The following is a 223,364-nucleotide window of genomic DNA, read 5'->3' on the forward strand; positions in this document are numbered from 1 at the left end:
TGCTCCATGGAGAGCTTTCGGAGTTTACACCCAGTGACCTTGTGGAGTTTTCTGCTCGGTTCCTGTTTTGCTTCATTTCTGAATGCGTCATGATGTTTTCAATTCATGGTATACCGGAGCATTTTGCACGACAGTTGTCAAGCGCAGATGGGTGGTGTGGAGCACTGCCGGCGCAACAGATAATAATGACTTCTTTTTTTTGGGTCTTTTTTTTTTCGATTGCAATCACGCACATCGAATTCCAATGGAATGGTATTATAAACATGTGCGTAAGACAGACGCCCCCATAGTGGTGAAGTGTGTGTGTGCGTGCATGTGTGTATGTGTGTGTGTGGGGGGGGGGTTATGATGCAATGCTCTGGCAGCAGTGTTATGAAACAGCATGAAGGCAGAGATTACTCAAACTAGGTTAGTAGAGCAGCGGCAGTCATGGCTTCTTTCTCTCTCTCTCTCTCTCTCTCTCTCACACACATACTGACACATGTATGGCAGCAGGCACACACATTCATTCCCCTTTTAGTAATCCTTTTCATCCTTTCACTCCACAGCTAATTTGTCGCACATTTTCATTCTCCAACGTGTGTGCCAGTCACCGCTGCTCAAGCCCGTGCTGCAGTCCCCCCCCCCCCCCCCCGTTTTAAACGTTTGCCGTTTACTCCTTCCTCTCGCCCCGCACTCACAAACGCTCTAAAGCCCCTCTGTTCTATGTCTCCCTTGACAACAGCAGTGACACTTTGACCTTAGTGCTTATGTAACCGCTGTGCAGATTGGTTAGACAGACATAGAGAGAGAGAGCGGATGAGGTGGCTTTTGCAAGGCAGACATTTTGTTGCCCGATGAGAAAGTAAGGTGGAACAAGAGCCAAGAAAGCTTTGGGAGGGTGCCGGCGGGCTGTATTAACAAGAGGCCAGCATGGATGGGGGAGGACGGTGAAAATACAAACATGAATGAGTGTTCAACATCATGTCTTGTCACAACAAACAGATTTGCATTCAAACACATCGCCAATGAAAATCCAATGTGAGAGTTGCAGTACAGGCGCAAATGAGGGTGGGCAGGCTCTGTCGCACCAAGAGGAATGTGTGGGCACCCCCGGTCCGGGGGAGCCTGGCCAGGAGGAAACCACGCAATACCCGCGTGATCCGCCATCCCCACTGAAATGATCCGACTGGCTCCCATTCAGTCCCAGGACGGCAAGAGGTCCCCCCCACCCAACACCTGGGCCCACTGTACGAGCCAGCTACGTTATGCTCATTTGAACACATCAGATCTACCAGTGTGTTGTACATCCTGCAGTTTATTTTTAAAACAAATCATTAGAATATCAGGCCAGCAGTTTAGTTGTCATGCAAACAGTCTGCTTCTTTGTCGTGTAGACGTCTCCTTGAGCCTTGTGACTCTGCGGAATCAAATTTAAAAGCCTTGCTCACATCAAAGTGACTTTGTGGGGATGATGGTTGGATTGTAACTGATTGGCTGCGCATGATTTGAGATGGGGGCCCGGGGATATGGCCCATCTCGTTGCTTATGTCGCATCAACTCCGTACATTCCGGACTCGCTTCTCCCACGCTGCGCCGCAAAGCTTTCACATGCACGAATATGCCGGGTTTATGAAAAGCGCATTTATTTGAATCAACAATATTCACAGCTACATGTTTAGTCCGTTGCTTGTTGTGGACCTCACGTTCACAAAAGCTGACACTGGCATGTAAACAGGGAGCGGACTGTGTCAGATTATGTCAAAAGTCCGCCCTACCCTTTACCATAATCCTCATTTATGTCATTTTCTAAATCTCCTCATCTTCTCCTCTCTGAAGGTGCTGTTAACTTTAAAACATTCCCCTTCCTGCCTACTGCGGTTGTGGTCTTTGCTCTGTCACTAGGTCAGTGTGTCACTCACCGCACCTATGTTTTATTCGGTCCTTCTTTTATAGCTTTTACAAATCATTGTACTGTTTATCTCCACACACTTTTGTCATCTTCTCTTGTCAGACAGTGCACAGCTTCAGCGTGTGATCAAAAGCCTGCACTGTATCAATAAAATTGGAGTTGAGGCGCAGGTCAATAGGTACAGTTTATCTCATTGAGCAAATACACCCCCACTCCGAATAAGATGGATCGCTGGGAGTAGAGCAAACATATAAATTACATTTTTGTATTGTCCTTGACCTGATGTTACGGAGCGCGGTTTACATGTCAAGCCAATATTGCGGATGAGTCTCTCCATTTTCATTCGCCTCTGGTTAACATACTTCCTTCATCACAGTGCTTTTTGTTAAAGTCCCTGTAAAGTAAAAATAAATATCACAAATTTGAGAGAAGTGTTGTCACCAACCCTGCCAAATTTGAACGGTTAAAAAGTCCCCATGTACCAATGTAAGATGAGGCTTTAAAATTTTGAAGATACAAGCCGGTCTCTCTGCTCTCAAACACTGTGCATGAAAAAATGGACGCTACTTTACCTAGCATCTCTCTTGTGTCTACACTTAAATATGCTTGAGCAGCTTTTTCACGCCACAGCAACGAGGCACTCTAAAGCGTTCACACCGGATTAAAACACGGGTCTATATGATGGCTGTCATGCTGGACTTTGTTTTTCTCCCCTTCCTCGTTCTCGGGTTTTTCTCTGTGCGACGCGAGTGTCACGCCATTGGACTGTCCAAAGGGAAAATGCGCTTTTGGTCTGTAAGCACAGTTAGCTAACAGTACGTCACAATCGCGCCGGATAACTGCTGATGGGAACAAAGGCGCTTAAGTTCTTATATAATGGGGTAGCGGTGACATTAACCAGATAGCAAAGTGCGTCACTAGGCTCCACCCCCTGAAAAACTGAAATGGTGAAAAACTGTTTAATGCTTCATGTCCACACTTGAGTACTCAGTCATTGAACGATTTGCCTCCAAACATGTGTAATCTATTTAGAATCAATCTCTGAATTCCCTTTTCAGGGTCTTTCATGAACATTTAGTTCATCGCTTGTGATGACGTACTCCCTTCGAAATCCGTACTCGTGGCCACGGTTCTCTTTCTGTTCCATTCGCGATGCTTCGCGCAGACAGCGTTGCACGCGTTTACATTTCCGCAGTATGCCCAGACATGTCTCGACAACCGCCGTCATCGACATATTTCTACCTTTGTCACTCAATCCATCTCTGGTTTTGTTCTTTTTCCACTCCCACATTCACTTGAATAGCAAGGCCGTGGCTCGTGTTGACACAGCGATTGGTGCCTAAGCCTCGAAATGAGGTAATACATTAACTGAAAATGAAATGTGCTTGAGCGATTGGAGTCCCTACCCGCTCATAATGCACCGATATGAGGTCAAGCTGTTTTTCCTGTGTGTACACAAGCGCAGATGCAAATATATGCCATTCAAATAAGTGCGTATAAGTGGGTTTCCGTGGCAACCGGACTGTTTTCATCCCTGGTGTGTTTCAGTGTGCTTTGCTATGCGAATCTGACCCAGTTACACCCCGTAGTGAGTGTGACCCCCCCCCCCCCCCCTCCTTCCCCGCCCCTTCCGTGCACATCGACGCTGTTGTGATATTTGTTTGTATTTTGTATCCAAGGCCATCGAGTGTAGCGAGGTGGAAACAAGAAGTCCAGTATCTTGCAGATTTCCCCCCCCCCAAGGAAATACTTTCTGCTTCCTTCATGTTTAGCCCAATGACCTACATCCTTCTGGAGCCTTTCTGCACCGTCCATACTGTCTGCTGGCCAATCCAAAACCCCCTTTTTCATATTTCTTTTATCCGCCCTCATGCTCTCTTGACTCCCTACGTCATTTTAATTTCCTTCAGGGCCAGAGTAGTATGTTTGTTTAAGCCTCTGCAGCCCTACATTATCTAATCATGGAAGAGTGGAGCCACTGGATGAGTCTTTTGAAACGATGACACCGTTTTCGTGCATGAATCACCCGTTTTGAACCGCATATATTTCTCCATACATTTGGGGGGGGGGGGTTTCCGTCAAACTTGCGCTTCGTCAGGTTAATCGCATTCGCCGCCCACGGCTTTTGTTCGTCATTGGAGAAATCTTGCACGCAGCACCCTAGATTTGGTGTTAATCCACACAGAAACACTGCATTTGAGAATCAGGCATGGGTGAGATTTGATTAGGTCAGTTCCTGTGCAATCAGCCCAGATGACTCATAGCGGCGCAGGCCTTCGCAGAGACATCTAGTGTCGGCGCTGAGATACCGCAGGGCGGCCTTACGTAATAGTTGGAGTTTGCTCCAGATCGTGCATATTGTATGATTCTCGGCCCTTTTTGATCAGAGGACCGCAGGGACACATGACAAGTCACAAGTCACAAGCTGTTATGCAGTTGAAAAACTGCAGTACACGGTGTCATTATTTCGTTTGTTTTTCTTCTTTTTACTCTCGTTCAAATGAAAAGGTTGTACAGTGGGGTTGCACGCTACAATCTACAACATCATGACACCTTTGGACCTTTTTTGGCCATAAGAAAGATACAAAAGATATGATCCCCGCATGTAAAGCGGCAAGCCATGATACTTTGGTACCAACGTTACTATCCGCACACGTTTCAAGTCCATTTCTCCAACTGGATTTTTCAGATTGACAAATGCAGATTGAAAGCCCCCCCATGGATTGACAAATAATATGCAATCCACCACTGGATTTAAGAATGAAACTATCAAATGAATGTGTTGCTGACTCATCTAACCCGAATACTCAAATAGGCCTTTGTCAAGTGGACGCCTGCTGATGCTAATAAGACAGAAAGAAATGGTCTGCGTGGAAAGGCTGCATTGCGTCACAAGGGGGGGGGGGGGTAGTGAGAGGGTGGTCAGGGGCTCCGGGAGGGGACAGATGGGTGTGTCTTCGCTGACCTAGTTACAGCAATAGAACACCCCCCCCCCCCCCCCCCCGGGCTCCAACTCACCCCTCCTCCAGCCCCCACCATCCACCATCTCTGCCTGACGTGTAAAGGGCACTTTCAAACAGTACAGGCAGCCAGGAATGGAAATCAGGCAGAAGCAGACCGAGGGGGCAAACTGGAGATGAGCGGAAGGATGCAACACAATTAAAGGTCGACCGAGACAAGCAGACAAATATATCCACAATGAAGTACGAGATCTGCGCAGAGATGGGAAATATCTTTACACAAACAGGAAGAGCCTCCAGCGGCTTTCAGCAAATTAATAAAGACGGGCTGCATTTGTAATATTAAACCTCCACACATCCTGTGGAATATTGGATTTTTTTTTTAAATTCTTCATTTGGGGGGGGGGAATTACATCTTCGCAGCGTAAAGCAGCTTTTAATAAAATCAGAAATGCTATAACGGCACAAAATACAGGCTATGATTACTCATAAACATGATCTAATCTCATATTTCCTGTGCTTCTTATATTATAGAGCAATGCTTGAATTTCGTGGCCGTTGCAGCGTAGACGACGTCTACGGGGTTAAGTAGGCAGGATTAACGACAGACTTCAGGGTATATTTTACCTCCCTGGCTCCTCACTGTTTGAACAAATTTTGACCCCTTCAAGTTCAATTACAACAAGTGAACAGAGAAGGACTGAAGGGTCAAGTATCGTAAACGTTCCTGACACACACACACACGCACACACACACACAAACACAAACACAAAAACACATACGCCATATCACTTTACAAATACTTGTAATGAGCTGAAAGTTAAAGGGGCGGGGTGGGGGGGTGCAAAAAAAAATCTCAGTTTTTCTTATTTTTCTTAAAACTCTCAATATAACCTGTCAGTAGTACACGAGTGATATGATTAGTGAGAAAAAACAATGGTGGACATTGGAGTTGAGGGCCCCCCAGGCAGCCACCGGGATTCAGAAGTGACATGGAAACATTTTTCCGTGACAGTTAAATGACCTCTTTTTTGACTTATAAGTGATTGTACATTGACCAAATGATAGAATTTCACACAGCTAACATTCAAGGTCGGATTCACTGAGGTTCTGAGCGGCTTTGGCGTGGCGCTAACCAGTGAAAATGGAGTAAACATGAAACAGAAATGAGTCGTGAACTGAGATGCCAATCAGAAAGTGTCTTGCTGCGCGTATTGAAATGACATAATCTGCATATATTTGGCGGGGAAATTGCCCGCCTCGATGCAAACGAGCCTCATTGCTAAACGTCTAATTGACTAACGCCAGCGCTAATAGCCACACGCAGTTTGAGTGACGCAAATAGCGGCAAGAAAATGATGGGATGAAAATGAGCGCGACCCAGTTGAAAACCTCTCAGCGAGTGGCCGCGTTGCCAAAGCAAATACAGCATACCAAATTACGCTCCCCCACCTCCAACACCAACCGACAATCCCTAACCCTGTTAACCTAATAATTTCGTCCGGAAAGATGGCTGTTCGGCCAGGGCCGTTCAGATGAAAGTCCCGTGCGCACCTCCCGGGTCAAGATCCTGAGCTTGCATTCTGATCATGTAATTTTTCTGTCATTATAATAATTATAACAATAAAAATAATAATATGGGTGGGACGGACACGACTGGTTAGCATGTCCGCCTCACAGTGCAGAGGTGCAGGGTGTCCGGTCGGGGAGGAGGAAAACTGGTGCGAATTCGGCCCTCAGTTTTATAGCAACGGCCCATTTTTAATAAGTCGTGCGACAAACATCACGGCCGTGGCTAACGCTAGCTTGGCTTAGCGTTGCTTGCGCTTCTATTTAATTGCAGCTGGCTGTTGCATTCTCTTTGAATATGAGAGTCGCCTTCATGCACTTTGAGGGTGTGACTTTTGTCAAAGACCTGAGAAGGGGGAGACGAGTGTCATGAAGTGAGCGTACGTTCAACTCTCGCGAGCAGTTTTAACACACCCTTTAAGGGGCAATTCAATTCTGCAAAACCTTCTGCTCCGTCATCTGTTTTCATCTCATGCATTCTTAAACGATTCTCTATTGCCTGCCAAAGACCTTCCCCTGGATTTTTATTTTTTTCTTCGGTCTCCAAATTTCCACCCTCACTATTCTTGTGGGCCTTGCCATTTGGCAAGCAATCTTTTCCCTCCTTTGCTAAACAACAAGCATTTTCATGTGGAAGAAAATCTCTCGTGGCAGGAAGCCATGACCGGCCCGATGCTTCTTTAAAGTATTTACTGCTGTGTCTACAGCAATGTTTCTTACAGATGAGCTCCTGTGCTGCCCCTCAAAAATATTTCTTTCATAGCCATACTTTTCTTCATCCGTGGCTTGAGGCTATATGCAGGTTTACTTTACAGGTAACATCAATCCATCCATTTTATATTCCACTCATCCTCATTGTGGGTCACGCATGAAATGGAGCCTTTTTCCCAGCTGACCTGGCGGCCGTAAACATCCTGGATGCAGTGTCCTGTCTCTTTGCCATACGCGTTGCATATTTTCTCCTATCAACACACGAATACGACAATATTTTGCTTGGCATATAAGAATCATCTTGTCAGTGACTGAACCACACCGAGAGGCGAAAACAGGCTTCAGGGAAAACAAGTTCTTTCGCAATTTGTGTTGATACACTGACATACGATTCCAGAGGGAAATATTCATTTTGAAATCATCAGTTGTGTGATTTTATTTTTTTTCCCTTCCCTGTGAAAAGAACTAATTGCTGACCCAGTCCTCCTCACAATCTTGTTATTCGGAAGGGATGATATGTCGTAAGTGTTTTTTTGGACTTGGTGCTTGCCTTTCTGAGAAGATTTACTTTGTTGCACCCTTTCTTGTAAATGTGACATTGATACACATGCAATAAAAAATAAAATCTATTTATCACCAAACACGCCCAAGGTAAATAACCTGTGATCGCACCTCATTGATTGGAGGTGTCCAAAGTCCATCCCGCTGGCCATTTGCACTCATTGCACATTTATTTTTAGGAGCCTATGGTATGTACTAACCCCCCCCCCCCCCCCCCCCCCCCCATTTCAACCAGTCCTTAACGCTATGACAATTGTTGGCTGTAATATATCTCACTGTGTCATGGTGGGGCTTTTCCAAACCACAGCAATGAGGCGCTCTAAAGTGGCCACGGCAGTGCGAAGTCCCTGTCCACACGCTGGCCTTCGATCTCATGCAAATGCACGATGGGTGTGACAAAAAACAGTTTGAGTTGGAAAATGCGTTGATTGATTGAAAAGATGTGATTGCATCGCAAGTCCAATTGTTTCATTTTACTCACTCTCTCTTGGGTTTGTTGTTATCCAGCGTCTGCTCAGACAGCATTTAGCTCCCTCTTGCGTTGAAGAAAGTAACTGCAGACCCTGAGAAATCAGCTGCCTCTTAACTGATGTTTTAGCCACCGAGATTAAGAGACACTGATTATTAGTCATGACATTATTGTTTAAAAAACGCCAAGATGTACAAATCGAATGCCGGGGTGGCATTTAAAGATAAGACACTTCACATGTAGGTTATGTGTGCATTCGGCACCAACTGCAACACAATAGCAGTACATGATATATTTACATTTAATAGCAGTACTCCAAAGATTGATGGTCATTACCACAGAAGTATTTGAACAGCTGCAAAAACTCGGAAGGCAGGCATATGTTCTCAGTTCTGGCTGAGATCGGGCCTGCATCTCTACTCATAACAACAGGAAAGGGCCGAAGTCAGCGTTCAGCCAAAGTCACAGAGATACTTTACATCCATCTTATTCACAGCGTTGGCGCAGAAGAAGAATTCAAATCAAATCAAATTAAAACCCTCACACTTCAATCACACCTCTCTGTCTTGGGAAAGAACCCTCGACCCCCAAAACCAAACAAGTGTGCCTACCAGGTGATTGTTAACGTTATTTACAATTGTTACAATTTTGGAATTGCAAAAAAACAAACAAACAAACAAACAAAAAAAGTCTTTGTGCTTCTCTGTTACTACACAGCATAATGCCAATAAAAACATTTTCTCTCCCAGCCGGGATGCAAACAAATATCTTTAAAATCCTTCAATCCGGCAGTTGATAGGCAAACAGAGTGACAACCACGAGACCAAAAAAACAAAAACAAAAACAAACCCCTCCCCCCCCAAAAAAACTGATGACAGATATGACACCAAACGTGACATGCCATAGTCCCTCACAGCCTTTCAGTCCATTTACATTTCGCATCCACAGTTTGTGTCATGTTCATCGCACGGGTAATGATAAAGCGCATTGAGAAAGTGTCTGTACACATATTTACAGTTTTCAACGCCGTCGCTCGCATCGCTGCGGATGCGCGTCAACAGCGCAAGCCCACCACGTGGAACAGAAAAACATTCAGCGTGTAAGGTCAAAGGCTTATATCTCACGTAGCATACTGCAATAAGTACGATTTCAGTCAGCGGTCGCTGCGCCGCTGACTAAAATGGTCATCATGGCACTTGAACACAACTTTTTTTTTTTTTTTTTTGCTTTTGTAAACACTGTCAAGGAGATTTTGGCACAGAGATGAACTGAAAGGACACTAGCAAATAGTGTGTGTTGGTGATACCGCATTCCACAGCCAACTTAAAATCCTCCCGTCCTGAGGTTTACGTCACTGCGAATGAAAAAAGTTTCAGAAATAAAGGGAACACTTGAACTGATAGATCCCAGAGCTCACTGAGCGATTACATTGTGTCATTTGTTGAAAACAAAATGACCTAACTAACCCCACAACATCAACCTTCTGAAAAGTGGATTTAGAATCCTGCTCCAAAAGGAAAAATGTGATCACCGTCTCATCCCATTTTAGTAAATTTCCTCCAGACAACTCCAAATGTGGCTGTGTAGTGTTTATGTGTCTGGGAATGTTCCTGATGAGATGACTGATGATTTCCTCCGGGATTTCCCAACCAGGTTCATGGAAGCTCCTGGACACTCTGCGGTGAGACACGAATGTGATACTGGACCTTATGTCCCAAAATGACTGGATTGGAATCGGGCTTAGGGAACGGTCGGTGAGAGGCCAAATTGGCTATTGACACTCGATTAGGTCCTTCCCACTTCTACTGCGGTGCCGGCCTGTCTTCTGATATCTCCTCCATGCTTTTGACGCAGCGCGTTGAGCTGCTCGAGCTTCCTCTGCGGGCTGCTCATGTTCCCACTAGTGATGGAGAAAAAGAACGCAGCACCCGTAAAAAGCATCCCTTGACGTCTCTTCTTCCCAACCCGTTGTCTGTCCCATTTTGCGCCGCAGCAGTTGAGACGATTATGCGTTCCGTTTATTTATTTCAATGCAGTGTTTTGTGTCAACAGCCTCTTGAGTGAAGGTCCGGTAAAAATCAATCAAAACCTAGCGATTTGATCCGAACTGAAAATTGTACGCTGTGGGGTTGGGGAGTGGGGGTGCGGGGTGTATTATGGCTGAATTGCAGCTTTGGTGTACTTGACAAACAGGCAAGTGATTATTTTTCTTATTTTACATTCGTAGTAATGCTGACACGGCTTTTCATTTGTTTGCATTCACGCGCTAACCGAAGCTTACTATGTACACGTACGTATAAAGCATATTATTGAGGTCACCCAAAGTAAATCGGCTTTAACAAGGCATTCTTATTACAACGTTTGCCTTATTTCGTCTTCATCGTTTTTTGTTGTTGTTGTTGTTATTGTTTTGTTTTATTCGAAAGCATCCGTCTCAGTGCTCCGCTGACTCTTTCATGGGACTCGACACTTTGATGGTATAGAATTGATGGCCCCATTTGCCTGCTGGGGGGCATTTCCATTACGTCTTTTGGCATTGGAGTTTCCATCACCGCCTGCCACTTTGTTCTGCATCACGTCTGCGAGACCTTGAAACCTCGGTTGGAGTTGCGGGGAAAAGCTTACCAATTAGAGCCGGGCTGTGTTCGGTCATGTGACTTGAATGACGATGTGATGTGTGCAAGAAGACGAGGATTTCGTCTGGTGTTCTGCTCAGTCCGGTGTTTTGCCGCAAAACCTTTCCAAGACTATCCTTGCGGAATTATCGGTCATTAAGTAGTACATGGAGCGCAAGGGGATGAAAAGAGCAACGGGCGACCGAGAACGCCGACAACATCATTACACGGAGCGTGCGACTGGCAGGAAATAAGTGCTGACATTTCACTTCTGCTCTCCTCTTTCCAAAGAATTATGACCCCGCATGGCGACGCCGCGCTGCCCCGTACACACTAAATAACCACAGTCGGGACTTACATGTAGAAGTGCAGCGAAAGAGGAAGCAGGTGCAGCTTTGGCTTCCTGTTTAGAGTCGGCGACAACTTCAGTTTTTGACTTCTGATGAGTCACGCAAAGCCCAACATGTCCGGGCAAGGTGTGTGCAATGCAAAATGCAGAGTTGGCGGTCAGCGCGGACAGGTGGAGAACACCGAATGCAGTGGAGTGGAGAGTTTGTCCTCTTCGGAATCCATAGTGGTGGCCCCAAATTTGTCCGCATCTTTTTCCGTCTTCTCGTTCGTTGTCTGAGCAAAACTTGTGACAGCCAAGTTCTGCAAACATGAATTCATTTCATGATCGGCACATCTGCTGAGGTCTTTTAGTTGAACGTTGGATGTTTTTGTCATGTGATGAGATAAATATTGATTGTGAACTGCTTTCGATAGCATATGTGTCAGAATTGCGTGCTTTTACATTGTGTCTTCGTCTCATCTCGATCTTTTCTCTCATTTGAGACGTGACAGTGGTGGTATTCAGAGGTGGATGAAGTTCCCCAAGTCCCCCAATGCCCACCACACCCGCTGATTTGTGCACTGCGGCACAGTCAAAGCTGACCCAAACAAAGATGGAAATATAGCCCCAAATGTGTGTGGGTACAAGAAGATTTTTCCACTTAGTCTTGCTGCGAGGCAAATAGCATCCCAGGATTTGTTCGTTTGCTTCCCTTGCGTGCACAGCAGCTTCCAAGTGCCTTCCTTTTTTTTATTTTTTCTTCTTGTGCCCTCTGCCTGCAGACCTGGAGAGTGTTTGGCAGGCGAGGCAGCACTGCAGTGCAAACACAGCAACGACCTACGTCCATATGACCAATTAGTGCGAGCCAGCAAAAGATTGGCAGGCGCACTAGCCAGTGGTAACTAGAGCCTCGCCACTGGGGAGGGGGTCGGGGGGGGGGGGGGGATTTTGCCTGAGACAGAGGGCTTGAATGACGACGAACGAAAAAGATCCAGCGACGAGAACGGTGGCGGGGTATCGGATCAGGCTCAAGACAAGTCAACGGAACGACGCCCGCGTAGGCCCTTTTATTTCCTCGGCAGTCAGTGGCCAGCCTGAGTCCTGTCATTGCAGTTCTTCTTACTCATCAGCTGGCTGAGGTCCATCAGCTCCCCCAGCTCCCCTCGCTCCAAAGCCCCCCTCAAGAGGGCCCTGGTGAGAGCCGGGGTGTGCTGTTGGGACATGTATGTCTGAGCGCTGTGGGCAGGCATCGAGGGAGGGGGCAAGGGGACCACGGGCACCGCGGCGTGGCTGCTGAGGATGTAGCCTTCCGGGGCCGGCCAGCGCAACGGCAGAGGCTCGCCGCACTCCGCCGGCGCGCCGGGCGCCGAGACTACCCTCCGACGCTCGGGCGAGTCCTGGGGCGTCATGGGGTACACGTATTCCCCCGCCGACTTCCTCAAGGGGCCTTTGGGTGTCCCCTTTCCTCCTTTCTCCTGCCTGCTCAAGCAAACGTAATGCTGTCGGGGGGCGTCGCTCCCCCGCCCCTCGCAGCCGTGCCGGCCGCCTCCCCCCTGTTGGAACAGTCTGGTGGTCAGATAAACCGAGGGGGGCATTCGACACGGGGAGCCCAAACCCACGGAGCCTCCCCCCAAGTAGGTCTGGCTGGTGTCCCATCCCCCGGAGTTGGAGTCGGACAGGCGCAGGCCTCTTCGTTTCTGCTGGGGCGTGTGCTCCGGGGTGGGGAGGAAACCGGGGTCCAGCTCCCCGGATTTGACCCACCCGTTGGGCATCACAAAGAGGGTCTCCCCGCCCTGAGTGCAGGTGCGCTCTCCGCCCCCCTGCCGCGTCACGCTGAGCACGGAGCCTCCCATTCCGCCGGCGTTGCTTAAGAGGCCCCTTTCTCGCCGCTGGATGGACGACTGAGTGGTGTTGCCATGGCGACGGTTCCTGGGCTTGCGGGCCATGATCCAGCAGACGGCGAAGCCCGAGAGCGCCGCCCCGATCGTGAACGCCGACACCGCCGAAGCCACCAGCAGATTGAGCGAGACGAGACTCTCGGGTTCAATGAGGAGACTCTGCTGCAGGATGCCTAACGCGGGAGAAATATTTCTTAGGATGACAAATATAAGGCAATGTTTCCCATCGTTTCTCGAGCCAAGGAACAAATGTTACATGGAAAAAAAAACAACAATCATACCGCACACTCGTAAATGAAAATATATCGACTGGGTTTTTGGCGTCGCCAGCTGTCTCTTGGTCATTTTTTGTCTTGTGTTGCAAGCCCAAATTTTGGTCCCGAGTGACCCCCGTGACCCTGAGCAGAATAAGCAATAAGAAAATGGATCATAATGAGAATTCCACGCGACCGGTCTGCAATGCGTACACAGGGAAACATTTTTCTTCTCCTTTTGTAGCCGCTGAGCTTTAATTTACCATAAGAAATCAATAGCCCTACTCCAAACTGCCATTAGGTTTCATTGTCGATCTATTAGGAGCGATGATGTTTAAAAAACAATAATTTTGCTCCAGTGCGGCCTTGGGGCTCTGCGGGCTCAAAAGGTTTCAGCGAAGCCTGCACTTGTCATCAAAGACACAGACCAACGCAGCACACAGACTCCCTATTTTTTTTCTCTCCGCTCCTCATTCTTTCCATTGTGCAGCGATTCTCTCCATACAACATAGCGTGACTTCAGTGTTTCCACCCGCCTCTAATCACTCCCATCTGCGCCGATTGCAGTAAATACTCGTCTCTTGCTCGGGAGTCACCGAGCTATCAGGTGGGGCGGAAAATGCTGCAGCCCACGTGTCAGATTGAAAATGAAGCCAATGCGCTGAAAGCTTGACAAAAGCTTCTTTAAACTTTTAAGTTCTGACCTAATGACACACGGCCCAACAAAAAAAGGGACACGCTTAATCCTCTGTAGAAACGGCTTTCTTCTTTCCACTGAGTGAATTCCAGAGCAGAGCTGCATAAGTCTCTCTCTCTGTCTCACTCTCTGCCCTTGCTGCTGTTACAGTGACATGGGAGTGTCTCAACAGAAGTCAAAACAGTCTCCTGTTTTAAATTCAATCCCCCTTTTCACATTCTGGAAAGAAGGAGTAAAAGTATTTGATGTCGTTCCGCCGTGCGCAGTCTTGTACTGGCAGCTACATCTCTTTCACATCTTCCCTAATTAAACTGTGACACTGGTTCACTTCTGAGCCAAAGCAAGTCAGATTGAACGAAAAACAAAAAAAAAACAAAAAACAAAAACAAGCGGGGTGGCAAAAAAAAAAGAAAGAAAAAAGCAATCCCAGCGGCGCACGCCAATCATCTTTGACAAATTAAGACATCCCAAACATCAACAATTGGTGTCGAGGTTGAATGGATGTTGCTGAGCAGAGAGTGAAGGTGGTAGAATACATGACATTACGTTGCGCACGAAACGTTTGAATTCCAAAAACAAGCCATGAATACTTGCTGCAACAAAACAAATCCCAAAGAAACAAGCAGTGGGAGGATGCAATGAGGGATTGAGCCACTAGGCGGAGATTTCCATTTTCCAGCTCCATACTGCAGTGGACAGTTGATCATGTTATCAGGTTACAGGGTGCATGAAAGGCTTCATTTTAGACACGATGAGCTTTTGGGCGGGGGGGGTTAAATCATTGTTCAGTCTTCATCCCTTAAAATCTGTTTTCGTGCAAAACGGTGGCCACACAAACTCGCACGCGCAAGCGGTCATGTCGCCGCCACCTACCATCACAGTCTCCTAATTGGGAGGTGGTGTTTCCGTATTCCACGTCTTGTTGAAAAGGAAGCCTGCAATCACACATGAATACATATGAGAAGAGTCGTCTGCATTTCACAAGACGGATTAAAAATAAAAAATAAAAATCCTGCACCGTCCTGTACAATAGCTCACTTCATCTTTAGTAAAAGGTTACTAAAAACAAAAACAGGATATGATGTGCTATAATTCTTCGCACATCTGCTCCAAAGTGGACTATTTGGGGAGACTAATCAATGAAACAGTGTTCCCCACATATTGATAGGTCACTCGCGTTAATAGGATCTGCCGCTTATGCTCTCATTGATTTTCTCCTCAGCTCCCTGCCCACAAGGAGGTCAGATGTCACGGTCAGCTAAGCATGTAGTGACAAACGAGTTTTGCAATTCATTTTTCTCGGCTGCGAGTGCTGATAACCTTGCTGAATAATATTTGAATAAACAGGTTTTCCAGCGAGACTAAAAGAAGAAAAGTTTGCATAGAACATCACAAAATCACTCAGGATATTCCAAAACCCGCATGACTTTCAAATAGATGATCACTCAACAATCAGCCCCTTGCAGGTTCTTTATGACGAGGAGCACAATATGTGGTTTCAACACGGGTTCATTTGAATCAAATTCCACGTTATTTGTTCAGCGGTGGGTTGGCGAGCCGGATTTATGCACTAATAAACATTTTCATCAAAATTCATTTTTTTGGCTGTGCTGTGGGATCACTTCGTTAAAGCACTTCGCGAGTAGATACATTTACTCTTCACGTAATTCCTCATTTCTCTCTTGTGTCAACCAATGAGGTCGCTCAAACTTTTGTGTCTTGTCCCCCCTCACCTGGTTCCTGGTCTCAGGAAGGAGCAGGTGCTGCCTCTGGTCCAGCCACAGTACGGGTCCCTGGAGGCGAGGCAACTCCTGTGTGCAAACGCATCATCAAAAATGGAACAAAGGTGATCGCATTCTGCTTACTCGCCGTGGAAAGGCAAGGATAATGGACCAAAACACACGAGGGCTGCAAACATGGCGATAAAGGTAACAATGTAGCCGTTAATCTGCTCGGCTACACAATTCCCAAATGTCAAATATGACCCAACTGATTTAAAGGTCGGACTTGCCACGCATGATTTGCCGTATTTGTTTTGTGAGCAGTTGGGGCACCATGGTTTTCTTATTTTGTCATTATTTATTTCCAGATTGAAATCAAATGCATAGTGTGGGAATTAAGTTCACAGTACGTGAAACGTATCCAATTTTGCTATTGGTTATGAACCTGTCTGGAAATGCAGTGGTGCCTTGACATACTTGCAAGTTTTTCTTTTATTTTTATTTTTTTAATTGGAGATGAGAGCACTGTAGGGCGCATGCAACTCAAGTCGGCTCATGTCACAAGAAGCAGGAGTTTGGCCTCGTGAACAAATCTTCGAAAAAAGACATTTCAAATGATTTAATGCCACACCCCATTTGCTGTCAAACTAAACTTAAAACAAAGAGAATTGGTACATTTAAAATGAACACATAACTTTGCCTTTATGTCCACCAGCGTAATGCTAACGCATGATAAGAAACGCCACAGATAGGCTAATATCAACGATGCAGCACTGTCATATATAATGCTTTCATTAATGGATATTTGAATGCAAACGGTGCAGCAACACATGTAGACACCCAGCATAACGATACTGTTCTGCTTACTTCATGCAACGGGAGTACAGGTGGCAACGGGATGTGGGCACACGGACCAGGCAGGACGGGAAGGCCAGCAGCAGAGTGTGGCTGGTGCGGTCCAACGTCAAAGACAAGAGCTGGCGGGCCTGGGGTGAATCCTCACCGCATCTATGGGGAGACATACGTGAGAGCGAGGAGATGAAAACATCTGCAGGTGGGTCACGTGCTAATTTGGAGACGACAGCAAGTCCTCTGCGTCTACTCGGGATCAAACACTACTTTTTTTTCTTTTTTTCCTAGTTGACTTGACTTGACTTAACGAAACGACTTGTGTTATGACACGATGTTGGAAAGCAACAAGGGTGCCGGCGCATGTCGGCGCCTGTTGTATGAGGCCTCTGAAGCAAACCGTAACTACAGCGTGGCCCAAAACCAAAAATGAACGCGTATCGAAAAGTTGATTTAAGCTTGACGTGGTCAATAATATAATGCTGCAGCAGGGAGTAGCTGATCTCTCTTAGAAGTGTTGAAGCCTCTGTTTCTAAAATAGAAGCGATCCATGAGATGTGATGGAGCACTATGCCAAGAGGCGTCATCGATCGGATATCAAGGACAAAATAAATCTCTTGACTCCAGCTCACCTCTCAGGGTTGAAAGCCTCTACCTCCTCCAAGAACACACTGCTGTGGGACATGGAATCCCCATTGGGAATCATTAGAAACTTGAGAATCGTCCCTCGGGTCGAGCCCAGGAACAAAACCGTGCGGTTCCTGTAGGGTCCGGCGTCGGTGTCCACCACCATTGCTGTCAGCTGGTACCTGCAAAGACATATCGACCGTGAGAGCACATTTACACCGAGCGGCTCGATCAAAAATCTCTTTTCTTCCCCCAGTGCCATTTAAAGCTTAAATTTTTCATGACATCAAACTTCTTTCGCCGGAAAGCATTTTGTCACCGTACCGGCCCATAGTCTTGACCACCCAGGGTCTGTGCCCCAGCAGTGGGACTGTCTCGTCCATCAGAGGGTGGGTTTTGACAAAATTTAACACCTCGTCTGGCAGCGTGGTGGAGGAACTAAATCGGGATCCTTGGACTGCACATCCTCCAGGTCTGGGGGAAAAACAAAGTAAGGCTGCAGGGAAACTATCCATTCCAGTCCCGTCTGCTTGTGTAGTCCAATTGTTGCTGAAGCATACCTGGGTTTCGGAACTGCTTCTTCTGGTACCGGAGTCCAAATGGACTCTGGGGATTTCTGTTCCTTGAAGCGTCCCTCGAAAGCGTGAGCGAGCTGCTGCATGTCAAACACGCACACGGCAGAACCCGGGATGCTGCCGGATGCAGACGAAATCATCCCGTGTGAATTACCACATCAGATTTATTTTTTGCGAGTGCGAGGATAAGAAAGGAGACCTTTTTGCCATCCCCCTCTTTGATATTGTATTATGATTTTGCTGTAAGACAACTAAATCATGCATATATGACCTTGCTGAAGAAAAAAATCGACAGACGCTTCTTAGAGGCATCAGGATGTATTTGAGATCTCTCTTTGCATACAAGTTTTTAAAATTAAATTATATCTCTTATTATTCTCCAAGTGCTTGTCCGGTCTACAAAAACGTTTTCCCTTGACATACAGTACATCATCTGGAGCGGTTCTGAATCAATATACTGTAAATCGGATGACTTGGAATTATTAAATGTATCGATGTGTGCAGATCTCTACAGACATTCGAAGTTTTCTGGAACAAGTTTGTCCTGACCAACCAATTGAGGCGGAAAAATGTATGGTCATATCGAACTCTTTTCAGAGTTTCTGCTTGCCGTAGATTCGATTCTGCTTTTATTTTCGTAGTATTGTTGCCCCCCGATTCCTAACCGCCCACCACTGCATGCGCTTGTCGGTGCCTTATTACCTGTTTGGGGGTGTGGAGAAAAGGCCCAAAATGACGTCACGTCCTTGCATGCGAATGATGCCGCTTGTGGCGTGCAGGAGGTTGAAGTAGAAGTGCGAGTCTCCCGGCACGGAGCAATTGAGCCGAGCCTTCAGGAAGGTGGTCCACTGTTTCTCGAGGACACGCTGAGAGCCGCCGAGGTCGGATTTACACACGCGAGCCACACGGGACACCATGACCTGCAATAACATGGTCCAAATAGGATGTATTATACTAGCTAGAGAGATGCTTTAATAATGCGCCCGGGAAAATCGTGTGCACGAAGAGAGAAACAACCTTTTCTAGATGATGAAACTCCATGGCCATTTCTCTGAAGAAGAAATAAATGTGAGACCCCCATTCCATGGCGCTCACAAAGTAGGGCTCTAGATGGGAATGTTAGCAGAAAAAGGCAACGTGAGGCCATCACAATGTTTCATGACGAATGATCCAATGACAATAACGATATTACGTCTGTTCCATTGATTGCCAACCGCTGTGCGACGAAAGATCATCAGGTGTGCGTGCGGGAAATTTTCCAGTAATACTTAATTAGTCTGAAAATGATCCGCGTAACTTTGCTCATCTATGCCAGCGACGTATATTGACTCTCAGAGCAATTAAATGCTCTTCCGCTGCATGGCAGAAGGCGCAATCACTATAACTTGTGTCATTCCTGAAACAGAACCAAACAAGCCCATATTTGACACTATTTGTCAATGAGATGAGATTATTTCAGTATTCAATGCTCTCCCGTATATTTGTGAATTCACCTAGTCACAGATTTTTGGGGGAACTCATTCACTGCTTTTGTGCTCTGGCCAGAGCATTGTCTAATATAAAAGTACTGCTGTGGTGCCATCTTGATGCCAAGGAACTATGTTGAAGTGAGGGGAGGCGCTTCCTGTTATCAGGCTATAGCTCTCTCTAATAGGAAAGTAATGCTTTGACGCCATCTTGTGCCACCATTAGGAAATTCTAAACCTTTTTCCCCAGAGATTTGCAGTGGAGGTCAGTCCCTGTTCCCTGGGGAATTCTTTTGCGAAGTTTTTGGTTGGTTGTGTGCTGTGAGATTTTCTTTTCCCAATCTATCATATTCTACATGTAAGCAAGGACAACAAAATGAGACATTTGGAAAATATAGTTTATGTGACACGTTGAGGTGACATTTCTTATGTTTCTGTTCCGTGAAGGTACCTCGGAACCATTTGGAATCGTGTTTGACCGTGCGCAGGGCGGGGCTGTCGCTGAGACTGCGATAGATCACCGCATCGATGGCCAGGAAGTCTGTCACGGTACCAGTGAAAAGACTTCCATCTTGGAGCACGAGCGGAGAAAGATTAAGAAGACGAGGAAGGAGGAAGGTGATGGAGAGATAGGACAAGGTCGGTAAGATTAAAACCAAACGAGCAATTCCGCAAGAGGCGGGACCATAAATCATCTGAACAGGCAAACATTGTGTTTGCAGCCGTGGCGCTCGATATTCCAAATCATACCTGCAAATAAAGCCACGTTGGCATGCCGCGGATCATACGGGCAGCGCGCCATTCCGCTCACAGGCTCTCCCACCATTTCTAGAGTATCTCTCTTGAACAAGGGGAGAGAGGGACATGTCTTCAGAACGAGCAGATAAAAATGTGCAAAGCGCAGCTGACAGAGATGAAGGCTACTCACGGTGTAGTTTGCACACAGCGGGTTGAAGGCGTTTGTTCCGCACACAAACAGGCCTCCGTGCTGCCGGAGAAGAACCTTGACGAAATTACGGCATTCTCCCTGCAGAAACATACAATCAACAAAAGAATGGCGTCGTGAGTTTGAAGGGCTGGTTTGCACGTTGAGCTAATCACCAATCGGGGAGTGACCGTATTTTCCGCACTATAAGTGCGCCTTATAATCCGATGCGCCTAATATATGGATCAATGTTCGGATTTCTTGGACGTAGTATTTTAAATGTTCTTTCATGAGCTTTGTTACAGCTGCAGCGGTTGTGAAAGCTCAATATAAATTAATCTGTATTGTATCGTATAGTATTTCCTCTAGCGTAACTCCATCTAGTGGATGCATAATGCAACCACAGCCACTATTGTAGCTTCTATTCTATGCGCCTTATAATGCGGAGCGCCCTATATATGAAAACAGTTTTAAAATAGACCATTCATTGAGGTGCGCCTTATACTCCGAAGCGCCTTATAGTGCAGAAAATACGGTATGTTAGAGAAGGAACTAATTCTTCACTTGGGCTCGGTTAGACGAGGTCAGGATAAACCACTGGCATAGAACTGGTACGAACCGTTTTTTTATCACCTGCCTGAAAGGTGATTGCCGCCTACCTCAAGGGTGATTGCCGCCCTTGCACATGAGATAAAATGTCACCTGTAAAGATATATAAACGCCGTTGATTCCTTACTCCCACAGCTACCGCATCGTGTGTTTATTTCCCCGACACCACATTTGATAACGTTTATCTGGACTTATTCCTCCTTGGTGTATGAAAATAGGCTTCTTATTTTTTTTCCAATGATGACATGATGTTGAGATTTTGATTTATTGAGATCTTGGGGACAGCAGCGTCATGGCGGCTAAGGGAGCATTAAAGGCGAGGACGCGACAGATGCGCAGGAGTGCGATATTCCCCATCATTGGCCCCATTTTGAAGACTAGTTTAGCTGTTAGCTGTCACGTTGGCTACAAGAATGACTTGTCGCGAGTGCGCCGTGTCTTGCGCTAGTCTGAAAATTTGGCTTTCAAATATGCTTTACCTCGTCTGACAAAACACACACAGGCAAGCTATAGTTTTTCAGTTGTCATGTTTGTTTGTCGGTTCAGATTCCGGGGCCTGAGCCGACATTAGTCAGCAATTTTATACTGCGCTTTAAAAACAATCACAGCTGAAGCAAAGTGCTGTACATAAATAAACACCGAACATAAAACATAAGACAATTGAATATCATTTTAAAAAACGGTGACAAAACAAGATACTAGCAGGTGGTCAACAGGTTAAGATCATTTTGAGATTTGAAAACAAACAGCAGAATCCTCAAATAAGCTCAAGTGCACAGGCAACCAGTGGTCAAGTCAACATTGTTATTTTATATTAATAACATTAAAAGTGAGGTTTTCCTTTTCGTTTTTACTCAAGCAAGGGATTCGAATCAGGACTTCTACTTTTTACCTTTACCACCATCTTTTCCTTCTACTTAAGTACACAGTGGGAGTACTTCTGTCACCTCTTGCAGAAACGACGGCGGAGTGTGGGGAACAAATCTTAAAAAGAATCCCGAGAGGTAAAAACACTCTCAGCCACACTCTGTAGCTGTCTTCTTCAAGGTGGAGGGCTGTTGATGGAGCCGAAATTAATGAGACGACTAGGGAAGATGAAACTCGACACGTCTAACCTCTCTGATTTTACAACACTATTAAAAGACTTGAAGGAGCGGTGGAGCAAAATTAAACTTTCAACATGCGTAGCAGAAGACGGCTTGGAAAGCATGTGTACAATGTGGATCAAACCAGCCTTTTAACATGCAGAGACAACTACGCTGCTGCCACCTGTGCCGAGTCATGGAGAAAAAGTAGATGGATTAACGAGGACTCCGTACAAATTTCCCTCCCAGTCTTTGTACCATAAGCTAAACTAACAGACCAGTAGACGTACACACACCGGCGCAACCTAATTAGATCCAATGCAAGGTACCGGTACTTATCAGCCCGAGAGGTGTTTCCAATCATTTCCTTATCTCGCTACACGAGATGGCCAAAATAATAATAAGAATGCTACACAACTGCAACCTGGCTGAAGCGTCTACCTTCTACATTTCCCTTGCTGTAAAATATTTTTCTCATAACTACAACAAACACCATTCCAATAAGGTGCCTCAGGATACGATACTAAATCATCCCGTGCTTCTTTTTTTTACCGCCTGCTTCTGTGAAAAAGCCTCGCAGCTCATCTAATATAAGTCAACACAAACATCCATTCCGAGTTTAATTTTTTTCTTATTTCACCAAATCCCCATTCATAACAACCCTTCCTGAATATTTTTCATAATCAATCGTTATTTTCTTGAACACGACGGCAACAAATGCAATCGCTCAAAAGGAATTCATGCATGACTCGCATGACTAAAGCTGAAAAATATGAGCGCAGTGGCATGTGTTGAGCTGACCTTGAAGCTAGCTCAATGGCCTCAGTCATCTTGTGTGTGCCACTCAAAATCAATGCGGTTACTGAGTCGACACATTCATGCTTGCGATTGTGCTTCTATCTCTGACACCTTCTTTATGTCGGTTTACTTTCCTTCTTTCGATGTAATGTTTGTTCATCCAGGAAAGCATCCTCATCTCTTCCGACAAAGTGGTGAATAGTCAGGCCAGCCTTCTCTGCTAGCCAAAACACTATCAGAAGCTCATAATATAATTTCTAGCTTCTAATATTTGTTTCATGCCGGTGCGCAACATTACTTCCTTGCTCGGGAATTTAAATAACGACACCAATATGTTTTGTAAATTGTGACATCCAGGCAAGCTGCATTGTCGGAGTACAGGTATAGCTAGCTAGCTAACTGTGCAATGTCATGGTAGAAATGAGCCGAGTAATACCAACTCGCAGTTGAGTAACCTCTGTTACGAACGAAGGGACTCAAGTTTTTTTACATAGTGGACGCGACGTGATAGTGGTGGTATTAAGAGGTGGCTCGAGTCAAGCAAGCAGGCCCAGCTACCAGATGCATGACTCGCCACTATCTGCAGTGCTCTGCCTCATCTTATTTCATTTATTGTTACCTCCCCAAAGCAATGTTTCTATTGCGGTTCTATCCTGTAAACAATTTTCTCTTGCTGCTTTTTTAGCAAGACGTCACAACCCGTTCCCACCATCCCACCTAATTTTCTTTTGTATTATTAATGATCTTCCCTCTGTATTTTACACTTTTCCATCCGTCCCAAAGGCTCTGGTAAAAAAAAAAAAAGAAGAGAGCTTTCAAGTCTATTGGGAGGATTTGATTTTAGCTCAGGGTAGCATTTCATTTCATCGATCTTTGTTTGAATGACGTGAGGAGCCGGTTGTTCGTTAACATGAATTTGCGCGCAAAATAAACAAGGTAACAGCTGTGGCGCGTGTCCACGCGGATGGTGTTGATACATGTCTGTGTCTCACCACAATACCTCATGTTTCCCCTTCATTCGGCACACTCGAATGTCGTTTTTGTTGGATTCCCATGTCCGTTTCTGCCGAAAAGAGAATCAGAACGTATTGCAAAATCATGCTCGTGAGTGATCATTCTTTGGTGGGCGTGTAACAAAATGACCATTACCTTGCTGTAGAACATCTCATCACCTGCCATGTTGTCCAGTTCCACCCGGTATAAATCATCTCTACAACCACACAAAAAACAACTGGGTGTAAAAGGCATCGGCACTTTTGTGTGTTTTTATTTATTTTTAAGGTGGCCTAACATGGTTTGTCCTTCACAACGCCGAGTGTTTTTCACGAATCACAGGATGATGCTTCATACTACATTGGATCGTTGCCTTTCACATTTTGTTTTGATGAATGTTAACTAGAGGCCCATGAAGCAGTTGGAAAAAACAAACAACCCCTCCCAAAGCAAACTAGCGCTTCCCATGAACATCTAGGGAAAACAACCCAGATGTACTAATTGCTGAATTTAACAACCTAAGCATGTAAAATGTAGTTGCCCACATTTTTAAGTACCGTACATTTTTTTTTGTCTCAGGATAAAAATAAAAGCCGTATTAAGTTGACTTAGGGGCCTGTTTGCATGACAATGCATAATATTTAAATGTCGTGCAGAACATAACACTGTTAGTATTACTCACTGGACTACCCACCTATATATATATATATACTGTATATATAATTTGTAAAGGCATATTTTTTTAAATCGATTGTGTCATTTTACTACATGTTACTATATGACATGTAAGTCGAATTAAGTGTCCAAATCTCCTTAATCCACTCTAACTAGAGCAAAAAAAAAGAGACAGCAGATGGAAGCATCAAATGAAAAATACAAACGTGAGCGCATCAGTCACACACAGTTGGCGGCGGTTGCCGTTAGTTACCTGGCTCCTATGTAGAGAGTTCGATTGACTTGTAGAACCGTTTGGATGTGCAGCTCCTGTCTCTGTGCTGAACGGTGAGCTCTGCCCAGGAACACCGGATACCTTCTCACCACTGAAACGGGCGACAAATAAAATAACTGCGCCGGAGCTTCAAACAGTCTCTCGAAAGCTCCATTTAATAAAACGCTAATTGATGCCATGCGGCTTTCGTGTTCAAATGCACAGGCTAGTGTATAGTACTGCCCATAAAGACAGTGAAATCCTCTTGGTGTTTATTTAGAGGCGGCTCTAATGAGAGCAAGCTTGCGATCGTTATTGTAGTCAGAAAATATTAGCGCTTATTTTCTCTTAATGAGAGAAAACAGACGAGACGGAGAAAGGAAGTGGCCGAAAGAGAGCGATCCAAAGTTTCAAAGAGGAAGAGAGCCGCCTCCACGGGTAGCGCTCATCACCAGGAGACGGAGTGGGAAAATGTCTCATTGTCCTTGACTACGGGTCAGCGGGAAAGTGATGAAGTGATCCATCTCCTCAGCTCTCCTTCCCATTTTTCGCTCTAACCTGAGCTCTCTCTCGCTCCCCCCCAAAATGTCTCTCACTTCCTCCATCTTTACGTGTCCCTTGAAATCCAAACCGATTCTATTTGCTTTCCCTTCCTCCTCCAATTTTTTGGTGCTTTTGCATCATGAAGGCGAGCTTTATACGTGAAAAGTGCATTTTTAATGCAGCCCCTGTGCTAGACTGGGACTTTTGACCCCCGATTTCCACATTTATCACGGGGCCATACATCAATGCGACGCACACACGTACGCACAAACACCTCGGCACAAGGACACGTACCCTCCAGAGGGACATAGCTGAGTGGACTGGGCTCCTCTGGGAATGAGCCATCAGCCAAATGAAGCAGCAGGAGAAAAAATGTGAGAAGAGGACCCACGGTTGCCATGACAGCAGAATACATGCACTGTTAACAAAGTCAGAGAGAGGAGAACAAAAAACATCATTTTTTTTTGGGCACATTTGCCAACAAATAATACACTTGGACGGGTTTGTAAGTCATAAAGAGGTGGCCGATGCGTGTGTGGACGTTTGTGTGAGCTAGTACACATGTACTGTAGAAAATATTCAGGTATCTCACTGAGCCACGTTTTAGCCATGCCCCAAAAAATTAGGAAAACGCAACAGTTTAACTGATCTTCACAACCGAGTGCTAAATTGTTGTCAGTCTTTAACCAAAATAGCAGCAATCACCTTCAAACACGGACAATACACGCAGCAAATCTCTGAATTCACTCCACGTGATCTTTCAGGACAGGATTTGAATTAGTACGTATAAATGTAAATTTACCAGGCTCCTTTTTTTTTTTTAACACAAGTATTTGTACTTCTACTTGAGAGAGGTTTATCACTCCTAGTGTGTCTTTTGTGCGTGAGTCCACATGTTTGCATGTGTGCTGACTGGGTCTGAAGTGCAGCGGTGTGACTGCTGCCACCAAGCTGCTGGCAGCAGGAAGCTGATGTGTTTCTCTTGTTGCTTTCGAGTATAATAGAGCTCTATTGTCAGAGATGTCACTCCATTGTCAGAGTGCTGAAATGGAAGAGGATTCTCACAGCCATAAAACACACCGCGGGACAAAACCAGTCACAGACTACAAAGGCACTTTGCGCGGTAACGTTCCTATCGCTGATGGTCCTTCTACATGAACATATGGAGGCTTTATTTGGGGTAATCTGCCACCGAAGTGGGCGACTTCCCCTTTCTGAGTAGAAAAGGTGGAAAAAAGGAGATGTGTGTGTGTGTGTGTGTGTGTGTGTGTGTGTGTGTAGGATGGGTTGTTTCTCAGAGCTCCAGGGCAAAAGTGCAGTGTGTGCATACACACTTGGGCAGTTCCCAAACACATCGATTAGAAACATGTGAGAAATAGTCCAGTGGTACCTCTACTTACGAAATTCATTGGTTCTGAAAGAAATTTCTAAACTAGAAAAATTTGTCAGTAGAGACTCGTTTTCCATGTAAATGACCTAATCCGTTCCAAGCACCCCCCCCCCCCCAAATTCAGACATAAATGTTTTCTAAAGCATGAAATTGCATCAACATACTGTATGTAACAAATACAATTAGATTAATGCACAATAAAAAATGTAAAAAAAAAAAAAAGATGCTATTTCTGAAGCATTTATTTCAGTGGAATGCCTGTGAGTAATCGTAACAGCTGGTATGTAAAACTGAATTGGCTTTGACAGTAGAAGCCTCGGAAATGGGCGAGGACAAATGAAGAGGAGCAAAGAAAAGAAAAAAAAAACGAGACCAGCGAGAAGAGCATCAGGAGTAGGATCCTTGAGTTTTTGTCTTTTGTTGCTCCGCAACACCGCTCAAATCGTGGAACGTGTGCCGTTTGATGATCAAAAAGAAACCTCGGGGATTGGAGAAAGAGTGTGACAAATAAAAATGATCCAGGTATATCGAATCTACCCGAAAAGCTACCTTCCGCCACTTATTTCTTTTCAATTCCTCTTACTTCCTAATTCGCCTACCTCTGTTATTGTAACCTTTCGAACTCTCTAAGCGTTTGATGAATAGTAACTTGGGTACGTTTGCTGGAAAAGAAGAGCGGGTGACTGTTGCTACGGTGATAGGAATTATTTTTCAGATGGAAAAAAACAAAAACAAAGGCCCATAAATAGGATGCACGTTCACCTGCAGCGGTTGCAGAAGTGACGAGCTGTTTGAAGACTTCAGGGACGGGATGGCCGCTACACACATAATCACACGCGGACGCGCGTACACACACACACACACACACACACACACACACACACACGCCCACATGCCCCAGGGCCAATTCTAGCCGAGAGAGTGCAGGTTTGACATCTCTAAATCTCCTCCATATCTGATAGAGAAGGTGAAGCCTGAGGGGGAGTCTTTTCATCTCGACTCGCCATCAGGATTCGCCGCTCTGGCACTGTCATTTCATCATGGCCATTTTAATGGGCGGGATCCAAATTTGACGCATCGTAAAAAAAAAAAAAAAATCCGTTGCATTGAATGGATTGAGAGGGCCGGACATGCGAAATTTAAAACTGCATCAAATGAAGCGTGTGTTCCTCTGAGATTAGGCGTCGGATGGTTATGGAGTCGCGCCGTCAGATCACATTTGGGCTTCTCTCCTCTTCTACATACATGAACACTCATACAATAAGGTACTTGTGCAACCCACAAAAAAACAAACAAACAAACAAAAAAAAACCCATTATTGACAAAGCCTCCTCATTAGATGACTGAAGTAATCGAACCATAGGTCTGGGTCAAGGGCAACATTTCAGAGTAGTAAGCTGAAGGATAGCACCAGGATGAAGACTCTTGGTGTTCAAGCACAAGCACCACTTGGGATCAAGGTTGCACATGTAAAAGTCGGCGAATGCGCTAAAACTGCGTGCAATTTAGTGCCCTCTATTTAGGATCGTACTAAAAAAAAAAAAATTGCAATCTCAGTAGATCTTGCCCAACGCCACTATTTAGAATCTTAATAAATCAGGGTTATTGCGAAACGGTGTTTTTATATTTTGAATCAGGGCTGCTCTGTTGAAGAAACCGAAAAGGCACTTAACAAAGCTGCAGTGAGGATCATAAAACCAGTATCATAAAATGAAGCGAAGGCAGCCCGAGCCAGCCGTTAGAAGGAAGAACGTGTCATGCGGTCTGCGTCGGACCGTGTTGGCGTGTGTGATTGAATTTAACGGCGTGACGCTTGACACGCTTATCATGGGATGCACACATCTTGGCGGCGTCATCTCGCCTCATCAAGCAAACTATGAACAAATCACCTGCTAATATTCCGCGTCATTAACCGATCAGCAGCTTGTCAGAAGCGGCGCGGTCACCTGTTTACACCTTCTCCGTTTCTTGTTTCTCAACAGCTGGGACATGAGCACCGTTTCCGGATGTCCGGCGTGCACTTCTTAATACCATAATGGGCCTGGAAAGCTTGAAGCGGCACGCTGAGAATTTTGAAATGTCCATCATGTCAACGAACCTGATAGATATCATATTTACCGTACCGATAATCCCATCAAATAAGTGCTTGTTGAATGTGTGTTTTTGTTTTGTACAAGGCAGCTGAACAAGTTCCATCCTGCAAAGCAAGAGACACAAGTGCTTCGTCGCTTCCTACGGTGGCCACGAATTACCGTCCACGATGATACATAAATCTGGGAAAGCTCAGTAGTTCCTCTTGGAATCCAAACGAACGCAACGCCAAAGGTATGCGCCATTGGCTGCTGTTTTAGATGTGAACGCCATCCTGCAAAATAACCACAATGGTTGTGTCTCTACAGGCGCGCAGGCCCGGGGGGGGGGGGGAATACCACACCTCTCACCCCAATTCAGATGAGATGGACCGCAGCTCACCTGTGACCCTGAACTGGATAAGAAAACGGTTGGATCAATGTTTACCTTTCACTGTTGACACAGCTGACATAAGCATTTATCTTTTCAAAAAGCCATCCATCGGATACGATGTTGCAGGCCAATCGAGGGAAGTTTACATATGCGTGCCAAATGTGTTTTCTTTGTTACGTTCAATCAGAGGTTGTGATTAGCTGCACGGGCAAACGCTCTCTCCCTTTCACTGTCTCTTAGGCGCCAGTGCTGCAGCCACTTCAACTCCTGCCTTTGTTACCGTAGCAACCGATAGCAAAGCTCCGAAGCTCTAGTGCGGGGAGATGTAAAAAGCGAAGATGTTAGGTCCACTCTCGTTACACGTACACATTGCATATCTATGCCTGTGCACACACTCGAATGCCGGCGCACGGCCGTTCGGCATCCAAATGGCTTCATGTGAGTGTTTATGTACAGCGATGGAGACACGAGGTGGTGGTGGGGGGGGCTCCCCACTTTCTCAGCAAGAAGGGGGATGGGCTGAAGGTGTTTTGTCTTCACATTGGCCACACGCTGGCAATCATCACAGACGATTTGACGGCGGTTTATCCGACATACAGGATATGAGAGACAATAGCAAATAGTCTTTTCATTATCGTCACTACTCGCTACGCCAATGAACTAAAGCGGCATCGGATAAACAGACTGGCAAGTACAAGAAAAATAAAAGACCTTTTCTAACATGGAACGTACCCCATCCTTGAGGACAGGAAGCAGGTTAAATCCGTGAATAAAGTAAAATGGCTTGAGGGTAGAAAGACAGACGTGGGCTAAACTGGGAGAAGTGGGTCACCTTCATAGAATGGCATCCCGCCTAGCAAGATAACTTGCAGCAAGTCATTTGCTGAGCATTAATGTACGCTGCAGCCTTCAGGAAAACGTAGCATTTAAGACAATGACTTTCCTAGTGCCTTATTGTCCTGCCACACATGCATCAAATACGGTAGTAACAGTCCAGATGACCGTTGTACTATATAAGAAAAAAAAAACCCTCCTTCTGCCACACGAGCAAAATGCGCATGAGACAGCTCCTCTTAAAGATGACAAGATTCAAGTTTTAAGACCTCAATATTCTAAAAATGTCGACCATGCACCGCAGTGCTTACCATGCAACTAGAGAAGAACACAATCCGACTACAGGCAAGATTCAGTTTAGTGCATATAAACATCAATTGTTGGTCATACAGAAAGTGTGGCGGGGCATTTAAAGACAAAGCTACAACGAGGCGCTCTAAAGCAGCCATGTCGGCAGACGACCTGAATGGAAGATGTATTGAAGGGAGGGGGGAGGGGGGTCTAGGCACCTTACTGCAGTTCACAACTGCGTCAGATAACCACGGATGTGAGCATAGGTGCTCAAGTTCTTATATGGTGGGCAAGGCGAGGCATCACACTGGGCGCCCAATGTGCCACTGGGCTAAATTCACGTGGCAGGGTCTTTAAAAAGAAATAAATCTCCTCCTCGGATGGGTGCTATGGTAGCTAACTGTATGCACAGTACGATACACCGACTGGCCATTTCATTAGGCACATCTGCACGATAGAATGAGATCCCAGACAAGAACTGGAGCAAAATTCTCAATGTAGCATTCCATTTTGACATTGTTTGGATCCCATTAGACTGCGCAAATATACCCGATGAAACAGCCTGAAGGCAGACAAACGACTTTAAATCCTTCATCGCACCGTTGAAGTGAGATTTATTCATCTATTTGGATGAAACGGGATGGTCGGTTGTTACGCGTGTGATTGTATGACTGGGCAGCAGGGCATAATTACGGTTTCAAATATCTCCCCCGGAATGCAACAGAGCCAGCAGCGCCCACATCGTGTTAAACCAGATCGTTTTTAAGACAAGAAAGAGGACACATTGAGATTTACTGTATTTCTGTTCCCAGACCGGATCACATGCGCTCATTTACAAATAGAATAGAAAGCCTGCAACACACACACACACACACACACACACACACACACAGACGGACAATTATGCTCTCTCCGGCAACGGGAACACTGTGTCAAGTCTTTATCTTATCAAGTTGAAGACGATATTGCCTAAAGTGGGTGCCTGTCTCCTCAGAGCAGCTCTAATCACACAGAAGAGAATCTGTCTTTTGCTGTTAAATATCCGAAAATGCTATCCAATCCAAAGGGTCATTTATATGCTAATGCATGGTTAACCCTGCGCGGGCCTTTTGACGCAGCTGCGGGCTCGCCTGTTTTGTGTGTGGGACAGGAGAGCAAATGAGAGATGGTGAGCGAAAGAGGGAAAGACGGAAAGGAAAAGGTGGGAGCCGTAAGACGAGGAGATATTCCCAAGGGTGGATGCCGTAGGTAATTAAAAGAGGATGGACAGAGCTGGAGTCTAGCCAGCGAGAGCTCCGTCTCCCCTCAGACTTCTCCTCCAATCAGGCCCTTCTGCCGAAAGCCAAATTGCTGCTAACAGCAACAGCGCGCTGCAATCGTTGGCTGCAGTGAGTTAGCGGCTTACGCGATAACGGACGGGTCTGATAAATGCACTGCTCACAAAACGGAGGGACGAGACGACAAACAGCTTTCAAAAAAAAAAACAGCACGTGACGACTTCATGTCATGTCATGTCGCATACGCGCACAAACGCCGGCGCGCGTCCACCCGCGCCGCAGCAAGGGCAAAATGTTACTAACTGGAGTTTGACTGCAGTGAGCGCATATACATTCACTGCACAGCCCCGAGCTGGAAGCGAGCACATGAGTATGCGGCGCACACACACCATGAGCACAGAGTCGGGCGGGCGCGTGCACGCTCCAGCCATGTATAACCACAATGAAGATAACAATCACGTCGCTCAATAGGGTTATGATTCCCGTTTGTGCTTGGCATCAAAAAAAAAAAAAAAAAAAGAAGAAAGATTCCTTTATTAGATTGTGATTTTCTATTTCTACTTCGCGGGATGCTTTGCTTAATAAGATGAGTTAACACGGCAGCCATTACCGTCAGGGTGGCTTGTGCATAATGCCGGGCGGTGAGGCTCGCTCATATTCCTGACATCTTGTTCTGTGTGGGCAGGGATCACCAATACGGGTAAATTTAGCTCTTTTGACAGAAGCCCGTTAAGAGGATCAGAGCTCACAATAGGTGGTCTTTGCACAGCAGATATCCAAAACCTTCCCCAAATGCTTGCATTATCGACCGTTCAAAAGCCTCCCCTTCTCGCATGGGGTATGAACTCGTGTTATTAAAGAAGCAACGTTTGTTTGGACGGACCGAACAGGATGACGGCAAGGAGATGGATTGGCCGCAACAAAGCTTTTCAGTCAAGCTATAAATGCATCTCGACTACAGCCGGGAGACAAAGGACTTGGATGTGCCGTTATCTGCCGCTGAAATGTCTTCCAAATGTCTCTCTGGCTAAGCTGCCTGAGCGAAAGCCCGCCTTTGGCTGCGGCTCTCGGTGAATTTGTTCCAAAACAAAAGCGGCAAAATACGTTACGAGTTCCAAGATGAAGACTGAGAAGTAACGGCGTTTATTTGGCGGCACAAAGGTGAAGAAGTCGAGCGCCTCCGCTGTGGCATTTGGTTAACTTTGATTGTTGCTTGTTTTATTCGTCTGCGGCTGTAGATTGAGTTCACGAACAAACAAAAAACAAAACCAAATGAAGCCAAAAGGTGTATTGTCGTGTTCACATTTTGCAAAGTGGGGAAGTTGATGAGATGGCAGAAGGTGACGGATTAGACGAACTTGTTTGTTTTCGCGATCACGCTGAATAAGAATATCGTCCGCATGCAAAGAGGTGACACAAAACAAACTTTGCAGGAGCGTCACACGCACGGACAGAGTCAAGCAATTATTGACGAAACAAATAACAGGGCAGAGCTGTGAATAGTAAAATATTGGAAATACCGAGCGCGGCGGCCATCTTGTTACCCGGCTTGACGTCATGTCACTGTGCGCGATGCAGCGCAACGCAATTCTTTTCAAAATGTACCACCTCTAAAGGACATTTCCCATCGAAATCACTCACGATATATTTCATGTTAATCCGAGATCATTATCATGGCCAGTTAGTGAACCAAAAGAGAAATAGTGTCCGACCGAGACAAAATCCCGTCACGATCCGCATTTGTGGACTTGTTTCATGTTTTGTGATGTTTCCCTACGTCTCATGTTTCACGTCTTGTCAACTTTTCAGATTTTTTATTTATTTTTCTTCCCCCTGTTCTTGCCAGCCCTGTTCTTTGGGTCTACCGATCAGCACCCTCCAGCCACTCGTGTCTTGTTCAGGTGTGCCTCGTGGTCTCGTCAATCTTTTTTGTATTTCATTTCCTGCTTTCTTCAGGTCTTTGTCACATTACTGCTGCTGCAGGTCACGCTTCTACTTACGTCACGTGACCTTCTGTTTCCGCGCTGCTTTGAATTTGGATTTTTTTTTGGGGGGGGGACTTTGTTTAAAAAAAACAACAACAACTCCCTACATGCCATGGTTGTCTTTTTGTGTTTTTAAAAACAAATCCTTGGGGTCCTCCACATTTGCCCTCGTCCCCACATAAGCCATTCAATACATTACAGTATTTTGACCAAAGTCGTCAGTTTGTGTGTATGATTTTAAAGTCATGAGATGGTAGCCATTTTCTGGCCCCCCCCACACCTCACTTTTCAGAAACCGAGTGTCGGTCCTGTTGACTCAAATGAAATATGCCTACCTGCACTTTCTGCGAGCGCTCTCTTTCTCGGGGCTAAGCATAGAATGCGTCTTTTGTTCCTTTTGTGTGGATCCTTGAACAGCATTTGACAAGCCTATTGAAATATTCGAATCCTTTTCAAGTTAACTGAAAAATGGCTGTTCATCTATTGGGCATTATCTCATGTAAGTGTCTGGTTTTCGCACAGGACTAGAAGACTCCTTGCGTTGAGTTGCTTTGTGTTTGAAACGCGTTATATAAATAAAGCTGCCTTTATCCCATTTCGATTCACTAATTCTTGAGTGTTTGTTGTTTCATTGAGGGACTAACACCATGGAATCTGTCACTTTAAAGGGTGGCTAGACTTTCCATTTTACAGCTTTGGCCAAGGGCTCCAGCTCACCCGCAGCCCTAATAGGCATGAGCTGTACACAAAATGGAGGGATGCATGGATGCTAATACAATTAATCGATATAATTTAAATGAATACTAAACAAAAATGTGCGCAAGCGTCCTTTCGTGTGTGTACGTGTGTCTGGGTGTGTGTATGAGAAACGGCATGCATAATGTACAAAGGTAAGCTGAATAATAGGAAGAAAAACAAGCAGTAGTGTTAAGCCGTAATAGCGTGTGCTGAAGCGTGTGTGCAGGAGATGACGAAAAAAAAAAAAAAGGAGGCTGCACCTCCGGGGAAGAATCAATGAGGACAGCGAGTCATAAAAGAAAGGATGCATGGCCGCTGTAAAGTATATGGGAGAGTCCCGCATTGAAAACAACTGCAAGGCATTCTTATTTGGCTAACAATCCGCAAGGGATGTCGGGGCTCAGGTGGTCCAGAGTAGGGAAGAAAAAGGAACGTGTGAACGAGCTGGTTAGTCATCACAATGTTTGCATGTTTGCAAGTGGATGGATAAATGATGCAACAGTTCACAAGTATTCAGCGGCAAAAGGTGCAAGGTGTATAATGTGCATCTCAATGCCAGGTTCCAGCCACCCTGATTTCCTGAACACAGGAAGGAAGTTACGCTCCCGTGGACAACCGAGTCTGCATATAAAACTCCCCAGGCAGCGCGGCCGCCATTATTATTCTCCTTCCCTATTGAAACATCCGCAAGAATTCTGTGAAAGGCCCCAAAAGGCCTAAAGGCATCACGCCTCATCACAGGGTAGGTTTTGCATGGGAGGGTTTATTTTGAATACCCGCCTCGGGACGAGGGCTGAAAGTATGGTTCTCGCGATTCTAAAGAATGAAACCCTTGAGGTCCGCTCTCCGAGGACCGTGTTGGAAGAAGTCATGCAGCACATGCTTGCCCAGCTGTGTGCTTCCGATCTTTGTCCCCAAGAGGTAAAGACCTCAACACCCATTTATGTCTTGAGCTTGTTCCATAGGAGCCCCCCCAACTGGATAAATGCGGCAATCGTGTGAAACTAGACCAGCCAGTGAAACAATATCCAGCAACATAGCAGATTCACCACGGTCACATTAGTTTTGAGGCGACGTGAATACAATCGCAAGCGGATAGTCACGCACTACCTTTACTTCGTTACAATGAAGTCACTTTCTGGATGACTTGAAGACTACTTGTCAGAGCAGGACTGGAGGACTCGAGGCTGTACTCAAACGTTTTGTTGTTGTGGTTGTTGTTGTTGTCTCGGACTTGACTGGGACTCCTTGGCATTTGACTCAGATTCCCCAATCTACACAACAACTCGTTATTTAAATTCCCAAACGAGGTGGTGACATCAAGGATGAGCCCGTTGCTCGTCTGCCGGCCGAGAGGAGCCTGTTCGCTTGCTAGCTAGCTGCTGGCTAACGCCTTGGGTCGTATTGTGAAAAGCCCTGCGGTGACCGAGTGAAATATACTCTGTTCCATCCAGTGAAGGCTTTAAGGGGTTTATTTATTATTCTTAACGGCCGTCTTCTCTGTGGTGTATCACTTTGACAGGAAAGTGGACTTTCCTGTCAAAGAAACTTTTGTGGAGAGTTAACGAGTCAATCCCGCCTGGCGTGCCGCTAGCTCCGGGTTCAACGGCGGATTCATCTCAGCGCAGAGGGTGATTCACCCACTATGAGCGGTGAATTCAGTCACTGTTCCTCTCTGCGTACGAAAGGTAGAGAGAGGCAATTTGTTGGCAATTGCTTGAAGTATCCACTTTACGTCAAGAATGGAGAAACGATCAAATCTCTCCACTCAACATCTCGCCGAAACGTCATCACAGAGGAAATCACAAACCGCGCTCCTTGCTAATCCGCCACTGATTTAGTGTGTTTGTGGACAGCTATATTATGCTGCAATCCAATCTCTTTTTGCGTGCTTGAGATGCCACGTTTGTGGCTTAGCATGTGTGATTGAATAGGGCCCTATGTGATCAATAGAGCTCATTAAGCGTCCCCGTGGACAACCAAAAGGCTCCCTCGGATAGCTTTTACGTGCAGACAGCTACGCTTTCTCGCTTCAAATAGTTCCCACTTTGTCGAAGAGTTGCCTCCACTTAGGGGGCTGTTTGGCTGGCTGTGAGTCTATTTATTCCGATTCGATTAGATATGTTTGTTATTTTGTGTGCAATCTTTGTGTCGAAGCTTTGTTGTATAAAACTGAAAAGGTATCAATTACTCAATAAATACGCAAAATCTCAGACCTACTAATATTGGGCAATACTGATTCAGACTGCTTGTTCGTCAAATTCAATCCAGTAAAAAAAAAAAAATTAATCCATTAAACTTTTTTTTTTTTTAATCATCCTTCCAACCAACCTCACTAAAAGGAACACGGGAAGGTTGTTACCCGGACCCCCATACTGCAGAAGGATGCGCCAAATCACTTGCTTCAATTTCAATTAAGATCCATTTCACATTTTTGTCAAATTTAATCAAATCATTCGATCATCTATTTAGATTATGTGGGATTTGGTCACATGGCCTCCTTGGATGTGGATATCACTTGACCTCATTTTGGTACTGTATGAAGATACAGTTGATTTAACAGTTGTTTGAGCCTTTGCGAGGGTCTTTTTAATGCCAAATATTTAATTACAGCGGGCTGACCTTTGCATGGTTTATTGTACATGCAAATTAACGGTTGCTTGGTGTTCTACAATTATGTGGGCCACGAGTCGGGCCATTGCTGCATTTTTCGGCTGAGTGTCTTGCAACAGGGCCTTCCAAATGGAAGCTGAGGCTGCACCTGTTGTAGCCCGAGCTTGCTGCAGTGTGCCGGGGCTGAGCACCTGCTCACGCGGCCGTTGTATGGCCGTCTGTGTGAGCGTCAGTGCAAACAGGGAGACCATTCACACCCGTACTGACTGCTGTCTGCTTCCCCTTTCCCTCAACGCTTGTTCACCCGCCGCTATCATTTCTCTCTATCGCTCTTGTCCCGTCCCTTGTGACAGATTGCAATCTGACTTAATTACTCTCTCCTACGGCCACTCTGCGGTGCTGCCCATTCGTTTAGCCTTATTAATTTGGTCTCTAACCTTTTGTTTTCACCTTTCAACTCAGAGGAGGAACGTAAACCACAGCGTGGATGAATTCAATTGCTTTTGCTACAAACAATAAATGGTCAAACAGCGATATTAAGTCATTTCAGTAAGAGCTGAAAGGCAACATGTCACTTGCTACGGAGGCGTTGGGTGTCTAATTCACATGGCAAGACGTTGGACAAAGGATCCCCCCCCCCCCCACTTTGACAAAGTATTTTGTTTTCTCGAGATTACCATGGAAGTCTAGTATATTGTTCGATTTGATTTCATATCAAAACTTTTTAATGTACTGTACATTTTGATATTTTCAACGCATAACAGGCTTACCATGACTGGCATTTCTAATCAATTGTCTTCTCGCCTCTATCATCAAATCTGACCTTTACTATTGTTACCAGGGAGCCATCAGCAAACACTAACTCACACACCATGAAAATGGTCTAAGAATCCTTCTAAGAGTAATAGCCTCGATAATCACAACCTGTGCTCTAAAAACGACCAGAATTTCAAGCTTTGTGCTGGAATTCTTTCACTGCAGTGTTTAAATGTAAGGAAATACACGATTACATTTCACACAGAGCTATGCAACACGTTCAAGAATAATGAACGCTGCAGAAGTGCACATCACGCAAATCGAAATAGATAAAAAAAAAGGATCTTGCAGTAGACACAAAGAGCAGTTCAGACGGTGCCAAGTGGATCTCTATGGTAGTGAACCCACAGGGGCATAATGCAGCAGTGATGTCGCACATGAAGAATGTACAGTACCTGCTCATGCCATCCACGCAGCATATTTGTGCATCTCATTCGCTCCACTTGGCACACTCACCGCACCAGATGGGTCAGGTGGAGCAGGTGCCAGTCGCCCACTCGCCCTCTCTCCGTTCGCTTCTCTTGAGTTCTGGGGAGATAAGGTTGGACGGATGGCAAAGCTATCCGGAGTCTCTATTAAAAGGAGAAAAAAGAACGGCAGCTCATCAGCCGCACCTCACCTGTCTCTTCCCTCTTCTGTTGCTGCGCCTCGCCGGAGCATCACCGTGTCCCCAAACTAGCGACTCCAAAACGCCCAGTTTGTGTGCGTGTTTTATTTTTATTTTTATTTTTTATTCTTACCACGGTGAGAATACTCTGCAAACAAATTCGGATGTTTCCTCCTTCCTGCCGTCCGTTTATATTTCTCAAGTCCTGCAGCCTGTGTTGAATGATCTGCAAGGGGACCGAGCTGCCACAGCGGTCTGCACTTGCTTGGTCGTGCAGATGTCACCTAAATGTAATCTTCCTGTTTTAATTTACAGTGGCGAGGTGAAATGTCCATTGCAGAGCAGGCACACTGACAACACGAGCTCATAACTTGCACCCCCGCGAACACACACGATCACACGATCACGCACACGTACACGAACGCAGTCCTGCAGTGGATCAATGATCAATGGACACCTCCCACCCATCTCTCTCTCTCTCTCTCTCTCTCTCTCTCTCTCTCTCTCTCTCTCTCTCTCTCTCTCTCTCTCTCTCTCTCTCGAATCTCTATTTTGCACACGTGATTTTGAATTTGTCTATATATATATATATATATATATATATATATATATATATATATTCAGTATGTATGAACCGAAAGCCCAGATACATATCTTTCAAAGTAAAACAGTTAAAAATGATCAGACCACACAGATCATATATATAAGAATAAATGAAAAAAAACAGTACTGTACAGTATCGCAACGCGTTTGTGTTCAATTGTTTACAGGCGCGTTGAAATAAAGTTATTTTCCAGACGGGTTCGATTGCTGACGTCACTTCCGGATTTAATTGTACACTGCTCGAGAAAAAAAAAATTCTCTAGCCCATAATTTTAATCCTGGTAGGCACCAAAAAAGAAGTCAGTATTTTTGAGTAAAACCATCCATGTCAAGACAAAAAGAGGACAACCGAAGTGTTGTGCTGCTTGTGCGTACAAATCGGACCACAGCAGCCTTTCTGCCAACGTACCGTGAATCTGTAAGTAGCTAGCGCCGATGCTAACGGGCTAACCTTTTAACGCTAGCTGTCTCTGTCTGGCTAGTTTGCTTGCTAATGATAGCTGTCATTCTTATTCAGACAGTATCCCGGTATTAACACGCACAGTGGTATTCCCGTCCAAACGTCATGCGCTTAATCACGCATAGTGCGGCTAGCTATGAAAAGCAAGATCTATGCCAGAGTAGACTAGCGTTAGAGGTGCTCGCATATGATTAACCAGCATATCGGTCCCGGCTGTCTCCTGGAGCTGATGTTCCGTTAGTAGTCACAGACATCAGCAGTGGGAAACACTTCTCGGCCCTCTGATCACGTTTGAAACATTTGATCACGACCTTTAGACCCGATTGAATGTTCTGTGCTGTGTATCGTGTGGTTATCAACGGGTCCCTGATCTGAATTTTGTTTTTGCTGTAATATTTAGAATCTGTGCATTTGCTATCATTTGATTACTCTTTTGTTTAATTTAAAGGTGCATCTGGCTCAGTGACTACAACTTAAGACCTTGGCACCATCGCGTGCCAGTCATTCCAAGACCCAGGACTTAAGAATCCAGGTAAAGTCATGGCGGATCATTATGCAGTGCTTCCGAGTGAATCCGCGCTATAAGGCCCAAGCCAAAACTGTGGGTACCATTAGAGATGTTCACCCTCAAAGAAATGTTTCCAATTGCCTATATATTACTTTTTAAACTTGTAACTATACCATTAGCTGTGATTTCACAACATCCATCCATCCATTTTCCGAACCGCTTGATCCTCACTAGGGTCGCGGGGGGTGCTGGAGCCTATCCCAGCCGTCTCCGGGCAGTAGGCGGGGGACACCCTGAATCAGTTGCCAGCCAATCGCAGGGCACACAGAGGCGAACAACCATCCACGCCCACACTCACACCTAGGGACAATTTAGAGCGTCCAATCAGCCTGCCATGCATGTTTTTTTTTGGAATGTGGGAGGAAACCGGAGCACCCGGAGAAAACCCACGCAGGCCCGGGGAGAACATGCAAACTCCACACAGGGAGGCCGGAGCTGGAATCGAACCCGGTACCTCTGCACTGTGAAGCCGACGTGCTAACCACTGGACTACCGGGCCGCCTTGATTTCACAACAGTTGAATATAATTTTAATAACATGGCATTTAAAGATAAATGGCGTTAAGATTATTTGATTTTTTAAAAAAAAAGCTTTCGAAGAACATGATCCAAAACTCTCCACAACTTCCATGGATAACCCAAGTTTATCTTGACTCCTCCCCTTCCTACCAAAGTCTCAGTTGAGAAAAAAAATGCACATGCAGGGAATTGATAAACAGAGCCAAAATGACGCGGATTCACTGCAGTTGGTACCCATGCAAAGAGAGATTGTCACATCTGCATTCTTAATCGAAATGTAACACGCCTTCTCCTGTTTTGACTCGGTCTAGCAGAAGATGAATGGTCTGTCCATACGAGAGCTATGCTGCCTCTTCTGCTGCCCTCCTTGCCCCAGTCGCATTGCAGCCAAATTGGCTTTCCTCCCGCCAGAGCCCACATACGCCCTCCTCCCTGACCCAGATCCTGCGTCTGGAGCAGGAACTGCATCGGGTTCCACTACTGGGAGCACCCTCCCTTCTCTGGGAGCTCCCGGTCTACGGTCGCGTTTGGGTGCTGGTAGCGGCGGTGACAGAGGAGGCGGTGGCGTCAGCGGCGGTGGAGGAGTTGGTAGTTCTGGGGTTGGGAGTGGATGTGAGAGCAGGTGGAAGCTGCATCTCACAGAGAGAGCGGAGTTTCAGTATTCTCAGAGAGAGCTGGACGTGACCGATGTGTTCCTGACCAGGTCCAGCCGAGGGAACAAGGTTGGATGCATGTACATACGCTGCGCCCCAAATGCCAGGTAAGTAGTTGCCGATAGGATCCTGTGAAGCTACATGTCCGATTATTTTGTGGGCAATTGTTAATTTCTCTCCTTTTGCCCCTCAGGTTCACCGTGTTGTTTTCACACGGCAACGCGGTCGATCTTGGTCAGATGAGCAGCTTCTACATTGGCTTGGGCACGCGCATCAACTGCAATATATTCTCTTACGATTACTCAGGCTACGGCGTTAGCACCGGCAAGCCGTCAGAGAAGAACCTTTATGCTGACATTGATGCCGCCTGGCATGCCTTGCGCTCTCGGTAAGTTTTCCCCCCATCGTAAGAGCTTAACAATTCTTTCCTTATAGCAAAGTTACACTTGAGGTATGCTGACGTCTCACGACATCATTTATGACGGCTGTCCAAACAAACGTTTTTTTTTTTGGGGGGCGCAACATTAGAGCCATATTTGTCTCAATAGTTTTGGTTAAATTCCAAATTGGACAACCTCAAAGTTTTTCGAGTTTCGTATCTCTGCATTAATCAGTCTGGGATGACCGGTTGTTCCTTTGTCACCGCCGAATAAGATGACGAGAGCACTGTTGATCACACACGAGACACGCACGTAAACTCTGCAAATGATTCTAAAATGGCACCCGTTGTCATGAGAAGCTTTCATCAAATTCCGCAACGCATCTCAGGTACGGCATCAGCCCCGAGAACATCATCTTGTACGGACAAAGCATCGGCACGGTGCCAACGGTGGACCTGGCGTCACGCTTTGAGTGCGCCGCTGTCGTGCTTCACTCTCCTCTCACATCCGGCATGAGAGTGGCCTTCCCAGACACCAAGAAAACCTACTGCTTCGACGCCTTCCCCAAGTAAGCCGTCGCCGCTTTATTCTCTGACCGAATCGTTAGCCCCTTGGATGGCGAAATAAAGAAAGTCTGCAATGACGACTCTCCCCCTTCCAGCATAGAAAAGGTGTCAAAGATCCCGTCTCCGGTGCTCATCATCCACGGTACCGAGGACGAGGTCATCGACTTCTCCCACGGCCTGGCCCTGTTCGAGCGCTGCCCAAAGGCGGTGGAGCCCCTCTGGGTGGAGGGCGCCGGTCACAACGACATTGAGCTTTACAGTCAGTACCTCGAGAGGCTACGGCGCTTCATCAACCAGGACCTGGCTGCGCAGCACGCCTGAGAATGCAACCAACGGCCTCTCGTGCAGCTGCGGCGGCGTTGGTGCGTGCGTGTGCGAGTGAGAGAGTGAAAGCGTGAGAAAAGTGTGGCTCGGACAAGAATCATCTGTGTGTCTTTTGAACAAGTTGTTACTTTTTAAAAAGGATTGCATTAAAATAACAGGCGAAGATATCAGCATTTGAAGGTGATTTTGCGTATTTATCTGTGGTGTAGTGTGTTTGTAAAGTGAGGGGAGTTCTACAGAGCTTCGCATTTTAAAATGAATATAAAATGGAAGCTTTCTTCCAACAACAACAAAAAAAAGTAACAATGATGTGTTTTGTTTCAAAAGGCACACAGATGTCATTTAAAAGCGAACGAATGATTGTGCACCAGGATGTCGAATCTTGGGTGAATATTCTTATCATGTACGTTTGTGGTTGTGCGTGTCAGAGAGTTGAAGCAGCTTTCAGGGGGGGGAGTGAAGGACTTCCTTATGACTTGGCTTGTGGTGAGTGACGGAAAACTTTTTAGTGACTTGTCATTATTGATGTTTTTTTTTTTGTGTGTGTGTCTTATTTGGGTGCGTGCGTGTGTATGTATGAAGAATACCTCCACAGTTTGACCAGCTTTTTAGTGGACGACAACACTGGTCGGAATTCCACTCTTGTCTATTTGTCAGCGGGCATACAGAACTGACTGTCAGATCGTAACTCGCTCGCGGCCTGGGGGGGGTGGGTGGGGAAGGTCTCCCTCCCAAACACCACTTCAACCACTGTACACCCCCCCCCCCCCCCCAACAAAAAAGAAAAACAACCCTGGCCGTTTCCTTCCTGTTTCCTGGCAGCGCCGTAAATTTTGCCTTTTTTACTCTTAGCTGCTCCTACGGACGGGGATTGTGATTTGTCCCCCCCGTGTTGCTTTTCTCCCACAAGCAAGATGAGCCGGTCAGGAATGTTTACGAGAAGGAAATCTCCATGTTTGTGGATGTTTTAGCAATCCTCACGTTCATTTCAAAATTGCATCGAAACAGAAGTGGTCACATGTCCTGTCAAAGTGAGCGTGTATAGCAGACAGGAGCCCTGAGAGGTGAAACTTTGGTCATTTAGCGCAGAGCTGAAAAAAGCATCACACCCTCCGTGTGCACGTTCCAACTCAGGACGACAGTGGAACCTCCAAAGTTGAACGTAAACCGCTTCGGTGACTTTGAATTTCCCAAAGCTTCCCCATAGCGAATACCATTTTTCCCCTGCACGTTTATATTCAAGGGCCAAAGCACTGTCTAATATAAAAGTATTGCTTCGGCGCCATCTTGGTGTCAAAAGACTATATTGAAGTGGGTTGGGAAAGTTTCTGAAAACACTTTTAAGTCAATTTAGGTGGGCTTAGCGAGTGTCGATGCAAGATGGCCGCCAGTGGCTTTACATCTCCCGGAGCTGAGGAAGCGTCCTTGCTCGTCCGGTCACTTATACGTCTGAGGAGGGAGCACGCAGCTACCCACATTCAATTTTAAATAAGTAATTAACCCCAAATCGGATCTTGGATGTATTTATTGGTGGTCTTTTATGACTTTTTTTGTTCTTTTTTTTTTTTTTTTTTTTTTGCTTTTGAGCATAAGCCTGATTTATTTATTCATTTTTGACTCATACCTCCTGGTATTTGTAAAACAAAAAATACCCGTAAGCAGAAAAACCGCCCCAAAGCATGCACATAAAGAAGACAGGAGTGTGATAACGTCACCGTTGTTCCATACTTTGTCCACTTGTTGACTGTCTTCATTGTGTTCCATGCAGTGACAGCGCCAGTTTGAAAAAAAACCAACCTTTTTTAATCTCCCTGGGCTAAAAAAGAGCTTGCCCGATACATTGGTTGAGAAAATCACATCAATATATTTTAGGATATCAAATAAGATGCCGGAACGGCTTAATTGGGGCAACTCAGGTTTCTGGTGGTCACAATGTTTGAAAACATTTTGAAATTGTTTCCCATGCATTTTTTTTCTCCATGTTCCAAAATCTGACATTTGAACAGGGGTGTGTAGACTTTTTATATCCACTGTAGTTCTGGGCTCAGACTATCGCCACCATAAACTGTACATTCCTAACAATCTCAAGTTTGAAAAGACGTTAACCACCATAAAATTAAACTATAATAAAGAAACTCCCCCCCCTAACAGACGTGAACACAGAGGGAACAGTTGACAGAATTCTCTTGTCCTTTCCACGTTCGTCATTGTCCATGACGTGCTGTTTTGGGAAAATTAGTTTTGTGCCTGTGGTTGATATTTGTTGCTTCTATTAGACTGAGCAGGCACATGTTTTGTCACTTTTTTTTTTTTTTTTTTTTTGGATTCCGCATTTCTCCCTCTTTGCGCTCTGAGATTTTCATGTGATGTGAATTGGACTTTGGAGGTTCCACTGTGCTGGTATCTGGGTCTCCCAGTGTGATTTTTTTTCCCTGCCCACATTTCCTTTAGCCTGTCAAATCGTGGGGCACACTACTTCCTGTCTGACCCAAGTCATGCGTTACCTTCTCACTTTGTGTGGTGCAGGTTCCACCATACACACACGCACATCGACACTTATGTAGTGTGCGACAGTATATGTACACGTTGGTTCTATGTAATAGATTAAGCATGGGGGGGAAAAAAGCAGGTCTTAAGTTTAGCACTATTGTAACAAGGGTATGAAGATGTAAAGTTTTGTGTGTTATCGTTGTCTCGGGTTGGCCAGGTGACTTGGCTTCCCGTTTGAGAGAACCTGTAGGACCAGTTGGTACACTTGAATGAACTCACCTGAGACGGAGCGCCGTTTTAAAAAATATATAGTTTTTTTTTTTTTTTTAAATTTGTGACCGCGCTCTTCGGATTGGCTCATTCTTTCAAACAGGGAACCTCATCCATCGTCGTCCTAACTCTCTCTCTCACTTTGTATGCTTGCGATTGAAATCAAGGAGATCTGTTACCACCTTAAACCAGGGATCTGCCACATGTGTTCAAAGACCTTTCGTCAACGTTTTTCTCAGCATCAGAAATTAAGAGCCCCCCACCCCTAACCCAACCCCGCCGGACAAATCGTGTCTTCAGGGATCCATCTCGCATGGGTTTTTGGGTGTAAATGTAACAGTTTTTTTTAAAAATGCGCCACTATGGTTGATGTATCTTGTTTCTTGGGCCCTGAACATTTATTGGGGGTGGGCGGAATTGAACGCTAAAAACTGTGTGCATGTCTATTGTGTTTTGCAGAGCAATTGATGGGGTGGGATGTTCTCTCTGCAATGTATTCTGTCGTATATGAGGGCAACGCTAAACCAGTGGCATTGGATCTTGGAAGCGCTTTAAAAGAAAAGAAAACAAAACGACAAAAAACAGGACATTTCTTTGCATTTTTTTAAAAATTGCTGATTCCAAGTCATGTATGCTCAAGTTTTGTCCTGGGGGTCATTTGGTTGGTGGGTGGGTGGGGTAGACTACTTGAACAATACTAGTGGACTGTTTATACTGTAAGGTTACTGTACTTAACCTATTCTATTCTTTGTATTATGATTTGTAATTTTATGTTGCTTTTTGAACTGAGACTCTGATGTAATGGAGTTAATACATGGGACTGAATCTTGACCTTTTTATGGATAACAAAATAAAATATCACTTATGTACAAGAAGGATCAGAGTGGCTTGGATCAGATGGTAGTGTCAGTTGCGCATTGCAAAATGACCTGGCCCACATCGTAAGGCGCATTTGAACCTGAGCAAATGGAATACAACAGGATGATATTGAAACGGGATCGTCCACTCCAAGTTTTACTTGATTCATATGAATGAATGTAGACACTCAAGTAAAATTTTATTTCGAGAATGGCCATTAAATTGAGATATACAAGTAAGTTCATTGCTCGCTGTCACTGTAGGAGGAAAAACACAAAATCAGGGCTTGAAAAGATGTCCTCCTGTCTTATGTGATCTGTTTTGAAATAAGCCAGACACTCCAAATCAGACGGATTGTAACAAAGTTATTTATTTACAAATTTTGGTAACAGACTGGATGACAAAATGTTTGATTTGGAATTGAAAACTGAAGGGAAATTAAGTAGCTTTACCCCGTGATGCTCCTGTTTAGATGAAAACACTGCCCTCTACTGGCTAACATATGTATTGTACAAGTAAAACAAAAAAAACCCTGGTCAATTCCACCATTAAAATCTTACGTGAAATGTACAGAATTTTAACATTCAAATTTTATTTTCGACTGTTTACTTTTGGTTGGTTGAAGTAAACAAGGGCCCGCTAAATGCAGTCTTTGTGTCCCTGATTTCGCACATCCATTTTATGGGCCGACGTCAACCGCCACATGCCTCTTCTCTCATTAAATGTGAATAACTCTGTATTAATTACACAGTGAATCTTGGGAGAATCGCTGATGGTCGTTGCTCCTGGCTATGTTTCTTGTTGGCTAAAAAAAAAATCAAGACAAAGGTCAAGGAGAATTTTTGATGCAGAATGAGGATAATTGAGCAGTATAATCAGTACTGGCTCGCACAATGTAAGTCCAGTAAGGACTTTCGTGCTGGCCCAAACACTCAGAAGCACTGACCTCCATTTACAAATTGAATTCTAATCTTTGTCTCATGCAAACTGTATGAATTTATTTCCAGTCGTCTCTTCTTTTGATTTTCTCTTGCCTGCACCGCTTCCAGAACGTTTATGTGGCTAAGAGTTATTATTCTTTTTTTGTCTCGTCGCATTTCAGCCAACTTCCTGGGCCCACAATGACTTGGCCATTTTTCCATCCTCTGATTGGTTGGTCAGAGCACGCCTTGCTTGACTTGCGGAACCTGTCTTGAGTGACCGCCACACACGAATACATGTAAGTATCAGCATCTCTGTTGAATGATATCGTTTTCAGCTTACTTTTTTTTTTTTTTTGCTGTGGTTTTTATTTTATGAGGTTTATTTTGTCGGCCGCGTCGCGGTTACCCTAACCCCCCCCCCCCCCCTCCCTCCCATGCATCCCCCCCTTATACATGTTATGTCTTGTGACTTGTTGTAACTGTCTAATGCTTATTCATGTGCTAGGGTCTTTTTTATCCTGGACTTAAATTATCCTCGGAAGAGGATAGTTCGAGCGTGTTTTTTTTCCCCCTCTCCCTACCCAGCGTTTTTCCTTTCTGAATTCTGATTGTAATTTTCCCATTGCGGGACAAAAAAAGGATATCTTAATCTTAATCTTATCTTGATTCCGAACTACTCAGAGTCCAGATGATAACATAATACAACTTTCTATTGAACGACCCGTTTCGCGATCGCAGACAGTGAATGTTATTCTATCAATATTTTCAAAGCAGCATATTTGGGCAGTAGCCACTTTGACTTTGCAAACACACCTGGGTGTGACTGTAGCGGAATGTAATCACTTGCCTTTTTTTTCAGCCTTCAGCGGCACACAGGTAGACAAGCAAAAAGCCATGCCCATCGTTCTTGTTTTGTTTGTTTTTCTTGAAATTATTTTTTGAAAAATCTGATCAAGCCAGTAATGGTTTTAAACCGGTTTGAGCCATTACCAGCACAAGCTTGCCCAAATGTGTGTGTGTGTGTGTGTGTGCATGTGTGCGCATGTGTGCACTCACTCTCCGAAGAGCAAAGACAGCTCAGACAAAGAACTTAGCTGCCTCTCCAGTGCAATCATCCTGAGCCCAATGTAGCCGGACACCAACAGGAGCAGCACCAACCTTCACGCATGTCGTATGTACAAACACACACACACACACACACACACACACACACACACACACGCACACACAGCACAACATGCCTTACTATTGTACTGGGTGCATAGAAGCCAAATTCGTGAGCACTGACAAGATAATTACGGCCAACCAACACACTTCACATAAAACACAGCCACGAAGCAGGAAATAGTTACACCAACACAATACAATAAACTGGTTACTGTATTTGGTTTTTTTTTTGTTTGTTAGTTTGTTTTGTGCATCCTGCCAGGGGAAATGTATGCTCTCTCAAAATGTCTGTTAATTTGGCATTCAGTGGTCACTGAGCATTGCAGCAGGGGAACTAGTGGAGTCACTAAAAGGCACAAAATTGGACATCCTCGGATAACGAATCCAGAAATGTGTGTTATGAATGGTACGGCGGTTGTAGGCCCAACATTGGTCAACTTACAACATTAAGTAGGCGTATAAGACCATGCTGAAATTCGCTCTTGGTCGGAGGAAGAAAAACACTGTGACGTTCTCCATGATCTTCCAAAGCCACGACGAAACTGATTGAGACAAATAAATGTGCACTGCATCAATGTTCCCTTCTTGCCGGGTGGCATCATGAACAGAACATAAAAGGCCTTACACGCGCCATTCGCCTCCTCTGTTGTAGACATTCTTTGGGTGGAACCTGCCAAAGTACAAAAAAAAAAAAAAGAATGCTCAGGATAAATGGGAGCGGCGTTATGATTAGAAAACAGGCTTTAAAATAATTTGTTGCCAGCATGTTTCAGGGGGAAAATATGAAAATATTTTCATTCAAATCTGAAAAGCTTTGTTCGTTTCATACAGCATATTAATAAATGTTCAATCCAGGATATACTGCGCCAACAAAAAGAGAGTATATTGGATTGACACTATCAGTCATGGACATAAGGAACATTTCCTGTCTTACGTTTACTGGCCGATTGAGGGATGTTGTCATCCAGATAATTACCATTCTGCCCGCTCATACGGTGATCCACGGTGTCTTCAATGCTGGAATGACTGGAGACCTGCCGTTTGGACATGCGGATAAGCAGTAAGGTAGCGCGTTGATGACAGAAGAGCCACTAAAAAGCCGTACAGTATTATTATGTGAGTCGTTATTTTCATTGGGGAATTGTCTGAACAAATCAGCGCTGCTGAATGGAGTGTGCTTGACATTACGGAAAGTTTCTTCTTCTTATTATTATTATTATTAGCCATCCAGCCATTCATCCATCCATCCATATACTAATCCGCTTTTTCCTCACAAGGGTCACGGGCGTGCTGGAGTCTATCCCAGCTGTACAGTAGGCGGGGGACACCCTGAACTGGTTTCAGGCCTATCGCAGGGCACACATAGACGAACAACCAACCGCGCTCACACCCACACCTGGGGACAATTTAGAATGTTCCATTAACCTGCCACGCATGTTTTTGGAATGTGGGAGGAAACCGAATTACCCGGAGAAAACCCACGCAGCTACGTGGAAAAACATGTCAACTCCACACAGGAAGGCCAGAGCCGAAATCGAACGCTGCACCTCTGCACTGTGAAGTCGAGGTGCTAACCAGTCGAACACGGCGCCACCCAAAAATAATAATAAGTTATTGTTATAATAATTATTTTGTAATTCTTTTTTATTATTCCTTCACCCACCAAATTGGAATCAGCTTCATTCTCAGCAGAGGATCCATGAGGGCTGTGTCCCTGCGTCGTAACCAAAAAGAAAAAAACAAACAAAATAATTAAATAAAATAAATTACACACACACACACACCCACAGTCCCACCCACACCCACAAAAAAAGTCCTTCATTTGCGGTGCGACGCCACGCACGCACAGCCTTTGGCGCTTGGCACGCTCACCTGTGCCTGTGAACAGACACTTTGGAGGAGATTGTAGCACATCTCTCGGTTCCTCAAGGAAACAAAAAAGTACTGCGGGGACAAACAGAAAGCATGAGATGACTGATCAGCAACGAAGAAACCAATTTAACTTCATTCCAGCGGCATCACGGCATCAAGTTCGAGCCCATGTTCCCCACTGAATTGCTTCCTTCACGAAATGACTTCCTTCAAGACGCGTTTGCGTCAAGCGCTTTAAAGTGTGCACTTTTTATGAGGAGACGTTTCAAATTTACGGTGAAGTCGAGAAAATAGGTGCGCCTTTTTTACTGCCACTCAGCTCACCCTTGTCAAATAGAATGAATTGTAATTGCACATCCACTACAGTGGGTGGCAGTGGCGCTCTCAGTGTACGAGTGTGTATAAACGATGTTAATAAAGCTATTCAGCAGATTTATATTTCTCTTTTTTTTCTTTCGTGTCAATAAGGACACTTCCTTATACTAGTTTTCCAGAAAAAATGATATATATTTTTTGGGGGTGGGGGTGCAAAATGCTTTCTTCTTCCTTGGGGAGGGGGCGATGTCTGTCTGATACTATTCCCGGGTGGCCGTTGTGGTGCACATCCCAGAATCAGCAGCATAACGGGCATTGAAGGAGAAAAATATGACATCAGTTCTTTTTCATTCTATTTCATTACATCAGTACCGTATATTTATGGAGAGGAAAAGCATCATCTGACCTTCTCGTCATCGGCAGTTTGTATCGACAGCATGGACAAAGCTGAATTTTGTTTCTTCACCTCCTGGATGTTGGATGTGGGGATCACCACCTGCAACACGGGCGAGCCCTGCTTAGGGGCGGCACTGGATGACCGGGGTCAACGGATTTCCAAAACGCCTTGACGACAGCGCTTACCTTTGTCTCTTTGAGCAGCACGGACGAGAAGAAGCACACGTTATTTTCCGAAATATAAAGTTTTCCATGATAGAGCACTTCCTTTTGCAGAGCGCAAGTGAAAGCTGCGGAAACATACGCACACATACACAGACACACGCTTTGAAATTCTGATTTGTCTTCTTTTTTTTTTTTTTGAGACAGTGTAGCGATAGCCCGTGTAGCACTAGTAGTAAAGATTAATTCCATTTTGAAAATCACTGTAAAAAAACAAAAACAAAACGGTCTACTCACTATGTGTCAGGTTCTCTCCTTCGGAGATTTCCTTAAAGAGTCTGTGGAAATGTCGATTGTGTTTGTGGAAACTCTAAAAATGATACAAAAACAAAAAAAAAAACACATTTGCATTCGTATACACTCGGGGGCCACAAAATTAGGCACCGTTTTATGTTCAGTCATATTGGCGTACATTGTTGCTGATGAGCCCATCTTGCCGCTCAATTATCTCCTCCACGGAAGTCTTCTCCCTGAAGGCGCGAAAGAATTGGTACACGAGCGATGTCCTGCTTCGATGCCAATGCTGGCGGGGGCCTACCTGCCGCTGAAGTTGCCGTTGGAATTTTGATTTAGTTCCGGGATCTCCAGTTCGCTATCCTCCTGGCTCGTTCTGTACTTCTTCAGGAGCCTGTGGGTGGAGCCTCTGCGGTAGCTGATGCCTCCTGTCGCATCCTGTGAGCTGACCACAGAGAAGGAAGGGAATGCTGTTATGTCGTGATCTGTCCAAAAGGGGCAGAAGGTTTGTAGGAAGTCGTAGTTGTGTGTGCTTTATGGCAGCCTGAAGACAAAATGGAGGTTTCGTTAGTAGATGCGTGACAGCTCATGTGCTACCTCAGCCCGGTTCCTACCTTAGATTACATATGTGCTCGCACACGATCGACTAATTGAAATAAAAGAGCATTCAAGCAACATGTTTTTCCTTCGGAGGCCGGAGGCTGAAACTTTACGGAATGGGTGGCAACAATGGGCAAACACGGGTATTTTGAAAAGAATGGCTTGTAATATACTGGAATTTCAAAAAAAAAAAGAGAGAGAAAAACAGATCTCAGAAGTACACAAACAACAGCATTCCTCCACACAAGAAACCATGGACAGTTCGTTTGATATTAAATGAGTTGACCTTTGTGAAAACAGATATAAAATGAGTCCATGCACTGAATGTTGGTTTGCTATTTCATCTTTGAATGGGAAATTTTGAGGCGACATGTTGGGGGGTTGGGGCTCACAGTACTGGTTATTTTTTGTTTGTGTTGCAGTTGAGGAAAGGGAGTATTTTATACTGTATACCAGGGGTGCCCATTACGTCGATCCTGATCTACCGGTAGATCGAAGACAGGTCCCAAGTAAATCCGAGGAGCAACCATTTGTGTGTCTTTGTACATGTTAGTAATATATTTTTGTGTTAATGTACGCTGCACCCTAATCATCCTATCAGTCTCATTTTCACAAAAAAACATATTTAAAAAATAAAATAAAGCAGGTAAATCTTGAATTTACGATGGTGCGTGATTACGTCACCGGAAGTTGTTAGCGCTCAGCAGTCTGCAATTTCAGCTTGTGATCAGAGCTGTTGCGGTCTATCTTTTATCGTCATTATTCTCATTCAGAGCTTGCTTCGTGTACAATTCACCGAGGGCACGGGCAAGGAATAGGAGGGCCCAGGGAAGCAGTTTAAAACGGTACGTGTAAGCTACGATAGTTAACAGGCTGCAAAAGTGCATCGCATGCCTCAGTTTCAGGCTGTTTCTCATCATGACGTGCGTGTGTGTGTGTGTGTGCGCGCGCGTGCTGGTAAGGGTAGATCCCGGGAGGTTAGTTGATCGAAAAGTAGATCTTCGGTCCAAAAAGTTCGTTGAAGTTGCCCTTCCCTGATCTAGAATGTGACAGTCACATTGTGGAATCTGTGTTTCTCCGATATTTCAGTTTCACTTTCGGCAAGACAGCGCCGTGCGCACCTCATGTTCAGCTCGAACAGTCGTCCCCAAACTTTCAAGGCCAAGTACCGCTCCGAAAACTGAAGTAGCTCCATCGTGAAGAAATTTACCATAGCGTAGTAAGGCCCAAGTGTTCATCCACAAAAAAACCAAGAAAGACGAAGTTTTATTCTGAAAGATTCTCGTCAATACCACTGTAACCCACTGCCACATTCTGCATGATTTGAACATACTCCTGCTCTTAAATACAGTATAGGGGGGGGGGGGGGAACTACAAAATCACGATTCACTTAACTTGTATTGCACGCACATTCAACAAACACTGTACCAAAGTACAAGTCGAACATGAAACCTAAACGCAAATGTGTTAAGCTACAAAGTAAAATACAACTGAACTGTACATGTGGCAGTAATTCTTTCCATATCGCACTTGGTGGATCATCGCGCAATGGCACCGCCAAAAAAACATAAGAATATAACTTCCTTGTACTTACACAGAGCTGTCCAGTGAGAACTTCCTGTTCTTCAGACTCATGCTGGGAACATAGCACACACACACACACACACACACACACACACGCTCACACACACACACGCACCAATGCCCTCACACACTCTCACACATTTTCACAAATGAATCCAATCTGCCAAAAGCAACCGGCCGCGGCTTCATTCCCGCAAGTGAATGAGAGGCAGCAAAACTGAGAAAACATCACGGTGAGTGGAGCGCCCACAATAAACCGGATCAGCCAATCAGCTGTGAGGGCTTGCCAGAAGTCAACCAATCGTAGCAAATGTGGGCGTGGCTCACAGCCGTTGCTCTTGGTTACCACACAAGGTGCCGCAGAAAAAGTCACGCGATGGGAACCAGCTGAGCCAGCACCGATAAGACATCAGGCCATTGTCATTTCATATCTCCCTATCACATCTGTCTTGTGCCAACTTCCTGGTTTACGGAGGATATAAAAAATGGTGTTTTGAGCCGAAAAAACGACCATGAACAGTAAGGCGTTTTAACTAAAAAAAAACGACCATGTATAGGAAGGCTTTTTTAGCGGAAAAAAACGACCATGTGTAGAAAGGCGTTTTTAGCCGGAAAAAAAACGACCATGTACAGTATAGTAAGGTGTTTTTAGCCGAAAAAAAAAACGACTATGAATAGTAAGGCGTTTTTAGCTGAAAAAAAAGGACCACGTATAGTCAGGCGTTTTTAGCCGAAAAAAACGACCATGTATAGTAAGGCGTTTTTGGAAGAAATTTTTAGCCGGAAAAAACGACCATGTATTCTAAGGCCTTTTTGGACGAAAAAAACGACCATGTACAGTAAGGTATTTTTGGACAACATTTTTAGCCGAAAAAAACGACCATGTATAGTATGCCATTTTTAGCCGAAAAAAACGACCATGTATCGTAAGGCGTTTTTGACCAAAAAAAAAAACGACCATGTATAGTAAGGCATTTTTGACCGAAGAAAACGACCATGTATAGTAAGGCATTTTTGGACGAAATTTTTAGCCGAAAAAAACGACCATGTATAGTAAGGCGTTTTTAGCCAGAAAAAAACGACCAGGTATAGTAAGGCGTTTTTGGACGAAAAAAACGACCATGTATAGTAAGGCATTTTTGGACGAAATTTTTAGCCGAAAAAAACGACCATGTATAGTTAGGCGTTTTTAGCCGGAAAAAAAGGGCCATGTATAGTAAGCCGTTTTTAGCCGAAAAAAAACGACCATGTATAGTAAGGCGTTTTTGGACGAAAAAAACGACCATGTACAGTAAGGCATTTTTGGACAACATTTTTAGCCGAAAAAAGCGACCATGTATAGTAAGGCGTTTTTAGCCGAAAAAAATGACCATGTATAGTTAGGCGTTTTTAGCCGAAAAAAACGACCATGAATAGTAAGGCGTTTTTAGCCGAAAAAAAATGACCATGTATAGTAAGGCGTTTTTAGATGAAAAAAACGACCACGAATAGTCAGGCGTTTTTAGACGAAAAAAACGACCATGTATAGTAAGGCGTTTTTGGACGAAATTTTTAGCCGGAAAAAACAACCATGTATTCTAAGGCCTTTTTGGACGAAAAAAACGACCATGTATAGTAAGGCACTTTTAGCCAAGAAAAACGACCATGTATTCTAAGGCCTTTTTGGACGAAAAAAACGACCATGTACAGTAAGGTATTTTTGGACATTTTTAGCCGAAAAAAACGACCATGTATAGTAAGCCATTTTTAGCCGAAAAAAAACGACCATGTATCGTAAGGCGTTTTTGACCAAAAAAAAAAACGACCATGTATAGTAAGGCATTTTTGACCGAAGAAAACGACCATGTATAGTAAGGCGTTTTTGGACGAAATTTTTAGCCGGAAAAAACAACCATGTATTCTAAGGCCTTTTTGGACGAAAAAAACGACCATGTACAGTAAGGTATTTTTGGACAACATTTTTAGCCGAAAAAAACGACCATGTATAGTAAGCCATTTTTAGCCGAAAAAAACGACCATGTATCGTAAGGCGTTTTTGACCAAAAAAAAAACGACCATGTATAGTAAGGCATTTTTGACCGAAGAAAACGACCATGTATAGTAAGGCATTTTTGGACGAAATTTTTAGCCGAAAAAAACGACCATGTATAGTAAGGCGTTTTTAGCCGAAAAAAACGACCATGTATCGTAAAGCGTTTTTGACAGAAAAAGACGACCATGTATAGTAAGGCATTTTTGGACGAAATTTTTAGCCGAAAAAAACGACCATGTATAGTAAGGCGTTTTTGGACGAAATCTTTAGCCGAAAAAAACGACCATGTAGTAAGGCGTTTTTAGCTGAAAGAAACGACCATGTATAGTCAGGCCTTTTGGTACGAAAAAAACGACCATGTATAGTAAGGCATTTTTGGATGAAATTTTTAGCCGAAAAAAACGACCATGTATAGTAAGGCGTTTTTAGCCAGAAAAAAACGACCAGGTATAGTAAGGCGTTTTTGGACGAAAAAAACGACCATGTATAGTAAGGCAATTTTGGACGAAATTTTTAGCCGAAAAAAACGACCATGTATAGTTAGGCGTTTTTAGCCGGAAAAAAAGGACCATGTATAGTAAGCCGTTTTTAGCCGAAAAAAACGACCATGTATAGTAAGGCGTTTTTGGACGAAAAAAACGACCATGTATAGTAAGGCAATTTTGGACGAAATTTTTAGCCGAAAAAAACGACCATGTATAGTTAGGCGTTTTTAGCCGGAAAAAAAGGACCATGTATAGTAAGCCGTTTTTAGCCGAAAAAAACGACCATGTATAGTAAGGCGTTTTTAGATGAAAAAAACGACCACGAATAGTCAGGCGTTTTTAGACGAAAAAAACGACCATGTATAGTAAGGCGTTTTTGGACGAAATTTTTAGCCGGAAAAAACAACCATGTATTCTAAGGCCTTTTTGGACGAAAAAAACGACCATGTATAGTAAGGCATTTTTAGCCAAGAAAAACGACCATGTATCGTAAGGCGTTTTTGACCGAAAAAAATGACCATGTATAGTAAGGTGTTTTTAGACGAAAAAAACGACCATGAATAGTAAGGCGTTTTTAGCCGAAAAAAAAGGACCATGTATAGTAAGGCGTTTTTAGCCGAAAAAAACGACCATGTATAGTAAGGCGTTTTTAGATGAAAAAAACGACCACGAATAGTCAGGCGTTTTTAGACGAAAAAAACGACCATGTATAGTAAGGCGTTTTTGGACGAAATTTTTAGCCGGAAAAAACAACCATGTATTCTAAGGCCTTTTTGGACGAAAAAAACGACCATGTATAGTAAGGCATTTTTAGCCAAGAAAAACGACCATGTATCGTAAGGCGTTTTTGACCGAAAAAAACGACCATGTATAGTAAGGTGTTTTTAGACGAAAAAAACGACCATGAATAGTAAGGCGTTTTTAGCCGAAAAAAAAGGACCATGTATAGTAAGGCGTTTTTAGCCGAAAAAAACGACCATGTATAGTAAGGCGTTTTTAGCCGAAAAAAACGACCATGTATCGTAAGGCGTTTTTGACCGAAAAAAACGACCATGTATAGTAAGGCATTTTTGGACAAAATTTTTAGCCGAAAAAAACGACCATGTATAGTAAGGCGTTTTTGGACGAAATTTTTAGCAGAAAAAAACTACCATGTACTAAGGCGTTTTTAGCTGAAAGAAACGACCATGTATAGTCAGGCCTTTTGGGACGAAAAAAACGACCATGTATAGTAAGGTATTTTGGACGAAATTTTTAGCTGAAAAAAACGACCATGTATAGTAAGGCGTTTTTAGCCAGAAAAAAACGACCAGGTATAGTAAGGCGTTTTTGGACGAAAAAAACGACCATGTATATATAGTAAGGCATTTTTGGACGAAATTTTTAGCCGAAAAAAACGACCATGTATAGTAAGGCGTTTTGGTACGAAAAAAACGACCATGTACAGTAAGGCATTTTTGGACAACATTTTTAGCCGAAAAAAGCGACCATGTATAGTAAGGCGTTTTTAGCCGAAAAAAATGACCATGTATAGTTAGGCGTTTTTAGCCGAAAAAAAACGACCATGAATAGTAAGGCAATTTTGGACGAAATTTTTAGCCGAAAAAAACGACCATGTATAGTTAGGCGTTTTTAGCCGGAAAAAAAGGACCATGTATAGTAAGCCGTTTTTAGCCGAAAAAAACGACCATGTATAGTAAGGCGTTTTTGGACGAAAAAAACGACCATGTATAGTAAGGCAATTTTGGACGAAATTTTTAGCCGAAAAAAACGACCATGTATAGTTAGGCGTTTTTAGCCGGAAAAAAAGGACCATGTATAGTAAGCCGTTTTTAGCCGAAAAAAACGACCATGTATAGTAAGGCGTTTTTAGATGAAAAAAACGACCACGAATAGTCAGGCGTTTTTAGACGAAAAAAACGACCATGTATAGTAAGGCGTTTTTGGACGAAATTTTTAGCCGGAAAAAACAACCATGTATTCTAAGGCCTTTTTGGACGAAAAAAACGACCATGTATAGTAAGGCATTTTTAGCCAAGAAAAACGACCATGTATCGTAAGGCGTTTTTGACCGAAAAAAATGACCATGTATAGTAAGGTGTTTTTAGACGAAAAAAACGACCATGAATAGTAAGGCGTTTTTAGCCGAAAAAAAAGGACCATGTATAGTAAGGCGTTTTTAGCCGAAAAAAACGACCATGTATAGTAAGGCGTTTTTAGATGAAAAAAACGACCACGAATAGTCAGGCGTTTTTAGACGAAAAAAACGACCATGTATAGTAAGGCGTTTTTGGACGAAATTTTTAGCCGGAAAAAACAACCATGTATTCTAAGGCCTTTTTGGACGAAAAAAACGACCATGTATAGTAAGGCATTTTTAGCCAAGAAAAACGACCATGTATCGTAAGGCGTTTTTGACCGAAAAAAACGACCATGTATAGTAAGGTGTTTTTAGACGAAAAAAACGACCATGAATAGTAAGGCGTTTTTAGCCGAAAAAAAAGGACCATGTATAGTAAGGCGTTTTTAGCCGAAAAAAACGACCATGTATAGTAAGGCGTTTTTAGCCGAAAAAAACGACCATGTATCGTAAGGCGTTTTTGACCGAAAAAAACGACCATGTATAGTAAGGCATTTTTGGACAAAATTTTTAGCCGAAAAAAACAACCATGTATAGTAAGGCGTTTTTGGACGAAATTTTTAGCAGAAAAAAACTACCATGTACTAAGGCGTTTTTAGCTGAAAGAAACGACCATGTATAGTCAGGCCTTTTGGGACGAAAAAAACGACCATGTATAGTAAGGTATTTTGGACGAAATTTTTAGCTGAAAAAAACGACCATGTATAGTAAGGCGTTTTTAGCCAGAAAAAAACGACCAGGTATAGTAAGGCGTTTTTGGACGAAAAAAACGACCATGTATATATAGTAAGGCATTTTTGGACGAAATTTTTAGCCGAAAAAAACGACCATGTATAGTAAGGCGTTTTGGTACGAAAAAAACGACCATGTACAGTAAGGCATTTTTGGACAACATTTTTAGCCGAAAAAAGCGACCATGTATAGTAAGGCGTTTTTAGCCGAAAAAAATGACCATGTATAGTTAGGCGTTTTTAGCCGAAAAAAAACGACCATGAATAGTAAGGTGTTTTTAGCCGAAAAAAAAGGACCATGTATAGTAAGGCGTTTTTAGATGAAAAAAACGACCACGAATAGTCAGGCGTTTTTAGACGAAAAAAACGACCATGTATAGTAAGGCGTTTTTGGACGAAATTTTTAGCCGGAAAAAACAACCATGTATTCTAAGGCCTTTTTGGACGAAAACAACGACCATGTATAGTAAGGCATTTTTGGACAAAATTTTTAGTCGAAAAAAACGACCATGTGTAGTAAGGCGTTTTTGGCGAAAAAAACGACCATGTATAGTCAGGCCTTTTTACCCGAAAAAAAAAACGACCATGTACAGTAAGGCGTTTTTGGACCAAATTTTTAGCCGAAAAAAACGACCACGTATAGTAAGGCGTTTTTAGCCGGAAAAAAACAACCATGTATAGTAAGGCATTTTTGGACGAAATTTTTAGCCGAAAAACACGACCATGTATAGTAAGGCATATTTATTTGAAAAAAATGACCATGTACAGTATAATAAGGCGTTTTTTTCCGGCTAAAAATGCCTGACATTCTTCTGAGGGTAATACATGACCCGTTGTTATCAAAGAAACCTCATTTGGTGGTTGAGTCATGGTTGTTTTTTTCGGCTAAAAACACCTTACTATACATGGTCATTTTTTTCGGTTAAAAACGCCTAACTATACATGGTCGTTTTTTTTTTCGGCTAAAAACAGCTTACTATACATGGTCGTTTTTTTCGGCTAAAAATTTCGTCCAAAAATGCCTTACTATACATGGTCGTTTTTTTCGGCTAAAAACGCCTTACTATATACATGGTTGTTTTTTTGGGCTAAAAACGCCTTACTACACATGGTCGTTTTTTTCGGCTAAAAACGGCTTACTATACATGGTCGTTTTTTTCGTCCAAAAACGCCTTACTATACATGGTCGTTTTTTTCGGCTAAAAACGCCTTACTATACATGGTCGTTTTTTTCGGCTAAAAATTTCGTCCAAAAATGCCTGACTATACATGGTCGTTTTTTTCGGCCAAAAACGCCTTACTATACATGGTTGTTTTTTTTCGGCTAAAAACGCCTTACTACACATGGTCGTTTTTTTCGGCTAAAAACGGCTTACTATACATGGTCGTTTTTTTGGTCCAAAAACGCCTTACTATACATGGTCGGTTTTTTTGGCTAAAAACGCCTTACTATACATGGTCGTTTTTTTTCGGCTAAATATTTTGTCCAAAAATGCCTTACAAAGTACATGGTCATTTTTTTCGGTTAAAAACGCCTTACTATACATGGTTGTTTTTTTCGGCTAAAAACGCCTTACTATACATTGTCGGTTTTTTCGGCAAAAAATTTCGTCCAAATATGCCTTACTATACATGGTCGTTTTTTTCGTCCAAAAAGGCCTTAGAATACATGGTTGTTTTTTCCGGCTAAAAATTTCGTCCAAAAACGCCTTACTGTACATGGTCTTTTTTTCGGCTAAAACGCCTTACTATAAATGGTGGTTTTTTTCGGCTAAAAACGGCTTACTATATATACATGGTCGTTTTTTTCGGCAAAAAATTTCGTCCAAAAATGCCTTACTATACATGGTCGTTTTTTTTGTCCAAAAAGGCCTTAGAATACATGGTCGTTTTTTCCGGCTAAAAATTTCGTCCAAAAACGCCTTACTGTACATGGTCTTTTTTTCGGCTAAAACGCCTTACTATACATGGTCGTTTTTTTCGGCTAAAAACGGCTTACTATATATACATGGTAGCTTTTTTCGGCTAAAAATTTCGTCCAAAAATGCCTTACTATACATGGTTGTTTTTTTCGTCCAAAAAGGCCTTAGAATACATGGTCGTTTTTTCCGGCTAAAAATTTCGTCCAAAAACGCCTTACTGTACATGGTCGTTTTTTTCGCCAAAAAAGCCTTACTATACATGGCAGTTTTTTCGGCTAAAAATTTCATCCAAAAACGCCTTACTATACATGGTCGTTTTTTTCGGTTAAAAACGCCTTACTATACATGGTCGGTTTTTTCGGCAAAAAATGTCGTCCAAAAACGCCTTACAATATACATGGTCGTTTTTTTCGGTTAAAAACGCCTTACTATGGTCATTTTTTTTCGGCTAAAAACGCCTTACTATACATGGTCATTTTTTTCGGCTAAAAATTTCGTCCAAAAATGCCTGACTATACATGGTCGTTTTTTTCGGCCAAAAACGCCTTACTATACATGGTCGTTTTTTTTCGGGTAAAAAGGCCTTAGAATACATGGTGTTTTTTTTCGGCTAAAAATCTCATCCAAAAACGCCTACTATACATGGTCTTTTTTTTTTCAGCTAAAAACGCCTTTCTATACATGGTCGTTTTTTTCGGCGAAAAATTTCGTCCAAAAATGCCTGACTATACATGGTCGTTTTTTTCGGCCAAAAACGCCTTACTATACATGGTCGTTTTTTTTCGGGTAAAAAGGCCTTAGAATACATGGTTGTTTTTTCCGGCTAAAAATTTCGTCCAAAAATGCCTTACTATATACATGGTCGTTTTTTTCGGCTAAAAACGCCTTACTATACATGGTCGTTTTTTTCGGCTAAAAATTTCGTCCAAAAACGCCTACTATACATGGTCGTTTTTTTCGGCTAAAAACGCCTTTCTACACATGGTCGTTTTTTTCGGTTAAAAACGCCTTACTATACATGGTCGTTTTTTTTCGGCTAAAAACGCCTTACTACACATTGTCGTTTTTTTCGTCCAAAAACGCCTACTATACATGGTCGTTTTTTTCGGCTAAAAACGCCTTTCTACACATGGTCGTTTTTTTCGGTTAAAAACGCCTTACTATACATGGTCGTTTTTTTTCGGCTAAAAACGCCTTTCTATACATGGTCGTTTTTTTTCGGTTAAAAACGCCTTACTATACATGGTCGTTTTTTTTCGGCTAAAAACGCCTTACTACACATTGTCGTTTTTTTCGGCTAAAAACGGCTTACTATACATGGTCATTTTTTTCGTCCAAAAACGCCTTACTATACATGGTCGTTTTTTTGGGCTAAAAACGCCTTACTATACATGGTCGTTTTTTTCGGCTAAAAATTTCGTCCAAAAATGCCTGACTATACATGGTCGTTTTTTTCGGCCAAAAACGCCTTACTATACATGGTCGTTTTTTTTCGGCTAAAAACGCCTTACTACACATGGTCGTTTTTTTCGGCTAAAAACGGCTTACTATACATGGTCGTTTTTTTTGTCCAAAAACGCCTTACTATACATGGTCGTTTTTTTTTTGGCTAAAAATTTCGTCCAAAAATGCCTGACTATACATGGTCGTTTTTTTCGCCAAAAACGCCTTACTATACATGGCATTTTTTTCGGCTAAAAATTTTGTCCAAAAATGCCTTACAAAGTACATGGTCATTTTTTTCGGTTAAAAACGCCTTACTATACATGGTTGTTTTTTTCGGCTAAAAACGGCTTACTATACATTGTCGGTTTTTTCGGCAAAAAATTTCGTCCAAAAATGCCTTACTATACATGGTCGTTTTTTTCGTCCAAAAAGGCCTTAGAATACATGGTCGTTTTTTCCGGCTAAAATTTTCGTCCAAAAACGCCTTACAAAATACATGGTCATTTTTTTCGTCCAAAAACGCCTTACTATACATGGTCGTTTTTTTCGGCTAAAAACGCCTTACGATACAAAAAACAACTTCAATAAGCCTTACTTACCATGTTGGTCAAAGAAAGAAGGTTTATGGTTGCAACCTCTGGGGATTGAACACCCAACCGCTAGTTTGGGACATGGTTTCTCTACCCTTGAGCCACCCCACCCCATAACTTCTTGTTTGTTTTGTGTTGTCTTCAATAAAGCTGCAAATGGTGGTTAAAGACATGACCTTGTTGCAAACACTGGTAATTGAACACCGAACCGCTGGATTTGGGACTTCAGCTTTTTACCACTGAGCTAACCCACCACATCGAACCTTTGGGTTGTTTTGTGTTTATCGTCAAATAAGTTGTATATGGTGTTTAAAGAGCAGACATTGTTGCTACAACAAGGGATCGAACACTAAACCTCTGGTGTGGCACTCCATCACTCTACCACTGAGTCAAAGCACCACATAGAGTAGTGGTGTTGTGTTTTTTTATGAATCATGGTCGTTTCTTTCGGCTAAAACTACATGGTCATTTTTTTCGGCTAAAAACGGCTTACTTTACATGGTCATTTTTTTCGGCTAAAAATTTCGTCCAAAAATGCCTTACTATACATGGTCGTTTTTTTCGGTTAAAAACTCCTTACTATACATGGTCGTTTTTTTCGGTCAAAAACGCCTTACTATCCATGGTCGTTTTTACAAAACAAATGACGACATTCCGCACACAAAAAAAATCCAATTCCATTGTGCTGTATATCCAATCATCTGCTTTTAATACAAAGTCAAGATACTATATCTACATCTATGCTTGGAAACGAAAGAACAGGTACAGAAGTGAAGGAGGATGACCCTCAAACACACAATCTTATCACGACGCTTCGTGTGTGCGTGTGTGTGCATCCTCAACAGTCCTCTTGACAACAATTGGTTAAAAAGCGAAGGAATTACATATTTCCATAAATGTCACGCACTGTCAAGACTTCTAGACCTCACATCGACTTCATATCGGAATAATTTTTAAAAATGAAGGGCGAGTAAAGTGTGCAGCTGAGCCATCTGTCAAAAATACGCCTGCTACCGTGTGCTTTAGCAAACTACTTCTGAACGTTTCCTCTGATGCCCTCTGACCTTGTTGCTATGATTACCCAAGATGTTGCTATCGAGGTCAAAGAGGAGATGGGAGAGGGCGGCGGGGCCATCGAAAGGTCATCGCTGTAAACTTAATTAAACTAGGACTTCCTCTAAAATACATTTCTAGCTAACAGTTGGACATCAGTGATCAGTATCAAAGAGCACCCTGCACAGAGGGCATATTTCATAATAGAGCAAATAAGTTTGAATAAAAAAAATAAAAGCATAAAACACCACCAAAAGAAAAGATAAACAAGAAATAAAAACATATTGGTTATAGTTACTAGCTAGATACACTAAATTGATCAATAAAAACAAAGCGTAACAAAATAGATTCATAAATATCTTCAAAAAAAGAAATCACATGAAATAAACATGACACGATAAGGCTTGTTTTTGCGACATTAAGAACTACATCACATCCAATACCGCCGTGATATCTTGTGCTCGGCCATCTTGTTGGAGCGTATGTACAAAATTGAGCTAAATCTCATTAGTTTGCTGCGCTGACAACGCTGTGCTGTAAGACACCACGCGGGATCAGATCGTCATGATTATCTGCCAAATTAAAACCAATCGCCAAGGAGAAATGTCAGTTGGTTCAGGATGTTCTGTACATGGAATTTTAATGGCTGGAGGGTCAACTCAGCGACGTGGAGAGAATTTTAGTGCAGTGGTGCATTGAGATATGGTTTTAATTTGTTCTGTGACCATGCTTTTAACACAATACTGAAAATATTAATAAAGTACCCCCCCCAAAAGAAACAAACAAAAATAAAAACGGAAACGGAGTCATGAAATGTAAAAATGATTAATTCATTGTGACTCATTTTGGTGTGTGACATGGCCACCAGGGGGCAGTATAATATAGTCATGTAGAGACAAATTCAGAAGACTTTCACAAGTCAGGTTTTTGGCTGAGGATAAAGAAACTGTGCTATCAGTGTTGTGTCTGTCTCCATAATTGCAACAAAGGTGGCAAATCCAGGCCCAGAAAAAAAAAAAACATGCCATAGTTCGGCTTCAGCCACAGGTGCTTCTACAGATAAACAAGCTCATGAGTAGAAGCACTGGTGGCTACATTTGTGTTGACATCAGTTGCTTAAAGGATTACAACACCGTTATTTGTGAGCCGGTGTATGGCTTTTGCCATTGCTTTTTAGCATTAAGCTAGATGGACTTTTCTAAAGTGAAGCTAGTGAAGTTGTTTTGAAATACATGTATAATTTATGTTTACTTTGAGAGTTGTTTTTTTTTTTAAGAAGTGCCCATGATCTGCGAAACTACTGGTTGTTGTGAAATGAGTTTTTGCCGGCACCCCCCTAAATTATCCAAATGAACGCTGGGTTCTCCGGAGACTTGTCAGTCCCATCACTTGTATCTCAAGGCACCACTGTATGTCAACATTTTTCCCCCCTCCTTGTTTACCATCCGGTAAGATTAAATTGCAATGTGGTGCTCTTCAAGTAGGTGTGCTTGAGAGGGACTTTCATTTTCATTTTAAGAACGTGTACGATAATAGTAGTTAAAAGCATGTGAGCAAAGCAGCATGTTAAAAAAAAAACACAAATCAGCATAAGGCAATGATAATGAAAAAAAACCCCAAAATACACACACACATACACACACACACACACACAACATGAGACATAATAAGAAACGTCTTTTAAGAGCATCCCTGTCAACAAGCGCCCATTGGATCTGACAAAACGGGCGTGGCATGAAGAAGAGGAGCAGGAGGATGATGAAGGACCAATACAAGCAAAGAGCAAGCAAGCTTTGTCGAAGGCGACGGACGATGGCGGCCAGCCCGGTCCGGAATATTCTCTTGGAGTCTCTCTTGGCCTGACATCACAATTCCTGTTTGTGGGCCACGGTTGATTGGCTCGTGTTGGCACTGTGCATCGGGTATTCGAAACCTCCGCTCCGTCTCTCTCGCGGGGGCGGTCGAGTCCCAAGTGAGGCAGAAGCGAACCACCTGCTTTCGTAATGATCAGTTAGACGCCTTGGAAAGAGACTCACGTACACATAGAAACGTTGACCTTTTGCACTCTTGTAACCCAGGAGTACACCAAAACCAATAGATACAAAGTTGAGGATAAAAAGCCCATGAAGGGTGCAGCAAATATCCAGGCTCTTTGTGTGTATTTCTTTTAGTACGTATACATCGAGAGAATCATAAATTCCTGTTCTTGTATTTCACTGGTATTGGAGATAGCTGACCACGACACATATGTATTATTATACGTCCTTCACACTTGGAACACTGAGGTAAGTATATGGATTACACATGGAGAGTCCAGCGCAGCTCTTTAGCGGAAAGAGCGTGGCTGTTGTTAGACACAGATCTGTTGAAGGGTTTTTTTCCCATCTTTTTTTGTTGTCGTCCTTGTTAGTGTAGATCTTTCCTCTTTGTCTTTTGCTCCTTCTTTGCCGTCGAGTCGTCGATTATGTTGCATAGTGGTCGAAGCTACCCAAGTACTCCAGAGCGGCCTGGTAGCAGAACTGGTACTCATCCTGCACGAGACAAGACAATCATTTTGAATGATAAAATTAAAATTGTTGTTATTTTTTAGGTTTGGTGAGATAAGTCACTAGATGAGCACACAGAGAGAAAAACCCCTGTCATCTTAGATAATGGTTTTGGCGCAGATACTGTGGGACAGGACTCATACTCGGTACTTGGTGCTCTGATACCAACACACCGATACATATATATATTTTTTCAGGTTTACAAATTTGGAAAATATATAAAATGTACTTGGATTTGTGTAAAATTAACCTGCTTTAATTCCCATTCATACACTAGCAAAGTCAAAAATGGTCAGATGGAATAACATTGCAATCATGCTAGCCACTCAATTTTCCACTTGCCTTTTTTCATATAAATAACCGCAAAGCATAATTTTCCGTCACAACTCGGTCAGAAAAAAATGTACAAATGGAGTTTTAGCGAACGGCAAAAATAAAGTCACTGTTCCAATACTTCTGGATGCAACTGTAGCAAGACAAGAAATATCAAACGTTGTCTACGGAGGGATTTGCTAAGGATGTCCGCCACAGGGCCCCGGCTTATACCCTCACTGTGATTAAAGACCAGCTTGCTTCATTCAAAAGAAAAAAAACAAACCCACGTACTGTCCACACGAAATTGTGAATGCTGCTCTGAGAAAACACGTCAATGTACCTCAGTCTGCACCATGGCTGGTCTCTGTGTCCGCAGCATTTTGACAGTCTGGAAAATGTCCACTGCCCCTTCGTAGCGCATCCTCTCCAGCACGATGCTCAGAGTGATGAAGACCCCCGTGCGACCCACGCCAGCACTGCAGCCAAAATAGTTTAACCGGATGCCCAACGTCTGCAGGAGGGCGGTCGTTCGTGACATCTCACCTGCAATGAACACTGATCGGTCCATCCTGGCCAAATTGCTCCTTCGTTTTGTGCACTTGGCCAATGAAATCGATGAAGCCTTCACCGGATTTGGGCACACCTTGCTCAGGCCAGTCAGTGAACTGGAACTGACGGACTGTTCGCGATTGGCCGTCCTGAGGGTGAGAATTTGATAGCACGACTCACAGAATTTACATCTCAACCTACAACTTAATTTAAACCATACAAATATACAAGCGGCTGTTTCTGTCCGCGTTAACTAAATGTACGGCGAATGATGGTTTATCCTACCCATTCAAACCCATTTGAGCTCTCTTCTCCTCACTGTCAGACAAGGTCATGCGCATTCAAAATGAGCAGGGGAAGACAGCAAACTGTAATGTATGTGCAGAGTCGAAGATAAAGATATTAAGTTGGCAGGACTCAAATTGTTTTTGAGCGGTGAAACAGATGCTAGCGTTGATGATAAATGTGGGCGAATCCACCTGTCGAATAGAATAAAATGATGTAGTTGTATAAATAATCCCCTCTGCCTGGGAAGCCTCCGTGCTGTTTTCCATGCGCAATCAAAGAAGGTTCATTTGAGGCCATTTATTATGACTGAATCTGTTGTAGGTTATTATATTATTAAAAAAAACATACTTATTAGTTTAAAGTGATACTGCTGGGCAATATTTGAATTAGCATATTCCTATTTGATCATTTTGCCTATTTAACATTCATGCATTATTTAAGAAGTCACTCCCCAGTTACTCAGTACTTGAGTATTTTGAGCCCCATTTAATTGATCTCTTACTGAAGTAAATATTTGGTGGACTACTTGAATACCATATTTTCCACACTATAAGGCGCACCGACCGGAAAGCATTCCATTTTCTCAAAAGCCGACAATGAGGCTTATAATCCTTATATATGGATCAATACTTTCTTGGACGTATTATTTTAAATGTGCTGTAAAGTGCTTAGTTAAAGCTGCAGCGGTTTATGAAAGCTCTATATTAACAAAGCTGTATTGTATTGTATTCTCTTTAGCGTAGCTCCATCTAGTGGATGCACAACTCAACCGCAGCCACTATTGTCTAACAGTGGCAAAATAGGCCAGTCATTGAAGGTGCGCCTATAACTGCCTTATAGTACGGGAAATATGGTAATATTTTTGTCCACACACACCTCACTTCTTGCCTTGGCTGGATAATTGTTGAGAAACACTGTGCATGACTAATTTATGAGGGCACATAGCGTTACTGCATGTCACAAGTATTAAAAAAATGGAATTCTCGTTACATTGACTGGCCTGCGAGACACTGGCCGGCCATTTCCTTTTTTGGCTTGGAATGATTACAGTTATCTGACCCTGGATCAGCGGCTTCGGTGAACTTCCCACCGAAACGTCTGCGATTGTCAGGCACTCTAGAGGCAATAACATCTTTTCTCCTCCGGTCAGCCTTTCTGACTCCCCTTTAATGGAGATCAATACAGCATCTGCCCATGTGGCGTCTGGGCAGGGCAGGCTTAGCTGGAGTTATCTATGACTGGCACTTGGACACGCGCGTGGACGTGCAGTCACAAGCGCGGATGAGCTGTCGGCAATTTATTCCGACGGTGCGGCTGAACGAACAATCTCAGGTGGTTTGCTGTCAACCGTCCGCTCACATACAAATGAGGTAACGCGGCTTTGCGGGTCGATAGGACAATCGCTTTGGGCCGCCGACGCTGTACAGCGTTGATAGATTGGGGAACACGGAAGCAATAGTCGAGGTGGTGTTAATGCTGCTGTTTGAAGATGCAGAGGTGAATTGAAACACGCCGAACATAAACTCACCCTGGCATCTGTTACTTTGAACTCCCGCAGGATGTACTGGGGCATGTTGTACTCGGCCATGGGGTCCACCACAAAGTACTGGTACCTGGCGGAGCGTTCAGCCGGCCAGTACTGGTGACACTTCTCCTGAGACAAGACACACACAAAGATTGGATGTTATTCGTGGGCTCTGTAGGACAGGGATATAATCGATTTGGATTTTTAATTTTTTTTTTTTATAGTTTTTCATTTCGTAATGGGTTTTAGTATTCGTTTTAGTTTTTTAAGTGTCTGGAATATTTCTTGAGTGCAAAAAACTCTCAACACTGCGTGATTTTCCGCTCAAAACACACCCCACTCAACTGACAAGTGTCAATCAAATATCGCTACTTACACCTGAAGAAAATTGATGCTACTTGATCTAGTCTCTTTTCTTCCGCCTATACATAACACCGATTTTATTTTATTTCATTATTATTATGATTCTGGTTTTCTTCAGGTAATAATTCTATCTTGCTTGAATGGGGTGTAGTTCCAGTGCTGACCACCGGATGGTGGCACACTTACTTCACACTTTAAACACTATATTAACTCGATTGCGACGTCGATTTCAGTTTAACCATGCTTCCAACAATCCTCAAACATGTTTTGTGTATTTCAAAACAAATACCTAAATTGACTTCACAGAGCCTTTAACTCATTCACTCCCAAAGACGTTTTTATACGTCTTTTCAGACTTGGTCCAGAATTGGCTGGTAGTGAATGAGTTAACCAGAAGTCTTCCCCCAACCTGCGAGTTGCTCATTTATCTCTACATTAAGTACACTGCAGCAATGAGTTTAATTGATTGATAGATGATTAAGCGTAGAAGGGTGATGATGATTTTTGAAAAGGCTCTGATTGAATGTAATGAAAGAAAAGTGCTTGCATCCATAAATAGTACATTATAAAAAATGCTCTAGTGTGCAGGATAAAGATCTTCATTGCGGTTGTCGTTTGCAATCGTGTAGAACTGCACTTAATCCTCATTTGAATGTCGCTCAACACTATTGTTGTTGTGACCCTCTGGCTTATCCCGTCAGGTGTCACCAACAGTGAGTCACTGGCATGATTTGTTTGGCGTCGTTTTATCAGCGAAAGCCCATTTCTTGCTCGGAGTGCAACAATAACCGGATTGTACAATAACAGCTATTTGAAAGAGTCAATCAAAAGAATAAATGCGCGGTCATCGCGTTTTTAGAGGTAGAATTGCTGACAGAGCTTTTGTGGTGGATCCCATTAGATTGCACAGGTGTAGCTAATGTAGGCGTAAACTAATGAGCTCCCATTAGTGCCTGAACTTTTTTGCACTTGGATCCTGGAAACCTTACCTCACTGAGCCAGTCTGAATTGGGGTAGGGGGTGGGGGGGGGGGGGCAACTAGAGCCTGAGCAAGCCACTGGATTTAGTTGTCTGCATCCTTACCCGGCCCATCTCCCTCAGTTTCGTGAGCATGACCACAATAGTTGAGTTGTGCTCCCACAGCATCCTCCAAAAGTCTTCTGTGGTCTCTGCCAGTGGACCCTGGGTGGCGATGTAGCCTTTCTGCTGCCTGCATGCACACAACATTGCAACATTTACCCCAGTAAACAAGTAGTCCAGAACCTTCCCTAAAATGAGACCACAGAGAATACAAACATCGGGTACAACATTAGGTAGCGATCTCCTACACGCTTTACAAAAGCTGATTATTATTTTTTGGGGGAGTCTTTTTGTTCTTGATTAGATTCTGCAGGTGTACCTAATATTATGGCCAGTGAGTGTCCATACAATGCGGTACTTTTTCGAGCGCAACATTTCTTTTCTCAAGAAGTGGAACAGTCAAAGCGTGTGTCTCCAAGCAGTCTGGATGCCTGAATCATTTTTCAGCCTCCATCTTTCGACGCGGACGGTGCCGTGCAGCGGTAACGGTAAGGCTGACGTGATGTGACAGGCGCAAGCACTGTGGTGAAAACCTCTCCAATCCATTCACTCGTCAAGCGATCGGCGGAGGACAAGAGGCCAAGTTGTATTAATGTTTCTCCTCATGTAAACATACCTGTAACCGTCAATGTAGCTGGCGTTTATGTAGTCAGATCCCTCCAAGCCTCTGATTGGCTGGAGACACACACGGGTGGTCTCGTAGGGCATGATGTTGACTAGCCGATTCTTGAATTTGTTGCAGGGGAGGTTGGCTGTGACAAAGCGGGACGTGTGGGCTTTGGTGTTGGCCAGTCGCTGCGTAGAGAAGACGAATATGAGATTAAAAAGTGCGATGGAGCTCAATGCAGACGAAGGTAAACACGAGGTACACTTACTCCGTTCAGTTTGTTTAAAATTTTGGGATAAATTGTACTTGTCAGAAACAATTAGACACCCACATGGCTTAATTCTCAAGGATGTAATATATTCTACAGCTTTCACGGGCCGCATAAAATGATGTGGTGGGCCAGATCTGGCCCCCGGGCCTTGAGTTTGGTGTTATACACAGTACAATTAAATCACAGGAAGAAATTATTTTATTATTAAGATATGTAATTCCACATGGAAATGTTACTTTTTCTCTTTTTTTTTCAACTCATTTACAAATTGGTCCAAGAAAAGGTTCAAACGGTGACCCCGGAGTTCAATAACGAGGCTGAAGGAAGACATTAGTGTGATGTTGGACATTGTACCAAAAGCAAGAGTCATATTGTGAATCTGTTTCTGGGAGCGTACTTTAAATTCCAGCTCCATGCCAGTGACATGCTCGCCGCTCTCCACCTTCGCCAGCTTCTGCATGTACGAGTAGAGACTCCTGGCGGCCACCTCGGTGTTCCCGCAGGCCACGGCCTCCAGCAGCGCCTCGTGGATGAAGCTGTACTGGTCCTCTGTTTGTACCATATAGTTCCTCTGCGAACGCATCAGAGTGACGTGACCGTAGATGTCGGTGGTACGCTCGTGTCGGATGCGCTCCAGCATGGCGTCGATGACGATGAAGCAGCCGGTGCGGCCGACGCCGGCGCTGAAAAGGAAGACGAAGGTCAGGACGCATAGGGGTGGACGACGGCACCTTTCTGTTGGGTTTGCGGCGCTACCTGCAGTGCGCGATAATGGGCCCGGCATCCGGAGGGTTGCAGGCCTTGACCCGTCGCAGGAAGTTGAGGAATGGGGTCGGGTACTCCGGAACGCCGTGATCTGGCCAGGCGGTAAACTGGAACTGACGCACCTCTCGTCGTTCACTGCTGCCACTCTGATGGGAGACGGTGAGAGAAATAATCTTTTGCGGAACGTATATCTGTGCACTAAAGATTATTGATCTTTGGGGTGCAAGTGAAAAACACATGTCACAACTAGATATGAACGCGTAAACGCATTTAACCCTTTCAGGGAAAGCGGTTACTACAGTGGACAGCTTATGTTATCAGGTTACAATGTACATGAAAGGGTTAATGCCAAGGATGTTTTATTTTTCATGATTTTGAAGAATCCAGGGATTCAACAACGAGGTACAACTTTATGTATTTTTTAAATTTCTTCAAGTGGTACAGTAAAAAAAAAAAAAAAGGGTCTGAAAATGGCTTGTACTGAATGAATTGATTTATACGTTTTATAGTGAATAGCAAACAAATAATGGGCGCTTCCAGGACTCAAATTGCAAACTCAAGAAGCTCCAAGAGCCTCTCCTTGAAAAGAAAAAAAATCAAAACAAGCCTCTATAATCAAGACTTGGTCATCTTAATAAAAAGAAAGATCCATTTTGACATGCAAGCTATAAAAGGCACACTGGAGTTCTAAAACATACATCTTTTTTCAAAGAATTCTCAATTTGACACTGCAAATGTCAAAATTGAATATATACTTGACTTAAAATCCACAGTTGGCCTAGTTTCTGTGTTTGCAAGTAGGCCACAGTTACACAGGCTGGTTTGACGTGCCGAGATGCGCTCTTCTTCCACCAGTGGTCAAATCTCATCACCCCAGAGAGGGATGCAGCCCTGCTTTGACTCACCATGAAGGCCAGGCTAATGGCCTCTTTTTTTCCTTTCTTCTTTTTAGCTTAAAGACACACCCAGAAAATAGTTGCAAAACAGCTCATATCCTGGGGTGGATTTGTATTACGTATTTTCATATGTGCAAAACATGCCCATTCCTAACATTCTTGATAATATCAGTAACCGACAGCATTTTATCGCAGCAAAATATCACATGTTCAAGTCCAGCATCTGCTACAAATTTACCATTGTTGAGTGCTTTGCAGTCGAGAGCTTCCATTTCCTTTGTTTTGCATGGTTATGACTGCCTGTTTCAAGAAAGGGAAAAAAAGCTCATTCTCACCTTATAAAGGGAGAAGGTGCGGACGCAGAATGTGGCCAGTTCCATGGTGTCCAGCAGGGTTACCTGGATCGTCCCATATGTGTCTGTGCCCCGACTCGGCCAGTACTGGTCACACTTTATCTAAACACCAAAAAAAAAAAAAAAAAAAAAGGTGCATGACTTGAATTCGCAAAATCATTAAAGTCCCATTCAACAATGGTACAGGTATCCTCCACATATTCACCTTTTGACATTCACTGTGTGTGTGTGTGTGTGTGTGTGTGTGTGTGTGTGTGTATGGGTGGGGCGGGGTGTATGCCCATGTATTTTATTTTATTTTTTTAAATACCATATGCTGCCACAGGAAATTGCCATCATCTCTCTAAAAGGGAAAGTGTTAAGGAAGTACAGCGGTGCCTCGAGATCCGAGCAAGCCGACTTGCAGGTTTTTCCAGATAAATGCTGTCATTCGGCCAATTTTTTTTCAAGGAAGTTACCTCCGTTCTGAGCCCGCATCTCTATGTGTCTTTGTGGATTTTTTTTTTTTCATATCAACTCACCTGTAAGCTACTTCCTTTTCAACGGGAGTATAAGAAAATAAATTAAACTGTTTTCTGCATCAATGACTTGCATTTTTTCTTTCTTTTTTGTGAGCGGGGATTAGTGCACCACATATAAAACGCTATGTTGCTCGTAGCGAAAGTACCCGCGATTTCTCCTCCAAGCGTGTCATCATGACAACAGAGGCCGCCCGCTGCTCCCACACCATTCTCCAGAAGTCACCGAACGTCTCAGCCAGCGGCCCCTGGGTGGCGATGTAGGCATTCTGCTTTCTGTAGCCGTCAATGTAATTGGCGTTGATGTAGTCGCTTCCCAGGACGCCTGCAAACAAGACACATTTGGGGGAGCGTTGGCGTCCGACAGTGCGGCGTCTGATGGGGCGTACGACAAACTTGAAAAATCCGGACCTCTGTCCTGCGAGGCGGATGTGCTAACCTCACACAAATACACCATTAAATCAAATATAATGAGCACTTTTTTAAAATGTACTATAGTACTGCAGTAATAATGGTTTGTTATGATCTTGTCTGTGTCATTTCAAAGGAATTAGTGGGAGGAATGAACAATCATCAAATCCAGAGAAAACTGATCATTTCAAGAGGCAAAAAAGGAATTTGTTGTTTTCGGTTTCATTGGGTCCTCTGAGGGCAGCCGTGATGGAAACGAATTTGACATTTCTGTTGTAAGGGATTGGTGGATGAGAATCAAACAAAAAAACTGTACGCTCATGAATTTTCACATCAAATCTCTCCTGTGGCGGCGTTATTTGAACACGTTTGCGTTGTTTGTTTGGCTCCAGAGCCATGTCTGCAATTCCACGTTTCATCCATCAGCCTGTCTCTTCCTCTTCCCCAATCTCTTTAACATCCTCCGCGTGGCCCCTCCTTCGCCAGCTCGTGCGCTTACCTTCTATGGGTGCCAGGATGACTCTGGTGTGGTCGTACGCTATCACATTAGCATAGCGGTTTTTGGGCTTGTTGACCTCCAAGTTGGAATGCTCCCAAGTGAATTGCTGCCCGGGGTCAACGGACTGGAGAAAAGGAAGCAAATTGGATAAAAAGAGCGCTGGTAGACGTAATCTAACGGTGGATTTGTTGATGTGGGATGATAGTGAGCTTCATAAAGCAGACGTGTTTTGAAATGCACCTCTGAATAAATCATAAGTTTGTCTGGACATCGTGATGATACACATGTTAAATAGCTTTTGCTTTATGAAGAGATGGCTTAAAAGGCTTAACACCTATGGCCCGGAACACTTAGAGAGCACTTGTCTACATTTTACCAAGAGCAATAACTTGTCTACTTTTTATACTATCTATTTGTGTTTTGCTATTAGAATCGTGGGTGGCGGCGTTTTCTTTTAGATGGCGTCCTATTGTCTGTGGTACCGACTTTAAAATAAACACTACAGTGAACGCCGCCTTTTTTTTTTTTCTCTGGGGGACCTCGCCTCAGGTAAACGATACGGTTCAAAGTCAAGTCTTACACGTTTTAGCTAAACGCGTCACGGGCCCAATCGTAGGCCCTTAAAATCGTCATCGCTTATCCACCCCTTGAGGAGCCTCCGGGTCGCGCTAACAACGACGACGCACACCCGTTAATCCCCATCAAACAAAATCGGCGTCTCACCTCGTATTCCTGGGAAAGTCGGAGATTGTCGTTGGCTTTCATCAGCTCGATATGCTCAGCCAGCTCGCTGATGGGAATGGGAGGATGGCTCATCATCCCTGCGTGACAACAAGCGCGCGACGGAGCCAACGGGTCAGAGGTCGGTCGTCTTGGCTTTGTCCGAATCGCCCAAATTACCGCGGGTCACCATCACTCATACCAAGATGTGAGGATAATTGCACAGGCATGGAACATCACATATCATTAAGGAAGACGGCGAGGCAGAAAATCAATGTTGAGCCGTGCGCGTGGACATGGTGAGATGTGTTTGTTTTGAAATGGTTTTACTTTGATAAATGGCTTCATGTGCCATCCGAGAAGCAGCCGAGCCGACAAAACAAACACAGACGCAACGCTAATTAGGAGAGTTTGAACACGCGCACACAAAAGGAAGCAACGTCCCCGAGTCGGGTCCCTCCGCAGCTGGCAAACGCACAGCGCCAACATCAAATTCAGGTCTTCGATTCAGATGCATTCTCATCATTGGGCTCTTACCGCCAAATGCAGCCAGATGCGGATTTTGCACGTCACGCAAAGAAACACCAATTCCAGCAGCCATCGGCTTCTGCGGCACCCACAGGTAATCGCATGCCTTAAATGACCTCAGACATCATCGGCGGGAAACAAATTTTCATCTATCCGGGGCATCTCCGAGGCACAAATCTCAAGGGATGAAAGGAGGGCACTTCAAGGCTGCTGTCAAACGAGAGCAGCAAAATTCTCATGATGGAAGAGAGCAGCTGAGGTGCTTTATTTTATCGTCGTCACTTTGCATAGAAAAAAGCTTAAAACCTTCATCTTCAGATCTTCGCCATGGAAACGCACCGCATTTCCAACAAGGGCATCGTGCGCATCACTGGTTCGTGAAAGGCTTATGCTTATTTTGGATGTCGCATGGAGGAAGCGACCGGGCTGGTGGTGCCATGCGGCACGTCACCGGCAGTGCTGTCCAATGGCACAGCGAGAAGGAGGAAGCGATGTACTTCCTCCACAGCAGGGTCCCGTTTGGCGAGATTAATTGGTCGGATGAGTCAACCTTCACTCGTACCACTTCATATTTGAAGTTACATCAAAAGTTAGTGGTCAAAGACTGACGGGGTGCAATCCTTTAATTTCCGACTGTTCGGGGAAGCTGCGGCTTGCGACGCCAGTGGCTGGACATGCTTCTGTTTTTTTTTTGTTTTTTTTGTGCCCACACTATGCTGACTCAGTCCCGACGCTCGTGGACTGTGGCCAAGCTGACCTCAAGGCGACAGGCTGATTTGCTCGCTTATCAAGGGCGGCTCGTACTGTTGTCCCACAGCAAGAAGGTTCTGTGTTTGAAATACGGATTGCACCTGTGCTTGGTAAGCATTCTACCGTTTAAAAATATGCCCGGTATGTTCATTGGCAGGTTTGCACTTCATAAACAATGGGGCAGCAAGTAAGTTGGCCAGTTGAGGCCCTTCCAAAATTAATGAAAAAAACAAGGAGGAAAACTGGGTAAGGAGGCTGCCTAGAGGCCAACATTGAAGGACTCGGAGGAGGGAATTATGAACCGTTCCATCGAACGACTGTGGGATGCTCGGAAGAGGGTCGTCCACAGGAGATGGCGTCACAAACTGACGGACTGGGAGTAGTCATGACCCCAAAAGCGTGAGCGTAATTATGCAACCTGGTAATTTTTCATTCCCCCCCCCCCCACACTCCCCCCTTTTTGTTTTCTTAAATGAATATGAATATATGCACTGTATGTTACGGCCACTGAAGACTGAATTGGTGGTGATGTGGGTGTGAAGAAAATATATGTTTGGGTCCGTATTCCATACCTGGAGTCTGGAAATTAATTCGTCTCATCTCCACGGGGTCAGTTGGGTGATGGGCCATCATCTCGGCATTATTCAGAAGACTTTTGGTTCCTGGCTCAGACTCCTTGCGCTTGCTGCATTTATGAAGGGAGCATTTAGCACACGCAAAAAAAAAAAAAAAAAAAAATCCAGCCAGGGAAAATTAGACTCAGCACTGACACCCCATTAGCATTAGCACCGGTGAGTTAATGCACATACATGAGCAAATGTGACATTACAATAGCGTGGTGTTGTGTTCCGTAATTGCTTCGGGTACAAGGGTAAAAATAAGAGCTTGACATTGGTGTAATCGTACCTGTCAGGTTTGCTGTTTCCAGTAAAACAAAAGCCAGGGAAGGAATAATTAAGGAAAAGAAAAGGAAGGAAACAGACAGAGGAAAATCAATATGCTGCATTAGTATTCAAAAGCTGGACAGCATGCAGCAGAATGAAGGCTGAGCGCACTTCAAACTGGAACACGTTTCCCGAGCAACCAAAAAGTATGTATTTGTGCTTTAAGCAATGATTTGGCAAAACCTATCAATTGAAGCTAGCTACAAAATGTTTGTTATGTCAGACCCACTAAACCTAGTGGAAGAATTAAATACATTTTGGTGCAAATGAAGTTCCAAGCTGTAGATCCAAAATCTATTTGTATTTAACATAGCTGTTTATTCAACATTCAAATAGATTCATTGTGCAAAATTAAATAAAAACAATCGTTTTTGAAAATAAAATAATCCAGACATAGTAAAAAATTGGATGTTGTGAGCAGGTTACTGTTGCGTTTCATAAAATGTATTCTGCATCTACTAGCCTGTTATTAGTTTCTGTTATCAGGAATTACTTAAATATCTGGAAGACCTGGATAAACGGACGTATAACTCAATATTCCTGTTAAAAGAAACTACAACCACAGGGCAAAAGCAGTGTCAATTTTCTCAAAAGCCGACAGTGCGCCTTATAATCCGACGCGCCTTATGTATGGATCAATATTATGATTTCTTGGACCGAGTATTTGAAATGTTTTGTAAAGCGCTTTGTTACAGCTACAGCGGTTGTGAAAGCACTCTATAAATAAAGCTGTATATATGAAAACAGTTTTAAAATAGGCCATTCATTGAAGGTGTGCCTTATACTCCGAAGTGCCTTATAGTGCGGAAAACACAGATAATTGAAGAATTAAGTCTTTTTTTGAGGTGTTTGAGAAGCAGTGTTCAACACTTTCCCCGTACGCTTATTGTCACGAATATGGTAATTGTAAACAAACAAACAAACAAAAATTCCTTCATCCAAGGGCTCACTTTAACAATATCATTAATGGCTACAATATTTTCACGGTGCTCTTCTGTTCAACTCACTTCTTGTAGAGTAAAATAGCGATGACGATGCAGATGATGAAAACCACTGCGAGTACGGGTCCCACCACCCAGATGAGACCGTCACCCGCGTCCAGAGGTTGGGGGTCTGAATCCGGGGCGATCACCGGATCCGTGTAAGGACTGGCCACGTACATCTTCTGTTGATAGGCAAACAAGTGCAATATGTAAAGTAAAAAAAATAGCCATGAGATAAATATTCTTATGCATCTTGTTGCTGGCCTTGGGCTGAAATGTTTAAGGTCATATTGTGGTCATTTTTTCACAAATCAATATTATTGATCAGTCACCTCTTTATATTGACAAATGATTGTGCTGAAATGGTTTGCTGTCTTTGACGATGCAATGTCAATGAATCAAATTTTTTTTTTTTTTTTTTTTTTGCATATTAATAAAGTTCGAAGAGTTCACTACTCTTTTGTTGAATCCACATTTATACCTCCCAGTACCCTTTGTTCAAGTACGAAAGTAGGATGTCAGTACAGTACCGTATAGGGTGGGAAGATTTACATGACATTATTTTAATGGAGTTTATGATATCATTTTCATTTTAGTTTCAACTTCAACACTCAGCACTACTGTATGCAAGACGGTTTCATGCACTGCACAATAGACACTGGGTGAAGTATAATGAATCATTATATGGTATGACAAACTAATATCTGTCATAGGAAGAGCTAATGATTGATCTATCTATCAATAAAGCTGCAGGTACCTACCTAACTAGTTCAAAAGTTACACGATTGCGTTCGAAAGCAAATTTTAGTAGCTTAATGGAGGATTACGGTAGGTGTGTTAAAATAACATAATCATTAAAAACAAAACAAAACAAATGCAGCCATTTTGGACAATGTATAAGTTGTTTCATTAAAAATGCGTTTCAGTTTAAAGTGCTAGAACACCATCAAGTATTTTTTTTTTTGTAGCCGATGGCCTTTTAGAGAGCAGCCCAAGGCTGAAATCCACCCTACAAAATACACAAGTCAGAATATTTATGTCTTTTCCAGTTCCATTGCTCACATCGAGCAGTGGGCGCACAAAGAGGCACCATCTCTCCCGCCGCCAGTCAATCTGTATTAGTGCTGTTGATGGAAATACATGAAGGTTATTGCCTTTTGCCGGCTACACCTTGACTGACGCAAATGTTATCGTCGCAGATGCGAGGCCATATTGCTCTCGATGCATCGTGACAGCCCGCTGGATGGTGGTGGGAGGGGAGGGCGGGGTCACAAGGAAAGCGAGAAAAAGTGATGTGACATGTCAGCTTTCATACCCCGGTTGTGGAGTTGAGTTCAGCCAGGATGAAGAAGACGTATTCCTGCCCGGGCTCTAATGCGCGGTTCTCGAAGCCTCCGTAGTCCAGCTGGTCCCCCAGGGTAAAGAAGGCTGGTAGGGTGTCAGGTGTGAAGCGGGCTGTGATGTAAGCGCGACGCAGGTCCACCTGCTTCTGCTGACGAGAGTCCCTCTGTTTTTGACTGATGTCTTTTAACAGCTGAGACACGGGGCGGCAGAGAGGAGGAGAGAAATGATGCATCCCAACATGACTAACAATTCATTTATGTAAAGTGCGCTCATTTTTGGCGTGTGGCTGTGGAGAGATGCCTCCTGCCTTCCTCAGACCAATGGACATTTTTTTATTTTTATTTTTGTGGTTCTCACCTCCTCAAGATCCATTTCGTCCGGACTCTTCAGGTGTCTGATGACGCCTCGGGCTCTCCTCAATGGAACCACAACAACATAAACATTCCTGGGGAGGGGAGGGGGGGGGGGAATTAAAAAGTAAAGCATAACCCAAAAGAATAGATGACTAAAACAACTCTTTCTTAGCTTCCTTTACAATTTATGGTATCGACGTCAATTATTGCTCAGTGAGTGTAAACAGGGTAACAAAACTATTGCAAAATCTCATTGTTATTTATTATACATGACAATTTGACATTTCAGTCCAGATTTTAGTAAGTTGACACACATGATTTGCTTTTGCGGGCCACATATCATGACCTGGCGGGCCAGATCTGGCCCCCGGGCCTTGAGTTTGACACCTGTGCTCTTGAATAAATTGCTTCTAAATACATTATACATGTTTGAAGATCACGGCTGAAAACACGTGCAAAGATTGCGAACTTCGTATATGGAACTCAATTGTAGGGATAGAATGTTTATCGCCATTTTCAAACCTCATTTTCAGTACTTGGTGACTTTAATTTGGCACGGCTGTTAACGCAAAACTTTTCCAGTGGTGTGTCAAGTTTGCAAGACATTTATTTTTGCTTTACAGGGTCTATAAAGAGAAGACTGTAGATTTCCTGGTATGGTAGTCAACCTTCATTGATTGATGCCCCATCGATGAATTTGCATTTAAAATCATCAATATCGGAAGAAAATTAATTTCGCATTGACGCAGCGAAGCCTTATAGTCGACGCAGGTGGAACGTGGCTCCGTCTTACTTGACAGGCGTTCGAGACTCCAGGGATGGTAGAATGATCGTGACTGTGGTCTCCGTGTCCCGGGTGTGATCGACCTCTGGGCGGCGGATGGTGATCGGTGGGGATGTCTTGGCGGTGATACGGTGGCGAAGACCACCCATGTTGCCTTCGGGAGCGGTGATCTTGAAGTCGTAGCTGGTGTCGGGCTGAAGGTTTGGGATGACGGCCTTCTTCAGGCGAGCATCCACCTCCATCTTTTGCCGATTGTACTCCACCTTTGGGAGAGTTAGCGAAGTCAGCACGTACAACAAGGATTATGATATGATTATGATATCCATCCATCCATCCATCCATCCATTTTCCGAACCGCTTGATCCTCACTAGGGTCGCGGGGGGTGCTGGAGCCTATCCCAGCCGTCTCCGGGCAGTAGGCGGGGGACACCCTGAATCAGTTGCCAGCCAATCGCAGGGCACACAGAGACAAACAACCATCCACGCCCACACTCACACCTAGGGACAATTTAGAGCATCCAATCAGCCTGCCACGCATGTTTTTGGAATGTGGGAGGAAACCGGAGCACCCGGAGAAAACCCACGCAGGCCCGGGGAGAACATGCAAACTCCACACAGGGAGGCCGGAGCTGGAATCGAACCCGGTACCTCTGCACTGTGAAGCCGACGTGCTAACCACTGGACTACCGGGCCGCCCTGATTATGATATCAAAACTCCTAATTAGTGGAACCCAGAGTTCAAAGCCAACATGGTGCATCAGCATTTAGTTGTTATGTGGCGTTCAAAAGGAATAAGCTGCCTATAAAGTGTATGCAGAAAAGTGGTGAAGATTGCACGACTGTCTGTGTCCTATGTGTTGTGTTGTGTTATTTTTGTTATTTTTACTTCAAAATGGCGCCGCGTGAGTGGCTGCCTTTCCAGCAGCTCCTATATTTTGTTGTTCTACTTCTTCCTTTCACAACTTTGCTGCTGTGAATCGGGAATTTCTCCATTGCGAGACTAATAAAGGTTTTCTTATCTTATCTTATCTTATAGAACTGAAATGTAAATGTTTTGTAACTGCGTGAAGCACATTGATTTACCTTGTGTATGAAATGACCTATTTAAATAAAGTTGCCTGTCCGTGCCTTATTGAGAGACATTCAAAATGAATTTATTTGTCTCTCGCTGACTTTAAATCAAACTGGACTACCTTTTATCCCAAGCGCAGTGGGGGTTTTTTTTTTGGTCCATGTCTGCGTGTGTTGCCGCCTTAGTCACTATCACTGCAGGGGCTTTCTCGTGCCAGATGAGCTCGCATAAATTCAGTCATTGTTGCTGGAGCAAGGTGCTGTATCAACGAAATATAGGTTTAACTTTTGACAATCCCCCACTAAATTATTGAGGGAGCATTTTGCATTTGTCAACAACATTTGAGGATACCAAAGTAAAATGGACGTATTCAAAACCTCAGGATAATTACAGGAATGATTCTTGAAGTTGTACTTGATGAACATTTACTTGGAAATGCAACAATACTCCTGTTGACAGTTTTCAGAGTTCATTACGAGACATTTTTACTTTTTGTGATATGGCTGGGAGAAATTAGATGGGTCTACTGCTCCACGGTGAAGCCCGCCGAGTCTATATAAAGATACTCAATTTGGTGTCTCACCCAAAGGGCTACATTGTAAAAAGTGGTCCCCGTTAGCTGGCTTGTGACTCATTTTGTCATTAAAAATATGTTGGTGCTCAAGATGACGGACATACACTAAAGCGATACGGGTTGCTGCTTTCGGGAAACTCCCACGTCAGAAGAACGCTCGTCCTCGTGGCCAGATTGACTGAAAAGTTCCTTGGCACGTCTGAAAGAGAAGAAAATGGCACTCAGTGGAGGAGTTTGAGTTCAAGTAACAACTCTCTCTCTCTCTCTCCGGTGTGAACCTATGAAGAAAAAAAAAAGTGTCAGTCAGGTGAGACGGAGTCGTTCGGAGGATGGACAGGTGATGAGGAGAGTGGATGGTGGTCGGAAAAGAGAAGACAGCGGTAGCACAAGGAATGTGACATGCCACATTCACCGAGTGTAAAGTTGTGTTTGTTCCACTTCCAAGTCGGCATGTCAGCAAGAGCTTCAGATAAAGTGGCGGCGGAGTTTATCAGATTGAACAAATTGCCAGGCCCCGAGTCTTGCACTCCATTTCAACCGTCTACTTACCTTCTGGATTAGGTACTGTACCACATATTGATGCCCTGTATTGACTTTTACCTGAGGGAATGTGATAAGCGGTGCTCTTGAAGCAAACAGCCATGAACATTCAGCCTTTTTCCATTGGTGAAGGGGAGGTGATGGAGGTAAGTGAGTGAGTGGAAGAGATTGAGGGGTTGCTCGCCCTCCTCCGACTTGTTTTCAGTATCTCTGAAGTACGCGGCGAGGTGGGAGGGGTCGGGAGTGGGTGTGAGAGGGTGGGGTCAATCTATTAGAACCGGCCTTTTTATTTTTATTTTTTTGGCGTGACTTCCACAGAAGGGGGAGATGTGAAGTCGAAGCGGTGCTTGGTTAGAGGGTGTTTCCAGCATCTGAAGGCCAACTCTACCTGTTTCAAAGGCCAGGGTTCGGCACAGCAGAGGGGGGCTGAAGGGGCCGGGCCCTGCCTTGTTGTGGGCTCTGAGTTGCACTTCGTAAGCTGTGCTGTGATTGAGGCCCAGAATTGTGTAGCGAGACTGGCTCGCCGGCAACGTGACCACAAGTGGGGGAGCGCGCAGGGCGGGTAATGAAAAGGGGCCTGGAACGCTCGAGGGTTTGGAGCCTGCAGTCTCTTTGTAAGCTATGTTGTACTCTGTGATGACGCCATGGCTCTCCTCTTGGTCAGGAGGGAGCCAGGAGAACTGGAGGGAGCAGCAAGTGGCGTTAACAAAGTCGGATATTTTGGGGTATCCCGAGGGTGGGATGACGGGTACGCTTATTTCCCTCCGCGCTACATCTCCATAGCCCGCTCGGCTCTTTGCGGAGAGCACAAAGACGTAGGTGGAGCCCGGGGAGAGGTTTATGACGGTGAAGTTTCTCTCGTTTGTGAAATCTATCGTGGTCTCCAGGGAGGCATTCTTCAGGCCAAACTGGAGGCGGTAGCCTTGAATTTCCAAAGGGAGCCGCCGGCCATCAGAGCCTGACGCTGCGCATTCCGGTGGAGGAGCCCATCGAAGCACCGCTGATGGACCTATTCCCAAATGTGCCCACAGACAGGGAGGGGCGGGTACTGCAAATGACAACGCGGGGGAAGGCAGAAAGTTAGTTTTAATCGTCAATGTAACGACCTCAAAAGCATTGAAATTAATTTGGCTGCCGCGGCGGAAGTTGAAATTCCCTGCGGAGTACGTATGCCGCTACGTTCTGAAGCACCTCCTCGGCACGTACTCACCCACCGCTGAGGTCTTCACCAGCTTGGCTTTGCTATGTGCTCCGTCACCTTTGGTGGTGTATGCTGCCACTGAGACGGTATACAAAGACTCTGCTTTTAGGCCTCCCAAGATCATCTCCTATCAAGGGAAACACAAAATCGCATTTAAAAGCCATTCACTACGCTATCGTATTTATCGTTTCCTAAACAGTTGACAAACTATTAATGTTGCGCATTCCTGAAAAGAAGAAATCAAAAGCAAGAAAAATCAGCGTTTCATTGCCATCAACACTGGCTGGATTGTTGGATGAAGGCACGTTTTCCATCGGATCCAGGTGAAAAGGTGCTCACTATTGAAACCTTGACAGGTCTGTGCTATTTCGAGCGCTAGTCTAGTTCTGTATATTGAGTTTATGAAGAAGAAGAAGCGTGCACTCACATACTGAGTGGAATCATCCTCTTCCATCTTCACCGCCAGGCGAGACGCGGCAGAGAGGTAACCCAGAAAGAGGAGATGAGACCGGAAGGATATTCAACCATCACATTTAGATTCTTTCACGATGATGTCACCTGAGACTCATCCAGGAGGATATCTTTTATCCAAGGAAGATTTCGGGATTCGCTGCCGCCAACATGGCTGTAGTGCACCTGGTAACCGCGGATCTGACCTTGACGTAACCTTGGCAACACAGACCGCCAAGTGATCCGAAGTGCGGAGGAATTGATAGGATTGACATCAATGTGACGAGGGGCCGCGCTGGGAACTGCACATGCAAAAAGCCACGGATAATTACCGACTGTAAAGAAGCATCAGTATCAACGGTGGAACTTCTAAAGTGGAATGGGTTGCAGATGCGCCTGACTGACTTTTTAAGCCTTTCCGGGGACGGCGGTTCCTACAGTGGACATTCTTGCGAGCTGCAAATAAAGCCCTCAACGTGTAATGACGAGAACTATGACAATGTCCATGGTAAAGCTGCTTTAAATGCGAATCCTCTCGATTTATACCTTCCTCTGAATGTTCTGCATGTCTTCATTTGTTGTTACAGTCCTTACAAGCGCCTCTGGACCTTTGGGAGTAAGTGGAGCAAAACAGGTAGACCTCTGATGCAGAGGTGAGTGACTCGATTTACATGATTTGCCTCGAGTCAGACTTAAGTTGGTAATTTTCCTTTTTTTTTTTTTTGGTTTTTGAAAGAAAATATGCTTTTTGCGTCGTGCACACAATCCCGGCGATCCACCAGTATGCTACGAAATGGAGTGGAGAGGCCGGTTCATTAAGCAAGTACCCAAAGATTCTTATTTTTGGATTTTAGGATTAGGTTTCTGATCAAATGGTCCAAAAGAGAACAGCAACTCAGTTTTAACCCAGAAACACAACAACTATGATAACTAACTTCATCTGTTATTATAAAACCCCAAAAGACAGGTGCGCTACATTAACTTCACTGTTAGCTAGCTGGCCAAACATGCTTCATGTCCATTCCAAATTGAATTGGGAAGACAATAATGTACTATTGTATTGTAAGTCGTATTGAAGAATGGATTCAGACCATTAAAACTGTGATTTTCAATCTGTGATGACAGCGAACAAGTGCTAGCACAGATACTGAGTGCAAAGTGGCTAATGTGTGACGATATGAGTAAAATTTTGTGAGTTGTGACTTTCTTCCACGAGTAAAGATTTGACTTGATTGAAATTTAGTGGGGACTCGACTTGACCGGCTTGGTTTTTGTGACAGCTACTTGGGACTTGTTTAAACGTTAAGACGCATGTGACTTATCCCCTCTTCTGCGCTGTAGAATCAAGAGCCCTATTTTCCCCCTGAAATTTTGTGGGCAATGTGAATTGTTCAACCTGAGCTAAATTTGACTTTCAAAGTTCCACTGTAACCACGAATGCGTTATCTAGACTTACCATCCTCATCTGTTCTGCAGAGTACAGGCAAGCTGTTGGGTCCAGTTCCCTCAGAAGTGGAGGCTGCCATGGTGATGTTGTACCAGCTCCATTTCTCCAGGCCCTCTACTAGTGTGTCTGCCTGCCGGGCCGGAACAAGGAGCCCGGACACCTCCTGGCCCCGACCTTTGCCTCCTGCCCCAGAAACCTTGCGGTACCTCAGTTCATAACCTGCCAACTCGCCATTCTGGCCCTCCAGTGGGGGCGGCCTCCAACTAACTCTCAGCGAGGTGGAGCTGGCACTCTCGCAGGAGACACCCTCGGGTGCGGCCGAGGGCTCTGATTAGACAAGGGGGAGGGCAGTCGGTAAAGCGTTTGAGAGTAGGGGGTGAAAAGCAAGAGGGGTGTGGGGGTGTGGGGGGGACAATAAAAGTAAAAACACAGGGGACAGGATGAAAAAAAAATGGAAACAATAAGAGCCGACGGTAAACTGAACTGAAAAAGATGACACGGGGATAAGCACGAGAATAAGAGCCAAGCAAGGACTTGACATACAAGCATAACACTTAATGAAATCAACCAGAGACGAGAGCATTGACAGTGAGCAGACAACTTAAAAGCGGAGACGACTGGGCTTGAAGAGTGTACAGCGTGTGCGCGAGTGTGGGAGTCAAAGTCCTAGCTGACAGATTCAAGTATCTGCCCACTCAGCTGTAAAGCCACCGCGCCGTTTGCCTCGGGGGACAATCTCGATGTGCACCAAACCTTGGCGATAACAAAGCACATCCTGGGAAATGCATTGTGCTTCAGGAAATAGTCTGCTTGCTTAGAGTTGTTGGCCTTGATGGCAGCCCTCCTGACACCTACACCGCTTTTCTTTCCTCTTGGTTTTTGGGGGATGAAAGGAAAAGGACACAGGTTAGATGTACCGAGCACATTTTTTGTGCAAGTTTCATGTAAAAATAAATCTCAGTGCTCCCCAAATTGTAATCGCAGGCTGTCAAGTGTGCGCCAAAGCAACGGCTGTGGCTTCAGGGGTCACCAACCTTTTTGAAACAGAGCACTACATCTTGGGTCCTAACTCACGTAAAGGGCTGCTAGTGCGAAGGCCCCGACCACATGCCGGCTGCCAATTTTTTTTTACTTGTTTTTGCCCCTTGCTCTTCTGTCTATTCTCTGTAACAACGGCACACTCACGGCTGACAACGAGGCACTCGAAAGTAACCGCACAAGCCAAAGGAAATCATAACGTCTCATCACTGGTGAACTGCTCTCATAACAAGACGGTGGGGCGACTCATGTGTCCCTTGGCGGCTAGCAGGTACCCCCGGCCACCTTGTTGACGACCTCTGGTCTTGAAATATGAAAGCAACTGGCAGACTAAAGAAAGTCAGTTCAGGGAAAAGGTAATCATAGAGGTAGATTAACAGCGGAGTGGAATTACTCGGGCATGTCACAGCTGGAAAATTAAAAATAGGTTAACACAATAGAACAAACATTTTTCTTTGCAAAACCATTTTCCGCCTTGTCACAATTCAGTGACAGAATAAGATCGGATTGGATACAACTTTGTCAAATGTGCTGTATGTGTAACATAAGATACAAAAATGTGTAGAAATACTTGGTACGGCATATACTTTTTAAAATGAAATAAGACTGTGTGGACATGGCCATATGCATCGCATCACACACAAATCAGGTGCATTTGTTGGGCTATGCTTGCTTATTGAGAAATGCCAAAGAGGGCGAAAATCCAACGAAATGAAAAATCACAACGTCTGGCGCTGACTTATAACGTAGCAGGCCAACCCACAATCTTTTGAAGCTCCTCTCCACTGCCTGCTCGTCTGGCAGACATTTTCACCCTTTTAAAGATATTAGACACTGATAGAGTAGTGGGGCCGGGTGTAGCGGAAGGAGGGTGAAAAAGAGTAAGACACAAACTTTAACCGGCGCTCCGTCTCCATCTGTCACAATATTTTGGCTGTGAAAAAAAAAGGGAGAGGCTAAGCGGAGGAGGAAGAAAGTCGCAGTTAAACGCAGATGGATGGATGGGCGTGGGCTTTGGACACATGACATGATAAAGGAGATCAATGGTCGGATGGTGTCACACGGTTGCCAGCTCGTGCCAGGTCAGCAGACAGCAAGTGAAAATTGTGTCAACGTGGGTTTTCATGACATTTGTGGCCAAGGTGAAAGCGAATACAGTACGGCAGCAACGTGTGTGTGCGTGTGTGTGTGTGTGTGTGACATCAAGGAAAAGGAGACATACTGGCTTGTGATGTCCTCTGCACCAGTTCATTGGTGAAAGCACCGATGCCTTTGTTGGAGATGGCTGCCAGGGAGAAGGAATAGTCTGTGTTGGCTTTCAGACCCTCCACCGTGTAGGAGTTTCGCGGGCCAAAGGTCAGCTTCTCCTACATGAGGAAAATAGAAGAGGAAGGTGTCACCAGCTGAGAAAATGATGCGAGACAGAAGGATCAAGGCTCCTATGCCAGCAACCATAATTTGCAGCCTCCCGAAAAACCCAAAATACGGTTGTAATGTTTAATAAGGAAATTAGCACTACTACTTTATAAAAAGATATATTTCCATTAAATGCACAGAATTGAACATGCGACTTAGCCACCTGGGCGTGGTACACGGCGGTCGCGCGAACGAAGAAGAGTTACACAACAACCGGTACTGCAACACCGTAAGCCGCGGTCAAATTGTTTTTTTTTTTCCACAGGGGATAAAGAATATATGCCAGTCAGTATTGTTAAATTGTCTATCAAAACATGTTGCTCCCTTGTTTGTGTTCAAATATTTGTTGCGTGAAGTATTCTGACACCGCCACATAGCTGCTATTCGTTAGCCTGACTATGGCCTTTCTCATCATATGTTAGCATTAAGTTAGCAGACGCTAAGTGGTTGTTTTAAATACACATGTAATTTTTTTTGGGGGGGGGGGGGGGGAGTTGGTTTTATGTTTATTTTGACCATAAACTTCAACTAGACCGATTAAAAAAAAAAAGTTTTTAAATCTGTTTTCTAGAACCTCAGGTGGTTGTGATATTTTCAGTCGACTATCTTACCAAACTGCCATACTTGACAGGTTTGTAAAGGAGCTCGTAATTGATGATGCCCTCCTTGGTGTACGCCGGCTCCCAGGTCAGCTCAATGCTGGTGTCAGTCACCCTCCCGATTTTAAACTTCCCCGGTTGTCCTGGAACTGAAGAAGGGAACAAGACGGATGTTATTTGTATGTATATTACCTCGGAGAACTATTAACAAAAAGGTGAACATCACTTTTAAATTTTTGTCGGCATTTTTAGGGGCACGAATAGCTTGTAATTGTATTGCCGTTGTGTTCAACCGGTGTCCAATCTTGTCGCTTATTAAGGTCATTTAAGTTATGGCAGTAAAAAAAATCAGCTTTTTAAAAATCAATTCAAAAGACCTTTTTTTTAAAAAAAATGTTGTGCCTCGTTCCATGGGATTTATGTTGCAACCAACAAGCTCTTCTTAGACTTTGACAAATATTTGGACTTAAACCATATGTTTCTCTTCCTGTAGGAGTTGAAAACTGACAAAATGTTCAGGTACACGCGTCCCAAGTCTACACGGGAATTTCAACACGTAATGCCATCACCGATTTGCGAGCACTAATCTCGTCGTGCCCGCCGAGGACGTAAAACCGACAACTTTTGCAACCACCGCCGTCGTGACTTGACTTGCTTGAACATAACACGTTTTTGCTCCTGTTAATCTGTTTCCTTTTCCACAACTCTCCACAAACTTAAGTGTCGGCTTGTGCAAGTTACTCATTTGAAGGATGCGCGTGTTGTGACAGGTCCAGCCCAGTATTACATAGCGGCCGGGTTCCACTTGTCATCTGAATAAGCCGCTTGCTGATTTGCACGACGTGCAGCGATGACGCTGCGGGGCAGTGGGGTAAGCGGTCTGTAATTTATATTGAATTCTAACGGCCATTATGATGATTAGATGCAAAATCAGATGAGTACTAAACAGTCCTCTTGTCTTATCACGCGTTTTACAGAAATTTTATTCAAGCATGTATTATGCATTTAGAAACAAATTAGTGACTATAAACGGAGAGGGACTTTAATAGAGAGACTGGAAGAGTCACAGAAATGCAGAGTGGTGGTGGCCCTCATTATAAATATGCAGAATTGATCAACTGATTGATCAGATGCCAGCTGTCAATTTCGCTCTTTAGCTCTGGTTTTTAGAGAAGGTTAAATAAAGTTCCCTTTGTAAAGTTTATCGTGCAATTTACAGCTTTGTTGTGAAATTTCCCCAAAAATCTTTTTTTATGAACCAATTGAAAGTGGTGAAAATAGCTTGAGAATGAATCCATTAACTGGCTTGAACGCTCCAAATTTCGGAGAAGTCATCCGTCACCCTGGGGGAGCCGTGCGGCATCATGCCGCCTCAAGATTGAATGTCTCCATGTTTTTTTGGATTTTTTTTTAGATAATAATGAGTGAAAAGTGTACATCTGAGTTCGCCCGTTTGGTTGAAAATGGATCGCTGGAACGCTTTGGTGCAAAAGGCAATATAATACCAACTTGACCAGCACAACGACGACAGGCCAAAGCGATATACAGTAGATGAGATGATATTATGTTTGCCTGTCAACAACACCGACCTCCTGGCATGACTTTAACGTGGACCGGGTCAGAGAAGGGCCCGTCCCCGACTGAGGTGAAGGCCAGGACTTGGAGGGTGTATGTCTCGGAGGTCACCAAGCTTTGTATGGTGGTGATCACACTGTCCTGGACATTATGGATCTTCCACTCATTCATCGGCCGCGACGGGTCCATGGTGTAGTACACGCGATAGCCTTTCACCTGCAACACGGCAAGCATGGAGAGAGATTATATTGACGGATGGCGTGTTGAGTTTTTTAAGGTCATCCTCGGCTGAGCTGCGTGATAAATGGTCTCCCACTTAATCTCACTGTCTTGCATGCGGCGTAATCTACAAAGCCTTCATTCAGCATAAAAACAACCGGCGTCGATCACAGCCAAGGTCGTCATCCGTGAATGACGGCGACGTCGGTCCAGATGGCCGCGGTTCGCGCCTCGTAAGAGTCCGCCGACATGAGGTGATGACCTCCCGTGGCTGAAGGTCAGACACAACACCTCTAATACAAACTAAGTGTGCTCTCGCTATATGTCACCATATTCGTTGAGCGTCCTCCTCACCCGTGACCTCCATCAGCAAATCTGTTGTCACTCCTTTAATAACTCTAATCCTCATACGCGCTAAATGCACTTTTGTGAATATCGTCGATGGCTGAGGTCGGCTCGAAAAGGAAATGGGCTTCCAGAGGGAGTGCTCTTAATTTAGAGCAGAAAGCACTTTTTCTTTCTTTAGAGATTGGGGTGGCACTTAGGTGGTAGTGGGGCTAGAAAGGTGGGGCACGATCCCCGTTAAGGACACAAACCCGCACACTCCAATACAGCTCCCCGTGGGGAATTTTATGGAGGCTTTCATGTTTTAATCTCCTTAAAGTCTCGACGAAAAATGTGAAACCTTGTTAGTCTGTCCTCAGTAAAAGGCAAATGTCATTTCAATTGGGGGGGATACTACATGATTTTTTTTTCCCCTATTAGCTGGCACCAGTGCCTCGACTGTTACTGTCACGTGCAAGTAATTACAATTTGAAAGCCATCACTTTATTGCGCACCAGTGAACTGCTGGATGTGCAGAATTGAAACATAATATGGAAAAGAATCAAAAAAATAGATGGAGCCATCATTAAATAGGCGTAAAAAGATCACTTGGCATTCCGGGCACAATATTAAAATAATATACAGTGCTTCCCTTTCACATATTCCTCAGTTGAAATTAATTTGTAAGATTTAGACACATGCAAGTGGACACATTACAGGATTAAAAGAATGTAGTAAGATCCAGCATAAGAGCTAGATCAAAAAAGATGTAAATAACAGGTGCGGGTGACGTGATCTCATGTCATATGAAAAAAATATATATATACGGACTTCTCACCTGCCCATTTGGCTCCTCCGGTTCCTCCCAGCGGACCATCACTGTGTTCTGTGAAATAATGTGGGCTTGGACATTTCGCGGCGGGCTGGCCGGGGCTTGCTCTCCCGTCCGGGCGTCCACTCGCACAGAGGGGGGGCCCTGGCCAATGCTGTTGAAGGCTGACACCCGGATCTCGTACTCGGTGTTGGGGTACAGCCCGCCGATGCTGTAGCGGGTGGTGGTGATGCTGTCTACCGTCTCGTACTTGCTGTCCGGACCTTTGGCGCGGTACTGGATGATGTAGTACGAGACCGGGTCGGGATTACCGGAGTCCCACGTGATGGTCACGCTGGTGGCTGTGGTTTCCGTGACGATGGGAGTGCCCGGAGGCTTCGGCAAAGCTGGGAGCAGATCGAGATCGATGAAGACATTGTGCAACGGTGAACGGGCTTGGATATGGTTGCAAGTTGATGGGAATTTTCAAAAGTTGAAACTTTCCGGTGGAACGAACAAGAATTTATGAGGGTTCGAGAAGCAGGATTTTGACCACATTGGCTCTTTGTAGAGAATTTCGATCTATAATGGGGGACAATCAATTTTTTTGTATAATTCTGATGAGAACAACCAAATTATGAAAGTTATGAGCCAACACGTGATTGGACATTTATCCAAAGTGTTCCGGAAATTTCCCACCCCTTTGCAAGCCTCGGCCTACGGCGGGGGCGTCTCTTACTCTTGACTAAGACCTGAGCCGTGGCCTCGATGATACCCAGGCTACTCATGGCCACGCACGTGTAGTTGGCCGACTCCCGCACGCCGTTGAGCTCCAGCACGTTGCGACCGATGGGCATCTCGTCCTCGGGGGTCAGGTCCTCGCTGGCCACCATCCATTTGACGTAGGGCATCGGGGAGCCCACCGCCACGCAGGTGATGTTGACGCTTCCTCCCGGCATGATTTCGTGGTTGGAGGGGAGAATGGAGAAACGAGGGGGGACGCGGCGCACTGGTAAAGGAGGAGAGTCGGGGGGTAGAGAGGAGAGGGCAGGAGGTTGAGGGAGGGCGGGGGGAGAAAAAAGGCGGAAAGAGAGAGAGAGAGAGGAGGTCGGGTGAGGGGGAGAGAACCAGATCGAGAGGCAAAGAGCGAGATGCAGAGAGAGTGAAGAGAAGAGAGGTAAGAGGAAGGGGAAGAATGAACTTCAGGGTTCTTTTTTTTTTCCTTTTACAGAAATTACAAAGGGATATTTCACGTTCACCCCCAATTAACTTGATGGTTCTGATGAATCCAAACAGAAAGACACACACATCTTGCTCAGCTCACCCAAACACAGCGAGCTGCCTTGACAAACAACAATAACATCACATCGTCTTGAGTTGCGCTTCAATGAGGGCATGACAACGGCTATCAGTTTCTTTTTCCGGAAGTCTTATATTTCTCGATCATGGTGGAAGATTTTAGTTTTTGATTTATTATTATTATTTTTTATGGCGATGTAATATAAACGTATTGTTAGCAGCAATGGCCACACTGAACTTTGGACCCTGCTTATCGTAGTATGTCTTAAATATATGGATTGGCATACCGAGCAATCACACCGACAGGAAGCGACATTAAGAAGCAGCTTCAACAGCATCAATCATTGTGAGCATTTTTCTTTTTTTTTTTGCGCGTGTGTGTGAGAGTGTGTTGTCAAATTACGCATCACAACATTTGAAGCTTTGTTCTAGCTCATCCCAAAGGTGTTTGGGTGGGAGTTTTTTTCACGCCTAACTCATCCACGCATGCCTTTCAAGGCCGTACTTTGTGCATTGGGGTTGCAACACTTTGCCCAACTGCGTCAACAAAGCAAAGTTCGATCCAAAATGTCTGTTGCGGTTGTCGTAGAAGACATTTGAAACTCATCTGAGTAGATCGAATCAGTCTCTGGACCATTGAAAAGCTTTAGCAGGAGTAACCCAAATATGTATCATGTACATTGGAGCTAGACCCCATCGGAGAATGGTTTCACTGTTTTGGGATGCATAAGAGTCGTTAAGATACACCGAAGGCAGCCATTGAATTTGAAAAATGATCGCGGAGGCATATGAAGGTGTCGCATCGAATCGAACTGTGTTTATTTGGTCGAGGCTAATTCGTCAGGGATGAAACGACGTTCTCAGTCAGACGGAGGGATGGTTTCTGAGCCTTGACGTTAGAAGGCCTCCCTCACTCGCATGCCGCCAATATTTCAAGGGAGAACCAGGAATTTCTTAACCGAAGCCTTAATAGATGAATGAATCACCTAACGAAGTGTGCCCCAATTGTTTTGTCCGAACTCATAGGTCGCTTCTCATGCCTCGGCGACTCAAGGAGGAATACAAAAGGTGAACCAACACAAAAACACAGATAATGCGGAAGTGGGAGGAAGGCACAGAGGAAACAGGTAGAAGAAGAGAAGACAGCGATGGAAGTGAGAGAGCGACAGAACAACTCTGCTCCGCTTCCACGCGATGACGTGGCAATGTAGGCAAGGCCACATTGCAACAACCAAATACCGGAACAGTACAAAAAAGTTTCATACAGGTAACAGTGTGCAGTCAAAATGAACTCGGGTATGTGGACAGGAGAGGGTTCGAAATAAGGTGCCGGGGCGGTTACGGAGTGATCATCGGACACGTTAAGTCCAGAACGAGACAGCATGAGAGAGGCAGAACGGAGAGAGAAGAAGAAGAACAAGTGCAAGGGCAAAAAAAGTGAGGTAGTAGGTGCATGTTTATAAGAGGATCAACTTATGTACATGTGCCTGTCGCTCCTGCGCATCGGGGTGCGGACAGAATGCGGAGGGGCGGGAGAAAAAGGAGGGAGGGAGGGAGGGAGGGAGAGGAGAGGAGGGGAAGAGAGATAAAGAGAGGGTTGGGAAGTGGGAGGGGGGGAAAGGGGCAAAGAGAAGAGGAGCGAGGAAGAAGAAAAAACATGAATCTATTTAAAAACACAGCCATACCAAAGTCAGGCCCATTCAGAGAGCAGGTGCTTCGGAAGGACCAAAAAGAAAAAGGACTAAAAAGGAAGAAGAAGCTGGCAACACAGGAAACAGAAAAAAAGACAAAAGAGATTGACAGACAGACGTCTTGGAATGGAGGGAGAATGAAAGGGAAGCGAGAACGAGAGCAGTACAAATCTGATCACTTTGGCAACAGAAAATGGTAAAAATCAAGAAAATTAATCACATCAAAAAAATTTGTTTGTTGAACATAAGAATAAAAAACACAAAGCAACGGTGAATTCACATTTACAACCTCCACTCCTGAATGAGTGACATCGCGACTTGCAATCTTCAAGGGCCGCATCCGCCCTACTCAAACAATCGAGAGACAATCGAATCAAAGTCAACATGTTTTCATTCCGATATGGCAGGCAAGGAAAAAGACGAGATTGCCTCTGTATTAAATGTACTCGTTACAGATAAAGTGGAAAAAAAAACATTTTTGGAATGCTGGAGGAAAATAAAGAAGATGCCCAAAAATTGGATAGACAAGTGAAAGACACGGAAGAGACAGAGACCAAAAAAAAAAAAAAAACTGTTAGAGAGAGACATGATTAGGCAAGCATCTCATCTCACCAGGGCAAGCCGGCCGCACGCACACGCACGCGCACACGCACACAGATCAACATTCAGCATGCACAGTATGCAAACACACACGTGCAATGTAGCTACAGTACATCTTCACCCCATCCAGTTATTATGCGGCGCTAATACTTGCATGAGCAAAGCATAATGGAGTCATTCAAACAGCGCGAATGAAAAGTGAGGAGTCCATCACTTCGAGGTGTGTCCGAAAAAGTTCCAGGGCCAGTGTCGCAAAAGCTATCCTTCAAATCCGAACTGCAAACTACAAGTGAAGAGCGCAAACGCAACACAGACATCTCCATTTTTCAGGCAGGTTGCCAATTTTGCATTTCATTTATGAACGGGTTAAAGCAAATCCTTTTATTTATCGGATTCTACGTGATTAGAAATTAACCCTTTCATGCACCCTGTAACCTGATAAGCTGTCCACTGTAGTAACCGCTGACCCTGAAAGGGTGAAAGAAGTTTGCAATTTTACACATAAAGTGACCATTTGAAAAATCATCTCTCTCAGGCCACCCCCCCCCCATCTTAGAGACACAAGATGCGACCGAAGAGATTGTCAATCATATGTCACGGATGCAGCGGTAGCCTGGATCGCCATTGCACCTTCCCAAAACGGACAACATCAAACTGGTGGCATTTCATGTTTTGCAACACTCCAGAATGAATAAGCCATGCTAGCAATATAGCGGCGGTGGCTAAGATCAGCTTGTTTACATTCACGTTCACGTAAGTGAGGGGCGTGGCTTTGGGCAGACACGTGAGGGGAGCGAGTCGAGTGAGTCTCCGTTCTAATCTTGCAAACTCCCACATTAAGCAATTAAGAGGTCTATTAGAATTTTTTTTTTAAAAGGAAAACTCATTTGGTCCTCTTTGATGTCATTTTATCGGAAAACAAGACATCTCCAGAATCCCCCCCCCCCCCACATTTTTCACTTAACTATAAAATCTCCTTTCATAATATTACCGTTTGTGAATAAAAAAAACAACCCTGCGCCTTAAAACAAATGAAGTCTTATTTTTCATCATAGTTATGGCGCTAGCAACAGAAGGCGAAGGCTTCGTTGTAGAATTTGCACACCTGGTTGAGAACACCGAGCTCAGCGATGAGTTTCGTGACATTGCTTCTCTTGGATTCATTCACGTAAAGGATAATACTTTACGCTTAAGCTACAGGATGGTAGCAGCGGCTTGATGACAAATCATGCACGCTGACATGTTGGAGGATGAGTTACAGGTATGTTGGCGTGAATATGCGTGGGCTCACGAATGGCTTCAATGCAGATGGGGCTAGCATCAGTAAAATGCATAGCGCTTTCTGAAATAATATTTTTGGGGAGTTATTTGGATTTGCAGGGTGAGCTAATGCAACATCAAACGATGCGGTGATTGGCAGTGTGTTCGTATGCACGGCTCTATTCTTGTCCAAATGGCGCTTGTCAGTTTTTGCGCTCGGGCTCGTCAGGTTTTCCCTTTTGAAGTAATCACCCTGGAGACGAATGCAATTTCCCGGCCGTCCGTCTTTGTCATGCCTTCATGTACTCTTGGAAGGATTTTTACGGGATCTGCCATGTGCAGCTTTGTCATCTCGGTCAGCTTTGTCATTCACATCGGGCCTCATTGATTTTCCCCCTTGAACTTGTGAAATTAGGGAAAAAAAATTCCCACAGACCATGGCCCAGTGAGGAAGGACGTTGCACCAGCGTGCTACATTCTTCCCGGCAGGGAAGTGTAGGATGCTCGAGGTCACAGGTGTCAAACTCAAGGCCCGGGGGCCAGATCTGGCCCACCATGCCATTTTATGTGGCCCGCGAAAGTAAATCATGTGTGTCAAACTTCCCTGTGATCTTTGCTCAAATCTGGACCGAAATATCAAATTGTCATGCGACAAAAATGAGTTTGACACCCCTGCTCGAAGTATTGTGAGCAGGTGTGCTGTTGTGGTGAAGCGGCCACTTCTCTGTTAATTGTGACCCGCATTGAAGGGGGGAAGCTCATAGTTTGGATCTGTCACTATTGTGCCATCAGTCCCGCAACTTAACCGACACACCTCATCTAACAGGAGCAGGCGACAAGCAATAATTCCTCATGCGCTCAGAGAGCTGCAATAGAGGCAGCCCTCACGACCCCCCCGTCCATTATACATATTTGAGGGAGGCGTGAGGTTACATCTTCATTCGTCGAGCCAGCCTCAGCGCTGTCCTCTGTGTCGAGACTCTGGAGGCGGTCGGTTAAAGGAGACCTTGGCACAGACACAGGGATTACGGCTCTATCTCTGCCATGTCTAAACTATACGGCACATAGAGAGCTATTGAGGACTATCGGCGGGCTGACATTTAGTCTGCACAATCCCATCTGGCTCAAGGACACAGCTTTCATCAGTCGTGTAATAAGGCGAAACTCATCCCCTCAATACTTGAGAATGCAAAAGAATAGGATTGCTTCCAAATGTCAATAGAAGCGTGTCGGAGTGTTTGGTGGCGATAGCAACAGTGCGGACGAGTGAAGCTCGACAGACCGCATTACACGGATGCTTTTGGAGGACACTTAAAGCAGACCAACATGAGATCATGATGTCGCCTTGAAGTTGCTCGTAAACGATACTGGACCCAAAATCGCCGAGGCCTACTTAAGCCGCTTCCTTTGATGTTTGACATTCATGTTTTATTGCACTGAACCATCTTATGAACTTCAAGTTTTCTTTCATTTTTTTTTTTTTAAATCATGGAATTACATATCTGGAGGAGTTGTTTATGTTTGATGGCTCTACCGTATTTAATGGATACAACCGGGAGACTAAAGCCACAGTAAAACATTCAATTGACTTTCACAATGGACATAATGATGAACATTTCCAGGCTTCAGTTGCGTTGTGTATTTGAATCTATATTTTCTTTTTTGGGGGCTGTTGTTGCTGACTACCTAAATAGCCTCAATTATATTTCTCATTTGTTTTAGACAGCTAAAACGGTCTGGGGTGAAATTGACCAGAAATAACACAGGACAGGGCAGGCGCACAGGACACAACAGACTGAAATCTATCATGATGATACTTAATGGTTGTTTGAGTTTACCTAGCTGTCTCTAGTTAAAGCACACTGAAGATAGAGGGATCCTTGTGGTAATATGGGAATATACAGTATTTTGGGGGTAATATAGAAAATAAGGCTAACAAAATTACAGAGTTGAGCAAAAAAAAAAAAAAAATAGAGGAGGGAAAAAAAGGAGACATCTATTTGGGGAGATGCCCATAGCTAATAGAGGCGCAGCTTGTATCGTAGCGCAGGTTCCTGTTTGAAGATACGCGGTGCGGATACAGATGTTAGCAATGGGTTCCATTCCATTTAGTTTTAAGAGGCGCTCCCCCGTTGTTGCTCAAGTGTAAACGAGGGACACGCTGAATCCCCGCCACTTAAGTCTTGAGAGAAGCTCCGTTTCTATTTTCTGGTTGTGTTATAAGAAAGAGGCAGAGAAAGAATTGGATGTTTGGATCATTATTTCATCGCTTTAACAGAAAATATAATCGTCAATGGCGTTTACATGGTCAATGCATTTTGGGTTCGTCCTGAAATTTCACCTGAAAGCCAAATCATGTTTTCTGAGTAGTGCATGTTTGATTATAAACGGCAAATAAAAACTGCCCGTTGGACATGGAAGTACACAAGTCGAGTTGCATCTTGACATTTATCCGTTTCGACCTTGTTAAATCCTTGTGGACAATTAGCATGTGAACTGATCGACACCGCCGGCGTCTGTGCACGGATGCGCATCGTTCATTATGAATAAGTTGATTAACGTTAATTTGAGCAAATTTGTTATTTCAGAAGTACTGATCAAACTGGCAGCACTTCACATTTATCAGTCCCCCAAGAAGGAGCTCAATGTTATTTACGTTACATTTGCTGGTGATCTTAAAAAAATAATAAATAAAAAAAATCTGTTTCTAGCGGGTTGGGAATTGTTTCAAGTTTGAGCCACCTCAATCTAATTCAAATGTGCCGTGTGTCAAACTCGCCGCCCATTTTATTAAATCTCCTCTCGCTCATTAGTAGTAATAAAGACGTGGACTGAAACGTGAATGTGAGAGTCGAAAATGTCAACATCGAGATGGAAATGGAGATGCCTTCCCGCCGTTTAGTCCAACTTCAAGCCAAGGATCCAACACGGGAGCTGCAGCTTGACCACGAATCAAACAAACCCACGTGCGAGTATGACTGGGAAGTGCAAGCCAGGTTCCCGCTGGATGCAACAAGTGCAGCAGCTGCAATGTCAGGTTGATGCAATGGCACAAAAGAGCAGAGGAGGCAGGGGCGGTTTAATAAAAACACCGATGGGGGGGGGGGCACACTGGGCGTCATGCTCTTGGCGTGCGGGTGGTGTTCCTTTCGCTTTCCTTCTCTTTCTCTTTCTCTCACACTCCTCTCATCATGCAAACACCTCTTTCATGTGATCCAATTCTTGGGTCTGCATGACAACAGGGCCATACCATGCAACAAAAAGAAGAAGAAAAAAAAAAAGAAATCATAGATTGGGGAGAGGGTTCTGCACACAAGGCCTTACAAAGCAGTCAATGCAAATAGCTACGCTACGCTATAGCACGGGGAGCGGATTTGGAGAAATTAAGCGAATCTGGGAGACGGTTTTAACAGTCTAAATGGAGCGCGGTGGTCTTTCAGGATTTTCTGTCTGTCTTGCTTTCTTTGTTGTTTCCCTTCTGTTTCAATAAGAGAAGCTTTCTGAAACAAAGGAGTAACAAAAGAAAAGAGAGAGCACACCAACCTTCTCGAAGCTCTGAGGGATGGAAGGGGGTTGATGCGGAACACAATGACGTGAGGAGAGAGAACGAGGAAACACAGAGAGAATAAAAACGGCCTGCGCAAAGCCACGCACACCCGCGCGCGCACACACACAAAACCACACGTACACACAATTGAGAGGCTACAATCGTTAGAAATGGTTCAACAGAGATCGTGTGGTTGCACAATGGTGCCAGTAATGTCTTCCACATCTTAACGGTAGCGCATTTGAATGGATTGACCTCGTACAGTAATGGTCAAACTCAGAGGCGGGCAAACTTACGCTCAGGGGTCACACTTATGTTCTAAAACGGGTAGCTGGGCCAGGTCATTTGTAGAGATGATTAAAATTTTCACTTCTTCAAATATATTGGTAGACAATGAGGAAAAAGCTTTTGCTAAATAAGATTTATGAAAAAACAAACAATTCAAAAGAAGTTCTTATGAAAAATAATTAATTTGGGGCAAATAGTAGATATCAAGCATGCACAATATTTCTTTTTGATAATACAAAACTTCATTCTCTTCAAATTGCTGAATTCATAATTTGATTGGCGGCCCGGTAGTCCTGTGGTTAGCACGTCGGCTTCACAGTGCAGAGGTACCGGGTTCGATTCCAGCTCCGGCCTCCCTGTGTGGAGTTTGCATGTTCTCCCCGGGCCTGCGTGGGTTTTCTCCGGGTGCTCCGGTTTCCTCCCACATTCCAAAAACATGCATGGCAGGCTGATTGGACGCTCTAAATTGTCCCTAGGTGTGAGCGTGGGCGTGGATGGTTGTTCGTCTCTGTGTGCCCTGCGATTGGCTGGCAACTGATTCAGGGTGTCCCCCGCCTACTGCCCGAAGACGGCTGGGATAGGCTCCAGCACCCCCCGCGACCCTCGTGAGGATCAAGCGGTTCGGAAAATGGATGGATGGATAATTTGATTGTAAATATTTTCACAGTGATTTAAAAAAATGAATAAAATGTTAAATGCACAGTTGACTGTATGTAAAATTGATTGTATTATTTAAAATAGATCAATTAACCATTGAAAAGAAAAATTTAATGGATAGCCAAGTCAAAAATCTTTCCAAAAATATGTTTTATGCGTCGTCCCACTCATCTAAATACGGCATTCTGATTAATATTGTGTTTGTGGATTAGGAATTAAGCAGCAAAATCCACACGCTTTTTTCACCATTTTATTGGGCGGCCATTTTGCCACTGTCGCCTGATAGTGACACCACAAGCGCTTCATAGTTTAGGTCTTGACCAATGACAGCTTAAACCCCCAAAACCCGAGCCGTGATTGGTGCACTTCATCTCGTAAATTAACCCATCTGCATTTGAAATTTAAAAGCTGCTTGTTTTTAGACGGCTGCATATTTAGATATAATTTGCGTTAATTTTTATATTTGATCAACATGTGGGCTTCCTGCACGACGGTATTTTTGTGCCGGTCATGATGTTGGCATTGAGAGAGCTAATTTATTTTTGGGACGGTGGTATTTGCTGTTTCGAAAAAAATTGAGCAACCACTGATGTTAAGGCTTGGGTGGGCCGGATTAAAGAAAGGAGTGCGCCTCAGGCTATAGTTTGCCCACCGCTGGCCTAACTCCTCAGGTCAGACAGCCTCTGGTACAAAATCGATTTGAGTAGACAGTGACGTCTCCATGCAGTTAAACCGCGGTGTGTTGGCCCAACCAACCACGGTTTAAGGTGGACTTGTTAAGGTGAAAAATACCAAATAAGACCAAAAACGTACTGCAGACAATGGATTGATTAGTAGTACTTGTTGAAAGAGCACAGCGAATGGAAATGATGTGTTTGGTTAGAACACGACAGCGCCCCAGCAGCGGTGATTTTCATGGTGATGCTAACGCGTGTGTTTTTGTCGCATGTTGCGTCTTCAGGCCCTACCTCGCACGTAGAGGTTGGCTGGCGAGGAGTAGCGCACACCTTGAGAATTTGTGGCCACGCACTCGTACTTCCCTTGGTCGGTTTCCTCGCTGTTCTCGATTTGGAGAGCTCCTGAGGGGAGAGGGAAGAATGATGTTCGGCGGAGTCAAAGACATTTTTGACGGCATCCGGCTATCACGCGGTTCATGTCTGTTTGGTCTTTTCCTCTGTCTTGGACATTGGGACCCTCGGGGATCTCCACTTGCATTGCTTCCGCATCCATCAAAGTCTGTTTTGTTGTTATTTCTTTCGTAGCGAGGCACCATTTCAACAGAGTACAACAAATATAAGGCAAACGCTTCCTTGAAAACAAACGGTGGCTTGAGATACGAGTGACTCACCTTTCGAGTTTGTCAAGATACAATCGCTCGTTCGGCTGATATTTCGCTTTGACTTGAGAGCAAAAATATGAGATGCCGTATGGTGATGGTGAGTTTGTGTATCAAAAGGAAGCCCCCAAACGACTTTTTGCCAACTTTAAGTTGAGGGAAAAGGACATAAGTGTCGCTCACTTATGTCCTTTTCCTTTTGGTTTTAGCAGCTAAGTGGCACAAAGTCCCCAGCACCCCACAGCAACATCCCAATGATACTCTTTAACTCATCCACTTGCCTCTTTTATTTCCTCAATTTTCATTCTCCTACTTTCCGTGTCTCCCTAAACTAAAATAATTCCCAACATTTGTCAGGTGTTCTTTTCTTCACCTGGTTTCAAAGAGTTCTATTCTTTCTGCTACTTCACCCCCCCCCTCCCCCTCTTCGCTAACGGGCCTTTTGAATTACCAGCAGTGATTTTTCTTTTCCCCTCCCTTTTTCGCAGCCTACCGTGTCACATTCATCTCATCCGAAACCAACTTTGACATGAAGCCTGAGGAGGAAGTACATAACCAGGCTTTCCACTCTGCTGCATTGCGCTGAGCAAAGACAAAAAAGAAGAAGAAGAAAAAAAAAAGGTATCACAATCCAAAATACACACCTCGTACACGCGCTAACCGTAGAACAAAAGAAACCCACGCAGTCATACACGCGCACGCCAATACAGCCATGCACAAGCTATAGCATATTATACAGTGAGGCACATTAAATCCCTCAGGCTGGTTAAATATATCTACAGTTCATAGAAAAAAAAAACTGCTCAGAAAAAAATCACGGGCACATTTGGAGTTGCATTGTGTTGTTTAAGTGTTCCCTTTATTTAAGATAAGATAAAGAAAACCTTTCTTGTTTGATTTACGAATTTTTAAAAATATACAGGTATATATTTGAGCAGTATATATGCAAGCTAGGGGCGGCCCGGCTAGAGACCCTGTCAAATGAATTCAGGGAATTGTTTCGAAATAAATGTTGGAAGGTAATCGCTGAAAACGTCTGGCGACGAAGAACCAATTATCACTGAATTGTGGCCAATGAGACGAAAACTGGGTTTTCACCATGTCAATTTTCCACATTTATTTGAGAGTATGGTTTCAACAGTGAAGAAGAGTGTAGACGCATTTAGGTTTAGGATTGAATGGTGGAAATCGCTAGCCAGCTATCAATGGCCCTAAAAGTCATGGGCCTACTATAAGATAACTACAATGAAAACGTCCACTTGTGAGCTATGCCCATATCGTTAAGAATAAGCTGCTCAACATCCTGCTTCAATGGCTCAAACTTGACTTCGTTTTAGTGTTTAGGATCCTCATTTGTAGCCGTACGTTAATTTCAGGGTGGGATAAATGCTTCTGTCTTGGTGGAGGCAAATGCTCCCGTAAAAATTTGTGAACCGGGTCCAATTGCGGCAAATCAAAAGGCCAACGAACTGCCCCGGTTCCCCGACTTCTTACTCAAATAGGATCGCTTTCTGATGTCGGACTTAATGCTATTTGAAGAGTAAATATCATTTTAAGGTTTAGTTGCAGTCACGAAATAACGCTGCGTTGGAATGTTGCCGTGAGTGTTATTCGACATTACAACATCTGCATAATGTTGGTTTAATGAACAGCGTTTCCGCTCGTATTTCCCGTTTAAATTAAACGTAGCGCAGTACGGCGTAGAGAAGATAACTGTCGTAAAACATTGAATCTAATGGTGCACTCTCATATCCAATTGCATCCAGCTTGTACACCATTAAAAAAGAACAAATAAAATGAGTTTGATTACTTTGTGAGGGGCTTTTGTGCATCGTTCTCCAAGGGGGATAAAGTTCGATTTTTTTTTCAGCCACTTTCGTCTCAACGTTGAGAGCTCAAGCTCGGCAATCAATCATCCACCAGACACATGAAAGGAAAACAGCTCATGGCTCTCCTGTTTTTCTTTGGTCCCTCCCACTTCGTTCAAAATGAAGGGAAAGCATGTGATGAAATGGATTAAGAAATCCTTGAGCCCAAAAGTGTCCAACAGAAACAAAGTGTAGTCAGGAGTACTATCAGACGGTGCTGACGTCAGATCGACATAAAGAACGCAAAAAATTTTGTCGAGCGCAAAGGTCACAATATACGCATACTGCGGATACACGAACGAGCAGCGGTCAATCGGTCGGCTAAAGCGTGACCTACAAAAAGAGACAGTTGAGGAAAAAGAAATGGACAAGTAAGCTGCTTAAAGACGTGAGCTCTGTCAGCCCAGTTGCAGGAAAATGGTTGAAGGTGTTTGATGACTCTCTTGGCTGAAATGATACTTCTTGAACTGATAGCTGGACCGGCTCAAATGGAACACCTGCAGTCGTATGCCACCAATCTATGAACTGGCTTTTGTTATTTCGAGTCATGATTGGAATGCTTTATGTTTTTATGACGTGCATCACTTTGTTTCAAGTGCTCTATAAATAACATTGAGGTGAGTTGAGTCGATCCTCTTGTTAGTATTGTTCCACTATGTCAAAAGTTGTTCATTTCATCCAAAATAAAGTCGTTTTATTGATGTATTTAATTCACATGAACATAGTATCAAGAAAACAAAACACATCCTTCTTGTGCAACTTTCCAAATTTGCCCAAACCTTTCACCACACCACGATTCGTAGGTCAGGCAGGTCTATCCATTGCTCAGCAGTCAACCTCCGGGGCCAGATTGCAAGCCATCTGCTAGGCCGTCGGTGTCACAGTCCGTTAAGTGCTTTGGGGAAACTCTGCGACTCCTAGTCCCTCATGCCATATATTGACAGATACACTGTCATACTTTTTTTTTTTTTTAGCTTTTATGCATTGCCACGTCAAACAAAACATGCCTTTAACCCTTTCAGGGACAGCGGTCACTACAGTGGACAGCTTATCATGTTCTCAGGTTACAGGTTCTCATTATTGGTGGATGAAAGGGTTGAACGCTATTTACATGCACATGCAGCCTCCCAGCAAGAATCCAATCACAAATGACCAGTTGCATTTTTAAATCATCGTATAGGAATGTTTTATGTTTTTGTCATGTTGTTGGATGAAAAATCGGTTTTGAACTGCTCCAGATGTGCCTCGCACAGTTATGTGTTGCGATCAGGGGGCTTTTATATAGTATTGATGGTTTCTATAATTGCATGGCAGGGGTATTAAGAGGCAGATTAAGTGGGGTAAATCCCAATTGAAGGTAACGAATACAAAACAGACCACTGCCGGTATATTCCTACAAATAGATCCTGGCTGGGCCATTAAGGCGTTGCCCTCCGGGAAACAACAAAACCCCCTCAAAGGCGCTGTTTATGTACCCTTGACACTTGACTTTTACGGCTAGGGAACCTTTTCAGACCTGAAAAGGGCACAATGGAGTTCGATAATTAGCCCGATGGAATACACTAATGTACTTTGTGTCTGGCGGGACAGAAATTGATTGCGACTCTATTTCTGGAAATATGGAATCTTTCTAAAATAGGGTGCAGTTAATATCCCAAACCATTTTTTTTTCATCCTCACCCATACGAACCACAGGAATATTTCCACATCTCAATAAAGAAAAAGAGAGAGAAGGAAAGAAACATGTCCCCAAACACACCCCTGGCTGCGATCCAGTGAGAGTTGGCAGCCGTCTCCAAAATCAGAGGCAGAGCTTGGAAGGTGCCCTCAATTGAGTGATCTGAAAGGAGCATCATCCACACAACATCCTGCCACTACTTTGTGCGTCGCTCAGGTGTAATTGATTCCCTCTAAGGCGTCTCACGGCAGCGTTTGGTTCATTATACAGCAACATTTTGTTGCTCGGCGCTGTAGTGCTTTTGTTGAGTTGAAATCCCATTAAAACCTCACACTGAACCGTACCTTGCAATTTGTCTTGATTCTCTTTTCATCGGAGTGATACTTGGCCTCACATGCTGCACTTGTGAATAAGTCTCATGTCTGGGTAACTCTCAACAAAGGCCCAAATAACAATCGGAGAAGGGGAGATGAAATATATGACGGTAGATGATGAAGTACGAGACAACTTGCGAGACGCGTGAGACCCGAGCCTACGTCAGCAGTGCGGCGAGCAGCAGAGGACGAGCTGAATAATGCCGAGTGTCAGTTTTGCTTTTTCTTTGGCTTGTCAACCAGGAGTGCGAAGAGAAGAAGCAGACCGACATTGTATGTCAAAAGCATCGCCAACACTCATAATCAACATCGGGGTCGAGTGTTTTGAGGTTTTTATGGAGATTCACTTGTTTTTACACTTTTTTTTTGGACAGTCACATTTCTTTTTAACACCAGCTGCAGGTGAAATGCTACCACAGGATGTTGAGGAATGTCGGCGCCATTTGACTGTCGTTGCTGGACAGACCTGGGGCGCTTGTGTTTTTTGCGCCTGTAATGGGCAGCATTTTTCACAACCCCGTTTTGTTCAGTGGAGATGTCGGCGCTGTTGGACAGTCGGCGTTGGTGCGGCTGGATGGATGGCTGCTGAAGTTGAGGATGAGGAGAGAGGAGCGTTGGCGCAGAGCGCCGATGCGTATTTGGAACCGAGAGTCGCCGCTTGGAATTGAAATGGATTTCCATGGGACAGGAGAAGTGAACCAATCTCTTTTTTCGTCAATGGATGCTACAGCTTCTTGTTGACTTTGAAACTTAGCTTGTAGCCGACGTGTGCACATTTTCAGCATGACGTCTCTGATCCACTGGATAAAGGACACTTTGATTCTCTCCTCTTTCATCTCAAACTGCTTCAAACAACAAAGCGTGTGACGGAAAAGTGGTTAGGACTGCACGACTGTCCGAGTTTTATGTTATGTGTTGTGTTTATTATTTTACTTTATGTTAACTGTTTTGTTCAGCGCTTTGTTACAGCTGCTGCTGTTGTGAAAGCGCTATATAAATCAGCATGTATTGTATTGTATTGTATTGTTATCGATCCGCAAGCCAAGACGCTGCTCTGAAAATTGGGATTTTCTTTTTTCATTTCTTAATTTTCATTGTTGACTGAACGAAGACATTTTGAAAAGGAGTTGGTCATAGGACGCATATTTAAACCACAGGTTAGCATTTTGTGTAGGTTTTATATCTCTTTTGTGGCCACCATTGAAAGAGGAAACAAAATCTTACGTCACTTTTGGGAATCCATACATATTTTTTTTGGTTATCATTTGCCACATTTTCCTACTGATGTCCAAGTTAGCGTGTACAAGTGGCTCATTCTATGAATAGCATAATGTTGTAATGAATCAAATTTGAGATGGATTTTTTTTTTTTTTTTCAGTGAGCATTACTAAGCCTGCGAACTACAGGCAGAGCTCTTGCAAGTGAGGGATTTGCACCAGCTGCCAATATTCCTTCCTTACAGAAGTTAAGGGAACTGCAGCACATTTCTTGTAAAAACTGAGCCATGCTATGCTTTTAGTTAAAAACCTTATTTTTAAATATACCGGTAAATTAATCTTATCAGCCATCACCTTACTTCTATGCTGGTACTATTAACTGGCTGTATTTGATGCTTGAACGAGCGTTAATGTCATGAAAATGTGACTTTGATCAAGATTTATGACGATGACAGTTTGGCTCCGATTTTTTTTTTTCCCAACAGTAAAAACTGTTCACATCGGGAAGAGATGGAATAGATTGTGTTTGACTTTCAAGGCTGTGGCCCTATCATAGGAAATTGTTTGGCATAGATACAGTATGTTAGCGATGTGATGGAAAAAAGAAAAGAAACCAAACATCCATGAATAAGGTCAATCCTTTGACAGCCAGGTAGGTCAACTGTTGCAAGAAATGTTTGAAAGTTTCCGAAGCCACATTTGTACAAATGGAGATTGCAGATGAAAGGTTGACAAAGGGGTAGGAGCGATCAGTGAAGTGTGTCGGCCGACAGCGGCGAGATAGCGAGGCCGGCGAAGCGGACGAGCCCCGCAGAACGTGGGTTTGGGCTACAGCAAAACGATTTTGCCTCACCATCACTTTCATTACCCCTGAGGACAGCTGAGGGGAAAAATAGCTGAGGAAATGCTTGTCTGCTTATTCCAGGAGAGACTGTGTGGTCTCTGCAGAGGAGCACAAACAAAGCTGAGCAAACTGTCTTTAGTGCAAAACGCTCATCCCTCGATCTGCCTGTCAATACACGCGTGCTCTCCTGTCTCCAAAAGCAAACATTCTTTCATTTGACGTGATTTCAGTGTGAGTAACAACAACAAAAAAAGCATCACATCAGTCAAAAAAAAATAAAAAAATCCGCCTGACGCCATAGGCCTTGGTTTTGAGCTGTTTCTGTGATGCATGTTTAATTTAGTGGGTTTGTGAGGCATGAGTTGCTTTGTGGCACGGCTGGAGTTGCGGAGTTAAAATAATACGTGTATAGGGTGAGGCGCCTATTAAGCATCAGGAAGTTGATTAAAAACAACGACGTTCCCCTTGGCTGCAGAATTAAGCAAATTCATCAAATTGGCTCTGAAAAGGTTGTAAATCCCCACGGCGTCAGTGAGGAGCATGTAATCTCTCGATCGTAATCACAAATAAAGCATGATAATCACCAAATTTAGAGCAATGGGGATTTTATATGATAGCATTTCTAAGCTTGAGATGCATTTTTTTTTGTTTGTTTGTTTTGCTTTTTGTAAACCTGAATAGGCTAGAAAATGAAGTGGAAATTTCTCACCTGATCGGAGCTGTTTGATGCGGCCATGACTGGTGCTGGGTTCAACAGGCAGAAAGTCCTTGAACCAGGAAATCTCCGGGTCGGGGATGCCACTGGCGGCACACAGCATGGTGGCCGTCCTTGTGCGCTCCACCACCTTCAGCTGGGGGCCCATATCGATACTCGGGAAGCCAAATGGCAACAGGTCCTCTGGAGGTGGGGGGGGGGGTAGAAAATAAACAGGATTAATGGACGAGGCGCCATTGGCAATTAAGCATTAAAATAAACCAAAGGCAAATAATCAAAAAGATTGTATGGGGAAGAATAATTAGCACAGAACCAGTTGTCTGACATTTTTAGCTTTGACTTTCTGTGAGTGGGATTCTGAAAACCTTTTTTGGAAGAGACCTCGACAGACTGTGACATCTGAAGCCGCAGTTTCTTCAAAATGGCTGCACCTTACATTGGTGAAGATTTTGAATCCATTTTTCATCTCGGCACTGACACAATCACAACAGAACAAAATCCATCTTTTTTTTCTAGCACCTAATGTCCCAATTCACAACACCCTTTGATGAAAACCTTGCTACAACACACCTTTGTGTAGAATGTGCTGTGAGAGGCCATTTTGATTTTGAAGTGTTTTGATACCGGTGCCATGCACGCAGTCGGTTTGGTAGATACTGCAACATTCGTGTCTCCTTCCATATCATCGTGAGATAGCACTAAGTTTTCACGTGCTGATACTGCATTCTTGTTGCCACTGGCATCCAGCACATGATATTTGGAAACTTTCAGTATGCAAATCTCCCTTTATATCCACCCTGAACCAAAATTATGATCCACCATGTGGGGTATGCCAGAAAAAAAAACCAGGACTGGTGTCACAAAAGCTACTCGGGTTCTCTATCTCTCCATCTATTTAGCGACCTATCTAGCTAGCTATTTAGTTATCTATCTATCTATCCTAGTCCGCATGTGAAAGAGTGCTGCATGGGTTAATCCAGCATGCGTGAAATCCTCCCTTGTCTCCCTCAGAGCAGAAACATAAGACATCCACACAAACGCGGTGATGTGAGAGCCACTGTTCCCCGCCTTTCACATCTGCAGTGGCTTGAAAGAGGAGATACTAGCAAAGACAGCGGGGCCACTATATCCGTCCTCATTAAAGCCGCAGGTTTTGTTTTTTTCTTCTCTCAGCTAGCTAGTCATTAGGTGATTTAGTAGGCGGGCAGACGCGCAGTAAGGTTCTCCGTGTTTCTGACAGGCCGTCACTACAGAGGGTAAACATACTGCCCCATTGGTAAGAGAGTTACTGAAAAGAAAAGTCATAATAGTTCACACGCATACGCACACACACACACACACACGACCCCCACCCCTCCCTCCCTCCGCCCCCTCCACCCCCCGCTGACGAACACACGCCGACAGTGACGGTGGCATTGAACGGTGTGCATATCACGGTAAGGCTCTGTGTGCTTGTAACGATTCCCGTCTAATAACGATGCAGAGATCTGCTCGGTAACGGCAGTTGCAATTAGAAGCCGGGATCAAAGGGACAGGCAGGGCGAAAGGGGTAATAAGGACTTGTTAGCAGTAATTGTTTAAATGCAGCGACTATTACAGAGGCCGATCTGGAAAGAGTGCCCGTGCCTCTGGGTGTCTTATTATGTCGTAAGGCTGCGGACAAGTATGTGTGCATGTTGTGTACGTGCTGGGATTTTTCGAGTGTGGCCGTGGCAATGATGCACTCATCTCGTATGGATACTTTGTGGATACACTCCTGGTGAGGTGTTTTTGGTATGTAAAAACCCTCGGGAGGTCTTGAAACAACAATTTATGTTCACAACTGGCCTTGGGGCGGCCCGGTGAGCGAGTGATACTCCGGTTTCCTCCTACATTCCAAAAAACATGCATGACAGGCTGATTGAACACTCCAAATTGTCCCTAGGTAAGAGTGTGAGCGCGGATGGTTGTTTGTCTCTGTGGGTCCTGCAATTGGCTGGCAACCGGTTCAGGGTGTCCCTGGGATAGGCTCCAGCACCCCCCCCCCCCCCCCCCCGCGACCGTTGTGAGGATAAAGCGGATCGGAAAATGGATGGAACTGGCCTTGGACTGGCTCAGTGTACCTCTGGTGGAACTAGACTAGCAATGGCAAGGAATTGCGAGCATCCTTCCTTTCTGAAAGTGCTGCATCCTAACTCAAATAAGTGGACCAAAAAAATAAAATAAAGGGCCAAAGTTTTGTCCACACTTTAGCTAATGTTTGCTATCTATTCTTGTCACTTGTGTCACTGATCCATCCAACCCACCCACCGAGTAGAAAAGCAGTCGCTTCCAGTTCCATATAGATTCGAATACGCAAACAGGCTCTCAAGTAAATAGGATTAAGCATCTCGATGACAGCAATCCAGATGGTCAGACATGTAATCAAGCATCCATCAGCCCCTCTGCTTCCTCCTTTCCTTGCGCTTTTAACCACTACCTCTCTTGCACGTACACTCCGACACCTCCTCCAGACCTGCGCCTATAATTACATATTCCACTTTCCCGCAGCCGAAAAGCAATTACCAGTGGCAATTTCCTTGGCTGATAAATCAAGCCCTACGGAAGTCTCCTGGACGGAAGGACAACACAAGCCGCCCAAATGTTGTCAGCTTTGGAGTCCGTCCCAAATGTTGACCGTGGCCACGTCAAAGGTCCGCTTCGTTGTGCCCGTTGTATTTCTTCGTCACCGCCTGCAGCCTGCTGCTACCTTAACATATGACAGATGTGCGCCATCTGCTCCCAGGCACTGTTCTATGGTGGAATACAGCTTCAATGGTGATAGAATCAATCTTTTTTTTTTGTTGTTGGAATTCATCTACTTTGAAGTGTCATGGTCGGATGGGAACATCAAACAGCCGCAGTTGAGAGTTGATGAGAGAAATGACGCCAAAAGGCAAAAGTAATGAATCTCATAGCTTGTGCGGCCCCTGTTCAGAGAAATAACCCAGCGATAAAAACGCAGGATGTGGACCAACTCTCCCAAGTATCCCACGGCGGATCAATGCTAATGATCCCGCCGAACTGGTGAAAGGGGGAGGAGGGACAGGAAGTTGAGCAGGGATATCGATAGGCAGGTCAGAATGGTCCCCTGAGGTCAAGAATACGCTATGCCTTACATCTGCTGCCCTCTGCCCCGCCTCAACCTCCCTTTTCTCCTGAGAGGACTGATATGGTCTTTTTATCGCCACGCCGTCTGTGACTTGCATCAACTCTCTGGGTATTAATAACCGCACACCACCGCGCAGGGGTCAGGGCGGATCCGTTTTGTGTATTCCATGTCGATATTTATCAATTCACGGTTGACCATTTAAAGTCAAATTCCCTGCAACACAGATTCTGACCAAAATCTTCTTGAATGAGGATTAACTCGCTGAAGTGTTGGGTTTTTGTGTGTGTGTGTGTGTGGGGGGGGGGGGGGGGTGGAGGTGGTTGTTGGATTTTTTTTTTTCATCATGACGGTACACCTCAGGGTACCAGTGGAGGTGTTCGGATGACAATGGAACCGTAAATTGAAATTATAGCGACATCTCTCCTGGCTGCTACGCCATTTATGCAACACAAAAGTCACAATCGGTGAACTTCATTAACAAAAAGGACAACTGAACATTGAGTGTGTTTGTTGCTTTCTTGTGGAGAAAACCCTCCCGGGCGCGAGCGGTATTCTCCTGTATCATAATTTGCGTTCATGTCATTTAAATGAATAACAATATTCTGCAGAGGGGAAAAAAGTGGAGAATATCCCTCATATTTTCATCAGTTTTATCATACCTTTTCATGGGACAATAATGGAGAAATTACACTTTGCTAGCCAGTGTTCGGCTTGTATAACGGTGTGCATTTTCTGTTCTTTAAAATAACCCAACAGACAGCCATTCATGTCTAAACTGCTGGCAACATAAGGGAGTACACCCCGATGTGAAAATGGTCAAGAACATGATAATGAGTGGACTTTTGTGAGCTACTGCAACAGTGAGCTCACCTGCATGACGCAAAAACACTATGCATCTCTTATTTGTCATCCAATATTTTTTTCCCCCAAAATTATAGATTGTGTTCATATTTACTTTGATTTAAAAAAAAAGTGGTTACTTCTACAATGACACCGGAACATTCCAGGATTTCCTGTTTGACTTTTTTTTTTTTCAATACAAACAATGTGTTGCTGTTATATCACTGTTGACGGATGGATAGTCCGACGCGTGCATATTCTGCAGATAGCGCACATGTCACAGGTACGGGACGCTACGTTACGGTTGACTGGTGAGGAGAAGAGGGATGGGATGTAGGAGCTCTAGGTATCGAGCTAGCCTCCTGGATGAGTCAGCGGCTGCTTGAAATAGATACTGCAGGCATGGCCTTGATCACGCTTTTCACCAAATGAATCATTTATCAGACACAAACACTGCAGTAAAAAAATAAAAATAAAAAAAGTACAGCTTATTTTTCATCTCCTGGATAAATTGATAAGACGGCATACGGAAAACCGAGCAGCTCGTCTATAAACACAGAGCGTGTCAACAGCATTTTCAGGAACAATTGGCAAGGAACCAGCCGGCATTGTTTCCCGGAGCTGCGTGTTTGTGCGCATGACGAAGTTGAGCACGTACATTTTGGCCCGACGATGTTTACAGAAGGACATCCGGGCCGGGTGCCCAAAAAGCAGGCGGCATAAGCAACCCGATTCGGGCAAATATGCAATTCATTCTTCGAACCGACACACATGCTCAAAATGACACACAGAGTCAAGGACCTCGTTGCAAATGATGCAAACACACAAAACCGATTCCAGTTTTTCTCTCCCGTGTCGCTAAGCTTTTTGTTCCCGTCCCTCACGCGCGCGCACACACAACGGCAAATAAAAATTAAAAAAATCAGCATTGTCCAGGTTGAGAGACCCGCTGCTTCTTCTTCCTCCGGTTCATTTGTGTCAGGAAGGGCCCGCGTGCATGAAAGAAGCCTCGAATAAAAGACGATCGCGGGGAGCCTGATTCAGGAATAATCTGCAGTCCTCAGAGGCTCTAATGCTTTGACTCCTATAGACTGAGGAGGAGCACTTTAAATGCTAATGGCCCTTTATGAGAATAGATCACCACACAACACAATGAAAAATAAGGCCGGCGAGTCACCTCTATCTACGAGCCTTGTTTCGGCTCAGCACTCTGATCCGCCAGCGCTAAACACACACATCAAACACGGCCGTGTCACTCGCATGCACGCACACACGCACACACACGCACACGCACACGCACACACACACACACACACACACACACACACACACACACACACGCACGCACGCACGCACGCATTTCCGTGCAAACAAGCATGGAGAATCCTGTGCGCGAGGAGGAGAAAAGGGAGACAGGAAGTTAAAAAAAAAGTTTCTCCACTCAAGGAGTGTAATCCTCTTGCAGGACGAGATGTTTTTTTCTGCTGCTCGAGCCGCCAGTGCAGCAGACACCAGGGGGGAGGGGGGGATCTGATCTGACTGTCCATCATATGAAGGGTGTTTATGGTGGCGGCAGATCATCTCTCTTCCCTTCTCCTCCCTCACCCCGTGCCCCCCTCCCCCACTTCACGCTTCCCTTTCTCCTAAAATGGGGCACCGGGAAATGAGTATAATCAGGATTACACTGCACAAACCACCCGCACACAAACATGCGCATCACAACCTGCACTCCTAAAGGAGTTAACGCGTTTGCACGCAGTCGCAGCACAAACAAGCACACACCCCTGCTGCAGCGATGAGAGCCTCTCGCCCACCGGAGGTTTTCCAACATGCAGAAGTGCAGATATCCACATTTCCTGAAGGCTCAACGAAATGATTGCAATGTGCATAGAAGTGCTTGGTTTGCAGCGAAAGTGAAAGTGGGGGGTCGAGGAGAGCGTTCGGACAGACATTGAGGTCAGGCAGGAAAAAAATGAATAAAACAAGAAGAGAAGAAATTAGAAACGGCCTGCCGTGGGCCATAAGAAGCCACGGAGAGTAGTGAAAGAAATGTGATTGTGAAATGAGCTAGCTTGTGTGTAATGGAACAGAAAAGGTAACATCCGAGAGCTCAGTGACGATAGCCTGCCACATCTTTGTCCATTAGAGCAGTAAACCACATCCAGAGGCCCACCACAAGCACCACACGAGCTGCTATTAAGGTCGGTCAACCATTATACTAAATGGTGACATAGAGCATGGTAGTGGACTAAAATACTGGCTTTTTTTTTTTTTTTTTTTGCACAAGTGGAAGCTTTGGCCACTAATGGAAAGCATCATTGTGACATCAATGGCCCAGAGACTATTTTCTTGAATGTATCGTTTGATATTTTGGGAGACTTTATACTTAACGCCAGTCGTGGATGACATGTCTTCATATTTTATAGTTTGTTGGGGTTCAGGGCTTTCGAGTCATACGTGCAAAATATTCAAATGTAGTGAGTTGTACTGTCGAAGATGATGGGAAATAATTGGCGTTGTGTAGACAGATTTATATTTCTTCTTATGGCTACCGTCTAATACAAAAGAAGTGAAAAAAATGAATGCGGCTGAATTTTCCAGTGATAACGTTGCCTATTGCCGTTTTAGCGAGTGGTCACGAGCTTTTTTTTGTTAAGCATACCACCGTGTAGGAAAGCCAAACAACGGGGTGGGCTGACGGAACCCCGTCTAAGTGTGATTATCATATCGTGCCCTTTAAAGTGTTGTGAAGTCGAAGCCTTTAAGCCTTTATATTAAAAAACAATGAGGGTGAAGGTCATGCTAACATAGTTGCGCGCAGTGCTGCTGTGTTTCATCCCATAAAACGCTTGCCTGAAAACATACTCGATCAAATGCGCGGATGTTTATCTGCAGTTGTCAGACGGCCACGCGGATTGAGAATCGGCTCGGTGTCTTGTCATCCAGCCAGTTTGTTGTTTTAACAAAACACAATCCAATTCTACCAGGAGAACATGACGAACGCACGGATTTGATTTTGGCGATTCCGGTTTTAAAAATTCAGCCTGCGTGACAGAAAACACAGGAAAATTCATCTTGTAATCTTGTGGTTCGGCTTCACGATACGATGTGTTTGGTTTGTTTGCGGTGTAGTGGCGTACAACTGTACTGCGTCACACTCAAAGTCGTTAGCTTGCTGAGCTCCAAGAGATGGTCGAAATATTAGAAACGACAATCAGTATAATATCACAAATACAAAAGTATTGTATTGTTCAAATTATACTTCTGAAATTGAAAATTGATTGAGCATTATTTTGAATTCTTGACATAACTTCATGACATGTACCTAATTTTCTTACTGATGAGTGTACAATTGAGCCAGATTAGCTTTAGTTTGCTTTGCCACATGAATTCGATTTTATGGGCTGATCTTAATTGATTAGGGTTCTAGAGAAAGAAGCAAACAAATGAAAAACGAGCACTACGAGTCTTCGGCCTTCCCTGCTGATCTGAACATGGCTGATCACGTGAGCAAAAAAAAAAAAAAGAATTTCATTGGATGATTTGTTTGTTTTGTTTTTTTACACGTGAGGTTAAACGTTGTTGACGTCCCTCGCAATCCTCTCTTCAATTCGGTGCGTGGAGCTGCTGATTAGGAGGAATCAAATCAAAGATGTCACAATGACGTCATTTGGATTCAAGTGAACACAAACACAAACAAGGCCAATGGGAGCGCACGCGCGCCGAGAGGTTCGCCCACCCCCGGGTGTCGGTCATCTGGTAATGGCTTTTAGATTGGGGCTGTGTACAAAGATGATGGGCCGGGTTAACAGATGGCCAAGGGACGCCCGGGCCAACCTTCTGTTCATCAGTGGGCAGAAGCCATTCTTCCCTTCTTGCCTTCTTTTCCCTCTTTCCCCTCCACTCCTCTGTCATCCCATTCCATCTTTTTTGTTTCACTTGACTCACGCCACCACCCGTTTCTTCACCCTCTAGCAACTGTGCTTCACCTCTCCTCGACCTCCCTCCTCCCTCGCGCCTTTGCTTCCTCAATTTCCGCCAGCAGATACGGGTTGTCTGCCAGCCTCAAGTCTAATCCCCCCCCCCCCCCACTTTTTTTTTTTTCACGGCCTAGCCGCTGTTGCGGCCATCCCTTCCTATTTCTTTGTCCTTTGCTGCTGTGCTGGGCAGATGGCCAGCGCTCACAGCTGCAAGTCAAGTTCATCGCGTGTTGGAGTACCACATCGGAGAGCATTCCTCCAAGGAGGCTGCGAACCAGTGATTAACCGGCACTCTGGCCAGGATGCGCGAGTGATTGGGGCATGCTGGGATACAGCAGCTCTGATAGCCTGCGAGCCTGACGCGACCATAAAAAGAACAGTCAACTGCAGCTTCATGCGGAGGTCGAGGCTTTGGCCCGGCTCGCTACGGCAACAGGGGGGGGGGGGGGGGGGGGGGGACAACCCAAGCCAGGGGCCCGCACATGTAAGAGAATGATGAAGCACATGGGCTCCTTTGTCCAGAGGTGACAAAAATGACTCACTCAGTACTGATTGAACACCTGTGCTCAACGGGGGGGGGTGCAATTTTACACCCCTTCCCCCAAAAAATCACTTTTTGTCATATCCGTAAAAATTGTCAGTCTGACCTGACAGCGGTACATGAGCGCTCGGCAGAAAGTACAAAAATGAAATAATGTTTCGTTCATGACTTCCCAGGTCAGCCTCACAGTGCAGAGGCGCAGGGTTTGATTCCGGCTCCGGCCTTCCTGTGTGGAGTTTGCATGTTCTCCCCAATGCCTGCCTGGGTTTTCTCCTGGTACTCCGGTTTCCTCCCACATTCCAAAAACATGCATGGCAGATTAATAGAACACTCTAAATTGTCCCTCGGTGTGATTGTGAGCGTGAATGGTTGTTTGTCTTTGTCTGCCCTGCGATTGGCTGGCCACCGGTTCAGGGTGTCCCCCGCCTCCTGCCCGAAGACGGCTGGGATAGGCTCCAGCATGGCCCCCCCGCCCCCAACCCTTATGAGGGTAAGCGGAACGGAAAATGGATGGATCATGACTTGCCACCGCCGCCTTTGCCTCACCTCTGATAATGGCCAGCTTTGCCGTGACTGACAGCTCTCCTGCGCTGTTACGCGCGACACACTCGTAGATGTTCTCGTCTCGAGGTGCTCTGAGAGGCTGGATCCTCAGCACGGCGCCTGCGCCGTCGTCAAACTCGATGGTCTGGACGGCAAGAGAGAAAGACATTAATGTCGTCGCAGTGGAAGCGGATCCACAATCGTAAATGAGAAGAGTTAGAGCGAACCGTTTAAACCATGAATATACCACAAACTACGAGTCTCCAAACACTTTACAATCATTTTAGATTCACATTTAGAAAACTTTATTCATCCCTGTTGTACAATTCAAGATAATTTTACAACATTGCAGATAATCTGATTTGGAGAAGAAAAAAAACTAACAAAAAGGACCGGAAGTGCTTGAGTATATCGAGTACAAACGAGACCTCCATTCAGCAGAGCAAAACATCCGAATGCAATAAAGACGCCGTTGCAGTAACAACCTACGCTAAATTTAGCAGCGTACTTCCTTGAAACCAATTGCCACTTTCGTGTACGCCAGTGCTTTTGGTGTCATCTTGGCACGATAGAAAGAGCTTTGAAAATAAATATGAGGGTCAATTTGATGAAGGGCGCAGGGGGTCACAAGTTTGTATTTTTCTTTGTTGTCATCTGTATCTTGTTCCAAAAGTAATTCCATTCCAATGATCGTTTGTTTTTTTTTGTTCACGTCATGAAAGGCATGATTACGCAATCAATATTTTACCTGTCACAATCTCAATTTGGTGTCCCGCTTTTACACCACCAAAAATTTTTACAAAACCACAAAGGGGTTAAAGTTGTGGTTTCGGGTTATGTACGACTGCATCGGCTGTTTGGTCCATCATTGCTCATATTTTTCTTTGGTTGTTATTTTTGGGGTAAATTTCAAGCGGCATCTAAATCCACAAAGTTACATTGAGCAGTAATGTGGAAGTTGTGACAGAAATTTAACAGCAGTGTGGAGTTTATATTAATTATCAGTACTGTACTTGACCCCATCATTTATACCACATGTGTCAAAGTCAAGGCCCGGGGGCCAGATACGCCCCCCCCCCCCCACGTCATTTTATGTGGCCCGCGGGAGCAAATCATGTGTGTCAACTATCATGATTCGTGCTGCAATCTGTACCGAAATGTCAAATTGTCATGGGTAATAAATAATGAGATTTTCCACCGGCCCTCTGCGGAAAGTTTGACACCCCTGATTTCGACACATACCTGGAGGAATCTGGTGTCTTGTGGCAAGACACCCCAGCAAGTTATACTTACCATTCTGGGCTCACTGTCGGGAATGCAATGTGGTACCATGCATTAAGTGACAATCAATGATTAATTTTCAGGCAAGTCTTAGTAGCGGTCATGGTTTTAGTAGCATGCACGTATGAAAAAAAACCCACATACTAAAGCTTCAATTAGATACAAGTTGTTCATTGGTGCATGACCCCCCCCACTTCCCCCCCAAAAAAGAAAATTGGCTTCCAATGGTTTACATCTGTTCATCCCTCCGAGCAAGCCAATGATTGCTTCATTTAACCCCACTTCCCAATGGCTGGGCCTCAACTGCCAAAGAACATAATGCAGAATATTGCCTTCGAGTGAACCGTAAAACTTTTAGCACGTAATGATTGTAATGGCTGCCAATTAAATGTTAATGCTGGTTTTGAAGGAGTGTTCGCCATGTCGCACCTGTGTTCTGATGAAAATTCAAGGTTGTAAAAAAGGCGAAGGATACAAATTGACACCATTGTTGGAATTACACAATTGGGTCATCATGTTAAGTTGGGTTCCTGTATTTTTATTTTATTTTATTTTTTTACATGAGTGCAGATAACCCACAGAAAGGTGGAAAAGTGAGAAAGAGGTAAATTATTATGATTTTCTTTTTTTTTTAATAAACCACCGTGTGGACCTTCTAGCCGGTGTGGCTGCTTTGGAGCGCCTCGTTGTCCGCCGCGGCAAATGAGTGATGGGAAGATCAAAAGTGGAGATGTTTTGGAGGCTACAACGTGTATTTATGTGAAGTCATAAGATACTTGACAAAATAGCATCCTGTTTTCCCAAGTCGTACTAGTGGTGCTTGATTGACAGCTCCCACAGCTTCCAAGAGCGGAGAGAACCGCGTGATTTTTACTGACGTTGAAGCCCCATTTGATATACTTGCCTTTTTTTTTTTTAATGAATCATTTAAAATTGGCAACTTGGCACTTTTCTGGGTAGTGTGGACTTCACATGGTACTTTCCCGTTTCATGTTTAGGAAACAGATGACATTTTTAAACAGGCTGTAATTATACACTGTCAGAAGCATTGCAGCGATGTACTGTTCGCTAAAACATGTGCTTCAGGGCTATTTGATTAAAAAGTACATGCAGAGACTCTAAAATCTAAATTCTTTGCCAAAGTGGCGCATGCCATGCAGCAAACGATCGACTTTGACATTGCGCACTGTGACAACCACCTCGATACGCTGAGAGTTGACTTTCTTGCCCTTCTTGTTCCAGTAGACGACCGGCTTGGGATTCCCGGTGGCCTGGCACACAAACGACGCCACGCCCCCTGATACTCCAATCTGGTCTGTGGGAATCTTGGTGAATTTGGGCGCAGCTGAGAGGAGAAAAGCAAAAAAAAAATGCATGTGAATGTTGACCAATGACACAACAAACACCCTGCTGACCATGTCCCAACTTGTTTTGTGCTGCATTTTGTTGAGCAAAAATTCCTGGTTATCATCTGGAGGACACGCTGAAGGACTTCCAGTGGGTCATAAATAAAAGATTGGCTTGGGCTTTAGAGGAACGCCTCTCTGTGTCCAACTCTCTTACACTCTGCTTTTTTTCCAGCCCAGTCAAGCTCTGAACTGCAGCAAAAGACACTCTTATGCAAGCATTAAGCGCATAACATGACAAACATAAGCATCTAATTGGTGTGCATTAATAGCAGGCGGGTCAATTTGTCAGCAGAAGCATCACCTCGGGGGATTTGCACTTGTAAATTGTGAAGATCTTGACCATTTCGGTCAGCCCATCAACATCACTGTGAATTTGTTTTACCCAGAGGGGGGAAGTTGAGGAGAATGATGGGGAATATTATGCTTGGTGTTGGAGTGCAGGATTAGAAAAGTGCTGCAATTGCCCTCTGCACGAAAACAGCAATTTTCCAAGCCGGCCATTGAGCCAATATGACCGAACCTACATTTTTCCTCGCAAGTGAGTCAGATCAATCAAAGCGCCCCAACGCTCACCCGCCCCTTTGCTATCTGTCTGTGGCCTGTTGCCATGGTGGCCAGCTTAACTCCTCGTCAGCTACAGAATCGCTGCGATCCATCAGGGTGAAGGCAGGATGACCCTTACCATGGCAACCTGAATCCCTCCTCCCACCCCCCCTAAGTCTGGGCGGCTCAGGTCCTGCTGTGTTGACTCACTCCTGATTTTCTGAAGACAGAATAGGAGCTGAAAAAAGAATAAAGCCGCCATCAAATAATCACTTACGGATTCTAAAAGGCTGTTTGCGCGTTTTCGCATCTCCGAAGCGAAATCAACCAATCAATCAAACCTGATTTGGAAAGCGCCTTTTATACATCATCCTTAAACCAAGAGTGCTTCACGCAATCCTCCCCCCCCCCCCCCCACACACAGTCCTCACCCCAACGCATGGCCACCCCACCACCCACAAGGACCCAAAGAGAAAAATACAAAAATAAATAATAAATTAAAATATCAGAGCCATATAAAATAAATAGTAATAAAAGACTAAAAGTACTGAAAATAGTAAGTATGTGTAAATAAATAGTAGTTTACAGCTTAAAACGTTAAGCAAACCAGAAAGTTAAATATTACTGAAAATGTGGATTAAAAAGATGGGTGTGGAGTCTAGTTTTGAAAACAAGAACATCCTCTGCAGCCCCGAGGTTCTTTGGCAGGCCGCTCCATCAACGGGGGCTGTAAAACAGAAAACAGATGCCTCGCCGTGTGTGTGGGTCCTGGACTTTTGGAATGACTAAAAGGCCGGAAGTTGATGACCTCTGAGCTCGCGAGGGGTTGTTCAGTAAAAGGAGTTCTTGCTCCAGCGCCGCAACGTTCTCCTCGGCGAGGAACTGTCGGATGCTCAGGGCTCGTTTTGCAACGCTGTATTTATTTAGTTATTTCATTTTAATGAACTAAGACTATGCAAGCAAAAGTTACGCCAAAACTCTCCTAGTAAAATGTACTTTTCTGAGTGAAAAAAAAAATCTGTCCTATTTTTTTTTTCTTTCCCAGTGTAAAATTTACTCTTAATATTTTACCCTCAAAGTTTACGCTGTATAGACAGGACCGGTTTGATTTTGAGAGCCTATCCTGTGCACCGCCATCTTTAGGTGACACCACAGATTCTCTTTTGGATTTTTGGGTTTGGCTTTGCCACTCCAAAAAGTACAATCATCATTTGAATTCAGTCGATTCTTCCTCGGCTTTCCATGAGACATCTGGAGGTTTTAGGACAAAAAAAAAAAGTTGTCGTAAACATCACCCCACCCGTCCCTAAAGCCCCAGTTCCAGCTGAAGAAATACTCCCACCAGCAGATTGTTCTGTGGGAGTGGCATTCCTCTGGTGATTGTGCAATTTTGTTTTGGCGCAAAATGAAAAAATTGAGGCCAGAAATTCTTCCCGGGTGTCATCAGACCACAACACATTTTCTGGCTTGCATTTGGGTCATGCGAAGATTGTTTTTCAAAGATGTAGCAACGCCTCGGTGGGTGTTTTTGTATTATTTCTCAAAAGAAACCCACTTCAAGAAAAAAAAATAAATCAAGCAAATCCCAGAGGGTCAGAAATGAAGTGGTCTCATTTAATGCTTAGCCACAATCCTCACCAGGATGATACATAAAGCTGCAGTTGGCACAGCGCAGTCAATCAGAACACATTTGGAGCTGTCACGTGAAGTCTCCAGAGCACCGTATATCTGGCCGACTAATCTCAAAGAGAGGCTCGGGGACATTGGGAGTCGTGAGCCCCTAAAACCTGCTAAACTACAAAAAAAAATAAAATAAAATAAATTGTAACCTCAGACTGCCTTGTTCCTGTGACAGGATTATGCCTGAATTTCATATGCCTTGTTGAGCTCGAACATGATCTCGTTGGCTTTATGTACAGTCCAGAATGTTTTCTCTACTCCCTTAAATGCGCTTCAACACCAATCCTCTTGCAAAAGCGACCCCGCTGGCAATGTTACCACTTAAGCCTCTTCTTAAAGCCAGGGAAAAGCCCCCAGCAAGGCACTGACTTTGGGTGGATTTGCACGCAACAAAAACTTGTTATGACATGGCGGTTGTGTCGAGCCGCCTGCAAAATAGGGGCATAATGAGGGGAATCTTTCTCTTAATAAAAGCTTCCGCTTGTTTTCACCGGAGCAGGCTAATCTCCTACCCATTGCCTACTTTTGGTGATCGTCCAAGTGACTGACTGACAGGCTGCGATGCGGTGGCAGGTGTAACGAAGCAATCAACATCGGGAGGAAGGGAAGTCTATATGGCGGCGACAAATCGGGATGTGACAGTCCCTTGGAAGTGGTAAATGCAAGTGAAATGCATCCTCTTTGAAAGACAGCAAGAGCTGCTGTTACAAATTGCATTTGGCTCGTAGTTAGAAAAATGACTGATGTTCAGGGGTTGACACCGAAATCAGCCGTGGTCTGACAAGCCTTGAAGCCCATTTTGATGATTAAATCACGATTGATCATTGAAAGAGTTCCAACATTTGGTGCTATGTCTCCCAAATGAAATATAATACTCTGTATTTTCTCCGATGCCTTTTTTTACATGAGATGCTTCGACAGCCCGACAAAAAGGTTGCCAAGAAAACGTATAGCTTCACCGCATACCGCGTAGACGAAACGTGTGGTCACCGATATGACAGCCAAATTACCTAATTAGCCAAACATAAAAACAACATGACAACAACAAGAATACCTTCCAGAGAAATGGAATTTGCATTCTTTGTTTTGCGAGTGTGTGTGCGTGGGTGTGTGCGTGTCGACCACTGAGGCAGGAAATCTGTGCAAATGTTGTCATCAAAACGATGATGAGAAACATGCTGATGGAACCTCCCGGCTTATCAAAACGCATTAACAAGCAACGGTCCAGTTCCAATGTACTCACATCGCGGCTTTCGCTCCTCTACATGACACGCGCGCGCGCACACCCGCACACTTTCTCACAGAAGTGCAAACACGGGCGTGCCAAATCCTACACACGTACCCCCATATCTTCACACGATGGTACAATACATTCACACCTGATTATACAGCAGCAGCCATTCACCAGAAGAAGAAGCGAGGCCCGGACGATTGGTTGGAAAAAGGGTCGGAAGGTTGTCTCGGAAGGTAACAAGACGGCAAGACATCAAGAAATGCTCAACTCCGATTGACTGGTTGTCTATTTCAATGTCAACGTCCAATATCTTCAGACGTCCTGCCTATTTCCTGAGAAATGCTCCCCGGCGATCGCCGAATTTGAGTTGCTATGGCAACCAAATGATTATGTAGGACAGCCTGTTTTCGCAAGAATTTAGGAAGGTTTCAGACAAAAGGAGCGGACTGGAATGAATGGAAACGGACATACAGTATTGTGCAAAAAAGTCTTATGGACACGCATGTGTTCCTCCACCGTGTTGAATGTTTAGAATTTTTAAAGAAAGGTACCACTGTATTGTATAAATGAACAGCAAAATAGATTGCAAAGAAACAAACTCTTACAAAGTAAAATACAGTGGTACCTCTAATTTCAAAATGAATTGGTCCTGGAAGTAAATTTTGTAAGTAGAGACACGTTTTCCATGTAAATGTCCTAATCCGTTCCAAGCACCCAAAAAATTCAGACAAACCCGGTAAATGTTTTCTAAAGCATAAAAATGCATCAAATTTCGTATGAAGAGATGTTCCTAAGTGGAGGTATCACTGTAGTTGTGAATACTGTCGTATTTGAGTGCTTGTGTGTGCATTGAAGGGGTGCGGCCTTCTGAATTAGTCTGTGTGTCAGCATCTCCTTGTGAGTGTTCTCAGTCTGCATTTGTATTGATCCTGAAAGCTGAACGTTTGTCTGTGACTGGGGCTCGCTTGCACCATGTGCAAGCGAGTGAAGGAGTGCATGTATGCTTCAATAACATGACGAGGAAAAGGAAAACACACCAGACATACCTGGTACTGCGGAAAGATCGGTCACTGTAATTAGCAGGATGATGAGATGCAGAAGGAGACACAGGGGGGAGGTCCTTGGGCGGAACCCGGGGATCAGCCTGCTGAACTGGACCAGTGCTCCTCTGCCTGTGCTGCACAGATGCATGGTCCCACTGTAGGCTGCTTGGAGATGACTGAAATGTGATTTGGGCTTCACTCAGCAGGGGTAGGCACTCTGTAGACACACACAAACACACATACAAATACATGAAGGTCAGCCAAAGCGGTTGAAAACATCACCACATCGCTGATTCATCGCTGAAATGTCAGTGCACTGCCAGGGGAAGAGGGGCCTCATCCAAAAATTTTCAAAGCGAGGTAGGAGAAAACCCTCCTCGTGAAGGAAAAACTAAAGGCAAATTCATGCTAATGCAGGATTAGGGCTTTTGATTTTGCCGCAGCACTTCTAACTGGGATTAGGGGCTCATGTGGGCCAGCCCTGACTCAACTAATACCAGAACAAAAGCGCCACTATGCGCCGGCTAAGACAAGAAAGAGGCCCCAAATTGTTATTTTGCCACACGGCTTCAGCATTAATGAGCCTCGGTGCTAGTGAACCGTGAAATAAGCTGCAGCGATACATTTTTAAGTTGCTTGACTCTCCTCAAAAGTCATAATAACTAATTTATCACTAGCTCTGACTTAAGTAATTCGATTTCACTGTTATGGCGGAACATAAAGGAATTAATTAATAATAGCGCTCGAGTGTGTTTCCGTAATGGATAACATTTAATTGAGGGGTCAGAACGCGGCAAAACTGCAATGGCGGCACATACGTCAAAGACGGTAAATTTGGGGAAGGTTATCATCCCCTTCTCATAAAAGCGCGCGCGGCCTCGCACGTATGGCGTGGCATCATTCAGCTCTGTGTTCTTGCGGAGAATTACAAAGGCTCACTGTCCCTGACTCGATAACTCTTCAGTCGTGTCCTCCTCTGCCATTCCTTCAGGTCAGAACACAGATGGGGAAGAAAGGAGCCTTTGTTAACCGACCGCGTATGACGCGCGCGAGGCCTAAGCCGAGCACCAACACCGACTACGCCTTAATGTAGTCGTTTGAGTTCGTTACAGTACACATGAACCTTCATGTCTCAAGCGACTCAAGTGAACCGTGGCGCAAAAATGACAGTCAGCAACTCTTCGCCACGCACGAGACACCGAGCACCGCACAATGTCCGAAGCGCTAAAATTGAAAAACTGCGGCCCCGTATAGTGTTGGAGGCTCCACATACAATGCACTGCAATGTTTTAGTTTTTATTGACAAAGTGAGGAAATGGGCAAAAATAAAGAGTGTGGATTTTTTTCTTTTTAGACTGCTGAAATGATCATTTTTTCCCATTCATCAAGTGCACCTGTGCACTTCGGTGACACAGACTCTCTTCACTTTTGATTTCTAGTAGAAATGGAAACATATACAGCCACGTTCAGACAACACATGAATACGTTGAATGAATATCTCTGGTCATTAAGGTGTATTTTTTTTTATATGCTTTTTTTGTATTCTGAGCAGACGATTGATTAATCCTCCGATGCCCCCTTCCCCCCAAAATGGAGGGGAATATTATATATATATATATATATATATATATGTGTGCGTGTGTGTGTGTGTGTGTGTGTGTGCATCGGGGGAAAAAAACTGAATCTGAGAAAATGCAAATTTGTGAGTGCCGAGTATATATAGGTTTGGACTCTAGTTTTAAATTGTAACATCACCATTCACCACTAGATGGCAGACATGGCTTAGCTGCACTTACAGAGGGTCTTACATTGCCTGATACTACAATATGCGGAGTCCTAATAATTGTCTTGAAGAGTTATGAAAAATGAAACATATTAAAAGCACATATTTTACATGTGTGCACATCATATTTAAAGTGTCATTTTATTTGATTTTATTCACATTTGGTTTGGAAGTGCGGAGTCCTATGTGCCCCCCCAGTGGCATGAAAAATTGTGGCGCCACACTCCAGCATTTAACTTGCCCATCCCTGCATTTGATATAAACCATGACATGTTTTATATATTTGCAACGTGCTAGCGATGGTATGAAGATGTGGATGAAGTCGGGTAACTGAAGGCCAAAGTACTAACTTACATGGCCCGCCACGGGTAAGTGTCCAGAGCGTGACACGGGATGTATTTGCTGTTGAGAGTCCATATTGTCATTGATGTATCAGCGTGCACAAATGCGACGCCTTCACCGTGACATCCCCGCCGCGTGGCCGCTAATGGTGTGTCGAGATTACCGCTGACCCTTCCTGGCCTATTTTCCTAAACGAAAGAGGCATTTCTGGTGCGGCGCATATTCAAAGACTCCCCCGTCTACTTATCGAGCTAATGACCTGCTCCAACACATTACTGGCTGCCACTTCCTCCCTAAAAATAGCCAATCTGGAAAGGCACGTCTGTCTATCCGATATACGGGCACTATTTCGTTCACCGCTTCGTAGCCTCTGTCTTATCTCGGACCGGTGTAATCGGGGCTTGAATAGAAAAGCTTTCAACATGTCCGTTTTTCAATTGAACAATATGATAAGAAGAATCAGGGCTCGTTCAAGCTCCAGCGGCAGCACGTTAAGTAAATTCCCCTCTAAGGGAAACTCAATTTGCTGCTGTTAATCTAACTAGGGCCGCCGCTCAGCGCGCAGACACATGGCCACTCCGACATTCGACGCTGCTCAGATATTTTTCACTGTCTGCTCCCTCTCTCCCGTTTTGCCCGCCATTGCCGATGCCTCCCTCCGCCTGCCCTCGGCGTAACCCCTCATATCTTTTCCGCGGTTTATCGGGGGGCACCCTGTTGCCTTTCACCTGCTGACAAAAGCCCTCTCTCTCTCTCTTCCCCTTTCCACTTTTGTCACTCAATCCGCTTCCGAAACCCTTAATCTTTCCCTCGTCTCACTTCTGCATGAGCTGCCGTATTCTTGAAATCTTCTCATCTCCCTCCTCCCTGTCCTCCGTCTCCTTGTTAAACTCTCGTGACGCCATCCTCAGCGCGGCACCCTTTCGTTCACCCCCCCCCCCCCCCTCCTGCCTCCCTCCTTCCTGCAGCGCGCACTCTAACCTCAAGCTCACGGCCAAATCTTCTCTCCTGTGTCCAGCTGCTCTGCATCGGCTCCTCCAGCTGCTGATGCTGAGCCTTCGATGGCATTCAAGCAACATTCTTTGCAGCGTCTTACAGCTAGGTTATTGGAGGGAGCCGGCCAAAGCAGACGCTGTGAGCAGGGGCGTGCTGGTGCTTGGGTTCCAGTCTTTGGGCGTGTAGCATGAAATGCACTGATGGAGCATCGAAAGGAAAATATGAGGTCAGTATTGGGATCTGATCTTTAGAGGTGCTCATTCTAATCGGAATGTTGAGAATTTGTGACCTTTTCAGGGACCTCCTCATATTCTTAATTAAAACATGGCTGCCATGTGCACCCCTGAATACCCAAAAAAACCACAAAGGTCACTGAGGACGTCTCCCTGCAGCGTTTTCATCTTGTGAAAGGGACTTTGACATTATTCTCACATTGCATAGTAAAATTTTGTGTCATATGTTGCCCACTTGGCATCCATTGCAGTCTAGTCATCCTGGAAGGGGGAGTCTCCCATCTGCGGGCCCTCCTCAAGGTTTCTCATTTTTCCTCCTTTGCCCTCCTGAGGGCTGAGGTCAGGGGATGTCGTGAATATTCGTCACCTGTGGGCATGTGAAGCCCTTTGCGACTAAGGTTTATATAAAGAAATGGGTTTGTCGATTCCGAAATGTGCCATTTTTCAAATGATGCATTGTTTATCGGGAATGATTTCATGAACACCCAAGATACAACTCACCAACCCCGGTGTGAGAGCCACTGGTCTAAGGTCAATGCCGAGTAAACGATCGCGGATCAAATCTGTTCTGGCAATTACAAAAACAAATTAGATTGCGGACATTTTTGAATGGTTTTAGATCAGTTATTCCCAAGCACAGACGGGGATCATCTGCTGTGCCGTGGGAAGTAATCCAACGTAATTAGTCCGAGTATGATGATTTATTTAGCACAAACAATGCAAATCGGTTGATTTATGTAGGCCAGTTATGCAGTGGTGACAGGCAGAACAATGAAACGCTCTTCCGCTTGACGGCAGAAGATACACACAACCTCTTGCCATTCATACGACTGTGTAGTAAGCTTTGTGTTCAACCAAACAGGCACAGATATCACATTAAGCCAACTTGTAAAGAAATTAAAATGAGATCATCATTATTTCAATCAACTGAATCTGCTCCGGTGACATTTTTGTTGAGTGACACGCCATGAGATTTTTCAAATGTAAAATAGATGTGTTGGCTACTTTTAAGGGCTGGGAGAAAAAAAATACAATATTTTGGAGAAAAAAAATCTGCTGACATGTCCACATTTGTTCATTTCCATGTTTTTACACAAATCATGATGGTTCAGTCTCCACATTTGTTTGTTCACTTATTGACCAAAATGGCTTAACACACACACACACACACACACACTATTTTTGGGGGGTTGTTTTATTTTCCTGAAAAGTTTTTGGAGGTGTGAGGATTCCGTCTGATGCCAGCGATATTTTAGCAGCGAATATACCGTGAGTGTTGATAAGGGCGTAAAAAACACGTATGTTGAGCATGTATGCATTATAAGGCTGACATCACAACACGCTGTAACTGATCATCAGCCTCAGCGTCAAGAACACACGTAACGCAAGAGAAGGCGTTACAGTGAGGCGGGAGGTAGGGAGGGAGGCTTATTACCGTTTCAGTGTGACAAACACAGATGGTTATCCAGACAGAGAGATAGATGAGGGATGCATGTGCTATTTATTGCATGGAGCAGATAATGACACCGCAAGCTCAGGTGGTGAAATGTACACTGGTTATTGTGCGCCATCAGACTGATGTAATAACACTGTTTAACGTGGCCCAGCTCCCCCGAGAGCCCCTGGAAGACTTTTTTTTTTTGCCATCGCACCCATTTACCCATGATGCCTTTCACCACGAGAAGGTGCCGACAATAGCTACAGACTTGTCTCCATGACAAGTGACAGGCACAAAAAAAAAAAAATTGATCATTCTGCAGCGCATTTGAAGCCATGAGACATTTTCACGTCATGCGTCTCTGATTGTAGATCACAAAAGTACAAATATATTGCTCTACATTGCACCACCAAAACTTTACGGCGGAATCCTAATTAATTCGCAGTCACTTTTTGTTCTTGCATGTTTACACCCCGGCCTGTGTGATCTACTCGTGCTCACGATGCAGCTCCAAAATAACCCCGTTTTCAATTATTCATGGCTTTGTGTGCCATTCTTTTGATAAGTTGAGAGGAATGCCGTCTTAGTCACACACTTGGAGCGGCGGGGACTAATATTACCTCACGCTTCCTGTGACCCCGCAACCTCTAGGCGAGTGACACTTGCAAATTCATGTACACCCACGAGGCAATTTGCACACATAAAACAGCTGACAGGCAGGCACATATGAAACCCCACCCCCTCCCCCTCCAAAAAAAACAAAAACGTCCACGCAAACATAGCAGATGGCAAGGCATCGTGGGGGAGATTGGCAGTCTCTCTCTGTCACACTTTTCACTTTTAAACACAAACTTGAAGACACACACACAAACACATTGAGGATCAGAGGCACAGGATGAAGTATGGCTTACTGCAGGCATGAGTTGTGTTGCCCTGGTTACATTTTTAGGAGTGTGGAGAAAAAAAAAAGAAATCATATCTAAGGCTCTTGAACAGAAAACGCACCTGTCACTCAAATATGGAGAATCGTTGCCCTGAATATAAACGAATGTGGGTGCCTCAGCAGCATTTCAGTTTTTCTTAATGCTTTCAAATGTTTACATGGGGGGGTGACAACTTGTTTACGTTCACTGGTTCCAACAAAGGGTACGTGCGCATAATGTAATGAGATCAAACGAAATCGTGGAGCTGCACGTATCAAAGATGTGGCTTTTCAAGAATGATGCTCAGTTTAAATGTTTACACCAATGCGGTAGCACCTGATTAGATTCTATTTTGGGAGGTTTCTGCTAAATGTCACAATGTAATTTACACGGTGAGGCTGATTGGACAGAGGATTCAAATGATGATGAGGACACATGGCATCATTATTCAGGGTATGAAGACATTCGTAAAACAAAGTCGAGATTTAGGACCAATATTTATGTTGGTGGTCGCCCAATTAACTTTAAAAATAGACGAGGAATGAAGTGAGGAGGAATGTTTGTGCAGAGCAATAAAAATAAGCAGCAGTGCTTGAAAGACCCGTTATTTTTTTCCAGACACGAGCCGTCATTTCGTCAATTACACCGGGCAACAGCAAATTTTAATCAAGGAAGGCTTTTTGCGACCCCAAATGTATACCTGACGCTGATTCGACGTTCATTCGGTATTTCAAACAACCACACACTGTACCTTTTGTGTCAGTTTAGCTATATGCTAACAAGCTATGCAACAAATCATAAATGGGCGAAAACGAATCACATCTGTGTCGCCGTTTTATAACCCTTATAGATATTTGAACAAACACAGTGCAGCAACACATGTAACCAGACAACATAACACTATTCACGAGCATACATTCTTAATCCTCCACCAAAAAACGACTAATATTACTGCAGATTGCTGAGTCACTTACAGTCATTGTTCATTATTGTCTCCATGACTGTACTGTCCTGAAAACTCAATTTTCTGAAGCATTTTTCTTTTTTTGAGGGGCGGGGGTGAATATATCTCATGAGCTCAGTTCTTATCTAATTGACGTGTATGGCTCATGAGAGCCGCATCCTCTCTGGCGTTTTAGTTTTTACAGCAAGCGTTTTTTTTTCTCGATGTTCCCACTTAATTCGCCATTAAGGTGTGACTAACTGGGAGGAGGAAATTCAAAGTGATGGATTTATAGACACACTTTGCTTCATTTGAGCAGCATTAAAAGCAGCAGCACCTGCTTTTTGGTGCTATCGTCCGCTTTGAGCGGTAATTGAAGACGCTATTAACCTTTCCCAATGCACAACATCAGCATGTCATTAAAATTACACAAAGGCAGCGCGAGTACTTTGGACCATTTTAGCTGCCTGGATCCCCCCCCCCCCCCCCCGCCCCCTCTCCCATAAAAATGCTGCGGATGTGCTTCAGCTGTTGCTCATCACAATTTCATAGGTGGGACAACACAAGAAATTGATGATGAGGTGTGAAAGGACGGAGGGAGAGAAGCCTGACTAAACTTCTCTCTCCATGAAATGCAATATAAAATGCTCCGCAAAGCTGCCACAGCCCAACAACACGGTAATAAACACCCACTCCTCGTATTGGAGCTCCAAGGTCAAAACCCAACATTGCTTCCTCTAATGGAGGCAGTAGATCAGCTGGGCCACAGATGAAGTGGCTTCCACTGAGCTGAAAAAATTTCCAAAATGGCTAAAAGTGCAAAGAGAGAAGATTATAACCGGGGGATCAGAGGAGCGGAAACACCCGGGAAGCGAGCTGCTATCTTCACACAAGCAAGAGCGTGTCGGAATAAGTCAGATACACTCAATTTAATCATTGAATGTAGGATAACATCTAATTAAGACACATTCTAACGAGATTACATTAACGAAGTCGCCCTTTCTTACTCCTACCTTTTTCATTTATCCACCCGCCCGTCTTTTTGCCCTCGCTTAACAAATAGAGGACAATTAATGATTCATACGTGACAACAACGTTTGGTCGGTGCTTAATCACTCAGTAGGAACAAAAACCAAGGACGGGCACATTCTGTATTCCGTAGCGTTTCGTTTAAAATGTCTGTCATCAATGATCGCTCGTTCTCTGTTCTGCGTTTCTTGTCAGAGGCGAGCCACTGCTTGTGGAGGCAGCCACTCATTTTGCAGTCTGACAGTTGAGTCCTTGTCAACTTGCAGTCCAATTAGCATATCTAACGACAGCATAATACTCTAATACCGGCTACTTTATGTACATACTGATCACAGTGACAGTAGTTAGACAATTTTATGTCCCTCTAAGATCATCTAGCGTCTAGCCATCCACGCATCCATCCATCAATGTCACAGCCATCATTTCAGAAGCGACGATGCCAAATTTATGAGGAGTGAGCCGACCTGGATGAGCAAATGTTCATGTTCATCCTCACATATTCAACGTATCCTCTCCGGATAGCGTCCAAAGAACAAAATAAACAGTTGTCATTTGAAGGTCAAACTAGGGCTGCACGATTACGCTCCCCCCAAAAAATAAACGTGATTATTTATTTTTATATCAATTTTTGATCACATTTATTCATAAGATAAGATAAAAAAAAAAACTTCATTTGTCTCACAATGAAAGAAATTTGAGTCGAAGAAAAGTCGAAAAACATGAAGTATTTGCATGCACAAAATACATTTTAAAATGTCTACGCAGCGACTGGTCATGATGCATTGAAGGGCAAATCAGAAACAAAAACATGTTGAAAAGGTTTTGAGGGCAGGGAGGGCAGAGGTGCCCTTATTTTTTTATATCTTGATTTATAGAATTTGTTGTCGTCATTTTTCAGAAGAATGCTTGGTTAAATGTGAATTGTGAAAACACCACACACACACACACACACACACACACACACACACACACACACACACACACACACACACACACACACACACACACACACACACACACACACACACACACACACACACACACACACACACACACACACACACACACACACACACAGAGGACAAACACCTCCATCCAAGGCACACCGAAGCCAATTAGCGAGCTCCTCCAGGAGTTCGGCTCCCTGACAACACGGAACATTGCCATCTCTCAGGACTGTCATTGTAATTGTCGTTGCCTTTCCCATGTCATCATCATACCCCAACGACACTTCGTTAACAAGATATGCAAAGACCCCCACCCCCCTCCTTATTTATTTCTAAGATGATCATCATAGGCTGAAAACCGTAGCCTGAAGAAATGCAGTCACTTGGATGAACTCCCTAATTGCTCGAGCATTCCAAAAGAATCCAGGGTGGACAACATTCCAGTGATTGGAATAACAATGGCACTCACTCGCGTTACTGTAAATACAGACCGGCACCTGGCACCCAAAAAAAATAATATGAAGCTGAAATGAAATCATAAAGAGTACCGCAGACTGTGCCGATGATGACTTTTTACCTCCTCCTGTGCTGCATTCTAGAAACACAATTACTTATTCATTCTCAGTTTATGTAAAAGATTCACAGCCCGATCAGGATGAGCCTTATTAATTTTCTGGAGATGTTCTGTTTGCCCGGGATTCGATTCTCTCCCGTGTATTTGCGCTACTATGGTACTACCTGACTGACTTTGTCACGTGACCTGCAGCCCAGAGGGAGCTCATTATCTCGCGACGGCAGCGCTGCTGAGATCATCTACGGAACTTTACTTTACATTACGGTATTTGCTTAAGGTTAAGATAGAGCAGACAGCGGGGACAGAATGCGAAAGCATCACTGATGGATGGGTTCCATTTCGGAGAGGCGGCATATTGCTGGGGACCGAAATTCCGCTTAAATGCTCCACGCGCATTCGGCCTTGCGGTTTTGTCACTAACCAGCCATTGCACGACATCGTGATGGAGATGAAATTTGTGACGGCAAATGAATTTCTCCTTGAGGAACGATCAACGGGTGAATCGAATCAAAAACTGCAAGTAATGGGCTAGAAAAAATGTGCTCGTCCTCTGTCTTGCTCAGACTGGACGAAAATCTGTCGCGGTAAATGAAACGCACGCATGCCAAAGGAAACAGACTTCTGCTCGGATCCTTTCCACCAAATGACTCGTCATTACGCTCAGCCACGCTTCAAATAAATTCTTCCTTATCTTTGCATTTGTGGGGACAAAAACAAATCACGAAAAGTCGCAAAAAAACGTTGAGTCAGATCAGCAGGACCCTTCTGCATCCACAAACACCTGACTGGAAATCAGCAACCTGTACATATACAGTGGTATCTCCACTTACGAACGTCTCCTTATAGAAAATTTTCATGTAGAAAAGATCAACACCAGTCAATGATGCTACTATAATGATGGACATGTATTGGTTGATTTAAATCAAACCTTTATTTACCGCTAATCGACGAAGGCAATTGAGAACAGATTCTCATTTGGTTTATTTTGCCCAATGACGCGTCAGCAGTGACTGCAACCCCCCCCCCCCCCACCCCCCAAAAAACAGCCCATTACAGTAAAGTCAGACCACACAGCAAGGAAACACGCGAGGCAAAACGATACAAGCCATTACTGGGATGACTTTAAATCCCATCGGGATGCTTTGATAAGCTCTAAAAGTGGACACATTCAAGGAGCACACAACATTGTAACACCTCCCTACTGTCTACCCAATGTCCTCAGATTAGAAATAGCTGGATATTATAACATCAGGCGGGCCGCACATGGACTGAAGTGGACGATCGTAAAAATCAAATCAAATAAAAATACAGTTGGCAATTGCCCTTTACATACTAGTCGACTAACCCTCGCACGTGTCACCGACTACCATCTGTACTAGATGGCGGTAAACTTTCCACATCCAACAGCACATCATGAATTTTCAACCAAATAACTAAGACCCTCGGACGGTTCATCACCAAGCAAATCTTAAATGTTCTTGTCACACAATGTACCATCCATCCACCCATGTTTGTTTTTACAAGCCTGCATACAAGTTGACGAAGGATGCAAGGTAGCCTACGCCCAGGACCGGTTGAACAAATCACAACGTGCAATCCTACTGGACCTCAAAGTCGATTATGCCAGATCTTGGAGTCAGTTCCGATGAGACATTTTGGCTTGTCTTGTGTCAGCCATCTTGTCAGTCAGGCCTAATGGCTCCTGTCAGTCAGGGATGTAACTGTCAGACTGAGTCAATGGCCTCACGTCTCCTTCGCATTATTGAATCGTGACTATCCGCACATTTAGCCCCGGTTTCCACACGAGCAACTGAACGACGGTGTAGATCGACCTCAGCTACGATTTTCAACGGAGGAGGCAGCAGCAACATGGAGCCAGAACATCTTCCTTTCCATATGAACAAAGTGGAAGGTGGCGTGGGCAAGTGGGGGGAGGAGGCAATGAAGATGTCTTCAGATGTGTCAACTCTGATAAAAGGCTGACTGAAGACAAGGGACAAGTGGACAGCAGAAAAGAGGTCGTGGAGGAGTGTGCATAATTCATCCCTGCTGACACATCACAACCTGTGATTCATCTGGAGAAGGGCATCAAGTCAAGTCGCCATCCCGACATCTCCTAGCCTTCACTCTTGTGCACACGGCGCACCTGCACACACGCAACCGTAATGGCAAACGGCCACCTGGTTTAAAAATGGATGCGCGTGTGTCTGGAGACCTTCGACAAGGTCTCATACTTGTGCGGCTACTTTGGCTGTACACTCACTGACCTCAACAATGTAGGCACGCCAGCACAATCTTGAAAAGGTCCAACGCAAAATTATGTCGTTTGACACTGTCAGAGATGTATTCATATAACAATAAATGTATTATTATTGTTTTTTTTCCCAAATGACCGTGCTCATTTGTTTTTTAAATTCAAATCATGTTTTCTTTACACCCATAATAATTAGTGATGGGTTCTGCAAGTCCTTTCATTGCCTGACAGTGTTTCTTTCAAGGTATCGACTAGTTAATTACCGTGTTTTCTGCACTGAGGCGCTTCCGAGTATAAGGCGCACCTTCAACGAATGGCCTATTTCAAAACGGTTTTCATATATAGGACGCATCGCGTTATAAGACGCTAGATGGAGCTACGCTGAAGGGAATACAATACAATACAGCTTTATTTATAGAGAGCCCTGGCTGCCATTGCGTTTTGCATCCACACGTAAGGGCATTATCACGTATGTATCCTCTCTCGATTCAAAATCGCCCATATTGTGCCATCTCCAAGTACATCATATTGTGTGAAGATAGAATTCTAAATTTCACTCTTATATTCAGTCTCGCTGGATTGCGTAATTTCACATAATGAAGTAAACACCTAATTGCTTATTATTAGCATCATTTCTGCAATATAGTTTCCAGAGCTGTTCTCGTGTTGCTGATTATTCATTTTAGTTTAGGTTTTTGTTTTTTATTTTGGATGACATGAATGAACAGACTATGGGAGTGTTTTAGGGGTGACGTCTAGATATAAATTCATGCATACTGTGGCAGTATAACGAAGTGCATCCTGATTACGGTTGACATACGCACTTTTCTTAATTTATTATCAATCAGCGCTATAATGCTCAGCCATGTCGGGTAAGTTCTAAATGCCACGTGCGATGTTTGAGCCGAGCTCACAAAATCATGCTCTTTGAAATACCCCGCAAAGGTCAATTCATCTCGGGGTGTCGACAACAACCAACTCGTCGTCTTCCTTGTTGTATACAGGTGACTTTGCTCATCAAATTTGCCTTGATGTTCTCATTTCTTCAGGCTAACACGTGCACGGAGGCTATGACAAAACGCGAGGATGGACACCACGTTGTGAGCCAAAGGAAGAAAGCGAGCCAGGCGATACTGTGAGAACGCGGGAATAAGACTTCAATGAAGGCCTTTGACGAGCAACCAAAGCGGCTCCGTTGGGAGGGCGGCTCATTTGGCATATTCAAGATAGGACGGCTTTTGCAGTGCGGTATACGCTTTAGAGAGGCAGGAAACCATTGAGGCCCACAGTTGAACCCTGTGAAATGCTATTTGAGGGAATTCATGCCATGAGTGATTTCATTGTGCTCCTTGCACAGCCAAAGTGACTATCTACCAAGCCGTGGATTTCTGAGCTCTTTGAGGAGACGACGACGACTAAAGAATTCATTCACTTTCTGCACAATGACCTATTCCTGTCTGACAAATGCAAAAAATAAAATAAAATAAATAAAAATCCACATCTCAGTCTCTCTCATTAAGGTGAAGACGGTCGTCAGTGGAGGAGGGAGGAGATAAACACACTAAAGAAGGGAATTCATGCGTGAGGAATGACTGATTAAAATAATTAGGGATGTGGAAATGGTGTGGAACAATAACCAGCAAACACATTGTGCCTCAGGGAAAATGTCCCATCTGTGTGTGTGTGTGTGTGCGTGTCAGAAAAGACTCCCTGGGTTTCACCGAGACAACTTGAGATTTGGGCGTACACATGCAAGGGAGACCACAGAAAACCCAAACAGGCACACTGTAGAAATGTACTTATTAAAACCCTAAAAACAAGCATCAGCAGTGGGGAAATGTGCATGAGTAAATCAATGTATAATTAAACGACGCTCAGGAGCCTGTGCGTGTGTGTGCGTGGGTGTGTGTGTGTGTTAGCAAAAAAAACCCAACTGTGTGTAATTATAGACCTACACGAGTACACCGGTGTCATATATGCAGGTGCGCTTTATTATATGCACAGGCTGACAGCAGCAGATGCAGCCGCTAGTCTATTGTCTAGAAAACAGTCTGCTTAAATAAGTCCTTCCACTTTACCACCTGGTGCCACACACACACACACACACACACACACAATCTAAATTTCCCAGCAAAATCTGTTTCAGAAACCAGAGCTCTCATGGAACGCTCCTAAGTGATGAATGTCTTGCAGGCGGTTGAAATTAGAGTGGGGGATAAACAAAGGATGTTCCTGTGTGCATGGATCTCTCATGCAGCCCAGCTAACAATAAGCACAGGGGGCGGGGGGGGGGGGGGGGGGGGGGGATGCAAGGCACTCTCTCCTCAGTGCTGTTGCCAACCAGCCTGAACACAAGTCACAATAAATGGGCAGACACCCCGCGCATCCCTCCCGTTTATAAAAGCAGAAAGTGAAACAAAAAAATAACCTCACCCCCACGAATAAAGCTCCGCGGTGGGGTGCTGCGGGGCTTACCTTGGTCGCAGGTGCACCGTCTCCTGCGGCGTCTGCAAGATGCATGGGTGGATTTACAACTAGAAGAAGCTTCCTCGGCTGGTGGTGTAATCCAGTGGCAGGCCAGCTCCGATCAGACAGGAGGGGCTGCCTAATGCAGGGGGCTGCATGTCACGCGGGACCACCGTCCCGCGGCTCCTCGACGTCTTTTAGGGAGGGCAGAGATGGTCGCTCGGTTGGTCGGGCGGCTTCAGGTAGTGAAGCTTTATGTCATTGGGAGCCACTGTCTTCTGCCTGAATGTCCTTCTCCTTTTCTCTCCTCCTCCACCCCCCCCCTCCCTCCCAGCTCTCTCCTTCCTCTCTCTCATGCACACGCCGAAGCTCTTCTCCACCACCACCCTCCCCCCCCGACGTATGACGTGATGCAGGCGAAGTCTCCTATAGCAACCGTACCCCACCCCCCCACCCCCCACCCCATCAGCAGCTATTACCCCCCCCCCCCCCCTTTACCGATAGCACCCCCTGATATTCTCAAACTAGACCGCTGGCTGGTACAATCATGACAAAGAAAGCGTTTTAAAAATGGACTGTCAGAGTAAAATCCTTTTTGAAGCAAATATTGAATACATTTGACTTCAAATAATCGGGTTGAGTTGACTTTGGTTTCAACGTATAAATGCTTCGTTTTGTTGATCTTTCACCGATTAAAAAAAAAAAAGGAAGGTGGCGAACTGCTGCAATCAAAATGATGGGCCCCCGTTGAAAAGTGCAATCGTTCAATGGATTTAAATGGCTCTCCTGTTGGTTCATTACACGCTACTAAAAATAAAGAAATGAATAAAAAACTAAAATGATATGCTTGTGTTCCATTGACACGGCTGGATGAAGGCTTTGTTTCTAGAAATCCAAGCTTTCATTGGTGTTCATCCAAAAACATTAAAATGATTATTATGATCATATATTGTGGAACTTGCCAGGGCCAGGGTGCGTCGAATACTTTTGCTCGTGATAAGCCCGCTATCTAGTGGCCATTTGCTGTTATAACGCTTTATAGCAGAAGACGATCAAAGGCCTTCAGTTCTTTTTACCCCCAAAATAAATAATTATATGAAACTGTCTTTATACAAGGGATATATTTCATGTAATTATTTCATAATGCAGATATGGTCTAGATCATAGGTGTGAAACTCAGGTCCTGGAGGGCCGCTGTCCTGCATGTTTTCAAGTCTCCCTGTTGCAACACACCTGATTCAAATGATCAGATCATCAGCAAGCTCTTCGGAGGCCTGACATTGAACCTGTTCATTTGAATCAGGTGCGTTGCAACAGGGAGACTTGGAAAATATGCGGGTGGCCCTCCAGGACCTGAGTTTGACACCTATGGTCTAGATCAGGGGTGCCCATTAGGTCGATCCTGATCTACCCGTAGATCTAAGACAGGTCCCAAGTAGATCCGAGGAGTGTCGAGGAGAAAAAAAAAAAAACATTTGTGTGTCTTTGTACATGTTAGTAATATATTTTTTGTTAATATACACTGCACCCTAATCATCTTATCAGTCTCATTTTCACTAAAAAATATATTTTAAAAATAAAATAAAGCAGGTAAATCTTAAATTTACGGTGGCGTGATTACGTCACCGGACGTTGTTAGCGCTCAGCAGTTTGCAATTGCAGCTTGTGATCAGAGCTGTTGCGCTCTAGCTTTTATCGTCATGATTCTCATTCAGAGTTTGCTTCGTGTACAATTCACCGAGGGCACGGGCAAAGAATAGCAATCTAGGAGGGCCCAGGGAAGCACTTTAAAATGGTACGTGTGAGCTACGATAGTTAACAGGCTGAAAAAGTGCGATGCATGCCTCAGTTTCAGGCTGTTTCTCATCATGGCGTCCGCGCGCGTGTGTGTGTGTGCGTGCGCGTGCGCGCGCCGGTAAGGGTAGATCCCGGGAGGTTAGTTGATCGAAAAGTCGATCTTCGATCCAAAAAGTTCGGGCACCCCTGGTGTAGATGCTGAGACTGGAATAAGTTGCTCAGGTCTCTCACCAGAGAATGGACATTAACCGGGAGCGACACAAAATCTGACAGTTGTCTAAAAAGCAACAGTATCGGCGAACCTAAACACTATCAAAAGCGCTAATTTGCACTTCCATTTTAAAATTGAATATTCGCTTCCTAAAATGGCATTATTTATTCACAAGAGCCTACTCTTCCTTATGGAGCATTTTTCTTGGTTGCACTGCTTCCAGCGCTTCTCCGCGGAGGACAGATTGCTTTTGTCCAATCCAGATTTCAGCCTCTACTCGAGGCCTTCACAATCAATGGTGTTGGCTGACATAACCAATGTTAACAATGGGACTGTGTTTTTTAACTAATCCAATTTCAAATTTGCCAAGCTAACATAGTTGTATTCATTTGGGGCCGGATGGGTTCGGTGTTTGTCATTCCGTCCACAATAAAAGACGTCTCTGTTGACCAAGTGCCATCGGGTTCCAGTCACCCCCGTCACCTGCCTGAGTGGGAAGTGTGCCACCATCCCCATTTTCAGAGCAGATACTAGGGGCAAAAGAGCCCTAAAATTAGAAAGGGGAGCACCCTGTCTCTACCGCTGCCCCGCAGCAGTGACGCTCATTACACCCTATTTATACGATGAACGCACGACCTACAATGATCGGGTTTCTGTTATTCTTTGTATCAGTAAGCTGCAGTTTAAGTGAGTCGCCCCTGTGCTTGTGTTTGAGTGAAGATATCGGTTAAGACTGCACTACTAACACAATGAAAATGCTGAAACGAGCATAATTTTGTGGATGAGGATATGTGTGCCAGTGCAATTTTAAGCCATTTAAAAGAACATGCCTTCATATCCTATGCGAGTATAGAAAAAAGCAGCATAGATGAATTATAAAGAATGAACAAGAGATTCGGGCAGTACGGTGGGCGACAGGTTAGCACATCCACCTCACCGTGCAGAAGTGCAAGGTTCGATTCGGGCACCAGCACGCCCTTGTGAGGCTAAGTGGATTAGAAAATGGATGGAAATCAAAGATGCAATGACCACAGAGTTCCTGCTGCCAGACTGAATTTTATTCAGGGGTTCTCTGACACATACACGATGTTCATACCGGCGAGAAAGAAGAAGGCAGCAACAGTCTGTGGCCTGAAAGTATGTCCATTTTAGAGCATTTTGAGTCGGCATTCAACTCGGTGGGGCTTCCACCCTGGACACAGAGCAAACATTCAAGAGAATGCAAACAAAAGAAGAGATGATTCAAAATAAGACTGAGATGCAAGAGTGGCCACAAAGCCATGGATTCAGTTGGAGAGAATTGCGTCTGAGGTTTAAACGAGTACCAGGAAAATCAGTTGTCCGTGACGTGTGTCACAAGTGTCGTGGATGCCGCATGCCGGGTACATGAAAAGCGACAGTTTGGATGTTAAGGCATTTCTAGGAACCATCTAAATAACAAAAAAAGTCTATAAAGCAGTTCCATGATTAACCTGTTAGAAGCCAATTTGAAGTCATCCAGTCGTCCAATTGGTTCACAGTGAAGCTTAGCTTTAAATACTGCCAGACCACATCACCACTTTTTTTTTTTTAAATCTTCATCTCTCAAAATGACCTGAGGAATTCCAAGTATCAAAGCAAATTATTAGCATGTGATAATCGAGAATGATGTTTGTGGCTTTACATGACAAACAAGCTAAAGACGCCCACGGTTGGCAATTTTGGCACAGAGAGTTCAACATCCTTCCAAAGAGAATGTCATCAAATAGTAACAAACCAGAGCCAATAAATAGAGACAAGCAAGTATGGCTGCTTGGGTTTGCCGAATCATCCATTCAGAATATCACAAAAGCAATATCGATCCATGGCTTTCAACTGTCAAGCTTTTTGTTGAACGGGTGCGGTCATTCACTCGATTCCCCCGTTTCAACTTTTCTTATTAAATGTTGGACTGAACATTTGTGCTGAGACAAAGGAGGAGAAAAGCAAGCAGTGGGCCAAAAGAAGTTTTGTTGCAAATTAGTGTCATTGGGAGAGTGTAGTGGAGGTCAGTGCAGCTCGATAAAAGCTTCCATCTCTTCGGAGATGAGTCCCCTGTAGGGAAGTTTGTGCTTTTCCACTGCACGAGCCGCCAGGCACTGAAGGGTGATGTAGTTGAGCGGGTAAAGAGCCGGGTCACCCATATTGTGCTCGTCTAATAGCTCGTAGGGCGCCTTCTTCTGTGCGTTGGTGGCGTCAAAGTGCGCCCCGGCCTTCATGAGAAGCGCCATGATCTCCGGACAGCCGTTGCCGGCGGCCACGTGCAGCGGCGTGTTGTTCTCGCAGTCCCGCGCGTCCACGTCGGCGCCGCACTCCAGGAGAAGCGATGCCACCGCCTGGGAGGGGAATCGCCCCACCGGGTAGCGGCCCACGGACGTGGTTTCCTTATCCACGGCCATGTGGAGCGGCGTGAAGCCGCAACGGCCGCGGGGATTTAGCTTCAAAAGGCGGTAGACCGTGTGCTTCTTCTGGTGCTCCTGCTCAGGGTTGCACTCCAGCTTCTCCAGCAGAAAGATGAGATGGAGGATAATGGCGAGCGCCTTTGTGAACTGAGGGGCCTCTGGCGGATTGTCCTTCTGCGCCACGGCTCGCTCCACCTCCCGCACGCTTTTACCCAACACCGTCATCAGATCGTGGAAGGTGACGCGTGTTGACAGGGTACCTTTGGCGCGGTCTTGAAGGACGAAGGAGAAGAGCTCGGCGAAGGACAAGAAACTCGAGGCCGTCATGGGGCTGAGTGGGTCCAGGTTGCTCTGCTGCATGTCCAAAGCGTATTTCCACAAGCTGATGCATCTTTCAAAATTGCCAGAGTCCGCATAGACGGCTCCCCTGTAGCGGATGTAATAGGAGGTGTCCGGGTGGGACGGTCCCAGGATGCGCTCGCGAACCAACAAGGCCTGCATCCTCATCTCGTCGGGGTCTGTGATCAGAGCTTCCAGCTCCTCCGCACTGTTCACCTCCTGCGCACAGCCATAGGCAAGAACGGGGGGCCCGGGTGGGGGCTTGGTCAGGCACCCTGCTTTTTCCCCTGGCTGCCTCAGCTCCATGGCCCGTCTCCAGTACTTCATCGCTCCCAATAGATCCCGTTTTTTATCCACAAAAGTGGCTCCGAGCAGCTCAAGCGCATCTATGCGTTCCTCCCTGGAAGTGCGGGGCTGGTGGGCAAGGTACTCCACAATGTTGGTGTGTCCCGTAACACTGGCAGCGAGGAGCGGGGTCATCCCGTAACCATCCCTTTCCATGAGAGCGCTACACTTTAACAACATCTTCATGATGTCCAGGCTGCCGGACTCGGCACAGTCGTGGAGGGCCGTGTTTCCTTTGACGCTTTTACGGTTGACATCAGCACCGCGGTCCAGGAGAAACTTGGCGATCTCCTTGTGGCCCTTGTAGCAGGAGATCATGAGGCAGGTGTGGCCGTGTCTATTGGCCACCTCCATGTCAGCCCTGTGCTCCACCAGATAGCGGACGATTTCCAAGTGGCCGTCGAAGCAGGCAGCTCGGAGCGGAGTGGAGTTAGTTAGCGTCGCGTTGTTCACCGAGGCACCGTGTTTTAAAAGGGTCTTGACCACCGGCAGGTGACCGGCAGCCGAAGCCGCCCACAACGGCGGCGCTCCTTCGATAGTCTCGCCGTCAAAGTTCACCGAGCCCCCGAGTTCGACGTTAGCTCTACAGTGTTCAAGGAGGTAGTCTACGACCTCTAAATGTCCATATCGCGACGCTATCAAAAGAGGAGTACCTCCCTGTGTTTTCTCTTCGGCTAAAGCTTCGAGCTCTTCGGGAGTTTTGTTGCTCAGCAACTTCTGGATAAGTTTCAGCTTACCATCTCTGGCCGCGTTGAACACCGCCGTCGTTATATCCATTGTTAAAGGCTCCGTGTTGCCTCACAGGACATCAACCCCATAACCACGAGTTTACCACCAAAAAGGTGAGTATGGCTTCAAAAAGAGCGAATTTTAGTCCGGGCTCTGCGACGAGCTCTCATCTTTCTTCCATTTTGAGGGCGCTGGCAAGATGGCGTTTGTGTTGCTTGACAGCTCTGTGTTTACCGTGGCCGCAGTGCATTGTGGGCGACGTGGTTTTAACCATGGAGGGGCACACGCCGTGGGCCGTGATAATAAACTACAACTCCCACAATGCAATGGGAATAAAAACCATCCAGCTGATGGGTTCGTTTGGATTTCGAACAATCAAGGTACACTTACTGTCTTCGTGAAGTGAGACCTGTCACGTCAATGCGACGTTAACAGTGGGGAAACCCGACGCTCCCTTCGATATGCCACACTGACGTTCAATTTTGAAGCGTATGTGTACAGTATGTTTCGTGAAAAGGTATTCGGGTCGTAAATATTGTATACTCAAAGGCTACTTTGAGTTTGGATAGGTACTTAAATACTGAGTCAGTTAAAATATACAGCACATAAAAGCTTGATAAAACATGTACCCACATATTTATTCATGATGCAATGCAGATGTACTGGATTTAAAAGTCGAATCCCATGAAATTGTCATTAACTGTGATTCTTTCGAGTTCCATTCGAGGGCGCCCACGTACCAGATTTTGGGAATGACTGTTTATTGTATTCCCTTGAAGGCCATTAAAATCTCTAAATTACCAACCTCAACATACCGTAGTAACTACTGTTGGCAGTTCTCGCTGCCCTTTATGCTGCGAGACATATTTCAATCAGATATTTCTCTCCTAATATTAAACAGGGAGTTGGAATTCATAGAGACAATTTTGTGCACAGGCGGCCCGGTAGTCCAGTGGTTAGCACGTCGGCTTCACAGTGCAGAGGTACCGGGTTCGATTCCAGCTCCGGCCTCCCTGTGTGGAGTTTGCATGTTCTCCCCGGGCCTGCGTGGGTTTTCTCCGGGTGCTCCGGTTTCCTCCCACATTCCAAAAACATGCATGGCAGGCTGATTGGATGCTCTAAATTGTCCCTAGGTGTGAGTGTGGGCATGGATGGTTGTTCGTCTCTGTGTGCCCTGCGATTGGCTGGCAACTGATTCAGGGTGTCCCCCGCCTACTGCCCGGAGACGGCTGGGATAGGCTCCAGCACCCCCCGCGACCCTAGTGAGGATCAAGCGGTTCGGAAAATGGATGGATGGATGGAATTTTGTGCACATAAGCGAGATTAAGCCGCTCAAATGTCTTCCAGCTTCCTCTCGACCCGCAGGATCACTTTTGTAGATTTGTGTGTTTGGAAAAAAAAACATGAGCAAAACCTTTTAAATACATGAAATAGTCTAATACGCGACAAACCACTTTATCAAAGCTGCAATTCAAAACTGACAGCAAACATAAATAAAGCATTGTTCTTTGGAACATAGATGAACTTATTATTTCGACAACAAGTTACAGCAGCCTGAGGGGTGTTACATTCAGTAGCCAATACATTACCAAATACGACGTCTGTCAAAAAAAAAGAGGGCATAATTCATTTGACAAAGCACAATTGATACAATATCATTTGGCATCATTGCAGGAATACCGATCCCATGTAAACTAGACCATTACAACTAATTGAAAACGGTGATACACTGTGCAATTCAGATACACAAACAAGGTTCCACTTTTTTTTTTTAATGTAAACTGTAGTTAAACCGTTAAACTGGTTTTTGGTTTGGCTTTTAGTGTGCAAGATAGGATTCCTTTCACCCTCTGAAGTGGAATGAAGGCGGTAAAGGAAGGGCTCTGAAGATGAAGTGCTGCTTGTTTCTCACCAAAGTCTTGACAGGGATTTCCCTAGAGGCCTGTGAGCAGCTCACTCAGCAGCACTTCCCTTTCTCCAAGAAGCACGTCTCTCTTCAAACTGGTTCCCTTGTTCACGACTTTGATCTTCATGGCCAGTCTTTTGACTTGCGCCTTCGGCAGTGAGTCAAAAAAAAAGTCCTCGTTAAAAATGGGATTCCTGCTATTCTTTATAATGGTGCTTCTCTGTTTCTGTTTCTTGCCGGGTTTCAGGTAGAGTGCCACACAGCAGTTGATGCTCTTCAGGTCTGTCTGCTTGCCATAAATGGCCTCCGCCATTAAAACGCGAACCCTCAGCCGTGCCGCCTCTGGGTCGTAGTGCGTACTAAGTCTGAGTGTCCCGCCCTTGTGCAGGTTAATGGTGTGCTCACGCTGCAAAGGGTCAGATGCCAAGGCCCTCGAGCTGCTAGTCCTGCATTTGCGGAGTGCCGGAGAGGTAGGGCAACGCATACGCCGGCGCTGCATGTTGGGGCTGTTGTCGGCAGAGCTGCAATCATCCGTTGAGAGAGAGCTGTGGCGGGCCAAGGAGCGCTTGGCACGAGATACCTCAAGACAGACGAGAAACACAAGTATAAACTGGCAATACAGAGAAAGTTGTTATTTCTTGGCCCGTTTCTACAGCATGCAGTTAGCTAGCGAACTATACCTACACCCAGAAAATGTGTTTTCCCTTGATGCCTCAATTTACAGAACGGCTCGGTGTCATAATTTGAATTCCCAAAGAGGAATTGATGCCGTTGACTAGCCATCTGCCTGTCTGCTAGCCATGAGAAGCACTGGAAGCCTGTTAGGTTGTATGCGAGGTTTTGAGCTCGCTGATGGCTCGCGGCACTCATCGCAGCATGTTAAGCCTCGCGATGACCCAGTGGGATATATTTCAAGCACCAGAGGATTCATTCTGATAACATGTGCGAATGCATAGGCACTATGATTCAGCTCAATCATGGAAGAACTTAAACAAGTTATAAAGTACCAGTTGAGGTACAGCCGTGTCTATTTCTGCCTGCATGTCAACTGCCTTCATTTCAAAAAGGAAAAAAAAAAAAAATTAACCCCTTGCCTTGGCTTGCGTCTCTTGTGTGATGGAGCGCAGGAGGGAGGCCGAGCGGGACAGCAGAGGAGAGTTAAAAGGGGACGAGTCCGCCGAGGAGCAGGTGTCACTCTCTCCGCCACTGAAGTAGCGGTAGGGGTTGGTGTTGGCTGGGGCTAGATGAGTCCCCCCTTGGGAGCGCCTCTGGGAGATCGGGGAGGTGAGAGGGCTGCTGGGGTCGCTGTGGAACAGGCTCTCCTTGCGCCGGGTATGAGGAGATTCCACCAAGGTGGAAAAACCATAGGAGGTCTGGGCCTTAGGGACGTATGGCAGTGACATGGCGGTCTGTGACTGAGGATCTGCGTTGGTGTTGGCATGCAAAGTCCCTGTGGCTGGCTCGTCTGCACTCTCTATTTGGATGATGTGACGGTTTGCTGACTTTTGGAGACTGCGTGTGTCCCCTCCGAAACGGGAAAAGAGGCGAGGGCTGCAGGGGTTTTTGCTGCTGCGAGCTCTGGGGCTCTGCATGCAGATGACATGATCGGAGGTGGATGGTCGCAAGGCGGAGCAGTGCTGAGGCTTGGGGGTTGCTGATTCCTCTGGTGGGCAGCAGATGAGTTTGGGCGGGATGAAAAAATCTGGAATTTTTTCAGGGGTGAGCACATTGGCGTATACAGACACGGGAATGGCCTCGGCGGTCTGTGGGGGCTGAGATTGTGTTCCACTGCTCTCCATTTTGCTACGTAGCTTCTCCAGTAGCCACATGTCCACCGAGTCGTGTCAAACCACCAGATCTGCATTCACAAATCAGTCATTTTTTTTTCACAAAAGGAATATCAGAGATTGTTAATGGAATTTGATTGTACAGTACAGCAAGGTGATTCAAAAGTAACCTTTATATTTTAAAAGTACTTGTATGCATTCTCATTTTGGTGTGTGATTTGTGTTTACCAACCTTTATTGAGCCAAGGCATCCATTTTGCATTAGAAAATGTCGCAGAACACCACCAAATAAAAATTTCACAAAGGGTACATTTTGGCATTCGTAGTATGGTAGAGAATGAATCTACCCGTAATCCTGTCCAAAGTTATCCCACACCACTCATTTATCAAATTATCAAATATTAAATGACAAACACACACATATACAAAAAAAGAGAAAACATTGAAATAAATGGTAAGTGATTTAAGATAATCAGTTACTAATTAGAGGAAAGTAAATACAATCGCAAAATGCACACGAAAAAATCCTGAAAACTACAAGCTAATAATGCTTTCAACAACAATCAATGACTTCAATTGCACGGTTTGAGATTTATACAGAAAAATGCTCTCGCAAATATACATTCCATCACACTCCCGACCATTTGATAACAACTTTTTTTTAAACGTGCAAGCAACGATATGAACAGCATCCGAATTCATTTTCAACCCATTACGAACAAAGTAGAAATTTCTTGAACAATTTTCGTTTTTACCAAACGTACCCGATGACTGCAGAACTTCTGGTTCCCTCCGAGCAGTCGAGAAGTGATGCGCACGAGCCGATCCGGGGTTGCTTGTGCGATTCAATATTCGTCTGCTTCAAGTGTGGTCCAGAAGCGGTGGGGAAGGAAAGCAGCGAGATCAGGCGCCCGTTTTATAAAGATGAGCTGCGCTCAACCAGCATCCAATGGGGACCACTGGGATTTAGCTAGTGTATTTATAAAGAGACCAAAATCTCGTTAAGATTCCCAATATATTGATCACAATCCAATTGAAAATCTTCTGCAAATAATCTCACGGCGGCAGTTTGGAAGCTGCACGTCGCTGTGACTTCAGTTGGCTTTTGCGCTGAAGCCCGACTCCTTTTATTGTGTGTGGTGGTCATGGGAGGCAGTCGCTCCCTGCACTGTTACTGTAACCGTTACAGTGTAACGCAACGCGTAGAGTGCGAAACACACTAGAGTCCTTAATTGCACTATTCGATGGTGTGCTGATGAGGTAGAGAGAAATATTGTTTGCAAGTATTTGTGAAGCATTCATAATTGAAAACATTACAACAATGGAAATTTATGGTTTAAGCGGAAAAGTGCTGGTACTTCTTATTCCACTGGTACCTGGTAAATTAGGCGGTGTGTGACAGCGGATCATTAATAAGATAGATAGATAGTCATTCAGTGCAATTATTGGTGACAAATGAATCGCTTGCAAGATGAATTTGTGTCATCGTCACCCGCTTCATAATCTGTCCGGCATTGGATCAATTTTCAGTTCAGCAAACAATCAAATAAATAAATAATTATAAAAAGCCTAATAATATTTTTCCCCCCCATTAGATTAAAAACACATTCAACACAAAATTTCCGAGATATACAGTATAATATTATATTTGGGAACATACCTTTAAGTGCAATACTTAAAGATAATAATAAACAATCATTTGTTTTCTCCGAATGTCCTGCAGAAGTGTATCTCGCAGTGCATTCTCCATTTGTTTATGAACAGTAAATGGGCCATGAAGGCTGTTCAGCAAAATAGACAGGGTTCAATAATCAATTCCGATTAAATAAAACTACGAACAACCTTGTGAGTGACACTGAGTCGATATGCGAACTTGAAATCATCATCAAACCCCATCCTGAGATGACACCTTCAATGCAAAACCTGTTGCAGTGAGGGGCTATGGATTCCAAATCTGTTGAATCCAAAGTGTGGGGAACCATGTGGATTGATACTGTATATTTGTTGTTTCTATCTTGATAAGTTTGTGTTTGATGAAAGCCAAAAACATGTCCAACGCACTGAGCCTTTTGCCAGGTGTTAAATGTGGAGGTGGATGACTAGCAATCTCGTAGGTGTCAACTGGAGCAGTCACCGCTTTGTTGTGTTTAAAGAATACAAACACGGCAGAGAATATATATATATATATATACACACACACACACACACACACACACACACACACACACACACACACACAGGGAGAGAGAGAGAGAGAGTAAACATTATACTGCACATTAACTTTTCATAATACTGAACGACTGTAAATGTTATCGTTTAAATGTAAGTTTTGGAACCTTGAAGGCAAACACTTGAAAAAAACGGAAACATGTTTTGTGCCAAGCAGTAAAGGTAGATTTACGTCGACGAAATGACTCGCCCATCTATTTTTCCCTCTGAAAATAGAACAAAGTCCATTAGGGGTTAGTGAAGCCTCATTAGACAGTAGGATGAATCATCCTGTGCGCTCGCCATCTATTTAGCTTTCTGAACACTCATTTCGTTTCAAATTACGTCTAAATGTGAAAGTGTCAAGGCACTAACATTTGGCACATGCATGTGAATGTAAAAACGTTTGGGAAGAATGAAATTGAGTGCTGCAGGCGGACACCTCAGGAAAAGTGGTCCTCCTCAGATTTTGTGCTGGTCGGTCGATGCAGTATTCTCCAAAGCAACACCCTTGCTTCGATTCCAGCTCCCTTGCCCCGTCTCAGAACAAGCGAGGAGGCGGGGGAATAAAGAGAAGTGGCAGTAAAACAGGCCAAAATACCGATATCAGGGGGTGAGGCAGACCAAGTTTTTATATATATAATATTATTATATTTGTATATTGTATGTAATTATATATAATTACATACAAGGTGTCATTTAACCAAATGCGCGAAGTTAGAAATAAGTCTTTAGTAAATATTCAAGACATTAGATTTTATTTTTTAGTTTTTTTGCTGAAAGGCCACAAACAAAAACAAAAAAACCAAGCCATCATTGCATTTTAGGCATCAAGGGGAAGGGGACAGATGCTGCGGCACCAAACACCCCCACCTCTGAACATCCCTGTGACACCATTGTATGTTTTAATTGGTTCAAAGTTGCTAAAATGCTGATAAATGAGGCATCCGACTGCAAGTCTTCCGATTCTTCCCACACACTCCTCAAACCAACGTGCTGAATAAATCATGCAATTATTGCTCCATTTAAGTCTCTCCTCCAGTACACCACAAGTACCGCCAATATGTGCACATGGCCCAGCAAATGATGCAAAAAAATGGCCACTCTTTCATTTGCAGAGTACTTTAAAGACAACCATCGCTGCATCCAAAGTGCTGTATGTCAAGTAAAAATCAGACATATAAAAACAAAGACAGCTAAAGCGATAATACTCATGAGTGACCTACTCCTGTATGTCTAGATGACGCTGCACCTACGGTAGTCACACTAAGGCACACTCACCCAGAAGCAACACAATACCATTGAATTGAAAACGATAACAACAACAACAAAATCTGTTTAATTCTTTACAATGTATGTAATTATTTCACTTATGTTAAACGCAGATTGCGAAATACGTGTTAGTTTACGAGCACGGTCATGATTGCCTGTGTGCAGACTTGCAATCCACTGTCAAACAACATGATTTATTTTTGCCCCTCCTCGTGTTAAATGGCTCAGTGTACAAGGAGAAAAAAAAAAAGAATTGTTCGAGTCCACCTACATGTTTGTGCAATGGCATCAGCCTTCATTAGTGAGTATTTACTCTGTGATCTTTGACGGATGAGGCTCTATACAGCAAAACCGTTCCCACATCACAGCTTCATCTGTTATACACTGTAAGATATTTTTTTTCCTCACTACGTGTTTGGAATAAATGAAGCAAATACTTGCACTGTGCTCTTTCTTGTCAGGTATTTTAAAATAGCAACAGATGCTTGATTGAGTCACATCGATTTTTCACTGCTATTTTTAGTCCATTTTGACTTTCAAACAGATGTTTATCTCATTTTTGTGCCCCGGTATGGTTTTTGACAAGTTAATCATTCATCTAGTTAAGGGACGGAGGTTACTTTTGGAATCTTGCAAGCAGTTGCTGGGCTTTCTTGACTGACTGAATTATCTTATCATCTTGACTCTGTCATGTCAAGAAAGAACGCTACTTTGGCCAACGATTTAACGATGCAAGCTTTCATAGCCAACTATAGGATCTTGAAACTTTATTCTCGGCAAACCTAAAAAGTGAAGTCAAACCGTTTGAGTCATATCTCGGCTGGAGAACGACTGTGAGGACAGAATAGTTGAGTCATGCACAAAAGCAGCAGGAGGATCGTGCTGATTTCGAAAGCGCTGCGGCGCTCTAATTCGGAGAATGTTGGAGATGAAAAATCTCCTGGTGGCATTGGCTTTAAATTCATCCTGCACCGAGGACAGCAATTATCATGCACGATGTGACTCCGAATTTCAGTTGTTGAGGTCTCTGTTTAGAATAGGCAATGTGTTCATTTATAAAAGATGGGGTTTGCGCTGTTCTTAAAAAAAAAAAAAAAAGGCCACAAAACATTTTTCCTTCTCAAATCCAATTGGAATGTCGTACAGGTATTTATCATAAAATGTTTCTGGGCACTGCAAAAAGCCGAGCCAAAAACATGATTAACGTGTTCGGAATCAAACATATAGTGAAGAATTTCTTTAAATCGGGCGTCATCACAGTCGTGTCACGCGCAAATCAAATCACACATCCCACACATAAACAACAAAGGGAGCGTGCATGCATGAGACTGGTCCCCTTTGTTCATGCTACACGAAGATGAGGCGCTCACTCTGATGTGCGAGGTGGTCACCTGCTTTAAGCCTGAGCTGCATTTCATGATATGTTCTTCATTAGCTCGTTCAGGTTTCGTGTCACATAATAATATCAGAGGTGGGTGCGTCAAAGTAAAGCTCGCCCGGGCCGCCATGTTGCCATTCGCCGGCGGCCGGGCTAATGTTGGGTGAAGTCACTGTTGTTTCAGCTAAATTAAGCTAAGCCTTTAACCGTTTCAGGTCATTTCGGGAAACAGCCTTGGTTTCATTTTTTGCATGTCCTCACATACAGCTCGGTGACGAGACACGTTTGAATTGTGTATGCTCGCCACTTTGTCATCGCGTTGTGTCCTTGCGACTTGATCCAAAGTTTCCTCAAACTCACTCACTTTTTTTAGCCCTCGTATGATCACATCTAAGGAAATTGGAGCCATTTATAAAATGGCGTCCCAGAGAAGGTCAACGCAGAAAAAATATCCGCAAAGTAAAATGAGGGCTACAGCCTACGAGTCTGTCCGTTTCATCCTTCGTTCATCCTCCCGCTCATGCGATCGAAAAACTACCGAGTGTATGTTTTTGGTGTTTATCGAATAGCTTTGTATCACAGTGTTGACATATGGACGAAACATTTCCAACAATGGTGCTTCGTAAAATATCACAGTGTCTCTGCCTCGGCGACATATTTGTGAGATCTTGCTAAGAAAACTCGACAAACGTGCGCAGGCTGGCATCAGACTCATTCACCAGCTGCACTGAAATCCCCTTTAAGGCTCTTTAAGTCCATCACGCCATCTGGTCAGGGGCCACCGGCAACCAAGGTAAACAGTCATCAAGCGCACTCTCTGCTAAAGAGAGAGTAATTTCTGTGTCGGCCTTCAGGCTGAGACACCCGTTTGAGGATTAGCGCATATGCGAACCAAAAGAGCAGACGACTGGAGAGTACATAGAACAAGTAAACATGGCAGAACAGAATATTGGACAGATGGAGATGGGGTGAAGACAGGACAAGACGGAGGATGCAGAAATGAAGCATGGACCTGTACCATCTGTAAGACAGTTGGGATGAAACACAGTAGCTTATTGATGAGGCGGTAACGAGAACACCGAAAGGAGGAAAGTCTTTTGATTTCTCGTCTTCTTTCAACTCGCTGCAGTCAACGCAGATATTTTCCAAAGTGGAGCATCCGTGGGGAACTCACTAAAACCACATGATGGCACGCACAAGAGAATGTTGTGAACACTTCAAAAACCTTTTTTTTTTTACCCATTTAAAGCCATTCATTCTTTTTATCTCCATATTCTACCCACAAAATTAAGTCAAGAGAAGATGCACAATTAGGTTCAGCTATGAAGGAAGTCTTGATTCTGCTCAAGTGCCATTGATGTACACACACACACACAGCGATGTATTAGTCATGAACACAACTGCCTTTAGCGCAAATGATCGATAATATAAATGTAATCAAGTTTCATGACGCGGCCCGGTAGTCCAGTGGTTAGCACGTCGGCTTCACAGTGCAGAGGTACCGGGTTCGATTCCAGCTCCGGCCTCCCTGTGTGGAGTTTGCATGTTCTCCCTGGGCCTGCGTGGGTTTTCTCCGGGTGCTCCGGTTTCCTCCCACATTCCAAAAACATGCATGGCAGGCTGATTGGACGCTCTAAATTGTCCCTAGGTGTGAGTGTGGGCGTGGATGGTTGTTCGTCTCTGTGTGCCCTGCGATTGGCTGGCAACTGATTCAGGGTGTCCCCCGCCTACTGCCCGAAGACGGCTGGGATAGGCTCCAGCACCCCCCGCGACCCTAGTGAGGATCAAGCGGTTCGGAAAATGGATGGATGGAAGTTTCATGACAAGTACTGTGTCAATTCATGCAGCCAGAAGGAACAGAGTACAGCTAATCCTTGGATTTATCTATTGTCTTAGATTTATAACCACTTCAGGCAACTTGTTCCTCACATGAATTTTAAGGACCATTTTATTATGGACCTAACGAGAGAAATTAGCTCAATAATCATTCAACATTCGACAACGCAAACTCACTTGTCTCGGCGCACACCATTGTGACAGTCCAGCGAGCAGTCTTAATTGATTACAGGTTGGAAATAGAATTCTTGACTTTTCTCATCACAATTGGAAAGTGAGTTCATTTTTTTTTAAATTTAAATAGCAGAAAGCGACAAAGAACGAGAGAATCATTACAACTGCATTCAGGTCCCTCGACTCACCTTAGCTGAGCGAAGGATCCACAACAGAGGGAACTCCGTGCCCACAGCAATAACAGAGCAAACATATTTGAATTGTGAAGCCATAACACCAGCATGGCTCGCTCCTTAATTTGCAGCGCTGTTGAACGGCGCTTCTTCACACTGTGAGATTTTTTATTATAAACATATCCAGAACAATATGCCTGCGAGTCAATTAGAGCGAATATCGCTTTCGCCCCTCTGTGAATCACAACTGTTATTTTCAAAATGGCAGAATGTTGATGCAGCTCTTGTATTGGATCTCATTAGTGTGCGGATTTAACAACTGTTGTCCCTGTGACTGTACAAATCATATATATATTTTTTGTTTTGTTTTGCCATTGTTGTTTTAAAAAAAATGGATTACATCAAGCACGAGCAAATCTGTGCTCTCGACACACTAGCAGCCCTCATCGAAATTAATGATGACACCCAAAGGCTGCTTTATATCAGTGTCTTTATATGCATGATTGTGCCATAATATATGAGACAACTAAGGCTGATTTTCAAAGAACGGTATTTTGGATAGCGCTCTACACAGGAAGGTCACGGCTTAGAGTCAAACCCCAAATCACAGAATTAAAAGGCAGACATACTCACCACTCATCAAGTGTGCTACCGGTGGCAACATTTTGTCCAATTTAAACAACTGCATTGCAAAGAGGTGCGAGGCAGGCTGCATGATTGTTCAACAGAAGCTTGGTGAATTACCCCAGGAGAGGGAACTCATTTAACTTTTATGATACCCAAAACAGTGAAAGTGTGAAGCCGTATTATGACATTGACTGAGTGTTACAACATTCATTCATTCATTCATTCATCTTCCGAACCGCTTCATCCTCACTAGGGTCGCGGGGGGTGCTGGAGCCTATCCCAGCAGTAGACGTCACATATTTTAATGCTATATATCGAGTTCCATCTGCAGTAGCTCTACTTTTGAAATCAATTGGTTCTGGAAGTAAATGTCTTAACAAGAACATTTTGTAAGTAGAGACACGTTTTCCATGTAAATGTCCTAATCCGTTCCAAGCCCCCCAAAATTCAGACAAATGTTTTCTAAAGCATAAAAATGCATCAAAATATATAACAAATACATGTTACAATTACATTATCGCACAATAAATTAGAATTGTGCATAATGCAAAAAACAAATTAGAGTAAAGAATAGATAGATTTAACTTTTAACTGTGTCCTCATCGGGGGGGTTTTGCCCTCTTTAGTTCATGTTCTCTCTCAGAAGTGGATTTTGCCTGGCGTTTTGTAAAGAACTGATCCAAGGATGTTTGCTTTTGTCCGCTTTTAACAATCCTTCGAAAATGTCCAAGGCAAACATCAGCATAGCGAGCAATTAACCGGCCAGTGAACACTTTTTCTGGGTTATTCACATTGAGGTAAAACTAGTGGAACACCTCATGGCCCGAGGGGTGAATGACGAGGACTCTGCATAGGGTAGAGGTCCCTCTTAGCTAATAGAATGACAGGCTGATGCTCAGCAATAGCCAATGGCAGAGCTGCTACAAGTATGTTGCGTTCAGGAAACTCGGAGCTGTTACAAGCAGGCCATTCTGTATTTTTACCTTTCACATCTTGAAATTTCTTTTGTAACAAGAGGCAATATTTTCCTGTTGAGGAACTAAGTACAGTAATTTGAAAACTTCGTATGAAGAGACGTTCGTCGGTAAAGCTACCACTGTGTTTTTATTGTCACGTAGAACAATACCAACTAATACAGCCAGTAAATCAAAACAATAAAGCATTCAATTCTGCAATTACACTTAGAGCATACACACCGAAAGTGAGATGTGTGACACCTCCTATAGCACTCATATTTCCACACATACTTCTTTCTGCCTTGCGACGCCCACATTCAAATTGCCTATTATGGGCTATTGTGGCTTATTATGACTCACTGAAAATCAGCGACTTTATTTGCGACATAAAGAAATAATCCCGGCTGGTCGGTGTGGCCCTGCTAGTTTGTGAATGTCGTATCATACAAAAGTTCACTGTCCTTGCTGTTAGCTTTGCCTTTTTTTTTTTCCTTTTGTCACTTGGCCCACCCTTGGAGGTGCACAATGGCAACACATCAGCGAGGGTGTTTGAAACGGAGGAGGACTTTAGGTGGTGAGACAAGCACAGAACACACTTAACACCACAGAGCCTGGGTTTATTTATATTGTTAACACGCCTACAAACTGCACTTGGACACTAATCAGCAAACTTGAACCAGTGCACCATTGTTATCTTATGCTATTTTTTTTTTTTTTTGCCGCTCAGTTGACATTAATTTGTACTGCAGGATCACGAGTATAAATAAAAAAATTATATATATATATATACATACAGTATATATAAAATGTCAGTGTGACCTTAAAAATGTAAGATTTTTTTAAATGCTCATGTGTCCTTTTGAATGCTGAATGGTTGATACACTTTTGTAAAAAGTCTGAAATGCATACTTTCAATGTGACAAAAAAAAGACGATGGACAGTATCGAAAGGAAGGCCTGGCAACCCTTTTCCCCCTGTTGCTAAAGCAACAAGTAATGCCATGGCCTTTTACAGATATGAAACTGAGAAGGCAGAAGAGAAAAGGCGGCCGCTGTATGTTCTCCAGCCAAGTTCTCCACCTGCTCGAGATCTCCATCTGTCCAGTCTCTCGTTATAACGCCGGCAGGAGGCAGCTGTGGAAAGGAAGCGGCAAATTAAAATCATGTTTATGCTACTTCCCCAACAACTTCCCCAACTCTGACAGATGTGGATTACACGTGTGTTTCGTTGTCTTTCGCTTTGACGAACCCCCTGCCAAACAATTAATCCTTCACTCATAGGTTATTTTTAAGCATTGCAAATGTGCGCCTCCTCACTTGGTTATGGTTCATCGCCACATGAGTGCGTAATTAACTCTGGCTGATGCCGCTAAAGGCTCCCGCAGTCCTTTCAATCTGATGTGAGCTGATGCCAATTAAGCCTCGGAAATGTTTTTATCGCACGAGAAGAGAGGGAACAAAATCTCTGAAAATGACCAGCACGTCAGCTGGCTTGCTGAAAAATATTAACCATGAGATATTTTGTATGTGCCGCAGCATATTGTGTTTTTTTTTTTGTTGGGGTTTTTTTTCACTTGATCTTTTTAACAAAATGTGATACATTGTGCATATCTCACACATTTTTTACTCAGATATATTACAAATCCAAATCAAGTTACACTTTTGTATGTTTAGGCCATCCCGATGTTTAGGCCAAACTTGTGCTTCAGCAAGTCTCTCTCTTTCTCTCTCTCTTTCTCTCTCTCTCTCTCTCTCTCGCTCGCTCTCTCTCTGCTCATATAAACCAACACAATTGTAAAATTTGGGGAAAGTCAAACCCAGCAGAAATTCTTGCCTGTGGCAGGATGATCGGCGATGGAGTACCCCGCCGAGTGCCCGAAAACAACTGCGATAGTCTCCGGCCTGCCCGCGACCCTGGTGAGGATAAAGCAGATGAGAAAATGGATGGCTGGAGAAGTATTGGCTGAGGGATTGATGAGTATATTTTTCCTACTCCCAGTTGATTCATGCTCTTTTCGTGGATCTATTCAGTGGGAAAGGAAAGGAAACACAGCAGGGCGAGACCCACAAAGTGCAAAGGGGTCGACCAGAAAGATCAAGGAATTGATAGAAGTCAACAGGCATTATTCTGATTCGCACAAGAAGAATTGGACTCGACCGCAGAGGTCAGTCTTGCTGTGAGGCAGCAGGTGGACACGAGCGTCTGCCTTTGCTTTTGCGATGTTGAGAATCATAAGGGCAGCGGTGTGGCGCCATGAAAGGCTCCAGCGCATCGCACCACTTCACAGTCCGCGAACAAACAAGCACATTTCAGACGGAGGCACCTTTCACCATGTTGCTCCGGCATCGGCATGTCAAATGGCTTTGCTCTCTTTTTAACAATCCCCTGATACATTAACCCTTTCAGGTACAGCGGTTACTACAGTGGACATCTTATCATGTTAACAGGTTACAGGGTGCATGAAAGGGTTAATATATAAAAGTAAAATATTTCTTTATTTATTGCGGCATGTATTCACTGTAGTTTTCTAAACAGCAAACAAGTTGATCAACCCTTGTAGTCCTCGAAAAAATAGTAAGTCATTACTACTCCTCGTGCTTTTTAAGTTTCCCGTCAGAATTGATGCTCCAGACATCCGACATGCCGTGGTTACTTTCTGTAAATTGCTCAACAACAATTATTTTTCCATTTGGCAACGACTTCTCGGTGACTGAATCCGATGTTATTTTGGTCATGATTATGATGAGGCAAATTGCCAATGGGTGGTGGCAGGTGGGGGTGTGTGTTGAGGGGTAGTGCGGGGGTGTCTAGAGCTATGTAAAGCATTGACTCAAATGACTTTTTCAGACTCAATACACCTGGGGGGGGGGGCAGATTAAGGAAAACCAGTCAAATGTGGGAATGAAGAGAAAAGCAATTGACCCACACTGCAGGTGAGATTCAACATCTCAAGTAAAGTTACAATACTTCTATACCTTTTTCTTAGTGTGCCATTATACAAAATTATCAAGACCAGCTTTCCATACCACCAAAATAATCCTGGACTCCCTGTGCCATACCAGCTAACGGTCTCTCTGAAATGTTAATTGATTTTTTTGTTTTTGATATACTTACATGACCAATACACATGCATATATTTTGAATGATTGTTCCGTTCCAGTGGCCCGCCACTCAACAGCAGTTGTTCCCTCCCGGCGAGATGCTGCCACATCGCCGCTTCACAGTGGCACAGCATGCTCAGTGGTTAATGAGCTGTCTGCTTTCATCTCGCATTTTCACTTAGAGCTCAAGAGTTGAGTTCATTTTGCATCTAACGAAGGGGGGGGGGGGTACTTTTTGCACTCTATGGATGTGACGACGTGGTCTCGTGTAAATTGCAATTGTGTTAAACCCACAAAGCATCGTTCGCGCTTTTCGAAAGATCGAGCTTTGCAGCCAATTAATTCTTGAACCATAAGATGTGCCTTTTAACCTCTCCTGTACTGTACTAAAGCATGTTTTGTGTTTAGGGGGACACCAGCTGCCAGGTAAATGGTAGCTTTCCATTTTGTATATTAATGTACAACATTGCAAATGACCCACCTGTCTTTTTGAAGACATCATTTTGGCAACAGTGGCAACCATCCACTGTTTTTTTTTTTTTGTTTTTGTTTTTTGAGAGCTGCCGTTATTATCCCCGAAATGTATTTTGTTTATGTTACTTCTTATGGGAAATATTGTTTTAAATCTCATATGATGAAGTTAGTCAGCCTCTCTGGAAGCCATTAATCACGAAAACTGAGGTGTCGCTGTGTGTTATTGAGATTATTTCACCTTGTTTCGGCACTGTTATTATTTCAAAAGGTGTTTTATGCGATTGGCACATAGATTTGGGGGAGAGATTTTAGTGGTCTGGCTTTGAGGAGAATTCGCCGAGCTGCTAATTAGCTGTCAGATAAACGCCGAAGAGCGGAACATGACATGCCAGCCTTTTCTCACGGTGGTCTGAAGGAAGTTGGAGGATAAGAAGGTTGATGTGGACTATTGAGAGGCGCGGTAAGGGGAAACAGACTGCAGAATCTGTTGCCTTGCCAACCAAGCCCCTCGGAGCACGAGGGTTAAATGTAAATGATTCTCTGGCAGTGCAAATATAGGTTGCCATCTGTTTTTGTAACACTTCCTTTGTTACAAATTCTCAAACATGCAAAGAACTCACGTGTAGGTGTTTTCCATTAGAACTCTCTGCAAAAAGTTAATTTGATTTTTAATATGAAAGTAATGAGTGGGCTTTATCATTCTGAAAATGGAGGATTTTTTTTCTTTCAAATGAAGCATTCCGATGGAAATGGTTTAAGTTCTGTGGTCAGTTTGTAAATACATTTTCTGACACGTAATCTCCAGCGGCGCCGCCAGGGATATGCGATGGCAAGCAAACAGCAAAGTTGTTGCTTAGGAACAGTAAGAAATAACCCAAAGTTTTGCTAAACCATCTGATCTAATCTCCCAGAGCGACATGTTTGTGCGTGCATGTGTGTGTGTTGTGGAGGGTGGGGTTGGCAGAATCAAGTTTTGCAGAGGTTGGTTTCTAGGCAACTGTTTTGTTTTTAGATTTGTACAAAGCTTGTTTGTTTTTCTATGTCCTTATTGTCACTAATTTCTCTTCTTTGAAGAAATTTTAACTTGCTCTTGGGGTATGGTGTCCATTTGCATAATAAATGTGCTCCTACTTTTCCAGTAACATTGATCGGTGGCAGTGTTTTTTTTTCCAAATAGATTTATAATTTTCCAGGTGTTTGTTTGGGAAATTCATCGGGGTATGTGTTGCTAAAAGACTCAAAATGTGTATGTAGACTATGAAAGCACCTTAATTGGTTTGTTTTAACTGCAGTAGTGCTTTGAGATATAAGTTTGATTCATTTTGTGATTCATTCATTTTTGTCCCAGCTGCTGTACAGTGACCAGTGGACGATTTCGTGCTCTACACACTCACAAGGGTCCTCAAGGTTTGCCCAACCAGTGTACATGTGTTTTATGGACTTGGAGAAGGCTGAAGCAGTGCACAGTCAAGTGTGAAGCAGTTGGGATTAGAAACATCACCTCCAAGGGCCTTATTTTGGTTGACTGGTGCCCGTGCACTTGATGTATTAAAGGGCATAACTTCATTTCTTCATTTGGGCCTGTCTGGGCATGTCTGCGCGCAAAGTAGCCTTGCCCCGGATGCATCTGATCATCTCATGACAGAAAGTGATCTGCGCTTAGCATAAAAAACGACCGTATCCTCATTTTCGTGCTGGGTGCAATGGTCTGGCGATAAAAGTGGTGTATTGCGATTTTGGTGTATCTAATCGAGGTGCAAGTAGACATGCACATTCGTCGTTTCGCGGATGTGTCTGGTGGACATGACACCACCAGCGTGGGAGAATTCTGCTGAATCGTTGTAAAAATCAATTCATTGAACGAATTATAATCATTACCATCTTATATTTTTACAACTATAACCGACTACATCATTCGAAAGTTTACGTACCAATCCATCGTTTGCATTTTATTCTATTGATAATGTGAAAGTTTTTGTTCGAATTTAAGTAACAGACCAGTTTGTACAGTAATATACTGTAGGACTTTCTTTTGCTTTCATTGAAGCATTGAAATTAACTTGTCGAGAATGTTCCAATTTAGTGAGGTGAAAAAAAGAGGGATAGGTCTGCAGCCATCAACATGTCTAAAGAGATATATGCACATTCATACAGTGTATAAACAGCTGTATGAAGTGTCTTAATCTTTATTATCCTCGGGATATGTTTCAGCCCATAGGAAACGCTTGGACAAAGCAGCCATCTTTCTTCCAGTTGGACTGCGCCATCTGTTGGTCACGAGTTAGAACTACGGCCTTCAAAACAACCATAATTCGACATTTATTTTAATACATTTTTACAAAAACATAAAGATTTACTTAGGCCATTAGCAACGGAACATCATTTGTTTTTTCTTGTTTTTATAGCATCACTCACGCTTTTCACATGCGCGGTACTCGGTCGCTGGGTGGGGCTAATAAATGACGTAACAACGGTCGTTGGTGTCATCAGCATGTGGTTAGTGCGAACGCCTTCCGTGTTGTTAGGTTTGCTGGGAAGCAGAGGAGTGATCCGAGCTATGGTAAAACATTTTATCCCACTCCTGTAAACATGCAGATCTGATGTGATTCAAGCGATTTGTTTTGCCACCATTTCCGTTGCGCTTATAACGACGTGTAAGAAATGCTGCTATTTATAAAAGGCGGTGTAACCAAAAAATAGGTCCGACGTTGTGACAGTATTCGGGTCAGTGTTTACCGTTTCTGTTTCGAAAGAAGAATGCAGTGGCCCATTTAAGTCTCGAATGTGGTAGATTCCTGTTTGTGCTCTGTTTTTTAGTCACGCAAAAGCAGCTTTAGCCTCTTGGGTTTGTGTAATGCTGACGTCGGCATTTGTGGGCTTGTTATGCTAAATTGCCCTGTACAGTGTTTCTGAGAAAAAGCACATACAGTACTTTATTTTACATTAAGAAAATCACAGAGCACATCACCTAACAAAAATGTCACAAGAGGTGGCGCACAGGCGAGTTATGTACCTTCTGCCAACTCATGGAAGAGCGTTTTAATTGTTATGCTTGTCATTGTCTGGCATTGATAGGTCAAATTATTATTTTTTTTACTGTAAATAATTTCACAAAAAGTACAGTATAAGTATTGAAATAATTATGAGCTTTCAGTGTACTATCTTTGTATAAAATCTGAGCTTGTTTAGTTGAAGATGGCATAGTGTGCTTAAAGAGACACACGCACACAGATATGAAAAAATAATTTTTGAACCGAACAACCAATCTAATTGGATAATTTCCCATGGCACATCTGGGGAATCAGTGCTGCCTGTAGGAGACAGGATAAACACACTTTTTAGCAGTCTATCTTTATTAGTTAGAGTTCTTAACTACTGTAAAATGTATTAGATGTATCAAAATGCCTTGAGATTTGTGTTACACATGTCTAGGTCAAATTCTTTAATCACATCTAAAAAAAACTCTGAAAAAGCGTTACATTGTGGGGGGGGGGGGGGATTAGTGATTACATAACATGTGGTTAGATTAAATGTTACTTCAGAATTAAGAGAAGTGATTCTTGAGCAAGCTGTCCATGTTGTCGCTTTGGTTGTCTATTTCCTGATTGCACAACTTGACCCTTATGCTTCCTCACCTTTATGCAGTGTGCCCAAATGAAAGACTGGCAAAGTGCCAAGTCCATCTATGAATTCTCTGCCAAGGATATTGATGGAAATGAAGTGTCTCTAGAAAAATACAGGTAAGGCGTCATTGTGTATGATCGAATCTATTGCAGTGATCCCCAACCTTTTTTTTTTTCACCACGGACCGGTTCAGACAAGTTCATGCTTTTCGCAGACTGGCAACCATTCACAAACTTTAGAGAGTACTGTACTTCACAATTTTATGAACACCTGAAGTACATATTTTAACTAAATTAAAAAGATGGTGAACAGAGAAGATTACTCTTTAAACATTATTTACTCAACAGTACAATAAATGTGGAACAACATAAAATAACATGGTGAATTACTAAAAAATGACCCCTAAGGAATAATGAATAAGACCTTAAATGTGAACATTATAATCTTGAAGTTGTGATTCTATTAACGGCGTTAACATCATCGCTAGTTGCAAATGTGCATAATCAAAAGATGATTGAGTATTGCTCTGGTCCGGTGGATGCACGGCTTGTTAGTAGGTCCTGAGCACGGATTTTTTAAAAAATGGGTAACGTACTCAGAGCTGTTTCCAATATTTTTATATGTGCCGAGCTCTACGAGGTGGCCAAATATTAGGAATGCCTGTAACTATACAGTATTACAAATGCAATTCTAAAATGCTAATAATTCCAGCAGCTCCTATATTTTGTTGTTCTACTTCTTCCTTTCATAACTTTGCTGCTGTGAATTGGGAATTTCTCCATTGCGAGACTAATAAAGGTTTTCTTATCTTATCTTATGAAGTCTACATTTAACGTAGTATATTGCTGTCTGTTTCTGTGACAGGGGGTACGTGTGCATCATTGTAAACGTGGCCTCCAAATGAGGAAAGACAAGAGTAAACTACACTCAGCTTGCGGAAATGCACGCTTCCCTGGCTGAGAAGGGTTTACGCATCCTAGGATTCCCATGTAATCAGTTTGGAGGACAGGTAACTAAGCCCGGGATTGGTTTGCTATGGTTCACTGGTCATTTGTCTCATCAGTATGGGATTGTCAGAGCTCGAAATAATGTTTTTTTTTTTTGAAGAGCACTTTTGCTAATCAACTACGTGATCAGTTTCGACCAAGAATTTTACATTTTGGTTCGTCCTTAAAATTGAATGAATTTACCGTTATACTTGGTAGGATTTTTTGTAAGAATATCTTAAGGGGTGTTCACACGGCACACATTTGCTCCGGCGCTGCACCGATGTATTTTGTTGCGATATATTTTGCACCGCAGCAAATTGTGTGGAGCGTTCACACGTACAAAGCCGCTGAGCGTGTCTGCACCGGCACAGCGTCGGTGCAGCCCCACGTGCGTTCACACGGCAGTTTCTGCAGCGGGGCAAAACGACAGAAAACAAATGAGCTGTCGTGTTGGTTCTTTTTAAAACGTATACACAACTCAAGCGACTACTAGACAGGCACGTCCTTCTCCTTCTCGGTCTCCGTGCCTTCTGCTCGAGAGTGACCGCCCCAGAAAACGTAAATCAACGATGACTTCAATGACACTCAGAAAAGCAAACACGTAATGCGCCAAACAGAAAATCAAGAGAGGAAATCACAAAATAAAATATATGGGGAGCGGGGGGTTGTGAACACACAACAAATGAACAAACTACACAAACAACTCCGAGACAGTCCAGTCTTCTACAAAAGGAAAGATGTTACAAGCCAAGTCTTATGTCGTTATTAAACAAACACATGACGGAAGTCCGACAGAGCGCGAAAGCAACGCATTCTCGCTGTACGTAAACTCTTCACAAGCATTTGCTCTGGAGCAAATTTAACCCAGTTCCGTTCACATGTGCAAATTTACACCGGTGCTGCTTCGCTAACGAGCATTTGCTCTGGAGCTAATTTTTAAACCACCTCCCTGAGGTGGATCAAATTTGGTCCGGCGTAAGCTGTTTTCCGGGGCTACGCCGGAGCTAATTTGCACGTGTGAACGCTCTACTGGGGCAGCCCCGTCGTAGCACCGGACCAAATCTTGCCGTGTGAACACCCCTTTATACTGTTTACTTGTAGTATTTAGCGCAGCACCGGTCACAACTTGTAATATATTGTATGTTTATTCCTGTCGATGGTCTATAGGAGCCTGGAACTGAGGCGGAGATTAAAGAGTTTGCTAAAGGTTTCAATGCAGACTTTGACCTCTTCAGTAAAATTGATGTGAATGGAGACAACGCTCACCCTCTTTGGAAGTGGATGAAAGCGCAGCCGAAGGGAAAGGGAACATTTGGAAAGTATGTTTGCTATCAAACAAATGTCTGAGTGTATCCATGATCCGCGATCAAAAAGTTGATACTGTCCTCTCCCTTGAAAGTACAAATGCGAACATGTTTACACATTTTTCATCTTATCATTACATCGCTGAAAATGAAAATGTAAAACTGATCCCCCCCCGACCCCCCATGTTTTCACAGTAACATCAAATGGAACTTCACAAAGGTAAGTTGCTTATCTAAAGCTTCTTTTTTTTTTCTTCTAATCAAGCCCGCTACTGTGACACCACATTTATTTAAAATCCTTGACAGTTTCTTATCAACAAAGAGGGACAAGTGGTGAAGCGCTACGGTCCAACAGACGATCCCGTTGTAAGTGTCACTGATAGTTGTTTTGAACAGTGTCACTGTTTTGCATTTTTTCCAATCCACATTATTTATTTATTATTATACATATTTTTTGCAGGTGGTGGAAAAGGATCTCCCTTCGTACCTGTAATACAACGATCTCCGATGTGGATGACCGCTTGTGGATCTCCCATATGGACTTGAGGTTGTTGGTGTATGGGTGTCTGGACCAATGACGGCCTGCCTATGAACCCGATTATTGGGATGGGCAGGTCTGATGACTCGGCGTGCAGCTCCCCTCCAGACTTGCCACTACACCATCCTACAAGACCATATAAATAGAGATTTGTTAGTGAGCTAACCTGAGGAAGATTTTTTTTTTTTTAAATTACAAGAATTTAAGCAGCCATTCCTTCTATGTAATCAGTGATGTGTGGTGTTTAGGATTTTGTGTACTTTCATGATGCCAGCTGCCCATCAAAAGCAGAAGATGCCGTCATCCACTGACATCCCCAAGCTACTGACAATGGCTGCACTGAACCAAAAAGGTGGTGTTGGTATCGCGTTTCAAATTAATGCCTGCGCTTTGCATTCACGTGCTTGTTAGAATTATGGGGTCATGGCCTTTAGGGCTTAACATTTATCTGTACTTATCAAGTGAAAATGATGCTCATCTGCTGTAATTGTTGCTGTATAATATTAGTGTTACGTTGCAGAGAATTAAAAAGTCAACAAAACATGAATTATGTTTTCTCTTTGACTGCACAGTTCTTGCCTCAGTGTGAGAATTTCAGAAGTACAAATGATGGAAATGATCGAATTAGAAAATTGGCTGATAAGATTTGCTTGATTATTTTGCAGTCATGTCCGGAAATTCAGTAAAATAGAACATGGTAGCCATCAGTAAGTGGTGTGTTTGAATCTTTGATTATATAAATTCTGCATTTCTTGACTCGGTGTATTGAATTTTGTCTTTGAGGTCAGTGCAGGCAGAGCCATCTATTGGTAATACGTTTTTTCCCCTACCATGTATTGCAAATTATAGCTAGGACGTTTCCAGATACAATTTCACTTGTTGCTGAACAGAACCCTTGATATTACTGGGAAACATCTCTGATTAAAAAACCGAAAAATGTTTACCAGTTTTCTGAGGGAAAGGCGCCTGGTCTTTAACCAAAGGTAAGAATGTTTTTCATTAAAATGAGACTTTCCAACAAATTTAAATTAAAAACTAGATTTTGAAAACCATGAGCAGGAATACACCCATTTTAAGTTGAGTGTAAACTAAATACAATCAAAATGGTTTCTCTCTGTTTGCTCGCATCTTACTCGTATTCTGGAAAGGTAAAAAAACAAACTTACCTGTCAGCGGTTTTTTTTCCGCAGAGGGGAATTTTTGAACGCCTTAAGGGTTGTTTTGTTTTTTAGGCTCTTAAAGAACACAAAGCAGGCAGCAATTAAACAGCTGTTTTCAAACAGGGAGTAAAAGTAAAAAGTAGACCGGACATTTATTAATCAAAATACCAGAAAAAAATTACTGATGTACAGTAACGAACTATTTGTACTTCGTTACGTTCCACCGGTGGCGAGAAATATACTTAAAATAGAGAGGTTGTATTGGATTAAAGTGTAAGTGTTCCTAATTTCCTTTTAACTTGTCCGTAAACACATTTAATGGTCTCATCTTTAGATTTTAACATTGTGCTTGTATGCGATTTGTCGTGTCCGCATGAAATTATGACGTCGTGATTAGACTGGAGCTGGATCTGGAACGTCGCTGCACGAGCATCGGTAGCGAGTCAAGTGACGCGAAACGAGACGGCTGAAACGATGACATTTCAGTTATCTTCCCGGCTACTAGTTCGCTATTACTGAACCACTTTGAATGTCCATTCTCCAAAGTTATGTAGGCTGCAGTCCCAACGACGGTAATGTGATGGTCTTTCTCCGACCGCCGCATCCGACTCGGCTGTCGTCATGGAGCTGGACCAAGTGACTGCGGAACCTGGCCGGGGAAATGAGGAGGAAGCTGGGCTCGTTTTGCATCTGGACCTCGCTGAGACAGGTGTGCATTTATACGTTTCATGTGTTTGGAAACACTTCCTATTCGCCAAACATTGACCTATATCCAGATGTGATGTCACCATTTTGAAGTGCTTTAATGTGTAGTATGATTCCCCCCTTTTTGAAACTGAGGAGTTACAACGCGAAGGTCTATCTATAATTCTGGTTCTGAAATAACACATTTGATGAAATTACCTTTGCTTGTTTAGTTATTATTATTAGTATGATGATACTGAATGATTTCTGATTCAATGTCATCATAACCTTTTGAGACGTCCCCGTTTCGTCTCTTAAAAGTTGAGACTTTGCAGTGAACATCATATTCGTTATATTAAGAAAGTCAGGGGTCCCCAAACGTTTTCCACCAAGTACTAACCGAAAAAACACGCTTTCTAAGTCTCAACATGATGGGTCACGTTAAAATAGCAGAGTAAACCGAAGTTTCAAAGACTTGAAATCTAGGAATAAAACTACCAGAGGGTATCAGATGTAGATGGCACTAAATGTATTTGAGTTGTTTGTGTGGATACAAGAACACGAAACCTGCTCTTGACATCTCCTCACAGGATAGAATTCCTCAGCCTCTCCTCATCTTTGCGTGTCTTTTTCCTTCTCCCTGCCAGATCTGATAAATGCATTACGTAATGCGACATGGAATTATAACCTAAACCGCACGCGCTAATCCCCTGTTGATATGTGTTCCAAGAACCGCTGCAGACATTGAAGCGGAAATAATAACATGGCAGCTTTATGATGTTTATGTGCAAACATAAATTAAGAGTTACACCACAGTATTCAATGTGCCTGATATTATATGATTTTACAATGATCGGTTTCCAAATGAACTCCCTATCCTAAATGGGTTAAAACGAGATGGTCAAAACAGCCCCCTCATCGTTAATTTCGCTTTGTGTTTTGTTTTTTCCTCATGACATTAAATTCTTTCTTAACCCTAATCCTCCGTGTTGTGCGTGTGCCTGCACGCTTCTGCCCCATCTTAATCCCCATTGTTATGCTTAACCACCCTATTCTCAGGATTAATCCGCAGGTATGGATGTCTTGGTGCGTCGCTATAAATAGAATTGTACCTTTCAATACTTCAATTAGCCTCGGATTAGATAGTTCAAACACGGGCGACATTTTGGTTCTATCCTTTTTAATGAACACATTCGTATGTGTTTTTGATCTTGAGCAGGAGCTCAAGAGTTATTATAACATCATGCAGCAACATCCACTACAAATGCTTAGCTTCAACATGTCTTAAAAATTCAGTATCCTGACTCTGTACTTAATCTTCACTACGGCATGGCCTAAAAAAAAAAGAAATGTAGCATGGCGACACAAACCAAGCTGTTTGTTGTACTTCAAAGTCGATTAAACAGTTTAGTATCCCTTTGATTTCCTCCATTGCTGCTCTCTTTGCATTCGATTGCCATGCAACCAAGGAGCAAAAGCGCAACTCCATGTCGGCTGGCCAGACGTCTCCTAATCCCCGTGTGCGGTTGGTTAGCGGTGTGAGCTTCAGACGTCAGCCAATGGGAGGACTCAGATTAAGGAGGAAGTCAGTCCAAATAGAGGTTTTACCACCTCAGGACCAATGTGGTTCTTGCAAGAATAGAGTTAAGAGTGTCAACTGCTCTGCTCTGATTAGTTTTTCCTTGCCATTTGCCTGTTTGGGAACGTAAAAACACAAAACCCTTCTGCCGGTGAGTCAAGTAATGATTTACGATGAATTAGGTTGATGAAAGTTGTATTTCTGAATATGTAGCAATATCTCTAACCCTGTTTGGTAGGTAGTAAATTCCCTCCGAAGTTTATCATATTTTTTTAAATCCTCCAAAGAATGTTTGCAAAATTCTATGCTTCCAACTGTAGACCTTTTCTATTGCAGCATGGCTAGAAAACTGGGACTCAGGCCCTCTCATTCAACGCCATTGACCTTCGACCTCACAAATAATAACCTGAATAAATGGACAAAATTCCCCAAAGACACATCATCATTTAGATGATTTATTTATTTTTTAATACCCACCGTTGCTGTTGTAGCTAAAACGGAAGCCTTTCCTCAGTTTTTGACTTCCACCAGGTGTTCAAATACATTTGTCCGTTTGTATATGTTTATAGAAGGGGCAAACTAGTACGGTGATATTTGTCATGTCGAGACTGAGGTGGGAAGCAGGTGAATAAATATTGAATTCAATCACCGCTGCTCGTATGGACAAATAGATACATGGGCCGTTGCCTAATTCCAATACATACAAATCTCACATTTGACCTTGTATTTCCCCCTCCTGTTTGCATGTAGATCCAGCCAAAAAGGGTCAAGGAGAGGTGAGCGTTCTGATTCGTCTATATGATGGGGCAAAGTCTTGCGCTTTTTATTGAAATTCCAGCAATTCTTTTGATACAGATGCCATCTCCGTTTGGAGCAGGCCAAGCTCACGAGAAGAAGATTGGCCACAGGAGAGTGGATGCCTCCGGGGAGACGTCATACAAGAAGGTGGGCTTTGCCTCATCGTCATTTGTGTCTTTCTGCTTGTATCCGCTTCAGTTCTCGCAGTAAGAGTATTCGTGACGCTCTTTGGTCGTTCTCACTTTTATTGTGTGGGATTCTTTGCGGTGCAAAGTTGGCCTCAAGATTCCATCAGATGCCCTCCACCCACATGTGACCTTTGTTTTATCTACCACCCCCAGACTTCCTCCTCCGCCTTAAAAGGGGCCATCCAACTGGGTATTGGCTATACTGTTGGCAATCTCAGCTCCAAGCCAGAGAGAGACGTGCTCATGCAGGACTTCTATGTGGTGGAAAGTATCTTCTTCCCCAGGTAGCTTTTCTATGTACGCTCGTGTATGCGCGGTCAACCTATTAGTGCTCGCGGGGTCTAATCCACTTTCATTTGATACACCCTGTTGTCGCAGCGAGGGCAGCAACCTCACACCAGCCCACCACTTTCCTGACTTCAGGTTTAAGACGTACGCCCCTGTGGCTTTCCGCTACTTCAGGGAACTGTTTGGAATCCGACCAGATGACTACTTGGTAATGTTTTTTTTTTTTTTGAAGAAGAAGAAGAATAAACATGAATCAAATCGTATGGATGGAATGTCCCAAATAATAATAAATAATAAACATCCTGTATGTCATGACATAACACAGACATGCATTTATGAATATACATGTCTACATGTATATTTCTATATTTCTTCGGACAATTTGGATGCACACTCTTTTTTTTCTCAATGCACTGCCAAGATATCGGATCAGGATTCCATATCGGTTGATCCATAAAACCAAAGACTCAGACTCGGCTGCCCAAAAGAAAATGTCACCGGCACATCGCTAATTTCATGTATCCATTGGATGTGAACTACTTGGGGAAAAAAAAGGAACAATTGGGGTGCTCTAACACATTTATCTGTACAGGTGGAGCATTGCATTTTAATTTGCTGCCTTGCAAAGCATAACAAATGCTTCAGCAATCATTGCTGCTCCAAGCGCCACATAACAAGGCTTGAACCGATCATTTCATTCACTTCAGAGAGCGACACAATTTTCTTTCACGCGCCTGATAGATCTCACGATGGCGGTGTAACAGCGCTTACTCTATCGTGAGCTAAATATAGTGCAGATTTGTGCAAAGTTCTCTCCGATCACTTCAGAGTTAACACATAAAAGACCCCCTAACCACGGGCATTTCCACGCACGCATCTACAGCAACGCAAGCAATTTCATGTGCTGTCACACGTGCATGTGGCGATGCACATTTGCATACACGCGCAGACGCGCTCTGCACTTGGCTGCAGTATTTAAGCTCTCGCTGACTCCTCGTGCCAGAGGAAGATTAGCAGACTAAAGCTTCCTTTTTTTAAACTCAGCCAGAAGCAACAGACAGTTAGTGCGCAGTTTCTGCCATTTGCATTTGCCGGGTCACTTTTAATAAAGCTGCAAAACTGCTGTCACGCAATCTTCGTATTCACAGGAGTTTCTGTTACATTTAGCTCAAACGTTTTCGCTCGAGGCGTGTCGAGTATATTCGAAAGACCGCTTGTCTCGGTTTTATGCTATGCTGATGCTTTTGTGTCCTCCTTTCCAGTATTCCCTCTGTAATGAGGCATTGATTGAGTTGACCAATCCAGGAGCCAGCGGCTCCATTTTCTACGTAACACGCGATGATGAGTTCATCATCAAAACGGTCCAACACAAGGAGGCAGAGTTCCTACAGAAACTGCTGCCTGGCTACTATATGGTAAGTCCCAGTCAAAACACTCAATTGTCAAAGGTGAGGAAAATAAGCCATTGGTAAGCGCACTGCAGTTGCACTTCTAAATTCTGCCAAGCTGCATCTTGTGTGTTAGAGCAGAAGGGTTGGACCTAGTTAAGTACGCCTTAACGGGTTTAGCACACAGCAGCGTGAGCGAAGACCTTGTGGATATGTCACACTGTCCAGCAGGAGCAAGAAACCGGGACTGAAACAAATGAAGAGCATGTTACCTACATACAACTCGCGCAAAGCAAATATTGACATAAGCTACTCATGAAAAGTTCGGAATATTGAGCTTTCCGGTGAAATTTCAGGATCAGCCTAGAATACACTCTGTCCAACTGTTCAATGTTTCGGTACATTTTGCCGTTCTCTAAAAGGACCACAACATTTCCAAGGGATGGTCAGTTGTCAAAATGTAAAACAGCATGCGTAGGAAACGTTCGATTCATGGATCAAAGCACTGTTCGTTCAGCTCCTTGCTAGAGAAGGTGTGCAAAAAAAAATAAATAAATACTGAAACTTTGAGAAATTGGATGTACAAAATTTTGAGAAGGTCAGATCAAGTTCACCTGTAAAGGTTATTGTGTATTGATTGCTTGCATTTTTTGTTCGGACTGGAATTTTACCCTGTGTAGCCCAATATCCACAATTCTTTTCTGAGTATTGTATGTCAAGTACATAAAATATGAAGTAAAAATAGGATTAAAAAAAAGAATCAAGTGGAGCAATAGAGTAGTTTTTGAATTTTTTTCCACTGAAAATAAAATGTACATTAAAAAATAATTACCTACCTTTCTTCTCTCCCCTGCCCTTCCCCAGAACTTGAACCAGAACCCTCGGACATTGCTTCCAAAGTTCTTTGGTCTCTATTGTGTCCAGTGCGGGGGTAAAAACATCCGAGTTGTTGTGATGAACAATATTCTACCGCGCTCTGTACGCATGCACCTTAAATTTGACTTGAAGGGCTCCACTTACAAGAGGCGAGCATCCAAAAAGGAGCGGGAGAAAACCAGACCCACTTTTAAAGATCTAGACTTCCTCAGTGACGTTCCCGAGGGCCTCAGCCTGGACCAGGACACCTACAGTGCTCTGGTCAAAACCCTGCAAAGAGACTGTCTGGTAAGAGAGAGTTACAAGTATGCATCGTTCCCAATTATCAGTGAGTAAGTAAAAGTATAAAAATCGGAAGGTCAAAAGCACAGGTAACATCTTCTTCATGTCAGGTGCTGGAGAGTTTTAAGATCATGGACTACAGTTTGCTCCTCGGGGTCCATAACAAGACACATGCGCAGAGAGAGCGTCAGTCCCACGGTTCGCCAGCAGGCGGCGTGGATGAAATGCGGCCTGCTGCACAGAGAGCTCTGTACTCCACTGCAATTGAGTCGATCCAGGGGGGGTCCACATGCAGGGAAACTCTCGACCATGATGACACGTAAGTCTCACGAGGCGCTTTATCGGTGCACAAACGCGCACGCATTGTCACGTTCGACGGTAACTTTTCCATCGGTTGCAGAATGGGTGGTATTCCAGCTGTGGGAGTCAAAGGAGAGCACCTCCTCCTTTTCATCGGAATCATCGACATTCTGCAGTCCTATCGGTATAAGTCCCGCATTTTAATGATTCATTTACTATTGATGCCTAAAGACAGTCACTTTGAGACACGGTGAGAATTTTAACACCGCTACAGCACATTATGTTTTAGAGGTCAGTCATTTTGGAAATCCCTCCACTCCTTTTAAGCGACCAAATCAATGTCAGTTAGGCTTAGTCTGTTTTTAGTACACACTGTATTGTCATGTTTGAAGTACAGTGAACCCGGTCTATTTACCTATTTGCATTTTTGTTCCTGTGGAACTTATCCTCGGCTGTTTGCTGAAGAAAAAAAAATCACCTACCTCAATGAATGCCGTAAGATGCCACAGGGTGGTGCTGAAGCATAAGCTCAATTGGCAAGCAGTAAATGGTGTCAAGGAAGTATACTGAAGTCATATCTGTTGCCAGATAAGACAAGCTACGATTAGTCTTGGGGGGTTCGTGGAAGTTGCAGAGTCTTTCTCGTCTCAATTTTCCTGCGTTTCCTGAAATGCTCTAAGATGCCACAGCATGGCGCCAAAGCACTGTCTAAATTTGAACAGTAATTGGCCCAAGGAAGTAGCTCTGGGAGGAGCTCAGTTAATAATAATTATTTATAAATCACAATAATCTGTACAGCATTTGTTTTTTAGGGTAGTGTTAGTGTTTTTTCCCCATTATTCACTCTGTAGTTTTCTGTAGTTGGACTCGGTCTGACAATAAATCATGTTTGAAAGGAATTGAGATTAAATCAGATCTTGGCATGCCTGCATTGGACATTATAAATAGATGAAAGCCATACAAAGATGTGGAAAGCCAAAGAAATAAATCTAGCCTTGTACGACCTGTATTCAAATCTAAAGTGTGACTTTAGATTTGCTTCTCATAAGTTAGCAGGTAATGCATTGGATGAGTCAAGTCTTCGACCTAACTAATTCAATTGTCTTACAGATTAATTAAGAAATTTGAGCATTCCTGGAAGTCTCTCATCCACGACGGGGTAAGTAGATTTGGCACTCTCACAAATCAACCTGATAAATCGGCCTCATTTATTTTTGCATGTCTTTTATGCAATCCGACACTGCACTGATATCCGTCATTTATTTTCCTTAACGACCCTCAGGACACGGTGTCCGTTCACAGGCCAGGTTTCTACGCGGAGCGCTTCTACAAATTTTGTAGCGGCGTTGTCTTCAGGAAGAGTTGCTGTGAGTTCCAAAATGAGCATGAGGCATGTGCTGGCCACGGCAGTAGATAGCCCAGCATCAATAAATGATTTGAGCTTTCATAACTGAGAGCTGCTGATAAAGTCCTTGTATTCGGATCCCATTTATTGTGATAGCGTAGCTACCGTCATTGCCAATGATCACGACTCAATGCGGTCAACTTGGTTGATAAGAGCTATTACCCGCACATCCTTTCCTTCCGTAGCACTGAGACCATCTCCTTCTAAACGGGGCCGTGGAACCCTCTCCATGTTAAAATCCAGTACTGGTGCACCTGGGTCGGTCGGCCAGCATCCCTCGCACAGTGATGAGGCGCAGGAAAACTTGGACAACCCGGAGAGCCCGCGAGGACCTCGCAGCTTCCTCGTGCTGGAGGACAGTGGTAGGGACTCACTCAACATATCATTTGCAAACTCTGGTAGATCATAGAGCTCATATAGATCCAACAATAACCCCCTGAGCCACTTGATAGCCATCACAAGTCATAAAACTGAAAGATGAAGGGCTGTTTTTTTTTCTTTGTATTTGCATTGTTTCTTTCTGAGCTATGTATGGCACACTATTAACTTAAATCGTCTCCACTTGAGTGTTCCATTTTCTGTTTAAATGGGGTGAAGTCAACCCTTATTGATCTTCTGGAGAAAGACCAGCTCAGCAGCAGAACGGCAGCGGTGCCAACACAATAAAGTACGAGCAAAACTTTCCCAAGAAAGAAGTGCACTCTTTAGAGTGTGCTTACATCCTTGCCATGGTAAACACCTTTTTTTTACAATTCGGTTTTTCATACCGAGACAATATTTAGGTTTCTGTATGTTCTACATTTACATTATATCATGAAATGCTCATAAATTGCACCTTTTTCAGTGTATCCATTTCTGTAACAAGAATCCATGCTTAGCGGGCACACTGGAACATTGCAAGCTTTCCAAGTTTTGCCCGCCGTGTATAAATTGCTTTGAATTCCGCAGCTGTCATCAGCATCGCTGCAATCTCCCCAAGAATCTAAGCCGGAGAAATGAAAGACTGCCTTGCGCTTGTGCCCCTCTGCTAAACTGGGCCAAAATGGCCAATCAGTGGATTGAATTCTCTTTCTGAAGTCTTGGGCGGCATTTCACTTTGTGAAGGAAAAAAACAACAGGAGGAATAGTTGCTTGAACATTTTAGCTGAGATACCGTGTCGATGTTCACAACCTCTCCAGTAGTTTAAATGTTGCACAGAGGCTCAGTTTATGAGCTCTTCATGATCATATCCTCTTCTCATTCGAATGTATGTCTACATTTCTTGCTTTCTAATTAGCGAGAGAGCCGCCCTGCACGCCTCCCTCCTTTGAAGACGCCACCACGGCCTCAATCGCCACCACACTCTCCTCAAACAACTCTGTGCCCACCACCCCCTTCGACACCCCCGAGCATCCACGCTACAGGAAACAAATGCTCTCACCCAATACAGCCAAGTAAGGAGGAAAAAAAAAAACATTTAAAGACGAGCACTATCGAATCCGTAATATTCTATAACGACATGCCGCATTGTATCATTTTAGGTCCCACAAAGAGGTCGTTGAAGTTCACGAGAAGAAGCCTGAGATCATAACAGTAGAAGTTGAGCTCAGGTACACACGCATACACACATTGTTTTGTGTGTGATAATGTCAAGAGGTGTCTATTAAAAAAAAAAATAATAAAATAAATAAATAAATATATATATATATATATATATATACTGTATATATATTTTTTTGCTCCTTACAGTAAAATCCCATCCAGCACAGAGCTCACACAAAGGACCGGCGCAACCTCGCCAGCTGACAATCAGGCCAGCTTCATTCCTCCATCCACTCTTCCTCCTCTCAATCCCTCATCTGCACACGACTCGTCAAGCCTCCCTCCCACCTTCCCGTCCTCCCCCACCGCCGCTCAATCAGCGTGCCAGTCCTTCTCCACACTTTGCTCTTCCATCCGCCCCTCCGCCAAACCGCTCACCTCTCCATCCACCCCCCTCACGCGCACGGTCCCTCACCCAGCCACGCACCCCACACGTTCCACTTCAGTGAACCCTTCGGCTCCAGACGCAACCGCACTTGAGCCGTCCTCAGCGTTTACCCCCATCTGTCCCGCGTCTTCTCACTCCTCCATGCAAAGTTCCTCTCCTCATCTCCCTGCGGGCAAGCCAGCGTGCACTCCGGTGCCACAAGACACGTGCAATCAGCTGTCTGTCTCAAGCAGCCACAACTCACTGGATGGCGAGGTGCAGGTTTCCGATATCTACTTTGTAAGTCCTCATCCTTATTCTTTTTTGGGGACTGGGGTTTATGTTTTCAATATAGGCTCATAGTTTCTTTACAGGGCAGGTCAAGTCAAAACATTTCTTTTCAGTCATATGGGCCAGACTAGTCTAAACAGGGTATTTGGATGAATGAACCCGGTTTCATTCTGGGTTAATGGGAGACAATTATACTCATAGTATGTTGCTTATTCCCAGTGGACTCTGTAATGTTGTTTTTGAAATCCCGTTTTACTATGAAAGGATGTTGGAAATGTAAGCAGCGGGTTTGTTTTATTTTTGGCATTCTCAAGATCAGGGGTCACCAACATGGCCTGTCACGAACATTGCCGTGGGCCTGCTCTAAAAATAGCTCACCAGTGAGAGCCAACATTTTTTTTGTTGCTATTCTTCTAAAAAGGAAACAAATCAATGGGCATTTTTTGGAAAAACAACAGTAAAAGTCAGTTTTATCACAAATGACTAAACCGTGATGCTTCTGGAGACGAGCTGAAACGAAGATTTACCTCCAAATAATATGAGCACATTACGGGAGTTATTTTAGAAGTCTTTATGAAAGTGGTAGCCCTTTGCATTAAAGGAGTACCCAAGAAGTAGTTCTTACTTTTTCAGAGGTTGATGACCCTGCTTTAGAAATTCCGCCTTGCCGGTTTTAATCCTGATTTGTCTTTTAATGTTGGTTTCTCTGCGCCCAAGCAGTTTTAAAGGCTTCCCAGTCAGCAAAATTGGTCCGGCCCAGCTCTGGGGCAGACACGGCACGTACACATACCTCAATGAATGACGGTCCTGCAGTGGCCCATGTCTGGCATCCATGATGTGGGCCGCATTCGGCCCAGATCTGAGCCGCATTGTAAAACCATATCTGGCCCTACTCCGACTCGACGCTGGGCCAGAACAGGTTCCTGATATCAGCCTGAATTCAACCTCAACTAAGCCACATCTTTCATGAGCCATATTTGACCCACATTTAAAAAAAAGTCTCAAAAACGACTGTTAGAAAAATATGTTTATTGTCATAATTTGTGAACCTCACATATAACTCCACATACACTGGAAAAATGCACTTTCTTTATTTAACAGTGAACACAAAGTCCAAATTGGGATCCAGCTTACTCTTGAACGGTATTTTTCTGTCCATCAAATTGTTGCGCTCTCCGTGTCCTCTTTTCTTCTCATGCTCTCCTTCCTTTCACCATCCCGATCAGGAGCCAGATGTAGCCATCTTTTGATTGTGACCAAAATTTGTGACGACCATGTACTGTATAGGAAGGTGTTTTTAGCCGAAAAAAACCGACCATATATAGTCAGGCGTTTTTAGCCGAAAAAAACGGCCATGTATAGGAAGGCGTTTTTAGCCGAAAAAAAACGACCATGTACAGTAAGGCGTTTTTAGCCCAAAAAAATGACCATGTATAGTAAGGCGTTTTAACCCGAAAATAACGACCATGTATGTAGTAAGGCATTTTAACTCGAAAAAAATGACCATGTATAGGAAGACGTTTTTAGCTGAAAAAAATGACCATGTAAAGTCAGGCATTTTAACTCGAAAAAAACGACCATGTATAGGAAGGCGTTTTTAGCGGAAAAAAACAACCGTGTGTAGTCAGGCGTTTTTAGCCGGAAAAAAACCCGACCATGTATAGTAAGGCGTTTTTAGCCGAAAAAAACGTCCATGTATAATAAGGCGTTTTTAGCCGAAAAAAACGACCATGTACTCGTTTGAGTACATGGTTGAGTACTGTAAAAAAAGACCATGTGTACTATATGTAAGGCGTTTTTAGCCGAAAAAAACGACCATATATAGTAAAGTGTTTTTAGCCGAAAAAAATGACCATGTATAAGAAGGCATTTTAACTCGAAAAAAACGACCATGTATAGGAAGGCGCTTTTAGCTGAAAAAAAGGACCATGTATAGTAAGGCGTTTTTAGACGAAAAAAAGGACCATGTATAGTAAGGCGTTTTTAGACGAAAAAAACGACCACGTATAGTCAGGCGTTTTTAGACAAAAAAACCCCGACCATATATAGTCAGGCGTTTTTAGCCGAAAAAAACGACCATCTATAGTAAGGCGTTTTTAGACGAAAAAAACGACCACGTATAGTCAGGCGTTTTTAGACAAAAAAAAACCGACCATATATAGTCAGGCGTTTTTAGCCGAAAAAAACGACCATCTATAGTAAGGCGTTTTTAGCCCGTAAATAACGACCATGTATTGTAAGGCGTTTTAACCCGAAAAAAAAACGACCATGTATCGTAAGGCATTTTAACTCAAAAAAAACAACCATGTATAGGAAGGCGTTTTTAGCCCAAAAAAACGACCATGTTTAGTAAGACGTTTTTAGCCGAAAACCCCCCGACCATGGATAGTAAGGCGTTTTAACCCCCAAAAATGACCATGTATATATAGTAAGGCGTTTTTAGACGAAAAAAAACGACCATGTATAGTAAGGCATTTTTAGCCGAAAAAAAACGACCATGTATAGTAAGGCGTTTTTAACAGGAAAAAAAATGACCATGTATAGTAAGGTGTTTTTGGACGAAATTTTTAGCCGAAAAAAAAACGACCATGTATAGTAAGGCATTTTAGCCGAAAAAAACGACCATGTATAGTAAGCCGTTTTTAACCGAAAAAAACGACCATGTATAGTAAGGCGTTTTCGGACGAAAATTTTAGCCGAAAAAAATGACCATGTATAGTAATGCCTTTTTGGACGAAAAAAACGACCAGGTATAGTAAGGCATTTATGGACAAAAGTTTTAGCCGAAAAAAACGACCATGTATAGTAAGGGGTTTTTAGCCGAAAAAAAGGACCACGTATAGTAAGCCGTTTTTAGACGAAAAAAACAACCATGTATAGTAAGGCGTTTTTAGCCGAAAAAAACGACCATGTATAGTCAGGCGTTTTAACCCAAAAAAACGACCATGTATAGTAAGGCATTTTTGGACGAACCTTTTAGCCGAAAAAACCGACCATGTATAGTAAGGCGTTTGTAGCCGAAAAAAAACGACCATGTATAGTAAGGCGTTTTTGGACGAAAAAAACGTCCATGTATAGTAAGGCATTTTTGGACGAAATTTTTAGCCGAAAAAAACAACCACGTAGAGCAAGGCGTTTTTAGTAAAAAAAAACGACCATGTATAGTAAAGCGTTTTTAACCGAAAAAAACGACCATGTATAGTAAGGGGTTTTTGGACGAATTTTTTTGCCGAAAAAAACGACCATGTATAGTAAGGCGTTTTTAGCCGAAAAAAAACGACCATGTATATTAAGGCGTTTTTAACCGAAAAAAAACGACCATGTATATTTTTTCATTTTCGTCCAAAAACACCTTACTATACATGGTCATTTTTTTTCCTGTTAAAAACGCCTTACTATATACATGGTCGTTTTTTTTCGGTTAAAAACGCCTTAATATACATGGTCGTTTTTTTTCGGCTAAAAACGCCTTACTATACATGGTCGTTTTTTTCGGCTAAAAATTTCGTCCAAAAATGCCTTACTATACATGGTCGTTTTTTTCGACTAAAAATTTCGTCCAAAAACGCCTTACTATACATGGTCGTTTTTTTCGGCTAAAAACACCTTTCTGTACATGGTTGTTTTTTTCGGCTAAAAACGCCTTACTGTACATCACTGGTGTCAAACTAATTTCACATGGTGGGCCACATACGGCCTCGGTCGATGTCAAGTGGGCCGGACCATTTTCCATACTTTGCTATAAACAACCAAAACAATGTCTTTCCTTTGTTTTGGTATAAAGAAGCACAAGAACATTTGGAAAATGTTGAAATTTAATGAACGTATCTTTTACAAAACATTTCATGAAGCACCTTACATTTCCTTCAACAAATGCGCAATTTACTTTTATCATTCACATCTATGCATTGCAACTGATCCCATTGATTGTACAAACTTTAACAAGTAATTGGTATTGGAAAATATAGTAATGCACTTTATGACTAAACAAGATTTATAAAGAAAGGAAGTTTTAAACCATTTACACGTGCATATAAAATCTAAATGTAATCGCTGCCTACACCTTACAAACTAAGGTGTAGGCAGGGATTACATTTAGGGATTACATTTAATACACTATTAAATGTGTAAATGTGAGAGTGCTATTGATATCGTCTGCTGTCATGGGTCTGTCTCAGTGACGGACTGAGGCTGCTGTTGTCTTCTTCTCTGGTCAAAACAGTATCCCCTAGCGGATACTCAATAAATTGCACCTTATTAAAATATTAATTCTGTCTTTTATGCATTTTTTTCATTTTTAAATTATCCTGCGGGCCTGATTGAAACACGCGCGCGCGCGCGCGTGTGTGTGTGTGATGAATGGAATTCCACATCGGTGTACAATTGTAAAAAAATAAATCTGAAACTGCATTTAAGGGTGGCTCAATACTGGCTGGCCATATACTGGCCGGAGTTGTAAATTGATTTCTGGCCCAAATACTTCACTCCACAACTGGCCCTCATCTGGTTTGCCAGAGTCAAGCCAGTGCCGACTCAAGGCCAGCTGTGCCAGCTTCATGCCGAATCCGGGCCAGATGCCTTTGCTGACTGGGTTCATCGCCTCATTTGTGCCTCTGGCCACAAGTTATGCAGACCGTGTTTGGTATGGAAGAATCGCATGTAGCAATAAACACGTGTCCTAAGCAGGACTGCTGAGATGTCTCTTAAATACAGCGTTTCGTTTTTTCTTTTTTCTTCTGAAGCTATTGGCTCTTCTTCTTTTATCTCATCATTTGACCTTTTTTTCCAAAAGACATTTGGGATTTTTTTTAAATTTTTGCCACTCATGATGGGGATGAGCATTTTAACATGTCTGCAGTGGCACATGCGGACACATATGCTGAAACTGAAAAAAGCAACAACAAAAAGCAACCGCTTTCTGCCCTGTAGTTGGGAGATTGCTGGCCCAGATGCCAATTGAAAATGATTTTTGTTCATTTTGTCCACTGTTATTTTCAGTGGCCTACTGCAGCGAGTGAGTGTCCCATCTTTTCTTCCTTTGTTTTTCTTTGCTCTGCTGGGTCTCCTTTGCAGTGGCCCAGTCAGGACAGCGTGATAGAGTTATAAAGGTGAGAAGGAAGGAGGGCTCACATTATGGCGTGCACGCACTTAAGGGAGTTTCTCAAGCATGAGGCTGCCACTGCCAGCGGTTGTCGTTTTGAATGCGCCAGCAAAAAAGAAAAAAAATCGTCCTTTCACTGCATGGTGTTTATATATGTCAACCTGCATTCTTGCAGAGATCACCATTTTCCCAACATTTGTACACTATTTATTTTTCATTTCAGTTGATATTTTTTCTTTTATAAAGCAACTTGGATCATCTCATTTTCCATGTGTATGTGGAAATGTGTGTGTGTGTGTGTGTGTGTGCGTGTGTGTCCATCCATCCCTCCATCAGTATGCAGATGGCAGATATTGGGTGTACTCTCCTGTTCTTGGCCGTCGTAAGCTAAACTCTAGCTGGAGTTACACTGTAAGTCACAGGATGGTTGTTCGAGTAATTCAATGTACAGGACAGATCATGCATAGCAGCGCGCCGCTGTAGGAAAGAAATTCTTGGACTTGTGGCTCTTCAGAAGCATTCTTGTAAGATATTCAAATATATGTCAAATACCTTTGAAAAATCAAATATTTCAAGTTTTTGTGCCAAGATGGTGCCAAAGCCCTGTCGTAAATAGAAAAGTACAGTCATACGTCCAAAGAATTATGATTGATCTTGACTTTGAGACAAGCTTTGTATGCTGATGACCAGTCAGGTTTAGCCTGGGTTGTTAGCGGAAGTGATGGAGAGCCTTTATTGAATGTGCATGTACAGAAGCACCATGGGTGGATTTTTCAAAACAGAATCATCTGTGAGTCATTTAGTTTTATGATAAAGTTCTAAGATGAATTTGACATGATATCAAACCGTTTTTTATTAAATGTTGCGGGAAGCCACTGTAAAGCGTTTAGGACTGGAGTAATATGCTCTAATGTCGTGTTCTGAATGAGCTGCAGCTGTTTGATGCTCTTTTGAGGCAGTCTCGTCAGAAGACCATTACAATAATCAAGTCTGAAGGCATTGAAAAAGCAAAGTAAGTTTCCGCTGGTTTTCCTGGAGCATTCTTCCTCTCGATCTGGATCTACTTTTCAGATGTTCAGATGCTGTTTTAGTGATTGACTGTGAGTGTTTACTCACAGCAGTCTTCTTTCATCTGGTGCCAAAAACAAACACCTGAGTTTTGTTTTGGTTTCCTTGAAGGAAATTTTGATTCTCCAGGTCTAGCCGAAACCTTCAGCTGCTTTCTGTAGGTGTAAAAAGCAGGATTACAGAAGATGTGACATTCAAGAATTTTCAGCAAAACCTGATCTTAAAATGCTTCTCATTGCTTTCAACTGTGCACGGTGTCGAGGACAATAGTGTGCTTCCATCTGCTGGCTTACAGTAGAATTACACCCAAAATAAATGGAAACTAGGAAAAAATAGTTCTAAATTACCCCCCAACAATTTAAAGGGAAAATAGCAAAACCGCAAAACCTGGAACCTACGACGGCAATGACATCAAAACACCACTGGTGTTGATGCCATTCACAAACTCAATAGTTTTCAGTTCTTTTAAATTTCTCTAAATCTCTCAGGATTGCTCTGACCAGTTCTGAGTGAATTGTCAATTCTATTTGAAAACTTAAAAAAGGCAGCTTCTGAAGGGCCCTCGTTTGTCTTTTTTACAGCCTCGCGTTACGATGCAACATTTCAGTGGTGGTGCCGCATTAAGCATTTTAGATTGTGTTTGTATTGGCTTCTTGAGAGATGTAGTGCCTTTTAGCACGTCTGAGCTGATAAAACTCATGAGTGAAAACGGAATCTTCCGCACCAGAGTGGGCAATGATCATAATTAAAGCTGCACATCTTACTGTATACCCCTTGAAAACGTGGCCTTATCGTAATATGTCACAAATTTACTCTAATGAATTCCGGAAGAAAAGTAGAAAGTGTGAGATGACCATTAAAAAAAAAAAAAAAAAAAGGAGAGTTTGCAGCTTTAAATGAAACGGTGATGAGTACGATCGCTACTTTTTAAGGGTGTTCTTGATCCTCTCATTTCCTCCGTCACTCTCCTCCTCCTTCCCCTTATCGCTGCTCTCTGCTGGCCAAATTTGGTAACATCAGACTCAGGAGGACCGGAGCTGTGTGCATTCTCCTCACTCCAGCTCAGAAGATGACTCATGAGGAATGTGAGTCAGTAAGTGTTTGGGTTTTATCTTACTTTCTTTAGATGTTATCCAATTTTGAGCATCCCTCATGATTTCGCAATGATCTCCCCCCCTGCATTGTATTTGTCTTTCAGTCGCTCAGAGGGGAGGCGGCGAGAAGCAAAGAAGAGCGCGTGGAGCACAAGCTGTGTGGTTTTCCGCAACTTTATAGAGCAAGCTGCCGATTTAAAGATGCGCTACTATGCTTTGATGCTGAGAGCTTAGGTGGCATGTGGACTTTTGCAGCTGTAAAACAGATCGACAGAACAAGCTCACCCGAAAAGCATTTAAATAGCCCAAACGCACGTGTATCCCTTATTTGTTGCACTTTTATTCATGCACTTTTAAGACGTCATATTTTTAATCTGCATCCATTGTATTAATTGCTATTTTTTCGTAATTGTTATAAGACTGTCTTGTGTTCTCTGGAGGCACCCAAAGTCTACTCTTCATCATGCCTTATTGACTAACAAAAAGGAAAAAAAAAAAAAAGGTCGACAATACAGTATGTGGTAAGTTTATTATAAGATAAGATAAGATATCCTTTATTTGTCCCAGTTGTTATTTCCAGTTTGGAATGAAAGCATAAAAGGAATCAGGTTTCGTGAAAAAAAATGTAAATAAATCAGTTTTGTTAATTGTACATAAAATGTGTGCTGTAGCACATTCATGTCAGTCTGCGTACGCCTCGAGACCTATAAAAAACATTGTATGCAAATTGCATGCAAATTCAGTACGATAATATCATTGAGCCTGCAAAGTGAAAGGACATGTCGCTAACTTTCATGATGAAAGCTGACCAAGTCCTCAAAAGTTAGTGTGCATGTGCGGTACTGGATGGCAACGCTTGCTTTTTGTTCCTACCCATTTGTCAAAATGTACAGATTGGTGTCAGCCACTTAATTAGCATGTGAGCGAATATAGTGAATAAAGAGCATGTACACGTACAGGACTTGATTGTTGTTTTGAAACAAACAAAAAAGGGCGTGAAGAAACACAAGTTACTGTATCCGCTTAACAGGTTGGATGGATGGATAGCTAGATAAAACGATTGCAGACTGGATATCGCTATCCGCTTATCCTCACAACGGTTGCGGGGCAGGCTGGACCCTATCCCACATGTAGACAAACAATCACCAAAAGACAATTCAGTATTCCGTTAACCCGCTATGCATGTTTTCCGAATGTGGGAGGAAACCGGAGTACCCGGAGAAAACCCACGCAGGCACGGGAAGAACATGTAACACTACACACAGGGACGCCAGAGCGATCGAACCCACGACCCCTGGACTGTGAGGTCGACGCGCTAACCACTGGACCACCAGGCCGCCATTATAGTAAATTATTATCACTATTATTTCAGTCACCTACCTGTTGAAAATCGCTTAGAATCAATCGGAAGTCATAATGATGAGATGGGACTTGCCAAACTCTGATCAACCCCCATCCCAACCCCAACAATTAGCGCTATAGAAAACCGATGGACCGAAGTTCTACTGTATACACGACGCGTTGAGTAAACTGGCGAAGCGGCGTTTTCTGCTTTTCGCGACGTGATGGAGGTAATGAACAATTACGGCTTGGCGCCTTGTGCACCTGTCTTGGAAACGGGCCGTCACCAAGCTCAGCTTTGATCTGCGGGAACCACAAATAAATGCCTTTGTTCTTTCAAAGGCGCGAGAGGTATGGGCAGCTCAACACATGGACTGTGTGTGTGTGTGTGTGTGTGTGTGTGTGTGTGTGTGTGTGTGAGATAGAGTGAGAGGAGACAAAAGGCGAGAGCAAGCAGGCTCAGATCAAGGGTTTCGCTTCTAAATGTCTTTGAGTGGGAGACCAAGGCACAGCTACCCAGAATGCTTTGCCTCATCTCTCGCAGCCCACTCAGGTTTTTGGGTGCACTCACTCTCTTGCCTCCTCTTCAGTCATCTCGAGCTATTCTCAGAGAGAGTCGGAAGGTAGCTCGGCGTGAACCTGTCTCGCTCTGATCTTCCACTTGTGTACGTTCACATTTTGTTTGGCAAAGTGTGCAAGAATCGGGCTTGGATGCCATTGGAGAATCACCCTCCCCCTTTTCTGCTGAATCTCACTGTGGGGTGGGAGGGGGTGTTAAATTGCAAACAAATGTGTGTGTTTTAACATCCAGAAGGTAAGCCATGACCTCTCTCTCTCTCTTGCTCTCTCGCTCTCCCTCTCTCTCACACACACACACACACACACACACAAATAATCCTTAAAAGTCTGTCAGTGTCTTGCGGCACAGTTTATCTCTGACAGGTCGAAAGAAAACATCACCATCGATTTCTAATCCTAATCCCCCTTCTACCCGCTCGCTGCTATTGATCATCTATCCATCCATTAATGAGATGAAGGAAAATAGGAATGGAGGGCTGATGAAGGACGAAGCGAGCAAGGCCGTGCGTGCCTCGTCTCCGGCTGAGCGTCCCCCCCCCCCCCATCCCCCTGTCGCTTTTGCCACAAAAAATACATGCGGGAGTGCACTTTGGATGAGGTTTAGCAAACACAACTGAGTCGCTTTGCCTAAATATTGAGTGTCCGTGATATGGATGAATGCGCTCAACATACAGAGGCGCACTTTTTGTACATATACACACACAGGATTAAATTTCAGGTCCAAACAACAGTGACGGTACGTTCTGTGATAATGAGCCATTTCCCCCCTCGGTGGTGATTGTACACAATCCCAGGATCGTTTTCTCAACAACCAGATCCTAAAACAACAGCAGTGAAGCTGTGCAGATAGAAGATAATTGCGGATAATAACGTGTGCTCGCCCTCAGTGGTCTGTGCCTGGCTGTGATTGGTTTTAAGTTCACTTTGAACGCTCCGGGCACAAATTTAAAGATTCAGCTCAAGTGTATGCAAGTGGTCACCTGGTATCTGCATTGGCGATGGGGTTACACGAATGAATGATTAATTGTTAAGCATTCAGTTATTGTGTGGAACTGCTGCTGCACTGAACTTGAAGAGAAAAGGCCCTCATTTCATGCGCAAAGTTGAGTGGAGTTTTCTTTCTTTTGGCATTTTGATAGGTGGGCGCAGGGAGGGAGAAGCATTTGCGCCGTTGTGGGAGTGAACACAGCCGAATTAATTCGCAGCTAGTCAAAGTCGCTCCCTTCATTTGTTTTAAATTCCACGCAGATGAGGCACACGGACTACATGGCAGAGATCGGCTTGCGCAAACTACATTCATAAGGAGGTGAAAGTGCTTCGAGACTTCCATACCCGATCGTGCGTCTCAGTCTCCTCGCATATTGGTAATATATAATATGTCTGCAATATGTAAGCCACTAGACACAACTGTAAACATTATCATCTAGGTACCACTCTAGAGAGGCCTTCTGGCTGGTCCAGCAACATTTGAGGTCCCAATTGTTGGTAATGTGAGTTCACCATGTCAATGACACTCAAAAAATGAATAAATAAAATACTCCCATTCAAAAGGCTCTTTACAATTATCACAATTTTGAAGCTGTGACCTTCAAGTCAAGTTATTAAGTTTTGCTGTTTTACATCCTACATTACAATCCCACAAGCCGCCTTTGGCCACAAGCCACGGGGAGAGACACGAAAAATGAGATCATTGATTTCCTCTGTGAGGGTGTCTGATCCGTCATGCCGCTAAGCTTTGGAACCCTGCGGGGCATCGCGCGTCATCTCGTTTTTCAGAGCCACCGCCTCCCCCTGAAAACCTCCACGCTTCCTTGACCTGTCACCTCATGAGGAACAAAGCAGACAATGAGCTACCTCACTTGTCCATCTTCGAAACAACAATTTGCAATTTTGTGCCTTTGAAGCGTCATGTTTCATTGACAGTTTTTCACTGACTGGCCTTTTTCACTGTGGAAAGTTTTGGGGTCTTTCATACCTGTCAACTTTTCGGAGCGTCAACCTGTATAAACTACCAAAAAAATCTTTATAAAGAGCAAAAAATCCTTATAACGTACCAAAGCATTTTATATGTCAAAATAACGGCAGAAAAAAACCCCACGAAATTTTCAATGATATTTATTGTAGATCTCCATAATACAATGTCTGGTTATTGTCTAATCATCATTCTACTTAGTGGCATTACTTAAGTTACCGGAAATGAAAGCATTCGAGTAGACTAGCACCATTCTGGGCAAAAGCAAACGGAACTACCTGTTAGGAAAAAAACAAAAACAAAAAAACGGAAATTTTCAGAATCCGTATGATTTGTGCGATACGGCCATATACGTAAGATTCACCACAAAATCTGTATGAACTATGGCTAAACCGTATGAGTTGACAGGCATGGTCTTAATAACTTTTTTTTTCCTCTATCCCCGCATTTTGCTACCCCTGTTTTCCTAAACTGCTAAAGTTGGCAGGCAAAGCGCTGCATTTATGCAGGTTGAAGTTGGCGGAGGTCGAAATAGAGGTGGAATGAGAGTAAATATTGGAATTGCGTGGCGAGGAACATGACTCCAAATTAATGCTAATGTCGCTACTCTCCTACGGATGTGTAAACAGGCCAGCTGCTTTGTTCACAAGTGACAAGCACATGAGGTGATAATGCGTCAATGTTGTGCTTGCACATTTTTCCGCGGCCGGCAGACTGAAGGCAACAGCGCATTATTTTTCATAACTTCAATGAATTCTACATGCGTTCACGAAAAATGTGACGAGTGTTTGCTTTTTTTAAGGGGTTCGGGATGAATTTGCTTTGTGTGAGCACACTGACGACGTATCGGACCGTTCTTATTTTGAATTTTAGTTGTCGTGGTTATACGGGTATGTTTTATAAAGACAAGCCAAAGCAAGGCCGTTTTATTTATGTAACATTTCATCCATGGAGACAACTCAATGTGCTTCACAAAGGCAAAGACAGCACCTAAAAACATTTGCATACCACCACCACCACCTCAACCACCACCTTATATCCCCCGGGCCTTGAGTTTGACACCTGTGGAATAAACTGACAATAGAACGAAACTCAGTCCGGAGAAGAAATGCTTTTAAATATTTTAAATTTTCTCCTCTTAGCTCGCTATCTATTTTATGATGCTTTCCTGGCCAACGTGACAAAGACATCAATTTAAAACCGCATGCCAATGACAATAAATACCTAAATAAAGAAATAAGACAAAAAAAAAAGAAAAACGGCACCCCGGGGTTGTTTTTCCTCCAAGTGGGTAATAATGACTGCAGCAGAAGAAGTCATTACGAGCGCGCTAATGTGTGTCAGATGCTACCTGTCCAAAGCGGCGGCAGCGAGCCAAGACTTGCGTGCCTGGCCAGCATAATGAGAGCGACATGGCCCGCCATCCCGGACAGCCTTGTGCACACGTGTGTACGCGCATCCTCAGCCGGCGCGGCATTACTCTCCTTGCCCGCCAAAGTGTTTCTTGGCGGTAGTTTTCGAGTAACACACACACACACACACACACACACACAGCCTTACGAGGGGTTGCCGTGGGAATGCCCGCGGCATTGTCTCCATCTTTGAGGGTGTGATGCTTTTAATCCCCAAACATATCTCCACTTTGTGTTGTGTGTCTGCGGCCGTGTGCGAGCGAGCGAGCGAGCGCGCCCGTGTACAAAACTCAATCTCACAGCCATTAAGTCACGGCTGGCTGTGCAGCAAAGACGCCCCGCTGCCACTCCCACATGGAAGAGTAGGCAGGATTAGCCGGATCCATACGAGCCCTAATCTGGGGACAAAAACCCACAATGGCCTCCCACTGAGACATGGAGACAGAAAGATTCAATTTGATCTGCCTCCCTCAATACATCAAGAGTGTCTTTTGGGGTTAACATTACTACTGCTCGCTCGACCAGCGGTCAATGTGGATTCAGGGCCGCGCTGTTATCCATTTGATCGATTCCTTTGAGCGCAATTTGGAACAGATGCAGGCCTGATTTGTCACAGTCGTTGCAAATGAAAATGATCTAGCTTCAAATTAAGGCATCTGTTTAAAAAAAAAAAGAAGAAAAAAGTCTCCACGCTTTAACACAGAGAGAGAGTTGAGATGAGCGAACAGGATCACACAAAGAGTCCGGGTCCTGGTGAGCCCGGTTTCCAGCCCGTTTTAGATGCCTCCCTCCTCCAAAACACTTGATTCAAATGATCAGGATCGTTCTCTGGCTTCTGAAGAGCTTGCCGATAAGCTGATCATTTCAATCAGGTGTGCTGGAGGAGGGAAACATCCAAAAACCTGCTCAGACCACATCGAAGGCCGAGTACACACATAAAGGTTTTGCCCCTACCTGACCAAGGATGTCAAATTCCAGGCTATCTTTAAGTCTTGGTCCCAGACGTGTTCAGAGTCGGTTTGTCCCAAACGAGTCGGGACCGACAATGTCAAGTATGGGACATGATCAATAATCATGACCGACAATCTCCCCACGTGTATGCCAATCCAACTACTCTCGAGTCATTTGATTCCTTAGATTGTGACGTGAACAGAATCGAGTTAATCAAAGAAGCGCCCTAACGGACAAACAAGGAAGTGGTGCGGAATTTCACAAAACATCTTCTACCCACAGTGGGTTTTTTTCAAACCCTGCGCAGAATCCGACCGAAACTGTGAAATGCCTTATTCTCAGTCTTCATGTTGTGGGGTCGGTCACAGATAAATCATTCTTCAAGTTTTTAAAAATCTTTACGTGTGTACCTGGCTGAATGCCAACACAGCGTAGACCAGTTGGTCGAAATCAATTGATTTAATCTATAAATATGTCAACAGGAGGGATCAAATCCTCTTAATCAAGCAATATGATATCTTTTTTTTAATCCATCTCGCCAAACAGACGAAATATCTGAGGTGGTTCTTCAAGCGCGCATTGTGGATTTCGAAACAAATCAGCGATTCACGTTACTCATTGAACTCTTTCACGCACCAATAACGATAACCTGATAAGACGAGAGGCCGTCCACTGTCGTGACCGCTGTACCCGAAAGGGTTAAATAGATTGTGCGAGTACGTTTGGCACCTCCGCCTGCCATTCACACTCCGTTTAACAGTCGGCTTGAGTAAGCGACGCAGCGCCACAAAAGGTGGCCTGGTCACGTGACACCACTTGCTCATTATTGTTGAGGAGCAGCGGCAAGTTTCTGTGCCTGGAGCACAACCGAGTCCCCTCTCTCTCTCTCTCTCTCTTTCTGTCTCTTACTTAGCGGCATCTGCCTCATTAACCACCATCAGCATTTCATTTCGGGAGTCATTGGGAGTGAGTCATGAAGGGATGGAGGAGGGGGTAGGAGGGGGTTTGATGTGTTTGTGTGTCTGCGCATTTGCATGAGTGTGTACGCAGCCAACTCTCATTAGGCTGGAAAAACATTGGCAGAGATGCCAGAATCCAGATTGTATAGTCTCCTTCCTTTGTGTATCAAAAGCATCCTCCAATCAGCTCCCTTAGTGTTTGTCCATGCAAGAATTTGTGCATGGCATGGTATGAGAGGACAGATGTGTGCTGATTGGACAAGTTTGCGCAGCGAACTCAGCCCAATTTATCCCGGCGAAAGCGTGATACCGCGTCAAGACAGCCCGCAGCTTTTTCATCCCCATTTGATCACAAGCTCTCTCGCCATGCGGTCTTTCTTTCAGCCTGTCCTCTCCTTCTCACACAAACACACACACACACACATTTATCTTTTCATCTGCGAAAATGGGGCGTTTTAAAAGGCGAACCGGCGGACTCTTATTCTGTGTCCTGTTCTGCTGCTCGATTGTTTTTGTATGTCTCTTGGACGGATTGCGTCTGTGCAGTTCCCCTAACCCTGAGATACAATGACAATCAAGCTGTTCTGGTTATGATTAGGATACAGTAAGGCAGGGGTGCCTAAGTGCGTTCCTCAAGGCTCCGTCCTCCAACACACCTGATTGAAAACGATGAGCTCATCAGCCAGCTCTGAGAAACCTGATAATGATACTGATGATTTGAATTGGTTGTTTTGCAAGAGGGAGGTTAGACAGGTTAACACATAGCTTCGATGTGGCGGATTTATAGGGATTCAAGAAATGAATGTTTGAACACAAACGGTGCAGCAAACAGATGTAAATAGACAATGTAGCAATACTCACACTCACAAGCATGCAGTCTTTATCCTCTGTGAAGAAGGGCAACTATTATAGCAGCTTATCGGGTCACTTACAGGCGTGGTGAAATTCGTCTGTGTTTGAATGAGTCTTTGACACTGCCCCCGATGGTCAAGTGGCGCACACACCAAAGGGAGCCACAATGAATTTATCACAATGCAAAAACGGTTTCGTTCTATGCATTCCACTTAATTATGTTATTACTCTATGCTTTCAGAGTTAAGGTGTCCTGAATATTGTGGCCGATGAGTATCACTGAAAACACTCTACGCAGTCAATATTACACATTAATGTCCACCGATGGAGTTTGGCATTTATTGTAATGCAATATGGCAATCAATTCAGTTTCCCCTCCTCACTTCTAATTTACAATATACAGTAGAAACTACATTAAAAAAAAAAGGCCATAAATAAAATATTTCATGTTGCTAATGAGAGACGGTCAAGACTGACATGACATTCTAATGTAAATGTCTAATCAATACGATTCAACCAAGGGAACTATGAGAACAAAAGAAAAACATTCAGTACGTTAGTCTGCAACTAGCGACGACAAATTTGCCCCGACTGCTCCCAATTTCACTTTGCATATCAAGAATGTTCAAAGATGTGCAACATTTGGACACAGGAGAGCCAACCCTTTGTGGATTTACATTGTACACACACACGCATGCACGCGCACACCCACGCGCAGAGCGCACGCACACTGTTCTTCAAGTCAAGCCCAAAGCAGCAAAGAAAGTCCCACATAAAACTGGAAGCCATTCTGCTTTCATGTCAGCTTTCACAAAACGGATAATAAAAGAATGGCAAATTAAAAAGTGAAGAAGAAGAAGACGGGGGGGCTTCAGTCTCAGTAGCAATCTGTGGCCAACGTCCATATTGTGTGTTTAGAAAGCACGGCAGGATGGAAATTGACGCAAGTGCTGCTTTCTCACTTTTCACTTTCCATTCCGCTCCGCTGTACTGATCCACTGGTGAAAAGTCCCCCCTAAAGTGCACGGGTGAGGTAAATGGAATTCAGGTTTTCTGACCTGCGACTCAGACTGGAACCATTGTATGTTGCATGTGCTGCATTTGAGACAATATTTCTTGCTGGGCACCGGCAACTAGTATGTCCTGGTGCGATGGTGTGATGATTCCCAATCTGTCCATCTCCCTGTGGGCACAGAGAGGAGAAAACACGAGCTTTGAGGAAAAAATCAAATAAAATAGAGGGGCACGAATCAAAGGTGATTTTAGAATGATTTTAGTGGCAAGCGTGAAGCTAAAGTTGAAAGCCAAGGTGAAAACGTTGAGTGTGTAGGACGTTGTAACGGAATTCACACAAAAGTGGCACTCACTGGTGTGTGAGTGCCAGCAGGTTGTCAAGGCTGGAATATCCTCCTGCCGCCAGTGTCTCTGTGTACCGTTCCAAGCCAATGGACTGGAGCCACTCACACAGTGACCACTTGGACGCACACACTTCTGGTAGAACCGACACACACACCTCCGGACACGCTCCTGACTCCAGCACCGCGGGTCTGTGAGTACGCAGAGAACACACTGAAATTGGTGTGAAAAATCCCTTCCTTCAAAAGAAATAAAATAAAAAAAATGCTAGAATTGAATGTGACTATTTGGCTCTTGATTTTGCTCTGTAAATCGATTTTTTCTGAACATGATGGTACACTGTACCTTTCCCCTCCGGTTCTGCGCAGAGTCCCAGGGTTGCGAATCAGCTTATCCAGCATGTTGAGAATCTGGCTGAAAGTGGGTCTTTCTGCTCGGTCTCGTTCCCAGCAGTCCAACATGAGCTGGTGCAGGACCACCGGACAGTCCATGGGAGCAGGAAGACGGTAGCCCTCCTCGATTGCTTTTATCACCTACATGAAGGACACAGGGGGGAGGTTCATCGTTTTCATTGGCTAGAAAACAGCCCTGCATTGCTAAATCCATCCATCCATCTATTTTCCGATCCGCTTTATCCTCGCAAGGGTCGCGGGGGGCTGGAGCCGATCTATGTGATTGTTTTAAATCAACCGCGCAAATTTCTTCTTGTTTTTATGTTCAGTTTGATATGAGGCCATTGGAAAGACTTATTTGGTCAAAACCATCACGGAATAACCGAATCGTGGCGGGGGATCCATAGTTTGTTATGATGGCAGAATAACCGCTTCAAAAGTCCTTTGATGGTGACACTGATGGTCTTGTCATCTGGAACTTTCAAGCCTTTGACTAATTATGGATGACAAAGAAGGCTTTGATGTGACGTTTCACTTACAGCGCCATACATAAAGCTGCTTTATGAGTCTATTGACGTCCACGAGGTCCAATCTACATACTAATGTAGCCTTACCAAGCAAGGGTGTCTCCGCACATTTGAGAGCACCACTCCAGACACAATGCCTCCATGTACTACGACGGGCGTACCCTTTTTCCAACCATTTTACTCCTTCTTCTGATAGTAAGATGACTTGTAGGTCAGAGATGATTAAAAATACTCACATCCTGGTTGTTCATGTCCCAGTAGGGCCTCTCGCCGTACGAAATCACTTCCCACATGACGATGCCGTAACTCCACACGTCACTGGCTGTGGTGAACTTCCTGTAGGCGATGGCTTCCGGAGCCGTCCACCTGATGGGGATCTTTCCGCCAGGGGAGAGGTAAGTGCCAAGGGCTTCCTAAAATAACGATAGTTATACATGTTAGCTTTTTTTTTTTTTTTAAATATGCACACGACAAAGCTAAATTGTGATCGTGACATGAAAACAGAGGCTGCACGGAGAGTGGATGTTCTTACCCTTGTGGTGTACGCAGCTTCCGGGTCATCCTCCAAAACCCGACTGAGGCCAAAGTCAGACACCTTACACACCAGGTTGCTGTTGACCAGGATGTTTCGTGCGGCGAGGTCTCGATGAACGTAACTCATGTCCGACAGGTACTTCATGCCAGAGGCGATGCCGCGCAGCATGCCCACCAGCTGGATCACCGTGAACTGGCCGTCGTGTTTCTGATCCGTCACGAGAGCCAATCAAACGCGATAAACACTTCAAATCCCATCTCGCTCCAACACCAAAAGGACGATGTAACCAGAGTTAAACGTACCCGAAGAAACGCATCCAGGGATCCATTTTCCATATATTCCGTAACGATCATGAGCGGTTTACCTAAACACAAAAGACGTATTCAGTGGTTTCATTTGTTCCAACAATCTCTTCTTTTCATTTTGGAGCATCTCTCTCCCAGTATGTGTCTGTTGTTTATTTATTTATTTTTTTGTCCAATCAGATTTGAGCTTCTTTGTGTTGCCATGTCAATCGAAACTGACAAGGGTCTTCAGAATCAGCGGTGCTGGCCCAAGTATCACAAACTATGTTAGCAACGGGACTATTTCTTTGGCCAGTCGGATTTCAAATCCCTCTTCTGGTTGGTTGGTTTGAGTTAAACCCGTTACGGCCAATTTGACGAGCAACGACACGATGTGATGCAATACGGCTGCCACCGCTCCTCCACATCGACTCACATCTGGTGACGACTCCCTCCAGCCTGATGATGTTCGGGTGGTCAAACTGCCCCATGATCGACGCCTCCGACAGGAAGTCTCGCCTTTGCTTGTCCGAGTAGCCCGCCTTCAGGCTTTTAATGGCCACGTACACTTCTCGCTTTCCGTGCAAACGCAATCGCCCGCTGCACACCTCGCCAAACTCTCCTACACGGCAAACCGGCAAGGTCAGCGCACGTGGGTGCAGTTTTATGACGGGGTGCGTGCGCGCGTGCGTGCGTTATTAGCCGGCTCACCCATGCCGATAACTCTCTCGATGTGAATGCAGCTCACGTCAATCTCCTTGGCAAACTCGTGGATGGCCTGATCCGGGTCCTCGTAGGTGAACGGGTCCACGTAGATCTTCACGCCTGCCGCGGAGGAGAAGAAGCAAGGGAATGTGTTAGGGTGGCATCGAGGTGGAAAATAGCCAGAAAGATTCTGGTAAATGGCCATGAATTTTGGAACTAGTCCAATTTGGAAACTTTCCATGGGAATGAAGGGCAACAAGGGTATCACGTTCAAGCTTAAATATGAAGATGTTGTGATGTCATTGATACATCATGCAAAATACATTCACCCGACCCCAAAAATTCAGATTGACGTGTCAATCAAAGTACCACTCTACGTGCATGAAATATGTTTGTATTAGTCAGCATTATGCAAAAATATAGTAGATCCTCCCTGCGTAAATTCAAATTTCCCTTGAAGCCGACCCTCAACTCCTGATATATTACCATTTATTCCCATAAATTCCTGTTCAGAAATCATGGACTCTTGCAACCCCAGAAAGGATGCGAAGGAGGATGAGAGGTGGGAGCTGTGTAACGGCTACAAATTATGTAAATGTCTTGGTAGGATAACAGTTTCAAGGGATAGCATCACTCTGTGCACATTTGCGGGTGAAATCTACCTGGATTAAGATGTTTCTCCTCCTCTGAGTCTTGCTTGGTTTTACTGTACTTGCTCCTCCTGCTCACAAATCCAAGTTATACATATATTTACACTTACAGCAAGTAAATGACACTTTTTCTTTTTTTTGGGGGGGGGGGGGGGGAGGGTTTGAGAGCAGGCAGGACACGGCGCGAGAACATGAAAGCGTTTGGGTAACGGGGGGAGGGGGAGAAAGGGGTAGGGGTGGGCGGTGGCTTGATGGGGGAGGTTGACATCAGGTAGGTTGAGATAAAAGGTGTTTTTCATGAAACAAAGAAAGTATCCCCCCCCCCCCCCCCCCCCCCAAAAACCCCTTTGTGGATGAACAGGGACAGGTGTGTTTAATGTGCATCTGTGCGCACCTGCTCCGGCTTTGTGTGCGTGTGCATGTGTGTGTAAGACACACACACACACACACACACACACACACACACACACACACACACACACACGCAGAAACACCGAAGAGGAGACAGTGATGACAAGTCAGGGACAAAGGGATTATCACTGTCTCCACTCTAATCGCCTTTAAAAAAGCTGCAGGTAACACACACGCCTTATTTAGCGGCACAATAGCGGCGGTAGCGTGGGCGTCTTTCTTAATGACGGTGGTGCCGTTTAAGGCAAATGCATTATGCATTAAAAATACACTCAATGGGCACTTCATTCGGCACACCTGCATCGTCTAATGGGAATGGGAAAGGACTGAATCAGAAATATGGCCTTTATGAAAAAAAAAACATTGGAATTTCTAATTACAATTCATACATAATTTAGATGGAATTATCGGGGACAAAAACATTGGTTCTTCAATGGAACCTGACACACGTTTTGTGGAAATCAGTGGACAATTTCCCAAAATCCTCCTAAGCCGATTTTTGATACAGACAGACAGCTAGCTAGCTAGATTGTTCGCCTCGAGGGACATGTGGTCAACATCAAACATATATCATATATCATAATGAGAGATGTTTCTGATATTCAGCCTCTTTCATGGTGGCTGAATGAGGGAAACCAATTTACAAACGCCTCTCAGTATCACGCGGTGCACTTCGACACAACTGCAAACTAGAATAATACACAGATGGAACACAATTCAAATGACTTTAACAGAGTCCATCAAACCATTTTTATCTCGGAGCGCTCTGCATGGGATCTCTTTGCTCATGTAATACCGGGGCCAGCGATGACGATCGTGAAGTTATCAAACGTGAATGCTCGCCTGCTTGTATGGCACGTACATTGGTGTGCGCGTGTGTACCTGCGACTAATGATGAAAACAGCTGCAGATATAAGCAACAGAATTCCAACCCCGCTCACAGACAGCAACAGGAAGGCGGAGTTGACGCCTTCTCCGATCAGAGGGAATGGATCTACGCAGGAAAACCCGCATTTCATTATCCCTCCCCACAAATATCAACGTGAGCCACCCAAACAGGCAACGGTTGTGATTTGTGTACCTGAATTGGTAGCGAATTCAAACGGGGTGCTGAACTCTCCATATCCGGCGGCGGTGCGAGCCCGCACGTGAAAGACGTAGACAGTGATCGGGTTCAGTCCCGTGACTTCCACGTTTCGAGAGAAGGTCCTCATTATGCGGTAGGACCTCTCCCTCTGATCCTGATGAGAGCAGACAAAGGTGGCCTGCTTTGAGCGCCCGACAAGAAGCCTGTCCAACAAAATATTGGCATTCCAGGCAACTGGCTCGGCTCCATTAACCCGCCTGGACACTCACTTTCTCGTAAAACTTGACCTCATATTCCAGGATGACCCCGTTGGGTTGATCGGGCTGTTGCCATGACAATGACAAAGTGTGCCTCGTGACATCCGTGGCTTGAACGGATGACACCCGAGAGGGAGCTGAAGGACAGAAAGAGATCAAACTAAAAACAAAGCCCCAAAAATGTGAAATGACATACACATTGCCAGTTAGCTCATTCAGTATACTCAAGTATCCAAATTTGCCGCTGCATGCACCACATGCATGGATCAGCACACTAATTGATCAGCGTATGAAGGGTAGGGTTTGAAGTCATGCGACCCTGAGTGAAAATGCTGACGTGCGCTCGCTTTTTCCAACACTGTGGCGTCCTCTTCTTTCAAGCAGCAGCCGCTTGACTTGTTTGACTATCAAGCTCCGCCCCCGATCTTTGCCCAGATTCTTAATTATTATTATTATACATATATTTTTTACTACAACTCTTATGTTGCATCTCATTCAAACTGCATACGTGCACCGAATATTGTGAACGGCGCAATTATATATCAGTAATGTATGGCGAACCTTTCTCCACAATCCCATTGACCCAGCGCTCATGAGAGCTAACCTAAATCTTATTCCGTCCTATTCCAGTGGGGCAAAACACCTCGCTCGCTCTATAGCTCCCCATCGCTCCATTTTCCACGGGTCCCTTCTGCTGTGAGTCATGACGCGGAGCCATATGGCTGCGCAGGTTGGACTTGACACATCCCAGGCACACGCTGGTGTTGTGCACTCCCAGCTAACTTATTTCCCCGGGGCACCTCAAAGTTAGCAGGTGCGCCACTTTTCCAAAAATGCCAACGCAAAGCCTTCAAGCCAAGACTGCTGAGATATCGGGTAGAAACACGAACCGAGGCCACGCGCGGGAAACGCCAAAGAGTCTCAGCCAACACCCCCTCAACTAAAATGAAACACACCGTAAAAACGACAGGACTGTTTTTTTTTAAATGGTTAGCAAAGGACACAAGAAAGAGGGCATTCTTTTATACATTTATGGCTTCCTGTTACTATTTCGATTTTTGCGCCGTGTTCACTCTTCGTATTTCAGTCAGTGATGTGCATTTCCCGGAATGTTTTCTGACATCCGCTTGAGAAGACCCCTGTAATTAATTCAGCCATTGTTTAGTGTAGGAGGACAGAGTAATAACTATGGCAACATTGGCAGTGAGATTATGGTACGGCAGTTCCAAGTGGAGAGAGCGCAACGGAAAGGGTTTGCATTGCTTTCCACGTCACAGATTTGTTGCTGCTAAAAATACCTACAAAAAAATAAAATAAAATTGACAATCACAGTGTGAGCTTTTTCAACAGATCATTTCACCATTGCTCCACCCTGCAGCATTGATAGTTCAAGTCACGATTCAATGTACTGTATGTTTTTTTTGGGGGGGTGTTGTTCCGACATCTGTGAGGTCGCGTTTGGAGCAGTGTTGCAAAACCACAGTTCGGCGCCAAGTTTCAGAAGCTTTATGGCATTCTCGCTGCTCACTCAAAGAGCGGTACAATTTCCGCTCCTCATGGCAAGGTTTCCGAAACAGGATGTGTTCTGGACAAAACATGCAACGAGAGCCCGCCCACTATACACAACCTCTCCTCGAGCAGGCGTTTTCGTAACATCTGAAGATGATATTAGCGCCAATCAAAAAAGTTCTTACCGGCTTGATTGGTGGTCACGGAGACAGACACGCTCTGGGCGGCCCCGGCAGAACCGCCCTGGGAGACGCCGTTACGTGCCCGCACGATGAAAGTATAGTGAGTGTGGGCTCGGAGTTCGCTCACTACCACACGGGTGCCCGTCAGGCCAGTCTGGTCTGGAGAGAAAAGCACGTCCGAGCTGCACGGCTGGCACAGCTGAGAGCCCGAGGCCACTCTGGCGGAATCTCTCTGGTAGACGCCTCTCCCCATCTGGACTTGAGGTCCCACCACGAAGCCCTGGTCTGACTGCATCGCTCGGCCGACGTGTTGAGCATCAGGTTGGGAAGTACTACGATTCCTGCCGATGGTTTGATCACCCGTCGGAGTATCGCCGCCGCTTTGACAAACGAGACACTCCAGGCTGTAGCTGAGGTCGCTTCGTCCTCCCAGCCAGCGGGGGGGGCTCCATTCCAGAAGCACCGAGGTCTCGTTCACCACGGAGATCAGCTGCTGTGGCGCTGACGGAGGCTCTGAGGAAGGAGGGAAAGGAAGAATAGGTTTTTATGGTCCAAGTCCAAAAACCAAGCACTCAAGACATCGGTCTCTCTCACAAGATCAAGCGTTGACCAGGGAGCATCGAAATGCACATTTTCATTTGTCTTTTTCACTTGTTTTTTCTCAAAACAAATACCGCCATCAACCAAGAAATAAAGAACAAGATGAGAGAAGAAGACTACACACATTAAGACTCGGTCGATACTCCAGTGTCATCTGTTTTCATAAATCTGTGTCCTAAATTTCCCTCAGAGTAAACTTTTAACAATTGTCACGTTGAGCTTGCCAATATGGCTACCCTGCTTATTTGTTAGGAAATGTTCAATGTTAAAAGGATTTTAAAAACATTGCCTGACAGCTAATAAAGGTTCAACTCATGAACCCATTCTATATATTTCTGTTACGACAACAACATCGTTTAAAACTCAGGCGGTGTCCTAGAACAGATTGTGAGTTTATTTCGACTGTATTTGTTGACATCAGGAGTTGTTGTCTAAAAGAGAGGAGGGCTGGCAGAATACTCAAGCTCATACTGTTCAGATGGGGGCACGGGGGAGGTTGTTGTTTTTTGTTTGTTTTTTTTCAGAGGGGCTTCCATTTTTTTTTTTTTTGTGAACAAGTTAGAGTTCTCAATTTTTTCCCAGGCCAAGAAGACCACATGCTCCATACAGACATAATTCAATTTTTTTTTTTTTACGAGTGGGGTCTTCAACGCAGGACATCACTGAGACGCTGAGATAAGCAGACAAGGAGAAAGGCAACATTCATTTATTCACGTCGGAGTCCGAGCTGCCTAACAGGATGCGGATGCTGGTTTAGTCATAAGTAATAGGATCACGAAACAAGAGTGTCATTTAGACAAGTGAGTGTCCGCCTCTGTTTTGCATCGGGTGTGGAGGAGGGGATGCTTAGGGTGGGCAAGAAATTGTTGTCTGTTTGTGAACTGAAAGTCATTGCGTCGGCATGTTCGCCATTCTTACGACAAGCGGAGCAATGTTTTCTTACGGGAACAGGCCATAGAGGGAGGGTCGCTGTCAGCTCGAAAGTATCCGGAGTGGCAGTCACAAACGGTCGCCCCTTCTCGAAGGGAGTAGCTGTGTGGAGGGCACTTTGAGCATCCCGCATCAGATGACCTGGACTTGTAGAAACCGGCGGAACATGCTGCAGAAAGACACGGACATACACCAGGCACAGTCACCCATTTGGCTCTTGCGTCATACCAAAGTTGAAATCCGTTGACACATTTTGGACTGAAGGTCCTCTGAAAGGGAAAAGACACACATTTGACACACCATAGCGAAGAGAGTTGAATGATTCAAAATGCGGTTGGAATATATCGAGGGGTGTCTTCATGTTTCATGCAACGAGGCGCTCTAATGCAGTGCAAACGAATCAAAGAGAAACTAAAGAGAAGTGAAATGGTGCTCAACGATTGTCTTTGAACGTGTGTCGAATCCTTAAATCTCTATTACAGAAATAATCCGGATAGTAACCAAAAGTTAATGAGCGGATTACGCGTCAAGGTAAAAACGTAGCCTCCCCCTCTACTGCGTCGTGTACTTTGGAGGCTTCGACCAGCAGTGTAGCATTTTGCCCGCATCCCAAAGTGAAGCAGCACTGATGTGCCAGCAGTTTCCTGTAGCTAATCATCACTGATCATCAGTGAAGCTGTTAATACATGAGGATAGGCAGCAATGTGCCAGCTAAATCAAGCGCAGACAGAAGACCGCCGGCAAGCTTACTTGCTCACTCTGCAAGCTTGAAAACACATAATCATGGATTTTATTTTAAAAAACGGAGTCAATGGGTTTTTTTGCATGCTGGGGGTTGAAAGAATATTTCCGAACCCGACACTGAAATGTATGCTGTCCATTGGTTTGGAAAGTACTCCTCGTGTCGCTTTCCAAACACATTTCTGTGCCTTGTGAATGCGACAACTGGTGAATTTGGAGTCCAATTATAGCCCTAGACGCTACGTCTGTGTTGCCTTTCAGCCAAAGTAGAATTAAGTACGGTAATTAGTTGTTTTTTTTTAATTGTCATGCAGGCACAGTGTTTCTTGGACACTGATTAATGTATGTTGGAATAAATCCCAGTCTTGTGTTATTTATTAAAAATGAACATGCATATCTAGGGCTGAGCAATTAATAGAAATGTAATCCTGATTTCAATTTTGGCTTATCACCATCATAACAACATTACAAACGGGGGGGGGGGGGGGGAATGAATCACGTGCCAAACAATGTAGTGGGTTTTAAATACAAGAAGCTTCATTTTAGAAAGTCAATGTGAAATGCGAACGCAATCCTTCACAAATAGTGGGACGATGGCAGGGGAGGACCCACAGGGAACATGCTACAATAAAGTGTAATTGCACATCCACTACAGTAGGTGACAGTGGCACTTTCATTTAACGTTTTTTGGGGTGGTGGTGGAGAGGGGGGGTTAACATGAAATTTGATGCACTTAATTTTTTTTTGTTACAGACTAAAAAGAACAATGTTCGCGAGGTTATTTATTTTCAATTGTGAATTGATCTGTACTTCTTTCGCGTTTCTCTGTTTTGTACTGTTTTCTTTAATGTTGATAAGGGTTTGCATTGGTGTATTTATAACAATTTTAAAGGGAAACCATAACAATTGCGAAGCACCGTGATAACAGGAAGTTAACATCGACTTACAAATATTCACACTCAAACACTGTTGGAACACACACAGGCAGGTAATATAATAATACTAAAAGTCACATAATCTTTTTAATTTGTTTAAAATAATTATAATAGTTCATATTCTTATCTTATCTTATCTTATAAAACTCTGAGTATGGCACCACAGCAACATTTTATTTTTATTTACAGTTTTTTATTGATTTTTTTTTAGTATGTAATTCTATTATTCTTGCATTATTTATTGTTCCAAATACAGTGGGTCTTTTTTTTTCTGTCCCTCAACATTTTAAGCTCAAGAAACATTAAGAGGAAAATCAGACGACATTTAAAAGCACAAGCATTTTGTTGCACAAAATAAAAATGTCCCTGAAAGTCAGAAGAGGACGTAAACAGCGGACATGCATAATACGTTCTTCTTACGCGTCACAATTTTACCTGCCCTAATTTCTTTGGCGATAGAATATTACATTTCACAGTGGAGTGCGAAAGCGGTGTAGAAATTGACGACTCCTTTTAATGGCAGAGAAAATCTTGCAGCGTATAGGAGAAACTTTGGCGTGACGAAGGCAGACGAGAGGTTGCCTAACAGTCGGCCCTTTTTAATTTTGACGCCTGTTTTTGCCCTTGAGGGGACAACTCCACAGGACACCTGTGATATAGTCCTTGTGTGCCTTCTAAGCCTTGCGGCGAAAGGACTGACCACCCTCCAAGCAATATCATCAAAAGCGACTCAGGCCAAGTGACCCTTGACCCTTCATACAGTTCTCTTTGTCTTTCATATTGACCGGCCAGAAAGGCCAGACAATAAGATAATTGACACAAGGTATAGTCTTGGCGCTTAGAGACAACCTCAAGGGAGTTTTCCAAAGCAAACAAAGAGACACATTTTGACTTTCAGTGAACATTCCGATGAAATGCATCGAAGCTCAAACACGGTGCTGACAGCCCGCACAAGCGTAAGTGACATGTACACAGGAGACAAGAGATGCAAAATGAGAGGAGGGTCTCTCCCGGCTGTATACTGACGGCTTTGGGCATTGACGGGGCAACAAAGCTGTAAATGAGAACATAATTATCCATCTTGACGCTCACTGGTGGGAGCCAACCAGATTGGAGAGCAGGGGCTGAAACCCCCCCCCCCCCCCCCAACCCCCTTTTGAATTCCCGAGGGTAAATCCTCAATTTGTTTCCATTGCGAGCATCATCACACCGTATTCATCTTTCCTGGTGCTCAACCCTCTCCCATTTCCAAAGAGTTTGGAGACATCCCAGTGCTTGTAGGAAGAGATGCGGCAAAAATGTGTGTGTGTGTGTGTGTGTGTTATGATGAGCGGATGACAGGGTGGAAGTCTTGATTCACACAGACCATCCTGTCCCATCTGGGTGAGTCTCCATACATCTCCCCTTTCACACACTGGCTTGGCCTCCCCCTTTCAGACTTTTCACAACCTCCTTCTTCGCTTCCTGCACATTTCCTCCACGGCGTCCATTTTTCATGCCTCGGATCCCCCGATAACTCAACGTGCGCCAAACAACAAGTAAGCCGGGTTTTATAGCCTATTGATGCCAGAACAGCCCGCACGGAAAGCTGTTCTGTAAATTCATTAACATAAATCCAATAAAACAATAAAGATAAAATACAGCCCAAGCAAGTAAACAGCACAATGAGGAAAAGAGAGTCGTAACGAGACAAGAGATAAGATTCAGAGCTGCTGAGGTTTTTCGGGGTTGATTGCAGGGCTCAGCAATGCTCTGATGAGGGTGGGGGGGGGGGGGGGGTGCTAGGCTAGCACAGCATCTTTGTCGGTATCCAACCCAATCAGGCGTCCCTTCCACCAGCACCGAGGTCACAATAAGGGAGGACGAGAAAGAAAGGAAAAGGCATTTGAAGCCGTAAACTTCCTCCATCGTCCTCTCGTGTCTCCCGTTCTCTCTCTGTTGTCTGGAGGCTTTTCAGTGGCTTTTGCGGCGGTTTCAAAGTGTTGCAGAGGAGGCGGTTGGGGGCGGCTGACCCGGAATAAGAGTTCATGCGGACATCATTAACCCGGCGCGAACCCTCATGCTAGTGAGAGCTGCGTACAACCCAAATGCACAACTAATGCATATGGTCAACACAAAGTTCAAAATTGTTCCATTTGGCGCGCGCTTAACGCCAAGATCGGCTTTCGTGCCCTGAACAAAACCGAAAGAGATGGTTGATGTCCGTCCTAACCCGGGTACAGACGGCCTTTAGCGTTTATATGGATGCAAACATTTGATGTCAATGTATTCTCCATTCCTGATCCTGATGAACTGGTTTTTCACGTACGTAGAGACAAGCGGGGGAACACGAAAATGTCGACAGAGTGAGGAAACCCTGCTTTGAGGAAGGAAAAAAAAAAGAATGTCGATGAGATTTTTTTGCGATTAAAAAAAACAACAACCAAAAAAGAGGTGGAGAAATCTAGAAAAGGGGGAGGGCCGAACGGACGGAGACATGCAGGCGAAGGTGCCCTTTGATTACTATCAGCATTGTCGCCATTTGCATATGCATTGTTCTCTCATCTAAAATGCAAATGTAGCTCATCGCAAATCTGACGTCGGCGCACTGTATGCATGACTGCATGTGTGTGTGTGTGTGTTCCTCTTGAACCCATATCATCTGTCAACAAAGCCTCGTTTCCACCCAGCGGACGGTTCAGGCGCAGGAAGTACCCCAAGCCGTTCCGTGTCTGACACCTGTCTGTGCGATGGCGTGTGGGAGGGATTCGCCGAGTGACGGATGGATGCGCAAACTGATGAGGCTCGCGCGAGAAGGCGGGCGCACATTTAATCACGGGGGTCGCGCCCTGTTAATTGCAACCGAAAGAATGCGGGAGGATGGACGTGATTTTTATCTCGTCTCCTGTGGGCCTTCGTGTATGGCGCCGCCTGAACACGTGACGCTCCTCCCGTAGCTTGGTTCATAAATCCAAACTGACATCGCGGCCTAACGGATGTCGTCAGCACACCGAGAGTTGGGCTAAATTTACAAACGGCTACTTTAGAAACAAATCCAGAGGCTCCCCAAAAGCCAACAGTTCCAACATTAGCATGTGAGATGTGGGGGTCTCTCCAACAATGACCCCCCGCAAAGCCCCCCTCCATCCCCTCCTCTGTGTCACACAAAGATCAAGCCTCCAGTCGCACCCGCAGCCCCGCCATGACGGTGGATCGGGGAGTTGGGGAAAGACAAAGACGGACGGACGGGATGATGAGGGACAGAGAGAGTGCACCTTGTTGCGATGCCAGAGCGCCATCACTTGTGCCATTCCGGTTTCTTTCTTTGGCATCTACCAAATACAGGAAGCCCGCACGTACACACCAACAATATGCACCCCTACGCACACTTCCCTAAGCGTGGCCCGGGCAGCGCTCCAGCGTGTGTGCACAGACACCAAATAAGCAAAACCATTTTGTGGCCAAAATTCGACACAATTAAAAGGGGAAGCCTCAATTGAGCATCATTTCGATCATCCGCTCGCTCACTTCCTCTCCTGCACAGATTACATTTACATACTGTCAAGATTCGGGTTCAAGTCAAAATTCCGCTTTCAGAAACATGCAGGAAAACCGTTAGCCGGAGTAAACATGAGCGTGACGGGACAGAGTTACTCCCGCATTTGAATATCCCCATTCGAGCGGCGAGGCAAAAATGGACGCCATTTCCGTCTGTTTCTTTCTACTGTCAATCAAACACATTCGATTCATGTCAGGCGGCCCGGTAGTCCAGTGGTTAGCACGTCGGCTTCACAGTGCAGAGGTACCGGGTTCGATTCCAGCTCCGGCCTCCCTGTGTGGAGTTTGCATGTTCTCCCCGGGCTTGCGTGGGTTTTCTCCGGGTGCTCCGGTTTCCTCCCACGTTCCAAAAACATGCATGGCAGGCTGATTGGACACTCTAAATTGTCCCTAGGTGTGAGTGTGAGCGCGCATGGTTGTTCGTCTCTGTGTGCCCTGCAATTGGCTGGCAACTGATTCAGGGTGTCCCCCGCCTACTGCCCGAAGACGGCTGGGATAGGCTCCAGCACCCCCCGCGACCCTAGTGAGGATCTAGCGGTTCGGAAAATGGATGGATGGATTCATGTCACTCGACACAGGAATAAAGCAGTTGTTTTTTTGTTTTTTCTTCTGGCTCCAAAAATCTGCTTCTTTGCTGTCTTTTGCCATGATTGTTTCCCTCTGCTTGTGTATTTCCGGCAAGTTGCGCTCCGGACGCACAGACTTCTACACACGTATATGTCTGTCTGCGTACAAACGGTGTTATTCCGATTCGAAAAAGGGTTTCACACTTGTCCCGTTTGATTGTGTTGAAAGCACCCGACAAATGTTGACGTAATCCGATGCTGCGTTACCGCGTGAAAGCAAACTACGTAAAAAAAGCAAAAAGCGGCTTTTGGAGTCTCTTCTTTCATGTCAATCGTGATCTGGCTATTTTGTTCGAATCCTCTTTCACGCAGTCTTTTTTTTTTTGCTCCCGTCTCTCTGTCGTCTCATTCCATTTTCTCTCTGTGGTCGATGAGACACTGCAGGTGCGCTGGAAAGAAGCACAAGCATGAAATCTGTCTCGACGGTGGGGACTGGGAATGCAGAGACTGTACACAAAGAGGCATTCCAAGCCTCCCAGGCAGTGAGCGGCCCCGGGCAGCATCAGAAAGCCAAACGCAAGGAGGGGGGTGGGGGTGGGGGGGTGAGGAGTGGGACAAAAAACAGGAGGCTCGGCTTCCATTCTTCAGCCATTCCCATTTCAAACTCTCTCTGTTGTTTGTGCCGCGCTGGCCTCACGTCTCTCCGCCCTGGTTTCCGATCTTTGCAGACGGATCGCAGCTGTCAAACTTTTGACGACTTCATCTCGCTCGGTCGTGACCCTGCACTCCGCCTGTATGGGAGTGCGCGCACGGCTGTCAGTCAAGAGCGTTTGACGTCTTCATCGGGTTCAGTCACGACCTCGGTCTTAACCGGGGGGTGTAAAAAAAGAGGGGGGAGTTCCTGCGCTCTTGTGTTTCTCTATTCGTCCCCTTTGCACCCCGCGATGACCCCCTCTGACGGGGGGCGGGGCGGCGCTGCCTTCTGCTGTCACTGGCCCTTTTTCAATATCCCGATGGCACCATTCAACATCTAATCCCTTCTTCCTTGCCACGGCTCCCGCTATTATCCACGTCACCCCGTCTCAACAGTGAAAACGAGCGTTTAGCATTTCTCCAGACGGTCTGAGTCTCCTCTTGTTTCAGGATTCACAACTAGTCTTGGATTAGAATAAGCATCGCGGTACAAGAGGCAGAGGATACCTCCCTTGACTGGCCTGCCAGCGGTCCATACCTGTTGTCCTTTTGAAAATCTGCGGCGCTTTATGAAGCTCAAAATGCGACACTGAACACCCGGCCGGGACTGTCGCGCAACTGAAGTTCGGCCCACAAAGCTTCTCACAACACACTCTGCTATCGAAGTACACTTGAAGCAGCAGGTGTCTTTCAGCCTGTCTCCTGCACTGACAAAGCGCAGGCGCGGGAGTGAAGAAAATCCAGAAACCTTTCGACCTTGACGCCGGGTGGGAAGAGAGAACGTCTAAATCTCCTCTCCAGCGCCCCCCCCCCCCCGCCTTCCCTCATTCCCTCTTCGCACCGCTGCAAACTTAAAATGGGAGAAGGTGCCTGTCTGACACCGCCGGGGTCAAAGACTCGGCCGCGGCGGCATTTGCTATTCACACGCACTTTGATGGATTTCCAGCCATGCAAGCTGAGGCCGGCCAGTGAGCTGACAGGCGGCGGGAAGGGAGAAGCGCGGCTGACAGATAGATGGCACTTCACATCTGCTCCTGGTTCAACAGAGTCAAGGGGTTCTCCTAAATCTCGTCGAGGAGAAACATCTTTCAGACCTTTAGGTCCACCCGGCGAACCTCCTCCCTCCTTTCAGAGTGAACAAACGAGGTAAATGCGGTGAAGGTCTCCAAGAACATTTGTCACACACACACACACACCGAAATTTGGCTACTGCTCAACTTATTGAGAAGAGGAGAGAGGAAAAAATAAAAAAAAGAACGCCGTTTTCCAGTCCGCGGCTTGCCAACTGGAACCAATTGCAATTCCCTTTCTGTCATCGTTTCTCTCTTAAGTCGTTCTCTCTTCTTTTAAACTTTGAATTATAGCACTGTTTGTTATACAATTAGCCTTCTGGGATAGGCTCCATAAATAAAAATGGAGGGAGCAGTTCAGCAAAAGGCTCCCCCAGGTCCCCTGACTGGTCTCTGACCATCTGTGTGGGAGTGAATAGGGGGAGTGACACCGTGTTGTATGAATGTCTCCACATAAGACTTTTGTCGAATGCTTCACACACATGCAAGCAAGCACACACACACACACACACACACTCAGTTGTGTTGTCCAAGCCACCAAGCTCTCCACTTCCACGTCATCCACGCCTCAAGGATGATGGTGAGAGGTGTGAACAGATTGCATATTTGCTACTGTAAAGTTTGGACCAAACTTATAAGTGACAGAAAGGCAATTTTGTTTTTCTCCCCCTCATCCCTTTCTGTACAGATGGCGATTCACAATGAGACCTAACAACTTGAGAGTACCGGAAATGGAACAGCGGTGACCAAACTGTTTCTCCTAAATTGACTGGAATTCCTCCTCAAATCAAATATTTTTTTCCATAATGAATTTGAGAACATCTTTAAAAACATTGAAAATGGCATCATACAATATCGCTTTGAACCACGTTTCACAGTCTGTACAGTGGTGCCTCTACTTACGAACGTGTCTTCATACAAGATTTTCAAGTTACGAAACGCCTCAACAGGAAAATAATGCCTGTGTTGGATTAGTTCTTTGCAAAATGCCAGACAAAAAGAGAACATGAACTAAAGAGGGCAAAAAACGATGAAGACTCAGTTAAAAGTTAAATGACCATCATTTTTATTCTTTACTCGACTACGATGCACAACTCTCATTTATTGTGCACTCATCTAATTGTAACATGTATTTGTTACGTATTTTGATGCATTTATGTCTTAATTTTGGGGGGGCTTGCAACGGATTAGGGTATTTACATGGAAAACGCGTCTCCACTTACAAAATGTTATAGTTCAGAAATTTTTTCCAGAACCAATTGATTTTGTAAGTCGAGGTACCGCTGAACTATTTTTTAAATGACATTTACCAAAGTTCTGGAATCGATTCTGTACCTCTACTTTTACCAGTCTTTTTATAAACATAAGTATCTGCTCTTCCGCTTAGGTAAAGAGAAGGAGTCTGGTCAATTGTGCTGTCAAATACAATTTGAAGAAAGCAGAGTGCAACGTTAATTGCTGTCATTAGTGTTTCAGTTCTAGATAACAGACGGGCATTTGCCAATGTAGTTGTGAGCCTTCAACTAATGACGGTGTGACAAGAACAGCTGAATTAATGTGCCGTGTTTACCGCGAAAGCCTCATCACTGTCGGCTCGGATGAGTCGCGCCATCATAATAACCACAAACAAGCCGCTTACCTTTACATGAACTCCCTTTTTCTTCATATCCTGCCTTACAGAGACATCCGGCAATAGGAACCAGCCACTCTCCATCGGCACCGCAGTACATTTTGGGCTCTTCTCTTTCCTCTGATTGGTCGACGCAGGACCCCCTAACCTCCACTAAGGACGAAGTGTCGGCCCCTGTCACCGTGTCCGGGAAGGTTGCCAGATTGCGAATAGTCAGCGGGCAAGTTTTGTAGAAAACTCGCACAGACACCAAGGCGATGCAGGCGCCAACATCCTGGAAGGCCAAGTAGAAGCCCTTCCTGTTTGTCACCTTCACGTCCCGCACCTCAGTGTTGAGTTTCATGATGCGGTCGCCAACGTCCACCTAGACATGCGAAGATACGATTTACGCAATGCATTAGTCTGGTTGAAAAATGAAATGCCCCCCCTCCCCAACCCCACCTCCAAAATAAAGAAATAAAAAAAAACTCGACCAACGTATACCAATAGTATAGATTTGTGAAAAAATATGAAATTTATCGAACTGACATGTCCTTTTTTTTTAATGATCTCGAGGAACATCAACTGATTCCTTTTTCACATTTTTGTGTTTGCTGCAGGTAAAAAAACAAAAAAAATAATAATCCCGGATGTACACTTCCATCCTCAACAAAACGTGATTCATTTAATGGCATTTAATGGAAATCAGTAACACAGTGGTTGTGCAAATCCTCCTCACTAACAAATAATCAAATACTCATGAAAACATAAACCCTCTTAGGAGAGGTAATTAGCAAGGCCTGAGAAATATTCTTGTATGGTCCAGCAAAGATAAAAGTGCTTGTTCCACAAATAAAAACATTACAGCTAGGTGCCTCGGGAGGCTTTTTCTTCGAGATAAGAGTGAATTAAAGTGAGCGGGGGCGGCGGGATGAAGAATTCGCTCCTCACCTGAGTGAAACTCTCATCTGCTGCCACCGTGTCCACCTTAATGAAGCTGCTCTCTTTGATGAAGTTCTCCCTGTCTTCGTTGGACTCGTGGTAGTATAGATTGAACGTCTCCTGCAAGACAAAAGGGATTTAAAGAAGAGATCCATCTATTCATCTCTGTCGCTGCTCATTTTCCCTCTTTATATGATAATGAACCAAACTGAGCAATGGCGGGAGAGCCAGCCGCGGTAAAATATCATAAATATCCATCAAAAGCTGCCTTAGGGAAATTCGATACATGCTTGCATCTACACTGGGGGATACATTCCAGAAATGCCACAATAAGTGAGACCATATGGATCGTTTTTATCGTTTGCACAAGCTTGAAACACATTCACACAACTTATAAAATACACGACACACTAACATACAAGCATAAAATATTCAAAATGTATTTTGGTGTTTGTGTTAGACACATGACGTGCCTTTAAGAGGCGGGGCCTAGTGGTGTGGTGTGTGGCATGTGCGAGGGCAAACACTCAAACGCGGCCTGCTCTCAAACACTCATAGCACTTCTATCCGAAATCCGCTTGAAATAAATGGAAATGTCTTTAATTTGTTCGACCCTTGCCCCAAAGACAACAAAAACCAATGCATATAAATATGATATCACAGAGTCATATGATAATCATATTGAATGCGGCTCTTTCTGGTCTGCGCAACTTGGCCAGCGGGTGGCAGCATAATACAGTCATGCAGACAAATAAAGAAGAATCTTAACGGCACTAAGTGATTCAGTAATCTGCAGCAATGTTATTGTTTTTTTAGAGGATAAAGAATATATGCCCGTGAGCATTGTATTGTCTGTCTACATAAGTGGCGGCACCGTTGTTGCTGAAATATCTGTCCCTTAAAAAGTCTTTACACCGCCAAATAGACGCTATTTGTCTATGGCCCTGGCGTTTCCTATTGTGCCTTAGCATTAAGCTGTAGTTATGTGCTTGCTTTAAAAACACAACATGGAATTCCCTTTGTTATATGTTTAGTTTGACGGTGACTATGAATTGGGACTGGAAATAAACCTCTTTTTCAAGAGTAGTCCTGATAAACTGCTACTTGTGAAACGAGCAGAGTTGAGTTTTTACGCCATCCATCCTGAAGTTAGCATCTAAAAAGAAAATCAGGTCACTTGCATCTTGAGTATACAGTACTATATATTGTACAATCCCATTAAAAAAAAAAGAAAAAGAAAAAAAAACCTTGCTGAAAATTCCACTTTATACTAAAGATGACACAGACACAGTACGATTGGAATTATTCGAAGACTTCATACCTTGCAGGTGCCAGTGACCCCTGGCAGGCTGTTGCAGTCTCTGAGCGTAAACTTGACCTCCACGTAAACCCTCTGAGCACCAGACCTGGGGATCCAGTCCGTCCTCAGCCAGTTGTTCTGGTTGGGTTGCAAGACGTTACACACCTGGTACGTCCTGATGGGTATGTTCTTCTCATCCATGATGCTCACTTCTTCCCACTGCAAATCCACAACCCCACATTTAGTCTCTGCGGCTGTTTAGCAGTAGCACATCCAGCATGACAATGCAGTGGAAAATCAAGAGAACCAAATAATAGCATTCAGATATAGCAAATATCCATCGGTTATCTCATCCGCTTATCCTCACAACGGTCGCGGGTGTGCTGGAGCCTATCCCAGCTGTCACCAGGCAGTAGGCGGGGGACACCCTGAACCGCAGATATATAAAATGCACTTTTCAAATTAAAATATAATTCTTTAAATGCAAACTCTTGCAGTGCCGCCGCGATGTCTCATCGTTCTTATGTTGGCTGCTTTTTTAAATGTAAAACATCCATCATTTCATTATCAGAACCACTTAAAAAAATAATAATATATATATATATATTATTTTTTTTTAAATTTTGTTCTTACGTTTTATTGTAGCTAACTTTTAGACTTAAGACACGGTTATAACGCAGTTTTCAAATGTCGACAGTTCTACCTGGCAACAGGTGTCTAATTTCTACTGGCTATTTGACCATGGAGGGAGCCGTTTTAGTTTTGATTTTATGACAATAAAAGGAAATAATATATCACCAACTACAAAAGTTATTATTAATCAGTGTATGTATTCCAAAACCTCAGACTCAAATGCTGCCAAGTGAGATGCTTTGAAATGAAGCTGCCAAAAAATGAAACCCGGGAGAAATAAAATGCGGTTAAAAATAAACCTCATGAGCATGAAATTGTCTTTTGCTCTGCAATTTCAGACACTATTTCTCTAAACGCTCTCAAATAAATCATTTCACGAAATCGTGCATGCTGGAAAATTCGGGTAAGTCATTTGAACAAAACATTTGATCAATATGCATTGGTCTGTTGCGCTAATCCGCATACAAAACCAATGGACAGTCAAATAAAAAAGGGGAAGTCAATCCCAAAATGTTCCTGACAGGAATAGGTTCTTTGCTCCTCCACTAGTCTAGACACGGCATTCTGATTAATATTACGTTTGTGGAAGATGAGTTAAGCAGCAAAATCCACACGTTTTTAGCTATCTGAGGGGGCGGCCATTTTGCCACTCTATGTCAACTAACAATGCCATCACATTTTCTCAGAGCTCAGGTCACAACCAATCACGGCTCATCTTGTTTCTGAAACTGAGCCATGATTGGTTGTTACCTGAGCCCTGAGCAACTGCGATATCATTTTCAGTCAAGAGTAAGTGGCAAAATGGCCGCCGCCTGAAATGGACTATGAGTATGAATCAAACCACATTTAGACTAATAGATCTTCACGGAACATATTGTAATATCTGTTTCTTGAATTTGTGTGACGTCATAGAGAGGGGAGGAGCCAGGTTGGGGAAATATTGTGGAGCGCATGGGCGTGAGTTGTGGCTAACAGCAACTCCTATGAATGTGTGTTATTGCTCCTTTTGTTGATTAAAAACGACAGATTACATCAGCGACTGCGTGCATCCTTCTTTCCGCATTGAAGCGCATTACATTATTATTGTAAAGAACATTTTCCGGTTGACCTCCCCTTTATTTCTTGATTTTGGTCTAAGTAGAAAAAAAATCCAAGAAGTGGAATCGATAAACTGCACATATTTCCCATGTTGCATGGGCTAAATGACTGCAGCCATTCATTGTTGCATCACTATTCTGCTGCGGTATCCCATTTGTTGCCACTCCATTTTTTTTTTCCCAGCCACATTTCCATGCAAGTGAAGCAGGCTCAGCCTTCACTGCATCATCCATCTCAATAGACGCAGCCACTTGCCTTGTACCGTGACCCCTCAAATGACCGCCGAGCCTCCCAACTCCAAATTGGCTTTTTATTGCCACTGAATAATAATCTGCTCTCTCCCTACAACCCAGAGCCACACAAGCTTAAATGTGCCATGTCCAACGAGGGACAACGGGAGGGGGAGCGCGCGAAAGAAGGAATGAGCGAGCGCGCTCGTGCGCTTGTAACAATGCGAACGGGCGTGTGTGTGTATGTGCGCGGTGAACTCTCATCAATATGCCATCAGTGCTGATCTCCTCAGTTAGCTAATTATGGCCTTTAGTGCGACACATCTATTAGTGAATTGATGATTAGACATTAGACATTGTGTGCATTGGTGAGGTCATTCTACTGAACTAACTATAATTAACTTATGGGCCCCTCAAATACAGTATCGGTACCGCGTGTCAATGTGATTGTCATCTCCTCTTTTGGGGTGCCAGTAGGTCAATCTGGAAAGACTTGAACGAAGACGTGAGAGTGGAGCAGTTTCGTTAACAGGACAAACTGTCAAATATACAATACAAATTGAGAATTCTCGGAAGGTTCTGCTGTAGGCCACGGCTCACGCCCAGACCCCCACACTGAGACTAACTGGCCAACATGACAACACCTCCTGATATCCCTGACTAGCCAATGCCCCGGCACATATCCACCACACGAATACTACATTGCTTCCAGTAATTATTTCTTTTTAATGAACATCTAAACTGCACTGTACATACTTTTGTTTGTAGCCCCCCTCCATCTGATATTTTAACCCCATTTAATGGACTTCGCAATTGGGTGTTTATATTTTCGTTGGTTTACATCACACCATCCAATGGTCAATATTAACATCGCCATGAGCATTATAATCAGATAATCAATTACTGCAGTGAATTGAAGTAAAATGGAGCTGGCGGCTGAAGCCAGCGGTGGAGCAGTCGACTCAGTCTCGACGTTGTGTTTGTGACCTGAAGATATTCGCTAAGGTTTCAGCCATGCAGGCCTTTGCTATTGTCTTAACTGCTCTGGGCAATGACGGTGTGGAAACAAGAGTTCAGAACAATCAAATGGTTTCTCCCAACCCTTAATTGCAACGCGACACACTGGTGGTGAGTGATGTGAGTGAGTTAAACTACCACGTTAGGCTACCACGCTAGGGCGAAGTTTTGACATTTGCTGGACTGCCAATCTCTCGTTTGTGTTTTATTTTGTCATGCTCATGTTTATCAATGAGAACGAGTGATCTGCATCGTTGTTTTCTTTTTTGATCAATAGAATTCAATGACATTTAATGAATTAAACATTGTCTTTCAGAAAAGACAAGGAATGTCGTCACGTGCCCATTCTTTGTAGATGCATGCGTTTTCAAACCCCTAAAAACAATTTCCAGACATCAAATTTGGCTGCAGCCTATGCCAGCTAACTTTGAGCGAGGTCCACCCTGCACAGCCAATTGCCAGGGGCGCACATAGACAAACAATCATTCACACCGATGGAAAATCGAGACTGATCAATGAACCTAAAACGTGCATGTTTTTGCACCGCCGGAGGAAACTGGATTATCTCCATAAATGCCATTGCATTGGTGTGTGTTTGGGTTCATCATAAATAAAATGTGTTTTGTTTTATTATTACTTCTGATCTTGTGCCGGGTGTATTTTGTGATAGATTTGTTTCTCTACATTATAACCTGAAAACTGTTTTCCACGATAGGATCACAGAGGGGAAAAAACAATTCCGATAGATATTTTTTATTTTATTTTTTTGCACTTCTCCTAGTTAAAAGCTCCAATAGAGAGTTGAGCTTCAAGAGATGAAAATTTTATGACCGGTATGATGGCCCATGCTTCGGAGGGTTAATGTGCAGCGCAAGAGTGTACAAGGGCACGAGCGCGCTTCTCGCGTGGCAGGCGTGTTTTTATGTGTGGGTGTTTGAAGGCCGGGCCGTAAAGAAAAATGAGGTGTGATGCCTCCTTGTCTTGACTCATTTGGAGTCTTTATTAGCTGAAGAAAAAAAATCGCAGCTGCCAGGCGGGGGGGAATAAAGCTTTGGGTCTGCAAAGAGATCCCCTGTGATATGTATATTTGAAGCAAGAAGATGCAGAAAGTGTCAGAAGGGCTGAGGGGAGCCGGGGGGAGGGTGGCGCTTGTAATCAAAAGCTCGGTGTGTGCGGACCAGGACCCTGCCAATCAAGTGGCCTGTGAGAGAATGAGCGTATAGCGAATCAAGAAACCGGTGTCAAGTTCAGCAATAACTCTTAAACCAACAACGAGGTGAGAGAGTCACTGCACGGTGAAAGTAGACAACGGTGAGATTTTCTCAACAAATTCTAGCTAATGCATCACAGTTAAAAAAAAAAAAAAAAAAAGTCTAGAGAAATGACACCCACCACCAGGCTGCTTTATGCCACGTGGCGTGCCAAACACAATGCCAACTAGTTCATCTTAGCACTTAGGCTGTGTGGACAGCTCATTTTCAAATCTGTGGGATGAATATTTAGTTTCCAGCATGTTTGTGTGCGTTGTCCAAAAAGCCAGCAGGTTGTCCAAAGTGATTCTGATCAAAAAACTAAAAAGGAGAAATGGAGAGCTCCCACTCACCCCTCCTTCTGAGGGACTCGCTGCCCACTTCAGCTCTCCTGGCACTGTCCTGGTATCCAGCAGGGTCACTAAAATGACACATACACTGTCAACAATACTTCAATTTAAGAAAATAAAAAAGTGCAGTTTACAGAATTGATATACATCATTTAACTAGATTCTAATGTGGATTTAAGAGACACCTTCTCCACTCATGATATTCATTTTTTTCAGCAAAGGATAAGGAATACAATCGATCTGTCCGTCCCACGAACACTGAAAACGTCTCCAAAATTTCTGGATAAGATAAAAACTGATTTGTTGGCATTCAAATCCAAATGGAATGTTTGATTCAAGGGTGTCCGAAAACTTTTGTCCTTTCTGCACTTCATCATTTAAAACTGTAGGTAAGATTACATGAGCGACAAGGTGGTCACATGCAAAACATTTCAAGACGAACCATTCACATGACACATCCCAAAGTGCCTCGAGATGCATCACTAGGCAAGGAAGCAAAAGAACGCTGCGAATGCTCCAATCTGTCAACTTTTCACCCTCACAGCTTTTCGTAAAAGCGAACCATCAGCGCGTACGGAGCGCACGCAGCCTCGCCTCGCCGCGCAGCAGACCGTCACACGGACACCTTACCTTCATTGGCCGGATAAATCCTCGTCCTTGAACTTGAAACTACAGTTATTATCCACATAAACGCCGTGAATGTTCGCCCTATATGCGCAGCCATGTGTGACGAAGGGATGCGTGCCTGTTGGCCGCTGGCTGTGCGCGCTGGCTGCGGAGGATCCATCCCGGTGGGAAAAGTGTGTGTAAATGAAGAAGCCCAGAGTGTGTGTGCGTGTGCGTGGTGTGTGTGGTGGGAGTGAGTTGGATGATGTGGATAATGGGGCGGTCTCACACTCGCGTGCTTGCCGTAATGGTCATTCAAACTGCACCAGCCAAATGGAATTCATCCACGAAAGACAAACATGAATGAATTGTACGTTATAAAAATGTGTGTGTTGGTCAAATGTAAAAAAGATCGTTATTTGGAATGTATATCTATTTTTTTTTAATGACGCTCTATTTTTTGTTGAAAACACCTCCAAACTGGACCACAGACCCGAGATAAATATTTCATTCGCTCTATTTCTTGCACTGAATTTATTTTTTATAAGGGGCATTCCATGAAGACGAATCCATAAAACGCCACACAAAAATCACACGATTAAGCTTTTCGGGACATCAGGAATAACGTGTCATCTCGGGCGTTTGAAGGTTTGAGGTGATTTACTGGTTATCTGCACAGCATCCCGAATCCTGCCGATTCATTACACGTAACTACAGCTCCCCCTTTTGGTAGTTATTGTTCATGGATGTTTTCCAAATGTCAATCAATGCATTTTTGACAATCGGCTTTTATTGCGTTTTCTCTGTAAAAGACGTTATGGAATGGTCCATCCTGGAATAATATAACCACAACTGCGAGCATTTGAGCAAGGAAGGGGAAAAAAATAGCACAGGACTGCACGAAAACACGGCGAAGCAAAACAAAGAACGGCCTCGTGGCCTGTCCTCCTACACCGTCCCCTCCCTCAAAAGAGAATTGAGAACAATCGCTCTTGTGAAATCACAGCAAGTAATAAATGTTACGTTACAGCGAATCATCAGTGTATTTATTTATTTATTTTTTGCTTTCTTGTCATTTAACCTGCGGGAGGCGTTGGGATGACACTTTTTTTTTTGGAGTGGACTACCATGTGATGAGTCAAATAATAAATAATAATTTTATTGTCACTTGCAGTTTAAGTGTACCGTCAAAATATAAAATATATAGTTTTTTATAAGAAAAACCCTCATTGCCTGAAAGACTGCCATCTTAATGCTAACGCATAATGGGAAATGCCATAGGCAGGCTAATGAATAGCATCGGGTTTGCATTATTATAACTCTTTCATATGTTTCAGATATTTGAGCACAAACGGTGGAGCAACTCATGTAAACAAACAATATACTAGGGTTCGTGCTCCCTGTTCACCACGTCGTCAATGACAAGTCAACACAGTATCAAAATTGTTATTGTCTCTGTGTTTTGCATTTGCATGCTCCAGTCTCCATCTTGTTTTTGTCTTTGCGCGTGCTTCGCCGAACCCGCGTCGATCCTGTGTCAGGCATTCTAATGAGCCCAGGAAGAGCATCTGGCGCTTTCAGATGCCGAAATAAAAAGCAAGTCCCGCATTCGATGTGCCACTCCACCCAACCATCTACCATAATACCATTTTCACGTTTCTTTCTCCCACAACGCCACGATCGACTGCGCAATCACAAAGGCCAAATTAGCCCAAACGGGGGGCACGTGATTTCGCCCCGTTTGGGGTTCGACCAATGGCGTTGGCCGGCAAAAGCCGAAGGCCTGTGGTGAAAATGGGGTGGGTGGGCGGTCCTCGGGCGAGCTGTTGTTTCTGGTCATTTGTGTCACCAAAGTTTTGATTGATGACTGTTGGGATGTATTTCCCACTCTCTCTGGAGGACAGGGGGTTCCACAGCGGGTCCCTGGCACTCCATCGTCTAAACACACACACACACACACACACCTTTTGTTCAATTTTGGTCCCCAGATGGCTGCTGCCCACACATCTGTATTGTGGGTCTCACACAGATGGTGTGCGTTTGTGCATTTTGTATGTTAACACGGACGCCCGCAGTATTGCTCAGTATCTAATACGATACAGATCAATATGGGAAGGACGACTGGAGGAAATAAAACCTCCAAAATGTAAATGTGAGAATGTGTGTGAGGAAAAAAAAAAAAGCCCAAGGGACGCTAAGTGTGTGGGCGGCAAAAGAGACGAACAAAGGAGGCTGGGAAGAGATACCGGGGACAGCACGCTGCCAGTGAGGAGCTGATTGGATGGGTGGGCGTCGGTGGAGTATGGATGCTGATGGTGATGGTAGTGGGGGAAGGGGGTGGGGGTGGGGGGTTGTTGGGCGTATGAAACGGATCTTCCCTCAAAGCCTCGCTGAGATATTCCTGGAGCGATTCCGGATTTCTCTCAGCTTGCAGCCCAACATGGAGGGCCGCCATCATTGTGGGAGCTAAATATGTTGACAGCCTCATTCACACCAAGCAAGTGGGATGCGATGCAATTTTAAAGACAGGTGGTCGGAAACGAACACGAGTTAACAGCAAATTTTAACTGTTCTGCCTAGTTCAAACCGGCCTTTCGTGCAAGAGTGAGGTTTGCGGTTGGCTTCTTGTGCTCCTGGGAACGTGTCTCTGGTGTGTGTGTGTGTGTGTGTGAGAGGGTTTTCATTGTTCCAGTCCTCCGTATCTGCTGCCTTGGCGGAGAGCCTGTACCGTGTTCCCCTCTCAGCGATGTGACCCGGCTCCTCAGATAACAGATCACCCTAAAAATATTTCTCGGTGCACCTCTCCACTGTTCCCCTCACCTCTCCTGGCGTGAGGTATCCGCTGTAGTCTGCCAAGGCTCTGCCAGACTAAAACACCTCGGGGCACCTTCTGATGTCACACAATACAGCAAGCCCCCCCTACTCCCCCCATACCATTTTTCTTTTCTTCTCATTCTGTGCCTTGGTCTGGACAGCACAAGT

General features: G+C 44.2%; 9 protein-coding genes and 1 long non-coding RNA gene across 22 annotated transcripts; 4 read left to right on the forward strand and 6 right to left on the reverse strand.

Annotated features, from left to right (window-relative positions):
- Nucleotides 1-8,444: 8,444 nt before the first annotated feature.
- sema6ba (sema domain, transmembrane domain (TM), and cytoplasmic domain, (semaphorin) 6Ba) lies at nt 8,445-38,513 on the reverse strand. Of its 2 annotated transcripts, XM_086128288.1 has the most exons (19): nt 38,102-38,513; nt 37,939-38,010; nt 25,370-25,493; nt 24,533-24,644; nt 23,761-23,821; nt 23,612-23,674; nt 20,123-20,221; nt 19,945-20,035; nt 19,646-19,765; nt 18,746-18,834; nt 18,431-18,648; nt 17,714-17,845; nt 17,478-17,627; nt 17,159-17,335; nt 16,545-16,685; nt 15,690-15,767; nt 14,830-14,891; nt 11,135-13,178; nt 8,445-10,061 (listed from the first exon to the last, which is right to left on the reverse strand). In XM_086128288.1, exons 3-18 carry the CDS (start codon nt 25,488-25,490, stop codon nt 12,190-12,192), a joined length of 2,703 nt encoding a protein of 900 aa, XP_085984414.1. In that variant the 5' UTR covers nt 25,491-25,493; nt 37,939-38,010; nt 38,102-38,513; the 3' UTR covers nt 8,445-10,061; nt 11,135-12,189. The 2 variants fall into 2 exon arrangements, with proteins under 2 accessions (XP_085984414.1, XP_085984415.1); XM_086128289.1 differs by lacking the exon at nt 38,102-38,513 and having other exon boundaries at nt 37,939-38,029.
- Nucleotides 38,514-38,907: 394 nt separating this feature from the next.
- Nucleotides 38,908-50,177, forward strand: LOC147195254 (alpha/beta hydrolase domain-containing protein 17A-like). 2 transcript variants are annotated; one of them, XM_086128650.1, is made up of 7 exons: nt 38,908-39,110; nt 39,601-39,684; nt 40,550-40,998; nt 41,085-41,279; nt 41,660-41,839; nt 41,933-42,199; nt 46,882-50,177. In XM_086128650.1, exons 3-6 carry the CDS (start codon nt 40,556-40,558, stop codon nt 42,156-42,158), a joined length of 1,044 nt encoding a protein of 347 aa, XP_085984776.1. In that variant the 5' UTR covers nt 38,908-39,110; nt 39,601-39,684; nt 40,550-40,555; the 3' UTR covers nt 42,159-42,199; nt 46,882-50,177. The 2 variants fall into 2 exon arrangements, with proteins under 2 accessions (XP_085984776.1, XP_085984775.1); XM_086128649.1 differs by having other exon boundaries at nt 40,553-40,998.
- On the reverse strand, nt 46,132-53,307 carry LOC147195255 (uncharacterized). The gene is made up of 13 exons (XM_086128651.1): nt 53,103-53,307; nt 51,213-51,353; nt 51,087-51,144; nt 50,912-50,984; nt 50,639-50,742; nt 50,463-50,552; nt 49,742-49,813; nt 49,533-49,583; nt 48,846-48,903; nt 48,495-48,539; nt 48,312-48,411; nt 47,759-47,860; nt 46,132-46,584 (listed from the first exon to the last, which is right to left on the reverse strand). The coding sequence occupies exons 1-13, from the start codon at nt 53,141-53,143 to the stop codon at nt 46,569-46,571; spliced, it is 951 nt and encodes a 316-aa protein (XP_085984777.1). The 5' UTR covers nt 53,144-53,307; the 3' UTR covers nt 46,132-46,568.
- A 9,811-nt stretch (nt 53,308-63,118) lies between these two features.
- Nucleotides 63,119-139,987, reverse strand: ptprsb (protein tyrosine phosphatase receptor type Sb). 5 transcript variants are annotated; one of them, XM_086129360.1, is made up of 36 exons: nt 139,685-139,987; nt 125,751-125,964; nt 121,035-121,183; nt 118,561-118,702; nt 109,518-109,706; nt 102,460-102,570; nt 94,930-94,944; nt 92,889-93,158; nt 92,177-92,556; nt 90,810-91,011; nt 89,233-89,369; nt 88,428-88,572; nt 86,177-86,494; nt 84,829-85,022; nt 84,698-84,724; nt 84,280-84,397; nt 83,458-84,117; nt 82,634-82,728; nt 80,893-81,146; nt 80,104-80,191; nt 79,718-79,936; nt 78,427-78,584; nt 77,382-77,393; nt 77,048-77,160; nt 75,201-75,298; nt 74,478-74,601; nt 73,717-73,892; nt 73,032-73,151; nt 71,792-71,946; nt 71,433-71,718; nt 70,774-70,952; nt 70,161-70,287; nt 68,718-68,843; nt 66,896-67,050; nt 66,693-66,828; nt 63,119-66,022 (listed from the first exon to the last, which is right to left on the reverse strand). In XM_086129360.1, the coding sequence occupies exons 2-36, from the start codon at nt 125,893-125,895 to the stop codon at nt 65,954-65,956; spliced, it is 5,892 nt and encodes a 1,963-aa protein (XP_085985486.1). In that variant the 5' UTR covers nt 125,896-125,964; nt 139,685-139,987; the 3' UTR covers nt 63,119-65,953. The 5 variants fall into 5 exon arrangements, with proteins under 5 accessions (XP_085985486.1, XP_085985482.1, XP_085985481.1 ...); XM_086129356.1 differs by lacking the exons at nt 77,382-77,393; nt 83,458-84,117; nt 84,280-84,397; ... (1 more) ...; nt 84,829-85,022; nt 86,177-86,494 and having other exon boundaries at nt 121,038-121,183; nt 139,685-139,985; XM_086129355.1 differs by lacking the exons at nt 77,382-77,393; nt 83,458-84,117; nt 84,280-84,397; ... (1 more) ...; nt 84,829-85,022; nt 86,177-86,494 and having other exon boundaries at nt 139,685-139,985.
- Nucleotides 139,988-142,719: 2,732 nt separating this feature from the next.
- On the reverse strand, nt 142,720-145,716 carry fem1a (fem-1 homolog a). The gene has a single exon (XM_086129963.1). The coding sequence runs from the start codon at nt 145,562-145,564 to the stop codon at nt 143,711-143,713; it is 1,854 nt and encodes a 617-aa protein (XP_085986089.1). The 5' UTR covers nt 145,565-145,716; the 3' UTR covers nt 142,720-143,710.
- Nucleotides 145,717-145,851: 135 nt separating this feature from the next.
- Nucleotides 145,852-160,558, forward strand: LOC147195258 (uncharacterized). The gene is made up of 5 exons (XR_015102934.1): nt 145,852-145,896; nt 147,340-147,578; nt 147,670-147,702; nt 147,811-147,892; nt 159,676-160,558. It is a non-coding gene; the product is annotated as an uncharacterized LOC147195258 (long non-coding RNA).
- Nucleotides 146,956-150,117, reverse strand: LOC147195259 (C2 calcium-dependent domain-containing protein 4C-like). The gene is made up of 3 exons (XM_086130089.1): nt 149,974-150,117; nt 148,517-149,280; nt 146,956-148,002 (listed from the first exon to the last, which is right to left on the reverse strand). The coding sequence occupies exons 2-3, from the start codon at nt 149,249-149,251 to the stop codon at nt 147,451-147,453; spliced, it is 1,287 nt and encodes a 428-aa protein (XP_085986215.1). The 5' UTR covers nt 149,252-149,280; nt 149,974-150,117; the 3' UTR covers nt 146,956-147,450.
- A 3,289-nt stretch (nt 160,559-163,847) lies between the features above and the next one.
- On the forward strand, nt 163,848-168,410 carry LOC147195260 (phospholipid hydroperoxide glutathione peroxidase-like). The gene is made up of 7 exons (XM_086129509.1): nt 163,848-163,968; nt 165,054-165,148; nt 165,897-166,041; nt 167,189-167,340; nt 167,521-167,545; nt 167,632-167,691; nt 167,786-168,410. The coding sequence occupies exons 1-7, from the start codon at nt 163,900-163,902 to the stop codon at nt 167,816-167,818; spliced, it is 579 nt and encodes a 192-aa protein (XP_085985635.1). The 5' UTR covers nt 163,848-163,899; the 3' UTR covers nt 167,819-168,410.
- A 1,022-nt stretch (nt 168,411-169,432) lies between these two features.
- Nucleotides 169,433-187,270, forward strand: LOC147195261 (phosphatidylinositol 4-phosphate 5-kinase type-1 alpha-like). 7 transcript variants are annotated; one of them, XR_015102830.1, is made up of 18 exons: nt 169,433-169,732; nt 172,037-172,062; nt 172,142-172,231; nt 172,426-172,556; nt 172,651-172,768; nt 173,823-173,975; nt 174,813-175,112; nt 175,217-175,425; nt 175,507-175,590; nt 176,517-176,565; nt 176,689-176,773; nt 176,997-177,173; nt 178,089-178,245; nt 178,333-178,401; nt 178,541-179,060; nt 184,125-184,159; nt 186,241-186,313; nt 186,419-187,270. XR_015102830.1 is itself a non-coding variant. In XM_086129004.1 (18 exons), exons 1-17 carry the CDS (start codon nt 169,645-169,647, stop codon nt 186,298-186,300), a joined length of 2,391 nt encoding a protein of 796 aa, XP_085985130.1. In that variant the 5' UTR covers nt 169,433-169,644; the 3' UTR covers nt 186,301-186,313; nt 186,419-187,270. The 7 variants fall into 7 exon arrangements, 5 of the variants coding, with proteins under 5 accessions (XP_085985130.1, XP_085985131.1, XP_085985132.1 ...); XR_015102831.1 differs by having other exon boundaries at nt 186,241-186,305; XM_086129004.1 differs by lacking the exon at nt 184,125-184,159 and adding an exon at nt 184,489-184,563.
- Nucleotides 187,271-194,691: 7,421 nt separating this feature from the next.
- Nucleotides 194,692-220,571, reverse strand: LOC147195262 (ephrin type-A receptor 4-A-like). The gene is made up of 19 exons (XM_086128709.1): nt 220,407-220,571; nt 219,780-219,847; nt 215,220-215,417; nt 213,908-214,018; nt 212,987-213,341; nt 203,819-203,974; nt 202,279-202,788; nt 200,597-200,721; nt 200,322-200,481; nt 200,123-200,234; nt 198,842-198,900; nt 198,186-198,299; nt 197,911-198,096; nt 197,493-197,554; nt 197,188-197,397; nt 196,892-197,068; nt 196,082-196,269; nt 195,748-195,927; nt 194,692-195,563 (listed from the first exon to the last, which is right to left on the reverse strand). The coding sequence occupies exons 1-19, from the start codon at nt 220,561-220,563 to the stop codon at nt 195,446-195,448; spliced, it is 3,246 nt and encodes a 1,081-aa protein (XP_085984835.1). The 5' UTR covers nt 220,564-220,571; the 3' UTR covers nt 194,692-195,445.
- Nucleotides 220,572-223,364: the final 2,793 nt, after the last annotated feature.

The sequence above is a fragment of the Hippocampus guttulatus genome, chromosome 14 (genome assembly GCF_054856545.1).
Source record: "Hippocampus guttulatus isolate MCC_2025c chromosome 14, RoL_Hgut_1.0, whole genome shotgun sequence".
In the NCBI taxonomy this organism is placed as follows: domain Eukaryota; kingdom Metazoa; phylum Chordata; class Actinopteri; order Syngnathiformes; family Syngnathidae; genus Hippocampus; species Hippocampus guttulatus.

What these genes read in the sequence shown, in the direction of transcription:
- sema6ba (XM_086128288.1), bottom strand. Translation starts at nt 25,490, where the DNA reads ATGTATTCTGCTGTCATGGCAACCGTGGGTCCTCTTCTCACATTTTTT. An exon ending in CAACGTGGCTTTATTTGCAG is followed by an intron (nt 19,766 to 19,944) that starts GTATGATTTGGA and finishes TCGTGCTCCAAG; the next exon opens with ATGGAAGTCTTTTCACTGGT. An exon ending in GTGGTCAAGACTATGGGCCG is followed by an intron (nt 17,336 to 17,477) that starts GTACGGTGACAA and finishes ATGTCTTTGCAG; the next exon opens with GTACCAGCTGACAGCAATGG.
- LOC147195254 (XM_086128650.1), top strand. Translation starts at nt 40,556, where the DNA reads ATGAATGGTCTGTCCATACGAGAGCTATGCTGCCTCTTCTGCTGCCCT. An exon ending in TGGCATGCCTTGCGCTCTCG is followed by an intron (nt 41,280 to 41,659) that starts GTAAGTTTTCCC and finishes AACGCATCTCAG; the next exon opens with GTACGGCATCAGCCCCGAGA. An exon ending in TGCTTCGACGCCTTCCCCAA is followed by an intron (nt 41,840 to 41,932) that starts GTAAGCCGTCGC and finishes TCCCCCTTCCAG; the next exon opens with CATAGAAAAGGTGTCAAAGA.
- LOC147195255 (XM_086128651.1), bottom strand. Translation starts at nt 53,143, where the DNA reads ATGAGTCTGAAGAACAGGAAGTTCTCACTGGACAGCTCTGT. An exon ending in AACGGCAACTTCAGCGGCAG is followed by an intron (nt 51,145 to 51,212) that starts GTAGGCCCCCGC and finishes TCGCGCCTTCAG; the next exon opens with GGAGAAGACTTCCGTGGAGG. An exon ending in ATGGGCTCATCAGCAACAAT is followed by an intron (nt 50,985 to 51,086) that starts GTACGCCAATAT and finishes TATCATTTTTAG; the next exon opens with AGTTTCCACAAACACAATCG.
- ptprsb (XM_086129360.1), bottom strand. Translation starts at nt 125,895, where the DNA reads ATGCATCTGTGCAGCACAGGCAGAGGAGCACTGGTCCAGTTCAGCAGG. An exon ending in CGATCTTTCCGCAGTACCAG is followed by an intron (nt 121,184 to 125,750) that starts GTATGTCTGGTG and finishes TTCTCCTCTCAG; the next exon opens with CTGCGCCCAAATTCACCAAG. An exon ending in GCAGAGGACATCACAAGCCA is followed by an intron (nt 86,495 to 88,427) that starts GTATGTCTCCTT and finishes TTGTCTAATCAG; the next exon opens with AGCCCTCGGCCGCACCCGAG.
- fem1a (XM_086129963.1), bottom strand. Translation starts at nt 145,564, where the DNA reads ATGGATATAACGACGGCGGTGTTCAACGCGGCCAGAGATGGTAAGCTG.
- LOC147195259 (XM_086130089.1), bottom strand. Translation starts at nt 149,251, where the DNA reads ATGTGGCTACTGGAGAAGCTACGTAGCAAAATGGAGAGCAGTGGAACA. An exon ending in CACAAGAGACGCAAGCCAAG is followed by an intron (nt 148,003 to 148,516) that starts GCAAGGGGTTAA and finishes GTCTGTCTTGAG; the next exon opens with GTATCTCGTGCCAAGCGCTC.
- LOC147195261 (XM_086129004.1), top strand. Translation starts at nt 169,645, where the DNA reads ATGGAGCTGGACCAAGTGACTGCGGAACCTGGCCGGGGAAATGAGGAG. An exon ending in CCAAAAAGGGTCAAGGAGAG is followed by an intron (nt 172,063 to 172,141) that starts GTGAGCGTTCTG and finishes CTTTTGATACAG; the next exon opens with ATGCCATCTCCGTTTGGAGC. An exon ending in TCCGACCAGATGACTACTTG is followed by an intron (nt 172,769 to 173,822) that starts GTAATGTTTTTT and finishes CCTCCTTTCCAG; the next exon opens with TATTCCCTCTGTAATGAGGC.
- LOC147195262 (XM_086128709.1), bottom strand. Translation starts at nt 220,563, where the DNA reads ATGGATCCTCCGCAGCCAGCGCGCACAGCCAGCGGCCAACAGGCACGC. An exon ending in GATTTATCCGGCCAATGAAG is followed by an intron (nt 219,848 to 220,406) that starts GTAAGGTGTCCG and finishes GTGTCATTTTAG; the next exon opens with TGACCCTGCTGGATACCAGG. An exon ending in CGTGACCACCAATCAAGCCG is followed by an intron (nt 200,722 to 202,278) that starts GTAAGAACTTTT and finishes TCTGTCCTTCAG; the next exon opens with CTCCCTCTCGGGTGTCATCC.